Source organism: Nipponia nippon, unplaced genomic scaffold (assembly GCF_047370975.1).
Source record: "Nipponia nippon isolate SJK-2023a ecotype South Korea unplaced genomic scaffold, ASM4737097v1 scaffold_44, whole genome shotgun sequence".
Lineage (NCBI taxonomy): Eukaryota > Metazoa > Chordata > Aves > Pelecaniformes > Threskiornithidae > Nipponia > Nipponia nippon.
This window is the reverse complement of record NW_028262363.1, coordinates 556,299-828,990: the sequence shown is the minus strand read 5'-3', so window position 1 is coordinate 828,990 and position 272,692 is coordinate 556,299. Positions and strand designations below refer to the sequence as shown.

Genomic DNA, 272,692 nt, shown 5'->3' with positions numbered 1-272,692 from the left:
GATGGCCGACCCTCGATTGATTCCCTCCCAAGCGAGGAGATTGGGCCGTTCGTTGTGCGCGTTCACTCTGGCCCCTACTGACGGCCGGTCCTCGATCTTGCGCGCTCCGCTTGATGAGAGCGGCTGTTCGTTGTGCCCGTTCACTCTGGCCCCTACTGACGGCCGGTCCTCGATCTTGCGCGCTCCGCTTGATGAGAGCGGCTGTTCGTTGTGCCCGTTCACTCTGGCCCCTACTGACGGCCGGTCCTCGATCTTGCGCGCTCCGCTTGATGAGAGCGGCTGTTCGTTGTGCCCGTTCACTCTGGCCCCTACTGAGGCTTGACCGCGGATATATCCCCTCTGATTGCTGCAATTGAACCATTCCTTGTCTGCGTTCACTCTGGACCCTACTGATAGCCAACAGCTCCCTCCTCCCTCGGGCGGCCGGGGCGGGGTTGGGGGGGGGGCGCCAGGGCTGATTCTGGGGCACCCCCCCCACCCCCCCACCCCACTCCGCTCTCCCCGCAGGTGGCGGCAGCCGCGGCTGCAGCGCAGGATGCCGGGGGCCGACCTGGCCGGGCGTTTGGCTCGGCTCTGAGCCCGCCATGTCGGGTCAGCCCGGCCATGCCCCCTTCGCCAGCCTCCAGCCCATGGCCGAGCCCCCCCAGGTAACCCCAAAACGGGGTGGGGGGGGGGGGCGTGGGCACCCCTGGGACCCCCGGGGGGGGCACTAGGACCCCTGGGGGCACCTCTGGGACCCCTGAAATGGGGAGGGGGGCACTGGGACCCCTGGGACCCCCGGGGGGGGCACTAGGACCCCTGGGGGCACCTCTGGGACCCCTGAAATGGGGAGGGGGGGCACTGGGACCCCTGGGACCCCCGCGGGGGGCACTAGGACCCCTGGGGGCACCTCTGGGACCCCTGAAATGGGGAGGGGGGCACTGGGACCCCTGGGACCCCCGGGGGGGGCACTAGGACCCCTGGGGGCACCTCTGGGACCCCTGAAATGGGGAGGGGGGGCACTGGGACCCCTGGGACCCCCGGGGGGGGGGCACTAGGACCCCTGGGACCCCTGAAATGGGGCAGGGGAGGCATTGGGACCCCTTGGGGGGCACGAGCCCCCTTGGGGGGCACCCATGGGACCCTGGGGGGGGTACAGGCACCCCCGGGACCCCTGAATTGGGGGGGGGTCACTGGGACCCCTTGAGGGGGCACCCATGGGACCCCGGGGGGGGCACTAGGACCCCTGGGACCCCCGAAATGGGGTGGGGGGGCACTGGGACCCCTGGGGGAGGGGGGCACTAGGACCCCTGGGACCCCCGGGAGGGGCACTAGGACCTTTGGGACCCCTAGAAATGGAGCAGGGGGGCACTGGGACCCCTGGGGGGAGCACCCATGGGACCCCAGGGTGGGCACTGGGACCCCTGGGACCCCCGAAATGGGGTGGGGGGGCACTGGGACCCCTGGGGGGGGCACCCATGGGACCCCGGGCGGGGCACTAGGACCCCTGGGACTCCTGAAATGGGGCAGGGGGGCACTGGGACCCCGGGGGGGGGGGCACTAGGACCCCTCTGACCTCCGAGGGGGCACTAGGACCCCTGGGACCCCTGAATTGGGTGGGGGGAGGCCCTGGGACCCCTGGGGGGACACGAGCACCCCCGGGGAGCACCCATGGGACCCTGGGGGGGGCATTAGGACCCCGGGGACCCCTGAAGTGGGGTGGGGGGGCACTGGGACCCCTGGGGGGGGCACCCATGGGACCCCGGGGGGGGCATTAGGACCCCTGGGACCCCTGAAATGGAGCAGGGGGGCACTGGGACCCCTGGGGGGGGCACCCATGGGACCCCAGGGTGGGCACTGGGACCCCTGGGGGGGGGGGCACTAGGACCCCTGGGACCCCCGGGAGGGGCACTAGGACCTTTGGGACCCCTAGAAATGGAGCAGGGGGGGCACTGGGACCCCTGGGGGGAGCACCCATGGGACCCCAGGGTGGGCACTGGGACCCCTGGGACCCCCGAAATGGGGTGGGGGGGCACTGGGACCCCTGGGGGGGGCACCCATGGGACCCCGGGCGGGGCACTAGGACCCCTGGGACTCCTGAAATGGGGCAGGGGGGGCACTGGGACCCCGGGGGGGGGGGGGGGCACTAGGACCCCTCTGACCTCCGAGGGGGCACTAGGACCCCTGGGACCCCTGAATTGGGTGGGGGGAGGCCCTGGGACCCCTGGGGGGACACGAGCACCCCCGGGGAGCACCCATGGGACCCTGGGGGGGCATTAGGACCCCTGGGACCCCTGAAATGGAGCAGGGGGGCACTGGGACCCCTGGGGGGGGGCACCCATGGGACCCCAGGGTGGGCACTGGGACCCCTGGGGGGGGGGGGGGCACTAGGACCCCTGGGACCCCCGGGAGGGGCACTAGGACCTTTGGGACCCCTAGAAATGGAGGAAGGGGGACACGAGCCCCCTTGGGGGGCACCCATGGGAGGCGGGGGGGGGGGGGGGGGGCAGAGGCACCCTAGGGCCCCCCAAATCCCTGACCCCCCTCCCCCCCAGATCCTGCCGGAGCTGAGCCTGCTGCAGCGCCGCATCCCCCGCAGCTTCCGGGACGCCGGCAGCGCGCCCCTGCGCAAGCTCTCCGTCGACCTCATCAAGACCTACAAGCACATCAATGAGGTGGGGGGGGGGCAGCGGCACCCATGGGTGCTGCGGGGGGAGGGGGGTCTGGCACCCGTGGGTGCCCCAGGAGGGGAAAATTCCCCCCCTGGGAGGGGGGGGTTATGGCACCCATGGGTGCTCTAGGAGGGGGAAATATCCCCTATAGAGGGGGGTCTGGCACCCATGGGTGCCCCAGGAGGGGGAGATCCCCCCTATAGAGGGGTGAGTGGCACCCATGGGTGCCCTAAATGGGGTAGAGTCCCCCTATAGAGGGGTTTCTGGCACCCATGGGTGCCCCAAATGGGGTAGAGTTTCCCTATAGAGGGGTGTCTGGCACCCATGGGTGCTCCAGGAGGGGGTGATAACTTCTATAGAGGGGTTTTTGGCACCCATGGGTGCCCCAAATGGGGTGGAGTCCCCCTATAGAGGGGTTTCTGGCACCCATGGGTGCTCCAGGAGGGGGGATCCCCCCTATAGAGGGGTGAGTGGCACCCATGGGTGCCCCAAATGGGGTGGAGTCCCCCTATAGAGGGGTTTCTGGCACCCATGGGTGCTCCAGGAGGGGGGATCCCCCCTATAGAGGGGTTTTTGGCACCCATGGGTGCCCCAAATGGGGTGGAGTCCCCCTATAGAGGGGCTTATGGCACCCATGGGTGCTCCAGGAGGGGGGATCCCCCCTATAGAGGGGTGAGTGGCACCCATGGGTGCCCCAAATGGGGTGGAGTCCCCCTATAGAGGGGATTCTGGCACCCATGGGTGCTCCAGGAGGGGGAGATCCCCCCTATAGAGGGGCTTATGGCACCCATGGGTGCTGGGGGGGGCACATTTGGGCCGAGCCCTGCGGGCAGGGACAGGCAGAGCCCTGGGGGTCGGGGTCAGGGTCAAGGTCAGGGTCAAGGTCGGGATTGGGCCCTGTCCCCCCATCGGTGTCCCACCTCCCCCCGTGTCCCCCGGCCACCCCGACCCCCCCATGTGCCCCCATCCCCCCCCCATCCCCCCCGTCCCCCCAAAGCCCCCCATCCCCCCGTCCCCCCCGTCCCCCCCGTCCCCCCCATTCCCCATCCCCCCTGTCCCCCCCATTCCCCCCATGTCACCCCCCGCCCCACTGACGCCATGCCCCCTGTTCCCCCCCATGTCCCCCCCATCCCCCTTGTCCCCCCCATCCCCCATATATCCCCCCATCCCCCCCGTCCCCCATCCCCCCCATGCCCCCCCATCCCCCCCGTGTCCCCCCCATGTCCCCCACCCCCCTCCATGTCCCCCCGTTCCCCCCACCCCCCCATTCCCCCCTTGTCACCCCCTGACGCCCTGCCCCCCTGTCTCTCCCCATCCCCCCTGTCCCCCATCCCCCCCCATGTCCCCCCGTCCCCCCCCATCCCCCCTGTCCCCCCTGTCCCCCTCAGCCCCCCCCATGCCCCCCTGTCCCCCCTGTCCCCCATCCCCCCTGTCCCCCCTGTCCCCCCTGACGCCATGCCCCCCTGTCTCTCCCCATCCCCCCCGTCCCCTGTCCCCCCCATGCCCCCCTGTCCCCCCTGTCCCCCCCCGTCCCCCATCCCCCCCATGTCCCCCCGTCCCCCCCATGCCCCCCTGTCCCCCCTGTCCCCCATCCCCCTGTCCCCCCTGACGCCATGTCCCCCCTGTCCCCCCATCCCCCCTGTCCCCCATCCTCCCCCCTGTCCCCCCGTCCCCTCTGACGCCATGCCCCCCTGTCTCCCCATCTCCCCCCTGTCCCCCATCCCCCCCGTCCCCCATCCCCCCCATCCCCCCCCATGCCCCCCTGTCCCCCCGTCCCCCATCCCCCCTGTCCCCCATCCTCCCCCCTGTCCCCCCATCCCCCCCATCCCCCCCGTCCCCCCTGACGCCATGCCCCCCTGTCCCCCCATCTCCCCCCTGTCCCCCATCCCCCCTGTCCCCCATCCTCCCCCCTGTCCCCCATCCCCCCTGTCCCCCATGTCCCCCCCATCCCCCCCCATGCCCCCCTGTCCCCCCCGTCCCCCATCCCCCCTGTCCCCCATCCTCCCCCCGTCCCCCATCCCCCCTGTCCCCCCTGTCCCCTCTGACGCCATGCCCCCCTGTCCCCCCATCTCCCCCTGTCCCCCCATCTCCCCCCTGTCCCCCATACTCCCCCTGTCCCCCCGTCCCCCCCATCCCCCCTGTCCCCCTGTCCCCCCCATCCCCCCCATGCCCCCCTGTCCCCCCCGTCCCCCATCCCCCCGTCCCCCCTGACGCCATGCCCCCCTGTCCCCCCATCTCCCCCCTGTCCCCCATCCCCCCCCGTCCCCCATCCCCCCCCATCCCCCCCCGTCCCCCCCATCCCCCCCCATCCCCCCCGTCCCCCCTGACGCCATGCCCCCCTGTCCCCCCCGTCCCCCCCCATCCCCCCGTCCCCCATGCCCCCCCCGCTGACGCCCTCCCCCCAGGTGTACTACGCCAAGAAGAAGCGCCGGGCGCAGCAGGGCCCCCCCGAGGCGGCGGCGGGCACCAAGAAGGAGCGGCGCCTCTGCAACGAGGGCTACGACGACGACAACCACGACTACATCGTCCGCAGCGGCGAGCGCTGGCTGGACCGCTACGAGATCGACTCCCTCATCGGCAAGGGCTCCTTCGGCCAGGTCGGAGGGGTCCCCGCGCTGTCCCCCGCGTCCCCAACTTGTCCCCAAGGGCCCCCCCGTCCCCTCCCCGGCCTCCATTTTCCTCCAGGTTCAACCCTGGGGTCCCCTCACACCATTTTTGGGTCCCCTCCACCATTTTGGGGGTCCCCCCCACCATTTTTAGGGTCCCCTTGCCACCCACCAGTGTCCCCAGGTCCCTCCCAGGTCACCCCTGGGGTCCCCGCGCTGTCCCCCGCGTCCCCAACTTGTCCCCAAGGGCCCCCCCGTCCCCTCCCCGGCCTCCATTTTCCTCCAGGTTCAACCCTGGGGTCCCCTCACACCATTTTTGGGGTCCCTCCCGCACCTTTGGGGTCCCCCACCACCCCTGGGGTCCCCACAGCATTTTTGGGGACCCCCCCCGTCCCTCCCAGGTCACCCCTGGGGTCCCCGCGCTGTCCCCCGCGTCCCCAACTTGTCCCCAAGGGCCCCCCCGTCCCCTCCATGGCCTCCATTTTCCTCCAGGTTCAACCCTGGGGTCCCCTCACACCATTTTTGGGTCCCCTCCACCATTTTTGGGGTCCCCCCCACCATTTTTAGGGTCCCCTTGCCACCCACCAGTGTCCCCAGGTCCCTCCCAGGTCACCCCTGGGGTCCCCGCGCTGTCCCCCGCGTCCCCAACTTGTCCCCAAGGGCCCCCCCGTCCCCTCCATGGCCTCCATTTTCCTCCAGGTTCAACCCTGGGGTCCCCTCACACCATTTTTGGGGTCCCTCCCGCACCTTTGGGGTCCCCCACCACCCCTGGGGTCCCCACAGCATTTTTGGGGACCCCCCCCGTCCCTCCCAGGTCACCCCCGGGGTCCCCGCGCTGTCCCCAAGGTCCCCAACTTGTCCCCAAGCCCCATTTTCCCCCCCAAACCCCATTTTTCCCCCCAAAATCCCCATTTTCTCCCCCAAACCCCACTTTTGCACCCCAAAATCCCCATTTTTGCCCCCCAAACCCCATTTTTGCCCCCCAAACCCCACTTTTCACCCCAAAATCCCCATTTTCCCCCCAAACCCCAATTTTTCCCCCCAAACCCCATTTTTGCCCCCCCAAATCCCCATTTTCTCCCCCCAAACCCCATTTTCAGCCCCCCAAATCCCCATTTTTGCCCTCCAAACCCCATTTTTGCCCCCAACCCCATTTTTGCCCCCCAAACCCCACTTTTGCACCCCAAAATCCCCATTTTTCACCCCCAAACCCCATTTTTCACCCCCAAACCCCATTTTTGCCCCCCAAACCCCATTTTCTCCCCCCAAATCCCCATTTTTCCCCCCAAATCCCCATTTTTCACCCCCCAAACCCCACTTTTCACCCCAAAATCCCCATTTTCTCCCCCAAACCCCAATTTTTCACCCCCAAACCCCATTTTTGCCCCACCAAACCCCATTTTTGCCCCCCAAATCCCCATTTTCTCCCCCCAAACCCCATTTTTGCCCCCCAAACCCCATTTTCCCCCCCAAATCCCCATTTTTCACCCCCAAACCCCATTTTTGCCCCCCCAAACCCCATTTTTGCCCCCCAAACCCCATTTTTCACCCCAAAATCCCCATTTTCCCCCCAAATCCCCATTTTTCACCCCCCAAACCCCACTTTTCCCCCCAAAATCCCCATTTTCCCCCCAAACCCCAATTTTCCCCCCCAAACCCCATTTTTCCCCCCCAAACCCCCACTTTTCACCCCCCAACCCCCCTTTTCTCCCCCTCCCCCTTCTTTTCAGGTGGTCAAGGCCTACGACCACCAAGCCCAGGAGTGGGTGGCCATCAAGATCATCAAGAACAAGAAGGCGTTCCTCAACCAGGCGCAGATCGAGCTGCGCCTCCTCCAGCTGATGAACCAGCACCACACCGAGATGAAGTACTACATCGGTCAGTGGGGCAGGGGACTTGGGGGGCTCACCCCATAGCGCCCGTGGGGCTGGAGCCCCTTTGGGGGGGGGGGGGGGGTTTGGGGGTGATTCGGGGGGTTTGGGGGGGGGAAATGGGGCAGATCTCGCCGTGGGGCAGGGGTTTGGAGGCAGTTGTGGGGCAGATTTTGATGGGGAGGGCACTTATGGGGTACTTATGGGGCACTTATGGGGCAGAGAAGACCAAGGTCTCACCCTGGAGGGACAGATCCCACCATGGGTCCTATCTATGGGGCAGAAAGTGGGCAGATCTCGCCGTGGGGCAGGGACTTGGGGGCAGATCTTGCTGGGGAGGGCACTTATGGGGCAGAAAGCGGGCAGATCTCGCCGTGGGGCGGGGGTTTGGGGGCAGATCTTGCTGGGGAGGGCACTTATGGGGCAGAAAGCGGGCAGATCTCGCCGTGGGGCAGGGGTTTGGAGGCAGTTGTGGGGCAGATTTTGATGGGGAGGGCACTTATGGGGTACTTATGGGGCACTTATGGGGCAGAGAAGACCAAGGTCTCACCCTGGAGGGACAGATCCCACCATGGGTCCTATCTATGGGGCAGAAAGTGGGCAGATCTCGCCGTGGGGCAGGGGTTTGGGGGCAGATCTTGCTGGAGAGGACACTTATGGGGCAGAAAGCGGGCAGATCTCGCCGTGGGGCGGGGGTTTGGGGGCAGATCTTGCTGGGGAGGGCACTTATGGGGCAGAAAGCGGGCAGATCTCGCCGTGGGGCAGGGGTTTGGAGGCAGTTGTGGGGCAGATTTTGATGGGGAGGGCACTTATGGGGTACTTATGGGGCACTTATGGGGCAGAGAAGACCAAGGTCTCACCCTGGAGGGACAGATCCCACCATGGGTCCTATCTATGGGGCAGAAAGTGGGCAGATCTCGCCGTGGGGCAGGGATTTGGGGGCAGATCTTGCTGGGGAGGGCACTTATGGGGCAGAAAGAGGGCAGATCTCGCCGTGGGGCAGGGGTTTGGGGGCAGATCTTGCTGCGGAGGGCACTTATGGGGCAGAAAGAGGGCAGATCTCGCCGTGGGGCAGGGACTTGGGGGCAGATCTTGCTGCGGAGGGCACTTATGGGGCAGAAAGCGGGCCGTGCCCCCTAACCCCTCTCTTCCCGTCCCCCCAACAGTCCACCTCAAGCGCCACTTCATGTTCCGCAACCACCTCTGCCTGGCCTTTGAGCTCCTCTCCTACAACCTCTACGACCTCCTCCGCAACACCAACTTCCGCGGCGTCTCCCTCAACCTCACCCGCAAGTTCGCCCAGCAGCTCTGCGCCGCCCTCCTCTTCCTCGCCACCCCCGAGCTCAGCATCATCCACTGCGACCTCAAGCCCGAGAACATCCTCCTCTGCAACCCCAAGCGCTCCGCCGTCAAGATCGTCGACTTCGGCAGCTCCTGCCAGCTGGGCCAGAGGGTGAGGAGGAGGGGGGGGCGGGGGGGGGATGGGACACGCCCACTGCCTTTAGCTCCGCCCACTAGGGCCGGGAAAGCCCCGCCCCTGGGCTCTAGGCCCCTCCCATGGGCCAATTTGGGGATAGGGAGTGCTAAGCCCCGCCCCCCCCATTGTGGCCTCAGCATTAGGCCACAGCCCCTGCATTGGCTCCGCCCACCAGGCTGGGAAGGCCCCCGCCCCTGGACTCTATGCCCCGCCCATGGGCCAGTTTGGGGCTATGGAGCACTAAGCCCCGCCCCTTGATGGACTGAGCCCTGCCCCCAGGCCCTAAGCCCCACCCATGAGCGATTGAACCCCGCCCCAGGTCATTAGGACACACCCCCCTGCCTTGGCTCCACCCACCAGGCTGAGAAGACCCTGCCCCTGGGCTCTAGGCCCCTCCCACAGGGCAATTTGGGGATATGAAGCCCTAAGCCCCGCCCCTGGTGGACTAAGCCCCGCCCCAGGCCATTAGGACACAGCCCCTGCATTGGCTCCACCCACCAGGCTGGGAAGGCCCCGCCCCTGGACTCTATGCCCCGCCCGTGGGCCAGTTTGGGGCTATGGAGCACTAAGCCCCGCCCCTTGATGGACTGAGCCCTGCCCCCAGGCCCTAAGCCCCACCCATGAGTGATTGAACCCCGCCCCAGGTCATTAGGACACACCCCCCTGCATTGGCTCCGCCCACCCGGCTGGGAAGGCCCCGCCCCTGGACTCTATGCCCCTCCCATGGGCCAATTTGGGGCTATGGAGCACTAAGCCCCGCCCCTTGATGGACTGAGCCCTGCCCCCAGGCCCTAAGCCCCACCCATGAGTGATTGAACCCCGCCCCAGGTCATTAGGACACACCCCCTGCCTTGGCTCCACCCACCAGGCTGGGAAGGCCCCACCCCTGGACTCTATGCCCCTCCCACAGGGCAATTTGGGGCTATGGAGCACTAAGCCCCGCCCCTGGTGGACTAAGCCCCACCCCACGGCCAGCCGTGTCCCTTGGGTGTAACCACGCCCCCTATGGCATTAACCCCACCCCTTTTTAATGCTACACACACCCCCAATGTACCATAGGGGCTCTCCCACCCCTTTTTTGGCTAAGCCCCGCCCCCTCCATGCAAGACCCCACCCCTTCGGTGTAGCCATGCCCCTTGCATGTAGCCACGCCCCCTATAGCATTAACCCCGCCCCTTTTGTAAGCTACACACACCCCCAATGTACCATAGGGGCTCTCCTGCCCCCTTCATGGCTAAGCCCCGCCTCCTCCGGCCGAGACCCCACCCCTTCTGTGTTGCCACGCCCCTTGGGTGTAACCACACCCCTTTTTAAAGATACACACACCCCCAATGTACCATAGAGGCTCTCCCACCCCTTTTTTGGCTAAACCCCACCCCCTCGGCCAGACCCCACCCCTTCGGTATAGCCACGCCCCCTTAGCAGTAACCCCGCCCCTTTTTAAAGCTACACACACCCCCCATGTACCATAGGGGCTCTCCTGCCCCCTTCATGGCTAAGCCCCGCCTCCTCCGGCCGAGACCCCACCCCTTCGGTGTACCCATGCCCCTTGCGTGTAGCCACGCCCCCTTAGCATTAACCCCGCCCCTTTTTAAAGCTACACACACCCTACTAATCTACCCTAGGGGCTCTCCCACCCCCTTTGTGGCTCAGCCCCGCCCCTGGGTGGCCTGACCCCGCCTCCCCCGCGTGGCCACGCCCCCCGGGCTGAGGCCCCGCCCCCTTCCCCCCACCCCCCAGATCTACCAGTACATCCAGAGCCGCTTCTACCGCTCCCCCGAGGTGCTGCTGGGGCTGCCCTACGACCTGGCCATCGACATGTGGTCCCTGGGCTGCATCCTGGTGGAGATGCACACGGGCGAGCCCCTCTTCAGCGGCGCCAACGAGGTGGGCGGGGCCTGCGGGGGCGGGGCCTGCGGGGCGAGGGAGGGGCTTGGGGCGGGGGAGGAGGGGGCGGGGGGGGGGGAGATGAGCACGTGGAGGAGCCCCTCTAATGGAGATAATGAGGTGGGCGGGGCTTGGGAGAGGGGGCGGGGTCTGGTGAGGGCGGGGGCGGGGCCTGCAGGTGAGGGGGCGGGGCTTGGGGCGAGGGAGGGGCTTGGGGCGGGGGAGGAGGGGGCGGAGCGGGGGGAGATGAGCACATGGAGGAGCCCCTCTAATGGGGACAGTGAGGTGGGCGGGGCCTGCTGAGGGAGTGGGCGTGGCTTGGGGAGAGGGCGGGGTCAGCTGGAATAGAGGGCGGGGCTTGGGATGGGGAGGAGGGGGCGGGGCTGCGGGAGATGCACATGGAGGAGCCCCTCTAATGGGGACAGTGAGGTGGGCAGGGCCTGCTGAGGGAGTGGGCGGGGCTTGGGGAGTGGGCGGTGTCGGCTGGAATAGAGGGCGGGGCTTGGGATGGGGAGGAGGGGTCAGGGCTGGGGGAGATGCACATGAAGGAGACCCTCTGTATTGGGGACAATGAGGTGGGCGGGGCTTGGGAGAGTGGGCGTGGCCTCCACAAGGAGGGGGCGGTGTCTGCTCTGGGATGGGGCGGGGCCTAGGGCATGGGAGGGGCTTGGGGTGGGGGAGGCAGGGCCAGGGCTGGGGGAGTGATGGGCTGGGGAGCCCCTCTGTAGTGAGGAGAATGAGGTGGGCGTGGGTTGGGATGGGTGGGCGGGGTCTTCTCTTGAGTGGGCGTGGCTTGTGAGTGGGCAGGGTCAGCTGGATGAAAGGGCGGGGCTTGGGATGGGGAGGCGGGGCCGGAGCTGGGGGAGTTCTATGCTGGGGAGCGGGATGCTAATGGAGTGGGCGGGGCCTTCTAGATAGGGGGCGTGGTCTCTTGGACAAGGGGGCGTGGTCTTCTGGGAGAGGGGCGGGGCCTGGCAGGGTTGCCCAGTGGAAGCACCCCTGAGGTGGGTTGGGGACGTCCCCAGCGGGGTCAGGGTGGCCTTGGGGGCATGGGGACATCTCTGGTAGGGCCAAGGTGGCTTCAGTGACATTGATGATGTCCCTGGCAGACCTGAGGTGGCCGTGGGGACCTCGGGGACACCCTGACAAGGCCAAGGTGGCCTTGGGGACATCAAGGGGGTCCTGGGCAGGACCAGGGTGGCCTTGGGGACCTCAGGGACACCCTGACAAGGTCAAGGTGGCCTTGGGGACATCAAGGGGGTCCTGGGCAGGACCAAGGTGGCCTTGGGGACCTCGGGGACACCCTGACAAGGCCAAGGTGGCCTTGGGGACATCAAGGGGGTCCTGGGCAGCACGAAGGTGCCCTTGGGGACATTGTGACAAGGCCAAGGTGGCCTTGGGGACCTCAGGGACACCCTGACAAGGTCAAGGTGGCCTTGGGGACATCAAGGGGGTCCTGGGCAGGACCAGGGTGGCCTTGGGGACCTCAGGGACATTGTGACAAGGCCAAGGTGGCCTTGGGGACATCAAGGAGGTCCTGGGCAGGACCAGGGTGGCCTTGGGGACATCAAGGGGGTCCTGGGCAGGACCAGGGTGGCCTTGGGGACCTCAGGGACATTGTGACAAGGCCAAGGTGGCCTTGGGGACATCAAGGAGGTCCTGGGCAGGACCAGGGTGGCCTTGGGGACATCAAGGGGGTCCTGGGCAGGACCAGGGTGGCCTTGGGGACCTCAGGGACATTGTGACAAGGCCAAGGTGGCCTTGGGGACATCAAGGGGGTCCTGGGCAGGACCAGGGTGGCCTTGGGGACCTCAGGGACATTGTGACAAGGCCAGGGTGGCCTTGGGGACATCAAGGGGGTCCTGGGCAGGACCAGGGTGGCCTTGGGGACCTCAGGGACATTGTGACAAGGCCAAGGTGGCCTTGGGGACATCAAGGGGGTCCTGGGCAGGACCAGGGTGGCCTTGGGGACCTCAGGGACATTGTGACAAGGCCAGGGTGGCCATGGGGACATCAAGGGGGTCCTGGGCAGGACCAAGGTGGCCTTGGGGACCTCAGGGACATTGTGACAAGGCCAGGGTGGCCTTGGGGACATCAAGGGGGTCCTGGGCAGGACCAAGGTGGCCTTGGGGACCTTGGGGACACCCTGACAAGGCCAAGGTGGCCTTGGGGACATGAAGGGTGTCATTGTCAGGACCAGGGTGGCCTTGGGGACCTCAGGGACATTGTGACAAGGCCAGGGTGGCCTTGGGGACATCAAGGGGGTCCTGGGCAGGACCAGGGTGGCCTTGGGGACCTCGGGGACACCCTGACAAGGTCAAGGTGGCCTTGGGGACATCAAGGGTGTCCTTGTCAGGACCAGGGTGGCCTTGGGGACATCAAGAGTGTCCTGGGCAGGACCAAGGCGGCCTTGGGGACCTCGGGGACATTGTGACAAGGCCAAGGTGGCCTTGGGGACATCAAGGGGGTCCGGGGCAGGACTGAGGTGGCCTTGAGGACCTCAAGGGTGTCCTGGGCAGCACCAAGGTGGCCTTGGGGACATCAAGGGGGTCCTGGGCAGGACTGAGGTGGCCTTGAGGACCTCAAGGGTGTCCTGGGCAGCACCAAGGTGGCCTTGGGGACATTGTGACAAGGCCAAGGTGGCCTTGGGGACCTTGGGGACCCCCTGACAAGACCAAGGTGGCCTTGGGGACATCGGTGTCCCCAAGCCCCTTTGGAGGACCACCACGCTGGTCTCAACGCTGCCACATCCCCTTTCCTCTTCCCCACCTCACCAAGCTCTTGGGGACATCAAAGGCGTCCTGGGCAGGGCTGATGTGGCTTTGGGGACAAGGGGGGGGGGGGGGGCCTTGGGGACAGCGGTGACGTCCCCCGTGTCCCCTCCCTGTCCCCAGGCCGACCAGATGAACCGGATCGTGGAGGTCCTGGGGCTGCCCCCCCCCCACATGTTGGACCAGGCCCCCAAAGCCCGCAAATACTTCGAGAAGCTGCCGGAAGGGGGGTGGGCCCTCAAGAGGAACAAGGAGAGCAAGAAGGTGAGCGGGGAGGCTCCCAGTATGGACCAGTATGGACCAGTAAGGCGGTCTGGGCCTCCCAGTATGGCCCTGGAGACCTTCAGGACCTCCCAGGATCCGCTCATTGCTCCTAGGTGCCTCCCAGTGGCTCCAAAGTGTATCCCAGTGCCTCCCAGTATGGCCCAGTAGCCCTTTAGGACCTCCCAGTATGGCCCAGTAATCCTTTAGGACCTCCCAGTATGGACCAGTACATGTTTAGAGCCTCCCAGTATGGCCCTGGAGACCTTCAGGACCTCCCAGGATCCGCTCATTGCTCCTAGGTGCCTCCCAATGGCTCCAAAGTGTATCCCAGTGCCTCCCAGTATGGCCCAGTAGCCCTTTAGGACCTCCCAGTATGGCCCAGTAATCCTTTAGGACCTGCCAGTATGGACCAGTACACGTTTAGAGCCTCCCAGTATGGCCCAGGAGACCTTCAGGACCTCCCAGGGTCCGCTCATTGCTCCTAGGTGCCTCCCAGGGTGTCCTAATGGCTCCAAAGTGTATCCCAGTGCCTCCCAGTATGGCCCAGTAGCCCTTTAGGACCTCCCAGTATGGCCCAGTAGCCCTTTAGGACCTCCCAGTATGGCCCAGTACACGTTTAGAGCCTCCCAGTATGGCCCAGGAGACCTTCAGGACCTCCCAGGGTCCGCTCATTGCTCCTAGGTGCCTCCCAGGGTGTCCTAATGGCTCCAAAGTGTATCCCAGTGCCTCCCAGTATGGCCCAGTAGCCCTTTAGGACCTCCCAGTATGGCCCAGTAGCCCTTTAGGACCTCCCAGTATGGCCCAGTACACGTTTAGAGCCTCCCAGTATGGCCCAGGAGACCTTCAGGACCTCCCAGGGTCCGCTCATTGCTCCTAGGTGCCTCCCAATGGCTCCAAAGTGTATCCCAGTGCCTCCCAGTATGGCCCAGTAGCCCTTTAGGACCTCCCAGTATGGCCCAGTAATCCTTTAGGACCTCCCAGTATGGACCAGTAACCCTCTCAGATCCCGCCCAGGACCCCCCCAAACCATCAGGGACCCCCCAAACCCCTCCGATCCCCCCCAGGGCCCCCCCAGTAGGCCCAGTGCCTCCCAGTACGGCCCAGTAACCCTCTCAGATCCCCCCCAGGACCCCCCCAAACCCCTCCGATCCCCCCCAGGGCCCCCCCAGTAGGCCCAGTGCCTCCCAGTACGGCCCAGTAACCCTCTCAGGGCCCCCCCAGGGCCCCCCCAAACCATCAGGGACCCCCCAAACCCCTCCGATCCCCCCGGGCGCCCCCAGTAGGCCCAGTGCCTCCCAGTATGGCCCAGTAACCCACTCAGATCCCCCCCAGGCCCCCCCCAAACCATCAGGGACCCCCCCAAACCCCTCCGATCCCCCCGGGGCCCCCCAGTAGGCCCAGTGCCTCCCAGTACGGCCCAGTAACCCTCTCAGATCCCCCCAGGGCCCCCCAAACCATCAGGGACCCCCCAAACCCCTCCGATCCCCCCGGGGCCCCCCAGTAGGCCCAGTGCCTCCCAGTATGGCCCAGTAACCCTCTCAGATCCCCCCAGGGCCCCTCCAAACCATCAGGGACCCCCCAAACCCCTCCGATCCCCCCAGGGCCCCCCAGTAGGCCCAGTGCCTCCCAGTACGGCCCAGTAACCCTCTCAGATCCCCCCCAGGGCCCCCCCAAACCATCAGGGACCCCCCCAAACCCCTCCGATCCCCCCAGGGCCCCCCCAGTAGGCCCAGTGCCTCCCAGTACGGCCCAGTAACCCTCTCAGATCCCCCCAGGACCCCTCCAAACCCCTCCGATCCCCCCAGGCCCCCCCAGTAGGCCCAGTGCCTCCCAGTATGGCCCAGTAACCCTCTCAGATCCCCCCAGGGCCCCCCAAACCATCAGGGACCCCCCAAACCCCTCCGATCCCCCCGGGGCCCCCCAGTAGGCCCAGTGCCTCCCAGTACGGCCCAGTAACCCTCTCAGATCCCCCTAGGGCCCCCCAAACCCCTCCGATCCCCCCGGGGCCCCCCAGTAGGCCCAGTGCCTCCCAGTATGGCCCAGTAACCCTCTCAGATCCCCCCCAGGGCCCCCCAAACCATCAGGGACCCCCCAAACCCCTCCGATCCCCCCGGGCGCCCCCCAGTAGGCCCAGTGCCTCCCAGTACGGCCCAGTAACCCTCTCAGATCCCCCCAGGCCCCCCAAACCATCAGGGACCCCCCAAACCCCTCCGATCCCCCCGCGGCCCCCCCAGTAGGCCCAGTGCCTCCCAGTACAGCCCAGTAACCCTCTCAGATCCCCCCCAGGACCCCTCCAAACCCCTCCGATCCCCCCCAGGGCCCCCCAGTAGGCCCAGTGCCTCCCAGTACGGCCCAGTAACCCTCTCAGATCCCCCCAGGGCCCCCCAAACCATCAGGGACCCCCCAAACCTCTCAGATCCCCCCAGGACCCCCCAAACCCCTCCGATCCCCCAGGGTCCCCCCAGTAGGCCCAGTGCCTCCCAGTACGGCCCAGTAACCCTCTCAGATCCCCCCCAGGACCCCTCCAAACCCCTCCGATCCCCCCAGGGCCCCCCAGTAGGCCCAGTGCCTCCCAGTACGGCCCAGTAACCCTCTCAGATCCCCCCAGGCCCCCCCAAAGCATCAGGGACCCCCCCAAACCCCTCAGCCCCGCCCCCCAACACCCCCCACCCACCCCACCTCACCTCTCCCCTCCCCCCCCCAGGAATACAAGGTGCCGGGGACCCGACGACTCCACGAGGTGCTGGGGGTGGAGAGCGGTGGCCCGGGGGGCCGGCGGGCGGGGGAGCAAGGCCACGCCCCTTCGGACTACCTCAAGTTCAAGGACTTGGTCTTACGGATGTTGGACTACGAACCCCGGAGTCGCATCACCCCTTTCTACGCTCTCCAACACAACTTCTTCAAGAAGACCAACGATGAAGGTACCAACACCAGCAACAGCACCTCCACCAGTCCCGCCATGGAGCACAGCCACAGCACCAGCACCACCAGTTCCATCTCCAGTTCGGGTAGGGACCCCACCCCGAGGTCACCTGGGGTCTTCTGAGGCCTGGCGGGGGGGGGGGGGGACACACTTTGGAGTTTTGGGGTATGGTGGTGGGTCAAAACATGGCCGTGGGGTTTGGGGCTCTCCCAGATCCATCCCTGTCCCACCAGGCTCCATGTCCTGCTGGGTGGTGGCTCCCAAAGCCACCACAGCACCCGCTCCTGTCCCATCCCTGTCCCTGTCCCACCAGGCTCCATGTCCTGCTGGGTGACATCTTCTCGGGTCATCGTGGTGGCCCAAAACATGGCCATGGGGCTCAGTCCTGTCCCATCCCTGTCCCACCAGGCTCCATGTCCTGCTGGGTGACATCTCCTCGGGTCATAGTGGTGGCCCAGAACGTGGCCACGGGGCTCGGTCCTGTCCCATCCCCGTCCCACCAGGCTCCATGTCCTGCTGGGTGACATCTTCTCGGGTCATCGTGGTGGCCCAAAACATGGCCACAGGGCTCGGTCCTGTCCCAGATCCATCCCTGTCCCACCAGGCTCCATGTCCTGCTGGGTGACATCTTCTCGGGTCATCGTGGTGGCCCAGAACGTGGCCACGGGGCTCGGTCCTGTCCCATCCCTGTCCCCGTCCCACCAGGCTCCATGTCCTCCTGGGTGACATCTCCTCGGGTCATCGTGGTGGCCCAAAACGTGGCCACGGGGCTCGGTCCTGTCCCAGATCCATCCCTGTCCCACCCCGCTCCATGTCCTGCTGGGTGGTGGCTCCCAAAGCCACCACAGCACCCGCTCCTGTCCCATCCCTGTCCCTGTCCCACCAGGCTCCATGTCCTGCTGGGTGACATCTTCTCGGGTCATCATGGTGGCCCAAAACGTGGCCACGGGGCTCGGTCCTGTCCCATCCCTGTCCCCGTCCCACCAGGCTCCATGTCCTCCTGGGTGACATCTCCTCGGGTCATCGTGGTGGCCCAAAACGTGGCCACGGGGCTCGGTCCTGTCCCATCCCTGTCCCTGTCCCACCAGGCTCCATGTCCTGCTGGGTGACATCTTCTCGGGTCATCGTGGTGGCCCAAAACGTGGCCACGGGGCTCGGTCCTGTCCCATCCCTGTCCCTGTCCCACCAGGCTCCATGTCCTGCTGGGTGACATCTTCTCGGGTCATCATGGTGGCCCAAAACATGGCCACGGGGCTCGGTCCTGTCCCATCCCTGTCCCACCAGGCTCCATGTCCTGCTGGGTGACATCTTCTCGGGTCATTGTGGTGGCCCAAAACATGGCCACGGGGCTCGGTCCTGTCCCAGATCCATCCCTGTCCCACCAGGCTCCATGTCCTGCTGGGTGACATCTTCTCGGGTCATCGTGGTGGCCCAAAACATGGCCACAGGGCTCGGTCCTGTCCCAGATCCATCCCTGTCCCACCAGGCTCCATGTCCTGCTGGGTGACATCTTCTCGGGTCATCGTGGTGGCCCAAAACGTGGCCACGGGGCTCGGTCCTGTCCCAGATCCATCCCTGTCCCACCCCGCTCCATGTCCTGCTGGGTGGTGGCTCCCAAAGCCACCACAGCACCCGCTCCTGTCCCATCCCTGTCCCTGTCCCACCAGGCTCCATGTCCTGCTGGGTGACATCTTCTCGGGTCATCGTGGTGGCCCAAAACATGGCCATGGGGCTCAGTCCTGTCCCATCCCTGTCCCACCAGGCTCCATGTCCTGCTGGGTGACATCTCCTCGGGTCATAGTGGTGGCCCAGAACGTGGCCACGGGGCTCGGTCCTGTCCCATCCCCGTCCCACCAGGCTCCATGTCCTGCTGGGTGACATCTTCTCGGGTCATCGTGGTGGCCCAAAACATGGCCACAGGGCTCGGTCCTGTCCCAGATCCATCCCTGTCCCACCAGGCTCCATGTCCTGCTGGGTGACATCTTCTCGGGTCATCGTGGTGGCCCAAAACGTGGCCACGGGGCTCGGTCCTGTCCCATCCCTGTCCCCGTCCCACCAGGCTCCATGTCCTCCTGGGTGACATCTCCTCGGGTCATCGTGGTGGCCCAAAACGTGGCCACGGGGCTCGGTCCTGTCCCAGATCCATCCCTGTCCCACCCCGCTCCATGTCCTGCTGGGTGGTGGCTCCCAAAGCCACCACAGCACCCGCTCCTGTCCCATCCCTGTCCCTGTCCCACCAGGCTCCATGTCCTGCTGGGTGACATCTTCTCGGGTCATCGTGGTGGCCCAAAACGTGGCCACGGGGCTCGGTCCTGTCCCATCCCTGTCCCTGTCCCACCAGGCTCCATGTCCTCCTGGGTGACATCTCCTCGGGTCATCGTGGTGGCCCAAAACGTGGCCACGGGGCTCGGTCCTGTCCCATCCCTGTCCCTGTCCCACCAGGCTCCATGTCCTGCTGGGTGACATCTTCTCGGGTCATCGTGGTGGCCCAAAACGTGGCCACGGGGCTCAGTCCTGTCCCATCCCTGTCCCTGTCCCACCAGGCTCCATGTCCTGCTGGGTGACATCTCCCCAGGCCACCCCGTCCCCTCGGCCCCCCCCCCACCGCGTGCCACCGCCGCTGACGTCCCCGCTGTCCCTTGCAGGTGGCTCCAGCGGTTCCTCCAACGACAACCGCAGCTACCGCTACAGCAACCGCTACTACAGCAGCGCGGCGCCCCCGCACACCGACTACGAGATGCAGAGCCCCCAGGTACCGCCGGTGGCACCCATGGGTGCCCCCACCCACCCCTGGGGACACCTCGGCCAGGGCGGGGGGAGACAGGGACCTCGGGGACCTTGGGGGTCCCTCTGGTGACACCGGGAGGGAGACATGGACGTCGGGGACATTGGGGGTCCCTCTGGTGACACCAGGAGGGCGACATGGACCTTGGGGACCTTGGGGGTCCCTCTGGTGACACTGGGTGGGTGACATGGACCTTGGGGACATCTTGGTCACACTAGGGGGGAGACACGGACCTTGGGGACCTTGGGGGTCCCTCTGGTGACACCGGGAGGGTGACATGGACCTTGGGGACATTGGGGGTCCCTCTGGTGACACTGGGTGGGTGACATGGACCTTGGGGACCTTGGGGATCCCTCTGGTGACACCGGGTGGGAGACATGGACCTCAGGGACATTGTGGGTGCCTCTGGTGACACCAGGAGGGCGACATGGACCTTGGGGACCTTGGGGGTCCCTCTGGTGACACTGGGTGGGTGACATGGACCTTGGGGACATCTTGGTCACACTAGGGGGGAGACACGGACCTTGGGGACCTTGGGGGTCCCTCTGGTGACACCGGGAGGGTGACATGGACCTTGGGGACATTGGGGGTCCCTCTGGTGACACTGGGTGGGTGACATGGACCTTGGGGACCTTGGGGATCCCTCTGGTGACACCGGGTGGGAGACATGGACCTCAGGGACATTGTGGGTGCCTCTGGTGACACCAGGAGGGTGACATGGACCTTGGGGACCTTGGGGGTCCCTCTGGTGACACCGGGAGGGTGACATGGACCTTGGGGACATCTTGGTCACACTAGGGGGGAAACACGGACCTCGGGGTCCTTGGGGGTCCCTCTGGTGACACCGGGAGGGTGACATGGACCTTGGGGACATCTTGGTCACACTAGGGGGGAAACACGGACCTCGGGGTCCTTGGGGGTCCCTCTGGTGACACCGGGAGGGTGACATGGACCTTGGGGACATCTTGGTCACAGCGGGAGGGTGACATGGACCTTGGGGACATCTTGGTCACACTAAGGGGGAGACACGGACCTCGGGGACCTTGGGGATCCCTCTGGTGACACTGGGTGGGTGACATGGACCTTGGGGACATCTTGGTCACACTAGGGGGGAGACACGGACCTTGGGGACATTGGGGGTCCCTCTGGTGACACCGGGAGGGTGACATGGACCTTTGGGGACCTTGGGGATCCCTCTGGTGACACCGGGAGGGAGACATGGACCTCGGGGACATTGGGGGTCCCTCTGGTGACACTGGGTGGGTGACATGGACCTTGGGGACCTTGGGGGTCCCTCTGGTGACACCGGGAGGGTGACATGGACCTTGGGGACATCTTGGTCACACTAGGGGGGAGACACGGACCTTGGGGACCTTGGGGGTCCCTCTGGTGACACCGGGTGGGAGACACGGACCTCGGGGACCTTGGGGGTCCCTCTGGTGACACCGGGAGGGTGACATGGACCTTGGGGACACCAGGGGCCATGAGGTTACACTGGCCATGATGTAGGGACCTTGGGGACACCATGGCCACGACGTAGGGATCTTGGGGACACCGCGGCCAGGAGGTGGGGACCTTGGGGACACCATGGCAACAACATGGGCAGCTTGGGGACACCATGACCATGATGTAGGGATCTTGGGGACACCAAGGCCATGATGTAGGGATGTTGGGGACACCATGACCATGAGGTGGGGACCTTGGGGACACCATGGCCACGACATAGGGATCCTAAGGACACCATGGCCACGATGTGGGGACGTTGGTGACAACATGACCATGACATGGGAACCCTGAGGACACCATGGCCACGACATTGGGACGTTGGTGACACCATGACCATGACATAGGGACGTTGGGGACACCATGACCATGACATGGGGACCTTGGGGACACCATGACCACAACGTGGGGACCCTGGGGACACCATGGCCACGATATTGGGACCTTGGTGACACCATGACCATGACATAGGGACGTTGGGGACACCATGACCATGACATGGGGACCTTGGGGACACCATTGCCATGACGTGGGGACCTTGGGGACACCATGGCCACAAAATGGGGACCCTGGAGACACCGCGGCCAGGAGGTGGGGACCTTGGGGACACCATGGCCAGGAGGTGGGGACCTTGGGGACACCACGGCCATGATGTAGGGATGTTGGGGACACCATGACCATGAGGTGGCGACCTTGGGGACACCATGGCCATGACGTGGGGACCTTGGGGACACCATGACCACGACGTGGGGACGTTGGTGACACCATGACCACGACATGGGGACCTTGGGGACACCACAGCCACGACGTGGGGACCTTGGGGACACCATGACCACAACATGGGGACCTTGCGGACACCATGGCCGCAACGTAGGGATCTTGGGGACACCAAGGCCATTACACGGGGACCTTGGGGACACCATGGCCACGACGTAGGGGTCTTGGGGACACCATGACCATGACGTGGGGACCTTGGGGACACCGCGGCCAGGAGGTGGGGACCTTGGGGACACCATGACCACGACGTAGGGATGTTGGGGACACCATGGCCACAACGTGGGGACCGTGGGGACACCATGACCATGACGTAGGGATGTTGGGGACACCATGGCCACAACGTGGGGACCGTGGGGACACCATGACCATGACGTAGGGATGTTGTGGACACCATGACCATGAGGTGGGGACCTTGGGGACACCACAGCCACAACGTACGGACCTTGGGGACACGATGAGCATGACATGGGGACCTTGGGGACACCGTGGCCACAATGTGGGGACCTTGGGGACACCGTGGCCACAACGTGGGGACCTTGGGGACACCGTGACCACGACGTAGGGATGTTGGTGACACCATGGCCACAACGTGGGGACCTTGGGGACACCATGACCATCATGTGGGGACCTTGGGGACACCATGACCACAACACGGGGACCCTGGGGACACCACGGCCATGATGTAGGGATGTTGGGGACACCACAATCACAACGTACGGACCTTGGGGACATGATGACCATGACATGGGGACCTTGGGGACACCGTGGCCACAATGTGGGGCCCTTGGGGACACCATGGCCACAACATGGGGACCTTGGGGACACCATGACCATGACGTAGGGGTCTTGGGGACACCACGGCCACGACGTAGGGATGTTGGGGACACCATGACCATGAGGTGGGGACCTTGGGGACACCACGGCCACGACGTAGGGATCCTGGGGACACCACAGCCATGATGTAGGGATGTTGGGGACACCATGACCATGAGGTGGGGACCTTGGGGACACCATGGCCACGACGTAGGGGTCTTGGGGACACCGCGGCCACGACGTGGGGGTCTTGGGGACACCATGACCATCATGTGGGGACCTTGGGGACACCATGACCATGACGTAGGGGTCTTGGGGACACCACGGCCACGACGTAGGGATGTTGGGGACACCATGACCATGAGGTGGGGACCTTGGGGACACCACGGCCACGACGTAGGGATCCTGGGGACACCACAGCCATGATGTAGGGATGTTGGGGACACCATGACCATGAGGTGGGGACCTTGGGGACACCATGGCCACGACGTAGGGGTCTTGGGGACACCGCGGCCACGACGTGGGGGTCTTGGGGACACCATGACCATCATGTGGGGACCTTGGGGACACCATGACCATGACGTAGGGGTCTTGGGGACACCACGGCCACGACGTAGGGATGTTGGGGACACCATGACCATGAGGTGGGAACCTTGGGGACACCGCGGCCAGGAGTTGGGGACCTTGGGGACACCATGACCACGACGTAGGGATGTCGGGGACACCATGGCCACAACATGGGGACCTTGGGGACACCATGACCATGACGTAGGGATGTTGTGGACACCATGACCATGAGGTGGGGACCTTGGGGACACCACAATCACAACGTACGGACCTTGGGGACACGATGAGCATGACATGGGGACCTTGGGGACACCGTGGCCACAATGTGGGGCCCTTGGGGACACCATGGCCACAACATGGGGACCTTGGGGACACCATGACCATGACGTAGGGGTCTTGGGGACACCACGGCCACGACGTAGGGATGTTGGGGACACCATGACCATGAGGTGGGGACCTTGGGGACACCACGGCCACGACGTAGGGATCCTGGGGACACCACAGCCATGATGTAGGGATGTTGGGGACACCATGACCATGAGGTGGGGACCTTGGGGACACCACAATCACAACGTATGGACCTTGGGGACATGATGACCATGACATGGGGACCTTGGGGACACCGTGGCCACAATGTGGGGCCCTTGGGGACACCATGGCCACAACATGGGGACCTTGGGGACACCATGACCATGACGTAGGGGTCTTGGGGACACCACGGCTACGACGTAGGGATGTTGGGGACACCATGGCCACGACGTGGGGACCTTGGGGACACCGCGGCCACGTGCCACCCCCCTAACGCCTCTCTCTCTCTCTCCCCCCCCAGGCCCCCCCAGCGCAGCCGCCCCGCCCTTGGCCCGGGGGGGACCCGGCCGCCGCCGTCACCGACGCCTTCGTCCCCTTGGGACCCCCCAACCCCCCCCCGCTCCTGCCCGGCGGGGGAGGGGCAGGAGGAGGAGGAGGAGGAGGAGGAGGAGGAGGGGGGGGGGGCGCCCCCCCTTCCTTCCCGCGCCCCCCCCCGCCCCCCCACCCCCACCAGCACCACCAGCACCACCAGCACCCGCCGCCCCCTCCCCCCCCCCACCCCGGGGGGGGCCCCACAAGCGAACGAATGGATTTCGGGGGGCCCCCTCCCCCCCCCCCCCCCCCCTCCCCCCCCCTCCCCCCACCCCAAGCCCCCCTTCTCCCCTCCCCCCCCGCCATCACCCGGACTGTCACCCCTTCACCCCATCGGCTTTCCGGACTCGAGGGGGGGGGGGGCGGCGGAGGAGGAGGGGTGACAACGGGGGGGGTGGGGGAGGGGGTGGGGGGGGCACCCCTTGGACGGCCCCCACCCCCTTACGGGGGTCCCCATTTACGGGGACGCCCCGAGCACGAGGACTCGGCCATTTTGGGGGTCTGCGTCCCCCAGGGCGCGGCCGCCAGCTCTTGACCCCCCCCCCCCCCCCCCCGGGCGGTGTCATCGTCCCCCCCCCCCCCCGCCGCCGCGCTTTATTATTATTATTATTATTGTTATTATTAATTATTATTAATTATTGGGGGGGGGCAAAATGGCGGGGCTGGGGGGGGGCACCCATCTGGCTGCGGGGGGGGGGGGCGCACCCCTTTTGGGGGGGGCTGCCGCCCATTTTGGGGGGGCACCCAGCCATTTCGGGGGGCACCCACCCCTTTTGGGGGGGGGGGCGCACCCATTTTGGGGGAGGGGGGGGCACCCACCCATTTTGGAGGGCACCCACCCATTTTGGGGGGCTGCCGCCCATTTTGGGGGGGCACCCACCCCTTTTGAGGGGGGGGGCACCCATTTTGGGGGGGGGGGGCACCCATTTTTGAGGGGCTGCCACCCATTTTGGGGGGACCCCCCCACCCATTTTTGGGGGGGCTGCCACCCCTTTTGGGGGGGCACCCATCCATTCGGCGGGGGGGGGTCTCAGCCCCCTCCCCCCCCAAGCTCTACGTGGGGGCCCCCAGGGGGGGGGGGGCCCCCCCGGGGGGGGGGGGCACCCATGGGTGGGGGTCGTGTCCCCCCAATTCCTTGTACCAAAGACGGTGCCCCCCCCCCCCGCCCCCACCCATGGGTGCTGCCCCCCTCCCCCTCCAGGGCCCACCCATGGGTGCCCCCCTTCCCCCCCCCCCCGCATGGTGGGGGGTCCCGGGGGGGGGGTGAATAAACTGGTGACAGCAGCGCCCGCGGGTGCCCTCACTGCTCCGGCCATAGGGGGCCTATAGGGGATGGGGGGGCCTATAGGGGATGGGGGGTGCTATAGGGTCTAGGGGGAGCCTGTAGGGTCTAGGGGGGCATATAGGGACGGGGGGGTCTATAGGGTATGGAGGGAGCCTATAGGGTATAGGGGGTGTCTATAGGGTCTAGGGGGAGTCTATAGGGTCTAGGGGGGTGTATAGGGACCAGGGGCTCTATAGGGTCTGGGCGGGTCTATAGGGTATAGCGGGGCATATAGGGACCGGGGGGTCTATAGGGTATGGAGGGAGCCTATAGGGTCTAGGGGGGCTCTATAGGGTCTAGGGGGTGTCTATAGGGTCTAGGGGGTGTCTATAGGGTATAGGGGGGCGTATAGGGCCCGGGGGGAGTCTATAGGGTATGGAGGGAGCCTATAGGGTCTAGGGGGGCTCTATAGGGTCTAGGGGGTGTCTATAGGGTATAGGGGGGGACTATAGGGTATAGGGGGGCATATAGGGATGCGGGGGGTCTCTATAGGGTCTAGGGGGAGCCTATAGGGTATAGGGGGGCATATAGGGACCGGGAGGGGACCTGTAGGGTATGGAGGGGGCCTATAGGGTCTAGGGGAGCTCTATAGGGTCTAAGGGGGTTCCATAGGGTATAGGGGGGCATATAGGGACCGGGGGGAGTCTATAGGGTATGGAGGGAGCCTATAGGGTCTAGAGGGGCTCTGTAGGGTCTGGGGGGTCTATAGGGTATAGGGGGAGCCTATAGGGTCTAGGGGGAGCCTATAGGGTCTAGGGGGTGTATAGGGACCGGGGGGTCTCTATAGGGTCTAGGGGGGGTCTATAGGGTATGGAGGGAGCCTATAGGGTCTAGGGGGGCTCTGTAGGGTCTAGGGGGAGCCTATAGGGTATAGAGGGGCATATAGGGACTGGGGGGCTCTATAGGGTCTAGGGGTGTCTATAGGGTATGGAGGGAGCCTATAGGGTCTAGGGGGGCTCTGTAGGGTCTAGGGGGTTCTATAGGGTATGGGGGGGTCTATAGGGTATAGGGGAGCATATAGGGACCGGGGGGTGCTCTATAGGGTCTAGGGGTTGTCTATAGGGTATAGGGGGGCCTATAGGGAGAACCTATAGGGGATCCTGTAGAGACCAGGGGGGTCTCTATAGGGTCTAGGGGGGTCTATAGGGTATGGAGGGAGCCTATAGGGTTTGGAGGGCTCAATAGAGTCTAGGGGGCTCTATAGGGTATAGGGGGGCATATAGGGACCGGGGGGCGCTCTGTAGGGTCTGGGGGGGTCTGTTGGGTATGGAGGGAGCCTATAGGGTCTAGGGGGCTCTATAGGGTCTAGGGGGGGTCTATAGGGTATAGGGAGGGTATAGGGACCGGGCTCTATAGGGTATGGGGGCAGTATAGGGACCAGGGGGGCTCTATGGGGTATAGGAAGGGTATAGGGACTGGAGGGGCTCTATAGGGTATAGGGGGGCTATAGGGACCGGGGGGGGGGGGTGTCTATAGAGTATAGGGACTCGGGGAGCTCTATAGGGACTGGGGGAGCTCTATAGGGTATAGGGGAGTTATAGGGGATGGGGGGACCTCTATAAGGTATAGGGGCTGGGAGGGACCCTATAGAGTATCGGGGAGCTATAGGGCCTGGGGGGGGGTCCCTATAGGGTATAGGGGGGCTGTAGGGACTGGGGGATGCTCTGTAAAGTTGGGGGGAGCTGTAGGTACCGGGGAGCCCTCTATAGGGTCAGGGGGAGTTATAGGGCCTGGGGGGGGGGGTCCCTATGGAGTATAGGGGAGCTATAGGGACTGGGGGAGGTCCTTATAAGGTATAGGAGAGCTATAGGGACTAGGCAGGGGGGGTGTGACGCTGTAGGATAAGGGGAAGCTATAGGGGCCATGGGGGGACCCTATAGGCTATAGAGGCCTTATAGGAATGGAGGACCCTTTATAGCCTCAGGGGGAGCTGTAGGGACTTGGCGGGGAGATTCTATAGGTTATAGGGGTGGGGGGACCGTATATAGCATCGAGGGGAGCTATGGGGACCAGAGGGACCTTTTATAGGGTTGGGGGGAGCTGTAGGGACTAGAGGGGATCCTATAGGGTACAGGGGAGCTGTAGGGGGTGGGGGGCTCCTATAGGGTGTAGGGGAGCTGTAGGGAGGGACTGGGGGGATCCTATAGGGTACAGGGGAGCTGTAGTGGCTGGGGGGATCCTATAGGGTACAGGGGAGCTGTAGGGGCTGGGGGGATCCTATAGGGTATAGGGGAGCTGTAGGGACTAGAGGGGCTCCTATAGGGTATAGGGGAGCTGTAGGGAGGGACTGGGGGGATCCTATAGGGTACAGGGGAGCTGTAGGGGCTGGGGGGATCCTATAGGGTATAGGGGAGCTGTAGGGAGGGACTGGGGGGATCCTATAGGGTACAGGGGAGCTGTAGTGGCTGGGGGGATCCTATAGGGTACAGGGGAGCTGTAGGGGCTGGGGGGATCCTATAGGGTACAGGGGAGCTGTAGTGGCTGGGGGGATCCTATAGGGTACAGGGGAGCTGTAGGGGCTGGGGGGATCCTATAGGGTACAGGGGAGTTGTAGGGAGGGGCGGGGCCTCTATAGGGTCAAGGGGCCCTGCAGGGATGGGGCAGGGTAAAGACGACACTATAAGGGGAAGCTATAGGGTCCGGGGGAGGGGCTGTAGGGTATAGGGGAGCTATAGGCATGGGGGAACCCCCTATAGGGTATAGGGATGCTATAGGGATGGTGAGGCTCTCCATAGGGTCGGAGGGAGCTGTAGGGACTGGGGGTGCCCTGTAGGGTATAGGGGCACTATAGGGACCAGGGGACCCTCTATAGGGGAGCTGTAGGGATGGGGGAGAGACCCTATAGGGTAGAGCGGAGATATAGGGGCAGGGTGACCCTCTATAGTGGGGAAGCTGTAGGGATTGGGGGGTACACTATAGAGTATGGGGACGCTATAGGGTCCTAGGGGGACCCTATAGGGTATAAGGGAGCTATAGGGACCGGGGCGGGGATCCTATAGGGTCAGGGAGAGCTATAGGGCCTGGGGGGACCATGTGGGGTTAGGGAGAGCTATAGGAGCTCGGGTGGAGGGGTCTGTATAGGGTATGGGGGATCTATACGGACTGCTGGGACCCTACAGGGTCAGGGGGAGCCATAGGGCCTCTATAGGGTAATGGAGAGTGATAGGGGCTGGGGGGACCCTATAGGGGCCGAGGGGACAATATAGGGTCAAGGGGACCTCTAGGGCCTGGGGGAGCCTAGGGGATGGAGGGGACCCTCGAGGTTATGGGGGAGGACCCTATAGACCTATAGGGGCGGAGGAAACCCTCTAATAGGCTCAGGGGGGGCTGTAGGGATGGTATGGATCATATAGGGCCTGGGGGAGCCATAGGGCCTATGCTGACCATAAAGGAGCTGGGGCGTGCGGGCTTTAGAGTCAGGGGAAGCTATAGGGGCTGTGGAGACCCTATAGGGTCAGAGGGAGCTATAGGGGCTGGGGGGAGGACAGGGACCCTATAGGGTGAGCCAAGGGGCTGGGGTGACCTGGGGGGTCTATAGGGGCCAGGGGGAGCCCGTATAGGCGCTGGATTCCCCTCCCAGCATGCACTGGTGGGGCTGTATGGTTCCGGGGGGAGGGGGGAGTATGAGGGTCCTATGGGGGCTGGGGCTATAGGGGCTGGGTTGTCCATATAGGGCTGGGGGTGCTGGGGAGCCATATAGGGGCTGTATCACACGCACACCAGCTCCAGAGGGGTATATAGGACCCTATAGGGGCTAAGGGGCCATATAGGGGCTGGGGGGGGCCTATAGGGGATGGATCCCCCCTGCCAGCCTGCCTGCGGGACCATATAGGGCCTGGGGGGGGGCTGTATAGGGCCTGGTACCCCCTTAGTGGGGTCTGTATAGTGTCCGGAGGCATATAGAAGCCTCTATAGGGCCTGGGGCACCTCCTGGGGGGGGTCCATACACCTATGGTGGGTCTGTATAATGCCTGCGGGGGGGGGGGTATAGCAGCCAGGAGTCTATAGAGCACCCAGTGGGACCCTATAGCACCTGGGAGGGTCCCTACAGCGCCTGGGGGTCCCTATAGGGCCCAGGGGTCCCTATAGCACCTGGGGGTCCCTATAGCGCCCAGGAAGGTCCTTATAGCACCTGGGAGGGCCCTATAGTGCCTGGGGGTCCCTATAGGGCCTGGGGGTTCCTATAGCACCTGGGGGTCCCTATAGGGCCCAGGGGTCCCTATAGCACCTGGGGGTCCCTATAGCACCTGGGGGTCCCTATAGGGCCCAGGGGTCCCTATAGCACCTGGGGGTCCCTATAGCGCCCGGGAGGGTCCTTATAGTGCCTGGGAGGGCCCTATAGTGCCTGGGGGTCCCTATAGGGCCTGGGGGTCCCTATAGGGCCTGGGAGGGTCATTATAGCGCCTGGAAGGGCCCTATAGTGCCTGGGGGTCCGTATAGCTCCAGGAGGTCCCTATAGCACCTGGGGGTCCCTATAGGGCCTGGGGGTCCCTATGGTATCGGGGGGGTCCCTATAGCACCCACAGATCTGTAGGGCACCTACAGCCCCTATAAGGCCTGGGGGTGTCCGTATAGCGCTGGGGGTCCCCTATAGCTCCCAGGGGCCCCTAAATGCCCCCCGAGAACCCCTATAGACCCGCAACTGGGGGGCAACTGGGAGCACTGGGGGCAACTGGGGGGACTGGGGGCAACTGGGATGTAGGGAATGTTGAGAACAGTGGGACAACTGGGAGCACTGGGGGGACTGGGGGGAACTGGGGGGACTGGGGTCAACTGGGGTGTGGGGGACGTTGAGGACAGTGTGGCAACTGGTAGAACTGGGGTCAACTGGGTTGTGGAGGACATTGAGGACAGTGTGGCAACTGGGAGCACTGGTAGCACTGGGGGCAACTGGGAGCAGTGGGAGGAGCTGGGGGGACTGGGGTCAACTGGGGTGGGGAATGTTGAGGACAGTGGGACAACTGGGAGCACTGGGGGCAACTGGGGGGACTGGGGTCAACTAGGTTGTGGGGGACGTTGAGAACAGTGGGACAACTGGGAGCACTGGGGGGAACTGGGAGCACTGGGGGGAACTGGGGGGACTGGGGTCAACTGGGGTGTGGGGGACGTTGAGGACAGTGGGACAACTGGGAGCACTGGGGGGACTGGGGGGAACTGGGGGGACTGGGGTCAACTGGGTTGTGGGGGACGTTGAGGACAGTGGGACAACTGGGAGCACTGGGGGGACTGGGGGGAACTGGGGGGACTGGGGTCAACTGGGGTGTGGGGGACGTTGAGGACAGTGGGACAACTGGGGGAACTGGGGGGACTGGGGTCAACTGGGGTGTGGAGGACATTGAGCACAGTGTGGCAACTGGGCACACTGGGGGCAACTGGGAGCAGTGGGAGGAGCTGGGGGGACTGGAGTCAACTGGGTTGTGGGGGACGTCGAGGACAGTGTGGCAACTGGGAGCACTGGGGGCAACTGGGGGGAGCTGGGGTCAACTGGGGTGTGGGGGACGTTGAGGGCGGGGGGGGCAACTGGGAACACTGGGAGCAACTGGGAGTTAAGGGGACGCCCCCCTCCCCCCAGCATCCTCCCTCTGTTCCAACTGGCCAAGCTGCGGCGAGGGACTGGGACCAGTTTGGGCCCAGTCTGTGGGAACCCCGAGACCCCGCCCCCTTAATTAATCACCCAATTAACCTCCGGCCAGGCTCCGCCCCCTCTGACGCAAAGCCTCATGGGAGCTCGGGGCAGGTGGGGACAGCCCGGGTTAATTAGAGCTGGGTAATTACGGCCAATTAACACCCGAGCTCATTAAGGGGCCTCTTAATAAGCTGAGAGCTGATTGGATGAGGAGGGGTTCAGGGCTGAGTCAGCCCAGCCCAACCCAGTCCGTCCCAGTGACGGGGCAGGGTTAAACTGGGATTTCCAGAGAACTGGAAGGACCCGTTCCAGCAGCGACTCCCTGCCCCCGAGGCGGCACGGGGAGGTTCCCCGAGGTCAACTGGGAGGAACTGGGAGGCTGCTGTGGTGGGGTGGAGATGGGGCGCTGGGAGGTCCTCTGGAGTTGAACTGGGAGGAACTGGGAGGCCACTGTGGTGGGGTGGAGGAAGAGGTGTTGGGAGGTTCTGGGAGGTCCTCTGGGTTTGAACTGGGAGGAACTGGGAAGAACTGGGAGGCCACTGTGTTGGAATGGAGAGGAGACAGGGTGCTGGGAGGTCCTCTGGGGTTGAACTGGGAGGAACTGGGAGGCTGCTGTGGTGGGGTGGAGATAGAGTGCTGGGAGGTCCTCTGGGGTTGTACTGGGAGGAACTGGGAGGCTGCTGTGGTGGGGCAGAGGAAGGGGTGCTGGGAGGTTCTGGGAGGTCCTCTGGGTTTGAACTGGGAGGAACTGGGAAGAACTGGGAGGCCACTGTGTTGGAATGGAGAGGAGACAGGGTGCTGGGAGGTCCTCTGGGGTTGTACTGGGAGGAACTGGGAGGCTGCTGTGGGGTGGAGGAAGCGGTGCTGAAAGGTCCCCTGGGGTTGAACTGGGAGGCACTGGGAGGCTGCTGTGGTGGAGTGGAGGAAGAGGTGCTGGGAGGTTCTGGGAGGTCCTCTGGGGTTCAACTGGGAGGAACTGGGAAGAACTGGGAGGCCACTGTGTTGGAATGGAGAGGAGACAGGGTGCTGGGAGGTCCTCTGGGGTTGAACTGGGAGGAACTGGGAGGCTGCTGTGGTGGGGTGGAGATAGAGTGCTGGGAGGTCCTCTGGGGTTGAACTGGGAGGAACTGGGAGGCTGCTGTGGTGGGGCAGAGGAAGGGGTGCTGGGAGGTCCTCTGGGGTTCAACTGGGAGGAACTGGGAGGCTGCTGTGGTGGGGTGGAGGAAGAGGTGCTGGGAGGTTCTGGGAGGTCCTCTGGGGTTCAACTGGGAGGAACTGGGAAGAACTGGGAGGCCACTGTGTTGGAATGGAGAGGAGAGACAGGGTGCTGGGAGGTCCTCTGGGGTTGTACTGGGAGGAACTGGGAGGCTGCTGTGGGGTGGAGGAAGCGGTGCTGAAAGGTCCCCTGGGGTTGAACTGGGAGGCACTGGGAGGCTGCTGTGGTGGAGTGGAGGAAGAGGTGCTGGGAGGTTCTGGGAGGTCCTCTGGGGTTCAACTGGGAGGAACTGGGAAGAACTGGGAGGCCACTGTGTTGGAATGGAGAGGAGACAGGGTGCTGGGAGGTCCTCTGGGGTTGAACTGGGAGGAACTGGGAGGCTGCTGTGGTGGGGTGGAGATAGAGTGCTGGGAGGTCCTCTGGGGTTGAACTGGGAGGAACTGGGAGGCTGCTGTGGTGGGGCAGAGGAAGGGGTGCTGGGAGGTCCTCTGGGGTTCAACTGGGAGGAACTGGGAGGCTGCTGTGGTGGGGTGGAGGAAGAGGTGCTGGGAGGTTCTGGGAGGTCCTCTGGGGTTCAACGGGGAGGAACTGGGAAGAACTGGGAGGCCACTGTGTTGGAATGGAGAGGAGACAGGGTGCTGGGAGGTCCTCTGGGGTTGTACTGGGAGGAACTGGGAGGCTGCTGTGGGGTGGAGGAAGCGGTGCTGAAAGGTCCCCTGGGGTTGAACTGGGAGGCACTGGGAGGCTGCTGTGGTGGAGTGGAGGAAGAGGTGCTGGGAGGTTCTGGGAGGTCCTCTGGGGTTCAACTGGGAGGAACTGGGAGGCTGCTGTGGTGGAGTGGAGATGGGGTGCTGGGAGGCCCACTGGGGTTGTACTGGGAGAAACTGGGAGGCTGCTGTGGTGGGGTGGAGGAAGGGGTGCTGAGAGGTCCTCTGGGGTTGAACTGGGAGGAACTGGGAGGCCACTGTGGTGGGGCAGAGGAAGGGGTGCAGGGATGTTCTACGAGGTCCTCTGGGTTTGAACTGGGAGGAACTGGGAAGAACTGGGAGGCCGCTGTGGTGGAAGGGAGAGGAGATGGGGTGCTGGGAGGTCCTCTGGGGTTGAACTGGGAGGCACTGGGGGTGCCTGATGAGCTCCACCATGCCCAGTACGGGGTGGCCGGGGCCACGGGCGTCCACGGGGGACTGGAAAACACCGGAAAGGATGAGCCGCGGCCCGGCGCTTCCCGGCCAATCGGGGCCTGCCTCCGGCCAGGAGCCGCGTGTCGAGGTTGGACCTCATCACCTCTCGGCCAATCGGGGCCCTGCATCCAACCAGGAGCCGCATGTTGAGGTTGGACCTCATCACCTCTCGACCAATCGGGGCCCTGCGTCCAACCAGGAGCCACGTGTCGAGGTTGAACCTCGTCATCACCTCTCGGCCAATCGGGGCCCTGCCTCCGGCCAGGAGCCGCGTGTCGAGGTTGGACCTCATCACCTCTCGGCCAATCGGGGCCCTGCATCCAACCAGGAGCCACGTGTCGAGGTTGGACCTCGTCATCGTCTCTCGGCCAATCGGGGCCCTGCATCCAACCAAGAGCCGCGTGTCGAGGTTGGACCTCGTCATCATCTCTCGGCCAATCGGGGCCCTGCATCCAACCAGAGGCCGCGTGTCGAGGTTGGACCTCGTCATCACCTCCCGGCCAATCGGGGCCCTGCATCCGGCCAGGAGCCGCGTGTCGAGGTTGGACCTCGTCATCACCTCCCGGCCAATCCGGGCCCTGCATCCAACCAGGAGCCACGTGTTGAGGTTGGACCTCGTCATCATCTCTCGGCCAATCGGGGCCCTGCATCCAACCAGGAGCCACGTGTCGAGGTTGGACCTCGTCATCATCTCTCGGCCAATCGGGGCCCTGCATCCGGCCAGGAGCCACGTGTTGAGGTTGGACCTCATCATCACCTCTCAACCAATCGGGGCCCTGCCACGTTTTGACCTTGACCCCTACTGGAGACAGGTCCTGGTGGCCTCTCCGCCACCTTCTCCATCCCTGCGTCCATCGAGGAGCCACGGTTTGGCGTCCACCTCCATCGAAGACGTCCCCTCCACCAGCCTCCTCCAACCCCAGGTCTTACAACCAGTGAGGAGCCACGTTTTGTGGTCCAACCCCATCCCAGCCGTCTCCTGGCGCCCTCTCAACCACCCTCCTCCAATCCCCGCTCACGCCCTGAACGGGGAGCTCCAGTTTGGGGTTGACCGCCCCAGCGACGTGGCTCGGTGTCCTCTTCACCGTCCTCATCTTTAACCCTGGGTTCCCACGCCCAACAAAGAGCCACGTTTTGGAGTTCGGCCACGTCTTGGTGCCCTCTCCACCGGCCTCATCCATCTTTGGTTTCTGCAGCTGATGAGGAGCCACGTTTGGGCTTTGAGCCCTCAAAGCTGTGGCCCAGTCTCCTCTCGGTGGTCCTCATCCAGCCCCAGGTTCTGGTACCCACCAAGGAGCCACGTTTTGGGGTTGACCCCACCGGAGACGTGTCCTGGTGTCCTCTCACCCATCCCCATCCAGCCCCAGGTTCTGGTACCCACCGAGGAGCCACGTTTTGGGGTTGACCCCACCGGAGATGTGTCCTGGTGTCCTCTCAACCATCTCATCCAACCCCAGGTTCTGGTACCCACCGAGGAGCCACGTTTTGGGGTTGACCCCACCGGAGACGTGTCCTGGTGTCCTCTCACCCATCCCCATCCAGCCCCAGGTTCTGGTACCCACCAAGGAGCCACGTTTTGGGGTTGACCCCACCGGAGACGTGTCCTGGTGTCCTCTCACCCATCCCCATCCAACCCCAGGTTCTGGTGCCCACCGAGGAGCCACGTTTTGGTGTTTAACCCCCCCAGAGCCACATCCCAGTGCCCTCCCCACCATCCTCAGCCCAGCCCAGTCCCCCCCAACTGGTGGGGCCACCCCGTGGCCTGGGTTTTCCGGAGCCTGGCGGAAGGTGCCGGAACCGTGGCCAGATTAGAGGAGAAGGCGGAGGAAACCGTTTCCTCCTCCGGTCCCAGATAAAAACCCGGGCTTGGCGGTGGCAGGAGGAAGACGCGCCCGCGGCCGCGGCGCTTCACCAGCTCGGGTGGAGCCTCCCCTCCCCGTGGCCGCGCGGCCCCGCGCCAGCCCCCGGTAGGAAGATGGGGGCCCTGGGGTGGGGGTTGGGGGGGGTGGTGGCACCCATTGGGGGATGGGGTGGGGGTCCCTGAGGTGCCCCGAGGGGCGGTCAGGGCGGCTCCCGGCCTTCTCTCCTCCCTCCCCCCGCCCTCCCTCCCTCCCCCTCGTCCTCTGGTCTTTCCCGTCCTCCCTTCCCTCCTTTTCCCGTCCTCCTTCTCCCTTTCCCTTCCCCCTTCCCGTCTTCTCTTCCCCCTTTTCCCTCCTTTCCTGTCCTCCCTTCCCTCCTTTCCCTTCCCCCTCTCCCTTCCCTCCTTTCCCTTCCCCCCTTTTCCCGTCCTCCCTTCCCCCCTTTTCCCATCCCTCCTTCCCCCCTTTTCCCATCCCTCCTTTCCTGTCCTCCTCCCCCCTCCCCATCCTCCCTTCCCCCCTTTTCCCGTCCTCCCTCCCCCCTTTTCCCTTTTCCCATCCCCCTTTTCCCATCCTCATTTACCCCCTGTCCTCCCGACACCCTGTCTCCCCCACCCCAACCCCCACCCTACCAGGGCGCCCCCCCCGCCTCCCTCTCCCCCCGGGGCCGGAGCCACCCCCTCGCCATCTCCCCGCAGCTCCCGGCCCTCCGGCATGAAGGTCCTGCTCGTGATGCTCCTGGCGCTGGCACCCACAGGTAGGAGAGACCGTGGGACCCCCCCGTGGCCACCCATGGGACCCCCGTGGCCACCTTGGATGCCCCATGACCACCCATGGGACCCCCACGTCCACTTGGGTGCCCCACATCCACCTGTGGGACCCCCCCCGTCCACTTGGGTGCCACACGTCCACCCGTGGTCCACCCGTTGGACCCCCATGTCCACCTTGGGTGCCCCATGTCCACCCGTGGGACCCCCACGTCCACCTCGGATGCCCCATGACCACCCGTGGGACCCTTACATCCACCCCAAGGAGTCCCGCGTCCACCTGTGGGACCCCCACGCTCACCTTGGGTGCTCCGTGTCCTGCCACAGGACCCCCACGTCCACCTTGTAGGACCCACGTCCACCTGTGGGACCCCCACGTCCATCTTGGATACCCCACGTCCAGCTTGTGGGGCCCCCGCGTCTTCTCCAAGGGGTCTCGTGTCTTCCCCAGGGGTCCTGTTTCCACCTGTGGGACCCCCCCGTCCCCCTTGGGTGCCCCACGTCCACCCGTGGGACCCCCCCGTCCACTTGGGTGCCACACGTCCACCCGTGGTCCACCCGTGGGACCCCCACGTCCACCTTGGGTGCCCCACATCCACCCGTGGTCCACCTTGGATGCCCCCCGTCCACCCGTGGGACCCCTGTGTCCTCCTCAGAGGCCCCACATCTGCCCTAGGTGCCCCATGTCCACCTCAAGGACCCTCCGCATCTACTTTGGGTGTCCTGTGTCCACCTGTGGGACCCCCACATCCATCTGCAGGACCCCTGTGTCCACCCCAGGGCTACCACGTCTACTTGGGGGACCACCAAGTCCACCCTGGGGGCTTTTGTCTGTCGTGGGTGTCCCCCCAACCACCCCACATCCACCTTGGGTGCTCCCCAACCCTCTGCGTCGGGCATGGGTGCCCCACATCTGCCCCAGGGACCCCATGGCCACCCACGGGACCCCCATTTCTCCCAGGTGTCCCCTATCCACCCCATGGACCTCCTGGTCTCTCCCAAGCTGGACCACCTTCTTCCACCATTGCTCCACCTCCTTGTCCAGGACTCAGGGGACATGGAGACGGGGCCACCAGGGGGTGGCCACGTCACACCAGAAGGTCCCATCCTACCTGTGTCCCATCTCCCTGGGGTGGATGACATCAGAGAAGGTCCCAGACCACCCGTGTCCCCTGTGTCATCTCCCTTTTTTCTCCCCACAGCCTCGAGGAACGTCCTGTGGGTGATCGAGGGGACCTCCTGCGACCTGCCCTGGCAGGCTGCCCTCTTCAAAGGGGAGAAGTTCCTCTGCGGAGGGACGCTGGTGGACAAGAACTGGGTGCTGACGGCCGCCCACTGCCACGTCCCAGGGTAGGAGGCCACGGGGGCAACGGTGCCTGCTGGGTTTTGGTGTCAATGGGTTGAGACCAACCAAGAATTGGTCCGGGTGGCACTTGAGGTCCTGCTTTCCAGCCAAGCAGGTTGGGAGGGTTGATGGCATCTCGGTGGGCTTCACTCTGCCTCTTTTCTGCCTGCGTAGAGCCTAAATTCTGCCCTTTTTTGGAGGGCAGAGCCTAAATTCTGCTCCTTTTTTTGGAAGCCATGACCTAAACTCTGCCCTTTTCTACTTTTGCTTCTTCTGCCCTTATCACCACCTTCTGTCACCGTGGCTCTGCCTCTGCCCCTGCTTTGTGTGGGTCCCCGGGGCCCCCCTCGTCTCCACCATGGACCCCCCCCCCCCCCCCGCCTTTGGCTCCATCAGCTTCATCAGCGTGCGGTTGGGGGGCCAGAGCCACAAGGACTCGGGTGGCATCGAGCAGTGGCGACGCTCAGCCAAGGTCTTCAAGTACCCGCGTTACAACGACACCAACAAGGACGGCGACCTGATGCTCATCAAGTTCCTCCTGCCCATCCACGTCACCAAGCACGTGAAGCCGCTGCCGCTGGCTTCCCGCTGTCCCGTGCCCGGCAAAACCTGCCAGATCTCGGGCTGGGGGTCCACCACCAGCCCTGAAGGTACGAAGCCTGGGGACCCAAACATCTGGGGTGCGCTGAGAAGCTCTACGTGCGTGTCCCCTCCCCAGGGGCTTCCCCCAAAGCCCCTCGCAGTCCCGTTGGTCCCACCCTGACCCTTAGGCACCCTTTGACCTCTGAGGGAACCCAAGCATCTGGGTGACCTCGGTCAGGACACCAGGAAGCCTTGGAGCTCCTGGTGCCAACAAGAAGAAGAAGGGAGATGAGCTCCAGGGCAAAGAGCTGGGTTGGGGTTGGATCACTTGGTCCATCTCCCCTGGGTGACCTCATGTCCTCCATCACCCGTAGTCACCTTCCCTGAGGATCTCCACTGCACCAAGGTCACCATCGTCTCGGAAGAGCAATGCCGACGCATCTACCCCGGCTCCGTCACCGCCAACATGGTGTGCGCGGGCGAGTCCCGTAGTCGCGCTGACTCCTGCCAGGTGGGTGCAAGGGTCGGGTCGTTCGGGGACCCTTGGGTGAGGTCCCACGAGGGAAGGTTTCGGGCTGAGAACGGGCACGATTCGGTGCAGCCGGCAGCACCCAGAGGGGATTTGGGTACGTAGGGTGGGAGGTGAGACGGTGTCACTCGGCGACGAGAGGAGAACGTCTCCTTGGTGGGATGGAGGTGCCAGGTCCACCCGGAAATGGCCCCCAATTCGGGGTGGTTCTTCAGGGCGGACCATGAGTCCCAGACCCCCACGTGGCCCCCCCCCCCCCCCCTTCTTCCCTCGTCAGGGTGACTCCGGGGGACCCCTCATGTGTGACGGGCGGCTCCAAGGTATCGTCTCTTGGGGCCCGGGCATCTGCGGGGACCCTAAGAAACCCGGCGTCTACGTCAACCTCTGCAAATACACCCGGTGGCTCCAGGAGACCATGCGAAGGAACTGAGCCCCCTCCCCCCACCCCCCCATCCCCCAATCCATCCCAGCCCCAACGGCCATTGGACCCCACAGCTCCTCCTCCTCCTCCTCCCCTGATGAAGGTCCCCAGAGCCGGCCGGTCCGAGCGCTGCGGCACATGCCCTGGGGGTGGCGGGGCAGGGGTTGACCCCGGGACCCTGTTGAGATGTCGATGAATAAAGGTTTTTTTGACGTGGCTTTTCACCACGTCTTTACCGGGCGGAGGACAGCTCTGGTAGGTCGAGGTGCCCTGAGTTGCCCCAGATCTCCTAGGGGCAGGAGAAGACCCAGCTCACCGTCTTTGGGGGTAGAGCTGTTGGCCACGTCATGGGGTTGACCTGTTGACTCCACCGTGGGGTAGACCTTGGCCATGGGGTAGACCTGGTAACCCTACTCCAGGTAGACCTGGTGACCCCACCGTGGGGCAGATCTCTTGGCCCCACCATGGGGTAGACCACCATGAGGCAGACCTGTTGACCCCACTGCAGTAGACCTCTCAACCCCACCGTGGGGCAGATCTGATGGCCCCGTCATGGGGTAGACCACCATGAAGTAGACCTGTTGACCCTACCGTAGGTAGACCTGTTGACCCCACCACGGAGCAGATCCATTGACTGTGTCGGGCTCACCCAGGGCTCTTTGCACCACCGTGAGGGGACAAAATCCAGCTTGATGTCCCCTCCCCAAAAGCACCAAGCCCTCGCCATGCCCCAGAGCCAGACCCTCCTTCTTGGTGCCACCATCCCAGCCCCATCTCCCCGGGCCAACGCGTGACCAGGGGAGAACTTCCCAGCCCCAGAGGGGAGAAATTTCCCTGTGACTCAGCGGGAGCAGAAGGGGCCAAATTTCCCCACCTGGGGTAACTTGGCAGTAGATCAGGGCTGTTTCACCTTCCCGACGAGGAGCATCCACCCAGGCCACGCTGGCTCGTGAGCGGGAAGAAATCACCCGCTGGAGGCCAAATTTACCTCTTCGCATGGAGCTGAGGCCTCTATTTTTGCAGGAAGGGGTGGGATTTTTTCCTCTCCATGGGATCTCCGTGATCCCACCTTGGTGGCGGGGGTGGGACAGAGAGCGGTGCCAGCCCGGCTTCACCGCGGCGCGTCGACGGGACGCGGCGGCGGGGTTGGTGGGCTGCAAAAACACCTCGATGTCTTCCCCGGTGGAAGAGGAGACCTGGCAAGGTCAGGCCATCACGTGTCGTCCCCCGTGGCTCAGCGGGGCAGGGAGCGACGCCGGTCGCCTTGCGCAAGGTGTCACCCTCCCTCTTGCCCCACGTGGCTGAGGCCCGGCGCGTTGGAGGGTGTGGGCCTCGTCTGGCCGCTGCGGTGGGGAAAGAGGTTTTGGTCCAGGTCCAAATCCCCAGGGAGGTGGAGAAGCGATTGGTCGTCGTTGCCGGGGCCAACGGTGGCCACTGGTGACTTCCAGCTCTCGCTCAGCATTTCACGGGAAGGTTCAACCACCTTTCAGCATGCCGTGAAGATGGGCTGACTTGGAGGGTCCCATGTTGGTGGCCAGCAGCTGTGGTGGGCTGCCACGTTGGGCTCCGGCACAGGCGGCTCCAGCTCGTCCGTCATCCATGGAGGGTTGGTCAACGTGGCCATGGAGGGTTGGTCAACGTGGCCATGGAGGGCTGGTCAACCTGTTCCTGGAGGTCTGGTCAACGTGGCCATGGAGGGCTGGTCAACGTGTTCCTGGAGGTCTGGTCAACGTGGCCATGGAGGGCTGGTCAACGTGGCCATGGAGGGCTGGTCAATGTGTTCCTGGAGGGCTGGTCAACGTGGCCATGGAGGGCTGGTCAACGTGTTCCTGGAGGTCTGGTCAACGTGGCCATGGAGGGCTGGTCAACGTGGCCATGGAGGGCTGGTCAACGTGTTCCTGGAGGTCTGGTCAACGTGGCCATGGAGGGCTGGTCAACGTGGCCATGGAGGGCTGGTCAATGTGTTCCTGGAGGTCTGGTTAATGTGTTCCTGGAGGTCTGGTCAACGTGGCCATGGAGGTCTGGTCAACGTGGCCATGGAGGTCTGGTCAACGTGTTCCTGGAGGTCTGGTCAATGTGTTCCTGGAGGTCTGGTCAACGTGGCCACTGGGCTCTATCAACATGGGGTCTACCTGATGTGTCTATGGAGGTCTAATGAGGTCAACCTCCTGTGCCCATGGAGGACTGGTCGTCACATCGTTGGGGTCGAGGCCATGGAGGTCCGGGCAATGCAGCCCTTGGGGTCAAGCCAAGACGTTCACGGAGGTGGAGGTGGCACAGCCGGGTCCATGGGGTCCGGTAAGTCACCGTGTCCGTGGAGGTGACACTGAACCATGCCGGGAACAGCTGGAACGTGGCCACTGCCTCCGAGAAACCGGCACCACTGGCACCCGACACCATCACTCCCGTGTCACCCGTGTCCCCTGAGCCACCCCCTGTCTCACCCAGGGCACAGCCACCCACGGTGCCGCCAGCCCATGAGTCACCCAGGGCCACCCCCCCCGGGTCACCCAGGGCACTGCCACCCCCTTGTGTCACCCAGGGCGCTGCCACCCCCGGTCCTTGTCACTCCATGTGTCAAGGCGGGCCACCTACCATGTCACCCAGGGCACTGCCACCTCTTGTGTCACCCAGGGCCACCCCAGGCACAGCGCTCCCGGGGCTGTGAGGACATCTGGGAGGGGACGGGGTGGGGGGGATGGCATGTCCCCTCCCTGCCACTGGAAGCTGGCGGGGGGGGGGGGGGCAGGAGGTCCTTGGGTGGCCCTGGCAGTGGGTGGCAGGCCCGGGCTGGCTCTGCCTGGGCCCGCAGGGTAATTAGGTAATTAGCACTAATTACACCACCGAGCTGGGAGCTGAGGAACTGGGAGAACTGGTTGGACCCAGCCCCAGCCCCCAGCGCTGCACTAACGTCATCGGTCGTGTCCCCGTCCCCCCCCCCCCGTCCCCCCCCTGCCCGCCATCGCCGTGGGGCTCGGGGGCCCCTCATGGGCTCCCCACGGGGCGTCCCCATGGCCCTGCTTGTGTCCCTGGGTCCCCACATCCCCTCGTGGCCCCCCCATGTCACCTCTTATCCCCTTATGTGCCCTGTGTCCCCTCATGTGTCCCCCCCCCCAAGTCCCCCTGTGGGCTCCTGGGTCCCCCACATCCCTCCATGTCCCCTAATGTCCCCCCACGTCCCCTCATCTGCCTGCATCCCCATCGTGTTGCTCCCCTGTCCCCTCATGACCCCCCCACGTGCCCTCGTGTCCCTTCATGGTCCCCCCTGTCCCCCTCATGTGGCCCTGTGTCCCCTCATGTCCCCCCCACATGCCCTCGTGTCCCTTCATGGTCCCCCCTGTCCCCCTCATGTGGCCCTGTGTCCCCTCCTGTCCCCTCCTATGCTCCGCTGTCCCCTTGGGTCTCCCCATGTCCCCTCATGGGCTCCCCCCCGTGTCCCCTCACGAGCTCCGAGTCCCCTCACGTGCCCTCGTGTCCCTCACGTCACCCCGCCACGAGCTCTCCTCTCCCCTCACGTGTCCCCTGTCCCCACCCAGGATCTCTCTTCCCCTTGGGAGCCCCCGGGTCACCTTGCGACGTCCCCCCAGTCCCCAGGGGATCAGGGATCCCCGGGGATGGGATCTCTGTGGACCTTCACGGCCAAGGGTGTCTATAGAGCAGGTCCCCACGGACGGGATCCCCGTGGATGGGATCTCGGTGGACCAGATCACCGCGGCTGGTGGTGGCTGTAGGGTGGATTCCCACAGAGGGGATCCCCAAGGATGGGACCCGGGTGGTTTGAAGCCTTGCGGAATTGACCTCCGTGGCCCGGGATCTCCGCGTCCTGTCCCTTCGTGGGTGGCATCTCCATGGACAGGATCCCAGGGGCTGAGATCTCTGCCCACCGCATCTCTCCCCCAGGATCAGCCACGGCCCAGGCGCTCCGTAGGACGGATCCCCATGGAGGGGACGATCTCTGCAGCTGACCACTCCACGGACAGGATCTCCACAGACAGGATCCCTGTAGCTGAGATTTTCAGGGACCAGGCCTCCATGGATGGGATCTTAGTGGACCTGACCTCCACTGGCTGGGATCCTGGTGGACAGGACCCTGGTGGATGGGATCTTTGTGGACCAGATCTCCATGGGAGGAAATCAGCCTGGTGGATTAGGTCTCGGTGGACCAGACCTCCATGGGATGGGATGGGATCTCCATGGGCCAGGCCTCCACAGATGGGCTCCCCAAGCCCACAACCTCTTTGGTGAGGATCGCCGCAGACCAGATCTCCGTGGATCTGCTGGGACAGTTGCCCTTCCAGGATCTTCAGCTTCACCTCCAGGTTTAGGACCAAACCCAGCCCCAGGCTTCCTCTTGCCACCAGCAGAGAGCGAGATCAGCATCTCCAAACCGTGATTCATCCCACCCAGGCCTTTCCTTTCGTCAGGACTCAGCTCCTGGGCTTCTCCACCCTTAATTGCTCGTCAGGCTGTTAATTGCCTTGAGCTGCTCCCAACCTCATCTCCTCTCCTGGCCCTACCGAAAGGGCCGTTGAAGAGGCACGGAGGTGCCTTCACACCACCCCTGGAGCTCCCGCACCCACGTTCCAGCTCTGGTCCCACCGACGTCAAGGACGGCCAGGCTGGGGTGGCTTTAGAGGACCCCTCAGTGCCTAAAATCCTTTTGGGCCCTTCCCGCTGCAAGGATGTGCCGGAGCTCGAGCACGGCTCTCCCAGGGGAGAAGAACCATGGGTGAAGATGGCTTGAACCCCCCGGAAAGCGGTGCCAGGGGCTGGCGACCGCTGCTGAGCTCAGCAGGAATTTTGGGCCACCCGTCCCATCTGTCCGGCGCCTGGCTGACGCCCCGGCGCGCAAGCGAAAGCCGCCCCGGGAAGGGCCAGGAGACACCGGGGTCCTCGGCTGCTGCCACCGCCCCGGGGTGGAGATGTCCCAGGTGGCCCTGGGGATGGCGGGTGACACTGATTGCACCTGGGTCACCCTCTCTGGGCACGGGGTGGTCACCTCCCACCTTGAAGACCCTCCAGACCCCTGTGCCGTTGGGGTTGGGGGAGCGAGGAAGGGGAGGTGACACACCTCCGGGGTTGGGGACAGTGCCCAGCTGAGGGGGACAAGTGCCACCCCCATCCCCGGTGGCCCCTTGACTCACCAGAAGCGACTCGCAGGGCTCAGCTGGGTTGGCAACGGGACGTGGCCTCGCCCATCGCTCACCCACATCTGCGGCGTTACTCATCGGGGACGTGCAACCGGCGCCAGGTGCCAAAGGAAGGTGACACGTAGGTCCCTGGGGACCTCCAAGGGGCTGTGTCCCCAACCCTGGAGCCACGAGGGTCCCTCCTTGGTGGTGGCATCCCGTCGCGCACGCCAAGCCCCGCCCTTGCGCACGCGGGCACAGGCGTGGGCGTAACGTGAGGTCTGCCCGGCTCCTGGCGTGCTCGTGTGTGCGACGTGGGCAGATGGATGGAGGGATGGACAGACGGATGGAGGGAGGGATGGACAGAGGGACGGAGGGATGGACGGAGGGATGGACAGACAGACGGACAGAGGGATGGACAGATGGATGGAGGGATGGAGGGATGGACAGAGGGATGGACAGAGGGATGGAGGGACAGAGGGATGGAGGGATGGACAGACGGATGGAGGGAGAGATGGACAGAGGGATGGAGGGATGGACAGAGGGACGGAGGGATGGACAGACAGACGGACAGAGGGATGGAGAGATGGAGGGATGGACAGAGGGATGGACAGAGGGATGGACGGACAGAGGGATGGAGGGATGGACAGACGGATGGAGGGATAGATGGAGGGATAGACAGAGGGATGGACAGACGGATGGAGGGATGGACAGACGGATGGACAGATGGATGAAGGAACGGATCGACAGACGGATGGACGGATAGATAGGAGGACAGATGGACAGACAGCTATCCAGCTCGCTGGAAAGACAATCAAATGGAGAGATGGCTGGACAGATGGACGGCCAGATGGGCAGCTAGACGGAGAGCTGAAGGGACAGAGGCGTGAGCGGACGGACTGGCTGATGGCAGATGGACGGACAGACGGGCCAATGGACAGACGGAGAGGCGAATGGCTGATGGACGGGTAGACAGATGAGCCAGAGAGACGGACAGAGAGGCTGTGGGACAGACAGACTTGCAGTCAGATGGACAGATGGATGGATGGACGGATGGGCAAATGGCCAGGGAGATGGACAGACAGACTTACAGTTGGGTGAACAGAAAGACAGACGGATGGGGGACAGACGGCTGTATGGACAGGCAGATGGACAGACTTACAGTCGGATGGCCAGACAGGTGGGTGGACAGATGGACGGCCAGGCTTACAGCCAGGTAGATGTGGAGATAGATGGATGGACAGGCAGGTGGGAGGACAGACGGACAGATATCCAGGCAGACTTACAGTTGCTTGGACAGACAGACAGACAGATGGCTGGGCAGATAGGTGGACGGACGGACAGACGGATGGAGAGACAAGTAGACAGCTGGATCAAGAGGCAAACAGGTGGATGGATGGGCAGATAGACGGACGGCTGGACAGATGGGTAGAGAACCGGGGCAGCAGACAGACAGACGGACGGACAGACGGACGGGCAGGCGAGTGGGCAGCTGGCCAGGCAGCCTTACAGCCGGCCAGATGGGCAGCCAGCCAGCCGGACAGACAGCCAGCAAGGCCGGGCGGGAGGCAGCACCATTATATTTCACAACACCCAAGGGCCGGGTCGGCACCCCGACACCCCCCTCCTCCCCCGGGGGGGGGATGGGAAGGGAAACCCACCCCCCCCCACCGCGATGGGGGGAGGGGTGAGCCAGCCGATCCGCCTGGACGACCTGTTTTCGGAACTCCCTCAACCCCGTGTGCGGGGCGGCCGCGACGATGGGAGGAGCGGGCGTTTCCCCTTTGCCGAGGAACCCAGCAGCGTTTCCTCTGGGACATCAAAGCCATAATCACCCACGGGGCCGGGGAGACACCCACAGGCCACGCTCGCTCCGCTGCCGCGCGGACCCGTCGCCCAACCGCTCTTGACTCACCCCGCCGGAGACACGGCCTACTTTTCACCCCAGGTATAAATATGCCCAAGCCACCGGCTCTCAGCTTCCCGACGTGTCGAGCCAGCCCCGTCCTTCTCCTCTGGCAGGTGAGTCCATCCCCGTGGCCAGGACCACGGACATCCCGCCGAGGGATGGATGCTACGTGGGAACCAGGCATCCGGGGGTTCTCCATCTCTTGGTGGATGTTTCTCACGGGTCAGATCAATCCATCCCCACGCGCTCAGCCCACGCGGTGGCTCTGGTTTGGACGGGTTTGGTGGGAACGCCCTCCGTATCCCAGTTGAGCTCGGATCTCCCCGTTTCGCGGCGACTGGGAGGGTGGTGGTCCTTCCTGAGCTCGTGCAGGTGGGTTTGGTGCCACCGGCGAGCTGAGCTCAACCGAAACAGGGTGGAGAAGAAGGACCGAGACCACCCCAAGGTCCGTAAGGGTGAAGGTGCACCAAAACACCGCCGGCATCTCGGTCACGTCGCCTCCATCCCACGCGGGACCTTCCCCGTAGCCCCACGTGGCACCAGCCGCTCTCCCGCAGCCCCGGGGCTGATCCAGTTTGGTTTCTCTGCCCCAGGAATGGCTCGTGACGGGCACAGGACCTTCGGCTTCATCTCCGTCTTCATCCTCGCAGCCGGATTGTTGCTGCCCACCCCGTCGCTGGCGCAAGCTCAGGTGAAGGTCAACGAAGGCTATGACCGTAAGTCAAACCAGTGGCCGAGGAGGGAGGATGGAGACACCACGGGTGTTTGACGGGCATCTTGTAGGGGAATGTGTCCAATGGGATGGGATGGGATGGGATGGGATGGGATGGGATGGGATGGGATGGGATGGGATGAGGAGATGCCTTCTCTTGGCTCGTGGGAATCTTGCCGACGGGAAGGTTTGGGCAAGGCCCTACAGTTTCGAAACCTGTTTTGGTTTCGGGCTGAGATAAAGCAACCACCTTGATGTGGAGAAATGGTCCCGCAAGAGACGCAGCGGGAAAATTCCTGCCTCCCCTTGGAGGCGCTGGGATCTCCGGGATAACTTCTTTCCCTCCTCTGGAAGTTCGTACGGGGATTTCTGTTACAGCTGCAAAAAGAAGGAGAGCAAAAGAATCACCCAGGGTGAGGGAAAGAAAGGAGAGACTTAATCCCGATGGAAACATCCCCTTCCTTTCTTCTGGCCTCCAAAATGATGCTCCGCCCAAGGAGAACCCGACTGGATGGGGTGGAAAGAGGACTCCTGGGATTTCTGACCGTTGGTTGCGAAGACCTCGGATCTGACCCGATCTCGGTGCTTCTTAACCCAAATCCATGACCCCGGAGCTGAATCCGAAACGCCCAGGTCCTGCGGAGAAGGAACGAGGTCGTGTCCAGACACAACGGCTGGATAATTTGCCCCGTGACTGTCTAAGAACTGTTTTCTTGGGGGCGAGTTTATCACGTGGGATGGAGCCACCATCACCTTGGTTGGAGCTCTCTGGTTACCGGTAACCTCTGGAAAGCCAGGGGATGGATTCTACCAGAGGGCAGGATCCACCCTCTCCCGTTGCCCACGTCTTCACTGATTGACCTTTGTTGATGGATACCCTTCCACCCTGGGAGCTCAGGGAAGCTGCTGAGATGCCTTCAAGGAGCTTGGTGGAATCTAAACCTGCTGGTTGGTCTCGAAAGGCTCAAGGACGGCCCTTGCGGTGACCAGGGATGCTTCCCCGATGAGCTTTTGCGGGAGGATGATTTCCCACCCTCCGACTTTGGCAGCGTTGCCGGGACCGGATAGTGGCAAATTCCAGGTGGCTTGAAACTCGGGCGTCTCCTGTTGTCACAGGCTGTAATCCCCACCAGCACAAACCAGTCCCACTGGTAAATTCCAATGTCCCAACCTTTGGTGGAAGGCAATTGCAGATGCCGCGGAGCGGAGCCACCTCGCGCGCGCACTGCAGTCGATAAGGCTCTTCGCCCAGGTGGTCAAACGCTTGGAGTGGTGACTTCTCCCCAAAACATCTGGGGTGGCCCAGACCGCGACGTGAAGGACTCAGCCCCAACACCCATGAGGACATCTCAGAGCCCAAGGACTTGATGTCTCCCATTTGAAAGTCCTACTGGACGTTTTTGGGGTGGGAGGGAGGTCTTGTTCCTTGAAAAGACCCCTCTTTTTTTGCAGATGATTCCTTTTTTTTTTTTTGTAAATCTCATCTCCTCCCACTTGGCCACCACTCAGCATCAGGGATCTTCTGCGGTGGCCTTGGCCAAGGTGCCACCTGAGGTTCCCAAAAGGTTTTGCTGCTGGAGGCCAGGAGGGACGCCAGGAACGCGTCGCAAGGCTTTGGACTCCCGTTGCGTGGACACCCAAGCGGAGCTCTGCGTGGTCACAGCCTCAAGATGGTCATGGCCTCAAGATGGTCGCCCTGCAAACCTCATTCATCACAGAGCTCCTGAGAAGGGGAAGGGCACCTCATCTTGTAGGCGCCTGGCGTTGGATGGGGTGGGATTGTCTCTCAGAATGGTCCCTTCCTTTCTCCAAGAACGTCAGGCAACGCCAGCGGACACCCATCTGCTGTGGCCACCTAAAGCCTAGGGAGATACTTCTGTGGCCACCTAAAGCCGGAAGAGATGCTTCTGTGGCCACCTAAAGCCGGGAGAGATGCTTCTGTGGCCACCTAAAGCCTAGGGAGATGCTTCTGCGGCCACCTAAAGCCGGAAGAGATGCTTCTGTGGCCACCTAAAGCCGGAAGAGATGCTTCTGTGGCCACCTAAAGCCTAGGGAGATGCTTCTGCGGCCACCTAAAGCCGGAAGAGATGCTTCTGTGGCCACCTAAAGCCTAGGGAGATGCTTCTGCAGCCACCTAAAGCCGAGGGAGATGCTTCTGCGGCCACCTAAAGCCTAGGGAGATGCTTCTGCAGCCACCTAAAGCCAGAAGAGATGCTTCTGTGGCCACCTAAAGCCTAGGGAGATGCTTCTGCAGCCACCTAAAGCCTAGGGAGATGCTTCTGCGGCCACCTGAAGCCAAGGGAGATGCTTCTGCAGCCACCTAAAGCTGAGGGAGATGCCTCCAAAGACCTGAAAGATGGGGAGATCCATGTCAGAAGTGGGGGCTTCAAGTGGGAAGACCCTGACATAACCGAAGACCCTCAAACCGAGCTGGTAGCCCTCTCTCTTTCTTCTCAACCTGATGGGACCAAGACACCTCGGGCTCCAGAGCGACGTAAGGACTCACATTCCTGAGCGAACTCCTCTTATCATTTCTCCCTGCGTCAGGGCTTCTTCTGCTTGTGTTGATGCAACCATCTCCTACCCTGGTCCTAACGAGGAGTCCTGGGTACGTGAGCCACCCAGGAGGTAGGAGACTTTTCGAGCAGGTCCTACAGGCTTTCTCACCAACCGAGGACGAAGAAATCAGCTCTTTTAGAGGTGCGTCATCTCCCTTTTGGAGTCCAATCTTGGGCTGGGAGGAATCTTAGAGGTGGAAACGGATGCCCCTCCCAGAGGTACATGGCGAAACCGGCGGAGATAAGTGGCCCCTGGTGACTTCCTGACGCGCGGTGATTTCCAAGACAGCTCATTGGCACAACCTGGCACGACAGACCGGTCCCCGGGGGGTCTCCTGGGAGCTCCCACCTCACTCCTCCACCTGGGCTGGGTGCTCGTGGAGTCCTGAGCTCCATCAAATGGCACCAGGAGAAAACGAGACCTTCAAGGACTTCTTCAGTCTTGGCTACAAGTGGTTGGATTTCAACGGGTCCCCAAATCATCTCTTTTTCATCCCCCCCCCCAAAAAAAAAAGCCTGGTGGGACCTCAGATAAGTGACCCAGTAAATTAAAAAAAACGATTATTTTTAGGTTTTTAAGGTGACTTTTGACCGTTCCGACGAGAATTTGAGGGTGAAAAAGAGAAACCTTTCGCTCTTCTCGTTCATTTCGCCTTTTTAAAGACCCTTTTGCAACGTTTCGCTGCCTTTTCGACCCAAAGCCTCAGGTTTCTTTGGAAGACGCCGCGGCCGGGCTGCGGCCGCGCGACCGCGCTCACCGCGCCCTTGGGTGCTCTGTGTTACAGTGTCGGACCAGGACGAGTCCCGTATCATCGGCGGGCGACCCTGCTCCATCAACCAACGCCCTTTCCAAGTTGCCCTCATCAAGAGGGGTCAAATCCTGTGTGGAGGAAGCTTGATAGATGCCCAATGGGTCCTGACGGCTGCCCACTGCAGGCAGCCAATCAGGTAAGCCGGCTCCGTGCTCACGTGCCCCATGGCTTCCTATGAGCCAATGGCTCCTTTCCCAAGACCCTTCAATGACCAAGGGTGAGAGGTGGGGCTTCCAGGTGTTAGCGCCCAGATGTTGGCACTTCCAGGCGGCTGATGCCTCCAAAGGGTGGTATCCAGAGAGAGAGGCCCCAGATGTTGGCGCCGCCAAAGTTTGGGGCCTCCAGATGTGAACACGTTCAGCTTTGGGTGTCCAGATGTTGAGTCTGGCACCTCCAGGGACTGGTAGCTCCAGAAGCGGGTACCTCCAGAGGTATCCAGAGGTTGGTACATCCAGATATTTGTACCCCAGATGTTACCTCCAGAAGCTGGTGTCCTACCACCAAGTAGCTCTAGGTGTTGATGTTCCAGGCATGGGGATCTCCCATGATCTCCCAAGTGATGACACTAAGTGGAGCGGGTGCCCTGCCCCCCCCCCCAGTTTCTCCAGCTTCTCCTCAAGGTCCTGGGAGAGGAAGCTGGACCTTTAGGAAGGGAAATAATGGGGAAAAGAAGCAGAAGGGAAGTTGGCAAGAAGTTGGGCTCGGGGCAACGTTGTTGAGATGTTGCAGGTGGGACTCTTGCAAGATGGAGTCAAGGAGTTGAAGTCAAGAGACACCCCACCCCCCCCAACGGTTTCTCGTGGAGGTGGGAGATGCCCTCAGGGTACCTGAGCCATCAAAGAGCTCTTGGAGGAGAGGTGGCTCATGAATCCTCGAGCCTGTTTTCCCAGCCTCCTCCCCAAGGGAAACAGGATAAGGTGGTCCCACGGCCGGATCACCTTAACTCCGCCTTGCGGAGAAGCTTCAACGGACAGGTCTTGATCATCTCCTCGCTGGACAACCCCTGAGGCCAAGGGTTTAAGCGCCTCCTCGGGAGGGACCGGCACTGATTTCTTGACCTTCTTCCCCTGGCAGAGATGTCCAGGTGTTAATCGGGACGGGCACGTTACGGGATGGAACGGGAGAGGTGAGGTTGATTTCAAGACAAATTGTCCATCCGGCCTACAACCCCCGCAAGAATGACAACGACTTCATGGTCCTGCGGCTGAACAGACCCGTGCGCTTCAGCAACAGCATCAAGAAGATCAGATTAGCCACGAGGTGTCCCATGGACGGGATGAGGTGCACCGTCTCTGGCTGGGGCACGACCAAGTCCCCTGGAGGTACTGGCTTGTGGTGGAGACCTGGGTGGAAGAGGTGGGATGGGGGAAGGCAACGGGGCGGGGGAGAGAGCTTGCCAAGGAGGTCGGGTGGCCACCTCAGCTGGGAAAATGGGACAAGGGCTTCCCTGATGTCACCTTAACTCTGCCCAGTGAGCAGCTCCCCGCGGAGAACGACTTCTAGTTGGGTTTTCCTTGGGTTGACCCATCTCTGATGGAGGCATCTCCGTTGTCCACCTCCCAAAGAAGCCTACCAGAAGTGTAACGAGGTCTCCTCAGGCCTCAGCGTTCGGGAGTTGTCCCTTCTCACCCTCTCTCTCCATCCCCACCTTCTCCTGCAGCAAAGCTGCCCAAAGATTTGCAGTGTGCCACCATCGAAACCTTTGGGAGGGACAAGTGCGCCAGGGCGTACGGCAACGCCATCACCCCCAACATGTTCTGCGCCGGCGTCCCCCAGGGGGGCGTGGATTCCTGCCAGGTAAGAGCGGGGGTGACGTCCCTTCAGCCACCTCCGAGGTCGCTGCTGGGGAAAGGAGGGGTTTGGGGTGGCTTTGAGTTCCAACACAAGGTGGGATGGGTCCACGCAAGTCTTGGGTTCCTTTGAGCCAAGCTATAAAAAGCAAGGAAGGGCCACGGCACGTGGATGGGTCCATGCAAGGTCTGGGTTCTCCACAACTACCTCGTGCTTCAGCCACGGAGCTGGGGATGGGCTCTGGCACGTGGACAAGTTCATGCGAGGTTTGGGTTCCTCCACTGTTATCTCCAACCCTACCCATAAAACCAGGGAAGGGCCATGGCACATGGATGGGTCCACGCAAGGTTTGGCTACCCAACAACAACCTTCTGCTTGAGCTATGGGGCTGGGCCATGGCACGTGGTCATGTCCATGCAAGGTTTGGGTACCCAACAACAACCTTCTGCTTGAGCCACGGGGCTGGGTCATGGCACGTGGACGGGTCCACGCAAGGTTTGGGTTCCCACCACCGACCTTCTGCTTGAGCCATGGAGCTGGGTCATGGCACGTGGTCAAGTCCATGGAAGGTTTGGGTTCCACCAAGGACCTTCTGCTTGAGCCATGGAGCTGGAGCTGGGCCATGGCACGTGGTCAAGTCCATGGAAGGTTTGGGTTCCCACCACCGACCTTCTGCTTGAGCCATGAAGCTGGGTCATGGCACGTGGACGGGTCCACGCAAGGTTTGGGTTCCCACCACCGACCTTCTGCTTGAGCCATGGAGCTGGGGCTGGGCCATGGCACGTGGACGGCTCCGTGGAAGGTCTGTGAGCCCCACCACGTGCTCCTGTCCCCACAGGGTGACTCCGGGGGTCCCTTGGTGTGCAACGGGGTGCTGCAAGGCGTGGTCTCGTGGGGCATGGCCGTCTGCGGGCGCGCGGGACAACCCGGCGTCTACGCCAACGTCTGCCAAGCTGTGCCCTGGATCAGGAAATTCATCGGGAATCAGTGAGACCTCCAGCTCCACCACCGCCATCTTGCCCCTCCCCCCCCCCCCCCGGGACGTCCCCCGTGAGGGGGCGCCACCTCCTTCTTTGGGGTGGGGGATGGGCAGGAGCCCCGAATTTCCCAGAATGCACTTGGGAAAGGGGGAAATTTGAGTGGAAAAATAAAGGAAAAGACCGAAAGCGGAGAGATGGAGTCATGGAGGGGGTTGGTTCCGGGCAGGGAGGGATGGGGAGCACTGGGAGCACTGGGAGCACTGGGGAGCGGGGGGCAGTGGGAATTGGGGGTGTAACTGGATTTGGGTGGGGTTTAGGGGGAGCAGTGGGAACTGGGGGTGCTGGGAGCACTGGGGAGCGGGGGGCAGTGGGAATTGGGGGTGTAACTGGATTTGGGTGGGATTTGAGCAGGGCAATGGGAACTGGGAGCACTGGGGAGCGGGGGGCAGTGGGAATTGGGGGTGTAACTGGATTTGGGTGGGGTTTAGGGGGGAGCAGTGGGAACTGGGGGTGCTGGGAGCACTGGGGAGCGGGGGGCAGTGGGAATTGGGGGTGTAACTGGATTTGGGTGGGATTTGAGCAGGGCAATGGGAACTGGGAGCACTGGGGAGCGGGGGGCAGTGGGAATTGGGGGTGTAACTGGATTTGGGTGGGGTTTAGGGGGAGCAGTGGGAACTGGGGGTGCTGGGAGCACTGGGGAGCGGGGGGCAGTGGGAATTGGGGGTGTAACTGGATTTGGGTGGGGTTTAGGGGGAGCAGTGGGAACTGGGAGCACTGGGGAGCGGGGGGCAGTGGGAACTGGGGGGATAACTGGATTTGGGTGGGGTTTAGGGGGGAGCAGTGGGAACTGGGGGTGCTGGGAGCACTGGGGAGCGGGGGGCAGTGGGAGATGGGGTGTAACTGGATTTGGGGGGTCAGTGGGAATTGGGGACACTGGGGAGTGGAGGGGAGTGGGGACTGGGGGGGCTGGGAGCACTGGGGAGCGGGGGGCAGTGGGAATTGGGGGGTAACTGGATTTGGGTGGGATTTGGGGGGCCAGTGGGAACTGGGAGGACTGGGAGCACTGGGGAGTGAGGCCAGTGGGAATTGCAGGAGTAACTGGATTTGGAGGGGGGATTTTAGGGGGGGGCAGTGGGAACTGGTAGCACTGGGAGCACTGGGGAGTGGGGGCCAGTGGAAGACAGGGGTGTAACTGGATTTGCATGGGATATGAAGGGGGCAGTGGGAACTGGGAGCACTGGGAGCACTGGGGAGTGGGAGTAAGTGGGAATTGGGGGGGTAACTGGATTTGGGGGGATTTGATGGGGGGCAGTGGGAACTGGGAGTACAGGGGAGTGGGGGTAAGTGGGAACTGGGGAGGTAACTGGATTTGGGGGGATTTGGGGGGGCAGTGGGAACTGGGAGCACTGGGGAGTGGGGGTAAGTGGGAACTGGGGAGGTAACTAGATTTGGGGGGATTTGGGGGGCAGTGGGAACTGGGAGCACTGGGGAGTGGGGGTAAGTGGGAATTGCAGGAATAACTGGATTTGGGGGGGGATTTGGGGGGGGGGCAATGGGAACTGGGAGCACTGGGAGCACTGGGGAGTGAGGCCAGTGGGAATTGCAGGTGTAACTGGATTTGGGGGGGGGGGGAACGACCCCAACCATTTCATGAGCGGCACGGCCGGCTTTCCCTCATTAGCGCTAACGAGCAACCCCCCCCCCCCCCGCGGACGCGGGCTCCTCCTCCCCGCCCTGCGCTGGGGAAAGGGCCTCATTAATGAGATTAATTAATAATTAATATTAATTAATCCTCGGCCCAATCCCTGCGCACCTACCAGAGCCGGGAACTTTCTTCTCCCAAACTCTCGAGGCCATTAATTAGCTAATTAACGAACGAACCAATGACAGCCGTCAAGGCCGCGTTCATTAGGAGCCACGTTGAAAGTCAAGGTCACCCAGGGAAGGGGGAGGGGGGGGGGGGCTGCAGCGGGGGCGTTGGGGACACGAGGACCTCGTTGGGGACACGAGGACCTCGTGGAAGGTCCTCCGTGGGCTTGTGGAGAAGGAACCCTCGTTAGGACTAATTAATCTTCTAATGAGGGGAGCTCGGGAGGAGCTCTCCCTTCGAGGTGGCAGCGCTGTTTTGGGGACTGTCCCCAGATGTCCCCAGATGTCCCCAGATGTCCCCAGATGATGGAGTCCTGAAGGGACCTCAGCCCCGTGGGGACAAGTCCTCTTGTCCCTTAGGGTGCCAAGTTCATGAGAAGCCTCATGGGAGACCTCAGGGGGAGGCAGGGGGACACCTCGGGGACACCAAGGGGTGACAGCGTGCCCACCGGTGGCCATCACCCTCAATGGCGTCTTGCTCCATGCCAGGGATGGGTGCCCACCACCGTTGGTGGCATCTGACCCTGGAGATGGGGACAGGCGCCCGTCCCCATGGGTGACATCTGCGCCTACGATGGGTGTCTGTCCCCGTTGGTGGCATCTGACCCTGGAGATGGGGACAGGAACTTGTCCCCATGGGTGACATCTGCGCCTGCGATGGGTGTCTGTCCCCGTTGGTGGCATCTGACCCTGGAGATGGGGACAGGCGCCCGTCCCCATGGGTGACATCTGCGCCTACGATGGGTGTCTGTCCCCGTTGGTGGCATCTGACCCTGGAGACGGGGACAGGCGCCCGTCCCCATGGGTGACATCTGCGCCTACGATGGGTGTCTGTCCCCGTTGGTGGCATCTGACCCTGGAGATGGGGACAGGCGCCCGTCCCCATGGGTGACATCTGCGCCTACGATGGGTGTCTGTCCCCGTTGGTGGCATCTGACCCTGGAGACGGGGACAGGCGCCCGTCCCCATGGGTGACATCTGCGCCTACGATGGGTGTCTGTCCCCGTTGGTGGCATCTGACCCTGGCGATGGGGACAGGAACTTGTCCCCATGGGTGACATCTGCGCCTACGATGGGTGTCTGTCCCCGTTGGTGGCATCTGACCCTGGAGATGGGGACAGGCGCCCGTCCCCATGGGTGACATCTGCGCCTGCGATGGGTGTCTGTCCCCGTTGGTGGCATCTGACCTTGGAGATGGGGACAGGACCTTGTCCCCATGGGTGACATCTGTGCCTACGATGGGTGTCTGTCCCCGTTGGTGGCATCTGACCCTGGAGATGGGGACAGGACCTTGTCCCCATGGGTGACATCTGTGCCTACGATGGGTGTCTGTCCCCGTTGGTGGCATCTGACCCTGGAGATGGGGACAGGCGCCCGTCCCCATGGGTGACATCTGCGCCTACGATGGGTGTCTGTCCCCGTTGGTGGCATCTGACCCTGGAGATGGGGACAGGACCTTGTCCCCATGGGTGACATCTGCGCCTGCGATGGGTGTCTGTCCCCGTTGGTGGCATCTGACCTTGGAGATGGGGACAGGACCTTGTCCCCATGGGTGACATCTGTGCCTACGATGGGTGTCTGTCCCCGTTGGTGGCATCTGACCCTGGAGATGGGGACAGGCGCCCGTCCCCATGGGTGACATCTGCGCCTACGATGGGTGTCTGTCCCCGTTGGTGGCATCTGACCCTGGCGATGGGGACAGGAACTTGTCCCCATGGGTGACATCTGCGCCTACGATGGGTGTCTGTCCCCGTTGGTGGCATCTGACCCTGGAGATGGGGACAGGCGCCCGTCCCCATGGGTGACATCTGCGCCTGCGATGGGTGTCTGTCCCCGTTGGTGGCATCTGACCTTGGAGATGGGGACAGGACCTTGTCCCCATGGGTGACATCTGTGCCTACGATGGGTGTCTGTCCCCGTTGGTGGCATCTGACCCTGGAGATGGGGACAGGACCTTGTCCCCATGGGTGACATCTGTGCCTACGATGGGTGTCTGTCCCCGTTGGTGGCATCTGACCCTGGAGATGGGGACAGGCGCCCGTCCCCATGGGTGACATCTGCGCCTACGATGGGTGTCTGTCCCCGTTGGTGGCATCTGACCCTGGAGATGGGGACAGGACCTTGTCCCCATGGGTGACATCTGCGCCTGCGATGGGTGTCTGTCCCCGTTGGTGGCATCTGACCCTGGAGATGGGGACAGGACCTTGTCCCCATGGGTGACATCTGCGCCTGCGATGGGTGTCTGTCCCCGTTGGTGGCATCTGACCCTGGAGATGGGGACAGGCGCCCGTCCCCATGGGTGACATCCCTCTGAGCTCCATGCCAGGCCCCACCCCTGTCCCTTGTCCCCCTCCGCGTCCCAGGGTCCCCAAGCTGAACCCGTTGCCCCGGTGCCACCTCGAGGTGCCCAAACCGGCCACCCCAGTTCTCGGCAGGACCTGGCGGGGGCTGAAGGAAGGAGGTGACAAACGAGGTGACGATGACAACGCAGCCGGGACGGGGACACGGAGGGGAGGAGGTGCCCTCGGTGCGACCGATACCCAGAGGGCCGTGGGGCAGGAGGTGACACGGGGCCATTGGGTGGCCTTGGTGGGAACCAAGGGTGACCAAGGTCTCCTCAAGGGTGGTTTTTGGGGGGGGGGGGAGGTGGCACTGTGGGGAGCGGACGGACGGACGGACGGACGGAGGGCGGGGACGGGGGGGAGGGGGGAGCCGCCCCATTGGCCCCCGAGGCTCTTCCTGATTTACACCAGGAAGAAACAACCCCATTGGCCGCCCCGGAGGGGGGAATCGGGGTCACCGGCATCAGCCCCGGCTTTGGGGGGGGGGGGGGGAGGGGCTCCTGTTTTGGGGTCCCCTTCACTCTGCCCCCGCCCCCCTTTTGGGGGGGGGGGTCCCCATAACTTGGCCGCCGCTTTGGGGTCCCCTTTGACCCTGATTTGGGGGCCCCCGAACTCTGCCCCTCTTTTGGGGTCCCCTCTCCTCTCCCCCAGATTTGGGGGGGGCTCCAAACTCCTCCCCCCCTTTGGGCTCCCCTTAACTCTGCCCCTCTTTTGGGGGGGGGGCCCCTTTCCTCTCCCCCAGATTTGGGGTCCCCCAAACTCCTCCCCCACTCGGCCCCCCCCTAACCCCCCCCCCCCCCCCCCCCCCTTAACTCTGCCCCTCCTTTGGGCCCCCCTGAGTTCTGCTCCCATTTGGGGGGGGGGGGGGGAGGTCCCCTCTCCTCCACCCCTCCCCCCCATGGGTGGCCCCCCCGCCCCACCCCCACCATGGGTGGCCCCCCTCCCCACCCCTCCCCCACCCTCATCCCGTGGGTGGGATCCGGCCCCGCGCGGGGCCCCGCCCGGTCATTAAGGGATTATGGGGGAGGGGGGGGGGGAAACTGAGGCACGCCCACCCCCCCCCCCCCCCTTTTGGGGGTCTCCCCCCCCCCCCGCCCCCCCCCCCCAGGATTTCATTACCAGGTGCTAATTAGGCCCCGCCCACTCCGGGAGGTGGGAGGGGCCTCGAGGTGGGGAAGCCCCTCCCCCCTCGTTAACGAGCCGCAGGGGGTTGTGGGTAATTTGGGGGCTGGTAAGTGGCCGGGGCATTTGGCCCCGGTGCGGCTGCCTGGAGGGCAGAAAGGGATAGGATGGCACTGGGATGAACTGGGAGGCACTGGGAAGGGTACTGGGACACACTGGGAAGCACAGGAAGGCTCAGATAGGTGTGGGGATGAACTGGGAAGCACTGGGAGGCACTGAGAAGGACAGGAAGGGCACTGGGAAGCACTGGGAAGGGTACTGGGACACACTGGGAAGCACAGGAAGGCTCGGATAGGTGGGGGGATGAACTGGGAGGCACTGGGAAGGGCACTGGGACATACTGGGAAGCACAGGAAGGTTCGGATAGGTGTGGGGATGAATTGGGAGGCACTGGGAAGGGCACTGGGACATACTGGGAAGCACAGGAAGGCTTGGATAGGTGTGGGGATGAACTGGGAGGCACTGGGAAGGACAGGAGGGGCACTGGGAAGGGTACTGGGACATACTGGGAAGGACAGGAAGGCTTGGATAGGTGTGGGGATGAACTGGGAGGCACTGGGAAGGACAGGAGGGGCACTGGAAAGGGTACTGGGACATACTGGGAAGCACAGGAAGGCTCAGATAGGTGTGGGGATGAACTGGGAAGCACTGGGAGGCACTGAGGACAGGAAGGGCACTGGGAAGCACTGGGAAGGGCACTGGGACATACTGGGAAGCACAGGAAGGCTTGGATAGGTGTGGGGATGAATTGGGAGGCACTGGGAAGGGCACTGGGACATACTGGGAAGCACAGGAAGGCTCAGATAGGTGTGGGGATGAACTGGGAGGTGCTGAGAAGGACAGGAAGGCCACTGGGAAGCACTGGAAAGGGCACTGGGGGGCACTGGGAAGCACTTGGAAGCACTGGGAAGCACAGGAAGGCCCTGATAGGTACGGGGGTGAACTGGGAGGTACAGGGATGAACTGGGAAGGATAAGAAGGGCACTGGGAGGTCCTAAAGGAGCTAAGGGGCTGCACTGAGGTGTACTGGGATATACTGGGAGGCCCCAGAGGAGCAGGCTTTGCCCCAGGGACACACTGGGAGGCACTGGAAAGCACTGGGGCAGATTGGGAGACACTGGGAAACACTGTGAGGCACTGAGATTTACTGGCAAATGCTGGGAGGCACTGGGATATACTGGGATGCTCTAGAAGGCATACTGGGTTGTACTGGGAGGCACTAGGAGGCACTGGGACATGCTGGGAGGCACAAGGATGCAATGGGAGGCACTGGGAGACACTGGAGGCACTGGGTGGCACTGGAAAGCCCCAGCAACCAGTGGGCTGAACTGGGAGGTGCTGGGAGGCACTGGGAGGCCCCATGAAGCCTGAGGACATACTGGAAGGCACTGGGAAGCCCTAGAAGGCAAAGGGAGGTACTGGGAGGCGCTGGGAGTCCCTAGAAGACACCAGGAAGCACCGGGAGGCACTGGGATGCCTCAGAAGGCACTGGGATGGCACTGGGAATCACAGGGAGGCACTGGGAGGCTGTGGGATGCCCCAGGAGGCACTGGGAAGCACTGGGAGGCACTGGGATGTCCCAGAAGGCACTGCGATGTCCAAGGAGGAACTGGGAGGCACTGGAGTGCCCCAGGAGGCACTGGAAGGCACTGGGAAGCAGCAGGGTTCCTCGGGTGGCACTGGGAGGCACTGGAAGGCACTGGGAAGCAGCAGGGTGCCTTGGGTGGCACTGGGAGGCACTGGAAGGCACTGGGAAGCAGCAGCGTGCCTCGGGTGGCACTGGGAGGCACTGGGAAGCAGTAGGATGCCTTGGGTGGCACTGGGATGCCCCAGGAGACACTGGGAAGGCACTGGGAAGCACCAGAGGCCACTGGGAGGCACTGGAAAGCACTGGGATGCCTCAGAAGACACTGGGAGGCCCTAGGATGCCCGGGGAGGCACTAGGATGCCCTGGGAAGGCGCTGGGAGGCACTGGGAAGGTGCTGGGAGGCACCAGGGGCCACTGGGAGGCACTGGGAAGCACTGGGAGGCACTGGGAAGCACCAGGGGCCACTGGGAGGCACTGGAAAGCACTGGGATGCTGGGAGGCCCTAGGATGCCCTGGGAAGGCCCTGGGAAGGCGCTGGGAGGCACTGGGAAGGCGCTGGGAGGCACTGGGAAGGCGCTGGGAGGCACTGGGAAGGTGCTGGGAGGCACTGGGAAGCACTGGGAGGCACTGGGAAGCACCAGAGGCCACTGGGAGGCACTGGAAAGCACTGGGATGCCTCAGAAGACACTGGGAGGCCCTAGGATGCCCCGGGAGGCCCTGGGAAGGCGCTGAGAGGCACTGGGAAGGCGCTGGGAGGCACTGGGAAGGTGCTGGGAGGCACTGGGAAGCACTGGGAAGGCACTGGGAAGGCACTGGGAGGCACTGGGAAGGTGCTGGGAGGCACTGGGAAGCACTGGGAGGCACTGGGAAGCACCAGGGGCCACTGGGAGGCACTGGAAAGCACTGGGATGCCGCAGAAGACACTGGGAGGCCCTAGGATGCCCCGGGAGGCACTAGGATGCCCTGGGAAGGCCCTGGGAAGGCGCTGGGAAGGCACTGGAAGGCACTGGGAGGCACTGGTTGGCACCTGTGCTGCCCCGGGCCGGGGTGTGGCGGGAGGGTGAGACCGCCCCGACCGGCCCCGCTCCCTCCCAGGGTGGCCCCAGCCCAGGCGGGGCCCGACGGGGATTTAAGGGGCTGGGCCCGGCGCCCCGCCACCCTCCTCTTCCTCCCGCCACCCGCCCGCCACCATGGAGCGCCTCCTGTCGCTGCTGCTCCTGGCCACTGGTAAGGGCGCTGGGGGGCACTGGGAGGGCGCTGGGGGGCACTGGGAGGGCGCTGGAGGGCGCTAGGGGGCACTGGGAGGCCACTGGGGGCACTGGGAGGGCGCTGGGGGGCACTGGGAGGGCCACTGGGGGCACTGGGAGGGTGCTGGGGGGTGCTGGGAGGTTACTGGGGGGCACTAAGAGGTGCTGGGGGGCACTGGGAGGGCCACTGGGGGCACTGGGAGGGTGCTGGGGGGCACTGGGGGATGCTGGGAGGGCACTGGGGGGCACTAAGAGGTGCTGGGGGGCACTGGGAAGGTGCTGGAGGGCACTGGGAGGGCACTTGGGGGCACTGGGAGGGAAGTGGTGGCATTGGGAGGGAACTGGGGTGCACTAGAGGGTGCTGGGGGGCACTGGGAGGGTGCTGGGGGACACTGGGAGGGCACTTTGGGGCACTGGGAGGGAAGTGGCGGCATTGGGAGGGAACTGGGGAGCACTAGGGGGTGCTGGGAGGGCACTGGGGGGCACTGGGAGGGCAGCATGGGGCTCTACAAGGTGCTGGGGGGCACTGGAAGGGTGCTGGGGAGCATTAGGAGGTGCTGGAGAGCACTTGGGGGCACTGGGAGTGAAGTGGCGGCACTGGGAGGGAACTGGGGGGCGCTGGGAGGGTGCTGGGGGACACTGGGAGGGAACTGGGGGGCACTAGGAGGTGTTGGAGGGCACTGGGAGGGTGCTGGAGGGCACTGGGGTCACTGGGAGGGCACTTGGGGGCACTGGGAGTGAAGTGGTGGCACTGGGAGGGAACTGGGGAGCACTAGGGGGTGCTGGGAGCGCACTGGGGGGCACTAGTCTGGGCATGGAGAGAGAGTGGAAGGTACTGGGAAGACACTGGGAGGCCCCAGGAGGCCCTGAGAGGGCACTGGGGAGTACTGGGAAGGAGCTGGAGGTGAACTGGGGACACTGGGAGGCAGTGGGAGCATGCTGATGTGAGTGGGAGGGAAAGAGGAAGCAGTGGGAGGCAATAGACGGCATGGAACTGCTACTGGGAGGGAGCTGTGGGTGAACTGGGGGCACTGGGAGGCAATGAGGGTGTTGGTGTGGCTAAGAGGGAAGGAGAAGGTACTGGGCAACACTGCAAGGGGGGCACTGGGAAGCACTGGGAGCACTGGTGGAGTGTAGAAGGGAATGAAGAGGTTGCAGGAGGGTACTGGGAAAGAGTTGGGGCACTGGGAGCACACTGGTGGCACATGGGACAGAATGGGGAAGCACTGGGAGGCATCAGGGAAACGCTGAGGGGTACTGGGAGGGAACTGGAAGGTGCTGAGGGTGTACTGGGAGGGAGCGGGGGGGAACTGGGGGCAATGGGAGGTGCTGGGAGGGAATTGGAGGCTACTGGGAAGACTTGGCAGGCAGTGGGAGGAAATGGTGTGACGCTGGGAGGCACTGGGGGCCACAAAGGGGGAATGAGGCAGTGTTGGGAAAGAACTGGGAGGCACTGGGAGACACTGGTAGGCAGTGAGTGGGAAGCAGTGGGGCACTGGGAGGGAGAGGGAGAGCTGGGAAGATGTGGGGGTGACACGGGGAGGTGCTGTGTGGCCCAGGAGACCCCTTAGGAGGGAACTGGGAGGGCACTGGGAGTAAACCAGCTGGCACTGGGAGGGTACTGGGAGAAACTGGTAGGCAGTGGGTGGGAAGCAGTAGGTCACTGGGGACACTGGGAGGGAGAGGGAGAGCTGGGAGGACACAGAGGTGACATGGGGCAGTGCTGAGTGGCCCAGGAGACCCCCTGGGAGGGAACTGGAAGGCACTGGGAGACACTGGGAGGGCACTGGAGACACTGGTAGGCAGTGGATGAGAAGTGGTAGGTCACTGGGGACACTGGGAGGGAGAGGGAGAGCTGGGAGGACACAGGGGTGACACGGGGTGGTGCTGGGTGGCCCAGGAGACCCCCTAGGAGGGAACTGGGAGGGAACTGGGAGAAACTGGAAGGCACTGGGAGACACTGGGAGGGCACTGGAGACACTGGTAGGCAGTGGATGAGAAGTGGTAGGTCACTGGGGACACTGGGAGGGAGAGCTGGGAGGACACAGAGGTGACATGGGGCAGTGCTGGGTGGCCCAGGAGACCCCCTAGGAGGGAACTGGGAGGGAACTGGGAGAAACTGGGAGGCACTGGTAGTCAGTGGGTGAGAAGTGGTAGGTCACTGGGGACACTGGGAGGGAGAGGGAGAGCTGGGAGGACACAGGGGTGACACGGGGTGGTGCTGGGTGGCCCAGGAGACCCCCTGGGAGGGAACTGGGAGGGAACTGGGAGGAACTGGGAGGGACTGGGCCCCGTCTCCCCTCCTACAGCGGCCATGGGGGACGAGAACCGGATCGTGGGGGGCCACAGCTGCCAGAAGAAGCGTCACCCCTACCAGGTGGTCCTCCTGGGCCCTCAGAAGAACATCCACTGCGGGGGGGTCCTCATCGGCAAGTCGTGGGTGCTGACGGCCGCCCACTGCGACACCAAGAGGTGGGTGGGGTGGGCAGAAGACCACGGGTTGCAGGAAGGGTGGGGGTCGTCCCCCCTCCCAGTTTGGCCCCGGGCTACTGGGAGGTGTCGTGGAGAGGTCCACCAGGAACTGGAGGTGGCCTTGGTGATGGTAGGACCTGGTTGGGTTTCATCGCAACGTGGGTGGAGAACCTCAACGGCAGAGGTGGGGTCATCTCTCGCTTAGGTCCTCCTCCCTGCCCCACAGCCTTCTGGGACCCCTTTCTTCCCATCAACCGGGAAACCAGTCAACCAGTTGGAACTGGGTGGCTAACTGCTGGGCAGAGAGGAAGCCACCTCGATGGCCCAATGCAACCATCCAGTTGGCTTCCCAGTGCCACCATCCCATTGGCTTCCCAGCATAACCATCTAACTGGGTTGGCCACCACCACCATCCAGTTGGGCTCCCAGCATGACTATCTAACTGGGTTGGCCACCACCACCATCCAGCTGGGCTCCCAGAATGACCATCCCACGGGGTTGGCCACCACCACCATCCAGTTGGGCTCACCATCCCACGGGGTTGGCCACCACCACTATGCAGTTGGGCTCCCAGCATGACCATCTAACTGGGTTGGCCACCACCACCATGCACTCGGGCTCCCAGAATGACCATCTAACTGGGTTGGCCACCACCAGTTGGGCTCCCAGAATGACCTGAGGCAAGTGGGAGGTGGCCACGTGGGGAGATTGGCCAAGAAGGACCCGAACTGCCCCCAGATTTGGTGAGCGATGGTTGGGTCTGAAGCGAGGTCTCCTCCTCTCCCAGTTCCCACCAGTTCTGCAGACTGGGACCAGAACAAGTTGGGTGGAGGGGGCAAACCAGTTTGAGGAGCCTGTGGCACTGGTGTGACTGGCCTGGGTAGGGAGGAGACCCTGGGAGGACCCACAGAGGCCACCAGCCCCACGTCATGGGGATCTCGAGGTAGAAACGTGGCCGTTCCTCCACGGTTTTGGTTGAGCTTCTCCCGACGCCGGGGATCAACCAGGAAAAAAAAAAAAAATGGGGGAAAAAAATCCCAATTTGAGGATTTAACTGGGTGCGGCGAGGACCTGGAGAGCGGCCAGGACATCTCAGGTCCTCAGGTTGGAGCCGGTTCTTCTTCAACTTGGGTTGGACCAGGAGGACTCGCTTTGCCTTGCTGACCTGCTGGACGACTTTGGGCTCCGAGCCTCAGTTTCCCCATCTGGTTAAAGATATTAATGAGAGGAGGGGAAGCTTTTTGTCCTACTTCTCAGGAGCTCCTCCCAACCACCACCACCACCACGTGGACCTTTCATGGCATGTGCCACGTCCACCAGGGAACCTCACCGTGGTCTTTTCTCCATCTCCGTTGTCCAGCCCCATCCCCATCCGCATGGGCGACCACAGTTTGAAGACCAAGGAGGGGACGGAGCAGTGCATCACCTCGGCCAAGGCCTTCATCCACCCCAACTACAACCCCACCAGCCATGACAGTGACATCATGCTGCTGAAGCTCCAGAAGCCCGTCCGCTTCACCAACCACGTCTATTCCGTGGCGCTCCCCAAGCGTTGTCCTCCACCCAACACCGAGTGCATCGTCTCGGGCTGGGGCAGCACCAGTAGCCCTGAAGGTAGGTGGAAACATCTCCTCGCACCACGGGGTGAGGGGTCCTCAAGGGACGTGGGGCCACCTCAGCGTCTTGGGGCCACCTCAGTGTGTCTTGGGGCCACCTCAGTGTGTCTTGGGGCCACGTCAGCATCTTGGGGCCACGTCAGCATCTTGGGGACATCTCAGTGTGTCTTGGGGCCACCTCAGTGTGTCTTGGGGCTACGTCAGCATCTTGGGGACATCTCAGTGTGTCTTGGGGCCACCTCAGTGTGTCTTGGGGCTACGTCAGCATCTTGGGGACATCTCAGTGTGTCTTGGGGACCACCTCAGCATGTCTTGGGGCCACCTCAGCGTGTCTTGGGGCCATCTCAGCGTCTTGGGGCCACCTCAGCGTCTTGGGGACATCTCAGTGTGTCTTGGAGCCATCTCAGCATCTTGGGGCCACCTCAGCATCTTGAGGACATCTCAGTGTGTCTTGGGGCCACCTCAGCGTCTTGGGGCCACCTCAGCATCTAGGGGACATCTCAGTGTGTCTTGGAGCCATCTCAGCATCTTGGGGCCACCTCAGTGTGTCTTGGGGCCACCTCAGTGTGTCTTGGGGCCACGTCAGCATCTTGGGGCCACCTCAGTGTGTCTTGGGGCTACGTCAGCATCTTGGGGCCACCTCAGCATCTTGAGGACATCTCAGTGTGTCTTGGGGCTACGTCAGCATCTTGGGGCCACCTCAGCATCTTGGGGACATCTCAGTGTGTCTTGGGGCCACCTCAGTGTGTCTTGGGGCCACGTCAGCATCTTGGGGCCACCTCAGCGTCTTGGGGACATCTCAGTGTGTCTTGGAGCCACCTCAGCATCTTGGGGCCACCTCAGCATCTAGGGGACATCTCAGTGTGTCTTGGAGCCACCTCAATGTGTCTTGGGGGCCATCTCACCATCTTGGGGCCACCTCAGTATCTTGAGGACATCTCAGTGCGTCTTGGGGCCACCTCAGCATCTTGGGGCCACCTCAGCATCTAGGGGACATCTCAATGTGTCTTGGGGCCACCTCAGTGTGTCTTGGGGCCACCTCAGCATCTTGGAGCCACCTCAGCGTGTCCTGGGGCCACCTCAGCATCCTGGGGCCATCTCAGCGTCTTGGGGCCACCTCAGCATGTCTTGGGGCCACCTCAGCGTCTTGGGGCTATTTCAGTGTGTCCTGGGGCCACCTCAGTATCTTAGGGCCATCTCAGTGTGTCTTGGGGCCATCTCAGTGTGTCTTGGGGACCATCTCAGCATCTTGGGGCCACCTCAGCATCCTGGGGACATCTGAACATCTTGGGGCCACCTCAGTGTGTCTTGGGGCCACCTCAGTGTGTCTTGAGGCCACCTCAGCATCTTGGGGCCACCTCCCCCGGGGGGAGTCCTGGGTCCATCACTGGTCCATGGGGTGGCTGTGGAGATCTCCCTTCTCCACCAAGTCCACGCCACGACCACAAGAGACCCCAAATCACCTCCAAGGTGACCATTCAACCCTCATCTTGAGGGCATCTTCCATGGTGGGCCATCACCCTAGGAACGAGAGGCTCCCACCCTTCCCATGCTCCCCTGGCACCCTCCCCCCGGGGCTGAGGCGTGGCCCAGGACCCCTGACCGTGTCCCACCGTCCCCAGGCTACTTCCCCGACGTTCTCCAGTGCGGCGTGGTCTACACCATGCCCAACGAAGAGTGCGGCAAGCTCTATCCCAAAGGCATCACCAAGAACATGCTCTGCGCCGGCGTCAGCTCGGGGGGCACCGACTCCTGCCAGGTAGGGCTGGGTAGGGTGCTGCCCCTCCCCCCCCCCCCCCCCAACCCGATAGGGTGGGGTCCGGGTGGCTCCACCCACCCTGTCGCCAACGGAGAAGAACTGGGGTGGGGCCACCCCGCCCGCTTGGCGGTGAGGACCAGTAGAGGAGCCCAACGCCGTGGGGTGTATGGGGTCGTGGGGGCACGGGTGGCTGGAGGGACCCCTCTGAGCACCACGGGGACCCCAGGGTGCTATAGGGACCACCTGGGTTCCATAGGTACGCCGGGTGCTATAGGGACCCTTCCCCATGCACCATCCACACCCCTGGGTGCTATAGGGACCTCTGGGTGCTATAGGATTCCCCCCCCCCCCAGCATTGTACAGCACCCTGGGTGCTAGAGGGACCCCCCAGGGTGCTATAGGGACCACCTGGGTTCCATAGGTACGCCGGGTGCTATAGGGACCCTTCCCCATGCACCATCCACACCCCTGGGTGCTATAGGGACCTCTGGGTGCTATAGGATCCTCCCCCCCAGCATTGTACAGCACCCTGGGTGCTAGAGGGACCCCCCAGGGTGCTATAGGGACCACCTGGGTTCCATAGGTACGCCGGGTGCTATAGGGACCCCACCCCAAGCACCATCCACACCCCTGGGTGCTATAGGGACCTCTGGGTGCTATAGGATTCCCCCCCCCCAGCATTGTACAGCACCCTGGGTGCTAGAGGGACCCCCCAGGGTGCTATAGGGACCACCTGGGTTCCATAGGTACGCCGGGTGCTATAGGGACCCCACCCCAAGCACCATGCTCACCCCGGGTGCTATAGGGATTGCTAGGCATTATAGGGACCCCCGCATGCTATAGGGACCTTTAGGCGCTACAGGGACCGCAAGGCAACCAACATATAGCCTTCTGGGTGCTATAGGGGCCCCTAAGGTGTTATAGGAAGGCCTGGGTGTTATGGGGACCCCTGGGCCCTATAGGGACACCCTGGTTGCTATAGGAACCCCTAATTACTATAGGGATCCTCTGGGTGCTGTAGGGACCACCAAGCACTGTACAGTTCCTATATGGACTATAGGGACCCCCACGGCATTAAAGGGACCACAAGGCCCCCTGGGTGCTATAGGGACCCCCAGGCTCTATAGGAGCACCCTGGGTGCTATAGGGACTCCCAGGCAATGTACAGCCTCCTTGGTGCTATAGGGACCCCTAGACAATATGGGGACCTTCTGGGTGCTATAGGATGCCCAGGGTCTTATAGGAAGGCCTGGGTGCTATAGGGACCCCCAAGAACTCTACAGACCCCGCCGGGTGCTATGGGGACCCCATGGCACTATAGGGACCTCCCCAGTGCTATAGGGACCTCTGGGCCTCAGCACCCTACAGGGCATGGTGGTCTCCATTCCTTGACCCCATAGGGCACGGTAGTCTCCATGCCCTGACCCCATAGGACAGGGTGGTCTCCATGTCCTGACCCTATAGAGCATGGTGATCTCCATGTCCTGACCCCATAGAGCATGGTGGTCTCCATGTTTTGATGACTCTATAGGACATGGTGGTCTCCATGCCCTGACCCTATAGAACATGGTGATTTCCACGTCTTGATGACCCTATGGGACATGGTGGTCTTCACGCCGTGACCCTATAGGACATGGTAGCCTCCATGTCCTGACCCTATAGAGCATGGTGGTCTCCATGTCCTGACCCTGTAGAGCATGGTGGTCTCCATGTCTTGATGACCCTATGGGACATGGTGGTCTCCATGCCCTGACCCTATGGGACATGGTGGTTTCCACATCTTGATGACCCTATGGGACACGGTGGTCTCCACGCCATGACCCTATGGGACATGGTGGTCTCCATGTCCTGACCCTATAGAGCATGGTGGTCTCCATGTCCTGACCCTGTAGAGCATGGTGATCTCCACATCTTGATGACCCTATAGGACATGGTGGTCTCCACGCCCTGACCCTATGGGACATGGTGGTCTCCATGTCTTGATGACCCTATGGGACATGGTGGTCTCCACGCCCTGACCCTATAGAACATGGTGGGTGAACCTGGGGCCTGAGGGGTCCCCGTGGGGTGGAGTGGGGGGAGGGGGGGTTGGGGGGGGACCTCAGCCCGGCGCCGTCTCATGGTGGGGGGGGGTTCTTCTCTCCTCCAGGGCGACTCGGGAGGTCCCCTGGTGTGCAGGGACGAGCTGCAGGGCATCGTGTCGTGGGGCATGCAGGTCTGCGGGCAACGGGGCAAGCCGGGCGTCTACACCCGCGTCTGCGAGTTCACCTCTTGGATCCACGACACCATGAGGAGGAACAGCCGCATCTGAGCCACCCCCAAAAGGAAGAGTCCTCCCCTCCCCCCGCCCCCCCCCCCCCCAAAACCCCGGGGGGTCTTCTTCTCCCTTCTCCCACCCCACGCCGCCCTCCCTGCGCGCCGGGGAAGAGCTCCTGGAATAAAGCCCTGTGAAACGTGGCCACCTTCCACCGTCCCGTGGCTCCACCGTGGCCACCGAGGCCGTGGGGCTGGGGGGAGGCGTGGGAGGATGATGGCCGCCGTGAGCATGGTGAGGAAATTGCCCCAGTTCTGAGGGTTGGGGGTTGGTGGCCAACTCGTGGCCACACGTGTTTGGTGCTGGTGGCCACAGTGGCAACCTCCAGCCACGTATCTGGTGCTGGTGGCCATGGTGGGCAACTCATAGCTGTGGGTGTCTGGTGCTGGTGGCCATAGTGGCAACCTGCAACTATGTCTGATGCTGGTGGCCGTGGTGGCAACCTGCAACCACGTATCTCATGCTGGTGGCCATGGTGGGCAACTCATGGCTACGGGTATCTGGTGCTGGTGGCCATAGTGGCAACCTGCAACCACACACCTGGACCTGGTGGCCATGGTGGGACACTCATGGCCATGGGTGTCTGGTGCTGGTAGCCATGGTGCCACTATACAGCCACACACCTGGTGCTGGTGGCCACGGTGGCAATGAGCAGCCACGTCTGGTGCTGACAGGCAACCCGTGCCCAGCTCTGGAAGACATACGTTGAGGTCTGGAGGACACGCGTGTCCAGATCTGGAGGACACGTGTCCAGGTCTAGAGGCCACGTATGTCCACAAGCAAGAGGACACGCGTGGCCAAGCCTGGAGGACACACACGTGCAGCTCAGGAAGCCACGGATGGTGACCCCCCCCCCCCCACCACCACGTACGTCCAGCCTGGTGGCCACGGCTGGCGTGTCACCGCCACACGCGTCCATCTCTGGAGGCCACGGCCAGCGCCTCGCGTGTGTCCCCCCGCCATGAGACCACCTCACGGCCCCACCGCCGTGTCCTGGCGACACCCCTCCACCCCTCGGGGCGCCCGGGGTTATGGCAGGCTGCGCAAAGCAGGGACGTGGCTCCTCCTGGGAGCGCGTGGGCGCCCTAATTGGCCCCAATTAAGAGGTGGCTAATGAGGCGGCCACCAACGAGGCCCCCCACCGAGAGAACCAGTCCGGCCAAGCCCACGGCGTGCGGCTCCGCCCGAGAAGCCGCACCGCCCTGTTTACACCAGTTACGCCCAGCGGGATCGCTTGGGATTTACACGGGGAAGCCCCGCCCCTCCCACCTCCTGGCCACGCCCCCTCCCGGCCAGAAGCCCCGCCCCAAAGCCACGTGCAGGCCATGCGGGGTGACAGCACCCTCTAGCGCAAGCGCGCACCCATGGGTGTGCGCAGGGCCGGGTGTGCACAGGTAGAGAAATGGCTGTTGTGGACATGTGGACGTGTGTTGTGGCCGTGTGTCGTGGACACATGGACGTGTGGAGATGTGTCATGGACGTGTGGACGTGTGTTGTGGACATACGGACATGTGTTGCGGACACATGGACATGTGGACGTGTGTTGTGGACACATGGACGTGTGGACGTGTGTTGTGGATGTGTGGACGTTTGTTGTGGACATACGGACTTGTGTTGTGGACACATGGACATGTGGACGTGTGTTGTGGACGTGTGGACATGTGTTGTGGACATACGGACTTGTGTTGCGGACACATGGACGTGTGTTGTGGACGTGTGGACGTGTGTCATGGATGTGTGGAAGTGTGTTGTGGACACATGGACATGTGGACGCGTGTTGTGGACGCGTGTCATGGACGTGTGGACATGTGTTGCGGACATGCAGACGTGTTGTGGACGTGTGGATGTGCGTCATGGACGTGTGGACACGTGTTGTGGACACATGGACGTGTGGACACGTGTTGTGGATGTGTGGACGTGTGTTGTGGACATGTCATGGACATTGGATGTGCAGACGTGTGTCGCGGACGTGTGTCATGCATGGGTGGACATGTGTTGCAGACGTGTGTCGTGGACGTGCAGACGTGTGGTGGACATGTGTCGTGGACATATGGACATGTGGATGTGTGTTGTGGACGTGCAGACATGAGTTGTGGACGTCTGGACGCGTGTCATGGACGTGTGGAGGTGCAGACGTGTTGTGGACGTGCAGACGTGTTGTGGACGCGTGTCGTGGACATCTGGACGCGTGTCGTGGACATGTGGACGCGTGTCATGGACACGTGGATGGGCAGACGTGTTGTGGCCGTGCAGACGTGTTGTGGACGTGTGTCGTGGACATGTGGACGCGTGTCGTGGACATGTGGATGGGCAGATGTGTTGTGGCCGTGCAGACGTGTTGTGGACGCGTATCGTGGACATGTGGACACGTGTCGTGGACATGTGGACGCGTGTCGTGGACACGTGGATGGGCAGACGTGTTGTGGACGTGCAGACGTGTTGTGGACGCGTGTCGTGGACATGTGGACACGTGTCGTGGACATGTGGACGCGTGTCGTGGACACGTGGATGGGCAGACGTGTTGTGGACGTGCAGACGTGTTGTGGACGCGTGTCGTGGACATGTGGACGCGGGTCATGGACACATGGATGGGCAGATGTGTTGTGGCCGTGCAGACGTGTTGTGGACGTGTGTCGTGGACATGTGGACGCGTGTCGTGGACACGTGGATGGGCAGACGTGTTGTGGACGCGTGTCGTGGACATGTGGACGCGTGTCATGGACACGTGGATGGGCAGACGTGTTGTGGACGCGTGTCGTGGACATGTGGACGCGTGTCATGGACACGTGGATGGGCAGACGTGTTGTGGCCGTGCGGACACGTGTCATGGACACGTGGACGTGTCTCGTGGAGGCGTGTTGTCATGCAGAGGTCTGCCTGTGTTGACCACGGAAGCGCTGGAGAACCTTGTGCCACAGCTTCGGTCTTCTGCTCCCGCCCTCAAAGGCGCCCAGCCAATCTCTGTCTGATGGGCTCCGAAGCTGATTGGCCAATCAGCTGGTCTCCAATGCCGATGTCTTCAGTTGATTGGCCAATCAGCACGTGCTGGTCTCCAACACCGTCTGGCCAATGAGATTTGCCGGCTCGCAAAGGCAGTTGGCCAATAGCACGTGCCGGTCTCCAAAGCCATTAGCCAATGAACACGTCCACATCTCCAAAGCCAGCTGGCCCATCACCGTGCACGGTCATTGGCCAATCAGATCATGTTGGGCTCCAAAGCCGCTGGCCAATGTGATGCGTTTGCCTCCGACACAACCGACCAATCGTCTGCCTTGGCTTTCCAAAGCCGGTTGACCTACCAGCATTATCACGTCTCCAAAGCCAACCGACCAATCAGCACCTCCGCATCGCCTCAACCGTCCCCGTGCAGTCATCCGGCGCCGAAACGAACCAATCAACAGCCGATGACCGCCAGAGCCAACCGACCAATCAGCGCCTCTCGCCCGTGAAGCAAGGCAAGGCGGTGCCGCCGAAGCGACGAGGGATTAGGGAAGGAGGCGGCGAGGCGTCTTCGCGCCCGTCAGACGCCTCCAGCTCAGCCCCGGGGTGGGACGAGCCGGGCCGGGCCCCGACGCCGTTATAAAACCGACGGAGCTCACGTGGGAGGGACGGGCGCGGAACGGCGGCGGCGACGGAGAAGAAGACGTGCCGGGGCCGGTTGGGACGGGTTTTTTTGGGGTTGTTTTTTGGGGTTTTTTTTTTTTTGGGGGGGTTATTTTTTTTGGTGTAGGGTGGGGGGGGGGTGGTGGGGATACACAGAGACGAAGAGTTCGCCCCCCGTCCCCGCGACCGGACGGGATGGAGGCTAGGAACCGGGAGAATTCGGTCGGGAAGGAACGGGATGAACCACCCCAACCCCCGGTGGGGGACAGCGGGGACCTGCGGAGAGGTTTGCCGGGATGGGGGTGGGGTGGGGTGGGGTGGGGGGGTGGGGGTGATGGGGCCCCTTCGGCAAGAGGGCACGGTCCGTGGTCGGTCCTTCCGCCTGCTGCCCCTGGTCTCCAGCCATCCCTCCTTCTTGTGGGCTTCATCCCTGGTCTCCCTCTATCCTTCCTTCCCCAAGTTTGATCCATCCCTGGTTTCCATCCATCTCTCCTTCTCCATGGTTGACATCCCTCCATCCCTGGTCTCCATCCTTCCTCCTTCTCCACGTTCCCTCCATCCCTGGTCTCCTTCCTTCCTTCCTTCCTTCTCCACGTTTGCTCCATCCCTGATTTCCTTCCCTCCTTCCTTCTTCACGTTTGCTTCCTCCCTCGATCCCAGATCTCCATCCATCCCTCCTCCTCCATGCTTCCTCCATCCATCCCTCCTCCTCCATGCTTCCTCCATCCATCCCTCCTTCTCCATGCTTCCTCCATCCATCCCTCCTTCTCCATGCTTCCTCCATCCATCCCTCCTCCTCCATGCTTCCTCCATCCCTCTGTGCACCATCTCCATCCCTCCATCCTCAGCCTTCCTCCCTCAGCTTCCCATCCTCATCCGGCCTCTCCGCGGGGAACCACCACCCACATCCGTGGGGTCCACCACCCACGTCCGGGGGGCCCACCACCTCTGTCCGGGGGGGCCCACCACCTCTGTCCGGGGGGGCCCACCTCCTGTGTCCATGGGGACCAACGACCCGTGTCCATGGGGACCAACGACCCGTGCCCATGGGACCCATTTCCTTTATCTGTGGGGCCCATGGCACATGTCCACAGGGAGTGGTGACCCACACCCATGGGTGGCTCCAACCCATGGCCATGGGAACCGTGACCCATGGTCACGTGGAGCCTTGACCCACTTCTATGGGGCCCACAAACCTTCTCCATAGGGAGCAAGGACCCACTGCCGTGAGGAACCATGAGCCACGTTCACGGGGAGCAATGACCCGTGGCCATGGGTGCCTCCAACCCACGGTCATGGGAAACCGTGACTCAGAGCCGTGGGGAACCACGACCCACGGCCATGGGGAACCGTGACCCACGGGGAACCACGACCCACAGCCGTGGGGGCCCACAACCACCGGGAGCAATGAGCCGTGTCCTTGCAACCCATGGCCACGGAGAGCAATGCCCCACATCCAAGGGTGCCTCCAACCCATAACCGTGCCCCACAACCACGGGGGGGGGGGGGGGGGGCGGGCCACGACCCCTATCTCCAGGGGGCACGACCCACGGCCCCAGCCCGAGGGAGGCATCCAAGGGCAGTGTGGGGTGCTGGGAGGTCAATCGCCTCGAGCCAAGGAGGGGGGAGGCGGAGGAGTTGGTGGAGCCCATAATTACGGGCCTCATTAACGATGACTGTGTTGATTGCCGCCGTGGCACTTGGCATAATGATGTCACCGTTGCAAAAGCGCGATGACAGGGCGAATTGTGCAGCTCCGACCGCTGGGTGGAGGGGACCGAGGCGGCGGGGGGGGCAGGGGGCAACCACACTGGTGTAGACCCCAAAATGGTGGCGAGCTACCGCCATGCCCCCACCCCAAAACGCGTGGAGGTACCACGATGCCCCAAGAAACGTCTCCTGGAGTGGGGCAGGTGAAGCCACGAAGGGCAAAACCCCCGTCACGGGACTAACACCTCTGCCCCACAGCGGCCACGGCGATGGAGGTGCAAGCCATGGTGGCCTCCAGGCTATGGGACACCGTGAAGCTGCTGGCAGCCCTGGTCTTGGTGGCATCCACAGGTGAGTGCAGGGGTGGAGGGTGCGACCAGCGGTGCAGCCACGCGCGTGGTGGCACTAACACGTGTCTCCCCGGTCCCTCAACCCTTGCAGCCTCCGCGGTGGCGGGTGAAACGCGCGTGGTGGGCGGCATGGACTGCGAGCCCCACTCGCAGCCGTGGCAGGTGGCCATCCTCGACATGTACAAGCTCTACTGCGGCGGCGTCCTCGTGGCCAGGCAGTGGGTGGTGACGGCGGCCCACTGCACCACGCCAGGGTAAGGGTGACGTCTTGCGTGCCACGTTTGTGCCATGTCCCCTGCCCCACGCGGCTTGCACCCCCACGTGTGCCACCCCGCCCTGCCGTGGTGTGCCCCGGTCCCACGTGTCATGGTCTCCATGGCCCACGCGTGTCCTGTGTCGTGGTGCCACGCGTGTCGTGGCCATGCTGTGGTCTACACGTGTCGTGGCTAAGCCGGGCCCTACAGGTGTCACGCATGTACCACGATCCCCATGTCCCACACGTGGGCTATGCCAAGTCCCTCACGTGTCCTGGCCATGCTACGGACCCCATGTCCCACACATGTCCTACAAGTGCCGTGGCCGTATCACAGCCTCCGTATCTCCTACGTGGACCATGGTCTCCATGTCCCACACGTGTCCTGGACACTCTGTGTCCCACCACGTGCCATGGCTGCACCATGGTCTCCATGTCCCGTTCATGGGCCGGGCCGGGCCCCTTGCATGTCCTGGCCACATCCCACCGTCTTGCTGCAGTCCCCACGTCCCACATGTGCCCTGGCCATGCCACATCCCACAGGAGCCACGGCCACGTCCCGGTCTCTATGTCCCATATATGGACCAGGATGTCCACGTCCCATGCATCCCAGCCACGCCATGCCCCCGCAAATGCCGTGGCCACACTGTGGCCCATGGTCTTGTGGTCCTAGCCACCTCGCTGCGTGTCCCACGCGTCCCTCCTGCCTGCCGTAGGACCACCAGCATCCGCCTGGGCAAGCACAACCTCTACACGCGGGAGTGGGGCGAGGCGCGGAAGATGGTGCAGAAGTTGGTGGCGCACCCCAACTACAACCCCACCACCAAGGACAACGACATCATGATGATAAAGCTCCTGACGCCCGTCACCCTCACCAGCAGGATCCAGCCCGTCCCCGTGGCCTCCTGCCTCCCAGAGCCCGGCACTACCTGTGTCACCTCAGGATGGGGGGCCACCAGCTCCCCAGAAGGTACCCAGTGCCCGTGGCCTCTTCCGGATGCCTGGATCCTCTCCTGGAGGCCTGGATCCCCTCCTGGAGGCCTGGGTCCCCTCCTGGAGGCCTGGATCCCCTCCTGGAGGTCTGGGTCCCCTCCTGGAGGCCTGGATCCCCTCCTGGAGGTCTGGGTCCCCTCCTGGAGGTCTGGGTCCTCTCCTGGAGGTGTGGGTTTCCCTCCCTGCACATCTGGGTCATCTCGTTGGCACCTTGGTCTTCCCATGAGTGGCTGGGTCTTCTCCTGGACCCCTGGGTCCCCTCCCCAGGTACCTGGGTCTTCTCCTGAACACCCAAGTCCCCTCCTGAACACCCAAGTCCCCTCCTGGACCCCTGGGTCTTCTCCTGAACACCCAAGTCCTCTCCTGGCCACTGGTGTCCCCTCCTGGACACCTGGGTCTTCTCCTGAACACCCAAGTCCCCTCCTGAACACCCAAGTCCTCTCCTGGACACCTGGGTCTTCTCCTGAACACCCAAGTCCCCCCCTGGGCACCTATGTCCCCTCCTGGACATCTGGGTCCTCTCCACGGCACCTACGTCCTCTCCTGGACCCCTGGGTCTTCTCCTGAACACCCAAGTCCCCTCCTGGCCACTGGTGTCCCCTCCTGGACCCCTGGCTCTTCTCCTGAACACCCAAGTCCCCTCTTGGCCACCAGTGTCCTCTCAGGAGTGCCTGAATCCTCTCTCAGATGCCTGGGTGGTCTCCTGGACATCTGGGTCCTCTCCTGGACATCTGGATGATCTCCTGGACATCTGGGTGGTCTCCTGGCCATCTGGGTGGTCTCCTGGACACCCCGCTCCTCTCCTGCTCACCTGGGTCCTCTCCTAAGAAACGGGAACAAAAAAGGGGCAGCAGAGGAGGAAAGGGAAGGACTTAACCTGAAATTCGGTTCATTTATACCAGATACGATGAAAAGAAATAAGAAGGAAGAGCCGAAAAACATCTAAAGCCCTAGAAATCGAATAACGGATTAAAGGAGACAGAAATAGCATGGATTTCTATCGAACGAAAAGGAGAGGAGGGAAAGGAAGGGGGGGGGGGGGAACCGATCAAATAACGGCAACGCAAACCAAAGAGAAATTAAAAGGAAGAAAATGAGTTAAATAAGTTAAATAGCGCAGAGAATAAAATTAAAACTCACTTCAAGACCCCAGAAGAAAAAAAAAAGAAAAAATGGCTGAAATGGGATAAAAGAGTAATATCCTAAAATTAAATGAGAGGAAAAGAAAACGTAACAATAAGAATTTAGGAGAAGGCACCCAAAAAAAGGCCCCTTTTCTGGAATTTCCCTCAGAAATTCCCCCGGGGACGAGGTTTCGCTGTGTCTCCACCCCGAGAGTTTGCCAACACCCCCAAAGAACTCCTTTTTCTCCCCAAAACCAAGCTGGAGAAGCAACCCCAAGTGAAAACACAACTTTTCACCGGGGCGGGGGGGCGCCGGCGCCGGGAGGGGGCGGTTTTTTGGTGGGGGTGGGACGCGGATTTCTGCCGATTCCCGGGTCGATTGCTCTGGTTTCTTTCTTCCTCCCACCCCGCTCCGTTTCCCGTCTCAGTTTCTTACCCGGACGTCTTGCAGTGCGTCAACGTCACCATCTTCTCCATGGCCGAGTGTCGCCGGTTATACCCCGGTTCCATCACCGAGAACATGCTGTGCGCCGGGAGCCTCCAAGGCGGTAGGGACTCCTGCCAGGTACGACCAAACTGTCCCCCTCTTGCCAATTTTTCACCGGGGGGGGGGGGGGGGGGCTGTCTCCAAGGTGGACCTCGGGGACAGAAGGTGACACGTCCCCTTGGCATCACAATGAGGTCTTCCTCTGGTGGCCAGCCTCACCCAGCCTCGTGGTTGGCCAACCCAATGATGTCCTTCAACCCAACAAGGGTTGGCCAACTCATCCATAGTTGGCCAACTCAACAACAGCCGGCCAACCCAAGAGGACTTGAATAACCCGGTGTTGGTTCTTCAACCCAACAAGGGTTGGCCAACTCAAGAGGAGTTGAATAACCCGGTTGGCCAACTCAACAAGAGTCAGCCAACCCAAGAGGAGTTGAATAACCCCGTGTTCTTCAACCCAACAAGGGTTGGCCAACTCATCCATAGTTGGCCAACTCAACAAGAGTCGGCCAACCCAAGAGGAGTTGAATAACCCGGTGTTGGTTCTTCAACCCAACAAGGGTTGGCCAACTCAAGTAGAATTGGCCAACTCGGCAATGGCTGGAAAGCCCAAAGAGATGTGGACAACCCACTGGGGTGGTTGGCCAATCCAGTGATGGTTAAACAAGCCACCAAGCATTCGCTGACCCAATAGGAGTTGGTCACCCAACGCAATGATGGTGGAACAACTCAAGAGTTGGACAACCCAATGGCATGGGTTGGTTAACCCCGTCGTAGATTATCAACCCCAAAACAGTTGACCAAACCAGTTGGAGGTGACCAAGCCAATGGCAGTTGGCCAACCCAACAACGGTTGGCCAACCCAGAGAGCTCACTCAACCCAACGAGGCTCAACAATGATGGGTCAAGCCACAAAGAGTTGGCCAACCCAACGAGGGTTGGGTGACCTTGTGGAGAATGGTGGCTTCACACCACGTCTTTCCATAGGGCGACTCCGGAGGACCTCTGGTTTGCAACGGGACCCTCCAAGGTATCGTGTCCTGGGGCATGGAGAAATGTGGGCAACCCAAGAGACCTGGTGTCTACACCAAGGTCTGTAGATACGCCCAGTGGATCCAGAAGACCATGAAGGACAACCAGTGACAATCCAGCAAGCTCCAAGTGCCCAAGGGGAGGGCGGAGGACCACATCCACGCTCCCACTGCTCACCAGGGCAGGACGCTGGGACAAGAGAGGCTGTGGGTAGAGCCGGGGTCACCTGGTGAAGCTGGTGAGAGGGTGGGTGGGAAGGCACGAGAAATTAAAAGCGTTGTGATGTTTGGTGGGAAACGGTGTCCTTTCGACCTGCCCCCCTCCCCCCAAAAAATCGATTTCGAGCTCAATCCCAGCCATCGCTTCTCCTCCAGGGTCATCCACAGGCCCAGTGGCCACTCGTGGCCACGGACTTTGAGGTCAGATCCTTCCCATCATCCCCCAAAAATGTGACTTTCCGGGAGGAGAAGTTGATTTTATTTGAAGCCAAAGCTCGTTTCCTCCACTCCTACCTGTTGTCTCCCAAGGAACGAGACGCGGGGCCGCGGTGGCCAATCGATGGCGCTGAGGATGTGGACAAGTCCTCCAACCCAAATGGAGTTGGTCAAGTCAACGAGGGTAACCAATCAAAGATGGCCGCCCGACTCAAATCACCACCGGCCATCCAGCAATGGCCTATCCAATAGGAGATGCCCAATGGGAATGAAGAACCCAATGAGCATCAGCCAATGCAACAAGGATCACCCAATCGATGAGGGTCACCCAATCGATGATGGTTGGCCAACCCAACGAGGGTCAACCACGCCGGTGATGATTGGCTAACCCAAGGGAGTTGGTCAACGGTGGTTGGCCAACCCAATAAGGGTCAACCAAGCCGGTGATGATTGGCTAACCCAAGGGAGTTGGTCAACAGTGGTTGGTCAACCCGGTGAGGGTCACCCAACCAATGATGGTTGGTCAACCCAACAAAGGGTTGGCCAATCCGACAAGGATTACCCAACCCAATGATGGTTGGTCAACCCAATGTCTACTGGGTTCTTCTTAGGCTGGTGGCCACGTTTGGGTTGGCTGTGCCTTTTTGTCCCCCGAAGGCGGTGCCGGGGGTCACTTTCTCCACCCTGTCCCACTTCTGGGTGGGATTTACTCCTTGTCCTTTGTCCCCAAATCCGGCTCTCCTGAGATGGCGCCCACAGAGGCCCTGGGGCCTTCGTGGCCCTCAAGAGGAAGAGTCAGCAGGGAAAAAGGTCTCCTTCCTTCTGGAGGAGGCATCTGGAGATGCTTTGGCTCTCCCAGGAGGACTCAAGACTTCTGGTGGCACGGCCATCGGTGGCACGGCCGTCGGTGGCACGGCCTTCGGTGGCACGGCCGTCGGTGGCACGGCCGTCGGTGGCACGGCCACGCCGAGGACTTGCCTTCGGAGGTTGATATGGGAGGACCCGGCGTTGCCCGGTTGGAAGGTGCCACCTGGGGAGGGGTCGTGGCCACCAACGCTTGAGCTTCGAAGAGACGACGGGGCCACGTCAGCCAGGCGGCCCAGCCCCAGTCGGGGAAACGCCATTGGCTGGGCTCTTGCCAAGACCCGCCTACCTCAGATGAGGGAAACGTCATTGGTTGGGCGCTCCTCAAGACCCACCCACCTCAAATTGGGGAAATGTCACTGGTTGGGCTCAACGCGAGACCCTCCCACTCCAAATCGGGGAAATGCCATTGGTTGGGCTCTTGCCAAGACCCGCCCACCCCAAAGTGGGGCCATACCATTGGCTGAGCTCTCCCCAAGGCCCGCCCACCCCAAAGTGGGGCCACACCATTGGCTGAGCTCTCCCCAAGACCCACCTACTTCAGATCATGGAAATGCCATTGGTTGGGCTCTCCCCAAGACCCGCCCACGCCAAAGTGGGGCCATACCATTGGCTGAGCTCTCCCCAAGGCCCGCCCACCCCAAAGTGGCGCCACACCATTGGTCGACCTCTCCCCAAGTCCCACCCCCAAACTGGAGCCACACCATTGGTTGGGCATCCTGTGCGAGGGCGTGTCACCTCCCCCCGTGGGGGCGTGGCTGCCCCCACCGCCAGCCAATCACCGGCAGCGGGCCCGCTCCGGGTAACGAGGCGGTTTCGTCCCTTAGATTACGGCCCTAAAATGGCGCTGGCTGTAATTAGCGTTAATGACGGCCATCCCATAATACGCGCTCAGCGTCGGCGCCACGCCCAAGGCGCGGTTGTTGTCCCACTGCGTCGGGGCGGGATTGGCTTAATCCGACGGTAATCGGGCAGGGGCGGGCAGGGGCGGGCAGGGGGCAGCCGGGTTGGGAATGGAGGCAGAGGGCACCCATAGATTCCATAGGGGACCCACGTCACCCCATAGATTCCATAGGGGCCCATTCACCCCATAGATACCATAGGGGACCCACGTCACCCCATAGATGCTGTAGGGACCCACGTCACCCCATAGATACTGTAGGGACCCACGTCACCCCATAGATTCCATAGGGGCCCATTCACCCCATAGATACCATAGGGGACCCACGTCACCCCATAGATTCCATAGGGGACCCACATTACCCCATAGATACTGTAGGGACCCACGTCACCCCACAGATTCCATAGGGACCCACGTCACCCCATAGATGCTATAGGGGACCCACATCACCCCATAGATGCTGTAGGGACCCACGTCACCCCATAGATTCCATAGGGACCCACGTCACCCCATAGATACCATAGGGGTCACAGGCATCTGGGTCCCCTTACTCAGCCCCGTGGCCACTCCAGGGCCACCCCACAGCCGCCCTGTGGCCACCCCACCACTGCCCCATGGCCACCCTGCAGTCACCCCGTGGCCACCCCACGGCCTCCCCATGGCCACCCCACAGCCACCCCGTGGTCACCCCGTGGCCACCCCATGGCCACCCCACAGCCACCCCACGGCCACCCCACGGCCTCCCCGTGGCCACCCCACAGCCGCCCCGTGGCCACCCTGCAGTCACCCCGTGGCCACCCCATGGCCTCCCCATGGCCACCCCACAGCCACCCCATGGTCACCACATGGCCACCCTACGGCCACCCCACAGCCACCCCGTGGCCACCCCACGGCCACCCCACGGCCTCCCCATGGCCACCCCACAGCCACCCTGTGGCCACCCCACAGCCACCCCGTGGCCACCCCACGGCCTCCCCGTGGCCACCCCGTGGCCACCCCACATCCACCCCATGGCCACCCCACGGCCTCCCCGTGGCCACCCCACAGCCGCCCCGTGGCCACCCCATGGCCACCCCCGCCGTGGGGCAGGGCGGGGGGTGGGGTGGGAAGGTGGCACCTGCCCGGGGAAGGTCCCCAAGCCAAACGGGGGGGAGGGGGGGGGCGGGGCAGGAGCCCTCGTTAACCATTAACGATGAGCCTTGATAGCGGGGGGCACCCAGCCCCCCCCCACCCCCACCCAGCGCCCGGGCCCCCGCCCCCCACCATGGCGGCCCCTCGCCTCCTCCTCCTCCTCCTCTTCCTCCTCCTGGCGCTGGTGACCCCCGGTGAGGGGTGGGGGGTCCTAAGGGTGGGGGTGGGGGGGCAGGGGGGGTCCCCAAGGTGGGGGGTGGGGGGGCAGGGGGGTCCCAAGGGGGTGGGGGCGCAGGGGGGGTCCCAAAGGTGGGGGTGCGGGGGGGGGGTCCCCAAGGTGCAGGGGGGTCTCTGGGGTGGCAAGGGTGGGGGTGGGGGGGCAGGGGGGTGTCCCCAAGGTGGGGGGTGGGGGTGCAGGGGGGTCCCAAGGGGGTGGGGGGGCAGGGGGGTGTCCCCAAGGTGGGGGGAGGGGGCAGGAGGGTCCCAAGGGCGGGGGGGGAGGGCAGAGGAGATCTCTGGGGTGCCAAGGGTGGGGGTGGGCGGGCAGGGGGGGTCCCCAAGGTGGGGGGGGGGGTGCAGGGGGGTCCCAGTAACCCCCAACATCCCCTCCCCCCCCCCCAGCCCGGCCGTGGGGCGAGCGGATCGTGGGGGGCAGGGAGTGCCCCGCCTCGGCCCACCCCGGCCTCGTCCTCCTCTTCTACTTCGACCAGCACCAGTGCGGGGGGGCCCTGCTCAGCACCCAGTGGGTGCTCACGGCCGCCCACTGCCAGACCAGGTCCCGGGGGGGGGGGGGGGGGGGCACTGGGAGGCACTGGGAGGGGCAGTGGGGGCACTGGGAGGGGAAGTGGGAGCACTGGGGGGAGCACTGGGAGGCACTGGGAAGCACTGGGAGGGGCACTGGGGGCACTGGGAGGGGAACTGGGAGCACTGGGGGGCACTGGGAGGCACTGGGAGGGGAACTGGGAGCACCGGGAAGCACTGGGAGGGGAACTGGGAGGCACTGGGAAGCACTGGGAGGGGCACTGGGGGCACTGGGAGGGGAACTGGGAGCACTGGGGGGCACTGGGAGGCACTGGGAGGGGAACTGGGAGCACCGGGAAGCACTGGGAGGGGCACTGGGGGCACTGGGAGGGGAACTGGGAGCACTGGGGGGCACTGGGAGGCACTGGGAGGCACTGGGAGGGGAACTGGGAGCACTGGGGGGCACTGGGAGGGGCACTGGGGGCACTGGGAGGGGAACTGGGAGCACCAGGAAGCACTGGGAGGGGCACTGGGGGCACTGGGAGGGGCACTGGGAGCACTGGGGGGCACTGGGAGGCACTGGGAGGGGCACTGGGGCCCTTGGCAGTGCACTGGGAGGGGAACTGGGAGCACTTGGAGGCACTGGGAGGGGCACTGGGGTCACTGGGAGGGGAACTGGGAGCACTGGGGGGCACTGGGAGGGGCACTGGGGGCACTGGGAGGGGAACTGGGAGCACCGGGAAGCACTGGGAGGGGCACTGGGGGCACTGGGAGGGGCACTGGGAGCACTGGAAGGCACTGGGAGGGGCACTTGGGCCCTTTGGAGTGAACTGGGAGCCACTGGGGGCACTTGGAGGCACTAGGAGGGGCACGGGGGGCACTAGGAGGGGAACTGGGAGCACTGTGGGGCACTGGGAGGCACTGGGAGGCACTGGGAGGGGCACTGGGGGCACTGGGAAGCAATGGGAGGGGCACTGGGGGTACTAGGAGGGGAACTGGGGCCCTTTGGAATGAACTGGGAGGCACTGGGGGCACTTGGAGGCACTGGGAGGGGCACTGGGGTCACTGGGAGGGGAACTGGGAGCACTGGGGGGCACTGGGAGGGACACTGGGGGCACTGGGAGGGGAACTGGGAGCACTGGTGTGCATTGGGGGCACTGGGAGGGGAACTGGGAGGCACTGGGAGGCACTGGGGTACACTGGGAGGGGCACTGGGGGCACTGGGAAGCACTGGGAGGGGAACTGGGAGCACTGGGATGCACTGGGAGGTGCACTGGGGGCACTGGGAGTGGGTCTGAGGCCCTGAGAAGGAAACTGGGGGTACTGGGAGACACTGGGAATGGGACTGGGAGCACTGGGAGGGGGACTGGGAGCACTGGGAGCCGTGCTCAGCGCCCAGCGGGTGCTCAGGGCTGCCCACTGCCAGGCGTTTCGGGAAGGCACTGGCAGAGGACCCAGGAAGCACTGGGAGGAACTGGGAGGGGAACTGGGAAGAGAATTGGGTCATCATGACCTGTTTCCCGTCCTCCATGGCCGTGTCCCTCGTGTCCCCACCCCTCCATGGCCATGTCCCCCATGTCCCCACCCCCCATGTCCCCACCCCTCCATGGCCGTGTCCCTCTTGTCCCCACCCCTCCATGGCCATGTCCCCCATGTCACCACCCCTCGTGTCCCCACCCCTCCATGGCCATGTCCCCCATGTCCCTACCCCTCGTGTCCCCACCCCTCGTGTCCCCACCCCTCCATGGCCATGTCCCCCATGTCCCCATCCCTCGTGTCCCCACCCCTCCATGTCCCTCTTGTCCCCACCCCTCCATGGCCATGTCCTTCACGTCCCCACCCCTCGTGTCACCACCCCTCCATGGCCGTGTCCCTCTTGTCCCCATCCCTTATGTCCCCACCCCTCCATGGCCATGTCCCCCATGTCCCCACCCCTCCATGGCCATGTCCCTCACGTCCCCACCCCTCGTGTCACCACCCCTCCATGTCCCTCTTGTCCCCACCCCTCCATGGCCATGTCCCCCGTGTCCCCACCCCCCCTGTCCCCCCCCCCCCCTGGCCCTGGCCCTCACGTCCCCACCCCTCACGTCCCCACCCCTCGTGTCCCCACCCCTCCATGGCCATGTCCCCCATGTCCCCACCCCTCGTGTCACCACCCCTCCATGGCCATGTCCCCCATGTCCCCATCCCTCGTGTCACCACCCCTCCATGGCCATGTCCCCCATGTCCCCACCCCTCGTGTCCCCACCCCTCCATGGCCATGTCCCTCACGTCCCCACCTCTCACGTCCCCACCCCTCGTGTCACCACCCCTCCATGGCCATGTCCCTCACGTCCCCACCTCTCACGTCCCCACCCCTCGTGTCCCCACCCCTCCATGGCCGTGCCCCTCTATGGCCATGTCCTCCATGTCCCCAACCACGTCCTTCCACATCACCAGCCCTCCGTGGCCGTGTCCCTCCACGACCGTCTCCCCCACCTCCCCCAACCACGTCCTCCCACGTCCCCAACCTGATGCCACCTCCCTCACGTGTCCCCTGCCGTGTCCCCGTCCCCCCCCCCAGACACATCCAGGTGCGGGCAGGGGAGCACAGCCTGGCAGCGTCGACGGGGCAGGAGCAGTACGCCGTGGCCGTGGCCGTCGTGGTCCACCCCGGCTTTGACTCCGTGGACGGGGACAGCGCCTACGCCCATGACCTCATGCTGCTGCGCGTTGAGCCCCCCTTCACCATCACCCCCTACGTCCAACCCCTGGCCCTGCCCAGAAGTCCCCCGGCCACCGGCACCAACTGCACCGTCATGGGATGGGGCACCACCACCAGCCCCCAAGGTACCGGGAGCCCCGGGTGCTCGGGGTGGGTGGGGGTGGCCGTGCAGAGAGGGGACCCAGATGGCTGAGGGCTGGAGACCTCAACCTGCGGGGGCTTGGGTGGTGGCATCTCTGCAGACGAGGCCATGGTTGGGTTGGGTGGTGGCATCTCTGTAGATGAGACCATGGTTGGGTTGGGTGGTGGCATCTCCGTAGACGAGACCATGGTTGGGTTGGGTGGCGGCATCTCTGCAGACGAGACCATGGTTGGGTTGGGTGGTGGCACCTCTGTAGACGAGAACATGGTTGGGTTGGGTGGTGGCATCTCTGCAGACGAGACCATGGTTGGGTTGGGTGGTGGCATCTCTGTAGATGAGACCATGGTTGGGTTGGGTGGTGGCATCTCTGTAGATGAGGCCATGGTTGGGTTGGGTGGTGGCATCTCTGCAGACGAGACCATGGTTGGGTTGGGTGGTGGCACCTCTGTAGACGAGAACATGGTTGGGTTGGGTGGTGGCATCTCTGTAGATGAGACCATGGTTGGGTTGGGTGGTGGCATCTCTGTAGATGAGACCATGGTTGGGTTGGGTGGTGGCATCTCTGCAGACGAGACCATGGTTGGGTTGGGTGGTGGCATCTCTGCAGACGAGAACATGGTTGGGTTGGGTGGTGGCACCTCTGCAGACGAGAACATGGTTGGGTTGGGTGGTGGCACCTCTGTAGACAAGAACATGGTTGGGTTGGGTGGTGGCACCTCTGTAGACAAGAACATGGTTGGGTTGGGTGGTGGCATCTCTGCAGACGAGACCATGGTTGGGTTGGGTGGTGGCATCTCTGCAGACGAGGCCATGGTTGGGTTGGGTGGTGGCATCTCTGCAGACGAGGCCATGGTTGGGTTGGGTGGTGGCATCTCTGTAGATGAGGCCATGGTTGGGTTGGGTGGTGGCATCTCCGTAGACGAGAACATGGTTGGGTTGGGTGGTGGCATCTCTGCAGACGAGACCACCGTTGTCCAAGGGATGGAGACTTCAGGGTTGGGTGGGGTCAACCACGCACAGAAGGGACCCAGGCGTCCGGGGCGCAGAGCCCTGGCCCAGGGTGGACACGTGTCCCCTCCCCGTGCCCAGAGTCCTTCCCCGACACCCCCCAGTGCGTGAACGTCACCGTGGTGGGTGACAACGAGTGCCGGCTGGCCTACGGCAGCAAAATCACCCAGGACATGTTGTGCGCCGGCGTGGCTGCGGGGGGCAAGGACTCCTGCCAGGTACCTCCAGGTCCCCGTGTCCCCGTGTCCCCATGTCCTACAGCCACGGCCCCAGGTCCCACAGCCCCGTCCCTTTGGTCCCCTTTGTCCCTTGGGCTTCGAAACGGTGCCACATCTTCACGTCCCCCATCCCTACGTACCCACCTCCCATGGCCACGTGCCTTTGGTCCCCTTGTCCCCTCGGCTTTCAGAGGTGGCTCTGTCCCCATCTCCCACTGCCACCACGTCCCTTTGGTCCCCTCGTCCCCCGGGCTTCAAGACATGACCATGTCCCATGGCCACACCCTCGCGTCCCGTGGCCACGCCCTCACGTCCCATGGCCGCATCTCTTCGGTCCCTGCCACCCCACCGCTCCCTGCCCACCTCCGGGTCCCAAGAGCAGCCGTCCCCACCGGTGGCCACGTGTCCCCCGCCGTGGCCACCCCCCCCCCCCGCCCTGGTGTCCTCCCTGGCTGGAGACCGTGGCCGAGGTCCTGTCATCGTCCCTTTTGTCCCCAGGGTGACTCAGGGGGACCCCTCATCTGCAACGGGGTCCTGCAAGGCATCGTCTCGTGGGGCGACCACCCCTGCGCGCAGGCGGGGAAGCCAGGGGTCTACAGCCAGGTCTACAACTACCTGCCGTGGATCCGGGAGACAATAGGGGAGGTCTGAGTCCTCCTGGTCCCACCACGGAGCCGCCGACCCCACCACGGAGCCGCCGACCCCACCACGGACCCACCGACCCCACCACAGAGCCACCGACCCCACCACGGACCCACCAACCCCACCACAGAGCCGCCGACCCCACCACGGACCCACCGACCCCACCACAGAGCCACCGACCCCACCACGGACCCACCAACCCCACCACGGAGCCGCCAACCCCACCACGGACCCACCGACCCCACCACAGAGCCACCGACCCCACCACGGACCCACCAACCCCACCACAGAGCCGCCGACCCCACCACGGACCCACCGACCCCACCACGGACCCACCAACCCCACCACAGAGCCGCCGACCCCACCACGGACCCACCGACCCCACCACGGACCCACCGACCCCACCACAGAGCCGCCGACCCCACCACGGACCCACCAACCCCACCACAGAGCCGCCGACCCCACCACGGACCCGCCGACCCCACCACGGACCCACCGACCCCACCACGGACCCACCAACCCCACCACAGAGCCGCCAACCCCACCACGGACCCGCCAACCCCACCACGGACCCACCGACCCCACCACGGACCCACCGACCCAACCACAGAGCCGCCAACCCCACCACGGACCCACCGACCCCACCACGGACCCACTGACCCCACCACGGCACCCAACAAGGACCATCTGATCCCACCACGGAGAGGCTGAAGCCACCAAGAAAGGATCAACCCCACCACAGAGCCACCAACACCGTCACGGATGGACTGACCCCCATCATGGTTGGGTTCAGCCCATCAAGGACCAATGAACCCCACCGTGGACTGGTCTGCCCCAGCATGGACTCCACCATGGATGGACCAAACCCACCACAGACCCCACCACGGATGGACCAAGACCATCAGAGATGGACCAAGCCCACCACAGACCCCACCACAGATGGACCAAGACCATCAGAGATGGACCAAGGCCACCATGGATGGACCGACCCCACCACAGACCCACCACGGATGGACCAAGCCCACCACAGACCCCACCATGGATGGACCAAGCCCACCAGAGATGGACCAAGCCCACCACAGACCCCACCACAGATGGACCAAGCCCATCAGAGATGGACCAAGGTCACCATGGATGGACCGACCCCACCACAGACCCACCACGGATGGACCAAGACCATCAGAGATGGACCAAGGCCACCATGGATGGACCGACCCCACCACAGACCCCACCATGGACGGACCAAGCCCACCAGAGATGGACCAAGCCCACCACAGACCCCACCACAGATGGACCAAGCCCACCACAGATGGACCAAGCCCACCAGAGATGGACCAAACCCACCACAGACCCCACCACGGATGGACCAAGACCATCAGAGATGGACCAAGGCCACCATGGATGGACCGACCCCACCACAGACCCCACCATGGATGGACCAACCCCACCACAGACCCCACCACAGATGGACCAAGACCATCAGAGATGGACCAAGGCCACCATGGATGGACCGACCCCACCACAGACCCCACCATGGACGGACCAAGCCCACCACAGATGGACCAAGCCCACCACAGACCCCACCACAGATGGACCAAGCCCACCAGAGATGGACCAAACCCACCACAGACCCCACCACGGATGGACCAAGACCATCAGAGATGGACCAAGGCCACCATGGATGGACCAACCCCACCACAGACCCCACCACGGATGGACCAACCCCACCACAGACCCCACCACAGATGGACCAAGACCATCAGAGATGGACCAAGGCCACCATGGATGGACCGACCCCACCACAGACCCCACCATGGACGGACCAAGCCCACCAGAGATGGACCAAGCCCACCACAGACCCCACCACGGATGGACCAAGACCATCAGAGATGGACCAAGGCCACCATGGATGGACCAACCCCACCACAGACCCCACCATGGATGGACCAACCCCACCACAGACCCCACCATGGATGGACCAACCCCACCACAGACCCCACCATGGACGGACCAACCCCACCACAGATGGACCAAGGCCACCAGAGATGGACCAAGGCCACCAGAGATGGACCGTCCCCACCATGGATGGACTGAACCCACCACAGACGCCACCACGGATGGACCGAGCCAACCCCACCCCAGACCCACCCCCCCACCCCCAATAAACCCCCCCCCGCATCTCCATGGCATCTCTTGACCCCTTGGGGGGCACCTGGGGGGCAAACGTGGGGCAAACGGGGCAAAGGCGGGCAGAAGCGGGCAAACTCAGGCGGAAGTGGGCGAAATCGGGCAGAAGTGAGCCAAACTCGGGCAGAAGTGGGCAAAATCGGGCAGAAGTGGGCCAAAATCGGGCAGAAGTGGGCAAAATCGGGCAGGGGTGAGCCACAATAGGGCAGAAGTGAGCCAAACTCGGGCAGAAGTGGGCCAAAATCAGGCAGAAGTGAGCCAAAATCAGGCAGAAGTGAGGCAAACTCGGGCAGAAGTGAGCCAAACTCGGGCAAACCTGGGCCGAATCAGGCAGAAGTGAGCCAAACTTGGGCAGAAGTGGGACAAAATCGGGCAGAAGTGAGCCAAACCCGGGCAGAAGTGAGCCAAAATCAGGCAGAAGTGAGCCAAACTCGGGCAGAAGTGAGCCAAAATCAGGCAGAAGTGAGCCAAACCTGGGCAGAAGTGAGCCAAACTCGGGCAAACCTGGGCCGAATCAGGCAGAAGTGAGCCAAACTCAGGCAGAAGTGGGCCAAAATCAGGCAGAAGTGAGCCAAACTCGGGCAGAAGTGGGCCAAAATCAGGCAGAAGTGGGCCAAAATCAGGCAGAAGTGAGCCAAAATCAGGAAGAAGTGAGCCAAACGCGGGCAGAAGTGGGCCAAAATCAGGCAAACCTGGGCCGAATCAGGCAGAAGTGAGCCAAACTTGGGCAGAAGTGGGCCAAAATCGGGCAGAAGTGAGCCACAATAGGGCAGAAGTGAGCCAAACTCGGGCAGAAGTGAGCCAAAATCAGGCAGAAGTGAGCCAAACCCGGGCAGAAGTGAGCCAAAATCAGGCAGAAGTGAGCCAAACTCGGGCAGAAGTGAGCCAAAATCAGGCAGAAGTGAGCCAAACCTGGGCAGAAGTGAGCCAAACTCGGGCAAACCTGGGCCGAATCCGGCAGAAGTGGGCCAAAGGTGGGCCCAGCGTGGGGAGGGGCCCTCCCCGCCCCCCAACCCCGCGTTCGGGAGGGAGCCGAGCGCCCCAAAACGTTGCGTCAGCGGGGGGGGGCGGGGGGGGGGAGGGGTGAGTCACGGGGGCCGAGCGCCGCCCCGCCCTGGCCGCGTTGCGGGAGGGGGGTAATTAGGGCAGAGAACGAGGCCGGAGGGCAAATGAGGCCCGGGGAAAGGGAGGCCATGATGGCGGCGGCGCGGTGGTGGCGAAGGCGGAGGAGCCGGAGCCGAGCTTCGCCGAACGGCGTCGGGAGGGACCGTGGGCGGCGTGGCACCCGTGGCCGCGGCGCTCCGCCCTGGGGTGCTGGCAGGGAACCCGGGCGTCCGGGAATCACCCCCTCCCCCCACCCACGCACCCCACTCCACCCCATCCAACTGGGGAGGACTGGGAGTCACTGGGGTGGCGTGAAGGCTCTTGAGTCCCCTGGGAGCATCCTTCCATCCTCCCCCTCTTGCATCCTCCCCCTCCCCCCTCCCCCCACCCCTCCCCCCAGGGGTGGGGCAGGGTGACCCCGCCCCCTTCCCGACCCCACCCTGACGTGGGCACCCGCCGGCCCGCGACGCGCAGCCGCCATTGGGGCGGCCGCGCGGCGAGGCGCGAGGACGGGCGGCGATACCATACGCGGCGAGGCGATACGTCAGGTGACATGGGGGGGGGGAGGGGAGGGGAGGGAGGGGAGATGGAGGGAGGATGGAGGGAGGGAAGGGAAGGGGAGATGGAGGGAGGATGGAGGGAGGGAAGGGGAGATGGAGGGAGGACGGAGGGAGGGAAGGGAAGGGAAGGGGAGATGGAGGGAGGATGGAGGGAGGGAAGGGAAGGGAAGGGGAGATGGAGGGAGGAGGGAGGGAGGGAAGGGGAGATGGAGGGAGGATGGAGGGAGGGAAGGGGAGATGGAGGGAGGAGGGAGGGAGGGAGGGAAGGGGAGATGGAGGGAGGACGGAGGGAGGGAAGGGAAGGGGAGATGGAGGGAGGACGGAGGGAGGGAGGGAAGGGGAGATGGAGGGAGGACGGAGGGAGGGAAGGGAAGGGGAGATGGAGGGAGGACGGAGGGAGGGAGGGAAGGGGAGATGGAGGGAGGACGGAGGGAGGGAAGGGGAGATGGAGGGAGGATGGAGGGAGGGAAGGGGAGATGGAGGGAGGATGGAGGGAGGGAAGGGAAGGGGAGATGGAGGGAGGAGGGAGGGAGGGAAGGGAAGGGAAGGGGAGATGGAGGGAGGATGGAGGGAGGGAAGGGGAGATGGAGGGAGGATGGAGGGAGGGAAGGGGAGATGGAGGGAGGATGGAGGGAGGGAAGGGGACATGGAGGGAGGATGGAGGGAGGGAAGGGGAGATGGAGGGAGGATGGAGGCAGGGAAGGGAAGGGGAGATGGAGGGGGGTGGGTGGGAGGGAAGGGAAGGGGAGGGGAGATGGAGGGAGGATGGAGGGAGGGAAGGGGAGATGGAGGGAGGGTGGAGGGAGGGAAGGGGAGATGGAGGGAGGATGGAGGGAGGGAAGCGGAGATGGAGGGAGGACGGAGGGAGGGAGGGAAGGGGAGATGGAGGGAGGAGGGAGGGAGGGAAGGGGAGATGGAGGGAGGACGGAGGGAGGGAGGGAAGGGGAGATGGAGGGAAGATGGAGGGAGGGAAGGGGAGATGGAGGGAGGATGGAGGGAGGGAAGGGGAGATGGAGGGAGGATGGAGGGAGGGAAGGGAAGGGGAGATGGAGGGAGGATGGAGGGAGGGAGGGAAGGGGAGATGGAGGGAGGATGGAGGGAGGGAGGGAAGGGGAGATGGAGGGAGGATGGAGGGAGGGAGGAAAGAGAGATGGAGGGAGGGAGGGAGGAGGAGGGAAGGGGATGGAAGGGGGATGGAGGAAGGATGGAAGGAGGGAAGAAAGATGGAGGGAGGATGGAAGGGGGATGGAAGGAGGGAGGAAGGGGGGTGGAAGGAGGAAGGGAGGAGGAAGGAAGGAGAGAGGGAAGGAGGGAGGGAAGGGGATGGAAAGGGGATGGAAGGAGGGAGGAAGGGGAGATGGAGGGAGGATGGAGGGAAGGAGGGAGGGAGGGAGGCAGGGGGATGGAGGCAGGATGGAAGGGGGAAGGAAGGAGGGGAAGGAGGGGTGGAAGGGGGGATGCAGAGACAGACAGAGGCGCAGGCAGGAGGGGGGGCAGGCAGGAGGGGGGACAGGCAGGAGGGGGGACAGGCAGGGGGGAGGGGCAGGCAGGAGGGAGGGGCAGGCAGGAGGGGGGCAGGCAGGAGGGGGGGCAGGCAGGAGGGAGGGGCAGGCAGGAGGGGGGGCAGGCAGGAGGGGGGGCAGGCAGGAGGGAGGGGCAGGCAGGAGGGAGGGGCAGGCAGGAGGGGGGGCAGGCAGGAGGGGGGGCAGGCAGGGGGAGGGGCAGGCAGGAGGGGGGGGAAGGCAGGAGGGAGGGGCAGGCAGGAGGGGGAGGGGCAGGCAGGAGGGGGGGCAGGCAGGAGGGGGGCAGGCAGGGGGAGGGGCAGGCAGGAGGGGGGGCAGGCAGGAGGGGGGGCAGGCAGGGGGGAGGGGCAGGCAGGAGGGGGGGAAGGCAGGAGGGAGGGGCAGGCAGGGGGAGGGGCAGGCAGGGGGAGGGGCAGGCAGGAGGGGGGGGCAGGCAGGAGGGGGGGCAGGCGGGGGGGGGCAGGCAGGAGGGGGGGCAGGCAGGAGGGGGGGCAGGCGGGGGGGGACAGGCAGGCGGGGGGGGACAGGCAGGCGGGGGGGACAGGCAGGGGGACAGGCAGGGGGACAGGCAGGGGGGCCAGGCTGGTGTCCCCTCTCACCCTCCCCCATGTCCCCCTCAGGGCCATGGAGCTGCTGCCCATCACGGTGCTCCTGCTGCTGCTGACGGGTAGGTGGGGTCCCCCACGTCCCCCCACGTCCCCCCGGGTCCCCCCGGGTCCCCCCACGTCCCCCCGGGTCCCCTCGGGTCCCCCCACGTCCCCATATGTCCATGTGCCCATGGAAGGAGCCTGGAGAGGGGACACGTCTGGTGGCCCGTGCGTCCATGGAGGGGACACGTCTGGTGGCCCGTGTCTCCATAGAGGGGACACGTCTGGTGGCCCGTGACCCCATGGAGGAGACACGTCTGGTGGCCCATGTCTCCATGGAGGGGACACGTCTGGTGGCCCGTGACCCCATAGAGGGGACACGTCTGGTGGCCCGTGCATCCATGGAGGGGACACGTCTGGTGGCCCGTGTCCCCATGGAGGGGACACGTCCAGTGGCCCATGACCCCATGGAGGGGACACGTCTGGTGGCCCGTGCGTCCATGGAGGGGACACGTCTGGTGGCCCATGACCCCATGGAGGGGACACGTCTGGTGGCCCGTGTCCCCATGGAGGGGACACGTCTGGTGGCCCGTGACCCCATAGAGGGGACACGTCTGGTGGCCCGTGCATCCATGGAGGGGACACGTCTGGTGGCCCGTGTCCCCATAGAGGGGACACGTCTGGTGGCCCGTGCATCCATGGAGGGGACACGTCTGGTGGCCCGTGTCCCCATGGAGGGGACACGTCTAGTGGCCCATGACCCCATAGAGGGGACACGTCTGGTGGCCCGTGCGTCCATGGAGGGGACACGTCTGGTGGCCCATGACCCCATGGAGGGGACACGTCTGGTGGCCCATGTCCCCATGGAGGGGACACATCTGGTGGCCCGTGCGTCCATGGAGGGGACACGTCTGGTGGCCCGTGTCCCCATGGAGGGAACCTGGGGCAAGGACACCTGGTGACCCGTGTCCTTCCGGCAGGAGCAACCTGGGGACAGGACACCTCTGGTGGCCCGTGGCCCGACGGCCAGAATGACGTCGGGGCCGGGACGGAGCCATGCGGCGCCCCCGCGTCGCCGCCGGCCGGGCGGGCGGGGGAGGAGGGCAGGATCATCGGGGGGTATCCCTGCATCCCCCTCTCGCAGCCCTGGCAGGTTTACATCTACAGCCCCGTGCGCTGCGGCGGGATCCTGCTGCGGGACAACTGGGTGCTCTCGGCCGCCCACTGCAACAGGAGGTGGGGACACCCCAGGGGACGGGGGGGGGCTGGGGGACACGGGCAGGGGACATGGGGACATGGCTGGGGACACGGGACGGGCAGGGGGACGCGGGCAGGGGATGTGGGATGGGGACAGGGGCGTGGCCGGGGCATGGGGACGTGGTTGGGGACACGGGATGGGCATGGGGACGTGGGCAGGGGACGTGGGGACGTGGTTGGGGACACGGGATGGGCATGGGGACACGGCCAGGGGACATGGGGACGCGGGCAGGGGACGTGGGATGGGGACAGGGGCGTGGCCGGGGCATGGGGACGTGGTTGGGGACACGGGATGGGCATGGGGACACGGGCAGGGGACATGGGGACGTGGTTGGGGACACGGGATGGGCATGGGGACATGGCCAGGGGACATGGGGACATGGCTGGGGACACGGGACGGGCATGGGGACGCGGGCAGGGGATGTGGGATGGGGACAGGGGCGTGGCCGGGGCATGGGGACGTGGTTGGGGACACGGGATGGGCACGGGGACACGGCCGGGGGACATGGCGACATGGTTGGGGACACGGGATGGGCATGGGGACGCGGGCAGGGGACATGGGGACACGGGCAGGGGACGTGGGATGGGGACAGGGGCGTGGCCAGGACATGGGGACATGGTTGGGGACATGGGACGGGCATGGGGACGCGGGCAGGGGACGTGGGGACGTGGTTGGGGACACGGGACGGGCAGGGGGACACGGGCAGGGGACGTGGGGACGTGGTTGGGGACATGGGATGGGCATGGGGACATGGCCAGGGGACATGGGGACATGGCTGGGGACACGGGACGGGCATGGGGACACGGGCAGGGGACGTGGGGACGCGGGCAGGGGACGTGGGGACGTGGTTGGGGACATGGGACGGGCACGGGGACACGGCTGGGGGACAGGACCGTGGGTGGCGGGGGACAGGGGACACGGCGGAAGGATGAGGACGTGGGACAGCCCCTCCTGAGGTGACACCAGCCATGCCCCGAGGGGACACCGGTGGGGCGTGGAGCCGTGACCGCCCCCGCGTCCCCCCCCTTTCCCTGCCGCATGTCCCCACGTCCCCCCACGTCCCCACGTGTCCCCCCCATCCCCCCATGTCCCCACGTCCCCCCCATGTCCCATCTGTCCCCCCCGTGTCCCCATGTCCCCTCCATGTCCCTTCTGTCCCACGTCCCCCCGTCCCCCCCATGTCCCCACATGTCCCCCCCGTCCCCACGTGTCCCATCCATGTCCTCATGTCCCCCCCACGTCCCCCTGTCCCCCCCATGTCCCCATGTGTCCCATCTGTCCCACGTCCCCCCATCCCCCCATGTCCCCCCCATGTCCCCACGTGTCCCCCCATGTCCCCCTGTCCCCCCGTGTCCCATCCATGTCCTCATGTCCCCCCCGTCCCCCTGTCCCCCCATGTCCCCACGTGTCCCCTCCCACGTCCCCCTGTCCCCCCCATGTCCCCACGTGTCCCATCCATGTCCTTATGTCCCCCCCGTCCCCCTGTCCCCCCCATGTCCCCACGTGTCCCCCCACGTCCCCCTGTCCCCCCCATGTCCCCACGTGTCCCATCCATGTCCTTATGTCCCCCCCACGTCCCCCTGTCCCCCCCATGTCCCCACGTGTCCCCCCCGTCCCCCTGTCCCCCCTGTCCCCACGTGTCCCATCCATGTCCCCCTGTCCCCCCCCACGTCCCCCTGTCCCCCCCATGTCCCCACGTGTCCCCCCCCGTCCCCCTGTCCCCCCCTGTCCCCACGTGTCCCATCCATGTCCTCATGTCCCCCCCCGTCCCCCCATGTCCCCCTGTCCCCCCCGTCCCCACGTGTCCCATGTCTCCCCCATGTTCTCATGTCCCCCTGCCCCCCCCCCCGTGTCCCTTCCGCCCCCCCCCCCCCCCCCTTTGCCCCCCCCCCCCCGGCGGGGGGGGGTGGGGGGGGGACGGGGACGGGGACGGGGACACACGACGACGACGACGACACCCGCAGAGCCCTGCGCCTGCGCCTGGGGGAGAACGACCTGCGGCGGCGGGAGGGGACGGAGCAGGAGCGGCGGGTGACCAAGGCCATCCCCCACCCCGCCTACGACCCCGCCACCCTCGACAACGACCTCCTCCTCCTCAAGCTGCAGCGGCCGGCGGCGCTGGGCCGCGCCGTCCGGCCCCTGCCCCTCCCCCGCGCCTGCGCCCCGCCCGGCGCCACCTGCCTCGTCTCGGGCTGGGGCACCGTCACCACCCCCCAAGGTGAGGGGGGGGGAGGGGGGGGGGGGGGGGAACCCGGGAGGAGACCCGGAGTAGACGCGGAGTAAACCCGGAGTAGACGCGGAGTCGCAGCAGGGTGCGAGGCAACGCGCAGCAACGGTGCGCTAAACCCGCGGCAAAGTCGGAGCAAGCCCGTAGGAAAGTCGACGTAAACCCGTAGGAAAGTCGTCGTAAGCCCGTAGGAAAGTCGACGTAAACCCGTAGGAAAGTCGACGTAAACCCGTAGTAAAGTCATAGTAAGCCCGTAGTAAAGTCGACGTAAACCTGTAGTAAAGTCGACGTAAACCCGTAGGAAAGTCGACGTAAACCCGTAGGAAAGTCGTAGTAAGCCCGTAGTAAAGTCGACATAAACCTGTAGTAAAGTTGTCATAAACCTGTAGTAAAGTCGACATAAACCCGTAGTAAAGTCGACGTAAACCCATAGTAAAGTTGACGTAAACCTGTAGTAAAGTCATCGTAAACCTGTAGTAAAGTCGTAGTAAGCCCGTAGTAAAGTCAACATAAACCCGTAGTAAAGTCGTCGCAGACCTGTAGTAAAGTCGTAGTAAACCCGTAGTAAAGTCGACATAAACCTGTAGTAAAGTCGTCGCAGACCTGTAGTAAAGTCGTCATAGACCTGTAGTACAGTCGTAGTAAACCCGTAGAAAACCCGTAGTAAACCCATTGTAAAGTCGTCGTAGACCTGCAGTAAAGTCGTAGTAAACCTGTAGTAAAGTCATAGTAAACCCGTAGTAAAGTCGTCGTAGACCCGTAGAAAGTTGTCGCAGACCCGCAGCAAAGTTGGAGCAAGCCCGTAGTAAACCCGTAGTAAAGTCATAGTAAACCCGTAGTAAAGTTGTCGTAAAACCCATACTAAAGTCAGAGTAAACCCATGGTAAAGTCGGAGTAAAGGCGTAGCGAGCCCGTGGTAAAGTTGTGGCAGCCCCAGAGCAAAGGCGCAGCACAGCTGCAGTGAAACCCGGGGTAAAAGCAGAGTAAACACAGAGTAAAGTTGCCGTAAACCTGGTGCAAAGTCATAGTAAGCCCGGGATAAAGGCCTAGCAAGCCTGGAGTAAAGCTGTAGTAAGCCAGGAGCGCGCCAAAGGCGGGAGGAGGAGACGGAGCCTTGGTGGGGTGAGGAACCCCTGTGTAAGGCCCCGGGGGAGGAGGAGGGGGGTTACTCCCTGGAGTAACGGCGTTTGGAGTCGGGGGGGTTGGTACTCGCCAGGAGTAACCCTGGAGTAAACCAGGGTGAGGGGGGCGGTGCTCCTGGGAGTAAACCCGGAGTAACCTGCGTGAAGGCTGTTGGTCACGGGCGTAAACCTGGAGTAAACCAGGAGTAAGGGAGAGAGAGCAGGGGCCACATCCTGCCTGGAGTAAACCCGGAGTAACTTATGAGTATCCTACAAGTAACGATGAGTAACCAAGGCGCAATCGAGAAGTTAACGATGCGTAGCCTACGACTAACCTATGAATAATCGATGAGTAACCTACAACTAACCTATGAATAATCGATGTGTAACCTACGACTAACCTACGAATAATTAATGAGTAACCTGCGACTAACCTATAAATAATCGATGACTAACCTATGACTAACCTATAATTGATGAGTAACCTAGGACGAACCTATGAATAATCGATGAGTAACCTACGAATAATTAATGAGTAACCTGCAACTAACCTATAAATAATTGATGAGTAACCTACGACTAACCTTTAATTGATGAGTAACCTACGACTAGCCTATGAATAACCGATGTGTAACCTACGACTAACCTACGAATAACCGATGAGTAACCTACGACTAACCTACGAATAACCGATGAGTAACCTACGACTAACGTACGAATAACCGATGAGTAACCTACGACTAACCTACGAATAACCGATGAGTAACCTACGACTAACGTACGAATAACCGATGAGTAACCTACGACTAACCTACGAATAACCGATGAGTAACCTATGACTAACCTACGAATAACCGATGAGTAACCTACGACTAACCTACGAATAACCGATGAGTAACCTACGACTAACGTACGAATAACCGATGAGTAACCTACGACTAACCTACGAATAACCGATGAGTAACCTCGGAGTAACTGATCCATAACCTGTAAGTAACCTAGGAGTAGCCTATGAGTAACGGGTGCCTGACCTATAAGGAATCTATAAGCAACCTCTACCTAACCGAGGGGTAACCTAGGAGTAAGCTAGGAGTAAGCTAGGAGTAAGCTAGGAGTAGGGCCCGGAGCGGCCCAGCAGCCCCTGGGGGTGTCCCCGACCCCTCCCCCCCCTCCCCCGCAGTGACCATCCCCCGCCACCTGATCTGCGCCTACGTCGACGTCCTCTCCGCCGCCGCCTGCCGCCGGGCCTACCCCCAGCGCATCACCCCCAACATGCTCTGCGCCGGGGTGCGCGACCAACGCGTCGACTCCTGCCAGGTAAAGGCGGGGAGGGCGGGGCATCCCCGCCCCCCCCCTCCAAACCCCGCCCCCCCCTCCAAACCCCGCCCCCTCAACCCCAGCGTGGCCTCCAACCCCTTCTACCTCAACGGGGGGGGGGGGGGCGCCCCCCAACCTGCTCCTGCGGTGGTCCCCAGCCCCCTCCCCCTCCCCCATGGCGCGTCACCAAGCTCCGCCCCCCCCCCTCCCCCCGCCCCTGTCCCCTCTCCCCATAGGGCGACTCCGGGGGGCCGCTGTCCTGTAACGGGACCCTGCAAGGGGTGGTGTCCTGGGGGCTGCAGACCTGCGCCCTGCCCGGCCGCCCGGGGGTCTACACCCGCGTCTGCAACTACGTCGGCTGGATCCAGGCCACCATGAACGGCAACTAGGAGGCGGCGACCCCCTCCCCCCCCCCCGCCCCGTCGGGCCACCGAGGACCACGGATCTGGGCCACGGCTAGGGATAGGAAGAGCTGGGCCAGCACGGACTACGACTACGGACAGAGGTTGGGGCCACCATGGACCTGGGCCACAGCTGGGGACGTGGAGACAGCGATCTGGGCCACCACGGGCCATGGATCTGGGCCACCACAGACTAGGGACAGAAAGACATGGATCTGGGCCACCACGGGCCACGGATCTGGGCCACCACGGACTAGGGACATGGAGACATGGATCTGGGCCACCACGGGCCATGGATCTGGGCCACCACGGACTAGGGACATGGAGACACGGATTTGGGCCACCACGGGCCACGGATCTGGGCCACCACAGACTAGGGACAGAAAGACATGGATCTGGGCCACCACGGGCTACAGATCCGGGCCACCATACACTAGGGACATGGAGACATGGATCTGGGCCACCACGGGCCACGGATCTGGGCCACCACGGACTAGGGACATGGAGACACGGATCTGGGCCACCACAGGCCACGGATCTGGGCCACCACAGACTAGGGACAGAAAGACATGGATCTGGGCCACCACGGGCCACGGATCTGGGCCACCACGGACTAGGGACATGGAGACACGGATCTGGGCCACCACAGGCCACGGATCTGGGCCACCACAGACTAGGGACAGAAAGACATGGATCTGGGCCACCATGGGCCACGGATCTGGGCCACCACGGACTAGGGACATGGAGACATGGATCTGGGCCACCACGGGCTACAGATCCGGGCCACCATACACTAGGGACATGGAGACATGGATCTGGGCCACCACGGGCCACGGATCTGGGCCACCACGGACTAGGGACAGAAAGACATGGATCTGGGCCACCACGGGCCATGGATCTGGGCCACCATGGACTAGGGACATGGAGACATGGATCTGGGCCACCACGGACCACAGCCATGAAGATAACTCTGGGCCACTGCGGACACGGACTCGGGCCACAACGGACCACAGCTGAGGACATGGGGACATGGCTCCGGGCCACCACGGACCACAACTGGGGCCACCGACCAAGGCCACCACCGACCACAACTGGGGCCAGGGACGCGGGCCACCGCGGACCCCATCGCAAGCCCCGGGGGACACAGACGCGGAGCCGAGATCACGGAGGGGACGCGGATTCGGGGGGAGGAACAATAAAACCGGAGCAAAGCCGCGCTCGAGTCCGTCTCTACGTCCCATCCCCCCCCATCCCCCCGCCCCATCCCCCCCCCAAAGTCCTCTGGCCACCCCAAAGAGGTCCTGGCTACGGGGGGCGTGGGCCTTGTAGCCCAAAGCCCCCCCCCAGATGCGGCTTCTTGGGGTTCTACAATAATCTCTTTATTGAGGCAGTTGCAGAAAATAGGGGGGGGGGAGGGGGGGGGGAACACGACGACAGGGACACCCCTCCCCCCCCCCAGAGAGGAGGTGGCATGGGGGGAGGGGAGGGACCAGTGCAGATGACCTTGAACTCTGGCCACCCCCGGGTTCCATCAAGCCACGGTCACCGTAACTCTGCCCACCAAGAGAAGAAGCTGAGGAGGAGTGGGATGGGGGGAGGGGGAGGGGGGGGGGGGGAGGGGCTGTAGTGTTCATCCCTGCCCGGTCCCCGAGGGTGGGAGGAGTTGGGGACCTGGGGTGGGGGAGGTGCCAGGAGGTTCCGACACCCATGGGTGGAGCCCTGAGAGGATGGGGGGAGGGGGCTGGGGGCAACTCAGCCTGGCTGAAGGTGGCCGGCTCAGGACCAAGATGGCCGTCGGCGGTCAACGCGCACGGAGGAGTCGTCAACTGGAAGAGGCCAATCCAAGACCGGCCCAACCCCGGGTCTCAAGCCACCAATGAGTAACGTAGCTGAGCAACAGGCCAATCGGAGAGAGTCAAGCTGGGTTTGGCGACCTCGACCGAGCCAATCACCGCCGGTCGTGGTAGGTCTCCATCAACCCAACTGGGAAGGTGCAAACCCAACTGGGAAGAGGCAAAGGCGACCTCGGTGCAACCCAAGGCCCAATCCAGGTCTTGAGCCAATAGGAAGAGGCCAAGGTCTGGGCTGAACCAATCACGATGACCCCCCCCCCCCCCAGGCCTAGAAGAACCCAACCGAAACCAAAAACCAACTCAACCAATCAGAGCCTTGATCAAAGCTCTTGATCACCTTTGGACCGGGCCAATCAGAAGAGGCCAATCCCGATCTGCTCCAACCCAGCCACCAATGGTGAAGCGGTTGACCAACTCAATGCAAACCTTGGCCCACTTGAGTCAGGCCCCACCCAGGCCAACAGCGATTGGCCAATCCGGGCCTGGTCCAACCCCGCTATCAATGACCAATCCCAGACCTGGACCAATCAACCATTAAAGAGCAACTGAGGTCAACAAGCCAATGAGATGAGGCCAAGCCAAATCTGGTCTAACTCAACCAATGGCTGAGCCGAGTCAAGACCAACCCAACCAATCCAACCAATGGCTGAGCCAGGTGAAGACCAACTCGACCAATCCAGCCAATGGCTGAGCCAAGTCAAGACCAACCCAACCAATCCAGCCAATGGCTGAGCCAGGTGAAGACCAACTCGACCAATCCAGCCAATGGCTGAGCCAGGTGAAGACCAACCCAACCAATCCAGCCAATGGCTGAGCCAATTCAAGACCAACTCGACCAATCCAACCAATGGCTGAGCCAGGTGAAGACCAACTCGACCAATCCAGCCAATGGCTGAGCCAGGTGAAGACCAACTCGACCAATCCAACCAATGGCTGAGCCAATTCAAGACCAACCCAACCAATCCAACCAATGGCTGAGCCAGGTGAAGACCAACTCGACCAATCCAGCCAATGGCTGAGCCAGGTGAAGACCAACCCAACCAATCCAGCCAATGGCTGAGCCAGATGAAGACCAACCCAACCAATCCAACCAATGGCTGAGCCAGATGAAGACCAACTCGACCAAACCAACCAATGGCTGAGCCAGGTGAAGACCAACTCGACCAATCCAACCAATGGCTGAGCCAGATGAAGACCAACTCGACCAATCCAGCCAATGGCTGAGCCAGATGAAGACCAACCCAACCAAACCAACCAATGGCTGAGCCAGGTGACGACCAACTCGACCAATCCCGACGCAGCCCAAGCACAAGAACCCAGAGAAAGACCCGGTCGAGGTCAAGGTCCCTCTGACCTCATCTCCCACCTCACCCTGCTCCAACCACGACTGATCCCTGCCCGGGGCCAATCAGAAGAGACCAAACCGCCGCCGCCCAAGCCACGCCCGTGCCGAGGGGGCGGACGCCGCTCTACCGGTAGGTCCCCACCCAGCACCCAACCCAGGCGGTGGCCGTTACCGGGCCGCACCCACCCCGCCCTGAGGAACGTTGTGACCTTCTTCTTCCCGGCATCTCCCGCCGGGCGGCTCGCATCCCTTCCGGCAAGAAAATAAAACTTTATAAAACAAACAAAGAAACAAACCCCGCCCCCCCCCAAAAAAAAACACCCCACCCCCCACCCCCCAATTCAGCCAGACCGGAAAAACAACACCCGAAACAACAACAACAACAACCACCACCACCAACAACAGGATTTGGGGACATCTCCCCGGAGAAGAACTCAAGATGGCGTCGGTGACAACCAGGTGGTGGGGACGAGGAGGTCGGGAAGGGGGGAGGGGAGACCGCGCCGGGGGTGGGGGGGGGAGGGGTGGTGGCGGGGGTTACATGGCGGCCGGCGCGGCGGCGGCGGGCGGCGGCGGCGGCGGGCGGTGGAAGTTGGTCTCCTTGTAGACGAACCAAGAGCTGCCGGCCCAAAGCACCAGGTTGAGGAAGCCGAAGACCTTAAGAGATGGGATGGAAGATGTAAACCCTCCCCACCCCCCCACCCCCACCCCCCCAAAACCCCACCCCCACCCGTGCCTCAGTTTCCCCAACCCACCCCCCGCCTCGCTTTCCCCTCCCCTCCCCCCCCCCCCCCGGTTGAACCTTGACTTTCTTCATGAGGTTCCTCAAGAGCACCCTTGAGCACCCCCGCCCCGCCTCGGTTTCCCCACCCCCGCCCCCGGTTTCCCCGCCCCCGCCCCGGGGACCCACCACGGAGACGTTGAGGGACCCCATGGGGGTGACCCCCGCGGGGAAGCAGGCCACGGCGGGGGGGTGGCAGTTGGGGAGGGGGGCCGCCGTCGAGGTCTTGACGTCCGTCAGGGCCTTGGCCCACGCCGAGGAGCTCACCAGCCACAGGAAGGAGAAGGCCACGGTGGCCAAGAAGTCCTGGAGGGGGGGGGGGGGGGGGACCCCAAAAATGAGGGGAGGGGTTGGGGGAGGGGGACGTGGCATGGTTGGCGTGGGAGGTGGGGTGCCCCAAAAGTTGGGGGGTGGGGAGGACAACCCCGGTGGACCCCAAAACCTGGGGGGTGGAGACACCAACCCTGGGGGACCCCAAAACCTGGGGGGTGGGGGAGGACAATCATGGGGGACCCCAAAACGTGGGGGGGTGGGGAGGACAATCATGGGGGACCCCAAAACCTGGGGGGTGGGGATGACAGTCATGGGGGACCCCAAAATGTGGGGGGTGGGGAGGACAATCATGGGGGACCCCAAAATGTGGGGGGTGGGGAGGACAATCATGGGGGCCCCCAAAACTTGGGGGGTGGGGGAGGACAATCATGGGGGACCCCAAAACCTGGGGGGTGGGGAGAACAATCATGGGGGACCCCAAAACCTGGGGGGTGGGGAGGACAATCATGGGGGACCCCAAAACGTGGGGGGTGGGGAGGACAATCATGGGGGACCCCAAAATGTGGGGGGTGGAGACACCAACCCTGGGGGACCCCAAAACCTGGGGGGTGGGGAGGACAATCATGGGGGACCCCAAAACTTGGGGGGTGGGGGAGGACAATCATGGGGGACCCCAAAACCTGGGGGTGGGGGAGGACAATCATGGGGGACCCCAAAATGTGGGGGGTGGGGAGGACAATCATGGGGGACCCCAAAACCTGGGGGGTGGGGAGGACAATCATGGGGGCCCCCAACCCCCCCAGACCTGGGGGGGACCCCAAAACCTGGGGCTCGGACAGCGGGGAGCCCCTCCCCCCCCCCCCCCCCCACTTTCCCCACACTGGGAGGGGGGGTGAACCCCAGTTCTTGCGCCCCGCTCCCTGCCCCCCCCCCCCCCGAATTTGTGCCCCTCCCCCATCCCCACATGATTTTGGCGGGGGGGGAAATGGGGTTCGGGGGCTGGGGCGGGGCTAAGCCCCCCCCCAAAAGGGGGCGGGGCACTTACCCCACATCCTGTCCATGGCAGCAGCAGGAAAGAAGTTCAGAGGGGGGTTATTGACCCCGCCCCCCCAAGCCCCACCCCCCCCCCCCCCCCCCATCTGAGGGGAGGACCAAGACTACAACTCCCATGATGCCTCGCAAGGGGGTGGGGGGGCTCAAAGGCTCATGGGAGGGGTAGTCCCGGCAATGGGGCCACCCCACAGAGAAGGTACAAGGGATTATGGGGGCTGTAGGTCAACCTAGGGGTCTTCACCCATGGACGGACGGACGGACGGAGAAGACCAGGAGGGACGGACGGAGAAGAACGACGTGGACAGAGGGAGAAGACCAGGAAGGACAGACGGAAGAAGACCGCGACGGACGGAGGAAGACCAGGAGGGATGGATGAAGAACACCAAGATGGATGGATAGAGAAGACCACGATGGACAGACAGAGAAGTCCAAGACGGACGGACGGACGGAAGGAGAAGACCAAGACGGACACATGGAAAAGACTAACGTGAACGGATAGAGAAGACCAGGATGGACGGACAGAAGAAGACCACGACAGACGGAGACAGAAGACCAGGAGGGACAGACGGAGAAGATGAAGACGGACAGATGGAAAAGACCAACGTGGACAGATGGACAAGACCGGGAGGGACGGACAGAAGGAGAAGACCAATGTGGACGGAGGGAAAAGACCAGGAAGGACGGACAGAAGAAGACCACGATGGACGGACAGAAAAAGACCAGGAGGCATGGAGGGAGAAGACCAACATGAATGAATGGAAAAGACCAGGAGGGACGGACGGACGGACGAAGACCAGGAGGGACGGACGGATAGAGAAGACCAGGAGGGACGGACGGACGGAGAAGACCAACGTGGACGGACAGAGAAGACCAGGAGGGACGGACGGATGGAGAAGACCAGGAGGGACGGACGGAAGGAGAAGACCAGGAGGGACGAACAGACGGAGAAGACCAACGTGGACGGATGGAGAAGACCAAGATGGATGGACGGAGAAGACCAGGACGGACGGACAGAAGGAGAAGACCACAATGGACGGACGGAGAAAACCAGGATGGACGGACGGACGGAGAAGACCAACGTGGACGGATAGAGAAGACCAGGATGGACGGACAGAGAAGACCAGGAGGGACGGATGGACGGAGAAGACCAACGTGGACGGACAGAGAAGACCAGGAGGGACGGACGGATGGAGAAGACCAGGAGGGACGGACGGATGGAGAAGACCAGGAGGGACGGACGGAAGGAGAAGACCAGGAGGGACGAACAGACGGAGAAGACCAACGTGGACGGATGGAGAAGACCAAGATGGATGGACGGAGAAGACCAGGACGGACGGACAGAAGGAGAAGACCACAATGGACGGACGGAGAAAACCAGGAGGGACGGACGGACGGAGAAGACCAACGTGGACGGACAGAGAAGACCAGGATGGACGGACGGATGGAGAAGACCAGGAGGGACGGACGGAAGGAGAAGACCAGGAGGGACGGATGGACGGAGAAGACCAACGTGGACGGATGGAGAAGACCAAGATGGATGGACACAGAAGACCAGGACGGACGGACAGAAGGAGAAGACCACAATGGACGGACGGAGAAAACCAGGATGGACGGACGGACGGAGAAGACCAACGTGGACGGATAGAGAAGACCAGGATGGACGGACAGAGAAGACCAGGAGGGACGGATGGACGGAGAAGACCAACGTGGACGGACAGAGAAGACCAGGAGGGACGGACGGATGGAGAAGACCAGGAGGGACGGACGGAAGGAGAAGACCAGGAGGGACGAACAGACGGAGAAGACCAACGTGGACGGATGGAGAAGACCAAGATGGATGGACGGAGAAGACCAGGACGGACGGACAGAAGGAGAAGACCACAATGGACGGACGGAGAAAACCAGGATGGACGGACGGAGAAGACCGGGAGGGACGGACGGAGAAGATGAAGAGGGACGGATGAGAAGACCAGGACGGATGGACGGAGAAGACCAGGACGGACGGACGGAGAAGACCAGGACGGACGGACGGAGAAGACCGGGAGGGACTCACCACCAAGGGCAGCTTCCCGCCCGCCCCGCGGTAGAGGTGGAGGTAGCCCAGGTAGAGGGCGAGGGCGGCCATGCTGTAGAGGAAGGCGAAGACGGCCACCGTGACGAAGAACTGGGCCGAGGAGGAGAAGTCACCGACCAGGTGGACGTCCGCCGGCCACGTCTTGTTGCACAGGTTGGTCAACGAGGGGGTGAAGATGGCGTGGTTCAACCTGGGGGAGGGCGGGGTGGTGGCTGAGGGGGGGGTCCTCACCCCCCAAACCCCTCCCCAGGTCTCTCCTTCTCCCAACCACGGCCTACAGATGCCGGTTGGCCAACGGTAGGGCGCTCCCGCCCAACTCCCGCCTCTCTCCTCTTCCTCATCTGGGCTGAAGATCATCTTCTCTTCTCCTGAGGCCTCCAAACCCTTGGCTTGGCCACCGTACAGCTCTCGTAGCCAACCGCTGCTTCTCGGTCTTCCATGTTTGAGGGACCTTCTTGACCTTCTTGTCCCCTCCTGGACCTCCAACCACCTCCCAACCCTTCCCAGACTTCCCTTGTCCACCCCCCGCCTTCTACAGCTCCTGATTGGCCAACCGCACAGCTCTCGTAGCCAACCGCTGCTTCTCTTCTTCCCCCTCCCCATCTCAGGGACCTTCTCGGACCTTCAGCCACCTCCCAACCCTTCCCAGATCTCCGTTTCCCACCAGCCACGTCCCGCAGCTGCTGATTGGCCGGCCGTAAGACCTCCCCATTGGCCACTACCACCCCACTCGGCGCTTCAAGGCATCCCATTGGCTCCTCCACATCCCCCGCCCCCCAGGTGGCTCCTCCCACCCACCTCATCCCCCGGGCCAGCTCCCCCCCCCCCAATCGGATTCACCGATGTTGCCCCCGAGGCTCCGCCCAACCCCCCCCCCCCCTCCTTCCCCAACCTCCCGCCAGCCAATCAGCATCGAGGATGAGCCTCACCGGAAGGGGTAGGCGAAGGGGGCGGTGACGGTGGCGTTGGGTTGGCCGTCGCAGCTGACGCGGAAGGAGACGGCGCCGCCGTAACCCCCGCAGGTGGCGAAGGCGAAGATGGAGAAAAACTGTCGGAAAAACGGGAAAAAAAGGGATTTTCACCCCAAAAACACTCCCGGAAATTTATTCCCCCCCCCCCCCCCCCCCAAAAAAAACAAAAAATTTGAATTATTGGAGGAAAAAAAAGGCAGAAAGGGATTTTTTTAAATTTTCATTTTTAAATTTCGCTTTTAATTTAAATTTTCAAATTTCAGTTGCTGAGGGAGAAAAAAGGGAAAAAAGATTTTCATCAAATAAAACGCAAACCCATGATGGATCAAAAAAAAACCCGGCAAAAACCAAGGAAAAATTTCAATTATTGAGGAAGAAAAACCAATTTTTTTAACATTTTAATTTTTAAATTTGTTTTTCAATTTAAATTTTCAAATTTAAGCTGCTGAGGGAAAAAAAGGGAAAAGGAATTTCATCAAATAAAACCAAAAATAACGAATAATCAAAAAAAAACCAGCCAAAAAACAAATAAAAATTTGAGTTATTGAAGAAAAAAAACTAAAAAGCTTTTTTTAAATTTTGAATTTCTCTCTTAATTTAAATTTTCAAATTTCAGCTGCTGAGAAAAAAAAAGGGGGGAAATATTTTCACCAAATAAAACCAAAAATAATGAATAATCAAAATAACAACCAAAAACCAAGCAAAAATTCGAATTATTGGGGAGGAAAAAACCAAATTATTTTAAAACTTTAATTTTTTAAGTTTCTCTTTCAATTTAGATTTTCAAATTTAAGTTACTGACCAAAAAAAAGACCAAAGGAATTTTCATCCAATAAAACCAAAAATAATGAATAATTAAAAAAATCAGCCAAAAACCAAGCAAAAATTTGAATTACTGAGGAAGAAAAAACCAAATTTATTTTTAAATTTCAATTTTTACATTTCTCTTTTAAATTTTCAAATTTCAGTTGCTGGGGGAAAAAAAGGGGGAAGGGAGTTTCACCAAATAAAACCAAAAATAATGAATAATCAAAAAAATCAGCTGAAAACTGAGCAAAAATTTCAATTATCGGGGAAGGAAAAACCAAAAATGGCTTTTTTAAATTCTAATTTTTAAATTTCTTTTTCAAATCTAAACTACCAAAGAGAAAAAGGGAAAACAACAAATTTTCATCAAATAAAACCAAACCCAACAATTAACCAAAAATAAGGATTAACCAAAAAAAAACAAATCAAAAACTAAGCAAAATTTGAATTATTGGGGGCAAAAAGAGCCCCCAAAAAGGGTTTTTTTTTAATTTGAATTTTTGAATTTAAATTTTCAAATCTAAGCTGCTGGGAAAAAAGGGAGGGATTTTCATTAAATAAAAAATTATTAGCCAAAAAAAAGCAAAAATTTGATTTATTGGGGAAAAAAATGAGCCAGAAAAATTTTTAAATTTAAATTTTTAAAATTTAATTTTTAAATTCAATTTTTCATTCAATTTTTCAAATCTATGTTGCTTAAAAAGAGTGAGGAAAAAGAGGGATTTTCAGCAAATAAAACAAAAAAATAACAATTACCAAAAAACCAACCAAAACGGCAAATTATTGGGGGGAAAAAAAAAAACAAAAAGGGGCTTTTTTGATTTTAATTTTTAAATTTCATTGAAATTCTCAAACTTCAGCTGCCATCAAAAAGGGAAAAAAGGGATTTTCATCAAATAAAACCCGAAATGAACCAAAAAAACAGCCAAGAATTTGAATTATTGGGGGGGGAAAAAGCCAGAAGTGGGGGCGGGGGAGGGGCAACTCAACCCCCACGCCCAGAACTGATTTAATTAAATTTATTTTAAGGGCAATTTTAATTAATTTAATTCGATTTCAAGGAATTAATTTTAATTTTAGCGTTTTAAAATGTTAACATTTAACACTTGACTCAACTTTTCAATTTAGTTTTCAATTTAATTTTCAATTAATTTCGAATTTTTGACATTTCCCCGCACTGAATTCTTCAATTTTTTATTTTTTTAATTTCCTTTCTGCTTCCAAATTCCTGAATTTTCACATTAATTTCTCAAATTTCATTCAATTTCTAAAATTTGCTTCAATTTTTAAAATTTATATCGTTTCTGGTTTTAATTTAAGCATTTAATGGGGTTTTATCGTAAAAATTGAACCGAACCCTGACCCCGAGCTCAAGATGGCTCCCAGTCCCTCCCAGTCCCTCCCAGTAACCCCCCCAGCCCCTCCCAATCCCCACCCAGTGCCCTCCAGTTCCTCCCAGTCCCTCCCAGTAACCCCCCCAGCCCCTCCCAATCCCCACCCAGTGCCCTCCAGTTCCTCCCAGTCCCCTCCCAGTAACCCCCAGTCCCTCCCAGTCCCCTCCAGGCCCTCCCAGTAACCACCCAGACCCTCCCAGTGCCCTCCAGTCCCTCCCAGTAACTGCCCCAGTTGCACCCCAGCATCCTCCCACTACCCCGCCAGCACCCTCCCAGTAAGCCCCCAGCCCCTCCCAATAACCCCCAGTGAGCTCCCAGTAACCCCTCACAGTGCCCTCTGGGCCCTCCCAGTAACCCCCAGTCCCTCCCAGTAACCCCTCAGCCCCCCGCCAGTGCCCTCCAGTAACCCCCCACCCCTCCCAGTAACCCCAAATAAACTCCAGTACGCTCCCAGTCCCTGACCAGTGCCCTCTGGGCCCTCCCAGTAATTTCCAGTACGCTCCCAGACCCCCCCCAGTCCCTCCAGTAATGTCCAGTATCCCCCAGTGCCTCCCAGTCCCCCCCAGTGCCCTCTGGGCCCTCCCAGTAACCCCTCAGCATCCCCCCCAGTGCCCTCCAGTCCCCCCAGTAACTCCCAGTACCTCTCAGTCCCCTCCAGTCCCTCCCAGTCCTCCTCAGTAACCGCTCAGCCCTCCCCCGTCCCTCCCAGTGCCCTACAGTCCCCACCCAGTAACTCCCAGTACCTCTCAGTCCCCCTCCAGTCCCTCCCAGTAACTCCCAGTCCCCCCCTAGTGCTCTCCAGTCCCTCCCAGTCCCCCCCCAGTGCCCTCCACTCCCTCTCAGTCCCCTCCCAGTAACCCCCAGTCCCCCCCTAGTGCCCTCCAGTCCCTCCCAGTAACCCCCAGTACCCTCCCAGTCCCCCCAGTGCCCTACAGTCCCCTCCCACTGCCCTCCAGTCCCTCCCAGTAACCCCCAGTACCCTCCCAGTCCCCCCCCAAGTAGCCTCCACTCCCTCTCAGTCCCCTCCCAGTAACCCCCAGTCCCCCCTAGTGCCCTCCAGTCCCTCCCAGTAACCCCCAGTACCCTCCCAGTCCCCCCCAGTGCCCTACAGTGCCCTCCCACTGCCCTCCAGTCCCTCCCAGTAACCCCCAGTACCCTCCCAGTCCCCCCCCAGTGCCCTCCACTCCCTCTCAGTCCCCTCCCAGTAACCCCCAGTCCCCCCTAGTGCCCTCCAGTCCCTCCCAGTAACCCCCAGTACCCTCCCAGTCCCCCCCAGTGCCCTCCACTCCCTCTCAGTCCCCTCCCAGTAACCCCCAGTCCCCCCTAGTGCCCTCCAGTCCCTCCCAGTAACCCCCAGTACCCTCCCAGTCCCCCCCAAGTAGCCTCCACTCCCTCTCAGTCCCCTCCCAGTAACCCCCAGTCCCCCCCTAGTGTTCTCTAGTCCCTCCCAGTCCCTCCCAGTCCCCCTCCAATCCCTCCCAGTAACCCCCAGTACCTTCCTAGTCCCCCTCCAGTCCCTCCCAGTGCCCTCCAGTCCGTCCCAGTAATCCCCAGTACCCTCCCAGTCCCCCCCCAGTAGCCTCCACTCCCTCTCAGTCCCCTCCCAGTACCTCTCAGTCCCCTCCCAGTGCCTCCCAGTCCCCCCCCAGTGCCCTCCAGTCCCCCCCCAGTCCCTCCCAGTGCCCCCAGTCCCACGCACCCACTGGAGGCCCCGCACGAGCCCCAGCGGCTCCTTGGCGGGGCCCAGCTCCCACCGCGGCCCCGCCATTTTCCTCCTGGCAGCGCGGCGGAAGTGACGTCAGGCGGCGCCACAGCCTCATTTGCGTGGCCACGCCCCTCAGGGGAAGCGGCTTCATTTGCATAATGACCCGCTCAGGCGTGTTTTATTTGACAGCGGGGGGGTCTCATTTACATGGCCACGCCCCCGCCGCCGTAAAGGCCCCGCGCACTCCGCCCCAGGGTCCTACAGCCCCTCCCCCCGCCCCCCAACTGCCCCCAGCCCCCCCCAACTGCCCCAGGGGCCTCTTAATTGCCCCCAGGGCCCCCCCAACTGCCCCAGGACCCCCCTAATCGCCCCAGGACCCCCCACAATTGCCCCCAGGAGCCCCCTTAATTGCCCCCAGGAGCCCCCTAATTGCCCCCAGCCCCCCCAACTGCCCCAGGACCCCCCACAATTGCCCCCAGGAGCCCCCTTAATTGCCCCCAGGACCCCCCTAATCGCCCCAGGACCCCCCACAATTGCCCCCAGGAGCCCCCTAATCGCCCCCAGGAGCCCCCCAACTGCCCCAGGGACCTCTTAATTGCCCCTAGGGCCCCCCCCCCCAACAGCCCCCCAAGGGCCTTCAACTGCCCCCTCTGCCCTCCAACTGCCCCAGGCCCCCCTAATTGCCCCCAGAGCCCCCCAATTGCCCCAGGAACCCTTAATTGCCCCCAGAACCCTCCACAACTGCCCCAGGACCCCCCTAATTGCCCCCAGCCCCCCCAATTGCCCCCAGGGCCCCCCAAACTGCCCCAGGGCCCCCCCAATAGCCCCAGGACCCCCCAATTGCCCCCAGCCCCCCCAATTGCCCCCAGAGCCCCCCAAACTGCCCCAGGACCCCCTTAATTGCCCCAGGCCTCCCCCAATAGCCCCAGGACCCCCTATTGCCCCCAGGACCCCCTAATTGCCCCCAGCCCCCCCAATTGCCCCCAGGGCCCCCCAAACTGCCCCAGGGCCCCCCCCCCCAATAGCCCCAGGACCCCCCAATTGCCCCCAGCCCCCCCAATTGCCCCCAGGACCCCCCAAACTGCCCCAGGACCCCCTTAATTGCCCCAGGCCTCCCCCAATAGCCCCAGGACCCCCCTAATTGCCCCCAGCCCCCCCAATTGCCCCCAGGGCCCCCCCAAACAGCCCCAGGACCCCCCAATTGCCCCCAGCCCCCCCAATTGCCCCCAGGACCCCCCCAATTGCCCCCAGAGCCCCCCCCGAACTGCCCCAGGCCCCGCCCCCACTCGCCCCCAGCCCCCCCCCCCCACTCGCCCCCAGTCCCCCCCCACTCGCCCCCCCCCTTAGAAGTCCCAGACGTTGAGGGCCCCCCGCACCCGGCCCAGCCCCCGCACCCGCCGCCGCACCGCCCTGCCCCCGCTGCCCACCACCTCCACCTCCACCTCCTCCCGCTCGCCCCTGCCCACCCCCCGGGCAACCACCCCCCGGGCCCCGCTAGCCACCACCCCCCGGGCAACCACCCCCCGGCCGTGGGCAACCACCCCCCGGCCGCCCCTCTCCTGCCCCCCCTCTCCGTAACGGCCCCCCCCAGCTCGCCCCAGGCTCCATGTTCCTCTGTGGCCACCAGCCTGGTGGTCACCAGCCCCGTGGCCACCATCTTGGGGACCAACCGGCCCCGGCTCCGCCTCGCCAGGGTCACTTGCCCCATAGCTACGTGCCACACCGACGCCATCCTGCCCCGCCCCCCGTGTCCCCTTGTGGCCACCGACCCCGTGGCCACCACCGCAATACCTACTAGCCCCGCGGCTACCAGCCCCGAGGACAGCTTTTCTCCGTCCCATCTCCCCACAACAACACGTCCCATCCTCCCCGAGCTCCAGTGGCCCCCCGTGGCCACCACCAGCCCCATGGCCACCAGCCCCGTGGCCACCACCAGCCCCATGCTCACCATCCCCGTGGCTACAAACCCCAGGACCACCAGCCCCATGGCCACCAGTTCCATGGCCACCATCCCAGTGGCCACCAACCCCATGCTCACCATCTCCAGCGTCACCAACTCTGTGGCCACCATCCCCATGGCCACCATCCCTGTGGCCACCACCCCCGTGGCTACCATCCCTGTGGCCACCGTTCTCGTGGCCACCATCCCCACGACAACAAACCCCGTGGCCACCATCCTCGTGGCCACCACCCCCACAACAACAAACCCCGTGGCCACCATCCTCGTAGCCACTACCCCCACCCCCACCATCCTCATCCCCCCCACCATCCCAGTAACCACCGGTACCAGTAGCCAACTCCAGCGACCGCTTGCCCAACCCCAACCGAGGTAGCCCACGCTCAAGCGAGGCCAACAGGACGCAAGCCTTACAAAGCGGTTGGCTAGCGGCAAAGCCGCATCGCCCGCATGCCCCCAACGTTTTGGTAGCCACCTCGGCCGCCACCGCTAGCCGTCGACCCGAGTGACCCAAGGCGGCCACCGTACTAGCCCGGGTGGCTTCTAAATCTTTGAGGAGGGCCCGTGCGTGGCCACGGTAGGCGTGGGGGGCGTAGACGCACTCGGTGCTGACGTAGTCCAAGCCTTCGAAGTAGGCGTAGAGGACGATCTCCTTCTCGTAGGCGTGTCTCAAGGGCTTGCACCGAGGAACCGCTGGCCACGGGGTGGCCACTGGTGGCCGGGGGACTTGCCGTTGGTCTGCGGGGCTAAGGGTGGCCTTGGGAGCCCTGGTGGTGGCTTTTGGGATCTTCTTGGGGGTCTCCGTGGGGTTCGTGGTGGCCACGGAGACCTTCGTGGAGCTCATGGTGGTCTCCGTGGGGTTCGTGGTGGCCACGGAGACCTTCGTGGAGCTCATGGTGGTCTCCGTGGGGTTCGTGGTGGCCACAGAGAGCTTCGTGGAGCTCATGGTGGTCTCCGTGGGGTTCGTGGTGGCCACGGAGAGCTTCGTGGAGCTGGTGGTGGTCTCCATGGGGTTCGTGGTGGCCACGGAGACCTTCGTGGAGCTCATGGTGGTCTCCGTGGGGTTCGTGGTGGCCACGGAGGCCACAGGAACCTTCATGGAGCTTGCGGTGGTCTCCGTGAGCTTCGTGGTGGCCACAGAGAGCTTCGTGGAGCTGGTGGTGGTCTCCGTGGGGTTCATGGTGGCCACGGAGACCTTCGTGGAGCTGGTGGTGGTCTCCATGGGGTTCGTGGTGGCCACGGAGACCTTCGTGGAGCTCATGGTGGTCTCCGTGGGGTTCGTGGTGGCCACGGAGGCCACAGGAACCTTCATGGAGCTTGCGGTGGTCTCCGTGGGGTTCGTGGTGGCCACGGAGACCTTCACAGACCTCATGGTGGCCTCCACGGCATTTCTGGTGGCCTCCATGGAGCTTGTGGTGGCCACAGAGATCTTTGTGGTCTCCACGCCGTTTGTGGTGGCCTCCGTGGAGCTTGTGGTGGTCACCATCGGGCTCGTGGTGGCCGCAGAACCTGTAGAAACCTTCATGGATCTCATGGTGGCCTCCGGGGTCATCTCCGCGGACCTTTCAGTGGTCGCCGCGGGGTTTTTGGTGGCCCCAGAGCTCTTGGAGGTGTTTGCGGGGCTCGTGGTGGCCTTGGTGGCCTCCCCGGTGGCCACGGTGGCCTCCCCTGGGGCCGCAGTGGCCTCAGTGGCCTCCCCTGGGGTTGCGGTGGCCTCAGTGGCCTCAGTGGCCACCCCGGTGGCCTCGGTGGCCGCACGCCGGAGCCGGGCCACGTCCCCGCGCAGGAAGTTCATCAGCACCGTCTCGGCGATGTCATCGGCGTTGTGACCTGGGGGGGAGACGCGTCACGGGGGGGCCGGGCCACCGCGCCCCAGTGCCTCCCAGTGCCCTCCCAGTGCCCTCTCAGTGCTCCCCAGTGCCTCCCAGTGCCCTCCCAGTGCCCCCCAGTGCCCTCCCAGTGCTCCCCAGTGCCTCCCAGTGCCCCCCAGTGCCCTCTCAGTGCTCCCTAGTGCCTCCCAGTGCTCCCCAGTACCTCGCAAACCATCCCACTCATCTCCCAGTGCCTCCCAGTGCCCTCCCAGTGTCCCCCAGTACCCCCCCCAGTGCCTCGCAGACCATCCCACTCATCTCCCAGTGCCCCCCAGTACCTCCTTGTGACTCCCAGTTGCCTCCCATCATCTCCGAGTGCCCTCCTATCACCTCCCAGTCCCCTCCCATCACCTCCCAGTCCCCTTCCATCACCTCCCAGTCCCTCCTAGTCCCTTTCCATCACCTCCCAGTCCCCTTCCATCACCTCCCAGTCCCTCCCAGTACCCCCCAGTCCTCTTGCATCACCTCCCAATGCCTCCTAGTCCCTCCCAGTCCCCTTCCATCATCTCCCAGTCCCCACCCAGTTCTTCCCAGTCCCATTCCATCACCTCCCATTGCTTCCTAAGGCCTCCCAGTGCCTCCCAGTCCCCTTCCATCACCTCCCAGTGCTTCCTAGTCCCCTTCCATCACCTCCCAGTGCCTCCCAGTCCCCTTCCATCACCTCCCAGTGACTCCCAGTCCCCTTCCATCACCTCCCAGTGCCTCCTAAGGCCTCCCAGTGCCTCCCAGTCCTCTTCCATCACCTCCCACTGCCTCCCAGTCCCCTTCCATCACCTCCCAGTGCTTCCTAGTCCCCTTCCATCACCTCCCAGTGACTCCCAATCCCCTCCCATCACCTCCCACTGCCTCCCAATCCCCTCCCATCACCTCCCACTGCCTCCCAATCCCCTTCCATCACCTCCCAATCCCCTTCCATCACCTCCCAGTGCCTCCCAATCCCCTCCCATCACCTCCCAGTGCCTCCCAATCCCCTCCCATCACCTCCCAGTGCCTCCCAATCCCCCCCCACCACCTCCCAGTGACTCCCAGTGCCTCCCAATCCCCTCCCATCACCTCCCAGTGCCTCCCAATCCCCTCCCATCACCTCCCACTGCCTCCCAGTCCCCTTCCATCACCTCCCAGTGACTCCCAGTGCCTCCCAGTCCCCTTCCATCACCTCCCAGTGACTCCCAATCCCCTCCCATCACCTCCCACTGCCTCCCAATACCCTTCCATCACCTCCCAGTGACTCCCAGTGCCTCCCAGTCCCCTTCCATCACCTCCCAGTGCTTCCTAGTCCCCTTCCATCACCTCCCAGTACTTCCTAGTCCCCTTCCATCACCTCCTAGTGCCTCCCAGTCCCCTTCCATCACCTCCCAGTGCCTCCCAATCCCCTCCCATCACCTCCCACTGCCTCCCAGTCCCCTTCCATCACCTCCCAGTGACTCCCAGTGCCTCCCAATCCCCTCCCATCACCTCCCACTGCCTCCCAGTCCCCTTCCATCACCTCCCAGTGACTCCCAGTGCCTCCCAATCCCCTCCCATCACCTCCCAGTGCCTCCCAATACCCTTCCATCACCTCCCAGTGACTCCCAGTGCCTCCCAGTCCCCTTCCATCACCTCCCAGTGCTTCCTAGTCCCCTTCCATCACCTCCCAGTGCCTCCCAATCCCCTCCCATCACCTCCCAGTGCCTCCCAATCCCCTCCCCTCACCTCCCAGTCCCCTCCCAGTGCCTCCCAGCCCCCCCCCCCCCCGTCCCTTTACCAGTAGCGATCCAGTCGACCCCCAACGCCCTCGCTCCCCTTTCCAACGCCTGCCTCCGGAAAACGCCGCAAAAAGTGCAGCGGCTCCCTCCCCCGAGGCCGGGGGCCAACTCGTCCACGCTCCATCCGAAAAGTTCCCGGTGGGAAAGAACCAGTAAGGGCAAAGCCCCCCGGCATCGCCGCACCGCGCCCAGCGCCGCCTCCCGGTAACCGGCGATGCCTTCGTCGATCGAGAGCAGGATCAAGCGGTAACCGGTCGGGCGGCGGCGTTCCAACCGGGATAACAGGTGAGCGAGGACGGCGGAGTCTTTCCCGCCGGAAGCCGCCACCGCGACGACGTCGCCGGGACGGGGGGCGGCGGGGGCGGCGAGGGCGCGGCGAGCTTCGGCTTCGAAGGCGGCGAGGAAGCAGGGGCGGCAAAGGGCCTGGCCCGTGCGGGGCCGGCGGAGGGCGGCGGGGTGGCGGCAGCGCTGGCAGAGGGGGGAGGGCATGGCGGCCTGCGGGGGAGGGGGGGGGCGGTCGGTGAGGGGATGGGGAGCACCCTAAGGGGGAGGGGAGGTCCCTAAAGGGGGGGGGGGGGAGGGGATGGGGAGACCCCCTAAGGGGGGATGGGGAGCATCCTAAGGGCGGGGGGAGGTCCCTAAGGGGGGGGGAGGTCCCTAAGGGGGAGGGGAGGTCCCTAAGGGGGGAGGGGAGGTCCCTAAGGGGGGGGGGGAGGTCCCTAAGGGGGATGGGGAGCACCCTAAGGGGGAGGGGAGCACCCTAAGGGGTGGGGGAGGTCCCTAAGGGGGAGGGGAGGTCCCTAAGGGGGGGGGAGGTCCCTAAGGGGGATGGGGAGCACCCTAAGGGGTGGGGGAGGTCCCTAAGGGGAGGGGAGGTCCCTAAGGGGGATGGGGAGCACCCTAAGGGGTGGGGAGGTCCCTAAGGGGGATGGGGAGCACCCTAAGGGGGGGGGAGGTCCCTAAGGGGGATGGGGAGCACCCTAAGGGGGAGGGGAGGTCCCTAAGGGGTGGGGGAGGTCCCTAAGGGGGATGGGGAGCACCCTAAGGGGGGGGAGGTCCCTAAGGGGGGGAGGTCCCTAAGGGGGGGGGAGGTCCCTAAGGGGGATGGGGAGCACCCTAAGGGGGAGGGGAGGTCCCTAAGGGGGATGGGGAGGTCCCTAAGGGGGATGGGGAGCACCCTAAGGGGGGATGGGGAGGTCGCCAAGGGGGAAGGGGACGGGGAGACCCCCTAAGGGGGGATGGGGAGCACCGTAAGGAGGAGGAGAGCTCCTAAAGGGGGGTTGGGAGCATCCTAAGGGGGGGGGAGGGGATGGGGAGCCCTCTAAGGGGGTGGGGACCCTCCCTGACCCCCCCTAACCTCCCCCCGATGGGAATGGTCCCCTCCAACCCCCCCCATGGGCAAAAATGGACCCCCCAGCCCCCCCATGGGCAGGAATGGACCCTCCCGACCCCCCTAAACCCCCCCGTGGGCAGGAATGGACCCCCCCCGGGCGGGAATGGACCCTCCCGCCCCCTAAACCCCCCCGTGGGCAGGAATGGACCCCCCCGGGCGGGAATGGACCCTCCCGCCCCCTCACCCCCCCCCCCCATGGGCGGGAATGGACCCTCCCGCCCCCCCTAACCCCCCCCCCCCGGGCGGGAATGGACCCGCCCGCCCCCCCCCCCCGCGCAGGAATGGGCCCTTCCAAAGCCCCCCCCCACCCCCCAAAGCCGCTACCCGGAAACGGCGGCGCCCCCCGGGGCCCACGTCACTCACCTCACCTCACGTCACGTCACGTCACGTCACGTCACGCACGCGGCGCCCCTCGCGCCCGCTCCGCTCCGCTCCGCCGGGCCTCGCCCCTTCCCGGCTCCCTCCGCGCGCGCGCGCCTCTCGTCTCCTCTCCGGCCCCGCCCACTTCCGGCGCGGCAGCCAATCAGGGCGCGGGGAACTCGGCTAGGCCCCGCCTCCGCCGCCCTGAGTGGGGGGGGGCGGGGACAATTAACCCCTTCCAGGGGCAATTAACGCCCCCCTTTGGGCAATTAACCCCCCCCGGGGGCAATTAACTGCTCCTGAGGGGCAATTAACCCCCCCCGGGGGCAATTAACCCCCCTCGGGGGCAATTAACTGCTCCTGAGGGGCAATTAACCCCCCCCGGGGGCAATTAACCCCCCTCGGGGGCAATTAACCCCCCTTAGAGGCAATTAACCCCCCATCCAGGGGCAATTAACCCTTTCTTGGGGGCAATTAAGCCCCCCTTGGGGGCAATTACCCCCCCTTAGAGGCAATTAACCCCCCTTGGGGGCAATTATTAACCGCCATGAGGGGATATTAACCCCCCCCAGGGGCAATTAACCCCCCCCGGGGGCAATTAATCCCTTCCAGGGGCAATTAACACCCCCCCAGGGGCAATTATTCCCCCTCGGGGGCAATTAACCCTCTCTTGGGGGCAATTAACCCCCCCTCAGGGGCAATTAACCCCCAAACCTGTCCGAAGGGGTGGGCGTGGCTTAGAAGGGGCGTGGCTAAACTCGGCCCCTCCCCCCCGGTTGGGGGCGGGGGGGGATCATGGGGGGGGGGGAGGGGTTTTCTCCCCCCCTCCCCCCCCCCCCCAAAAGAACCCGGGCTGGCGGGGTGGGGGAGGGGCCGGGCGCCGTGGGGTTTGGGGCGGGGCGGCACCGTCCGGCCCCGCCCCCTTCCTCCTCCCCTCCCCCTCCCCCTCCCCCCCCCCCCCCGGGGCCACACGGCGCCACCATGGGTCCCCCCGCGGGTCCCCAGGGCTTCGGCCTCCTCCTCCTCCTCCTCCTCGGTGAGCACCCCTCCCCCACCGGCACCTCCCCTCCCCCACCCAGGCCCCTCCCCTCCCCCCCCCCCCCCAGGACCCCTCCCCTCCCCCCCGCGGGACCCAGGCCTCCAGAACCGCCCCTCCCCCCCCCGGACCCCTCCCCCACCCCCACAGAGGACCCAGGGGTCCGGGACCCCTCCCTCCCCCCCCCCAGACCCCTCCCCTCCCCCCGCCAGGTGTCCAGGACCCCTCCCCCACCCAGGACCCCTCCGCCCCATAGGGGGGACCCAATCCTCCAGGACCCCTCCCCTCCCCCTCCCAGACGCCCCCCCCCCCCATCCCCCACCCAGGGGGTCCCAGGCCCCCAGGACCCCTCCCCTCCCCCACCCAGGACCCCGCCCCTCCCCCCCCCCATCGGGGACCCAGGTTCCCCTCCCCCCTCCCCCCACCAAACCCCAAAAGAGGAAGTTGTGGGGGTGGGGGGAGGGGCCCAGCCACCGGCCCGGACCTGGGCCCCCCCCCCCCCCCCCCCCAGAAGCGGGGGGAGGGCGGAGGGGTGGGGGGAGGGGCGCCGCGCTCACCCCTCCCCCCCCCTTTTCTTCTTCTTTCTGTCCCTGTAGGGCTGGCGGCTGCGGAGAAAGGTGAGGCCCCTCCCCCACCCCCGGGGGGGGTCACGGGGGGGTCACGGGGGGGTCACGGGGTCACGGGGGACTCAGGCCCCTCCCCTCCCCCCCCCCCCCCCCCAGACTGCAGCGTTTGCCTGCCGGGCCCCGGACCAATCGCGGCGCTGGTCGTGGCTGACATCATCATGACGCTGCTGATCGCCGGCGGCGCCTACTGCCTGGCGGGGCGGGGCCAGAGGGGTAAGGGGGCGGGGCCGGGGGCAAGGGGGCGGGTCCAGAGGAGGTGGGGCCAGTTGGCAAGGGGCGGGGCCAGGGGGGGAGGGGGTGGGGCAGGGAGGGCGGGGCCGATGGGGGGTGGGGGGAAGGAGGGGTGGGGGGTGGGGCAGGAGAAAGGGGCGTGGCCAGAGAAGGAGGGGTGGGGTCAGTGAGGGTGGGGTCGGCAAGGGGCGGGGCCAGAGGGGGAGGGGGTGGGGCAGGGAGGGCGGGGCCGATGGGGGTGGGGGGAGGGACAGGAGAAAGGGGCGTGGCCAGAGAAGGAGGGGCGGGGTCGGTGAGGGTGGGGTCGGCAAGGGGCGGGGCCAGAGGGGGTGGGAGCAGAGGGGGGCGGGGCCGCTGGGAAAAGGGGGCGGGGCACCGATGATGGGCGGGGCGCAGTGGGCGGGGTCTCCCCGCATGACCTCGCCCCCCTTCCCCACAGCCCCGGCGAAGCCCCGCCCCTCCGAGGCAGAGTCGACCTATCAGGTGAGTGGGGGGGTGGGGCGGAGGGGCGTGGCAGCCCCGCCCATCATGGCTCTACCCCCTGACCTTTGACCTTTGACCCCTGACCCCCAGGAGCTGCAGGGCACCCGCCGGGACATCTACAGCGAGCTCAAGCGCCCCTCCCCCACCCGGAAGTGACCCACCCCGCCGCCGCCCCGCCCCCAGCCGGCAATGACCCCGCCGCCGCCGCCCCTCCCCCACCCGGAAGCGACCCCCGCCGCCCCTCCCCCCCCCCCAAACCCACCCCTCCCCCCCAATCCCTCAATAAAGCGCTTTTTTTTCTCTTTTTCTGACCCGATTTCACCTCGAATTTCCGCCTTTCCTGCAGGCCCCGCCCCCGGGGTGGGGGGCGCGCGCGGCGCCGCTTGCCGACGTCATCGCCAGGCGCCGGAAGTGCGGCCGGCGCGGCCGGAAGTGCCCCCTCCTCCTTCCCCCTCTCTCCCCATCATGGCGGCTCCGGCGGCAGCGGCCGCTCCGGTAGCGGCGGCGGCGGCGGCGGCGGCTCCGGCCGGGCCCGGGGCTTCGGCTTCGGCCTCAAGCGGGAGCGGGGCCTCGGCGGCGGCCGGGAACGGAGCCGCGGCGGCGGCGAAGAGCGGGGAGGAGCGGCTGAAGGAGATGGAGGCCGAGATGGCGCTGTGAGGGGAGGGGCGGGGCCTGGGGCCGCCATGGCGACGGGGGGGCGGGGCTCGGGGAGCCCTGGCGGCCGGGGGGGGGTGGGGGGGGCGGGTGCCATGGCGACGGGGGGGGTGGGGGGGCTTGGGCCGCTGTGGCAACGAGTGGGCGGGGTTCGGAGATGGGGTGGGCGGGGTTTAGGGGTGCCATGGCGACGGGGGGGCGGGGCTCGGGGTGCCATGGCGGCGGGGGGGGGTGGGGGGGCTTGGGCCGCTGTGGCAACGAGTGGGCGGGGTTCGGTGATGGGGTGGGCGGGGTTTAGGGGTGCCATGGCGACGGGGGGCGGGGCTTGGGGCGCTGTGGCGACGGGGGCGGGTTTTGGAGATGGGGCGGGGCTTTGGGGTGAAGGGGCGGGGCTTGGGGCCATGGCGACGGGGGGCGGAGTTTCGGGTGCTATGGCGACGGGGGGCGGGGTTTAGGGGTGCCATGGTGGTGGGGGGCGGGGCCTGCTTAATGGAGGCGGGGTTTAGGGAATAGGGTGGGCAGGGTTTGTTGTGAAGGGGCGGGGTTTGTAGTGTGAAAGTGATGGGTGGGTGGGACTTGGGGTGCCATGGCAACGGGGGGCGGGGCTTGGGTGGCCTTATGGTGTGCAGGGGTCATTGGGAAAGGGGGTGGGGCTTAGGGGGCGGGGCCATGTGGGCGGGGAGCCGGGGAGGGGGAGGAGGGGCCGGGGGGGGGGTATTGGGGGGCACTGGGGGGACTACTGGGAGGGAGGGGGGACACTGGGGGTTACTGGGAGGCACTGGGAGAGACTGGGAGGGCACTAGGAGGCACGGGGGGCACTGGGAAGGAGTGGGGGGCACTGGGGGTTACTGGGAGGCACTGGGGGGCTGGAGGAGCACTGGGGGTTACTGGGAGGCACTGGGGGGGGGGGGGCTGGAGGAGCACTGGGGGTTACTGGGAGGCACTGGGGGGGGGCTGGAGGAGCACTGGGGGTTACTGGGAGGCACTGGGGGCACTGGGCCCCCCGCCCCCCCCGCCCCAACCCCCCCCCCCCCCAGGTTCGAGCAGGAGGTGCTGGGTGCCCCCACCCCCGCCCCCACTGGGGACCCCGGGGCCGCGCCCCCCGTCACCCCCGTCCTGCGCCCCATCATCGCCACCAACACCTACCAGCAGGTGACGGCCCCTCCCCCAATGTCCCCTGACCCCACCCCCTGTCCCCTGACCCCACCCCCAATGTCCCCTGACCCCCCGTGACCCCTGACCCCTCCCCCAATGTCCCCTGACCCCACCCCCTGTTCCCTGACCCCCCCACTGTCCCCCACCCCCCCCAGTGTCCCCTGACCCCCCCAATGTCACCTGACCCCCCCCCGTGTCCCCCACCCCCCTCCCCGGTCCCCTGACCCCCCCAATGTCACCTGACCCCCCCGTGTCCCCTGACCCCCCCCAATGTCCCCATGGTGTCCCCTCGATGTCCCCACGAGGTCCCCGTGGTGTCCCTGTGTCCCCACGATGTCCCTGTGTCCCCTCGACGTCCCCACAGTGTCTCTGTGTCCCCTTGATGTCCCCTTGATGTCCCCTCGATGTCCCTTCGATGTCCCCACGAGGTCCCTGTGTCCCCATGGTGTCACTGTGTCCCCTCGATGTCCTCTCAATGTCCCTTCGATGTCCTCTCGATGTCCCCACGAGGTCCCCATGGTGTCCCTGTGTCCCCTCGCTGTCCCCTCGCTGTCCCCTCGTTGTCCCCTCGATGTCCCCACGAGGTCCCTGTGTCCCCATGGTGTCTTTGTGTCCCCACGAGGTCCCCTCGATGTCCCCTCGATGTCCCCACGAGGTCCCCGTGGTGTCCCTGTGTCCCCATGATGTCCCTGTGTCCCCTCGCTGTCCCCACGAGGTCCCCGTGTCCCCACGATGTCCTTGTGTCCCCTCGATGTCCCCTCGCTGTCCCCACGATGTCCCTGTGTCCCCACGAGGTCCCTGTGTCCCCTCGCTGTCCCCTCGCTGTCCCCTTGCTGTCCCCTTGCTGTCCCCTCGATGTCCCCACGAGGTCCCCGTGTCCCCTCGCTGTCCCCTCGATGTCCCCTCAATGTCCCCTCACTGTCCCCACGAGGTCCCCACGATGTCCCTGTGTCCCCTCGATGTCCCCACGATGTCCCTGTGTCCCCTTGCTGTCCCCTCGATGTCCTCACGATGTCCCTGTGTCCCCTCGCTGTCCCCTCACTGTCCCCTCGATGTCCCCACGATGTCCCTGTGTCCCCACGAGGTCCCTGTGTCCCCTCGCTGTCCCCTCGCTGTCCCCACGAGGTCCCCACAATGTCCCTGTGTCCCCTCGCTGTCCCCACGATGTCTCAGTGTCCCCACGATGTCCTTGTGTCCCCTCGATGTCCCCTCGATGTCCCCACGAGGTCCCTGTGTCCCCACGAGGTCCCTGTGTCCCCTTGCTGTCCCCTCGATGTCCCCACGAGGTCCCCACGATGTCCCTGTGTCCCCTCGATGTCCCCACGAGGTCCCTGTGTCCCCTCGCTGTCCCCTCACTGTCCCCTCGCTGTCCCCTCGCTGTCCCCTCGATGTCCCCACGAGGTCCCCACGATGTCCCTGTGTCCCCTCGCTGTCCCCACGAGGTCCCCGTGTCCCCGCAGGTGCAGCAGAGCCTGGAGGCTCGAGCCGCCGCCGCCGCCACCGTCGTCGCCCCCATCGTGGCCCCCCCGGTGCCGTTCGTGGGCCCAGGTAGGTGCCACCCCCCCCCCTCCCGTCCCCAATGTCCCCAATGTCCCCAAACCCCCCCCGGGCTGTCCCCAAAACGCTCCCACCCCCTCCCCCCTCCCCCCAGCCGTGTCACCGCAGCGGCCACCCATCCTGCGGCCGGCCTTCGTCCCCCACGTCCTGCAGCGCTCCGGTCAGCGGGGACACTGGGGACACTGGGGACACTGGGGACACTGGGGACATGGGGGGGATGGGGGACACGGGGGGACACTGGGGACATGGGGGGATGGGGGACACGGGGGGACACGGGGGGGACACTGGGGACACTGGGGGGGACACTGGGGGACATGGGGTGGATGGGGGACACGGGGGGACACTGGGGACGCTGGGGGGATGGGGGACACGGGGGGACACGGGGGACATGGGGGGGATGGGGGACACGGGGGGACACGGGGGGACACTGGGGACATGGGGGGATGGGGGACACGGGGGGACACTGGGGACACTGGGGACACTGGGGACATGGGGTGGATGGGGGACACGGGGGGACACGGGGGGGACACTGGGGGCATGGGGTGGATGGGGGACACGGGGGGACACTGGGGGGGATGGGGGACACGGGGGGACACGGGGGGGACACTGGGGACATGGGGGGATGGGGGACATGGGGGGACACTGGGGACACTGGGGGGGACACTGGGGACATGGGGGGATGGGGGACGGGAGGGGACACGGGGACACTGGGGACATCGGGGGGACACGGGGGGACACGGGGGGACGTTGGGGATGGGGGACTTTGGGGACGGGGGGGGGGCTTGGGGACACCGGGGGGGGGGTGGTGGTGACACGGGGGGGGGGGAGGGGTCGGTGGCCGCTGACCTCCCCCCCCCCCTCCCCCGCAGCGGGCCCGCGGGCGCTGGCCCTGCGCCCCCCCGGGGCCATGGTGGGGCCCCCCTGGGCGGCCCCCCCGCCCCCCTGCTGATGGCCCCCCCGCTCCAGCGGCCCCCCCCGCGCCCCTCCCCCCGCTGGGGGGCCCCTCCGGCCCCCCACCCCCGTGAGTAGGGGGAGGGGGCACTGGGAGAAACTGGGGGGCAATGGGGGGTTGGGGGGGGGGCTGGGGGGCGGGGGGGGAATGGAGGGGGAACTGGGGGGAACTGGGGGAACGGGGGGAATGGGGAGGTGAACTGGGGGAAACTGGGGGGAATTGGGGGGTAAATGGGGGGAATTGGGGGGCTCTGGGGGGAACTGGGGGGGTAAATGGGGGGGAACTGGGTGGGAATGGAAGGGGGAAATTGGGGGAACTGGGGGGAATGGGGAGGTAAATGGGGGGAACTGGGAGGGAATGGAGGGGTAAATGGGGGGAATTGGGGGAACTGGGGGGAATGGGGAGGTAAATGGGGGGGAACTGGGGGGAAGTGGGTGGGAATGGAGCAGCAAATGGGGGAAATTGGGAGAACTGGGGGGAATGGGGGGTAAATGGGGGGAACTGGAGAGGTAAATTGCGGGGAACTGGGGGGGACTGGGTGGGAATGGAGAAGGGAACTGGGGGGGAATGGGGGAGGTAAATTGGGGGGAACTGGGTGGGAATGGAGGGGTAAATTGGGGGAACTGGGGGGAATGGGGGGTAAATGGGGGAAATTGCGGGAACTGGGGGGAATAGGGGGGTAAATGGGGGAACTGGGGGGAATGGGGGGTAAATGGGGGAAATTGGGGGGAACTGGGGGGGAACTGGGAGGGAATGGAGAGCTAGATGAGAGAAACGGGGGGAACTGGGGGTAAATGGGGGGAACTGGGAGGGAATGGAGGAGGAAATTGGGGGAAACTGGGGGGAACTGGAGAGGTAAATTGGGGGAACTGGGGGGGAATGGAGGAGTAAATGGGGGGAATTGGGGGGAACTGGGGGGAATGGGGAGGTAAATGGGGGGAACTGGGGGGAATGGAGGGGTAAATGGGGGGAATTGGGGGGAACTGGGGGGAATGGGGAGGTAAATGGGGGGGAACTGGGAGGGAATGGAGGGGTAAATGGGAATTGGGGGGAACTGGGGGGTAATGGGGGGTAAATTGGGGGGGGATGGGGGGCTCGGGGGGAACTGGGAGGGAATGGAGGGATAAATGGGGGAAATTGGGGGAACTGGGGGGAAGGGAGGGTAAATTGGGGGGAGTGGGGGAGAATGGGGGGAACTGGGAGGGACTGGAGGCATAAATGGGGTAAATTGGGGGCGCTGGGGGGAACTGGGGGGAATGGAGGGATAAATGGGGGAAATTGGGGGGGAACTGGGGGTAAATGGGGGGAACTGGGGGGAATTGGGGGAACTGGGAGGGAATGGGGGGAAATGGAGGAAATTGGGGGGCTCTGGGGGAACTGGGGGGGGGGGGGGACTGGGGTGGAATGGATGGGTAAGCGGGGGAACTGGGAGAAACTGGGGGGCTCGGGGGGGGGGGGGGGGGCAGGGCCCCCCCCCCCGGGGTGGTTCACCCCCCCCCCCCGCCTTCGGCCCCCGCCAGGTGGGGGGAGGGGCGGCGGTGGCCCCCTGGCCCCCCTGGTTGCCGGCCCCCGCCCCGGCCTGGGGACCCCCAAGCTGAACCCCAGCGTCATCCAGGCGGCCCCCACCGTCTACGCGCCCCCCCCCGCCAAGAGGGCCCAGGTGGGGGCAAATCCCGGGGGGGGGGGCAAATCCTGGGGGGGGGCAGATTGGGGGCTGGGGGGGCAAATCCCCCTCCTGGGGGGGCAGATTGGGGGCTGGGGGGCAAATCCCCCTCCTGGGGGGGCAAATCCCGCGGGGGGGGGCAAATCCCCCTCCTGGGGGGGCAGATTGGGGGCTGGGGGGGGCAAATCCCCCTCCTGGGGGGGCAAATCCCGCGGGGGGGGGGCAAATCCTGGGGGGGGGGCAGATTGGGGGCTGGGGGGGGCAAATCCCTCTCCTGGGGGGGCAAATCCCGCGGGGGGGGGGGCAAATCCTGGGGGGGGGCAGATTGGGGGCTGGGGGGGCAAATCCCCCTCCTGGGGGGGCAGATTGGGGGCTGGGGGGGCAAATCCCTATCCTGGGGGGGCAAATCCCGCGGGGGGGGGGGGGGGCGGGGGGGGGGGCGGGGGGGGGGCTGGGGGGCAAATCCCCCTCTCCTGGGGGGGGCAAATCCCGCGGGGGGGGCAAATCCTGGGGGGGGGTGGGGCAGATTGGGGGCTGGGGGGGCAAATCCCTCTCCTGGGGGGGCAAATCCCGCGGGGGGGAGGGGCAAATTCCGGCGGGGGGGGGCAGATTGGGGGCTGGGGGGGGCAAATCCCGGCGGGGGGGGGGGGCAAATCCCCCTCCTCAGGGGGCAAATTGGGGCTTGGGGGGGGGGGGGGTGGGCAAACCCCACCCCCATGGCCCCGCCCCCCGTGGCCCCGCCCCCCGCTGACCCCGCCCCCCCCGCGCAGGAGGAGGCCCCCCCCGCGGGCGCCCCCCCCGAGGAGAGCAGGATCGGGCCCTGCCTCCCCGCCGGCCCCCCCCCCGCCCCGGCCGGGCCCCCTGAGCCCCGCCCAGGCCCCGCCCTGGCCCCGCCCACGACCCGCCCACGCCGGCCACGCCCCCCCGACCCCCCCTTCCTGAGCCCTGAGGTGAGGCAGGGGAGGGGCTAAGAGGGGGGTGGGGCTCGTGCGGTTGGGGGTGGGGCTGGGTGGTTTCAGGGGCGGGGCTTGGCAGAATGGGGTGGGGCCTGATGTTGGGGCGGGGCTTGGGCAGCTGGGGGCGGGGCCTCGCGGGGGATGTGGGGGCGGGGCCTTCCTTGAAGCCTTTGGGCTTCCTGGACGAAGGGGGCGGTGCCTGGGGGGCTGGGGGCGGGGGCTTGACAGGGAGGGGGCCAAGCCCCATGGGGGGGCGGGGCTACGGCGTGGGGGGGCGGGGCCTGAAGGGGCGGAGCCCCCGGGGTGAGGCTGGAGGAGGGCGGTGCCTGCTTGGGGGGTGGGGCGGGGGGGCGGGGCGTCGCCCAGCTGACGGACGGGCGGCCCCGCCCAGGTGGGGGCGGAGCCGGCGGCGGAGGACAAGAAGAAGGGGCGGGGCGAGCGGCTGAAGCGCTGCATCCGCACGGCCGCCGGCAGCAGCTGGGAGGACCCCAGTCTGCTGGAGTGGGACGCAGGTGGGGCACTGGGGGCACTGGGGGGACTGGGGCGGGGAGGGGGGGACAAGAGGCGACGTCACCGGGTTGGGGAACGCCCCCCCCCCCCCGCCCCCGTCACGACACCCTCCCCATGTCACGATGCCCCCCCCCATGTCGCGACATGCCCCCAGTGTCGCGCCACGCCTCTTATGTCATGGCACGCCCCCCACCCCGTCACGCCCCGCCCCCCGTCACGCCACGCCCCCGTCACGCCACGCCCCTTACGTTGCGGCACGCCCCTTACGTTGCACCGCGCCCCTGCACATCGCGCCACGTCCCCCCCCCGGTCACACCACGCCCCCCTGTCACGCCACTCCCCCCGTCACGCCCCGCCCCCTGTCACGCCACGCCCCCCACCCCGTCACGCCCCGCCCCCCGTCACGCCCCGCCCCCCTGTCACGCCACGCCCCTTACGTTGCGGCACACCCCTTACGTTCTGCCACGTGCCCCCATGTTGCACTGTGCGCCCCCCCCCGTCACGCCACGCCCCCCACCGCGTCACGCCCCGCCCCCCGTCACGCCACGCCCCCGTCACGCCACGCCCCCCCGTCACGCCCCGCCCCCCATCATGCCACGCCCCTGTCACACCACGCCCCTTATGTTGCGGCACACCCCTTACGTCGCGCCACGTGCCCCCATGTTGCGCCACGCGCCCCCCGTCACGCCCCGCCCCGCCCCCCGTCACGCCCCGCGCCCCCATCACGCCACGCCCCCGTCACACCACGCCCCTTACGTTGCGGCACACCCCTTACGTCGCGCCACGTGCCCCCATGTTGCGCCACGCGCCCCCCGTCACGCCACGCCCCCCACCCCGTCACGCCACGCCCCGCCCCCCGTCACGCCCCGCCCCCCGTCACGCCACGCCCCCGTCACGCCACGCCCCTTACCTTGCGGCACACCCTTTACGTCGCGCCACGTGCCCCCATGTTGCGCCACGCGCCCCCCGTCACGCCCCGCCCCGCCCCCCGTCACGCCACGCCCCCGTCACGCCACGCCCCCCGTCACGCCCCGCCCCCCGTCACGCCACGCCCCCGTCACGCCACGCCCCTTACGTTGCGGCCAGCACCCTTTACGTCGCGCCACGTGCCCCCATGTTGCGCCACGCGCCCCCCGTCACGCCACGCCCCGCCCCCCGTCACGCCCCGCCCCCCGTCACGCCCCGCCCCCCGTCACGCCACGCCCCCCCGTCACGCCACGCCCCCCTGTCATACCACGCCCCTTACGTTGCGGCACACCCCTTACGTTCTGCCACGTGCCCCCATGTTGCACTGTGCGCCCCCCCCGTCACGCCACGCCCCGCCCCCCGTCACGCCCCGCCCCGCCCCCCGTCACGCCCCGCCCCCCGTCACGCCACGCCCCCGTCACACCACGCCCCTTATGTTGCGGCACACCCCTTACGTCGCGCCACGTGCCCCCATGTTGCGCCACGCGCCCCCCGTCACGCCCCGCCCCGCCCCCCCGTCACGCCCCGCCCCCCGTCACGCCCCGCCCCCCCGTCACGCCCCGCCCCCCCGTCACGCCACGCCCCCGTCACGCCACGCCCCTTACGTTGCGGCACACCCTTTACGTCGTGCCACGTGCCCCCATGTTGTGCCACGCCCCCCACCCCGTCACGCCCCGCCCCCCACCCCGTCACGCCCCGCCCCCCGTCACACCACGCCCCCCGTCACGCCACGCCCCCCTGTCACACCACGCCCCTTACCTTGCGGCACACCCCTTACGTCGCGCCACGTGCCCCCATGGTGCGCCACGCGCCCCCCCCCGCCCCGCCCCGCCCCCCCCCCCGTCACGCCCCGCCCCGCCCCCCCGTCACGCCCCGCCCCGCCCCCCGGCAGACGACTTCCGGATCTTCTGCGGGGACCTGGGGAACGAGGTGAACGACGACGTCCTGGGCCGGGCCTTCGGGCGCTTCCCCTCCTTCCTGCGGGCCAAGGTGGTGCGCGACAAGCGGACGGGGAAGACCAAGGGCTACGGCTTCGTCTCCTTCAAGGACCCCAACGACTACGTGCGCGCCATGCGCGAGATGAACGGTGCGGGGGCGGGGCCGCGGGGGGAGGGGCGGGGGGAGGGGCGGGCTTCAGCCTGGCCCGGGGGAGGCGGGGCAGCTCCCTCCCAGTGTGCGTCCGTGTCCCCCCCCCCCCACACACACGCAAACCCTCCTCCCAGTCCCCTCCCAGTGCTCCCGGTCCCCTCCCAGTTCCCTCCCAGTGCTCCCAGTTCCCTTCCAGTCCCCTCCCAGTGCTCCCAGTCCCCTCCCAGTTCCCTTCCAGTCCCCTCCCAGTGCTCCCAGTCCCCTCCCAGTCCCCTCCCAGTGCTCCCAGTCCCCTCCCAGTTCCCTTCCAGTCCCCTCCCAGTGCTGCCGGTCCCCTCCCAGTTCCCTTCCAGTCCCCTCCCAGTTCCCTCCCAGTTCCCCCCCCAAACCCTCCTCCCAGTCCCCTCCCAGTGCTCCCGGTCCCCTCCCAGTTCCCTCCCAGTTCCCTCCCAGTGCTCCTGGTCCCCTCCCAGTTCCCTTCCAGTCCCCTCCCAGTGCTCCCGGTCCCCTCCCAGTCCCCTCCCAGTGCTCCCAGTCCCCTCCCAGTTCCCTCCCAGTGCTCCCGGTCCCCTCCCAGTCCCCTCCCAGTGCTCCCAGTCCCCTCCCAGTTCCCTTCCAGTCCCCCCCAATCCCTTCCCAGTGGTTCCAGTCCCTCCCAGTTCCCTCCAAAACCCCCACCCAGTCCCCTCCCAGTGCTCCTGGTCCCCCCAGTTCCCTCCCAGTCCCTCCAAAACCCCCTCCCAGTCCCCCCCAATCCCCTCCCAGTGCTTCCAGTCACTCCCAGTTCCCTCCCAGTCCCTCCCACTCCCCCCTAAATCCCTCCCACTCCCCCCAAAACCCCCTCCCAGCCCCTCCCAGTCCCCCCCAATCCCCTCCCAGTCCCTCTCACTCCCCCTAAATCCCTCCCAGCCCCCTCCCAGTGCTCCCAGTCCCCCCAAACCCCCCCAGCCCCCCCAGTGCTCCCAGTCCCCCCCAATCCCCTCCCAGTCCCCCCCAAACCCCCCTCCCAGTGCTCCCAGTCCCCCCAAACCCCCCCAGCCCCCCCAACCCCCCTCCCAGCCCCTCCCAGTGCTCCCAGTGCCACCAGTTCCCCCCCCCCGCAGGGAAGTACGTGGGCAGCCGCCCCATCAAGCTGCGCAAGAGCATGTGGAAGGACCGGAACCTGGAGGTGGTGCGGCGGAAGCAGCGGGAGAAGAAGAAACTGGGACTGAGATAACCCCCCCCCCCCCACTGGGAGGGGACTGGGAGGGGACTGGGAGGGGACTGGGAGGGACTGGGAGGGGGCTGGGAGCACTGGGAGGGGGCTGGGAGCACTGGGAGGCACAATAAAGGCTGTTTGGGGCTTCGTACGGCTGTGCCTTGGGCTCCGGGGGGGGGGTGGGGGGTGGGGTGTTATTGTAGGCCCTACTTTATTGACACGTTATTGTAGGGCCTGCTTTATTTACGGGTCGTTATCGGAGGCCCCGCTTTGTTTACAGTGTGTTATCGTAGGTCCTACCTCATTTACATGTCGTTATCGTAGGCCCTACCTTATTTACATGTCGTTATTGTAGGCCCTACCTTATTTACATGTCGTTATTGTAGGTCCTACCTTATTTACAGGCCGTTATTGCAGGTCCTGCTTTGTTTACAGTGTGTTATTGTAGGCCCTACCTCATTTACATGTCGTTATTGTAGGCCCTACTTTGTTTACAAGCTGTTATTGTAGGCCCTACCTTATTTACATGTCGTTATCGTAGGTCCTACCTTATTTACATGTCGTTATCGTAGGTCCTACCTTATTTACATGTCGTTATTGTAGGCCCTACTTTATTTACAGGCCATTATTGTAGGCCCTACCTTATTTACATGTCGTTATTGTAGGTCCTACCTTATTTACATGTCGTTATCGTAGGCCCTACCTTATTTACATGTCATTATTGTAGGCCCTACTTTATTTACAGGCCGTTATTGTAGGCCTCACCTCATTTACATGTCGTTATTGTAGGCCCTACTTTATTTACAGGCTGTTATTGTAGGTCCTACCTTATTTACAGGCCGTTATTGCAGGTCCTGCTTTGTTTACAGTGTGTTATTGTAGGCCCTACCTCATTTACATGTCGTTATTGTAGGCCCTACTTTATTTACAGGCCGTTATCGTAGGCCCTACCTTATTTACATGTCGTTATCATAGGCCCCACCTCATTTACGCCTGGCTCCGGCGCGGCCCGCGCGATTGGAGGGTTAGGCCCGGCCTCATTTGCATGCCGTGCCCTGCCCACGTAGCCACGCCCACTCGGGATCCAGCGCTTTATTGTTCGGGGGGGGGGGGCACTCGGCCAATAGCAGCGGCCGAGGCTGCCTCAGGGGTGGGGCTCGCCCTGGCCACGCCCCTTCTCGTCGCGAGGGGGCGGGGCCAAGGGGAGGGGGCGGGGCCAGGGCGGGGCCAGGGCACGGGCGGCGCGGGTCCAGCGCTGCAGCCAATGGGAGAAGGGGACGTCGCCGGGGGGCGGGGCCAGGGTCCATTGGGCCGGCTGCTCCCACCTGCGGGGGGGAGGGCGGGGCTGTGACGTCAGCGGGGCCACGCCCACCGCCCCCCCCCCCCCCCCGGGTCGGCGCAAGCTCACCATTGGCTGACGAGGGCCTGGAGGCGGGGCCAGGCCTCGAGGCGCTGGCGGCTCTGGGCGGCGACCAGGCGCAGGCGGGGGAGGAGCTCGGCGCCGGCCACGCCCACGCCGGGCGGGGGGAGGGGCTGGGGAGGCCACGCCCCTTCCTCCCGCGGCCCCGCCCCCAGGCGCAGCCGCCGCAGCTCCTGGCGCAGCGACGCCGCCCGGGGCAGAGCCTCGCGGGGGTCCTGGGGGGGAGGGGGAGGGGCGGGGGGTGGGGGAGGGGCCTGGGCCCCACCGCCCCTCCCCCACCCTTGGGTGGCCCCCTCCCCCCCCGCCCCCGTGCCCTTGAAGCCCCTCCCCCCACCCCACAGGCGCCCCTCCCCCACCCCTGGGCGCCCCCCTCGACCCCCCCTCCCCCACTCCTCGAACCCCTCCCCCTCCCTCTGCGTGCCCCTCCCCTACCACTGGGCCCCCCCCCCCCCGCCCTTGTGCCCCCCCCCCCCCACAGGTGCCCCTCCCCCCACCTTGCAGGGGCCCAGGCCGAGGGCGTGGCACACGGGCAGCAGCGGGTCCGGGGCGGGGCTAAGGGGGGGGGAGGGGTCAGCAGGACCCCCACCCCCCAGGACCCCTCCCCCCCCCCCCCCCCAAGGGGCCCGTGCTCACCGCGGGGGGGGCTCTCCCAGTCCTCCCAGTGCTCCCAGTTCAGCCAGGACCCGGCGCAGCCGCTCCGCCGCCTCCAGCAGGGCCGCGAGGGCGCGGCTCAGCCCCGCCCGCCCCTCCCCCCACACCTGCGAGGGAAGGGGGGGGGAGGGGTCAGGATCCCCCAACCCCCACCCCTCCCCCACCCCTGGCCTCCCCCAAAGCGCCCCTCCCCCTCCCGCCTACTTTGGGGCAGCCCCCCCGATCCCCTCCCCCACCCTGAGGGACCCCCAAAAATCCCCTCCCCCACAACCCCTCCCCCCATTTCAGGGGACCCCCAAACCCCCAGGACCCCTCCCCCCCCGCGGGGCAGGGACCCCCCCCCCCCCAAATCCCCTCCCCCACCCTGGGGGCACCCCAAACCCCCCCCTCCCCCCCTTAAACCCCCCCAAATTGGGGGTGGGGGAAACCCCAAAACCTCCTCCCCTCCCCCCCCCCGGGGCACCCCCCCCCCCCCAAATTTGGGGGCTCCCCTCCCCCCGCCCCATATTTCCCCTCCCCCCCCCCATGGGAGATTTAAGGGGGGGGTTTTGGGGTCCCCCGGGGTTTGGGGGGCCCTGGGGGGGGTGGGGGGGGTTGGGGTCCCCCCCGGGTTTGGGGGGCCCTGGGGGGCGGGGGGCCCCACCTGGGCCTGGAGGGGCCGCAGCCGCGCTCTGAGGGCGTCGGTGGCCGCGCCCAGGGCCCGGAGCCGGCGCTGGCGACGCCCCTGGGGGGGAGGGGAAGGGGGGACCCCAAAATCAGGGGGGCCCCCCCCGCACCCCCAGACCCTCCCGCACCCCAATTCCCCACTCCCCTCCCCCCCGCACCCCCAAACCCCCCAACCCCCCCGCACCCCGATTGCCCCTCCCCCCCGCACCCCAACCCCCCCAAACCCCCCCAACCCCCCGCACCCCAATTCCCCCTCTCCCCCTGCACCCCCAGACCCCCCAAATCCCCCCTCCCCCCGCACCCCAATTGCCCCCCCCCGCACCCCCCAACCCCCCCCCGCACCCCCAGACCCCCCCAAATCCCCCCTCCCCCCACACCCCAATTGCCCCCTCCCCCCGCACCCCCAGACCCCCCAAATCCCCCCTCCCCCCCCCGCACCCCAATTGCCCCCCCGCACCCCCAGACCCCCAAACCCCCCCCCCCCCTCCCCCCACACCCCAATTGCCCCCTCCCCCCGCACCCCCAACCCCCCCAGTTCCCCCCCCGCACCCCACCCCCCCCCTCCCCTCCCCCCCGCACCCCCCCAACCCCCCCGCACCCCACCCCCCCCCCCCCGCACCCCCCAACCCCCCCCGCACCCCACCCCCCCCTCCCTCCCCCCCCCCCCGCACCCACCAGCCGCCGCCTCCCGCGCCGCAGCTGCCGCCGCAGCTCCCCCGGGGGGGGAGGGGGAGGGGAGGGGGAGGGGGGCCCCCCGCAGCGCCCGCGCCCCCCGCCGCAGCGCCCCCGCGCCCCCGCCAGCCCCGCCGCCTCCAGCGCCAGCCTGGGGGGGAGGGGGGGGGGGACACCCCGAAATCGGGGGGGGGACCCCGATATCGGGGGGGGGGGGGAGGGGGCGATGGGGGGGGGGCAGGGGCTGTTTGGGGGGGGGTTGGGGGGTTTGGGGCACCAGCAGCCATTTTGGGGGGGGTGGGGGGTTTTGGGGTCCCAGCAGCCATTTTGGGGGGGCTGGGGGTCCCAGCAGCCATTTTGGGGGGGGGGTGGGGGGGGTTGGGGGTCCCAGGAGCCATTTTGGGGGGGTTGGGGGGTTTTGGGGGTCCCAGCAGCCATTTTGGGGGGGTGGGGGGTCCCAGCAGCCATTTTGGGGGGATTTGGGGGGTTTGGGGGTCCCAGGAGCGATTTTGGGGGGGCTGGGGGGGTTTGGGGGTCCCCAAGGGTCCCAGCAGCCATTTTGGGGGGGTTGGGGGGTTTTGGGGGTCCCAGCAGCCATTTTGGGGGGGGATGGGGGGTTTGGGGGTCCCCAAGGGTCCCAGCAGCCATTTTGGGGGGGTTGGGGGGTTTTGGGGGTCCCAGGAGCCATTTTGGGGGGTGGGGGGGTTGGGGGTCCCAGCAGCCATTTTGGGGGGGATGGGGGGGTTGGGGGTCCCCAAGGGTCCCAGCAGCCATTTTGGGGGGGGTGGGGGGTCCCAGCAGCCATTTTGGGGGGGGGTGGGGGGGCTGGGGGGGTTTGGGGGTCCCCAAGGGTCCCAGCAGCCATTTTGGGGGGGTGGGGGGTCCCAGCAGCCATTTTGGGGGGTGGGGGGGGTTGGGGGTCCCAGCAGCCATTTTGGGGGGGGTGGGGGGTCCCAGCAGCCATTTTGGGGGGGTGGGGGGGGGGGTTTTGGGGCGCGGGGGAGGGGTTTGGGGTGCAGGGGGGGTTGGGGCGCGGGGGGGGGGGGGGTTTCGGGGCGCGGGGACCTGGCGGGGCGCAGGGGGGGGGCGTCCGCGGCCAGGCGCGGGGGGCGGCGCGGGCGGGCCAGGCGCGGGGGGGGGGGGCGCAGGGGGGGGACCAGGGGGGCAGCCGCCCCCACACCTCCCCCACCGCCCCCCACCCCTCCTGTGGGGGGGGGGGGAGGGGGGAAGGGGGCACCTCGAGTCCGTGCGGGCGCCCCAAAACCGCGGCGGGGGAGGGGGGGGGGGGAGCCCCCAAACCACCCCCCCCACCCCCACCCCCCGCAATGCCTCAAAATGGCCGCCCCCAGCCCCCCAAGGGGCCCCCAAATTCACCCTCCCCCCCAAAATGGCCACCGACCCCCCCAAAATGGCTCCCAGTCCCCCCAAAATGGCTCCCGACCCCCCAAAATGGCTCCCAGCCCCCCAAAATGGCCACCAACCCCCCAAAATGGCTCCCAGTCCCCCCAAAATGGCTCCCAATGCCCCAAAATGGCCACTGACCCCCCCAAAATGGCTCCTGACCCCCCAAAATGGCTCCCAGCCCCCCAAAATGGCCACTGACCCCCCCAAAATGGCTCCCAACCCCCCAAAATGGCCACCGACCCCCCCAAAATGGCCACTGAACCCCTCAAAATGGCTCCCGACCCCCCAAAATGGCTCCCAGCCCCCCAAAATGGCCACTGAACCCCCCCAAAATGGCTCCCAACCCCCAAAATGGCCACCGACCCCCCCAAAATGGCCACTGAACCCCTCAAAATGGCTCCCGACCCCCCAAAATGGCTCCCAGCCCCCCAAAATGGCCACTGAACCCCCCAAAATGGCTCCCAACCCCCCAAAATGGCCACTGAACCCCTCAAAATGGCTCCCAGCCCCCCCAAAATGGCTCCCGACCCCCCAAAATGGCCACCGACCCCCCCAAAATGGCCACTGACCCCCCAAAATGGCCCCCGAGCCCCCCCCCCACCTGGATGAGGGCGGCCATGCTGGGCGTGTCCCCGGGGTCAAGGTCGGGCTCGGGGTCAAGGTCAAGGTCAGGCGCCGCCATCCTGGAAGGGAGAACAGCCACACCCCCCTCAGGCCCCGCCCTTTCCCCGAGGCCACGCCCCCAGCCCTTAGCCACACCCCCTTCTCAGACCCCCACCCCCGTTTAGCCACGCCCCTGGGGGGGGGGGGGGGAAGCTCCGCCGCCAGGCCAAAACCCCACCCCCTCCTGGGAAACGCCTTGGCCACGCCCCTTCCACAGCCCCACCCCAAGAGGCCCTGCCCCCAAGCCGCACCCTACTACCAAGCCACGCCCCCAAGCGCCACGCCCCCAAGCTCCCCCCTCCCCAGCTCCCCACCTCCCCTCCAAGCCCCCCTCCCCAACAGCCCCGCCCTTCCCGGGCCCCGCCCCCTCTCAGGCCCCGCCCCCTTCCCAGGCCCCGCCCCCACCTGTCCATCAGCAGCCGCTCGAGGGCCCCCAGCAGCCGGGGGGGGGGGTGGCGGGAGAGCAGCGCCTGGGGGGGGGGAGGGGCACCTGAGGGTGGGGGAGGGGCACCCGGGTGGGCGGGACCCCGCCCTGGCCACGCCCCCGGGACCCCGCCCCGCCCCGCCCCAAACCTCGGCCTCCCGCAGCCAGCGCTCGGTCGCCGCCGCCATCAGCTCCGGCGCCCTGCGGGTGATGATTGACAGCTCAGGGGGTGATTGACAGCTCAGGGGGTGATTGACAGCTCAGGGGGTGACTGACAGCTCAGGGGGTGATTGACAGCTCAGGGGGTGACTGACAGCTCAGGGGGTGATTGACAGCTCCGTGACTGACAGGTCGGGGGGTGATTGACAGCTCAGGGGGTGACTGACAGCTCCGTGACTGACAGCTCAGGGGGTGACTGACAGCTCAGGGGGTGATTGACAGCTCCGTGACTGACAGCTCGGGGGGTGACTGACAGCTCAGGGGGTGATTGACAGCTCCGTGACTGACAGCTCGGGGGGTGACTGACAGCTCAGGGGGTGACTGACAGCTCAGGGAGGGATTGACAGCTCCAACAGTGATTGACAGCTCAGAGAGTGACAGCTCAGGGTGTGATTGACAGCTCAGGGAGTGATGGACAGCCCCATGATTGACAGCTCAGGGATTGATTGACAGATCCCTGATGGACAGAGCAAGGAGAGGCGGAGCAGGGGAGATGATTGACAGCTCAGGGAGGGGCAGAGCAGGTGATTGACAACTGAGGGAGGGGCTGGGGGAGTGATTGACAGCTCAGGTGATTGACAGGGCGGTAACTGGCGGGGCAGGGTGATTGACAGGTCAAGAAAGAGCCAGAAAAGCAAATGACAGAAATGATTGACAGGTCAGGATTGACAAGGCGGTGATTGACAGGTCCCAGTGATTGACAGGACAGAGCAGCTGACAGCTCAGGGTGATTGACAGCTCCTGACTGATTGACAGGGATGATTTGGGGGGCTGGGAGCGAGGGACAGGCAGGTGATTGACAGGCGGGGGGTTGATTGACGGGTTGACCGATTGACAAGGAGACAACAGAAGCGATTGACAGGCGGGCTGAGCGATTGATAACCCTGGCTGCCAATCAAACAAAATGATTGACAGCTGCAGATCAGTTCACGTGTCAAGAATGATTGACAGGTAAGTGACGGACAGGGAAAGAATGATTGACAGGTGTACGATGATTGACAAGGGCAGAATAACTGACAGGTGCAGAACAACCAGACAATGATTGACAGCCGCAGAATGATTGACAGCCGCAGAATGATTGACAGGTGCAGAACGATTGACAGCTACAACATGATTGACAGGGGGAGCAGCCGGGGGAGGGGCAGGCAGCAGATGATTGACAGCCAAGTGATTGACAGCCGAAAAGCGCCCTGGGAGTGACAGGGGGGGTGATTGACAGGAGGGGGCGGGGCTTACCGGGGAAGGGGGCGGGGCTCCAGCCAAGCCTCCAGCGCCTCCGCCCGCATCCTGCACAGGGCCCGGACCGAGGCCTGCAGGGGAGGAGCCAATCACTGCACGCCCCGCCCCCTTCCAGTCCCGCCCCCACCGCAAGCCCCGCCCCCCACTCACCACCATGTCCGGCTCCGGCTCCGCCTCCTCCTGCCTGCAAAGAGCATCATGGGAAGGGACACGCCCACAGCAGAGACCCACGCCCCCTTCCGCAAGCCCCCACCCTCGGGAACAAGCCCCGCCCCTTTACCTAGCCCCACCCCTGAGGGGAAGCCCCGCCCCTGCCAGGAAATCCTGCCCCAAGCTCCGCCCCCACCAGGGAGGCCCCTCCCTGCCACAGAAGCCCCGACCCCCGTGGGAAGCCACACCCCCTAAGTGGAAAGCCCCGCCCCCTAGGGGAAGCCCCGCCCACTCCAAAAGCTCCACCCCCTCATCCATCCAAGCCCCCCCAGTCAGTGAAAATCCCTGCCCGTACGGAGCCCCACCCACTCCCTTCAGCTCCGCCCCCAACCAGCCCCACCCCCGCAGAGCCCCACCCCCCAACCACGTGACTCACAGCAGGGGCGGGGCCAGGGCCCCCCGGCCCCCCTGCAGCATCTGCCCCGCCCCGGCGGCCGCCGCCCCTAGCAGCCGTAGCTCCGCCCCTCGCCGAAGCTCCGCCCCTCGCCGGCAGAGCACCGCCCCCAGCTCCGCCTCTGGGAGGGGCCAAAAAAGAGGGCGGGGGTGAGGGGGGGTGGGGCATGAGGGGGGGTGGGGCGTGAGTGGGGCGGGGCAAGGGGGGGGGGAGGAGGGGACTCACCCAGCTCCAGCGCCGCCGCCTGCGCCCCGCCCAGGGCCACGCCCAGCGCCGCCACCTCCTGCCGCAGGCGGGGCACCGCCCCCCGCGCCACGCCCAGGGGCGGGGCCGGCCACGCCCCCTGCCCGGGGAGGGGGTGGGGCAGAGGTCGATCGCAGGGTCCGACCCCCCCGCCCCCCCCCCAGCTCCCCCTCCCCCCCAGGGCCCCCCCAAAATCTCCCCTCCCCCCCCCCAAAAACCCCCAGGGCCCCCCAAATCTCCCCTCCCCCCCGGGCCCCCCCAAATCCCCCCCCCAAATCAGGACCCCCAAACCCCCCAGGGCCCCCCCCCCAGGGCCCCCCCAAACCTCAGCCCCCCCCCCAAATCCCCCCCGTGAGCCCCCCAATCCCAGCGGCCCCCCCAAATCCTCCCCCCCCCCCCCCAAAATCAGGACCCCCCAAACCCCCAGGGCCCCCCCCCCCCCCAAGGGCCCCCCCCCCAACCCCCAACCCTCCCCCCGCCCCCGGGGGCCCCCCAAAACCCCCCGCCCCCCCCCCCCCCACCTCGGTCTCCTCCAGGTGCCGGTCCCTCCGCCCCCCCGTTAAGGAACAACGTTTTTGGGGGGGGGGGGGAGGTTTTGGGGGACCCCCCCGGGTTTTGGGGACCCCCCCCCCTCCCCGGGTCTATGGGGGCCGGGGGGGATTTGGGGGGGGGGGGGGGCTCCCGGGGGGTGTTTTGGGGGGGCACTGGGGGGATTTTGGGGGCCCCCCTGATTTTGGGGTGCTCCAGGGGGGTTTTAGGGTCCCCCGGGGGTTTTGGGGTCCCCCCCGGATTTTGGGGTCCCCCCCCGGGTTTTGGGGCGCCCTGGGGGGGGGATTTTGGGGTCCCCCCCCTGGGTTTTGGGGTCCCCCCCCGGGTTTTGGGGCGCCCTGGGGGGGGGATTTTGGGGTCCCCCCCCTGGGTTTTGGGGCGCCCTGGGGGGGGGGGGGGCAGATTTTGGGGTCCCCCGGGGATTTTGGGGGGCCCGGGGGGGGGGATTTTGGGGGGGGGGGGATCCCCCTAATTTGAAGGCGCTCCTGGGGATTTCGGGGTCCCCCCAGGTTTTGGGGACCCCCCACAGTTTTGGGGACCCCCACAGTTTTGGGGACCCCCCCACAGTTTTGGGGACCCCCCCCCCCCACGGTTTTGGGGACCCCCTCCCCCCGGTTTCGGGGGCGGCGGATACCAGCGCAGGTTCCCCCGAATCTTCTTCACGGTCCTGCGGGCACAAAACCCCCCCCCCCCCACCTCAATCAACCCCCTGCATTTTGGGGGGTCCCCCCCCCCATTTTTGGGGTCCCCCCAGATGTTGGGGACCCCCCCCCAGATGTTGGGGACACCCCCCCCCCCCCCCCCCCGCGGGGGCCGCCCGGGGCGGGTGACGACCTCCCAAATGGGGGCGCAGGGACCCGAGCAGAGCCTGGGGGGGGGGAGGGGAGGGGGGGTCAGGGGGGTCCCCAAAAGTCGGGGGGACCCCAAAAACCCCAGGGGGGACCCCAACCCCCCCCAACACCACCACCTCAAGGGGACCCCAAATCCCCTGAAAGGACCCCAAAATCCCCCCGGGGGACCCCAAAACCCCTCAAAGGGACCCCAAATCCCCCTCAAAGGGACCCCAAAATCCCTGAAAGGACCCCAAATCCCCAAAGGGACCCCAAAACCTCCTCAAAGGGACCCCAAAATCCCCCAGAGGGACCCCAAAACCCCTCACGGAGACCCCAAATCCCCCCAAAGGGACCCAAATCTCCTACAAGGACCCCAAATCCCCTCAAAGGGACCCCAAACCCCCTGAAAGGATCCTAAAACTGCTAAAAGGACCCCAAATCCCCTGAAAAGACCCCAAAATCCCCCCAAAGGGACCCCAAACCCCCTCAAAGGGACCCCAAAACCCCCGAAAGGACCCCAAATCCCCTCACGGAGACCCCAAATCCCCCCAAAAGGACCCCAAACCCCCTGAAAGGACCCTAAAACTCCTCAAAGGACCCCAAAACCCCTGAAAGGACCCCAAAATCCCCCCAAAGGGACCCCAAATCTCCTCAAAGGGACCCCAAAACCCCTGAAAGGGACCCCAAATCCCCTCACGGAGACCCCAAATCCCCTCAAAGGGACCCCAAAACCCCCGAAAAGTCCCCAAAACTCCTCAAAGGGACCCCAAATCCTCTCAAAGGACCCCAAAACCCCCGAAAGGACCCCAAATCCCCTCACGGAGACCCCAACCCCCCCCAAAGGGACCCCAAATCTCCTCAAAGGACCCCAAAATCCCTGAAAGGACCCCAAATCCCCCCAAAGGGACCCCAAATCCTCTCAAAGGGACCCCAAATCCCCTGAAAGGGACCCCAAATCCCCTCACGGAGACCCCAACCCCCCCCAAAGGGACCCCAAACGCCCCGAAAGGGCCCCCCCCGCCCCCCCCCGGGGGGACCCCCACCCCCTGACGGGGCTCCCACCTGCGGAGGACGGGCGCGGGGGGGGCGGCGGCGGGCGGCAGCTCCATCTCGGCCCGGGCCCAGCGGCCCAGCGCCGCCGCCGTCGCCGCCATCGCGGAGCCCCGCGGCCGCCGAGCGCGGGAAAGGGGCGGCGCCGCGGGGCATCACGGGAGCTGCGGGACCGGTTACAATGGCGGCCCGCGGGGCCGCGGGGCATCATGGGAGCTGTAGTCCCGCCTGTAATGGCGGCCCGCGGGGCCGCGGGGCATCATGGGAGCTGTAGTCCCGCCTGTAATGGCGGCCCGCGGGGCCGCGGGGCATCATGGGAGCTGTAGTCCCGCCTGTAATGGCGGCCCGCGGGGCCGCGGGGGATGCTGGGAGCTGTAGTCCCGCCTGTAATGGCGGCCTGCGGGGCCGCGGGGCATCATGGGAGCTGTAGTCCCGCCTGTAATGGCGGCCTGCGGGGCCGCGGGGCATCACGGGAGCTGTAGTCCCGCCTGTAATGGCGGCCCGCGGGGGATGCTGGGAGCTGTAGTCCCGCCTGTAATGGCGGCCCGCGGGGCCGCGGGGGATGCTGGGAGCTGTAGTCCCGCCTGTAATGGCGGCCTGCGGGGCCGCGGGGCATCATGGGAGCTGTAGTCCCGCCTGTAATGGCGGCCTGCGGGGCCGCGGGGCATCATGGGAGCTGTAGTCCCGCCTGTAATGGCGGCCTGCGGGGCCGCGGGGCATCATGGGAGCTGTAGTCCCGCCTGTAATGGCGGCCTGCGGGGCCGCGGGGCATCATGGGAGCTGTAGTCCCGCCTGTAATGGCGGCCCGCGGGGCCGCGGGGGATGCTGGGAGCTGTAGTCCCGCCTGTAATGGCGGCCTGCGGGGCCGCGGGGCATCATGGGAGCTGTAGTCCCGCCTGTAATGGCGGCCCGCGGGGCCGCGGGGCATCATGGGAGCTGTAGTCCCGCTTGTAATGGCGGCCTGCGGGGCCGCGGGGCATCATGGGAGCTGTAGTCCCGCCTGTAATGGCGGCCCGCGGGGCCGCGGGGCATCATGGGAGCTGTAGTCCCGCCTGTAATGGCGGCCTGCGGGGCCGCGGGGCATCATGGGAGCTGTAGTCCCGCCTGTAATGGCGGCCTGCGGGGCCGCGGGGCATCATGGGAGCTGTAGTCCCGCCTGTAATGGCGGCCTGCGGGGCCGCGGGGCATCATGGGAGCTGTAGTCCCAAGGCAGCACCGCCATCTTGGGCCCCCCAAAGGGGTTTTTTGTTGGGGGGGGGGGGGGGTGGGGTTTGGGGGGGGCGGGGAGGGACCGCAAAAGGTGGGGGAGGGGATTTGGGGGCCCCTCCCCCCCCCCCCCCCACCGAGGCTCGTTTTCGGGCGTGGTCGCTTTATTATTGGCCGCCGCGGGGCGGGGAGGGGCCGGCAGCGCGGCCAGGAGGCTCTCGACGGCCCTGGGGGGGGGAGGGGAGACAGAAAATGAGGGGGGGGGGGGGAGGGGGGAGGGGACACGACCCCCCCCCCCCCCCCAAATGAGGGGGGTGGGGGAGGGGCGGGGGTGGGGGAGGGGCCGTACCGCAGGCGCCCCCGCAGCGCCCGGCGCCGCCCCCGCAGCAGCCGCAGGAGGGGATCCCCCGGCGCCCCTGGGGGGGGGGGGGCAGCTGCCCCACAAGTGACCCCCCCCGACCCACAAGTGACCCCCAGCCCCATAAGTGACCCCCCAGACCCACAAGTGACCCCCCCAGACCCATAAGTGACCCCCAGACCCATAAGTGACGCCCAGCCCCACAAGTGACCCCCAGCCCCATAAGTGACCCCCAGACCCACAAGTGACCCCCCAGACCCATAAGTGACCCCCAGCCCCATAAGTGCCCCCCAGCCCCACAAGTGCTCCCCAGACCCATAAGTGACCCCCCCAGACCCACAAGTGACCCCCCGACCCATAAGTGACCCCCCCACCAATAAGTGACCCCCAGACCCACAAGTGACCCCCAGCCCCACAAGTGACCCCTTGACCCACAAGTGACCCCCCAGACCCATAAGTGACCCCCCGACCCATAAGTGACCCCCAGACCCACAAGTGACCCCCAGACCCACAAGTGACCCCCAGACCCATAAGTGCCCCCCAGCCCCATAAGTGACCCCCAGCCCCACAAGTGACCCCTTGACCCACAAGTGACCCCCCAGCCCCACAAGTGACCCCCCCAGCCCCATAAATGACCCCCAGACCCAAAAGTGACCCCCCCAGCCCCCCAAGTGCCCCCCAGCCCCACAAGTGCCCCCCCAGCCCCATAAGTGCCCCCCCGCCCCCAGCTCCTCACCCAGCGCCTGCTCCAGGGGGTCGCTGACGGCCTCATCCTGCCCCACGGCTCGGCCCCACGGCGCCTGCGGGAGACCCAGCCCCACGGCTCAGCCCCACGGCCCCATCCTGCCCCATAGCTCAGCCCCACAGCTCCATCCAGCCCCACGGCTCAGCCCCACGGCTCAGCCCCACGGCCCCATCCTGCCCCACGGCTCAGCCCCACAGCTCAGCCCCACAACCCCATTCTGCCCCATGGATCAGCCCCACGGCTCAGCCCCACAGCCCCGTTCTGCCCCACGGCTCAGCCCCATGGCGCCTGTGGGAGACCCAGACCCACGGCTCAGCCCCACGGCTCAGCCCCACGGCCCCATCCTGCCCCATAGCTCAGCCCCACAGCTCCATCCAGCCCCACGGCTCAGCCCCACGGCTCAGCCCCACAGCTCCATCCTGCCCCACAACTCAGCCCCACAGCTCAGCCCCACAACCCCATTCTGCCCCATGGATCAGCCCCACGGCTCAGCCCCACGGCCCCATCCTGCCCCACGGCTCGGCCCCATGGCGCCTGTGGGAGACCCAGCCCCACGGCTCAGCCCCACGGCTCAGCCCCACGGCCCCATCCTGCCCCATAGCTCCGCCCCACAGCTCCATCCAGCCCCACGGCTCAGCCCCACGGCCCCATCCTGCCCCATAGCTCAGCCCCACGGCCCCATCCTGCCCCACAGCTCAGCCCCACAGCTCAGCCCCACGGCCCCATCCTGCCCCATAGCTCAGCCCCACGGCTCAGCCCCTCCCCCCTCACCTGGCGGCCCCTCCCCCCCGGCCGCAGGGGCTGATGGGAGCCGCCCCCCGGGGGCCGCCCCAAGGCATCGTGGGAGCCCGGCTCCACCAATGGCGCCTCCTCCCGCCCCGGGGCGTCCTGGGAGTCACGTGACGTCAAAGATGGCTCCCGCCGCAAGGAATCGTCGCAGTCACGTGACGCCAAACACGGCTCCCGCTGTGGTGCATTGTGGGAGTCACGTGACGCCAAACATGGCGTCCGCCACAGGGCACCCTGGGGGTCACGTGATGTCAAGCATGGCTCCCGCTGCGGTGCGTCATGGGGGTCATGTGACATCAAAGATGGCTCCCGCCAGAAGGAATTGTTGGAGTCACGTGACGTCAAAGATGGCGCCCGCCGCGGCGCGGCACGGGAGCCGCTCCTGATTGGCCGCAGCGCCTCGGGGGAGTCACGTGACCTCGAAGATGGCTCCCACCGCGGCGCATCGTGGGAGTCACGTGACGTCAAAGATGGCTCCCGCCCCACGGCATCCTGGGAGCCCCGCCCCAGCTCCGGCCCCGCCCCCCGGCGCCTCAAGCGCCATTGGAGGAGGGGGTCGGCGGGGGCGGGGCTGGAGGGGCGGGGCTTCCTCGGGGCGGCGTCCGCTGGGCGGGGCCGGGCGGGGCCAAGGCGGAGCACGGCCTCGCTGGGGGGGGGGAGGGGCGGGTTGGGGGAGGGGCGGGGCGTGGGGAGGGGATCCCCCCCCATCCTGACCCCGCCCCCACCCCTCCCCCACGGCGGCCGAGGGTCTGGGGGCGGGGGAGGGGGGCACTTGGGGGTCCCAGAGGGCACTTGGGGGGCTGGGGGGCACTTATGGGGCTGGGGGGGCCCAAGGGGGCACTTATGGGGATGGGGGGGGCACTTGGGGGTCCCAGAGGGCACTTGGGGGGCTGGGGGGGCACTTATGGGGCTGGGGGGGTCACTTAGGGGGCACTTGGGGGGCTGGGGGGCACTTGGGGGGCAGATGGGGGGCTGGGGGGGGCCCAAGGGGGGCACTTATGGGTCTGGGGGGCACTTATGGGGCTGGGGGGTCACTTGGGGGGCACTTGGGGGGCACTTGGGGGGCTGGGGGGGGCACTTATGGGGCTGGGGGGCACTTGGGGGTCTGGGGGGGGCCCAAGGGGGGCACTTATGGGGCTGGGGGGTCACTTAGGGGGCACTTGGGGGGCAGATGGGGGGCTGGGGGGCCCAAGGGGGGCACTTATGGGTCTGGGGGGGCACTTATGGGTCTGGGGGCACTTGGGGGGCACTTATGGGGCTGGGGGGTCACTTAGGGGGCACTTGGGGGGCTGGGGGCCACTTGGGGGGCTGGGGGGGCCCAAAGGGGGCACTTATGGGGCTGGGGGGGCACTTAGGGGGCACTTGGGGGGTTGAGGGGCACTTGGGGGGCAGATGGGGGGCTGGGGGGGCCCAAGGGGGGCACTTATGGGTCTGGGGGGGCACTTATGGGGCTGGGGGGCACTTGGGGGTCTGGGGGGGGGGGCCCAAGGGGGGCACTTATGGGGCTGGGGGGTCACTTGGGGGGCACTTGGGGGGCACTTGGGGGGCTGGGGGGGCACTTATGGGGCTGGGGGGGGCACTTGGGGGTCTGGGGGGGGGGGCCCAAGGGGGGCACTTATGGGGCTGGGGGGGCACTTATGGGGCAGCTGTGGGGCCGGACCCCCCCCCCCCCCCCCCCCTTACCTCCTCTGCAGCAGCCGGGCCGTCCGCTCCTCCAGGCCGAGCCCCTGGCGCGTGGAGGGGAATGACGTCTGCTGACGCCTGCTGACGTCAAAACCCCCCCCCCCCCCCAACCCCTCCCTTCACACACACCCCCCACACCCCACCCCCCCCCCCCAGCCCCACACTTATGGGGCGCCGGGAGGCCTCACCCGCTCCATGGCGGCCGCCCCGAGGCCTCCCCCTTCCCATCAACCCCCGCGCGTCGCTTAGCAACGCCGCCTCCCTTTTCCCGCCGGCCCCCGCGAAATGGCGGCCCCACCCCCAAGATGGCGGCGGACTACAACTCCCGCCGCGCCCCGCGCCGAAGCGCCGCCCACTTGAAAGGGGGGGGGGGAGGAGGGCGGGGCTGATCTCCGGGCGCTGATTGGTCGGCGCCGCCGGGACGGGCGGGCGCGGCGGCCAATGGGGGAGGAGCCGGCGGGAGCGGCGGCGGCGGCGGCGGCGGCGGCGGCGGCGGGGAGCGGTGAGGGGGGGGGGGGGGAGGGGCGGGTTTTGGGGGGGTGGGGGCTTCTTGGGGGGGGAGGGGGCAGCCCGGCGGCGGGGGGAGCCCCTATAGAGCCCCTATAGAGCCGCGATAGGGGGCGCGGCCTATAGGCGCTCCCATAGGGGCCCGGGAGGGGGGGTGAGCCCCGAGACCCCCCTATAGGGGAGCTGGGGGGGGGGGAGGGGCGGGGAGGCCCCTATAGACCCCCCAACCCCCCTATAGGGCACCCAGGCGTCCGGGAGGCCCCTATAGACCCCCCAACCCCCTATAGGGGAGCCAGGGGGGAGGGGGACGCCTATAGACCCCCCTATAGGGCACCCAGGAGGGGGGGAGGCCCCTATAGACCCCCCCCACCCCCTATAGGGCACCCAGGAGGGGGGGAGGCCCCTATAGACCCCCCCCACCCCCTATAGGAGACCCAGGCGGGAGGGGAAAGCCTATAGACCCCCCTATAGGGCACCCAGGAGGGGGGTGGTCCCTATAGACTCCCCTATAGGGGAGCCGGGGGGGGGGGGGGGGGCCTATAGACCCCCCTATAGGGGCCCCAGGTGGGAAGGGGACCCCTATAGCCCCCCCCAACCCCCCCTATAGGGGACCCAGGGGGGAGGGGGACCCCTATAGACCCCCCTATAGGGGAGCCCGGGGGGGGGGGGGGCCCCTATAGCCCCCCCACCCCCTATAGGGTGACCCCCCCTCCCCCCCCCCCCGCAGGCGCCCCCGGCCGGGCCATGCTGGCCGTGAAGGTGAAGGTGGAGAAACCGGGTGAGCCCCTCCCCCACCCCCCCTCCCCCACCCCCCCTTGGGCCCCTCCCCCCATCCCCACCCCCCCATGGGCCCCCTCCCCCGCCCCCCAATGTCCCCCCTCCCCCACCCCCCAATGTCCCCCCCTCCCCACCCCCCTCCCCCACCCCCCCTTGGGCCCCTCCCCCCATCCCCACCCCCCCATGGGCCCCCTCCCCCCGCCCCCCAATGTCCCCCCTCCCCCACCCCCCCTTGGGCCCCTCCCCCTATCCCTACCCCCCCATGGGCCCCCTCCCCCCACCCCCCCACCCCCCTTGGGCCCCTCCCCCCATCCCCACCCCCCCATGGGCCCCCACCCCCCCCACCCCCCCTTGGGCCCCCTCCCCCCATCCCCACCCCCCAATGTCCCCCCTCCCCCCCCCATGGCCCCCCTCCCCCCACTGTCCCCAAGGGTCCCCAATGGCCCCCCTCCCCCTCCCCCCCCATGGCCCCCGTGTCCCCCTGTCCCTGATGTCCCTCTGTCCCCAGGGCTCCCCCCCATCCCCCCATCCCCCCCCCAGTCCCCCCCCCCCCCCCCCCCCCACGTCCCCAACGCCCCCCTCCCCCCAGACCTGGAGGCCGCCTCCGCCCGCCGCCGCCTGGACGCGGTGCTGCAGGGGCTGCTGGAGCGGAGCCAGGGCCCGCGGTGAGGGACTGGGGGCACTGGGAGCACTGGGAGGGGCTGGGGGGGCTGGGGGGGCTGGGGGGGAGTGGGGGCTGGGAGCACTGGGAGGGACTGGGAGGGACTGGGAGCACTGGGAGGGACTGGGGGAGTGGGAGCACTGGGAGGGACTGGGGGGGCTGGGGGCACTGGGAGCACTGGGAGGGAATGGGGGGGACTGGGGGGAACTGGGGGGAGTGGGAGCACTGGGAGGGACTGGGGGGGCTGGGGGGAGTGGGGGGCTGGGAGCACTGGGAGGGACTGGGAGGGACTGGGAGCACTGGGAGGGACTGGGGGGAGTGGGGGGGCTGGGGGCACTGGGAGCACTGGGAGGGAATGGGGGGGACTGGGGGGAACTGGGGGGAGTGGGAGCACTGGGAGGGACTGGGGGGGCTGGGGGGAGTGGGGGGCTGGGAGCACTGGGAGGGACTGGGAGGGACTGGGAGCACTGGGAGGGACTGGGGGGAGTGGGGGGGCTGGGAGCACTGGGAGGGACTGGGAGCACTGGGAGGGAATGGGGGGGCTGGGAGGGACTGGGGGGAGTGGGGGGGCTGGGGGCACTGGGAGCACTGGGAGGGAATGGGGGGGACTGGGGGGGACTGGGGGGAGTGGGGGGGGCTGGGGGCACTGGGAGCACTGGGAGGGACTGGGGGGGCTGGGAGGGACTGGGAGGGAGTGGACGGGGAACCCCCAAACGGGGGGGAGGGGGCTGGGGGTCAGGGAGGGACCCCAAGGGGGGGAGGGGCCCCGGGGTGGGGGAGGGGCCCCGGGGGTCCCTCCCCCCCCCCTTTCGGGCCCCCCGACGCCGGGCGCAGGGAGCCGATGGAGGAGGAGGCGGGGAAGGGGCCCGGCGACGCCCACAGCAAGTGAGGGGGGAGGGGCACCGGGGGGGGGGAGGGGCACCCCCACATCGGGGGGAGGGGGGGAGGGGCACCCCGACATCGGGGGGAGGGGTTGGGGGGAGGGGCACCCCCACATCGGGGGGGGAGGGGCACCCCCACATCGGGGGGGGAGGGGGGAGGGGGGGGAGGGGCACCCCGACATCGGGGGGGGAGGGGTTGGGGGGAGGGGCACCCCCACATCGGGGGGGAGGGGTTGGGGGGGGAGGGGCACCCCGACATCGGGGGGGGGAGGGGACCCCAAGTTTTGGGCGGTCCCTGGGGTGGGGGAGGGGGGAGGGGACCCTGAATTTTGGGAGGGTCCCTGGGGTGGGGGAGGGGCGCCCCTAAATTTGGGGGAGGGGCATTTGGGGGGGGAACAACCCCCGATTTTGGGGGTCCCTGGGGTGGGGGAAGGGCGAACCCTGAATTTGGGAGGGTCCCTGGGGTGGGGGAGGGGGGAGACCCTGAATTTGGGGGCGGGGGGTGGAGTCCTGGGTGGGGGAGGGGCGTTCAAACCCCACCCCCCACCCCCCCTCCTCCGGTTGCAGGGAGGCCTCGCCCACCGCCCCCGGGAAGAGGTGAGTGGGGGAGGGGCGGGGGGGGGGGGGGAGGGGGCCCCCCCCCATTCTTGGGGGCCCCCCTCCCCCCCCTCAATGTTGGGGTCCCCCCTCCCCTCCCCCCCCCAGGCCCTCGGGCCGCTTCTCCCAGCAGCGGCGGAAGAAGAGGCGGGAGGCGGAGGAGGGGCTGCCCGAGCCCGGCCAGCAGCGGCACAGTGAGTGGCGGGGGGCTGCCCCATAGCGGCTGGGGGGCTGCCCCATAGCGGCTGGGGGGCTGCCCCATAAGTGCTGTAGGGCTGCCCCATAGCGGCTGTGGGGCTGCCCCATAAGTGCGGGGGGGCTGCCCCATAGCGGCGGGGGGGCTGCCCCATAAGTGCTGTGGGGATGTCCCATAGCGGCCGTGGGGCTGCCCCATAAGTGCGGGGGGGGGCTGCCCCATAGCGGCGGGGGGGCTGCCCCATAAGTGCTGTGGGGATGTCCCATAGCGGCCGTGGGGCTGCCCCATAAGTGCTGTAGGGCTGCCCCATAGCGGCCGTGGGGCTGCCCCATAAGTGCGGGGGGGCTGCCCCATAAGTGCTGGGGGGCTGCCCCATAGCGGCCGGGAAGCTGCCTGAAAAGTGCTGTGGGGCTGCCCCATAGCGGCGGGGGGGCTGCCCCATAGCGGCCGGGGGGCTGCCCCATAAGTGCTGTAGGGCTGCCCCATAGCAGCTGGGGGGCTGCCCCATAAGTGCTGGGGGGGCTCCCCCATAGCGGCTGTGGGGCTCCCCCATAGCAGCTGGGGGGCTGGGGAAGAGCTGCTGTGGGGCTGAGCCCTGACTGCTATGGGGCTGGGGGGGCGGGGGGGGTCAGCCCCTAGTTGTTATGGGGCTGCCCCACGGACGCTATGGGGCTGACCCACAACGGCTATGGGGCAGGGAGGGCCGCTATGGGGCTGGAGGTCTCCCAGCCGTCCCGCTATGGGGCAGGGAGGGCCACTATGGGGCTGGTGACCTCCCAGCCATCCCGCTATGGGGCAGGGAGGGCCGCTATGGGGCTGGAGGTCTCCCAGTCACCCCGCTGTGGGGCAGGGAGGGCCGCTATGGGGCTGGAGATCTCCCAGTCACCCCGCTATGGGGCAGGGAGGGCCGCTATGGGGCTGGAGGTCTCCCAGTCACCCCGCTATGGGGCAGGGAGGGCCGCTATGGGGCTGGAGGTCTCCCAGCCGTCCCGCTATGGGGCAGGGAGGGCCACTATGGGGCTGGTGACCTCCCAGCCATCCCGCTGTGGGGCAGGGAGGGCCGCTATGGGGCAGGCCGTGGGTCTGAGCCCCTCGCGCCGTGGGGCGCCCCACAGATACCTACGTCATCAAGCTGTTTGACCGGAGCGTGGAGCTGGGGCAGTTCCCCGAGGGGACGCCCCTCTACCCCGTCTGCCGCGCCTGGATGCGCAACTGCCCCACGGCGCGGGGCGGGGCCGCGCCTGCCCCCCAGCACCCCCCGGCGCCGCCCCGCCCCGAGGTGAGCCCCCCAACTGCCCCACAGCTGCCCCACATCGGCCCCCCAACTGCTCCTGCTGCCCCCCAACTGCCCCACATCTGCCCCCGCTGCCCCATAAGTGCCCCCCAACTGCCCCCGCTGCCCCACATCTGCCCCCGCTGCCCCATAACTGCCCCCCAACTGCCCCCGCTGCCCCACATCTGCCCCCCATCTGCCCCCCAACTGTCCCCGCTGCCCCACATCTGCCCCCCAACTGCCCCCCATCTGCCCCCGCTGCCCCCCAACTGCCCCCACTGCCCCACAACTGCCCCCCACTGCCCCACATCTGCCCCACATCTGCCCCCGCTGCCCCACACCTGCCCCCCAACTGCCCCACATCTGCCCCACATCTGCCCCCAACTGCCCCACATCTGCCCCACATCTGCCCCCGCTGCCCCACACCTGCCCCCCAACTGCCCCACATCTGCCCCACATCTGCCCCCGCTGCCCCCCCTGCCCCCCAACTGCCCCAACTGCCCCACATCTGCCCCACATCTGCCCCCAACTGCCCCACATCTGCCCCCAACTGTCCCACAGCTGCCCCACTTCTGCCCCCCACCTGCCCCCCCGCTGCCCCCCAAGTGCCCCCCAAGTGCCCCATGGATTGGGGGGGTTCTTGGGGGTGCGCCCCATAACTTGGGGGGCTGGGGGGGGAGGGTAACGTGTTGCTATGGGGCTGGGGGGGGCCCCCCCAATGCGGGGGGTGGGGGGTGGGGCGCCCCTGACCCCCCCCTCCCCTCCCCCCAGGGCGCCGCCGGGCATGCTGGGAAGGGCGAGGACATCTACGAGCTGCCCCCCCGCCCCCCGGGGCCTCCCCGCATCCCCTCCCCCTCGGGCCCGAGGAGGGGGCCCCGCCCCCGACCAGGTGAGACCCCGCCCCCCAACTGCCCCCCTGCCCCCCAAGTGCCCCCTCTGGGACCCCCCCACCCCCCAAGTGCCCCCCTGCCCCCCAAGTGAACCCCCTGCCCCCCAACTGCCCCCCAAGTGCCCCCCTGCCCCCCAAGTGCCCCCCTGGGACCCCCAAGTGCCCCCTCTGGGACCCCCCCTGCCCCCCAAGTGCCCCCCCTGCCCCCCAACTGCCCCCCAAGTGCCCCCCTGCCCCCCAAGTGCCCCCTCTGGGACCCCCCTGCCCCCCAAGTGCCCCCCCTGCCCCCCAACTGCCCCCCAAGTGCCCCCCTGGGACCCCCAAGTGCCCCCTCTTGGACCCCCCCGCCCCCCAAGTGCCCCCCTGCCCCCCAAGTGCCCCCCTGGGACCCCCCCCGCCCCCCAAGTGCCCCCCTGGGACCCCCAAGTGCCCCCCGGGCCCCCAACCCCTCCCCCCCGCCGCCAGGCCCCGGTGACATCACCGGCATTCGCCACGTCGCCGTGACATCACCGCGCCCCCCCCCCAGCTGCCTGACCCCGCCCCCTCGATGTCATCGCTGATCTACAAGAACATGGAGCGCTGGAAGCGCGTGCGGCAGCGGTGGGGGACTGGGGAGGCTGGGGGGCACTGGGAGGGCACTGGGGGGATACTGGGGGGGACTGGGGATACTGGGAGGGCACTGGGGGGCACTGGGAAGGATGTGGGGGCACTAGGGGGATACTGGAAGAGCACTGGGGGGATACTGGGGGCACTGGGGATACTGGGAGGGCACTGGGGGGATACTGGGAGGATACTGGGGGGACTGGGGATACTGGGAGGGCACTGGGGAGCACTGGGAAGGATGTGGGGGCACTGGGGGGATACCTGGAAGAGCACTGGGGGGATACTGGGAGGGCACTGGGGGGATACTGGGGGGATACTGGGAGGATACTGGGGGGCCACTGGGGATACTGGGAGGGCACTGGGGAGATACTGGATGGGCACTGGGGGGATACCTGGGGGCACTGGGGGATACTGGGAGGGCACTGGGGATACTGGGAGGATACTGGGGGGGCACTGGGGATACTGGGAGGGCACTGGGGAGATACTGGATGGGCACTGGGGGGATACCTGGGGGCACTGGGGGATACTGGGAGGGCACTGGGGGGATACTGGGAGGGTACTGGGCATACTGGGAGAGCATTGGGGGGCACTGGGGGGATACTGGGAGGCACTGGGGGGCACTGGGAGGGCACTGGGGGGGGCACTGGGAGCAAACTGGGGCCAGTGGGGGGGGGAGGGGGCGGAGTCGCGGGGGGAGGGGTGGCGATGACGCGGCGATGACGTCACAGCTGGCAGGAGGCGGGGCAGCGGCAGCAGCAGCGCTACGGGCCCAGCCTCCGCCTCCTGCGCCTCATCTACGAGCGCCAGTAGCCACGCCCACATCGGCCACGCCCCCCCGGAGGCCACGCCCCCGGTCAACCTTCCCCGAGAGGCCACGCCCCCTCCAGCCCCAAGGACCAATGGCAGCCTCGCATTGCAGCCAGGCCGCAAGCCTCGCCCCCCCCTCGACCCGGCCACGCCCCCAAGCGTGGCCACGCCCCCCTCTGTAAGCCCCACCCCCAATAAAGGCTCTGCCCCCCCGCCCCACGTGATCCATTGAGGGAGTGGGCGGGGCTTAAGGGGGCCACGTCCACTCGGGGGCAGGGCCAATGAGCACACGTGACGCTGGGGGGCGGGGCCAAGGCGGGTTTATTGGGGGGGGCGGAGCCCCCAAATCTGCAGGAACCGCCCCAAAGTTGGGGGGGGAGGGCTGACGTCAGATGATGTCACGTGTCGTCACGTGATGTCACTGCTCCTGCGGACGGGGGGATGGGGGTGGGGTCAGCCACGCCCCCCCCAATCCCCTCCCCCACCCCAACAGCGGCCCCCCAGCTCAGCCCCTCCCCCAACTCCCCTCCCCCCCCCCAATTTCGGCTCCTCCTCCCCAATTTGTGGCTCCTCCCCCAAGCTTCAGCCCCTCCCCCCAAATTTCAGCCCCTCCCCCCATTTTTAATTCCCTCCCCCAATCTCAGCCCCTCCCCCCAAATCTCGGCCCCTCCCCCAAACTCAGCCCCTCCCCCCAAATCTCGGCCCATCCCCCCCATTTAATCCCCCCATTTCGGCCCCTCCCCCCGTTTCAGCCCCTCCCCCCAAATCCCGGTCCCTCCCCCTATTTCAGCCCCTCCCCCCATTTAATCCCCCCCCCCATCTCAGCCCCTCCCCCCAAATCCCGGCCCCTCCCCCCATTTCAGCCCCTCCCCCCAAATCCCGGCCCCTCCCCCTATTTCAGCCCCTCCCCCCATTTAATCCCCCCCATCTCAGCCCCTCCCCCATTCCAGCCCCCCCCCCAACCTCAGCCCCTCCCCCCCCTTCCAGCCCCTCCCCCTCACCTCCCCTCCCGCCGCTCCGCCATCTTCAGGGGCCCCTCCCCCACCGCCGGGGGGGGGGGTGGGGGAGGGGCGGGGGGGGAGGGGCTCAGGGGGTGCCGAGGGGGAGGGTGAAGGCCAGGTAATCGCCCAGGGCCCCCCATTGGGCGCGGCGGCTCTGGAAGACGCCCACCCAGGCCCCCAGCCCCACCCCCCACAGCCCCAGCCCCAGCGCCGAGCGCCGGACGTCTGCGGGGGGAGGGGCGGGGTCAGGGGGGGCCCCCAGTATCCCCCAGGGCCCTCCCAGTATCCCCCCAGTATCCCCACATCCCCCCCAGTATCCCCCAGGGCCCTCCCAGTATCCCCCCAGTATCCCCACATCCCCCCCAGTATCCCCCAGGGCCCTCCCAGTATCCCCCCAGTATCCCCACATCCCCCCCAGTATCCCCCCAGTGCCCCCACATCCCCCCCAGTATCCCCACATCCCCCCAGTATCCCCCAGTGCCCCCCCATGCCCCCCAGTACCCCCCAGGGCCCTCCCAGTATCCCCAAATCCCCCCAGTATCCCCCAGTGCCCCCCCATGCCCCCCAGTATCCCCCAGGGCCCTCCCAGTATCCCCCCAGTATCCCCACATCCCCCCCAGTATCCCCACATCCCCCCAGTATCCCCCAGAGCCCTCCCAGTATCCCCCCAGTATCCCCAAATCCCCCCCAGTATCCCCCCAGTGCCCCCCCATCCCCCCCAGTATCCCCCAGGGCCCTCCCAGTATCCCCAAATCCCCCCCAGTATCCCCCAGTGCCCCCCCATGCCCCCCAGTATCCCCCAGGGCCCTCCCAGTATCCCCCCAGTATCCCCACATCCCCCCCAGTATCCCCACATCCCCCCAGTATCCCCCAGAGCCCTCCCAGTATACCCCCAGTATCCCCAAATCCCCCCAGTATCCCCCCAGTGCCCCCACATCCCCCCCAGTATCCCCCAGGGCCCCCCCAGTATCCCCAAATCCCTCCCAGTATCCCCCCAGTGCCCCCACATCCCTCCCAGTATGCCCCAGGGCCCTCCCAGTATCCCCCCCAGTATCCCCCCATCCCCCCCAGTATCCCCCAGGGCCCTCCCAGTATCCCCAAATCCCCCCAGTATCCCCCCAGTGCCCCCACATCCCCCCCAGTATCCCCACATCCCCCCAGTATCCCCCAGTGCCCCCACATCCCCCCAGTATCCCCCAGTTCCTTCCCAGTAACCCCGCATCTCCCCCAGTTCCCTCCCAGTATCCCCCCAGGACACCCCCACTCTCCCCAGTGCCTTCCCAGTGTCCCCAGTATCCTCCCAGGACCCCCCATATCCCTCCCAGTCTCCCCAGTACCCTCCCAGTACCCCCTCAGTGCCCCCACACCCCTCCCAGTATCCCACCAGTCTCTCCAGTGCCCTCCCAGTAGCCCCAGTAGCCCCCCCGGACCCCCGTATCCTTCCCAGTATCCCCCCAGTGCCCTCCCAGTAGCCCCCTATACCCCCCAGGCCCCCCCGAGCCCCTATAGACCCCCTATAGCCCCCCTGGCTCCCCTACAGACCCCTACAGACCCCCAGAGCCCCCCTACCCCCCATAGAGCCCCTATACCCCCCAGTACCCCCTATAGAGCCCCTATGCCCCCCAGCCCCTATAGCCCCCTCCAGCCCCCCTACGGCCCCCCAGCCCCTATAGCCCCCCTATGGCCCCCCCAGCCCCCCAGGACCCCCTATAGCCCCCCAGAACCCCCTATGCCCCCCCAGCCCCTATGGACCCCCCAGCCCCCCATAGACCCCTATGCCCCCCCAGCCCCTATGGACCCCCCAGCCCCCCAAGGCCCCCTATAGCCCCCCTAGCCCCTATAGCCCCCCCAGACCCCCCTATGCCCCACCTATAGCCCCCCTATGGCCCCCCCGCCCCTATGGCCCCCCCGCAGCCCCCCTATAGCCCCCCTATGCCCCCCCAGCCCCTATAGCCCCCCTATGGCCCCGCCCAGCCCCTATAGCCCCCCAGCCCCCATAGCTCCCCTATGGCCCCCCCAGCCCCTATAGCCCCCCCCCAGATCCTATAGCCCCCCTATGGCCCCCCCCAGCCCCTATAGCCCCCCCAGCCCCCCATAGCCCACCTATGGCCCCGCCCAGCCCCTATAGCCCCCCCCAGCCCCCCATGGCCCCCCTATGGCCCCCCCCCAGCCCCTATAGCCCCCCCCCCCCCCATAGCCCCCCCTATGGCCCCCCCAGCCCCCCTATAGCCCCCCTATGGCCCCCCCCCAGCCCCTATGGCCCCCCCCATGCCCCCCCCAGCCCCCCCAGCCCCTATGGCCCCCATAGGCGGCTCACAGCGGCGGATGAGGGGCTGCTCCCCGTACGGGGGGGCCACGAAGGCCTCGCGGAAGAACCAGAGGACGTTCACCAGCCAGAGGAAGGGCAGCAGCGCAAAGCCCCCTGCGCCCGAGGGGCCCTCAGCCACGCCCCCCGCCCCCCGCCCCGCCCCCAGCCCCGCCCAACCCCGCCCCGCCCCGCCCCACCCCGCCCCCCGCCGGGAAACCTCACCCCTGGGCCGCCAAACCCTGCCCCCCGCTGGGAAACCCCGCCCCCGCCCCGCCAAACCCCACCCCCAGCCACCAAACCCCGCCCCCGGGCTGCCAAACCCTGCCCCCCGCTGGGAAACCCCGCCCCCGCCCCGCCCAACCCCGCCCCCGCCCCGCCAAACCCCGCCCCCGCCCCGCCCCACCCCGCCCCCCGCCGGGAAACCTCACCCCTGGGCCGCCAAACCCTGCCCCCTGCTGGGAAACCCCGCCCCCGCCCCGCCCAACCCCACCCCCAGCCACCAAACCCCGCCCCCGGGCTGCCAAACCCTGCCCCCCGCTGGGAAACCCCGCCCCCGCCCCACCAAACCCCACCCCGCCCCGCCAAACCCCGCCCCCGCCCCGCCAAACCCCGCCCCCAGCCTGCCAAACCCTGCCCCCCGCTGGGAAACCCCGCCCCCACCCCGCCAAACCCCGCCCCCAGCCTGGCAAACCCTGCCCCCCGCTGGGAAACCCCGCCCCCAGCCACCAAACCCCACCCCCAGCCACCAAACCCTGCCCTCTCCTGGGAAACCTCGCCCCCGGGCCACCAAACCCCGCCCCCCACCAAGAAACCCCACCCCCCCCCCCCCCCAACCCCCCCCCCCGGCGGGGAACCCCCGCCCCCCGGGGAAAACGGGGGCGGGGGAGCCCTGGGGTGGGGGGGGGGGGGGCGGGGGGGGGGGGGTGCGGGCGCTATGGGGGCTATGGGGGGGCTATGGGGGGCTATGGGGGGCTATGGGGGCTATGGGGGCTATGGGGGAGCTATGGGGGGGCTATGGGGGCTATGGGGGAGCTATGGGGGCTATGGGGGGCTATGGGGGCTATGGGGGGCTATGGGGGAGCTATGGGGGAGCTATGGGGGCTATGGGGGCTATGGGGGGCTATGGGGGGGCTATGGGGGCTATGGGGGCTATGGGGGCTATGGGGGCTATAGGGGGCTATGGGGGGCTATGGGGGCTATGGGGGCTATGGGGAGCTATGGGGGCTATGGGGGGCTATGGGGGCTATGGGGGGGCTATGGGGGGCTATGGGGGCTATGGGGGGCTATGGGGGGCTATAGGGGCTATGGGGGCTATGGGGGGCTATGGGGGGCTATAGGGGCTATAGGGGCTATGGGGGCTATGGGGGGCTATGGGGGCTATGGGGGGCTATGGGGGCTGTGGGGGGCTATGGGGGCTATGGGGGCTATGGGGGCTATAGAGGGGCTATGGGGGCTATGGGGGCTATGGGGGGCTATGGGGGCTATAGGGGCTATGGGGGCTATGGGGGCTATGGGGGCTATGGGGGCTATAGGGGGCTATGGGGGCTATGGGGGGGCTATGGGGGCTATGGGGGCTGTGGGGGGGCTATGGGGGGCTATGGGGGGCTATGGGGGCTATAGGGGGCTATAGGGGCTATGGGGGCTATGGGGGGGCTATGGGGGGCTATAGGGGCTATGGGGGCTATGGGGGGCTATGGGGGGCTATGGGGGCTATGGGGGCTGTGGGGGGCTATGGGGGGCTATGGGGTGGTTATGGGGTGGTTATGGGGGCTGTAGGGGCTATAGGGCGCTATGGGGGGCTATGGGGGGCTATGGGGGCTATAGGGGGCTATGGGGCGCTAAGGGGTCGCTATGGGAGCTATAGAGCGCTATGGGGCGCTATGGGGCACCTGGGGTGGCTATAGGGCGCTAGGGGGTGGCTATAGGGTGCCCAAGATGGCTATAGGGTGGCTATGGGGTGCCTGGGGTGGCTATAGGGTGCTATGGGGCGGCTATGGGGCAGGTGTGGGGCGCCGTGGGGCGGCTATGGGGTGCTAGGGAGCGACTAGAGACTGCTATAGGGTGACTATAGGGTGCTAGGGGGTGGCTATAGGGTGCTATGGGGTGGCTATGGGGCAGGTGTGGGGTGCTATAGGGCGCTATAGGGCGCTATGGGGCACCTGGGGTGGCTATAGGGTGCCCAAGATGGCTATAGGGTGGCTATGGGGTGCCTGGGGTGGCTATAGGGCGCTATGGGGCGGCTATGGGGTGGCTATGGGGCGCTATGGGGTGGCTATGGGGCAGGTGTGGGGTGCTATAGGGCGCTATAGGGCGCTATGGGGCACCTGGGGTGGCTATAGGGTGCCCAAGATGGCTATAGGGTGGCTGTGGGGTGCCTGGGGTGGCTATAGGGTGGCTATGGGGTGGCTATGGGGCGCCGTGGGGCGGCTATGGGGCAGGTGTGGGGCGCTGTGGGGCGGCTATGGGGCAGGTGTGGGGCGCCTGGGGTGGCTATAGGGTGCCCAAGATGGCTATAGGGTGGCTATGGGGTGCCTAGGGTGGCTCTAGAGCGCTATGGGGTGGCTATGGGGCGGCTATGGGGCGCCGTGGGGCAGCTATGGGGCAGGTGTGGGGCGCTATGGGGTGGCTATAAGGTGCTAGGGGGTGGCTATAGAGTGCCCAAGATGGCTATAGGGTGGCTATGGGGTGCCTGGGGTGGCTATGGGGCGCTATGGGGTGGCTATGGGGCAGGTGTGGGGTGCTATAGGGCGCTATAGGGCGCTATGGGGCGCCTGGGGTGGCTATAGGGTGCCCAAGATGGCTATAGGGTGGCTATGGGGTGCCTGGGGTGGCTATAGGGTGCTATGGGGTGGCTATGGGGCAGGTGTGGGGTGCTATAGGGCGCTATAGGGCGCTATGGGGCGCCTGGGGTGGCTATAGGGTGCCCAAGATGGCTATAGGGTGGCTATGGGGTGCCTGGGGTGGCTATAGGGTGGCTATGGGGTGGCTATGGGGCGCCGTGGGGCGGCTATGGGGCAGGTGTGGGGCGCCGTGGGGCGGCTATGGGGCAGGTGTGGGGCGCCTGGGGTGGCTATAGGGTGCCCAAGATGGCTATAGGGTGGCTATGGGGTGCCTAGGGTGGCTCTAGAGCGCTATGGGGTGGCTATGGGGCGGCTATGGGGCGCCGTGGGGCAGCTATGGGGCAGGTGTGGGGCGCTATGGGGTGGCTATAAGGTGCTAGGGGGTGGCTATAGAGTGCCCAAGATGGCTATAGGGTGGCTATGGGGTGCCTGGGGTGGCTATGGGGCGCTATGGGGTGGCTATGGGGCAGGTGTGGGGTGCTATAGGGCGCTATAGGGCGCTATGGGGCGCCTGGGGTGGCTATAGGGTGCCCAAGATGGCTATAGGGTGGCTATGGGGTGCCTGGGGTGGCTATAGGGCGCTATGGGGCGGCTATGGGGCAGGTGTGGGGTGCTATGGGGTGGCTATGGGGCAGGTGTGGGGTGCTATAGGGCGCTATAGGGCGCTATGGGGCGCCTGGGGTGGTTATAGGGTGCCCAAGATGGCTATAGGGTGGCTATGGGGTGCCTAGGGTGGCTCTAGGGTGCTATGGGGTGGCTATGGGGTGGCTATGGGGCGCCGTGGGGCAGCTATGGGGCAGGTGTGGGGCACTATGGGGCAGGTGTGGGGCGCTATGGGGTGGCTATAAGGTGCTAGGGGGTGGCTATAGGGTGCCCAAGATGGCTATAGGGTGGCTATGGGGTGCCCGGGGTGGCTATGGGGTGCTATGGGGTGGCTATGGGGCAGGTGTGGGGTGCTATAGGGCGCTATAGGGCGCTATGGGGCGCCTGGGGTGGCTATAGGGTGCCCAAGATGGCTATAGGGTGGCTATGGGGTGCCTGGGGTGGCTATAGGGCGCTATGGGGCGGCTATGGGGCAGGTGTGGGGTGCTATGGGGTGGCTATGGGGCAGGTGTGGGGTGCTATGGGGTGGCTATGGGGCAGGTGTGGGGTGCTATAGGGCGCTATAGGGCGCTATGGGGTGCCTGGGGTGGCTATAGGGTGCCCAAGATGGCTATAGGGTGGCTATGGGGTGGCTATGGGGCGCCGTGGGGCAGCTATGGGGCAGGTGTGGGGCGCCGTGGGGCAGCTATGGGGCAGGTGTGGGGCGCCTGGGGTGGCTATAGGGTGCCCAAGATGGCTATAGGGTGGCTATGGGGTGCCTAGGGTGGCTCTAGAGCGCTATGGGGTGGCTATGGGGTGGCTATAGGGTGCTATGGGGCGGCTATGGGGCAGGTGTGGGGCGCTATGGGGTGGCTATAAGGTGCTAGGGGGTGGCTATAGGGTGCCCAAGATGGCTATAGGGTGGCTATGGGGTGCCTAGGGTGGCTCTAGAGCGCTATGGGGTGGCTATGGGGTGGCTATGGGGTGCTATGGGGCGGCTATGGGGCAGGTGTGGGGCGCTATGGGGTGGCTATAAGGTGCTAGGGGGTGGCTATAGGGTGCCCAAGATGGCTATAGGGTGGCTATGGGGTGCCTGGGGTGGCTATAGGGTGGCTATGGGGTGCCTGGGGTGGCTATAGGGTGCTATGGGGCGGCTATGGGGCAGGTGTGGGGCGCCGTGGGGCGGCTATGGGGCAGGTGTGGGGCGCCGCGGCCTCACCCAGGTAGTACTTGCGGCAGAGCTCCAGCTTCTCCTCGTTGGAGACGCGCTCCAGGTTCATCTGGGGGGGCAGCGACCCACGGCTCGGCCCTGCCCCACACCCGCCCCACACCCGCCCCACGCCCGCCCCATAACCTCCCCCCTGCCCCACACCTGCCCTACACCTGCCCCATAACCGACCCCCTCCCCCCCACCCGCCTCCCCGCCCCCTACCTGCCCCCCCCCCCCCATAACTGCCCCTTGCCCGACCCCCCGCCCCACACCTGCCCCATAACCGCCCCCCTGCCCCACACGCGCCCCACAACTGCCCCCTGCCCCACACCTGCCCCACACCTGCCCCACACCTGCCCCCCTGCCCCATAACTGCCCCATAAGCGCCCCCCGCCCCACACCCACCCCTCTGCCCCCTAACTGCCCCCCCTGCCCCATAACTGCCCCCCCGCCCCACAGCTGCCCCATGACCGCCCCTCCTGCCCCACACCCGCCCCATAACTGCCCCCCCCCCCCCCCCCCCCCCCGCGCCCCACGGCTGCCCCGCGGCTCGGCCCTGCCCCCCCCCGCCCCCCTCCCCCCCCATGGCGCCGCCCCCCGCCCCTCAACCGCCCCGCCCCTCCCCGTACCGGTAACCCGCCCCGCCCCCCCCCCCCCCCCCAGCCCCAACACCGCCCCCCAACCGCCCCCCCCGCCCCCCCGGTGCCCCCAAGCGCCCCCGCCCCCCCCGCCCCCCGCCCCCCCCCCCCGGGCCCCGCCGCCCTCCCGGCACCTCCGCTCGCTTCCGCACGGGCGCCTACTTCCGGCCACGCCCCCTTCCGGCGCCGCGGGGCACGACGGGAGCGGCGGCTCCGCCAATGGGAGACGGCGGGGGGCGGGGACAACGCGCCGCGAGGGGCGGGGCCGGGCCGGGCCGGCGGCGCGACGGGTGGCGGCGGCTCCGCCAATGGGAGCGAGCGGTGGGCGGGGACAGAGCGGAGGGGGCGGGGACAGCGCGGCGCGACCGGAGCGGCGGCTCCGCCAATGGGAGCGAGCGGTAGGCGGGGACAGAGCGGAGGGGGCGGGGACAGCGCGGCGCGACGGTTCCGCCAATGGGAGCGAGCGGTGGGCGGGGGCTGGAGGGGCGGGGCCTGCGCGGAGGGGGCGGTGCTGGAGGTGAGGGGCGGGGCCAGCGCGGCGCGACCGGAGGGGCGGCTCTGCCAATGGGAGCGAGCGGTGGGCGGGGCCAGCGCGGAGGGGGAGGGAGGGGCGGGGCCAGCGCTGAGAGGCGGAGCTAAGGCGGAGGGGCCGCTCCGCCAATAGGAGCGAGCGGTGGGCGGGGCCAGCGCGGCGCTACCGGAGGGGCAGGAGCGGCGGCTCCGCCAATAAACGAGCGGGGGGCGGGGTCTGCGCAGGGGGGGGCGTGGCTGGAGGTGAGGGGGGGCGTGGCCTGCGCGGAGGGGGGGCGGAGCCAGCGCGGCGCTACCGGACCGAGGGAGCGGGGCGGAGGGGGGCGCGGGCGTGGGAAGGGGGGCGTTGCCGTGGGGGTGAGGGGGCGTGGCCAGCGCGGCAGAGGCTCCGCCCCCGTCTCCAAGGAGTCTCTTTATTGTGGGCGGGGCTCCCGCCGTTAAATTAGCATACAAAACCCCGCCCCCCGCCCCGTAGAAAAAAAAAAAAAGGCCCCAAAATTTCTACAAAGGCCCCGGGGGGGGGGAGGGGCGGGGGGAGGGGCCCGGGGGGGAGGGGCCCGGGGGAGGGGCGTTGGGGGCAGGATCGGGCCCATGGGGGGGGTTGGGTGGGGCTCGCGGGGGTCCCCAGCACCCATGGGTGCCCCCCCCCCCCCGCGGGGGCCCTCCCCAGCCGCTCGCCAGTGCCCACGGCTGCTCCCAGTTGGCTGCTGGCATCTCCAGAGCTCCCATGGTGCCTCTCCAGCCGCTCCCCATGACCGCTGGGTGTTCGCCAGCACCCATGGGTGCTCCCGGTTGGTTGTAGGCATCTCCAGAGCTCCCAGTTCCCCTCTCCAGCCGCTCGCCAGCACCCATGGGCGCTCCATCTTCCCTGTAGGCATCTCCAGGACTTCCGTATCGCCCCTCCAGCCGCTCGCCAGCACCCATGGGTGCTCCCGGTTGGTTGTAGGCATCTCCAGAGCTCCCAGTTCCCCTCTCCAGCTGCTCCCCAGCACCCATGGGCGCTCCATCTTGCCTGTAGGCATCTCCAGGGCTTCAGGAGCACCCTCATATCTCCTCTCCAGCACCCATGGGCGCTCCATCTTCCCTGCAGACACCTCCAGGACTTCCGTATCGCCCCTCCAGCCGCTTGCTAGCACCCATGGGTGCTCCCAGTTGGTTGTAGGCATCTCCAGGACTTCCGTATCGCCCCTCCAGCCGCTCGCCAGCACCCATGGGCGCTCCATCTTGCCTGTAGGCATCTCCAGGGCTTCCACATCGCCCCTCCAGCCGCTCGCCAGCACCCATGGGCGCTCCCAGTTGGTTATAGGCATCTCCAGGACTTCCGTATCGCCCCTCCAGCCGCTCGCCAGCACCCATGGGTGCTCCCGGTTGGTTGTAGGCATCTCCAGAGCTCCCAGTTCCCCTCTCCAGCTGCTCGCCAGCACCCATGGGCGCTCCATCTTGCCTGTAGGCATCTCCAGGGCTTCCGTATCGCCCCTCCAGCCGCTCGCCAGCACCCCCGGGCGCTCCATCTTCCCCTGTAGGCATCTCCAGGACTTCCACATCGCCCCTCCAGCTGCTCCCCAGCACCCATGGGCGCTCCCAGTTGGTTATAGGCATCTCCAGGACTTCCGTATCGCCCCTCCAGCCGCTCGCCAGCACCCATGGGTGCTCCCGGTTGGTTGTAGGCATCTCCAGAGCTCCCAGTTCCCCTCTCCAGCTGCTCGCCAGCACCCATGGGTGCTCCATCTTCCCTGCAGACACCTCCAGGACTTCCGTATCACCCCTCCAGCCGCTTGCCAGCACCCATGGGTGCTCCATCTTGCCTGTAGGCATCTCCAGGACTTCCGTATCGCCTCTCCAGCTGCTCGCCAGCACCCATGGGCGCTCCATCTTGCCTGTAGGCATCTCCAGGGCTTCCACATCGCCTCTCCAGCCGCTCGCCAGCACCCCCGGGCGCTCCATCTTCCCCTGTAGGCATCTCCAGGGCTTCCGTATCGCCCCTCCAGCTGCTCGCCAGCACCCATGGGTGCTCCATCTTGCCTGTAGGCATCTCCAGGACTTCCGTATCGCCCCTCCAGCTGCTCGCCAGCACCCATGGGCGCTCCATCTTCCCTGCAGACACCTCCAGGACTTCCGTATCGCCCCTCCAGCCGCTTGCCAGCACCCATGGGCGCTCCATCTTGCCTGTAGGCATCTCCAGGACTTCCACATCGCCTCTCCAGCCGCTCGCCAGCACCCCCGGGCGCTCCATCTTCCCCTGTAGGCATCTCCAGGACTTCCACATCGCCCCTCCAGCTGCTCCCCAGCACCCATGGGCGCTCCCAGTTGGTTATAGGCATCTCCAGGACTTCCGTATCGCCCCTCCAGCCGCTCGCCAGCACCCATGGGTGCTCCCGGTTGGTTGTAGGCATCTCCAGAGCTCCCAGTTCCCCTCTCCAGCTGCTCGCCAGCACCCATGGGTGCTCCATCTTCCCTGCAGACACCTCCAGGACTTCCGTATCGCCCCTCCAGCCGCTTGCCAGCACCCATGGGCGCTCCATCTTGCCTGTAGGCATCTCCAGGGCTTCCGTATCGCCCCTCCAGCTGCTCGCCAGCACCCATGGGTGCTCCATCTTGCCTGTAGGCATCTCCAGGACTTCAGGAGCACCTCCCCCCCCACCCCCCCAAGCCGCACCCATGGGCGCCGCCCCGCCCCTCCCCCCCCCCCCGCCTCAGTTGAGGAAGCGGCGGCAGCGCTTGGCGCCGCAGTTGCAGGGCAGCTTGGCGGCGGGCTCCTCGATGGGGAACTTGTAGTCGTAGGTGAGCTCCTCGCCGCGCAGGATGCGGCGCAGGGCGAAGATGACGATGCGCTTGTGGCCCTCCACCTGGATGACGCGGGAGTAGCAGTTGGGCTCGCAGGAGTGGTTGATGAAGCGGGCGGCGCTGCCGTGCATGGTGGCGTCCACCACCTCGGCGTCGTCGATGCGGAACATGTAGCAGCCGATGCCCTGCGGGGGGAGGGGGAGGGGTCACCGTGGGGGTGGGGGACAGCATGAAGGGACGGAGATGCCACCACGGGGTGGGGACATCACCATGGGGTGGGGGAGGTCACCATGGGGTGGGGGACGTCACCATGGGGTGGGGGACACCATGAAGGGACGGAGATGCCACCACGGGGTGGGGACGTCACCATGGGGTGGGGACGTCACCATGGGGTGGGGAGGTCACTGTGGGGTGGGGGACACCATCAAGGGATGGAGATGCCACCACGGGGTGGGGACGTCACCATGGGGTGGGGAGGTCACCGTGGGGTGGGGGACACCATCAAGGGACGGAGATGCCACCACGGGGTGGGGACGTCACCATGGGATAGGGACACCATGAAGGGATGGAGATGCCACCACGGGGTGGGGACGTCACCATGGGGTGGGGAGGTCACCGTGGGGTGGGGGACACCATCAAGGGACGGAGATGCCACCACGGGGTGGGGACGTCACCATGGGATAGGGACACCATGAAGGGACGGAGATGCCACCATGGGGTGGAGATGCCACCATGGGATGGGGGAGGTCACCATGGGGTGGGGGCGTCACCATGGGGTGGGGGAGGTCACCATGGGGTGGGGACGTCACCATGGGGTGGGGGAGGTCACCATGGGGTGGGGGAAGTCACCATGGGGTGGGGACGTCACCATGGGGTGGGGGAGGTCACCATGGGGTGGGGAGGTCACTGTGGGGTGGGGGACACCATCAAGGGATGGAGATGCCACCACGGGGTGGGGACGTCACCATGGGATGGGGGAGGTCACCGTGGGGTGGGGGACACCATCAAGGGACGGAGATGCCACCACGGGGTGGGGACGTCACCATGGGATAGGGACACCATGAAGGGACGGAGATGCCACCATGGGGTGGAGATGCCACCATGGGATGGGGGAGGTCACCATGGGGTGGGGGCGTCACCATGGGGTGGGGGAGGTCACCATGGGGTGGGGGAGGTCACCATGGGGTGGGGAGGTCACCGTGGGGTGGGGGACACCATCAAGGGACGGAGATGCCACCACGGGGTGGGGACGTCACCATGGGATAGGGACACCATGAAGGGATGGAGATGCCACCATGGGGTGGAGATGCCACCATGGGATGGGGGAGGTCACCATGGGGTGGGGACGTCACCATGGGGTGGGGACGTCACCATGGGGTGGGGGAAGTCACCATGGGGTGGGGAGGTCACCATGGGGTGGGGGAGGTCACCATGGGGTGGGGAGGTCACCGTGGGGTGGGGGACACCATGAAGGGATGGAGATGCCACCATGGGGTGGAGATGCCACCATGGGATGGGGACACCATCAAGGGACGGAGATGCCACCAAGGGGTGGAGATGCCACTATGGGATGGGGGATGTCACCATGGGGTGGGGACGTCACCATGGGGTGGGGGACACCATCAAGGGATGGAGATGCCACCAAGGGGTGGAGATGCCACCATGGGGTGGGGGATGTCACCATGGGGTGGGGACGTCACCATGGGGTGGGGGAAGTCACCATGGGGTGGGGGACACCATCAAGGGATGGAGATGCCACCACGGGGTGGGGACGTCACCATGGGGTGGGGGAGGTCACCATGGGGTGGAGATGCCACCATGGGATGGGGGACGTCACCATGGGGTGGGGGACACCATGAAGGGACGGAGATGCCACCACGGGGTGGGGACGTCACCATGGGATGGGGGATGTCACCATGGGGTGGGGGCGTCACCATGGGGTGGGGGACACCATCAAGGGACGGAGATGCCACCAAGGGGTGGAGATGCCACCATGGGATGGGGGATGTCACCATGGGGTGGGGACATCACCATGGGGTGGGGAGGTCACCGCGGGGTGGGGGAGGTCACCATGGGGTGGAGATGCCACCATGGGATGGGGACACCATGAAGGGATGGAGATGCCACCACGGGGTGGGGACGTCACCATGGGGTGGGGGAGGTCACCATGGGGTGGAGATGCCACCATGGGATGGGGACACCATAAAGGGACGGAGATGCCACCAAGGGGTGGAGATGCCACCATGGGGTGGGGGAAGTCACCATGGGGTGGGGAGGTCACCGTGGGGTGGGGGACACCATCAAGGGACAGAGATGCCACCATGGGGTGGGGAACGTCACCATGGGATAGGGACACCATAAAGGGATGGAGATGCCACCATGGGATGGGGGAGGTCACCATGGGGTGGGGGACACCATCAAGGGACGGAGATGCCACCAAGGGGTGGGGACGTCACCATGGGATAGGGACACCATGAAGGGATGGAGATGCCACCAAGGGGTGGGGACGTCACCATGGGATGGGGACATCACCAGCAGATGGAGATGCCACCATGGGATGGGGACACGGAGCACCCGCCTTGGGGACGGGGACATGGCTCCCCAGCAGATGAGGCCCCATGGCCCCAAGGTCCCCAAGGTCCCCAAGGTGTCCCCAAGGTCCCCAGGGTCCCACCTCGCTGTCGTCAAACTTCTCCCGCTTGCTGGTGGGCACCCAGCGGCTCGCACCCCACGTCCCCACGGTGTCTCCACGTCCCCGGGGTGTCCCCAGGGTGTCCCCAAGGTGTCCCCAAGGTGTCCCCAAGGTCCCCAAGATCCCCAAGGTCCCCAGGGTCCCACCTCGCTGTCGTCAAACTTCTCCCGCTTGCTGGTGGGCACCCAGCGGCTCGCACCCCACGTCCCCACGGTGTCTCCACGTCCCCGGGGTGTCCCCAGGGTGTCCCCAAGGTGTCCCCAAGGTGTCCCCAAGGTGTCCCCAGGGTGTCCCCAAGGTCCCACCTTGCTGTCGTAGAACTTCTCCCGCTTGTCGGTCAGCACCGAGCGCACGACGATCCCCGAGTACTCGATCACCATCTCCCCCGCCTCGATGTTGCGCTTGCAGAACAGCCCCCGCCCGTGGATGGCCGAGCTGGGGGGGGGGAGGGGGGACAGCGGCGTCACCCCAAACCTGGGACACCCCCACCCCCCCCCCGGCACCGCCTGACACCCGCCGTCACCCGCCGACCCCCCCCCCCGGCCCCACTGCGGGGGCTGGCACCGGGGCGGGGTGACGGCAAAGATGGCTGACACCAAAGATGGGTGACGCCAGGGTGGGGTGACAACAAGGAGAGGTGACACCGGGGGGGGGGGTGACAGCAAAGGTGGTGACACTGGGGGGGGGGGTGACAATAAAGATGGGTGACACCAAAGACGGGTGACACGAGGGTGGAGTGACACCGGGGTGGGGTTACAGCACGGACGGGTGACACCAGGTTGGGGTGACAGCAAAGACGGGTGACACCATGGAGAGGTGACATCGGGGTGGGGCGACAGCCAAGACGGGTGACGCCAAGGAGAGGTGACGCCGGGGTGGGGTGACACCAAAGATGGGTGACACCAAAGATGGGTGACACCAAGGAGAGGTGACACCGGGGTGGGGTGACACTGGGGAGGGGTGACAGCAAGAAGAAGGGACAGCAGGTTGGGGTGACACAAAGGATGGGTGACACCAAGGAGGGGTGACACCGGGGTGGGGTGACACTGAGGACGGGTGACACAAGGTTGGGGTGACACCGAGGACGGGTGACACCGAGGAGGGATGACCCCAAGGATGGGTGACCCCAAGGACAGGTGACACCAAGGACAGGTGACACCAAGGAGGGGTGACATCAAGGAGGGGTGACACCAAAGATGGGTGACACCAGGGTGGGGTGACATCAGGAAAGGGTGACACCCAGAAGAGGTGACACCAGGGTTGGGGTGACACAAGGTTGGGGTGACACCGAAGAGGGGTGACACCGAAGAGGGGTGACACCGAGGAGGGGTGACACCAGGGTAGGATGACATCAGGAAGGGGTGACACCCAGAAGAGGTGACACCAGGGTTGGGGTGCCACCGGGGCGGGGTGACGGGGTGACGGGGTGACAGGGTGACGGGGTGACGGGGTGACGCGGTGACCTCACCGGTAGACGCCGACGGCCTCCTTGGCGGTCCTCTTGAGGTGACGGAAGCGCATGGCCATGGGCAGCTCCAGGCTGGTGGCACGGCTGGGGGGGTCAGGGGGAGGGGGGCACCCATGGGTGCTGCCGGGCGCCCCCCCCCCCCCCCCCGGGCGGACCCCCCCCCCCCCCCCAGCGCGCCCCAACCCCCACCCCCAGGGGAGCCGGGCGTGCGGGGAAGGGGGGGTTGGGGGGCACCCGTGGGTGGGGGGCACCCATGGGTGGGGGGTGGGGGCACCCATGGGTGGGGGCTCACCGGGTGGGCTTCAGCTGCACCTCGTCCTCCTCCTCGTCGCGGGGGGGGGGCCCTGGGGGAGGGTGCGGTGCTGGGAGGCCAGGAAGCTGAACATGTCGAAGGTGCACTTCCTACGGGGGGGGGAGGGGGGGGGGGTGTCAGGGCACCCATGGGGGCTCCCCACCCCCACCCCCCCCCCTGGGGGACACCCCCATGGCAAGGTGTCGGGGGGGTGGGGGTGTTGGGGGGAGCTATGGGGGGGGTGTAAAGGGGGGGGGAGGAGCACCCATGGGTGCCGTGGGGAGGGACCCGGCCACCCCGGGGAGGACCTGCAGCACCCATGGGTGCCCCATAGAGGCTCACAGCCACCCATAGGCACCCATCAGCACCCATGGGTGCCCCATAGAGGCTCACAGCCACCCATAGGCACCCATCAGCACCCATGGGTGCCCCATAGAGGCTCACAACCACCCATAGCCACCCATGGGTGCCCCGTGGAGGGCCCCAATCGCCCCGGGGAGCACCACCAGCACCCATGGGTGCCCCATAGAGGCTCACAGCCACCCACCAGCACCCATGGGTGCCCCATAGAGGCTCACAGCAACCCACAGCCACCCATCAGCACCCATGGGTGCCCCATACAGGCTCACAGCCACCCATCAGCACCCATGGGCGCCCCGTGGAGGGACCCAACCGCCCCAGGGAGCACCACCAGCACCCATGGGTGCCCCATAGAGGCTCACAGCCACCCATAGGCACCCATCAGCACCCATGGGTGCCCCATAGAGGCTCACAGCCACCCAGCAGCACCCAGGGGTGCCCCGTGGAGGGACCCAATCGCCCTGGGGAGGCCCGGGAGCACCCATGGGTGCCCCATAGAGGCTCACAACCACCCATAGCCACCCATGGGTGCCCCGTGGAGGGCCCCAATCGCCCCGGGGGGCACCACCAGCACCCATGGGTGCCCCATAGAGGCTCACAGCCACCCATCAGCATCCATGGGCGCCCCGTGGAGGGACCCAATCGCCCCGGGGAGCACCACCAGCACCCATGGGTGCCCCATAGAGGCTCACAGCCACCCATCAGCACCCATGGGTGCCCCATAGAGGCTCACAGCCATCCACAGCCACCCTCAGCCACCCTGGGGAGGACCATTAGCACCCATGGGCGCCCCGTGGAGGGACCCAATCGCCCCGGGGAGCACCACCAGCACCCATGGGTGCCCCATAGAGGCTCACAGCCACCCATCAGCACCCATGGGCGCCCCGTGGAGGGACCCAATCGCCCCGGGGAGCACCACCAGCACCCATGGGTGCCCCATAGAGGCTCACAGCCACCCATCAGCACCCATGGGTGCCCCATAGAGGCTCACAGCAACCCACAGCCACCCATCAGCACCCATGGGTGCCCCATAGAGGCTCACAGCCACCCAGCAGCACCCATGGGCGCCCCGTGGAGGGCCCCAATGGCCCTGGGGAGGCCCGGGAGCACCCGCGGGTGCCCGGGGGAGGGGGCAGCACCCACCGCAGGTAGAGCTCGGCGCGGGCGCAGCCGGAGGGGTTGCGGGGCGGGGGGTGCGGGGGGTCCCGGCGCGGGTGGTAGCGGAAGCGGTAGCGGCGGCAGGCGCCCGCCCCCGGCAGCTGCTCCACCAGGAAGATGACGGCGTCGTGCTGCATCCCCAGCAGGCGCAGCCCGCTCATCCCTGGGGGGGGGGGCACCCATGGGACCCCTGCTGGGGGGCGGGGGGGGGGGCACCCATGGGGCTGGGGGGGCACCCAGAGGGGACCCAGGGGGCTGGGGGGATCCGGGGGTTGGGGGGGGCACCCATGGGACCCCTGCTGGGGGGAGGGGCACCCATGGGGCTGGGGGGGCACCCAGAGGGGACCCAGGGGGCTGGGGGGGCACCCAGGGGTCTGGGGGGGCACCCATGGGACCCCTGCTGGGGGGGTGGGGTGGGGGGGCACCCATGGGACCCCTGCTGGGGGGGGGGCACCCATGGGGCTGGGGGGGGCACCCATGGGACCCCTGCTGGGGGGTGGGGTGTGGGGGGGCACCCATGGGACCCCTGCTGGGGGGGGGCACCCATGGGGCTGGGGGGGCACCCATGGGACCCCTGCTGGGGGGCGGGGGGGGGGGGGCTGGGGGGTCCCAGGGGGGCACCCATGGGGCTGGGGGTGGCACCCAGAGGGAACCCAGGGGGCTGGGGGGGATCCGGGGGATTGGGGGGGCACCCATGGGACCCCTGCTGGGGGGGGCACCCATGGGGCTGGGGGGGCACCCATGGGACCCCTGCTGGGGGGTGGGGTGTGGGGGGGCACCCATGGGACGCCTGCTGGGGGGGCGGGGCCACCCATGGGGCTGGGGGGCACCCATGGGACCCCTGCTGGGGGGCGGGGGGGGTTGGGGGGTCCCAGGGGGGCACCCATGGGTCTGGGGGTGGCACCCAGAGGGGACCCAGGGGGCTGGGGGGATCCAGGGGGTTGGGGGGCACCCATGGGACCCCTGCTGGGGGGCGGGGGGGGCACCCATGGGGCTGGGGGGGCACCCAGAGGGGACCCAGGGGGCTGGGGGGGGATCCGGGGGGTTGGGGGGGCACCCATGGGACCCCTGCTGGGGGAGGGGCACCCATGGGACCCCTGCTGGGGGGGGGGCAGGGGCTGGGGAGGGCTCCCATGGGACCCCTGCTGGGGGGCGGGGGGGGGCTGGGGGGTCCCAGGGGGGCACCCATGGGGCTGGGGGGGGGACCCAGAGGGGGGCCAGGGGGCTGGGGGGGGATCCGGGGGTTGGGGGGGGCACCCATGGGACCCCTGCTGGGGGGGTGGGGTGTGGGGGGGCACCCATGGGACCCCTGCTGGGGGGGTGGGGTGTGGGGGGGCACCCATGGGACCCCTGCTGGGGGGGGGGGGCCACCCATGGGGCTGGGGGGCACCCATGGGACCCCTGCTGGGGGGCGGGGGGGGCTGGGGGGTGCCAGGGGGGCACCCATGGGGCTGGGGGTGGCACCCAGAGGGGACCCAGGGGCTGGGGGGGATCCGGGGGTTGGGGGGGCACCCATGGGGCTGGGGGGCACCCATGGGACCCCTGCTGGGGGGGGGCACCCATGGGGCTGGGGGGGCACCCAGAGGGAACCCAGGGGGCTGGGGGGGATCCAGGGGGTTGGGGGGGCACCCATGGGACCCCTGCTGGGGGAGGGGGCTGGGGGGGTCCCAGGGGGCACCCATGGGTCTGGGGGGCACCCGGGGGGGGGGACCCAGGTATTTGGGGGGCACCCAGGGGTCTGGGGGGGCACCCAGGGGGTCCGAGGGGTTTGGAGGGGGCACCCAAGTGTCTGGGGGCGGGGGGGGCACCCAGTTGGCCAGGGAGGACCCAGGGGGGCACCCATGGGGTGGGGGGTGGGGGGGGGTCCCCATGGGTGGGGGGCACCCATGGGTGGGGGCTCACCGGCGAAGGAGAGGTGCTTGAGCCGGGCGTTGGCGCGAGCCTCCTGCACCTTCTCGATGACGGCGCGCCAGGCGCCTGGGGACAGCGGGGCGTCACCCCCCGTCCCCCCATGTCCCCAACGTGTCCCCGTGTCCCCAACGTCCCCATGTCCCCCCCCCCCCCTTGTCCCCGCGTCCCCAATGTCCCCCATGTCCCCAATGTGCCCATGTCCCCCTCATATCCCCCATGTCCCCCTGTCCCCCCCGTGTCCCCAACGTCCCCCCCGTGTCCCCATGTCCCCAACGTCCCCATGTCCCCCCCACGTCCCCATGCCCTCCTTGTCCCCAATGCCCCCATGTCCCCGTGTCCCCCCATGTCCCCAGTTTCCCCACCTCCCTGTGTCCCCCCGTCCCCATGTCCCCAATGTCCCCATGCCCCCGCCATGTCCCCATCTCCCCCTATGTCCCCTTGTCCCCAACGTCCCCATGCCCCCTTGTCCCCCTATGTCCCCCATCCCCATGTCCCCAATGTCCCCGTGTCCCCATGTCCCTCCCATGTCCCCAGTGTCCCCCCGTCCCCGTGTCCCCAATGTCCCCCATGCCCCCCCATGTCCCCCCTGTCCCCAACGTCCCCATGTCCCCAATGTCCCCATGCCCCCCCCATGTCCCCGTGGCCCCCCCATCCCCCTGTCCCCAATGTCCCCATGTCCCCAATATCCCCATGCCCCCCCATGTCCCCAATGTCCCCCATGTCCCCAATATCCCCATGCCCCCCCATGTCCCCAGTGTCCCCAATGTCCCCCATGTCCCCAATATCCCCATGCCCCCCCATGTCCCCCCTGTCCCCAACGTCCCCATGTCCCCAATGTCCCCATGCCCCCCCATGTCCCCGTGGCCCCCCCGTCCCCAATGTCCCCATGCCCCCCCATGTCCCCGTGGCCCCCCCATCCCCATGTCCCCAATGTCCCCCCTGTCCCCAGTGTCCCCATGCCCCCCCCATGTCCCCATGTCCCCAATGTCCCCCATGTCCCCAATGTCCCCATGCCCCCCCATGTCCCCATGTCCCCCCTGTCCCCAATGTCCCCATGCCCCCCATGTCCCCGTGGCCCCCCCGTCCCCAATGTCCCCATGCCCCCCCATGTCCCCGTGGCCCCCCGTCCCCATGTCCCCAATGTCCCCCCTGTCCCCAGTGTCCCCATGCCCCCCCATGTCCCCATGTCCCCGTGGCCCCCATGTCCCCAATGTCCCCATGTCCCCAATGTCCCCATGCCCCCCCCATGTCCCCGTGTCCCCGTGGCCCCCCCGTCCCCAATGTCCCCATGCCCCCCCATGTCCCCATGGCCCCCCTGTCCCCAACGTCCCCATGTCCCCAATGTCCCCATGCCCCCCCCATGTCCCCGTGTCCCCGTGGCCCCCCGTCCCCAATGTCCCCATGCCCCCCCATGTCCCCGTGTCCCCCCCGTGTCCCCGGTGCCACCGTCGATGGTGTCGGCGCTGACGCTGAGCCCGTCCTCGCTGCTGATCTCGAAGCGCAGGTGGGGGCGGGCGGGGGGAGGGGGGCGCGGCGGGGGCGGGGCGGGGGGACTCGTCCTCCGAGCTGCCGCCTGGGGGGGGGGGGAGGGGGGCATGGGGACACCCGCGGACCAACCCCCCCCCGCACCCATGGGTGTCCCCGGCCCATTGGTGGCACCCATGGGTGTCCCACCCCACGCTGGTGGCACCCACGGGTGTCCCCGGTTCCATTGGTGGCACCCATGGGTGTCCTGATCCCACTGGTGGCACCCATGGGTGTCCCCGGTTCCATTGGTGGCACCCATGGTTGCCCCCCACCCCACACCGGTGGCACCCATGGGTGTCCTGATCCCATTGGTGGCACCCACGGGTGTCCCACCCCACGCTGGTGGCATCCCCAGTCCCATTGGTGGCACCCATGGGTGTCCTGATCCCACTGGTGGCACCCATGGGTGTCCCCAGTCCCATTAATAGCACCCATGGTTGCCCCCCACCCCACACTGGTGGCACCCATGGGTGTCCTGATCCCACTGGTGGCACCCATGGGTGTCCCCAGTCCCATTGGTGGCACCTATGGGTGTCCTGATCCCACTGGTGGCACCCATGTGTGTCCCACCCCACGCTGGTGGCACCCATAGGTGTCCCCCAGCCCATTGGTGGCACCCATGGGTGTCCTGATCCCACTGGTGGCACCCATGGGTGTCCCCAGCCCATCGTTGGCACCCATGGTTGCCCCCCACCCCACACTGGTGGCACCCATAGGTGTCCCCCATCCCACTGGTGGCACCCATGGGTGCCCCTACCTGCGCAGGCGGCCCAAGGGGGCTCCAAGGCGCCGTCGCTCGGGGGGGGGCTGCAGCCGGGGGAGGGCGCCGGGCCCGGGGGGACCTGGGTGGGGGGGGTGACAGGGGTGAGGGGGGGGGCAGCACCCTGGGGTGGGTACCCGTGGGGGATGGGAGAGCAGGGATGGGTGGTGGGAGACCATGGGTGGGTGGTGGGTGCTCAGGGATGGGTGGTGGGTGCTCGGGATGGGTGGTGGGCAACCAGGGATGGGTTTTGGGTGCTCAGGATGGGTGGTGGGTGCTCAGGATGGGTGGTGGGCGACCAGGGATGGGTTTTGGGTGCTCAGGATGGGTGGTGGGTGCCCAGGGATGGGTGGTGGGTGCCCATGGATGAGTTTTGGGTGCTCAGGATGGGTGGTGGGTGCTCAGGGATGGGTTTTGGGTGCTCAGGATGGGTGGTGGGTGCTCAGGATGGGTGGTGGGCGACCAGGGATGGGTTTTGGGTGCTCAGGATGGGTGGTGGGCGACCAGGGATGGGTGGTGGGCAACCAGGGATGGGTTTTGGGTGCTCAGGATGGGTGGTGGGTGCTCAGGGATGGGTGGTGGGTGCTCAGGATGGGTGGTGGGCGACCAGGGATGGGTTTTGGGTGCTCAGGATGGGTGGTGGGTGCTCAGGGATGGGTGGTGGGTGCTCAGGATGGGTGGTGGGTGCTCAGGGATGGGTTTTGGGTGCTCAGGGATGGGTGGTGGGTGCTCAGGATGGGTGGGGGGCGACCAGGGATGGGTGGTGGGTGCCCAGGGATGAGTTTTGGGTGCTCATGGATGGGTTTTGGGTGCTATGGATGGGGTTTGGGTGCTCAGGATGGGTGGTGGGCGACCAGGGATGGGTGGTGGGTGCCCAGGGATGGGTGGTGGGTGCCCATGGATGAGTTTTGGGTGCTCAGGATGGGTGGTGGGTGCTCAGGGATGGGTGGTGGGCGACCAGGGATGGGTGGTGGGCAACCAGGGATGGGTGGTGGGTGCTCAGGATGGGTGGTGGGCGACCAGGGATGGGTGGTGGGCAACCAGGGATGGGTTTTGGGTGCTCAGGGATGGGTGGTGGGTGCTCAGGGATGGGTTTTGGGTGCTCAGGGATGGGTGGTGGGCGACCAGGGATGGGTGGTGGGTGCCCAGGGATGAGTTTTGGGTGCTCATGGATGGGTTTTGGGTGCTATGGATGGGGTTTGGGTGCTCAGGATGGGTGGTGGGTGCTCAGGATGGGTGGTGGGAGCTCAGGATGGGTGGTGGGCACCCATGGATGGGTTTTGGGTGCTCAGGGATGGGTGCTGGTGCTCACCCGAAGCTCCCGGTGTCGCTGAGGTCTTCAGGCTCCTCCTTGATGTCGAGCGCGTCCCGGAGCGGCGGCAGCGGCACTGGGCCCTGGCACGGCCTGTGGGTGCAACCATCACCCATGGGTGCTGCGGGCACCTACGGCCACCTCCCCACACGCCAGGAAGGGATGGGAGCACCCACGGGCTCAACTGGGAATACTGGGACGGTCCCACCATGGTGGGCACCCGTAGGCCCAACTGGGATGGTCCCACCACGATGGGCACCCATAGACCCAACTGGGACGGTCCCACCATGATGGGCACCCGTAGGCCCAACTGGGATGGTCCCACCACGATGGGCACCCATGGGATGGTCCCACCATGGTGGGCACCCGTAGGCCCAACTGGGATGGTCCCACCACGATGGGCACCCATGGGATGGTCCCACCATGGTGGGCACCCGTAGGCCCAACTGGGACGGTCCCACCACGATGGGCACCCATGGGACGGTCCCACCACGATGGGCACCCGTAGACCCAACTGGGATGGTCCCACCACGATGGGCACCCATGGGACGGTCCCACCATGGTGGGCACCCGTAGGCCCAACTGGGATGGTCCCACCACGATGGGCACCCATGGGATGGTCCCACCATGGTGGGCACCCGTAGGCCCAACTGGGATGGTCCCACCACGATGGGCACCCATGGGACGGTCCCACCACGATGGGCACCCATAGACCCAACTGGGATGGTCCCACCACGATGGGCACCCATGGGACGGTCCCACCACGATGGGCACCCATAGACCCAACTGGGATGGTCCCACCACGATGGGCACCCATGGGACGGTCCCACCACGATGGGCACCCATAGACCCAACTGGGATGGTCCCACCACGATGGGCACCCATGGGATGGTCCCACCACGATGGGCACCCATAGACCCAACTGGGATGGTCCCACCATGGTGGGCACCCATGGGCCCACCTGGGTGCCCCTCTTGGGTGCTGGGGGGCACCCATGGGTGCCGTTGGCCACGATCCTTACTTGGTGGCCGGGTTGTCCTCGGTGCTGTCCCCCTCGTCACCGGTGGCCTCCAGCCGCGCCCGCTTGGCACCGGGACCCGACGTCTCCCCGGGGCGTTTGGGTGCCCCGGCCGGGCCCCACGGGGACACCCAGCGTCCCCCGGCCTCGCCCAGGGTGACACCGTGGCGGCTGGCGCTGAGGCGGGTGACCCGGCCGTGGGTGCTGTTGGAGAGGGTGCCGTCGCGGTGGGTGCCGTTGTGGTGGGTGGCGTCTCCAGGGGCGGCGTGGCCGTTGGTGGCACCTCCAGGGGCGAGGTGGCCGCGGGTGACGTGGCCACCGATGACGTGACCGTGGGTGGCGTTTCCATGGGTGCCGTGGCCATCAAAGACGTGTCCGTGGGTGCCATCTCCGTGGGTGCCATCTTCACGGGTGCCACGGCCACCAAGAACGGGCCCACGGGCGCCATCTTCACGGGCGCCATCTCCGTCGCCCGTACGGACGTCCCCACCACGGGGACCCCCTCGGTGGCCGTCCCGGACCCCCCGTCCCTCGGCGGGCCGCCGGGCCGTCCCCTCCGTCACCCACGGGGTGCCACCGTCCCCGTTGACGCCCAACCCGGCCGCCGGGCTCCCCGCGGCCTTGGCGCCGTCCCCCGCCATGTTCTTGAGCACAAAGTCCACGATGTCGGAGGGAAGGTCCTCAGCGGCGGGCGGCCGGGGGGGTGGCCCCGGCGGTGGCCCCTCCCGTTGTCCCTTGTCCCCGCCGTCGTCCACCCCGTCCAATTGGTCGATGTGGGGCAGAGGGAGGGGACAGGGGGAGGACGGCTCCCGCGTCACCACGGTGCGGGCGAAGCGGTAGTAACGCCCGCGGGCGCGGCCGCCGCCGTCCTCCTCCTCGCTGCTGTCACCCGCCGCCGTCCCCGTGGCACCCAACAACCCGGCGGCCAAGGCCAGCTCGGTGACATCCAGCTCGTCCAGGGCCAGGTCCGGGCCACCCGGTGGGGACAACGGCTCCAGGGGGGACGGCGCCACCGTCGGTGACGACGGTGGCCCCGTGGGGGACGAGGACCTCGCGGTTGACGTTGGCCCGTTGGGTGACGGTGGCTTGGGGGGCGACCTCGGTCCCGCGGGGGACGGCGGCTCCTGCGGTGACGCTTGTCCCACGGCCGACGGTGGCCCTCGAGGTGACGGTGGTGGCCCTCCAAGTGACGGTGATGACCCTCCAAGTGACGGTGGTGGCCCTCCAAGTGACGGTGGTGGCCCTCCAGGTGATGACGGTGGCCTTCCAGGTGACAATGGCGGCCTTCCAGGCGACGACGGTGGTCCTCCAAGCGACGGTGGTGGTCCTCCAAGCGACGGTGGTGGCCCTCCAGGTGACGATGGTGGCCTTCCAGGTGATGATGGTGGCCCTCCAAGCGACGGTGGTGGCCCTCCAGGTGACGATGGTGGCCTTCCAGGTGACGACGGTGGCCCTCCAAGCAACGGTGATGGCCCTCCGGGTGACGGTGGCCCTCCGGGTGACGGTGGCTCTCCAGGTGACGGTGGCTCTCCGGGTGACGGTGGCCCCCCGGGTGACGCTGGCTCAGACGAGGCCCTCGGCCCCCCCGGCGACGGCGGCCTCGGGGGTGACGCCGGCGGCGGTGGCGGCGGGCGGTTGCCCGGGTGACGCGGGGGACAGCGCCGGGTGACGCCGGCGGGTGACAGGGCCCTGCGCGCCCGCCGGGGCGGGGGGAACTCGGGGTCCCCCACCGTCAGGATGTGACGGGCCACCGGGGTGGCGCTGCCTGGGGGGGGGGACACGGGCTCAGGGGACGTCCCCAGGGGTCCCCAATGCCCCCCCCCTGTCCCCAAGGACCCCCCATGTCCCCTCCCTGTCCCCAATGTCCCCCCCTGTCCCCAGTGTCCCCAAGGGTCCCCCACGTCCCCCTCCATGTCCCCAATGTGTCCCCCCCATCCCTGATGTCCCCAATGTCCCCAAATGTCCCCCCATCCCCAATGTCGTCCCCCCATGTCCCCAGTGTCCCCAAGGGTCCCCAAGGACCCCCAATGTCCCCCCCGTCCCCAATGTCCCCCTGTACCCCCATGTCCCCAATGTCCCCCCTGTCCCCGATGTCCCCCCATCCCCGATGTCCCCCCTGTCCCCGATGTCCCCAATGACCCCCCCATGTCCCCAGTGTCCCCAAGGACCCCCAATGTCCCCCTGTCCCCCCCATCCCCAATGTCCCCCCCCCGTCCACAATGTCCCCAATGTCCCCAAGGGTCCCCCGTCCCCAATGTCCCCCCCATCCCCGATGTCCCCAATGTCCCCGCTGTCCCCCCGTCCCCGCTGTCCCCCCCGTCTCCAGTGTCCCCCCCGTCCCCGATGTCCCCCATGTCCCCCTCCATGTCCCCAGTGTCCCCAAGGGTCCCCAAGGACCCCCAATGTCCCCCCTGTCCCCCCCATGTCCCCAATGTCCCCCCATCCCCAATGTCCCCGATGTCCCCACTGTCCCCAATGTCCCCCCTGTCCCCAATGTCCCCCCGTCCCCGCTGTCCCCGATGTCCCCCCTGTCCCCAATGACCCCCCATGTCCCCAGTGTCCCCAAGGGTCCCCAAGGACCCCCAATGTCCCCCCTGTCCCCCCCATGTCCCCAATGTCCCCCCTATCCCCCCCCATGTCCCCAATGACCCCCCCATGTCCCCAAGGGTCCCCAAGGACCCCCAATGTCCCCCCCACGTCCCCAATGTCCCCCCCATCCCCAATGTCCCCGATGTCCCCACTGTCCCCAATGTCCCCCCTGTCCCCGATGTCCCCCCATCCCCCCTGTCCCCAATGACCCCCCCATGTCCCCAGTGTCCCCCAGGACCCCCAATGTCCCCTCTGTCCCCCCCCACGTCCCCAGTGTCCCCCCCACCCCCCCCCTGTCACTCACCGGGGGAGGGGAGGGGCCGGGAGGAGCTGCCGGGGGGGGGCCGGCGGGTGGGCGAGTACCCGCGGGGCCCCGCGGGCGGGTGCTGGGGGGACCCCGGGGACCCTCGGGGGGACCCCCGCCCGGGCTGGGGGGGGGCCCTGGGCTGGCGCCTGGGGAGGGGGGACACGGGGGGGGGGGGGTCAGGGGGCACCCAGGACCCCAGCGGCCGGGGGTGCCCCCCCCCCAAAGGGGACCCAGGGGTCGGGGACCCCCCCAAAAAGGGACCCAGGGATCAGGGGGGGGGGGGGCACCCATGAATTTGGGGGGCACCCAGGAGCCTGGGGGGCACCCAGGAATTTGGGGGGGGGGCACCCAGGAGCCTGGGGGGGGGGGGGCACCCAGGAGCCTGGGGGGCACCCAGGAATTTGGGGGGCACCCAGGAGTTTGGGGGCACCCAGGAGTCTGGGGGGCACCCAGGAATTTGGGGGGTCCCAGGAGTTTGGGGGGGGGCACGCAGGTGTCTGGGGGGGCACCCATGAATTTGGGGGGTCCCAGGTGTCCAAGGGGGGCACCCAGGAGTTTGGGGGGCACCCAGGTGTCTGGGGGGCACCCAGGAATTTGGGGGGCACCCAGGAGTTTGGGGGGGCACCCATGAATTTGGGGGGTCCCAGGTGTCCAAGGGGGGGCACCCAGGAGTTTGGGGGGCACCCAGGTGTCTGGGGGCACCCAGGAATTTGGGGGGTCCCAGGAGTTTGGGGGGCACCCAGGAATTTGGGGGGTCCCAGGTGTCCAAGGGGGGGCACCCATGAATTTGGGGGGTCCCAGGAGTTTGGGGGGGCACCCAGGAATTTGGGGGGCACCCAGGTGTCTGGGGGGCACCCAGGAATTTGGGGGGTCCCAGGAGTTTGGGGGGGGCACCCATGAATTTGGGGGGTCCCAGGTGTCCAAGGGGGGGCACCCAGGAGTTTGGGGGGGCACCCAGGTGTCTGGGGGGGCACCCAGGAATTTGGGGGGTCCCAGGTGTCCAAGGGGGGCACCCATGAATTTGGGGGGTCCCAGGAGTTTGGGGGGCACCCAGGAATTTGGGGGGGCACCCAGGTGTCTGGGGGGGGCACCCAGGAATTTGGGGGGTCCCAGGAGTTTGGGGGGGCACCCATGAATTTGGGGGGTCCCAGGTGTCCAAGGGGGGGCACCCAGGAGTTTGGGGGGCACCCAGGTGTCTGGGGGGGCACCCAGGAATTTGGGGGGTCCCAGGAGTTTGGGGGGGGGCACCCAGGAATTTGGGGGGTACCAGGTGTCCAAGGGGGGCACCCAGGAGTTTGGGGGGGCACCCAGGTGTCTGGGGGGGCACCCAGGAATTTGGGGGGTCCCAGGAGTTTGGGGGGGGGCACCCAGGAATTTGGGGGGTCCCAGGAGTTTGGGGGGCACCCAGGTGTCTGGGGGGGCACCCATGAATTTGGGGGGTCCCAGGTGTCCAAGGGGGGCACCCAGGAATTTGGGGGCACCCAGGTGTCTGGGGGGGCACCCATGAATTTGGGGGGCACCCAGGAGTTTGGGGGGGGGGCACCCAGGGGTGGGGGGGGGTCGGTACCGGGGGTTCCGTGGGCGATGGTGCGGTTCTCCTCGGGGTGCCCGGGGGGGGGCCCCCCCTCGGGGCCGGGGCCCGGGTGATGCTCCAGGATCCGGCAGCGATACCAGCAGCGCCGGCGGGCGTCCCGGGTGCTCCAGTACAGCCGCCAGCACCTGCGCCCACCAGTATGGACCAGTGCCGCCCAGTATGGCCCGCAGAACCCCCAATCCCCCCTGCGTCCTTCCCCAGGGCCCCCCCAGTACGCCCCAGTGCCGCCCAGTAACTCCCAAAGCCTCCCAAAACCCTCCCTGTATCCCTGAGTGCCTCCCAGTATGGACCAGTGGCACCCAGTATGGCCCACAGACCCCCCAATCCCCCCTGCGTCCTTCCCCAGGGCCCCCCAGTACGCCCCAGTGCCGCCCAGTAACTCCAAGGCCTCCCAAAATGCCCCCTGTATCCCTCCCAGTACAGCCCACTTCCTCCCAGTATGGACCACTGCCGCCCACCCTGGCCCACAGACCCCCCAATCCCCCTGCGTCCTTCCCCAGGGCCCCCCCAGTACGCCCCAGTGCCGCCCAGTAACTCCCAAAGCCTCCCAAAACCCTCCCTGTATCCCTGAGTGCCTCCCAGTATGGACCAGTGGCACCCACTATGGCCCACAGACCCCCCAATCCCCCCTGCGTCCTTCCCCAGGGCCCCCCCAGTACGCCCCAGTATGCCCCAGTAACTCCAAGGCCTCCCAAAATGCCCCCTGTATCCCTCCCAGTACAGCCCACTTCCTCCCAGTATGGACCAGTGGCACCCAGTATGGCCCACAGACCCCCCAATCCCCCCTGTGTCCTTCCCCAGGGCCCCCCCAGTACGCCCCAGTGCCGCCCAGTAACTCCAAGGCCTCCCAAAACCCTCCCTGTATCCCTGAGTGCCTCCCAGTATGGACCAGTGGCACCCAGTATGGCCCACAGACCCCCCAATCCCCCCTGCGTCCTTCCCCAGGGCCCCCCCAGTACGCCCCAGTATGCCCCAGTAACTCCAAGGCCTCCCAAAATGCCCCCTGTATCCCTCCCAGTACAGCCCACTTCCTCCCAGTATGGACCAGTGCCACCCACTATGGCCCACAGACCCCCCAATCCCCCCTGTGTCCTTCCCCAGGGCCCCCCCAGTACGCCCCAGTGCCGCCCAGTAACTCCCAAAGCCTCCCAAAACCCTCCCTGTATCCCTGAGTGCCTCCCAGTATGGACCAGTGGCACCCAGTATGGCCCGCAGAACCCCCAATCCCCCCTGCGTCCTTCCCCAGGGCCCCCCAGTACGCCCCAGTGCCGCCCAGTAACTCCCAAAGCCTCCCAAAACCCTCCCTGTATCCCTGAGTGCCTCCCAGTATGGACCAGTGGCACCCAGTATGGCCCACAGACCCCCCAATCCCCCCTGCGTCCTTCCCCAGGGCCCCCCAGTACGCCCCAGTGCCGCCCAGTAACTCCCAAAGCCTCCCAAAACCCTCCCTGTATCCCTGAGTGCCTCCCAGTATGGACCAGTGGCACCCAGTATGGCCCACAGACCCCCCAATCCCCCCTGCGTCCTTCCCCAGGGCCCCCCAGTACGCCCCAGTAACTCCAAGGCCTCCCAAAATGCCCCCTGTATCCCTCCCAGTACAGCCCACTTCCTCCCAGTATGGACCAGTGCCGCCCAGTATGGCCCACAGACCCCCCAATCCCCCCTGCGTCCTTCCCCAGGGCCCCCCAGTACGCCCCAGTGCCGCCCAGTAACTCCCAAAGCCTCCCAAAACCCTCCCTGTATCCCTGAGTGCCTCCCAGTATGGACCAGTGGCACCCAGTATGGCCCACAGACCCCCCAATCCCCCCTGCGTCCTTCCCCAGGGCCCCCCAGTACGCCCCAGTGCCGCCCAGTAACTCCAAGGCCTCCCAAAATGCCCCCTGTATCCCTCCCAGTACAGCCCACTTCCTCCCAGTATGGACCACTGCCGCCCACTATGGCCCACAGACCCCCCAATCCCCCCTGCGTCCTTCCCCAGGGCCCCCCCAGTACGCCCCAGTGCCGCCCAGTAACTCCCAAAGCCTCCCAAAACCCTCCCTGTATCCCTGAGTGCCTCCCAGTATGGACCAGTGGCACCCAGTATGGCCCACAGACCCCCCAATCCCCCCTGCGTCCTTCCCCAGGGCCCCCCAGTACGCCCCAGTGCTGCCCAGTAACTCCAAGGCCTCCCAAAATGCCCCCTGTATCCCTCCCAGTACAGCCCACTTCCTCCCAGTATGGACCAGTGCCGCCCAGTATGGACCAGCACCCCCTAAATCCCCCCTGCATGCCCCCCCAGTGCCTCCCAGTGCTCCCCCAGTCCCTCCCACTGCCTCCCAGTCCATCCCAGTGCTCCCCTGCTCCCTCCCAGTGCTCCCCCGGTCCCTCCCAGGGCCCCCCCGCTCCCTCCCAGTCCCTCCCAGTCTCTCCCAGTGCTCCCCCAGTCCCTCCCAGGGCCCCCCCCCGCTCCCTCCCACTGCCTCCCAGTGCTACCCCGCTCCCTCCCAGTCCCTCCCAGTGCTACCCCGCTCCCTCCTGCTCCCTCCCAGTGCCTCCCAGTCCCTCCCAGTGCTCCCCTGCTCCCTCCTGCTCCCTCCCAGTCTCTCCCAGTCCCTCCCAGTCCATCCCAGTGCTCCCCTGCTCCCTCCCAGTGCTCCCCCGGTCCCTCCCAGGGCCCCCCCCGCTCCCTCCCACTGCCTCCCAGTCCCTCCCAGTGCTCCCCTGCTCCCTCCTGCTCCCTCCCAGTCCCTCCCACTGCCTCCCAGTCCATCCCAGTGCTCCCCTGCTCCCTCCTGCTCCCTCCCAGTCCCTCCCAGTGCCTCCCAGTCCCTCCCAGTGCTCCCCTGCTCCCTCCTGCTCCCTCCCAGTCCCTCCCAGTGCCTCCCAGTCCATCCCAGTGCTCCCCTGCTCCCTCCCAGTGCTCCCCCGGTGCCTCCCAGGGCCCCCCCCGCTCCCTCCCAGTCCCTCCCAGTCCCTCCCAGTCCCTCCCAGTGCTCCCCTGCTCCCTCCTGCTCCCTCCCAGTCCCTCCCAGTGCCTCCCAGTCCATCCCAGTGCTCCCCTGCTCCCTCCCAGTGCTCCCCCGGTCCCTCCCAGGGCCCCCCCCGCTCCCTCCCACTGCCTCCCAGTCCCTCCCAGTGCTCCCCTGCTCCCTCCTGCTCCCTCCCAGTCCCTCCCACTGCCTCCCAGTCCATCCCAGTGCTCCCCTGCTCCCTCCTGCTCCCTCCCAGTCCCTCCCAGTGCCTCCCAGTCCCTCCCAGTGCTCCCCTGCTCCCTCCTGCTCCCTCCCAGTCTCTCCCAGTGCCTCCCAGTCCATCCCAGTGCTCCCCTGCTCCCTCCCAGTGCTCCCCCGGTCCCTCCCAGGGCCCCCCCGCTCCCTCCCAGTCCCTCCCAGTCCCTCCCAGTGCTCACTGGTAGCCGACTGGGAAGAGCCGCCCGTCGCACTCCGACAGCTCGGTCAGGGCCCCCAGGCTGTCGATGCGGATGGAGCCTGCGGCGAGACCCCCGTCAGCGCCCCCCACCCATGGGTGCTGCCGGGACCCCCCCCACCCCCTCTGCCCCCCCCCCCCCACCCATGGGTGCTGCCGGGACCCCCCCACCCCCCTGCCCCCCCCCACCCATGGGTGCTGCTGGGACCCCCCCACCTATGGGTACTGACGGGACCCCCCACCCGTGGATGCTGCCGGGACCCCCCCACCCCCCCCCCACCCATGGGTGCTGCCGGGACCCCCCAACCTATGGGTGCTGCCGGGACCCCCCCACCCCCCACCCATGGGTACTGCCGGGACCCCCCACCAACCCCCCAAGCCACCCCTGGGTGCCCCCAACCTCCCCCAGCCCCCCATGGGTGCCCCCCCCCCCCATGGGTGCCCCCCCCCCCATGGGTGCCCCCCCATGGGTGCCCCCCCCCATGGGTGCCCCCCAGAGCCCCCTCAAACCCCCTGGGTGCCCCCAAACCCCCCCCAAACGTCCCCTGGGTGCCCCCCCAGCCCCCATGGGTGCCCCCCCATGGGTGCCCCCCCCCATGGGTGCCCCCCAGAGCCCCCTCAAACCCCCTGGGTGCCCCCAAACCCCCCCAAACGTCCCCAGGGTGCCCCCCCCAGCCCCCCATGGGTGCCCCCCGCCCCCCCAGAGCCCCCTCAAACCCCCTGGGTGCCCCCAAACCCCCCCAAACGTCCCCAGGGTGCCCCCCCAGCCCCCATGGGTGCCCCCCCCCCATGGGTGCCCCCCGCCCCCCCGAGCCCCCTCAAACCCCCCTGGGTGCCCCCAAACCCCCCAAACCTCCCCTGGGTGCCCCCCCCCAGCCCCCCATGGGTGCCCCCCCCCCATGGGTGCCCCCCCATGGGTGCCCCCCCCGATGGGTGCCCCCCAGAGCCCCCTCAAACCCCCCTGGGTGCCCCCAAACCCCCCAAACCTCCCCTGGGTGCCCCCCAGCCCCCTATGGGTGCCCCCCCCCATGGGTGCCCCCCCCCCCACCCATGGGTGCCCCCCCTCACCGATCATCATGTTGACGGCCTCGGGCTCCAGCCCCCCCAGGAATTTGCGCTTGAGGCTGAGCCCCCCGAAATCCACGAACACCCGGCGCAGCACCGCGAAGCCCTCGTCCCGCACCAGCTCCTGCGCGGCACCCATGGGTGCTCCCCCTCGCCCACGGACCCCCGGGACCCCCCCGCCGGGACCCCCCCCCGGGACCCCCAAAACCCCCCGGAGACCCCGCCCCCCCCCCCCCCCAGCACCCCCACGTCCCCCCATGAACCCCTCGTCCCGCACCAGCTCCTGCGCGGCACCCATGGGTGCTCAGCACCCTGACCCCCACCCGTGGGCGCCCACCACCCCGACCCTCACCCCCAACTCCCCACCGCCCCCCAACCCCCCCACATCCCCCCCCCCCCCATGGACCCCCACAGCACCCCGACACCCCCCCACCAGCACCCATGGGTGCCCCCTAGCACCCATAGCTGCACCCCCAGCACCCATGGGTGCCCCCCTGCACCCATAGATACCCCCCAAGCGACCCCATAGCCCCCCATTAGCCCCCATAGCCACCCCCCAGCACCCGTAACTGCACCCCCAGGCCCTCCTTTAGCACCCATGGGTGCCCCCTAGCACCCATACCTGCACCCCCAGCACCCATGGGTGCCCCCCAGCACCCACAAATACCCCCCAAGCGACCCCATAGCCCCCCATTAGCCCCCATAGCCACCCCCTCGCCCCCCATTAGCCCCCATATCTCCCCTCCCAGCCCCCATAGCCCCCCCCAGCACCCATACCTGCACCCCCAGCACCCATGGGTGCCCCCCAGCACCCACAAATACCCCCCAAGCGACCCCATAGCCCCCCATTAGCCCCCATAGCCACCCCCTCGCCCCCCATTAGCCCCCATATCTCCCCCCAGCCCCCATAGCCCCCCCAGCACCCATACCTGCACCCCCAGCACCCATGGGTGCCCCCAGCACCCACAGATACCCCCCAAGCGACCCCATAGCCCCCCATTAGCCCCCATAGCCACCCCCTCGCCCCCCATTAGCCCCCATATCTCCCCTCCCAGCCCCCATAGCCCCCCCAGCACCCATACCTGCACCCCCAGCACCCATAGGTGCCCCCTAGCACCCACAAATACCCCCCAAGCGACCCCATAGCCCCCCATTAGCCCCCATAGCCACCCCCTCGCCCCCCATTAGCCCCCATATCTCCCCCCAGCCCCCATAGCCCCCCCCCCGGCACCCATGGGTGCCCCCCAGCACCCATAGCTGCACCCCCAGCACCCATGGGTGCCCCCCAGCACCCACAGATACCCCCCAAGCGACCCCCTCGCCCCCCATTAGCCCCCATAGCCACCCCCTCGCCCCCCATTAGCCCCCATATCCCTCCCCAGCCCCCATAGCCCCCCCGGCACCCATAGGTGCCCCCTAGCACCCATAGCTGCACCCCCAGCACCCATGGGTGCCCCCCAGCACCCACAGATACCCCCCAAGCGACCCCCTCGCCCCCCATTAGCCCCCATAGCCACCCCCTCGCCCCCCATTAGCCCCCATATCTCCCCCCAGCCCCCATAGCCCCCCCAGCACCCATACCTGCACCCCCAGCACCCATGGGTGCCCCCCAGCACCCACAGATACCCCCCAAGCGACCCCATAGCCTCCCATTAGCCCCCATAGCCACCCCCTCGCCCCCATTAGCCCCCAGATCTCCCCCCCAGCCCCCATAGCCCCCCCAGCACCCATACCTGCACCCCCAGCACCCATGGGTGCCCCCCAGCACCCACAGATACCCCCCAAGCGACCCCATAGCCCCCCATTAGCCCCCATAGCCACCCCCTCGCCCCCCATTAGCCCCCATATCTCCCCTCCCAGCCCCCATAGCCCCCCCCCAGCACCCATACCTGCACCCCCAGCACCCATAGGTGCCCCCTAGCACCCACAAATACCCCCCAAGCGACCCCATAGCCCCCCATTAGCCCCCATAGCCACCCCCTCGCCCCCCATTAGCCCCCATATCTCCCCCCCAGCCCCCATAGCCCCCCCCCCGGCACCCATGGGTGCCCCCCAGCACCCATAGCTGCACCCCCAGCACCCATGGGTGCCCCCCAGCACCCACAGATACCCCCCAAGCGACCCCCTCGCCCCCATTAGCCCCCATAGCCACCCCCTCGCCCCCCATTAGCCCCCATATCCCTCCCCAGCCCCCATAGCCCCCCCCGGCACCCATAGGTGCCCCCTAGCACCCATAGCTGCACCCCCAGCACCCATGGGTGCCCCCCAGCACCCACAGATACCCCCCAAGCGACCCCCTCGCCCCCCATTAGCCCCCATAGCCACCCCCTCGCCCCCCATTAGCCCCCATATCCCTCCCCAGCCCCCATAGCCCCCCCGGCACCCATAGGTGCCCCCTAGCACCCATAGCTGCACCCCCAGCACCCATGGGTGCCCCCCAGCACCCACAGATACCCCCCAAGCGACCCCCTCGCCCCCCATTAGCCCCCATAGCCACCCCCTCGCCCCCCATTAGCCCCCATATCCCCCCCAGCCCCCATAGCCCCCCCCGGCACCCATAGGTGCCCCCCAGCACCCATACCTGCACCCCAGCACCCATGGGTGCCCCTTAGCACCCACAGATACCCCCCATTAGCCCCCCTCGCCCCCCATTAGCCCCCATAGCCACCCCCTCGCCCCCCATTAGCCCCCATATCCCCCCCCCAGCCCCCCAGCCCCCCCCCCCAGCACCCATGGGTGCTCACGGTGCCGTCCAGCAGGCGGGTGTGGCGCTGGCAGAAGACCTTCTTGTCGCGCTGGAAGGCGGCGCGCCGGCGGCGGGCGCACATGAAGTGGTAGTTGGCCAGGCAGGCGGCCAGGCAGCACCCCACCGTCGCCCCGGGGCGCCCGCAGTGCTCGCAGCGCTGGGGGAGGGGGCACCCGGTCGGGGAGGGGGGCACCCGGGGGTGCCGCCACCCCCCGCCCCCCCCCCCCCCAGCACCCAGGGGTGCCCAGCGGCACCCATAGCTGCACTCCCAGACCCCCCAGCACCCAGGGCTGCCCCTCTGCACCCCTAGCTGCACCCCCAGCACCCATGGGTGCCCCTCTGCACCCACAGCTGCACCCCCAGACCCCCCCCAGCACCCATGGGTGCCCTTCAGCACCCCTAGCTGCACCCCCAGACCCCCCCAGCACCCATGGGTGGCCCTTAATGCCCATACGTGCACCCCCAGCACCCAGAGCTGCACCCCCAGACCCCCCCCCCGCACCCACGGGGGGCCCTTAATAGCCATAACTGCACCCCCAGCACCCATGGGGGCCCCTCAGCACCCAGAGCTGCACCCCCTGTCCCCCCCCCAGCACCCATGGGTGGCCCTTAATAGCCATAACTGCACCCCCAGCACCCATGGGTGCCCCTCAGCACCCAGAGCTGCACCCCCAGACCCCCCCCCAGCACCCATAACTGCACCCCCAGACCCACAATGGCACCCAGAGCTGCACCCCCAGCACCCATGGGTGCCCCTCAGCACCCAGAGCTGCACCCCCAGACCCCCCAGCACCCATAGCTGCACCCCCAGCACCCATGGGTGCCCCCCAGGTGACCCCATAGCCCCCTGTTAGCACCTATAGGCACCCTATAGCCCCTCGTTAGCACCCCTAGCCCCCCCAGCCCCCATAGCCCCCCGTGAGCACCCATAGGCACCCCATAGCCCCTCGTTAGCACTCCCTAGCCCCCCCCAGCCCCCATAGGCCCCCATGAGCACCCATAGCCCCCCCATAGCCCCTCGTTAGCACCCATAGCCCCTCGTTAGCACCCCCTAGCCCCCCCGCCCACCCCTAGCCCACCCCCAGCCCCCATAGCCCCCCGTGAGCACCCATAGGCACCCCATAGCCCCTCGTTAGCACCCATAGCCCCCCCAGCCCCCATAGCCCCCCATGAGCACCCATAGGCACCCCATAGCCCCTCGTTAGCACCCATAGCCCCTCGTTAGCACCCCCTAGCCCCCCCAGCCCCCATAGCCCCTTGTTAGCACCCATAGCCCCTCGTTAGCACCCCCTAGCCCCCCCGACCACCCCTAGCCCCCCCAGCCCCCATGAGCACCCATAGCCCCCCCATAGCCCCTCGTTAGCACCCATAGCCCCTCGATAGCACCCCATAGCCCCCCCGCCCACCCCTAGCCCCCCCAGCCCCCATAGCCCCTCGTTAGCACCCCCTAGCCCCCCCGACCACCCCTAGCCCCCCCAGCCCCCATAGGCCCCCGTGAGCACCCATAGGCACCCCATAGCCCCTCGTTAGCACCCATAGCCCCTCGTTAGCACCCCCTAGCCCCCCCGACCACCCCTAGCCCCCCCAGCCCCCATGAGCACCCATAGCCCCCCCATAGCCCCTCGTTAGCACCCATAGCCCCTCGATAGCACCCCATAGCCCCCCCAACCACCCCTAGCCCCCCCCCAGCACCCCATAGCCCCTCGTTAGCACCCCCCCGCCCCCCCCCCGCTGACCATCTGGCGGCCGCGGGCGACGGCGGCGTGGACGTTGCGCAGGGCGCCGTCCCCCTCCTCGAAGACCTCGGCCGACCACAGGGCGCAGTTGACGTGGGTCCACTCGTTCTGCCCGATGTACAGCAGGCGCCCCGCCTCCTGCCGGACCCCCGTCAGCACCCACCCACCCACGGACCCCCCCATCGGCACCCACGGACCCCCCCGGCGGCACCCACCCACCCACGGACCCCCCCGGCGGCACCCACGGACCCCCCGGCGGCACCCACGGACCCCCCGGCAGCACCCACCCACCCACGGACCCCCCCGGCGGCACCCACGGACTCCCCCGGCGGCACCCACGGACCCCCCGGCAGCACCCACCCACCCACGGACCCCCCGGCGGCACCCACGGACTCCCCGGCAGCACCCACCCACCCACGGACCCCCCCGGCGGCCCCCACGGACGCCCCCGGCGGCACCCACCCACCCACGGACCCCCCCATCGGCACCCACGGACTCCCCCGGCGGCACCCACCCACCCACGGACCCCCCGTCCGCACCCACGGACCCCCCGGCGGCACCCACCCACCCACGGACCCCCCCAGCGGCACCCACGGACTCCCCCGGCAGCACCCACCCACCCTGAGACCCCCCGTCACCACCCACCCACCCACGGACCCCCCGGCGGCACCCACGGACTCCCCGGCGGCACCCACCCACCCTGAGACCCCCCGTCAGCACCCACCCACCCACGGACCCCCCATCCGGCACCCACGGACCCCCCGGCGGCACCCACCCACCCACTGACCCCCCCGGCGGCACCCACGGACCCCCCGGCGGCACCCACCCACCCACGGACCCCCCCATCGGCACCCACGGACCCCCCAGCGGCACCCACGGACTCCCCCGGCACCCACCCACCCACCCTGAGACCCCCCCGTCAGCACCCACCCACCCACGGACCCCCCCATCCGCACCCACGGACCCCCCGTCCGCACCCACCCACCCTGAGACCCCCGTCCGCACCCACAGACCCCCCGTCGGCACCCACGGACCCCCGTCAGCACCCACCCACCCACGGACCCCCCATCCGCACCCACGGACCCCCCCGGCGGCACCCACCCACCCCCACCCACCCATGCACCCCCATCGGCGCCCATCCTGGGACCCCCGTCAGCACCCACCCAGGGACCCCCACCCACCCACGGACCCCCACCCCAGGACCCCCCCAAGGGCTCAGGACCCACCCCTGGGACCCCCCCCCCCCCATGGACCCGGGGGTCCGGGACCCCCGCCCCTCCCCCCCCCAAGCCCCCCCCCCCCCCCCCGTACCTGGGAGGGGGCGTCCCCGCACTGCAGGCACAGGGCGCACTGCCGCTCGTCCGCCCCGCCCCCCCCCGCCGCCTTCGGCACCGCCGGCTCCGCCCCCTCGCACCCTGGGGGGGGGGAGGGGGGAGGGGTCAGCGAGGGGGGGGAGGGGGGGCACCCCCACCCCCCCCCCCCCCCCCCCGGGGGGGCCCCCCGGGGCCCCCCCCCCCCCCCCAGAGAGCCAAGGATGCGGGGTGCCCCATAGCCCCCATGGGTGCCCCATAGCCACCCATGGGTGCCCCATAGCCACATAGGGCGCCCCATAGCCCCTATAGGTGCCCCATACCCACCCATGGGTGCCCCATAGCCACATAGGGCGCCCCATAGCCCCATAGGGTGCCCCATAGCCACATAGGGTGCCTCATAGCCCCTATAGGTGCCCCATAGCCACCCATGGGTGCCCCATAGCCACATAGGGTGCCTCATAGCCCCTATAGGTGCCCCATACCCACCCATGGGTGCCCCATAGCCACATAGGGTGCCCCATAGCCACCCATGGGTGCCCCATAGCCACATAGGGTGCCTCATAGCCCCTATAGATGCCCCATAGCCACCCATGGGTGCCCCACAGCCACATAGGGTGCCTCATAGCCCCTATAGGTGCCCCATAGCCACCCATGGGTGCCCCATAGCCACATAGGGTGCCTCATAGCCCCTATAGGTGCCCCATAGCCACCCATGGGTGCCCCATAGCCACATAGGGCGCCCCATAGCCACCCATGGGTGCCCCATAGCCATCCAGGACCCCCCATAGCCCCCCCATGGCTGCCCCATACCAATCTAGGGCGCCCCATAGCCCACCCAGGGGTGCTATATAGGGCGCCCCATAGCAACCTGGGGTGCCCCCCCCCCCCCATGGGTGCCCCCCCCCCATGGGTGCCCCCCCCCCCCATGGGTGCCCCCCCCCTTGGGGCTCACCGGGGGGCGGGGGGGGCTCCTGGCGCCACTGGGCGTAGGTGTGGTCGGCCGAGGGGGGCAGGACGGCGTGGGGCAGCAGCCCGCTGGGGGGGGGGGGGGGGTCAGCACCCCGAAACCCCCCGGCACCCCACCCCCCCCCCGGGACCCCCGGCAGCCCCAGACCCCCCTGGCACCCCCCCCCCCCCCCCGCACCCCAAAACCAACCCAGGACCCCCCTAAACCCCCCCGCACCCCAAAACCCAACTGGGGCCCCCAAGCACCCTTGGGACCCCCCCGGCACCCCAACCCCCCCCCCCACCCCCCACTCACTTGGGGGGACCCCCCTCCACCCCCACCCCCCCCCCGGGACCCCCCCCCCATTTGGGGACCCCCCACTCACTTGGGGGGACCCCCCTACCCCCCCCCGCACCCCCCCCCCCCATTTGGGGACCCCCCACTCACTTGGGGGGACCCCCCTGCACCCCACCCCCCCCCCCATTTGGGGACCCCCCACTCACTTGGGGGGACCCCCACCCCCGGGGGGCCGCCAGCGCTTGGGGTCGCGGATGTCGAACCAGGGGAAGGCGCCCACCATCAGCTGGGGGGGGGGGGCACCCATGGGTGCTCCGTCACCCCCCCCCCCCCCATGGGTGCCCCCCACCCCCCCATGGGCACCCCCCTATAGATACCCCCCACTAAGGCTTCCTCCCTATAGAAACCCCCCATGGGTTCCCCCCCAGCCATGGGTGCCCCCCCCATAGAAACCCCCCACCCATGGGTGCCCCCTATAGATACCCCCCCCATAGGGCTCCCCCCATAGAAGCCCCCCCATAAAGACCCCCCCACCCATGGGTGCCCCCCCCAAGCCATCTCCCCCCACCCATGGGTACCCCCTATAGATTACCCCCCCATGGACCCCCCCACCCATGGGTGCCCCCTATAGATTACCCCCCCATGGACCCCCCCCCCCATGGGTGCCCCCCCAAGCCATCTCCCCCCACCCATGGGTACCCCCCTATAGATTACCCCCCATGGACCCCCCCCCCCATGGGTGCCCCCCCAAGCCATCTCCCCCCACCCATGGGTGCCCCCCTATAGATACCCCCCCATAGAAGCCCCCCCACAAGGACCCCCCCACCCATGGGTGCCCCCCCCCCGTACCTGGATGAAGAGCTCCCGGGCGCCGTCGTCGGGGTGGGGGGGTCCCCCCGCCCCCCCCCGCAGCAGCACCCCCACCACGTCCTCGCTGAAGCCCTGCTGCAGCCCACGCGTGGGACCCCCGCCCCCCGGGACCCCCGGCACCCACGGGACCCCACCCCCCCCGGGACCCCCCCCCGGCACCCCCCCCCCGGCACCCACGGGACCCACGCCCCCACCCGGGACCCCCCCCCGCCCCCCCCGGGACCCCCCGGCACCCACGGGACCCCCGCCCCCACCCGGGACCCCCCCCCCGGCACACACGGGACCCCCCCCGGGACCCCCCCCCACGGCACCCACGGGACCCCACCCCCCCCGGGACCCCCCCGGCACCCATGGGACTCCCCCAGCACCCATGGGACCCCCTAGGACCCCCCTGCACCCATGGGACCCCCTGGGACCCCCCCAGCAGCCACAGGACCCCCCCAGCACCCTTGGGACCCCCTGGGACCCCCCCCAACACCCACAGGACCCCCCAGGCACCCATGGGACCCCCCAGCACCCATAGGACCCCCTAGCCCCCCCAGCACCCATGGGACCCCCTAGGACCCCCCAGCACCCTTGGGACCCCCCAGCACCCTTGGGACCCCCTAGGACCCCCCTGCACCCATGGGACCCCCTGGGACCCCCCCCAGCAGCCACAGGACCTCCCCCAGCAGCCACAGGACCTCCCCCAGCACCCATGGGACCCCCTGGGACCCCCCCCAGCACCCTTGGGACCCCCCAGCACCCTTGGGACCCCTAGGACCCCCCTGCACCCATGGGACCCCCTGGGACCCCCCCCAGCAGCCACAGGACCTCCCCCAGCACCCATGGGACCCCCCAGCACCCATGGGACCCCCTGGGACCCCCAGCAGCCACAGGACCCCCCCAGCACCCTTGGGACCCCCCCAGCACCCATGGGACCCCCTGGGACCCCCCCCCCAGCAGCCTTGGGACCCCCCCTCACCACGGAGCCGTAGCGGCCCCCCTCCCGCAGCGCCCCGACGGCGCCCCGGGCGCCGGGGCCTGGGGGGGCCTTCACCCCCCCCCCCGGGGGGCCCCAGGGGGGGAGGGGGGTCAGCACCCCCGCCGACCCCGGGGTGCCCCACCCCCATGGGACACCCCCCACCCCCCCACCCATGGGTGCCCCCCCGGGACCCCCAAATCCATGGGACCCCCCCAGTGGGCTCCCCCCCCCGACCCATGGGACCCCCACCCATAGGATCCCCCCACCCATGGGTGACCCCCCCGGGACCCCCCCCAACCCCATGGGAACCCCCCACCCATGGGTGCCCCCCCGAGACCCCCAAAACCATGGGACCCCCACCCATGGGACCCCCATCAAACCCCCAGGACCCCCCAGACCCATAAGACCCCCCCAGGGGACCCCCACCCATGGGACCCCCCCCACCCATGGGTGCCCCCCCCGGGACACTCCCCACTCACCCATACGACCCCCACCCCTGGGATCCCCCCAGACCCATGGGACCCCCCCAGACCCATGGCACCCCCACCCATAGGTGCCCCCCCCCCCGGGACCCCCCCCACCCATGGGTGCCCCCGGTACCTGGGGGCAGCGCAGCAGGGCGGGGCCGTGGGGGGAGCGCAGGAGCCCCCCCAGCACCCGGCGCAGGGCCCCCTGCAGGGACCCCCCGGACCCCTCCCCCGGCGGCACCCAGCTCCCCTCGGGGGGGGGGGGGGGGGGGGGGGCACCCGTCAGCACCCCACGGCGCCCCACGGGTGCCCCATAGCCCCTATAGGTGCCCCATACCCACCCATGGGTGCCCCATAGCTCCTATAGGTGTCCCACACCCACCCATGGGTGCCCCCTAGCTCCTATAGGTGCCCCCAGCCCCTATAGGTGCCCCATACCCACCCATGGGTGCCCCCTAGCCCCTATAGGTGCCCCCAGCCCCTATAGGTGCCCCATACCCACCCATGGGTGCCCCCTAGCCCCTATAGGTGCCCCCAGCCCCTATAGGTGCCCCATAGCCACCCATGGGTGCCCCATAGCTCCTATAGGTGCCCCATACCCACCCATGGGTGCCCCACAGCAATGTAGGGTGCCCCACAGCCCCTATAGGTGCCCCATACCCACCCATGGGTGCCCCCAGCCCCTATAGGTGCCCCCAGCCCCTATAGGTGCCCCATACCCACCCATGGGTGCCCCACAGCCCCTATAGGTGCCCCATACCCACCCATGGGTGCCCCACAGCAATGTAGGGTGCCCCACAGCCCCTATAGGTGCCCCATACCCACCCATGGGTGCCCCACAGCAATGTAGGGTGCCCCACAGCCCCTATAGGTGCCCCATACCCACCCATGGGTGCCCCCCCCTCACCGTCCGGGCGCTGGGTGGGGGCGGGGAGGCGGTGGCGGCAGCAGGGGCAGCGGGGGGGGCGCCCCTCCCCCCCCTCCTCCCCCTCCTCCTCCTCCTCCTCCTCCTCCTCTTCCTCCCGCCCCCCCTCCTCCTCGGGGGGGCCCCCCCCCGCCCCGCGGGCGCAGACGGGGCAGCAGCTCCCTGCGAAAGGGGGGGTCAGCACCCTCAGCACCCATAGCCCCCCCAGCACCCATAGCCCCCCCATAGCCCCCCCCAGCACCCATAGCCCTGCCAGCCCCCATAGCCCCCCCAGCACCCATAGCCCCCGTAGCCCCCCATAGCCCCCCCAGCACCCATACCCCCCAGCCCCCCATAGCCCCCCCAGCACCCATACCCCCCAGCCCCCCAGCCCCTGTAGCCCCCCCAGCCCCCCCCAGCCCCTGTAGCCCCCCCCAGCCCCCCCAGCCCCCGTAGCCCCCCACAGCCCCCCCAGCCCCCGTAGCCCCCCCCCAGCACCCATAGCCCCCCCAGCCCCCTCCCAGCCCCTGTAGCCCCCCCCAGCACCCATACCCCCAGCCCCCCCAGCCCCCGTAGCCCCCCCCAGCACCCATACCCCCCATAGCCCCCCCAGCCCCCGTAGCCCCCCCACAGCACCCATACCCCCCCCATAGCCCCCCCCAGCCCCCGTAGCCCCCCCCAGCACCCATACCCCCCCAGCCCCCCCAGCCCCCGTAGCCCCCCCCCCCCCAGCCCCCCCATAGCCCCCCCCCCCCCAGCCCCCGCAGCCCCCTACCCTCACGGGGGGGCCCGCGGCGGGCGCAGGGGGGGCACAGCCCGTCCTGGGGCACCCACTGGGGGTCCCCCCCCCCCCGGCCCGGCGTCGCCCCGCAGCTCCGGCAGCGCGCGCAGCCCCAGCACAGCTGCGGGCGGGGGGGGGGTGTCAGAGGGTGCCCCCCACCCATGGGTGCCCCCCACCCACCACCCCAGCACCTCGGGGTGAGGGGGGGGCACCCCTGGATGAGAATGGGGGGGGCTTGGGGGGTTTCGGGGGTGATGGAGCTTGGGGGGGCACCCGAGGGCGCTGGGGGGGGGGGTCCCATGGGTGCTGGGGGGTTCCCATGGGTGCTGGGGGGCTCCTAGGGGGTCCCAAGGGTGCTGGAGGGGGCCCAAGGGTGCTGGGGGGGTCCTAGAGGGTCCCATGGGTGCTGGGGGGACCCTATGGGGTCCCATGGGTGCTGGGGGGTCCTATGGGTGCTGGGGGGTCCTAGGGGGTCCCATGGGCGCTGGGGGGTCCTATGGGTGCTGGGGGGGTCCTAGGGGGTCCCAAGCGTGCTGGAGGGGGCCCAAGGGTGCTGGGGGGGGTCCTAGGGGGTCCCAAGGGTGCTGGGGGGGTCCTATGGGTGCTGGGGGGGGTCCTAGGGGGTCCCATGGGTGCTGGGGGGGTCCTATGGGTGCTGGGGGGGTCCTAGGGGGTCCCATGGGTGCTGGGGGGTCCTATGGGTGCTGGGGGGGTCCCAAGGGTGCTGGGGGGTCCAATGGGTGCTGGGGGGTCCTATGGGGTCCCATGGGCGCTGGGGGGTCCTATGGGTGCTGGGGGGGTCCTAGGGGGTCCCATGGGTGCTGGGGGTCCTATGGGTGCTGGGGGGTCCCAAGGGTGCTGGGGGGGGGTCCTATGGGGTCCCATGGGTGCTGGGGGGTCCCATGGGTGCTGGGGGGTCCTAGGGGGTCCCATGGGTGCTGGGGGGTCCCAAGGGTGCTGGGGGGTCCTAGGGGGTCCCATGGGTGCTGGGGGTCCCAAGGGTGCTGGGGGGTCCCACTTCTAGGGGCTCCTATTGGGGGGTCCCAAGGGGGTCCCAAGGGGGTCCCAAAGGTGCTGGGGGGGGGGCCCTATGGGTGGGGGGTCCCGGGGAGGGGGGTTCCGTGGCGGGTGCTCACCCATGGGTGGGGGGGCCGGGGCCCGCGGGGGGGGGCGCTGGGCCCCAGGCAGCCGGGGTGGAAGCAGCGGCGGCAGCGGGAGCACTCCAGCAGCGGCTGCGGCACCAGTAAGCCCCAGTAACCCCCAGTGCCCCCAGTAACCCCCAGTGTCCACCCTAGGATCCCCAGTAACCCCCCCAGTAACCCCCAGTGTCCACCCTAGGATCCCCAGTAACCCCCCCAAGTACCCCCAGTAACCACCCCACGGTCCCCCAGTGCCCCCCAGTAACCCCCATTACCCACTAGTGCCCCCAGTACCCCCCAGTGCCTCCCAGTAACCCCCCCAAGTACCCCCAGTACCCCCCAGTGCCCCCCAGTGCCCCCCAGCAACCCCCATTACCCCCCAGTAACCCCCCAGTGCCCCCAGTACCCCCCAGTGCCCCCCAGTGCCCCCCAGTAATCCCCATTACCCCCCAGTGCCCCCATTACCCCCAGTACCCCCCAGTACCCCCATGACCCCCCTCCCCCCATCACCTCCCCTCCCCCACACCCGTCACCCCCATATCCCCCCTCCCCCCATCACCTCCCCTCCCCCACCCGTGACTCCCATGACCCCCATGACTCCCCTCCCCCCCATATCCCCCCTCCCCCCATCACCTCCCCTCCCCCACCCGTGACTCCCATGACCCCCATGACCCCCCTCCCCCCATCACCTTCCCTCCCCCACCCCGTCACCCCCGTGACCCCCCTCCCCCCATCACCTCCCCTCCCCCACCCCCGTCACCCCCATGACCCCCCTCCCCCCATCACCTCCCCTCCCCCACCCGTGACTCCCATGACCCCCATGACCCCCATCCCCTCCCCTCCCCCACCCCCGTGACCCCCATGACCCCCTCCCCCCATCACCTCCTCTCCCCCACCCCGGTCACCCCCGTGACCCCCCTCCCCCCGTCACCTCCCCTCCCCCACCCGTGACTCCCATGACCCCCATCCCCCATCACCTCCCCTCCCCCACCCCCGTGACCCCCATGACCCCCCTCCCCCCATCACCTCCCCTCCCCCACCCTGTCACCCCCGTGACCCCCTCCCCCCATCACCTCCCCTCCCCCACCCCCGTCACCCCCATGACCCCCATGACCCCCATGACCCCCCTCCCCCCATCACCTCCCCTCCCCCCACCCCCGTCACCCCCGTGACCCCCCTCCCCCCCGCCCCTCCCCCCCCCTGGCGGCGCGGCCCCGCCTCCCGCAGGCGTGGCAGGCCTTGCAGCGCCGGCAGCACCAGGCCTCGGCCTGGCCCGGGCCCGGCCCCTCCCCCGCCCCCAGGCAGAAGGCGTGGAAGGGCTGGCAGCAGACCTGGCACAGCACCAGCTGGGGGGGGAGGGGGGGGTCAGGGGGGCACCCCTCCCCCACCGCCCCCACACCACCCCCCCATCCCCCCCATCCCCCCTACAGCCCCCTATACCTATAGCTGCCCCTCCCCCCACCCCCAGCAGACCTGGCACAGCACCAGCTGGGGGGAGGGGGGAGGGGGGGGAGGGGGGCACCCCTCCCCCACCGCCCCCACACCACCCCCCATCCCCCCTACAGCCCCCTATACCTATAGCTGCCCCTCCCCCCCCCAGCAGACCTGGCACAGCACCAGCTGGGGGGAGGGGGAGGTCAGGGGGCACCCCTCCCCCACCGCCCCCACACCCCCCCCATCCCCCCTACAGCCCCCTATACCTATAGCTGCCCCTCCCCCCACCCCCAGCAGACCTGGCACAGCACCAGCTGGGGGGGGGGGGAGGGGGCACCCCTCCCCCACCGCCCCCACACCCCCATCCCCCTACACCCAGAGGTGCCCCTCCCCCACCACCCCCACACCCCCCCCAGCCCCCCCAGCCCCCCATAGCCCCCATAACCACCCTATAGCCCCCCATAGCCCCCTATAGCCCCCATAACCATCCCATAGCCCCCTATACACCCCTATAGCCCCCTATAGCCCCCATAACCACCCTATAGCCCCCCATAGCCCCCCATAGCCCCCATAACCACCCCATAGCCCCCTATACACCCCTATAGCTCCCTATAGCCCCCATAACCACCCCATAGCCCCCTATACACCCCTATAGCTCCCTATAGCCCCCATAACCACCCCATAGCCCCCTATAGCCCCCATAACCACCCTATAGCCCCCCATAGCCCCCATAACCACCCCATAGCCCCCTATACACCCCTATAGTCCCCCATAGCCCCCATAACCACCCCATAGCCCCTATAACCCCCTAAAACCCTATACCCCCCATCATTACCTTATAGACCCCTATAGCGCCCTAAAACACTCTATGGACCACTATACTCTCCTATAACCGCCCACCATAGGCCCCTATAGCCCCCATAGCCCCCATATCCCCTATAGCCCCCATAGCCCGCATAACCCCCATAGGCCCTATAGCACCTATAGCCCACATACCCCCCATAGCCCCCCCAGCCCCTATAGCTCCCATAGCCCCCATACGCCCCATAGCCCCTATAGCCCCCATAGCCTCTAAACCCCCCATACCCCCCAATAGCCCCTATAGCCCCCTCAGCCCCTACAGCCCCCATAGACCCTATACCGCCCACACCCCCCTATAGCCCCTACAACCCCTATACCCCCCTATAGCCCTTATAGTCCGCACACCCCCCGGCCCCCATAACCCCCATATCCCCTATAGCTCCCATACCCCCTACAGCCCCCCAGCCCCTACCGCCCCCCCATAGCCCCTATAGCCCCCATAGCCCCCCAGCCCCTATAGCCCCCCATAGCCCCCATAGCCCCCCAGCCCCTATAGCTCCCCCAGCCCCTATAGCCCCCATCCCCCCATAGCCCCCCAGCCCCTACAGCCCCCCCAGCCCCTATAGCCCCCATAGCCCCCCCAGCCCCTATAGCCCCTCCAGCCCCTATAGCCCCCCAGCCCCTACAGCCCCCCGTAGCCCCCATCCCCCCATAGCCCCCCAGCCCCTATAGCCCCTCCAGCCCCTATAGCCCCCCCATAGCCCCCATCCCCCCTAGCCCCCCAGCCCCTATAGCCCCCATCCCCCCATAGCCCCCCCAGCCCCTACAGCCCCCCCATAGCCCCTATAACCCCCATCCCCCCATAGCCCCCCAGCCCCCATAGCCCCCAGCCCCTATAGCCCCCCAGCCCCTATAGCCCCCATCCCTCCATAGCCCCCCAGCCCCTATAGCCGCTATAGCCCCCATCCCCCCCAGCCCCCCCAGCCCCTATAGCCCCCATAGCCCCTATAGCCCCCATCCCCCCCAGCCCCTATAGCCCCCATAGCTCCCCCAGCCCCTACAGCCCCCCCATAGCCCCTATAACCCCCATCCCCCCATAGCCCCCCAGCCCCTATAGCCCCCCCAGCCCCTATAGCCCCCCCATAGCCCCTATAGCCCCCATCCCCCTAGCCCCCCAGCCCCTATAGCTCCCCCATAGCCCCTATAGCCCCCATCCCCCCATAGCCCCCCATAGCCCCTATAGCCCCCATCCCCCCAGCCCCTATAGCCCCTATAGCCCCCCAGCCCCTATAGCCCCTATAGCCCCCGACCTCGTGCAGGCCCTTGCTGGCGCAGAGCAGGCAGACCAGGGGCGCGGTGACGGGGACGGAGGAGACGATGCTGAGCCCCCCCATCAGCCAGACGTTCTCCAGCGCGCAGTCCTCCTATAGGGGGGCGCCTATAGAAACGGGGGGGCACCCCCTCCCCCACCCCCCACCCCCCCCGGGGGCGGGGACCCCACCCCCCTCCCTTACCGGGGTCCCTATGGATTGGGGGGGGGCGATACCCCCATAACTGGGACCCCTATAGATGGGGAACAGTCCTCCTATAGGGGGGCGCCTATAGAAACGAGGGGGCACCCCCTCCCCCACCCCCACCCCCCCCCCGGGGGCGGGGACCCCACCCCCCTCCCTTACTGGGGTCCCTATAGATTGGGGGGGCGATACCCCCATAACTGGGACCCCTATAGATGGGGAACAGTCCTCCTATAGGGGGCGCCTATAGAAACGGGGGGCGCCTATAGAAACGGGGGGCACCCCCTCCCCCACCCCCCCATGGGGGCGGGGACCCCACCCCCCTCCCTTACTGGGGACCCTATGGATTGGGGGGGGGGGGCGATAACCCCATAACTGGGACCCCTATAGATGGGGAACAGTCCTCCTATAGGGGGGCGCCTATAGAAACGGGGGGGCGCCTATAGAAACGGGGGGCACCCCCTCCCCCACCCCCCCATGGGGGCGGGGACCCCACCCCCCTCCCTTACTGGGGACCCTTTGGATTGGGGGGGGGGGGCGATAACCCCATAACTGGGACCCCTATAGATGGGGAACAGTCCTCCTATAGGGGGGCGCCTATAGAAACAGGGGGGCACCCCCTCCCCCACACCCCCCTGGGGGCAGGGACCCCACCCCCCCTCCCTTACCGGGGTCCCTATGGATTGGGGGGGGGCGATACCCCCATAACTGGGACCCCTATAGATAAGGGAGGCACCTATAGAAATAAGGGGGGCACCCAAGCCCCGCCCCTTTCCTGCGGTCCCTATGGATGGGGGGGGTCCTACCCCCGTAACTGGGATCCCTATAGGTGGGGTGTGATCCTCCTATAGGGGAGGCACCTATAGAAACGGGGGGCACCCTCATGGGGGGGGAGCCCAACCCCCTTACTCTGGCCCCTGTAGATAGGGGGCACCCTATAGATGGGGGGGCCCCTATAGATGGGGGGGGGTGTCTCAGGGGTTTTAGGGTGCCCTGGGGGCCCCTATAGATGGGGAGACCCCTATAGATGGGGGGGGCCGCTATAGACAGGGGGGCCCCAAAAATATGGGGGGGACCCTATAGGTGACGAGTGTCCTGGGTGGGGTCCCAGGGGTTTTGGGGTGCCCTGGGGGGCCCCTATAGACGGGGGCCCCTATAGATGGGGGGGTTCTGGGGCTTCTGGGGGGTCCCAGGGGTTTTGGGGTGCCCTGGGGGGTCCCTATAGATGGGGGGACCCCTATAGATGGGGGGTGCCCGGGTTTTGGGGTGCCCTGGAGGGGGTCCCTATAGATGGGGGGTCCCTATAGATGGGGGGGGTCCCCGGGTTTTGGGGTGCCCTGGGGGGTCCCTATAGATGGGGGGCCCCTATAGATGGGGGGGGGGTCCCTGGGTTTTGGGGGGCCCTGGGGGGTCCTTATAGATGGGGGACCCCTATACATGGGGGGGTCCCCGGGTTTTGGGGTGCCGGGGGGGGGCCCTATAGATGGGGGGTCCCTATAGATGGGGGGGGGGTCCCTATAGATGGGGGGGTCCCCGGGTTTTGGGGTGCCCTGGGGGGGGGTCCCTATAGATAGGGGGACCCCTATAGATGGGGGGGAGTCCCCGGGTTTTGGGGTGCCCTGGGGGGGGTCCCTATAGATGGGGGGTCCCTATAGATGGGGGGGGGTCCCCGGGTTTTGGGGTGCCCTGGGGGGGGTCCCTATAGATGGGGGGCCCCTATAGATGGGGGGGGGGGTCCCTGGGCTTTGGGGTGCCCTGGGGGGATCCCGGGGGTCCCTGGGTTTTGGGGTGCCGGGGGGTCCCTATAGATGGGGAACCCCTATACATGGGGGGTCCCCGGGTTTTGGGGTGCCGGGGGGTCCCTATAGATGGGGGGTCCCTATAGATGGGGGGTCCCTATAGATGGGGGGGGGTCCCCGGGTTTTGGGGTGCCCTGGGGGGGTCCCTATAGATAGGGGGGTCCCTATAGATGGGGGGAGTCCCCGGGTTTTGGGGTGCCCTGGGGGGTCCCTATAGATAGGGGGGTCCCCGGGTTTTGGGGTGCCCTGGGGGGGTCCCTATAGATGGGGGGTCCCTATAGATGGGGGACCCCTATAGATGGGGGGGTCCCCGGGTTTTGGGGTGCCCTGGGGGGGGGTCCCCACCTTGAAGTCGACGCGCAGGCGGTGCACCCCGTCGCTGGGCCGCGCCTTCCCCGCCCACCCGTTCGGGGGGGGGGCCAGGGTGCCGGGGGGCCCCACTCCTGGGGGGGGGGGGGGGGGGTCAGGGGGTCAGGGCCCTATGGGTGCCCCCACCCATAGCCCCCCCCCCCCATCACCCCTAATCACCCCCCGGGGGCACCCCCTGACCCTACCCCCCATAGGTGCCCCTCACCCCTATATGCCCATCCTATAGGTGCCCCCCACCCATGGGTGCCCCCCACCCCTATATACCCACCCCTATAGCTGCCCCCCACCCATGGGTGCCCCCCCCCCATATATACCCACCCCTATAGGTACCCCCCCCCATGGGTGCCCCCCACCCCTATATACCCACCCCTATAGGCGCCCCCCCACCCATGGGTGTCCCCCACCCCTATATACCCACTCCTATAGATGCCCCCCCACCCATGGGTGCCCCCCACCCCTATATACCCACCCCTATAGGCACCCCCCACCCATGGGTGCCCCCCCCATATATACCCACCCCTATAGGTGCCCCCCCACCCATGGGTGCCCCCCCCCTATATACCCACCCCTATAGATGCCCCCACCCATGGGTGCCCCCCACCCCTATATACCCACCCCTATATACCCACCCCTATAGGTGCCCCCCACCCATGGGTGCCCCCCACCCCTATATACCCACCCCTATAGTGCCCTCCCACCCATGGGTGCCCCCCTACCCTAATTCCCCCCCACCCATGGGTGCTCCCCCCCAAGCCCCCTCCCCCGGGGTCCCCCCCATGGGTGCCCCCCCCCCATGGGTGTGTCCCCCCTCCATGGGTGCCCTCCCCCACCCCTGGGTGCCCCCCTACCCTAATTCCCCCCACCCCTGGGCGCCCCCCCCCATGGGTGCCCCCCCCCCCCGGGTGCCCCCCACCCCTGGGTGCCCCCCACCTTGTGGTGGCGGGGCCGGGCCCGCAGCTGCAGGAGGGGCTGGAGGGGGGCGCGGCGCGGGCGGGGGGGGTCCTCCGCCGCGGGGGGGGGCTCGGGGGACGCGGGGGGAGGGGCAGGGGGTGGCACCGGGGTCCCCGCGTCCCCACGCCCCCTCCCCCCACGGGTCACGCGTGTCCCCATATCCCCACGTCCCCCCATCCCCCTCCCCCCCCCCCGGGTCACGCGTGTCCCCATGTCCCCCCACGTCCCCTCCCCCCCACGGATCACGCGTGTCCCCACACCCCCACGTCACGCGTGTCCCCACCCCCACTCACCTGCGTCACGCGTGTCCCCACGCCCCCGTGTCCCCACACCCCCACGTCACGCGTGTCCCCACCCCCACTCACCTGTGTCACGCGTGTCCCCACGCCCCCGCCGTGTCCCCACGCCCCCGTCACGCGTGTCCCCACGCCTCCCCCGTGTCCCCACACCCCCACGTCACGCGTGTCCCCACCCCCACTCACCTGTGTCACGCGTGTCCCCACGCCCCCCGTGTCCCCACACCCCCATGTCACGCGTGTCCCCACCCCCACTCACCTGTGTCACGCGTGTCCCCACGGCCCCCCCGTGTCCCCACACCCCCCCGTCACGCGTGTCCCCACCCCCACTCACCTGTGTCACGCGTGTCCCCACGCCCCCGTGTCCCCACACCCCCACGTCACGCGTGTCCCCACCCCCACTCACCTGTGTCACGCGTGTCCCCACGCCCCCGCCGTGTCCCCACACCCCCACGTCACGCGTGTCCCCACCCCCACTCACCTGTGTCACGCGTGTCCCCACGCCCCCGCGTGTCCCCACGCCCCCCCGTCACGCGTGTCCCCCCGTCCCCCCACGCCCCCCCCGTCACGCGTGTCCCCCCGTCACGCGTGTCCCCCCATCCCCCCACGCCCCCCGTCACGCGTGTCCCCCCGTCCCCCCACGCCCCCCCCCGTCACGCGTGTCCCCCCGTCCCCCCACGCCCCCCCCCCGTCACGCGTGTCCCCCCTCACCCTGGGGGGGCGGCCCCCGCTCTCGCCGTCGGAGGGGCGGCGAGGGGGGGCGCGGGGGCGGGGGCGCAGGCAGCGTCGCCCCGAGCGCCGGGGGGAGGGGCTCGCCCCCCCCGCCCCCCGCCCATGTCCCCCCCGCGTCCCCCCCGCCTCCCCCTCCTCCCCCGACTCCTCCGAGTCCCACGGCGGCGGCGTCGCCCGGGGGGGGCAGCGGCCTGCGGGGACACGGGGGGGGAGGGGCGCTCAGGGGGACACCCCCGGGCGTGGGGGGCCCCCCCAAAGCCCCCACGTCCCCCCCATGTCCCCACGTGTCCCCCCCCCCCCCCGTGTCCCCACATCCCCCCCCCCCCCGTCCCCATCTCCCCCCACGTCCCCTCTGTGGCCCCCCCATGCCACCACCCTCCCCCCCCCCCCCGTGTCCCCACGTCCCCTCTGGGCCCCCTCCATCTCCCCATGTCCCCTTTGGGACCCCCCCCCCCCGTGTCCCCATGTCCCCCCCTCATGTCCCCATGCCCCCCCCCCCGTGTCCCCATGTCCCCTCTGGGCCCCCCCCCGTGTCCCCATGTCCCCTTTGGGACGCCCCCCCCCGTGTCCCCATGTCCCCCCCTCATGTCCCCATGCCCCCCCCCGTCCCCCCGTCCCCTCTGGGACCCCCCCCATGTCCCCATGTCCCCCCCATGTCCCCTTCGGGACCCCCCTCATGTCCCCATGCCCCCCCCCCCCCGTGTCCCCATGTCCCCTCTGGGCCCCCCCGCGGGTCCCCCCGTCCCCTCTGGGACCCCCCCCATGTCCCCATGCCCCCCTCCCGTGTCCCCACGTCCCCTCTGGGACCCCCCTATGTCCCCACATCCCCCCCGTGTCCCCCTGTCCCCTCTGGGCCCCCCCCGTGTCCCCACGTCCCCTCTGGGACCCCCCTATGTCCCCACATCCCCCCCCCCCCGTGTCCCCATGTCCCCTCTGGGCCCCCCCCGTGTCCCCACGTCCCCTCTGGAACCCCCTATGTCCCCACATCCCCCCCATGTCCCCATGTCCCCTCTGGGACCCCCCCCATGTCCCCCCATGTCCCCTTCGGGACCCCCCTCATGTCCCCATGCCCCCCCATGTCCCCATGTCCCCTCTGGGACCCCCCCCATGTCCCCTTCGGGACCCCCCTCATGTCCCCATGCCCCCCCCATGTCCCCCCGTCCCCTCTGGGACCCCCGCCATGTCCCCATGTCCCCCCCCCCCGTGTCCCCATGTCCCCTTTGGGACCCCCCCCATGTCCCCACCTCCCCTCTGGGACCCCCGCCCCCCCCCGTGTCCCCAACCCCCCCGTACCTCTGTCCCTGTCCCTCTGTCCCTGTCCCTGCTCGGGGACCATGTGGCCGGGGGGAGGGGACATGGGGGAGGGGACACCTGGGGGGGGAGGGGACACCTGGGGGAGGGGACACCTGGGGGGGAGGGGACCTGGGGGAGGGGCGGGGACACGGGGAGGGCGGGGGGAGGGGTCACGCCCCCATAGGGTTCCCCATGCAGCCCCCAGACCCCTATAGGTCCCCAGAGGCCCCCAGCACCCCACAGGGCCCCTATGGCCCCCTATAGGCCTCTACACCCCCTATAGACCCCTGAGGCTCCCTATGGCCCCTATAGACCCCTATGGCCCCCTATAGGCCTCTACACCCCCTATAGACTCCTGGGGCTCCCTATGGCCCCTATAGACCCCTGAGGCTCCCTATGGCCCCTATAGACCCCTATGGCCCCCTATAGGCCTCTACACCCCCTATAGACTCCTGGGGCTCCCTATGGCCCCTATAGACCACTGTAGCTCCCTATGGCCCCTATAGACCCCTATGGCCCCCTATAGGCCTCTACACCCCCTACAGACCCCTGGGGCTCCCTATAGCTCCCTATGGCCCCTATAGATCACTGTAGCTCCCTATAGCTCCCTATGGCCCCTATAGACCCCTATAGCCTCCTATAGGCCTCTGGGGCTCCCTATAGCTCCCTGTGGCCCCTATAGATCCCTATGGCTCCCTATAGGCCTCTACATACTCTATAGAGCTCTACAGGCCCCTATAGCTCCCCACAACCCCTACAGACCCCTGTGGTTCCTTATAGCTCTCTATAAGCATCTACACCTTCTATAGAGCTCTACAGATTTCTATAAATCCCTACAGCACCTATAGATCCCTGGGGCTCCCTATGGTCCCTAAAGATCCCTGTAGGCCCCTATAGCTTCCTACAGCCGCTACAGACCCCTGGGGCTCCCTATAGCTCCCCTTGGCCCCTATAGACCCCTATGGCCCCTAAAGATCCCTGCGGCTCCCTACAGCTTTCTGTGGTGCCTATAGCATTCTACAGGTCCCTATGGTTCCTACAGCTCCCTATAGGCCCCTGTGGCTCCCTATCGTTTCCTACGGCCCCTATGGACTGCTGTGGGTCCCTATAGCTTCTTATAGTTCCTATAACTCTGTACGTGTTGCTACAGTCCCTATAGATTTCTATAGGCTTTATAGGACACTATGAGTCCCTATACTTTCTCGCAATCCTTATAGCTACCTATAGTTTCCTACTACTGCTATAGAACCCAGCAGTTCCTTATAGCTCCCGCTAAACCCTGCAGCCTTCTATAGCTCATTATAGTCCCTATAGGCACCCGGGGCTCTCTATAGCCCCTATAGACTCCTGTGCTTCCCTATGGCTTCCTACGGTCACTATGGATCCCTACATCTCCCTATGGCTCCCTCTAGCTTCCCACCCTCTCTTTGAGTCCCTATGGTCCCTATAGACCCCTATAGCCCCCACAGACCCCTGTGGCTCCCTATAGCCTCCGATGAACCGTCTTCCACGGCTCCGTACAGCTGCTACAGGACCCTACACCTCCCTACGGCTCCCTATAGGCTCTGACGGTCCCCTATAGCTTCCCATCACCCCTATAGATCCCTCAGGCTCCCCGTAGCCCCTATAGACCCCAGGGGCTCCCTATGGCCCCCGCGCGTCCCCTATAGCCCCCACGCGTCCCCTACGGCCCCCACGTACCCCTATAGCCCCCACGCATCCCCTATGCCCCCAAGCATCCCCTATAGCCCCCACGCGTCCCCTACGGCCCCCACGTACCCCTATAGCCCCCACGCATCCCCTATGCCCCCAAGCATCCCCTATAGCCCCCACGCGTCCCCTACGGCCCCCATGTACCCCTATAGACCCCGTGCGTCCCCTACGGCCCCCACACGTCCCCTATAGCCTCCACGTGTCCCCTATGGCCCCCACATGTCCCCTACGGCCCCCACATACCCCTATAGCCCCCATGTGTTCCCTATGGCCCCCACGTGTCCCCTATAGCCCCCACGCATCCCCTACGGCCCCCACACATCCCCTATAGCCTCCACGTGTCCCCTATAGCCCCCACGCATCCCCTACGGCCCCCACACGTTCCCTATGGCCCCCAAGCATCCCCTATAGCCCCCACGTGTCCCCTCTGGCCCCCACGTACCCCTACAGCCCCTGCGCGTCCCCTACGGCACCCACATGTCCCCTATGGCCCCCATACGTCCCCTATGGCCCCCACGTACCCCTATAGCCCCCCCGTGTCCCCTATGGCCCCCCCACGTCCCCCATGGCCTCCCCGTACCCCTTCGGCCCCCCCGTGTCCCCTATCCCCCCCATACGCCCCCTATCGCCCCCCCGTACCCCTATGGCCCCCATACGTCCCCTATGGCCCCCACGTGTCCCCTATGGCCCCCACGTACCCCTATGGCCCCCACGTGTCCCCTATGGCCCCCATACGTCCCCTATGGCCCCCACGTACCCCTATGGCCCCCATACGTCCCCTATGGCCCCCATGTACCCCTATGGCCCCCACATACCCATATAGCCCCCACATGTCCCCTATGGCCCCCACATGTCCCCTATGGCCCTCACGTACCCCTATGGCCCCCACGTGTCCCCTATGGCCCCCATACGTCCCCTATGGCCCCCACGTGTCCCCTATGGCCCCCACGTACCCCTATAGCCCCCACGTGTCCCCTATGGCCCCCATACGTCCCCTATGGCCTCCACGTACCCCTATGGCCCCCACGTGTCCCCTATGGCCCCCACGTACCCCTATGGCCCCCCCATGTCCCCTATGGCCCCCATACGCCCCCTATGGCCCCCGCGCGCCCCCACCTTTCCGCGCCAGCCGCTCCATCTTGCGCGCCTCGATCTTGTCGCACTTGCGGTACCTGGGGGGGGGATGACATCAGGGGGGACCCGGGGGGTGGGGGGCACCCAGGGGTCTGGGGGGCACCCAGAGGGGACCCAGGCGTCGGGGGGGCACCCGGGGGTCTGGGGGGGCACCCAGGGGTCTGGGGGGGGGGTCCCAGGGTTTTGGGGGGTCCCAGGTGCATGGAGGGGTCCCAGGGTGTTGGGGGGGGGTCCCAGCTGCATGGGGAGGGTCCCCAAGGATCTGGGGGGTCCCAGGGGTCTCAGGGGGGTCCCAGGGGTTGAGGGGGGTCGCATGGTTTTGGGGGGTCCCAGGGGTCTGGGGGGGTCCCAGGTGCAGGGGGGGTCCCAGGAGTTGGGGGGGGTCCCAGGTGCATGGGGGGGTCCCAGGGGTCTCGGGGGGGTCCCAGCTGCATGGGGGGGTCCCAGGGGTTGGGGGGGTCGCATGGTTTTGGGGGGGTCCCAGGGGTCTGGGGGGTCCCAGGTGCATGGGGGGGTCCCAGGGGTCTGGGGGGGTCCCAGGTGCATGGGGGGGTCCCATGGTTTTGGGGGGGGTCCCAGGGGTTGGGGCGGGGGTCCCAGGTGCATGGGGGGGGGTCCCATGGTCTCGGGGGGTCCCAGGGGTTGGGGCGGGGGTCCCAGGTGCATGGGGGGGGGTCCCATGGTTTTGGGGGGGTCCTAGGGGTCTGGGGGGGTCCCAGGTGCATGGGGGGGGGTCCCATGGTTTTGGGGGGGTCCTAGGGGTCTGGGGGGGTCCCAGCTGCATGGGGGGGTCCCCAAGGATCTGGGGGGTCCCAGGGGTTGGGGGGGTCGCATGGTTTTGGGGGGTCCCAGGGGTCTGGGGGGTCCCAGGTGCATGGGGGGGGGGTCCCATGGTCTCAGGGGGGGTCCCAGGGGTTGGGGCGGGGGTCCCAGGTGCATGGGGGGGTCCCAGGGGTCGGGGGGGTCCCAGCTGCATGGGGGGGTCCCAGGGGTTGGGGGGTCGCATGGTTTTGGGGGGTCCCAGGGGTCTGGGGGGGGTCCCAGCTGCATGGGGGGGGGTCCCATGGTTTTGGGGGGTCCTAGGGGTCTGGGGGGTCCCAGCTGCATGGGGGGGTCCCATGGTTTTGGGGGGGTCCTAGGGGTCTGGGGGGGGTCCCAGGTGCATGGGGGGGGGTCCCATGGTTTTGGGGGGGGTCCTAGGGGTCTGGGGGGGGTCCCAGCTGCATGGGGGGTCCCCAAGGATCTGGGGGTCCCAGGGGTTGGGGGGGTCGCATGGTTTTGGGGGGTCCCAGGGGTCTGGGGGGGGTCCCAGGTGCATGGGGGGGGGTCCCATGGTCTCGGGGGGGGTCCCAGGGGTTGGGGCGGGGGTCCCAGGTGCATGGGGGGGGGTCCCAGCTGCATGGGGGGTCCCAGCTGCATGGGGGGGGTCGCATGGTTTTGGGGGGGTCCCAGGGGTCTGGGGGAGGTCCCAGGTGCATGGGGGGGGTCCCATGGTTTTGGGGGGTCCTAGGGGTCTGGGGGGGTCCCAGGTGCATGGGGGGGGTCCCAGGGGTTGGGGGGGTCCCAGGTGCATGGGGGGGGGGGTCCCATGGTCTCGGGGGGGTCCCAGGGGTTGGGGCGGGGGTCCCAGGTGCATGGGGGGGGGGCCCCAGGGGTCGGGGGGGGGTCCCAGCTGCATGGGGGGGTCCCAGGGGTTGGGGGGGGTCGCATGGTTTTGGGGGGGGTCCCAGGGGTCTGGGGGGTCCCAGGTGCATGGGGGGGGGTCCCATGGTTTTGGGGGGGTCCTAGGGGTCTGGGGGGTCCCAGGTGCATGGGGGGGGTCCCAGCTGCATGGGGGGTCCCAGGGGTTGGGGGGGTCCCAGGTGCACGGAGGGGGGGGTCCCATGGCGTTGGGGGGGGGGACACACTCACACGCAGCACTGTTTCTTGGTGTTGGGCCCCCCGAATTTGGGTTTGTCGCGACAGTTGGGACAGGCGGCGCAGTCCTGGAGGCGGCGGCAGCCCCGGCAGCGGCCGCAGCGCGCCTGCCGGTTCTTCCGCGGGGGCGGCGGGGGGGCGGCGGCGGGGGCGGCGGCGGCGGGGGGGGCCTGTGCGGGGGACCCCCTCCCCCGCGATCGCTTGGCTCGACCCCCCTCGGCCTCCGAGGCTGAAGAGGTCTCTGGGGGGGAGGAAAAAAGGGGGGTTGGGGGGGGGCAGGGGTCTGGGGGGAGCCCAACCCCCCCAACTCCCCCAACCCCCCAACCCCCCCCCAAAAGAGACCCAGGGGTCTGGGGGAGCCCAACCCCCAACCCCCCCCCAAAAGAGACCCAGGGGTCTGGGGGGAGCCCAACCCCCCAACCCCCCCCCCCAAAAGAGACCCAGGGGTCTGGGGGGAGCCCAACCCCCCAACCCCCCCCCCCAAAAGAGACCCAGGGGTCTGGGGGAGCCCAACCCCCAACCCCCCCCCCCAAAAAGGGACTCAGGGGTCTGGGGAAGACCCAAAACCCCTCCAACCCCCCAAAAGGGACCCAGGGGGGCCCCCAACCCCCCAACCCCCCCCAAAAAAGGGACCCAAGCATCTGGGGGGCCCTAAACCCCCCCCCCCCAAAAAGGACCCAGGGGTTTGGGGGGGACCCAGGGGTCGGGGGGGGACCAAACACCACCCAAAGCCCCCCCAAAAAGGGACCCGAGCATCTGGGGGGGGACCCAAACCCCCCCCCCCCCAAACAAAGGACCCAGGGGTCTGGGGGAGACCAAAACCCCCAAAACCCCCCAAAATTCCGCCCAACCCCCCCCAAAAAGGGACCCAGGGGCCGGGGGGGACCCAAAACCCCCCAAATCCCCCCCAAAAAGCGACCCAGGGGCCTGGGGGGACCCAAAACCCCCAAATCCCCCCCAAACCCCCCAAAAAGGGACCCAGGGGCCTGGGGGGACCCAAAACCCCCCAACTCCCCCCCAAAATGCGACCCAGGGGCCTGGGGGGGACCCAAAACCCCCCAAATCCCCCCCAAACCCCCCCAAAAAGCGACCCAGGGGCCTGGGGGGGACCCAAAACCCCCAAATCCCCCCCCCCAACCCCCCCCAAAAAGGGACCCAGGGGCCTGGGGGGACCCAAAACCCCCAAATCCCCCCCAACCCCCCCCCCAAAAAGGGACCCAGGCGCCTGGGGGGACCCAAAACCCCCCAAATCCCCCCCACACCCCCCCAAAAAGCGACCCAGGGGCCTGGGGGGACCCAAAACCCCCCATATCCACCCCACACCCCCCCAAAAAGGGACCCAGGGGCCTGGGGGGGACCCAAAGCCTCCCCAAACCCCCCCAAAATCGGGACCCATGACTGGAGGGGGAGGGGGGAGGGAGGGGGAGGAAGGCCACGGGGACACCCAGGCCCCCCCCTGCGTCCGTGCGTCCCCCTCCCCGCGTCCGTGGGTCCCCCCGCGCCCCCCTCACCTTCGTGGGGGGAGGCTCCGCGGGGCGGGGGCAGGGCGCTGAGGCGGGGGACGCTCTCGGGGACGGTGGCCCGGGCCCGGCCCAGCGCCACGGCGGCGTGACGGCAGACGTGCTTGATGCGGGGACCCGGCCCCCCCTGGGGACAGCGGCGGGGGGGGGGGGGGACACACGGGACAGGCCGTCACGGGGGGACGGGGGGACATTGGGGACATGGGGGGACAGGGGGACGCGGGGACACAGGGGGGACATTGGGGACGGGGGACATGGGAGGACGGGGGGACAGTGGGGAGATTGGGGATATGGGGGGACATAGGGACGGGGGGGGACAGGGGGACACTGGGGACACGGGGGGACAGGGGGACGTTGGGGACATGGGGGGACGGGGGACATGGGGGGACAGGGGGGACGGGGGGGACAGGAGGATATTGGGGACACAGGGGGACAGAGGGACATGGGGGGACATGGAGGAACGGGGGGAGGGGGGACAGGGGGACATTGGGGACATGGGGGGGACAGGGGGACATGGGAGGACGGGGGGGACGGGGGACATGGGGGAACAGGGGGGACGGGGGGGGACAGGGGGACATTGGGGACATGGGGGGACAGGGGGACATGGGAGGACGGGGGGGACGGGGGGGACAGGGGGACATTGGGGACATGGGGGACATGGGAGGATGGGGGGGGACAGGGGGACATGGGGGGACGGGGGGGACATGGGGGGGGTGGGGGGACAGGGGGACACGGGGGGACATAAGGACACAGACGGACGGGGGACGTGGGGGGACACATGGGGACAAGGGGGACATGGGTGCCTCCCAGGAGCTATAGACCCCCCAGCACCCATAGGAGCCCCCCAGCACCCATAGGGGCCCCCCAGCACCCACACAGCACCCCCCCAGCACCCATAGGTGACCCCCAGCACCCACAGAGCCCCCCCCCAGCACCTGTACGTGACCCCCAGCACCCGCAGGGCCCCCCAGCACCCACAGGGCCCCCCCCCAGCACCCATGGGTGCCCCCATCCCCACCTGGGGGTCCCCGGGTGCCCCCTCGGGCTCCTCCTGCTCCTCCTCCGGCTCCGGAGACGCCTGGGGGGGGGGGGGGGGGGTGGGGGTGAGCACCCGGACCCCTGGGACCCCCCAGCGGGGACCCGGGGGTCCCCAAATCCCCCCAACCCCCCCCAAAACAGGGACCCAGGCGCCCGGGGATCCCCAAATCCCCCCAACCCCCCCCAAAACAGGGACCCAGGGCCCTGGGGGGTCCCCCAAACCCCCCCACCCCCCAAAACAGGGACCCAGGGCCCTGGGGGTCCCCAAATCCCCCCAACCCCCCCCAAAACAGGGACCCAGGTGCCCGGGGGTCCCCCAAATCCCCCCCAACCCCCCCCCCAAAACAGGGACCCAGGCGCCCGGGGGTCCCCAAATCCCCGCCAACCCCCCCCCCCAAAACAGGGACCCAGGCGCCCGGGGGTCCCCAAATCCCCCCAACCCCCCCCAAAACAGGGACCCAGGCGACCGGGGGTCCCCCAAACCCCCCAAAACAGGGACCCAGGGCCCTGGGGGTCCCCCAAACCCCCCACCCCCCCAAAACAAGGACCCAGGGCCCTGGGGGTCCCCAAATCCCCCCAACCCCCCACCAAAACAGGGACCCAGGTGCCCGGGGGTCCCCAAATCCCCCCAACCCCCCCCAAAACAGGGACCCAGGCGACCAGGGGTCCCCAAACCCCCCCCAAAACAGGGACCCAGGGCCCTGGGGGTCCCCAAAACCCCCCCCCCAAAACAGGGACCCAGGGCCCTGGGGGGTCCCCCAAACCCCCCCACCCCCCCCCAAAACAAGGACCCAGGGCCCTGGGGGTCCCCAAATCCCCCCAACCCCCCCCAAAACAGGGACCCAGGTGCCCGGGGGTCCCCCAAATCCCCCCCAACCCCCCCCCCAAAACAGGGACCCAGGTGCCCGGGGGTCCCCAAATGCCCCCCAACCCCCCCCAAAACAGGGACCCAGGCGACCAGGGGTCCCCAAAACCCCCCAAAACAGGGACCCAGGCGCCCGGGGGTCCCCAAATCCCCGCCAACCCCCCCAAAACAGGGACCCAGGCGCCCGGGGGTCCCCAAATCCCCCCCAACCCCCCCCCCAAAACAGGGACCCAGGGCCCTGGGGGTCCCCAAATCCCCCCAACCCCCCCAAAACAGGGACCCAGGCGACCGGGGGTCCCCAAACCCCCCAAAACAGGGACCCAGGGCCCTGGGGGGTCCCCAAAACCCCCCCACCCCCCCCCCAAAACAAGGACCCAGGGCCCTGGGGGTCCCCAAATCCCCCCAACCCCCCCCCAAAACAGGGACCCAGGCGCCCGGGGGTCCCCAAACCCCCCCCAAAACAGGGACCCAGGGCCCTGGGGGGTCCCCAAAACCCCCCCACCCCCCCCCAAAACGGGTGCGGGGCGCCGGGGGTCCCCCCCAAACGCGGGGTCTCACCGGGGGGGAGCGGCGCTGCTGCCGCCGGTCGATGTTGAAGAGCTGGACCTTGGCGCGGCTGAGGAGGCTGTAGACGCGGTCGATGTCCCCGACGATGTCACCGGCCTCCCCCGTGACGTCAGCGGCGGCCTCCCCCGTGACGTCAGCGGCGGCCTCCCCCGTGACGTCAGCGGCGGCCTCGGCGGCGTCCCCCGGCCGCGGGGCGAACTGGGGCAGGGCCAGGTGGTTGGCGGGGGGGAGGGGACGGCGGGTGACGGCGGGGGTGGCTTCGGGGACCCCCTCGGCGGCGCCGGCGGTGACGTCAGCGCCGGCGTCGCCGTCCCCCAGCGACTGGTAGATGCGGAGGTGGGCGGCGCTGGCGGTGAAGCAGGGGGCTCGCAGCAGCGGCGGGCGGCGAGGGGTGGCCCGCGAGGCCACCAAGGCGTCCCCGAGGGCCACTTGGATGTCCCCGAGGGCCACCATCGCGTCCCCGAGGGCGGCCGGGGCGGTTTCGGGGGTCACGGGAGCGGTTTTGGTGGCACCGAGCGTCACCGCGGCGTCCCCGAGCGTCACCGCGGCGGCCCTCGGCGTCACCGCGGCGTCCCCAAACGTCACCGGGGCGTCCCCGGCCGTCGCCGCGGCGTCCCCCGATGTCACCCGACAGTCCCTGAACGTCGCCGGGGTGTCCTCGAAGGGGGTTGGGGCGTCCCCAAACGTCACCGAGGCGTCGCCAAACGTCACCGGGGCGTCAAACGTCACCGCGGCGTCGCCGAACGTCACCGCGGCGTCGCCGAACGTCACCGCGGCGTCGCCGAGCGCGGCCGGGGCGTCCTCCGACGCCAGCGGGGTGTTGCTGGCGCTGTCACCGGCGTCGCTGGTGATGTCGGCGTTGTCCCCGGCGCTGTCGCCGCCGCCGCCCTTGGTGACGTCACCGCCGCCACCCCCGGCGGGGCGCAGGGAGGTCCAGCGGAAGGTGGCCTCGCGCAGGATGGCCCGCCGGGGCGCGGGGGCCACCGGCGTCACCGCGGGGGCCACCGGTGTCACCGCCGGGGAGGGCGGTGGGGACGAGCCGGGGGAGGGGGGCGGCGAGGAGGAGGAGGGGGGGGAGGAGGCGGGGGAGGGGGGCCAGCGCGGGGGGGCCCCCAGCGGGGGGACGTCACCCGCGGGGGGGTGGGCGACAGCGGCGGGGGGCAGGGTGACGGTGTTGGGCGGCGGGGTGACGCTCGCGGGTGGCAGGGTGACGGCAGGGGGTGGCCGGGTGACGCCGGCGGGCGGCTGGGTGACACCGCTGGGCGACAGGGTGACATGCATGGGTGGCTGGGTGACACCGATGGGTGGCAGGGTGACGCTGTTGAGCGGAGGGGTGACACCGGCGGGTGGCCGGGTGACGGTGTTGAGCGGAGGGGCGACGCTGACGGGCGGCAGGGTGACACCGGCGGGCGGGGGGGTGACGCTGTCGAGCGGGGTGACGCCGGTGGGTGGAGCGGTGACGCCGGCGGGCGCTGAAACGTCACCGGCGGGCGGTGAAACGTCACCGGCGGGCGCCGGGGTGTGGCCGGCGGGGGCTGGGGTGTGGCCGGCGGGTGCTGGGGTGTGGCCGGCGGGGGCGGGGGTGTGGCCGGCGGGGGCGGGGGTGTCGACGAAGCGGCGGGGGGGCCGGATGGGGCGGGAGGAGCGGGCGCTGACGAGGGGCATGACGAACTGCCGCAGGCTCCCCAGGATCGTCCCCTGCCGCCGCCGCCGCCGCGGCGTCCCCGCCGCCCCCGCCCCCCGCCTCGGGGAGGCGGGAGCGGCCCCCTCCCCCCCCTGCCGCCGCCGCCCCCCTCCCCTCCCCCGCCAGCGGGGGGGAGGGGCGCCGGGCCCGCCCCGCAAGCGGCGGGTGGGGGGGGGGAGGAGGTGGAGGCGACCCCGGGGAGGGCGGGGCAGGGCGGTGGCCGAGGCCCCGCCCCCGGCGTGGGGGGAAGGGCGGCGGCGGTGGGGGGGGGAGGGGCCGGCGCTGGGGGGTGGTGGGTGCCTGTGGGGGAGGGGAAAGGGGTGAGGGGGAGGGGCCCCGGGGAGCCGGGACCCCCCCACCCATGGGGGGGGGAGGGGCACTGACCTCGCTGCGAGCGTCGGGCGGGGCCGGGCGTCGCCACCTCCTCGGGCAGAAACCCCCGGAATTCCTCCTGGGGGAGGGGACAGCGTCAGCCCCGCCCCCCTCTGCCACACCCAGCCCGGCCACGCCCCTCCCCCGAGCCCCTCCTCCCTTAAAACCCCCCTGAGCCACGCCCTACCCGTCAAATAAGCCCCGCCCCTTGAGCCCCACCCACCAAGCCCCACCCCATATAAGCCCCACCCCTCAAACAAGCCCCGCCCCTCAAACAAGCCCCGCCTCTTCATGGTAGGGACATGGATACGGGTGGGGGGGGTCACACGCGACCCACACGCGTGTGACACACGTGACGCCGAAAGGGCACGCGTGACAGGGCAGGGACACGCATCACGTGACAGCGCGGGGACACACGTCACGTGACAGCGCGGGGACACGGGGCGCAAGAGGGACAAGGGACACGCGTGACACGGGAGGGACACGCGTGACACAGGAGGGACACGCGTGGCGTGAGTCAGAACGAGGAGGGACACGCGTGACGCAGGAGGGACACGCGCGACGGGGCTGACACAGAAAAAGGACAGGCGTGACACGGAAAGGACACGCGTGACACGGGAGAGACGCGCGGCGTGATGCGGTAAGGACGAGGGACACGCGTGGGACGCAAGCGACACGCGACGGACATGTGACGTGCGTGACACAGAACACGTACGACACGTGGCAGGAGGGATGAGGAACACGCGTGGCACATGACACAACAGGGACACGTGACACGATGGAGACACGTGACACGATGGAGACACGTGACACGTATGACACAGAACACGTGACAGACTAAGAACAGGGGACACGGGTGACACGGAAAGGACACGCGTGGCACGGAGGAGAGGCAACACGAAAGGATGACACGCGTGACGCAGGACACGCGACGACAGGGACAACAGACGCGCCACGGGGCAGACGAGGACACGCGTGACGCAGCACACGTGACACGGACGCATGACACGGGACAACGCACCAGGGACGCGTGACACGCGACACCGGAGGAGCCGAGAACGCTTGCGACACGGGAACGACCGAGGACGTACGTCACGCAAACGACACGCGTGACGGACGTGACGTAAAAAGGACGGGAAAGGCGGGACACGCGTGACGCAGAAGCGACGCGTGACGCGGAAGGCAGGCGTCCCGCGTGACGCAGCACAGAGGGGACGCGTGACGCGGGAGGGGACGCGCGTCACGCGTGTGACGTCAGGGGAAGAAAAGGTGACGCGCGCGGCGGCGGGAACGGGCGTGACGGGGGGAGGGGACACGTGGGACACGCGTGACGGGGGCGGCAGGGCCCCCCGCCTCCCCCCCCCCCCCCCGGCCTCTCCCAGCCCCCCAGCCCCCCACTGTCCCCCCAAACCCCTCACAGCCCCCCCCCAGCCCCCCCCAGACCTCTCCCAGCCCCCCAGGACCCCCCAAACTGCCCCCCGCCCCTCAGTGACCCCCCCCCGAGCCCCTCAGAGCCCCCCCCAGCCCCTCACTGAGCCCCCCAAACCCCTCACAGCCCCCGGGACCCCCCAGCCCCTCACAGCCCCCTCACAGCACCTCAGTGACCCCCCAGGGCCCCCCAAACCTCTCACAGCCCCCTCAGGACCCCCCCGTCCCCTCAGTGACCCCCCCAGCCCCTCACAGCCCCCCCAAACCCCTCAGTGCCCCCCAAACCCCTCACAGGCCCCTCAGGACCCCCCCATCCCCTCAGTGACCCCCTCAGCCCCTCACAGCCCCCCCAAACCCCTCAGTGACCCCCCAAACCCCTCACAGCCCCCTCAGGACCCCCCCGTCCCCTCAGTGACCCCCCCATCCCCTCAGTGCCCCCCCAGCCCCTCACAGCCCCCTCAGGACCCCCCAGCCCCTCACAGCCCCCCCAAACCCCTCAGTGAGCCCCCAAACCCCTCACAGCCCCCCGGGACGCCCCCAATCCCCTCAGTGCCCCCCCAGCCCCTCACAGCCCCCTCAGGACCCCCCAGCCCCTCACAGCCCCCCCAAACCCCTCAGTGAGTCCCCCCAAACCCCTCACAGCCCCCGGGACGCCCCCAATCCCCTCAGTGCCCCCCCAAACCCCTCACAGCCCCCTCAGGACCCCCCATCCCCTCAGTGACCCCCCCATCCCCTCACAGCCCCCCCAGCCCCTCACAGCCCCCGGGACGCCCCCAATCCCCTCACAGCCCCCCCAGCCCCTCACAGCCCCCTCAGGACCCCCCCATCCCCTCAGAGCCCCCCGGGCCCCCCCCCAGCCCCTCACCGTCCTCCGCCTCCCGCGGGAGGAGGCCCCGAGCAGCGCCCGGAGCCGCCTGAGGCCGCCGGCCAGGCCGAGCAAAGCCCGCAGGGTCGGATCCGCTCCCAATCCGCTCCCGGCAGCAATGAACGGTTCCCTTAAAGGCGTCCGGATCCGGGGGGCGGCGGCGGGAGGCCGGGAAGGGCCCCGAGGTGGCCGGGCTGGGAAACGGCCTCGGGCCGGGGGAGCTCCGGGCCCGGCGGAGCCGCCGCCGCCGCCCGCCGCCATCTTGGAGCGCTGCGGGCGGGGAGAGGGTGGGGGGGAGGGAGGCGTGGTCAGAGGGGGCGGGGGGCGTGGTCAGCGCGACGAGGAGGGGCGTGGTCGGGGGGCGGGGAGGCGTGGTGAGCGCGGCGGGCTGGCGGGGTTATTAAGCGGGGAGGCGTGGTTAGAGGGCGGGTGGGCGTGGTTAATGGGAAAGGAGGCGCGGTTTGCGAGCGGGGGCGTGGTTAGGGGTGCGTGGGCGGTGCCGCGAGGGGGGGAAAGGAGGCGGGGTCCCGAGTAGGGGGCGGGGCTTGGTGGGGTGATGGGATAGAGGAGGACTGCGGGGAGCGCGGGGGATGATGGGAAATGGAGTCCTGAGGGGGGGAGGGCGCTGAGGGGGGTAGAGGAGGGGGTGCAGGGTGGGAGGGGCTTGGGGAGCGCAGGGCATGATGGGAAACGGAGTCCCAGGGGGTCTGCGGGGCTTGCCCCGGGGCATGGTGGGAGTTGTAGGTCCCCAAAACCCCCCCCCCCCCCCCCCTCCAGGGGCTACCGGACCCCTGGGCCCCCTATAGGGGGGGTAGGGGGTGTCTATAGGGGTCACCCCCACTCCAGGGTCCCCTATAGGGGGGGTAGGGGGGCTATAGGGGTCACCTTTGCCCCCAGGTCCCCTATGGGGGGTCTTGGGGGTCGCCCAGGTGCCTAGGTCCCCTATAGGGGGGCTTGGGGGGTCTGTAGGGGTCAACCAGTCACCTGGGTCCCCTATAGGGGGGCTTGGGGGGGTCTGTAGGGGTCACCCCCTCCTGGGTCCCCTATAGGGGGGTAGGGGGGCTATAGGGCTCACCTCTGCCCCCAGGTCCCCATTGGGGGGTCTATAGGGGCCGCCCAGGTGCCTAGGTCCCCTATAGGGGGGGTAGGGGGTGTCTATAGGGGTCACCCCCACTCCAGGGTCCCCTATAGGGGGGGTAGGGGGTGTCTATAGGGGTCACCCCCACTCCAGGGTCCCCTATAGGGGGGGTAGGGGGGCTATAGGGGTCACCTTTGCCCCCAACTCCCCTATGGGGGGTCACCCAGGTGCCTAGGTCCCCTATAGGGGGGGTAGGGGGTGTCTATAGGGGTCACCCCCACTCCAGGGTCCCCTATGGGGGGGGTCTATAGGGGTCTCCCGGCCGCCTGGGTCCCCTATGGGTGCCAGCTGTCCCTTGTCACCCCCCCCCGCATTCCCCAAATTCCCCTCTCAGCCAATCGCCAACCGGAACGGCGGCGGGGGGGGGGAGGGGCGTGGGGGGGAGGGGGCACCCTGGCTCCACCCCTCCCCCCTCCAAGGGGACCCAGGCGGCTGCGCCCCTCCCCCCCATTCGGGGCCTGGCTCCCACCATGGAGGGGGGCAGCGTGAGTGGGGGGGCTGGGGGGCAAATAGGGGCGGGGGGCAGTTGGGGGGTCCTGGGGGGCAGATGGAGGGGTCCGGGGGGTAAATAGGGGCGAGGGGGGGCAGTTGGGGGGGTCCTGGGGGGTAAATCGGGGCGTGGGGGCACTTTGGGGGGTCCTGGGGGGCAGATGGAGGGGTCCAGGGGGTAAATAGGGGCAGGAGGGGCAGTTTGGGGGGTGTCTGGGGGGTAAATCGGGGCGGGGGGCAGTTGGGGGGTCCTGGGGGGCAGATGGAGGGGTCCGGGGGGTAAATAGGGGCGGGGGGGCAGTTGGGGGGTCCTGGGGGGTAAATCGGGGCGGGGGGCACTTTGGGGGGTCCTGGGGGGCAGATAGAGGGGTTTGGGGGGTAAATCGGGGCAGGAGGGGCAGTTTGGGGGGTCCGGGGGGTAAATCGGGGCGGGGGGCAGTTGGGGGGTCCTGGGGGGCAGATGGGGGGTCCGGGGGGTAAATAGGGGCGGGGGGGCAGTTGGGGGGGTCCTGGGGGGTAAATCGGGGCGTGGGGGCACTTTGGGGGGTCCTGGGGGGCAGATGGAGGGGTCCAGGGGGGTAAATAGGGGCAGGAGGGGCAGTTTGGGGGGTGTCTGGGGGGTAAATAGGGGCGGGGGGGCAGTTGGGGGGGGTCCTGGGGGGTAAATCGGGGCGTGGGGGCACTTTGGGGGGTCCTGGGGGGCAGATGGAGGGGTCCAGGGGGTAAATAGGGGCAGGAGGGGCAGTTTGGGGGGTGTCTGGGGGGGTAAATAGGGGCGGGGGGGCAGTTGGGGGGGGGGTCCTGGGGGGCAGATGGAGGGGTCCGGGGGGGTAAATAGGGGCGGGGGGGCAGTTGGGGGGTCCTGGGGGGGTAAATCGGGGCGGGGGGGCACTTTGGGGGGTCCTGGGGGGCAGATAGAGGGGTTTGGGGGGTAAATCGGGGCAGGAGGGGCAGTTTGGGGGGTCCGGGGGTAAATAGGGGCGGGGGGGGCAGTTGGGGGGGTCCTGGGGGGTAAATCGGGGCGGGGGGGCACTTTGGGGGGTCCTGGGGGGCAGATGGAGGGGTCCGGGGGGTAAATAGGGGCGGGGGGCAGTTGGGGGGGTCCTGGGGGGCAGATGGGGGGGTCCGGGGGGTAAATAGGGGCGGGGGGGCAGTTGGGGGGTCCTGGGGGGTAAATAGGGGCGGGGGGCAGTTGGGGGGGTTGGGGCAGTTTGGGGGGCCTGAGGGGGTAAATAGTGGCTTGGGGGGTCCTGGGGGGGCAAAGAGGGGCTGGGGGGGCTGGAGGGGGGCAAATGGGGGCTGGGGGGGGCAAATGGGGGGTGCAGGGGCAGTTTTGGGGTTCCTGGGGGGGGCAAATAGGGGCGGGGGGGCAGATGGGGGTCCCGGGGGGGGCAAATGGGGGGGGGGGGCAGATGGGGGGTCCTGGGGGGCAAATAGGGGCGGGGGGGGCAGTTGGGGGGGTCACTCCCCCTGACCTTTGCCCCCTGACCCCTGGGAAAGGTCGTGCTGGTGGCGCTGGTGGCACTGGTGGCGCTGGTGGGCGGGGTCACAGGTGAGAGGTCATGGGGTCGTGGGAGGTCACGGGGTCACAAGGGGTTGGGGGGTCACTGGGGTCACAAGGGGTCGGGGTCACAGGGTTCGTGGGGGTTACGGGGTCGTGGGGGTCACAAGGGGTCATGGGGTCACAAGGGGTCGGGGGACATTCGGGTCACAAGGGGTCAGGGGTCACAGGCATCATGGGGGCACGGGGTCACGGGGTCACAAGGAGTCGTGGGGGTCACAGGGGTTGTGGGGGTCACGGGGTCATGGGGTCACAAGGGTCACGGGGGTTGTGGGGGTCACAGGGTTTGGGGGTCACAGGGGGTCACAGGGGTCATGGGGCCACCAGGGGTCACGGGGGGGTCACAAGGGGTCACGGGGGGGTCACAAGGGGTCAGAAGGGGTCCCGGGGGGTGGAGCCTCCCTCAGCCCCGCCCCTCCTGCAGCGGGCGAGGAGGCCCCGCCCTTCCTGGAGGAGCCAGCCAATGCGAGTGCGGTGCTGGGGGCGGAGGCGGAGCTCCGCTGCGTGGTGCGGGGGGGCGGGGCCGTGCAGTGGGCGAGGGGGGGGCTCCTCCTCGGGACCCTGCCCACCCCCGCCCACCCCCGCTACCGATTGGCTGGAGATCCCCGGCAAGGTGGGTGGGGCCAAGGGGGGGCGGGGCTAGGAGCGGGGCTAGAGGCCGGGGGCGGGGCTAGTGCGGGGGGTGAGGGGGGGGGAGGGGGAGAAGGGGGGTGGGGAAGGGGCGGGGCTTAAAGGGGCGGGGCTTGAGGGGGCGGGGCTTGAAGGGGCGGGGCTTGAGGTGGGTCCTGAGCGCCTGGGTCCCTGCTCCCGGACCCCTGGGTCCCCCCAACCTCCGGGGTCCCCCCAAATTCCTGGGACCCCCCAAATCCCGGGGTCCCCCCCAATTCTCGGGGCCCCCCAAACCCTTGGGGCCCCCCAAACCCCTGGGGCCCCCCCCCAACCCCTGGGTCCCCCCCCCAACCCCCGGGGCCCCCAAATCCCTGGGTCTCCCCCAAACCATTGGGTCCCCCCCCCAAATTCTGCCCCCCCCCAAATCCCTGGGTCCCCCCCAAAACCCTGGGGTCCCCCCAAATTCTGGGCCCCCCCCAAACCCCTGGGTCCCGCCCCCAAACCCCGGGCCCCACCCCCACCCCCCGGGGCCCCCCCAAATCCCACCCCCCCCCCCAGGGCAGCACCACCTGCGCATCGGGGGGGTGACGCTGGAGGACGACGACGTCTTCGAGTGCCAGGTGGGGGAGGGGAACGGCACCCGCCCGCGAGCCTCCCGCCCCGCCCTGCTGAGCGTGCTGGGTACCACTGGGGGGCACTGGGAGGGACTGGGGGGCACTGGGGGGCACTGGGAAGGGACTGGGAGGGACTGGGGGGGACTGGGAAGGGAATGGGAGGGACTGGAGGGGACTGGGAGGGACTGGGAGGGTGCTGGGAGGCACTGGTGGGGTGCTGGGAGGGACTGGGAGGGACTGGGGGGGCACTGAGAGGGGAATGGGAGGGACTGGGGGGACTGGGAGGGACTGGGGGGCACTGAGAGGGGAATGGGAGGGACTGGGGGGGACTGGGAGGGACTGGGGGGCACTGAGAGGGGAATGGGAGGGACTGGGGGGACTGGGAGGGACTGGGGGGCACTGAGAGGGGAATGGGGGGCACTGGGGGGGACTGGGAGGGACTGGGGGGCACTGGGAGGGGAATGGGAGGGACTGGGGGGCACTGGGGGAGACTGGGAGGCACTGCGGGGGACTGGGGGGCACTGGGAAGGGAATGGGAGGGACTGGGAGGGCGCTGGGAGGCACTGGAGGGGCGCTGGGAGGGGACTGGGAGGGACTGGGGGGGCGCTGGGAGGGGAATGGGAGGGACTGGGGGGGCACTGGGGGAGACTGGGAGGCACTGGGAGGGACTGAGGGAGCACTGGGAAGGGAATGGGGGGCACTGGGAGGGACTGGGAGGGCACTGGAGGGCCGGGGGGGGCACTGGGAGGGGAATGGGGGGCGCCGGGAGGCACTGGGAGGGGAATGGGAGGGAATGGGGGGGACTGGGGGGGCACTGGGAGGGGAATGGGGGGCGCTGGGAGGGACTGGGAGGCACTGGGAGGGGAATGGGAGGGAATGGGGGGACTGGGAGGGACTGGGGAGGTGCTGGGAGGGGAATGCGAAGCTCTGGGAGGGTACTGGGAGGGACTGGGGAGGCACTGGGAGGGGACTGGGGGACACTGGGAGGGCATTGGAGGTTACTGGGAGGAGACGAGGGGGTTACTGGGAGGGCACTGGAGGTTACTGGGAGGCACTGGGAGGGCACTGGAGGTTACTGGGAGGGCACTGGAGGTTACTGGGAGGCATTGGGAGGGCACTGGGGGTTACTGGGAGGGCACTGGGGGTTACTGGGAGGCACTGGGAGGCACTGGGCAGACCCCGACGCCTGCCTGGAGGCGTGACTGGGATGCCCCCAGTACCAACTGGTTTCTGGCGCCCCCCCAGTGCCCCCGGGCCCCCCCCGGCTGGAGCTGCCCCCGGGGGCGGAGCTCCCGTGGGTGGGCGGGGCCGAGGTGCACGTGCGCTGCCACGCCCCCGACGCCCGCCCGGCCGCGAGCCTGACCCTGACCTTGGGTGAGGGGGGGGGGATTTTGGGGGGATTTCAGGGGATTTGGGGGGGGGGTTGGGGGGGGGGTTGGGGGCGGGGGGGTTGCGGGGAATTGGGGGGATTTGGGGGGCGGTTTCAGGTGATTTTTGGGGTGATTTCAGGGGATTTGGGGGTGGTTTGGGGGTAGGAATTTGGGGGGATTTTGAGGTGATTTGGGGGCGATTTGGGGGGTTGGGGGGATTTGGGGCTGATTTTGGGGTGATTTGGGGGGATTTTGGGGCCATTTTGGGCGATTTTGGGTGATTTGGGGCGATTTTGGGGGATTTGGGGGGATTTTGGGGCGATTTGGGGCCATTTTGGGCGATTTTGGGTGATTTTGGGTGATTTGGGGGGATTTTGGGTGATTTGGGGGGATTTTGGGGCGATTTGGGGCGATTTTTGGGGATTTTGGGGCGATTTTGGGGCGATTTGGGGGGATTTGGGGCGATTTTGGGGCGATTTGGGGGGATTTGGGGGGATTTGGGGCGATTTTTGGTGATTTTGGGGCGATTTTGGGTGATTTGGGGGGATTTTGGGTGATTTGGGGCGATTTTGGGGCGATTTGGGGGGATTTGGGGGGGATTTGGGGCGATTTTTGGTGATTTTGGGGCGATTTGGGGGGATTTGGGGGGATTTTGGGTGATTTGGGGGCGATTTTGGGGGATTTGGGCTGATTTTGGGTGATTTTGGGGCGATTTGGGGGGATTTGGGGGGATTTTGGGTGATTTGGGGGATTTGGGGGGATTTTGGGGCGATTTTGGGTGATTTTGGGGCGATTTTGGGTGATTTGGGGGGATTTGGGGCGATTTTTGGTGATTTTGGGGGGATTTGGGGTGATTTTGGGCGATTTTGGGGCGATTTTGGGTGATTTTGGGTGATTTGGGGGGATTTTGGGGCGATTTGGGGCGATTTGGGGCCATTTTGGGCGATTTTGGGTGATTTTGGGGGATTTGGGGCGATTTGGGGCGATTTTGGGGCGATTTTGGGGGATTTGGGGGGATTTGGGGGGATTTGGGGCGATTTTGGGCGATTTTGGGGCGATTTTGGGCGATTTTGGGTGATTTGGGGGGATTTTGGGGCGATTTGGGGCGATTTTGGGGGATTTTGGGGCGATTTTGGGGCGATTTGGGGCGATTTGGGGTGATTTTGGGGCGATTTTGGGTGATTTTGGGGCGATTTGGGTGATTTGGGGGGATTTTGGGGCGATTTGGGGCGTTTTTGGTGATTTTGGGACGATTTGGGGTGATTTTGGGGCGATTTTGGGGGATTTGGGGTGATTTTGGGGGGATTTGGGGGCGATTTTGGGCGATTTGGGGTGATTTTGGGTCGATTTTGGGTGATTTTGGGGGATTTTGGGGCGATTTTGGGGCGATTTGGGGGGATTTGGGCTGATTTTGGGGTGATTTGGGGCGATTTGGGGCGATTTTGGATGATTTTGGGTGATTTTGGGCTGATTTGGGGGGATTTGGGGGCCGCAGGGGGGGAGCCGCTCCCCGACGTCTCCACCCGCGTCTTCGAGGGCTCCCACCCCAAACTGAGCTCCAGCGAAGCCACCGCCCGGTGAGCACCAGTATACACCAGTACGGCCCAGGACAGACCAGTACCAGTCACTGGGGGCCAGTATAGACCAGTATGGCCCCGTATACACCATCACTGACCGGTATAGGCCAGTACAGACAAGTACAGGCTGCTACAAAGCAGTACTGACCAATACGGAGCACTAGGGGCCACCGTAGACCAGTATAGACCAGTATACACCATTACTGATGAGAGTGCACCTGTACAGACCAGTATAGACCAGTATGAGCCTATATAGGCAACTCTTAGCCGGTACTGGCCAACTGTGGGCCAGTACAGGCCAAAGCAGCCCAGTGTGGCCCAGTAAGGGCCAGTATGGACCCGTGTGGCCCAGTATAAGCCAGTATAGGCTAGTAAGACCCAGTATGAGCCAACATGGACCAGTATGGACTAGTGTGGGCCAATATGGCCCAGTATAGGCCAGTAAGTGTCAGTATGGGCTAGTGTGCTCCAGTAGGGCCCAGTGTAGTCCAGTAAGGGCCAGTATGGCCCAGTATGACCAAGTATGGCCCAGTGTGAGCCAGTATGGCCCAGTATAGGCCAATAGGGGCCAGTATGGCCCAGTATGAGCCAGTATGGACTGGTATGGCTCATTATAAGCCAATACGACCCAGTATGAGCCAGTATGGACCAGTGCGAGCCCCTATGGGCCAGTACAGGCCCACATGGTTCAGTATGGGCCAATATGGCCCAGTCTGGCCCAGTGTGAGCCACTATGGCCCAGTATAGGCCAATAGGGGCCAGTATGGCCCAGTATGAGCCAGTATGGACTGGTATGGCTCATTATAAGCCAATACGACCCAGTATGAGCCAGTATGGACCAGTGCGAGCCCCTATAGGCCAGTACAGGCCAACATGGTTCAGTATGGGCCAATATGGCCCAGTCTGGCCCAGTGTGAGCCACTATGGCCCAGTATAGGCCAATAGGGGCCAGTATGGCCCAGTATGAGCCAGTAAGGACTGGTATGGCTCATTATAAGCCAATACGACCCAGTATGAGCCAGTATGGACCAGTGCGAGCCCCTATGGGCCAGTACAGGCCAACATGGTTCAGTATGGGCCAATATGGCCCAGTCCGGCCCAGTCCGGCCCAGTCTGGCCCCTGACCCCGCCCCCCCGCCCCAGCCTGACCCCGCAGAGCCAGGCCCACGGCCAGCACCTCGTTTGCTCGGCCGCTAACGAGGCCGGGCCGGCCCCGACGGAGGCCAGCGTCACCCTCGACGTCCTCTGTGAGTCACCCCCAACACCCCGGGGGTCCCCAGTACCCCCGGGACCCCCCAGTACCCCCGGGACCCCCCAGTACCCCCGGGACCCCCCAGTACCCCCAGGGACCCACCCAGTACCCCCAGGGACCCCCCAGTACCCCCGGGACCCCCCCAGTACCCCCGGGACCCCCCGATACCCCCCAGGGACCCCCCAGTACCCCCGGGACCCCCCCAGTACCCCCAGGAGGCCCCCAGTACCCCCAGGGACCCCCCCCAGTACCCCCGGGACCCCCCAGTACCCCCAGGGACCCCCCAGTACCCCCGGGACCCCCCAGTACCCCCAGGAGGCCCCCAGTACCCCCAGGGACCCCCCAGTACCCCCGGGACCCCCCAGTACCCCCAGGGACCCCCAGTACCCCCGGGACCCCCCCAGTACCCCCAGGGACCCCCCAGTACCCCCAGGGACCCCCCCAGTACCCCCCTGGGACCCCCCAGTACCCCCGGGACCCCCCAGTACTGCCCTGGGACCCCCCAGTACCGCCCTGGGACCCCCCAGTACCCCCAGGGACCCCCCAGTACCCCCGGGACCCCCGATACCCCCAGGGACCCCCCAGTACCCCCAGGGACCCCCCAGTACCCCCAGGGACCCCCCAGTACCCCCGGGACCCCCCAGTACCCCCCGGGACCCCCCAGTACCCCCAGGGACCCCCCAGTACCGCCCTGGGACCCCCAATACCCCCGGGACCCCCCAGTACCCCCGGGGACCCCCCAGTACCCCCAGGGACCCCCCAATACCCCCTGGGACCCCCAGTACCCCCGGGACCCCCCAGTACCCCCGGGACCCCCCAGTACCCCCAGGGACCCACCCAGTACCCCCAGGGACCCCCCAGTACCCCCGGGACCCCCCAGTACCCCCAGGAGGCCCCCAGTACCCCCAGGGACCCCCCAGTACCCCCGGGACCCCCCAGTACCCCCAGAGACCCCCCAGTACCCCCGGGACCCCCCAGTACCCCCAGGAGGCCCCCAGTACCCCCAGGGACCCCCCAGTACCCCCGGGACCCCCCAGTACCCCCAGGGACCCCCCAATACCCCCGGGACCCCTAAGTACCCTCCCAGTGCCTCCCAGTACCCCCCAGTCCCCACCCACGAAGGCACTGGACCCTCCCAGTGCCCCCTTAAGCCCCCCCAGTGCCTCCCAGTACCCCCCAGTCCCCACCCATGAAGGCCCTGGACCCTCCCAGTGCCTCCCAGTCACCCCCAGTCTCTCTCAGTCACCCCCGTCCATGGAGGCTCTGAGCCTTCCCAGTGCCTCCCAGTCTAACCAGTGCCTCCAGTTCCCCCCAGCCCACCCATCATTGAGGGACTGGAGTCACCCCACGTGCGGGCGGGGGACACCCTGCAACTGGTCTGCCTCGTCCGGGGGGGCAACCCCCCTCCCATTCTGCAGTGGGAGAAGGTACTGGGGGCACTGGGAACACTGGGATGGGGAAGCTGGGGCACTGGGGGCACTGCGACAAGGCACTAGGGGTACTGGGACAAGGTACTGGGGTTACTGGGAGCACTGGGATGGGAAAGTAGGGGCACTGAGGTTGCGGGGGGCACTGGGACAAGGTACTGGGAGCACTGGGACAAGGTACTGGGAGCACTGGGGTGGGGAAGCAGGGGCACTGATGGCACTGGGACAAGGTATTGGGGGTACTGGGAGCACTGGAATGAGAAAGCGGGGGCACTGGGGGTACTGGGAGCACTATGATGGGGAAGCAGGGGCACTGGGGGTACTGGGAGCACTGGGAGATGGGCACTGGAAGGGACTGAGAGCACTGGAATGTGGCACTGGGAGCACTGGGAACACTGGGATGGGGAAGTAGAGGCACTGGGAGCACTGAGACAAGGTGCTGGAGGCACTGGGGGCACTGGTCTGTGGCACTGGGAGGGACTGGGAGCACTGGGATGTAGCACTGGGAGCACTGGGAACACTGGGATGGGGAAGTAGAGGCACTGGGGGCACTGGGACAAGGTGCTGAGGGCACTGGGAGCAGTGGGAGCACTGGGATGTGGCACTGGGAGTCCTGGTCTGGGGCACTGGGAGGGACTGGGAGCAGCAGGAGGTGGGCACTGGGAGGCACTGGGAGGCACTGGGAGCACTGGGAGGCGGTCCCTGACCCCCCCGCGCAGGACGGGGTGCCGCTGGTGGGGTCCTGGGTGACGGAGGGGCACCCTGGGGTGGGACAGGGCACTGGGAGCACTGGTCCGTGGCACTGGGAGGGACTGGGAGCAGCGGGAGGTGGGCACTGGGAGGCACTGGGAGGCACTGGGAGCACTGGGAGGCGGTCCCTGAACCCCCCGCGCAGGACGGGGTGCCGCTGGTGGGGTCCTGGGTGACGGAGGGGCACCCCGGGGTGGGACAGGGCACTGGGAGCACTGGTCCGTGGCACTGGGAGGGACTGGGAGCAGCGGGAGGTGGGCACTGGGAGGCACTGGGAGGCACTGGGAGCACTGGGAGGCGGTCCCTGACCCCCCCGCGCAGGACGGGGTGCCGCTGGTGGGGTCCTGGGTGACGGAGGGGCACCCCGGGGTGGGACAGGGCACTGGGAGCACTGGTCCGTGGCACTGGGAGGGACTGGGAGCAGCGGGAGGTGGGCACTGGGAGGCACTGGGAGGCACTGGGAGCACTGGGAGGCGGTCCCTGACCCCCCCGCGCAGGACGGGGTGCCACTGGTGGGGTCCTGGGTGACGGAGGGGCACCCCGGGGTGGGACAGGGCACTGGGAGCACTGGTCCGTGGCACTGGGAGGGACTGGGAGCAGCGGGAGGTGGGCACTGGGAGGCACTGGGAGGCACTGGGAGCACTGGGGGGCGGTCCCTGACCCCCCCACGCAGGACGGGGTGCCCCTGGTGGGGTCCTGGGTGACGGAGGGGCACCCCGGGGTGGGACAGGGCACTGGGAGCACTGGTCCGTGGCACTGGGAGGGACTGGGAGCAGCGGGAGGTGGGCACTGGGAGGCACTGGGAGGCACTGGGAGCACTGGGAGGCGGTCCCTGACCCCCCCGCGCAGGACGGGGTGCCGCTGGTGGGGTCCTGGGTGACGGAGGGGCACCCCGGGGTGTCGCGGAGCCGGGTGACGATGACGGTGGCCCCCGGGGACGACGGGGCCACCCTGCGCTGCCACGCCCACACCCCCCTCCCCCCCGGGGGGGGCAGCGCCAGCGTCACCCTCAGCGTCTCCTGTGAGTGGGGGATACTGGGAGGCACTGGGAGGACTGGGAGGGCGGGTTGGGGGCTCCGGGTTGGCCTGGGAGGCTGGACTGGGAGGTTAAAGTTGGACTGGGAGGCACTGGGAGGACTGGGAGGGCGGGTTGGGGGCTCCGGGTTGGCCTGGGAGGCTGGACTGGGAGGTTAAAGTTGGACTGGGAGGCACTGGGAGGACTGGGAGGCTGGACTGGGAGGTTAAAGTTGGACTGGGAGGCACTGGGAGGACTGGGAGGGTGGGTTGGGGGCGCCGGGTTGGCCTGGGAGGCTGGACTGGGAGGTTAAAGTTGGACTGGGAGGCACTGGGAGGACTGGGAGGCTGGACTGGGAGGTTAAAGTTGGACTGGGAGGCACTGGGAGGACTGGGAGGGTGGGTTGGGGGCTCCGGGTTGGCCTGGGAGGCTGGACTGGGAGGTTAAAGTTGGACTGGGAGGCACTGGGAGGACTGGGAGGGTGGGTTGGGGGCGCCGGGTTGGCCTGGGAGGCTGGACTGGGAGGTTAAAGTTGGACTGGGAGGCACTGGGAGGACTGGGAGGCTGGACTGGGAGGTTAAAGTTGGACTGGGAGGCACTGGGAGGACTGGGAGGGTGGCTTGGGGGCTCCGGGTTGGCCTGGGAGGCTGGACTGAGAGGTTAAAGTTGGACTGGGAGGCACTGGGAGGACTGGGAGGCTGGACTGGGAGGTTAAAGTTGGACTGGGAGGCACTGGGAGGACTGGGAGGGTGGGTTGGGGGCGCCGGGTTGGCCTGGGAGGCTGGAGTGGGAGGTTAAAGTTATACTGGGAGGCACGGGGGATACTGGGAAGTCAGACTGGGAGCTCAAGGGTATACTGGGAGCTCAGACTGGGAGGTCAAGGTTATACTGGGAGGCACTGGGGTTACTGGGAAGTCAGACTGGGAGCTCTGGGTTGGACTGGGAGCCACTGGGTACACTGGAAGCCCAAACTGGGATCCCCCAGCTATATTAGGAGGCTATATTGGGGTCCCTTAGCTATACTGGGAGGCACTGGGGGTACTGGGAGGCCATACTGGGAGGCACTGGGGGTACTGGGAGGCCATACTGGGAGCACTGGGTTATACTGGGAGCCCGGACTGGTGTCCCCCAGACCCGCCGGCCGAGGTGACGATCGCGGGGACCCCGACGGTGGCGGAGAACGGGACGGTGACCCTGTCCTGCACCAGTGCTCCCAGTAACCCCCCAGTCCAGCTGCGCTGGTGGCTGGGGGGGAGGGAACTGGCGCCCACTGACGTCACCCGCACCCAGGTGAGCCCGGGGGGGGGGCGGGTCCCGGGGGGGGGCGGGTCCCGTGGGGGGGGTCCCATGGGTGGGGGTCCCTGGGGGGGTGGGGGTCCCATGGGCGGGACTCCCATGGGTGGGGGGGTCCCGTGGGTGGGGCTCCCGTGGGCGGGGCTCCCATGGGCGGGGGGTTCCCATGGGTGGGGGTGTCCATAGGCGGGGCTCCCATGGGCGGGGCTCCCATGGGTGGGGGGTTCCCATGGGCGGGGTGGTCATGGGTGGGGGGGCTCCCATGGGTGGGGGGTCCCTTGGGTGGGGGGGCTCCCATGGGTGGGGGGGGTCCCTTGGGTGGGGGTGTCCCTTGGGTGTGAGGGGTCCCATGGGCGGGGCTCCCATGGGTGGGGGTTCCCATGGGTGGGGCTCCCGTGGGCGGGGCTCCCATGGGTGGGGGGTTCCCATGGGCGGGGTGTCCATGGGTGGGGGGGCTCCCATGGGTGGGGGGGCTCCCATGGGTGGGGGGGTCCCTTGGGTGTGAGGGGTCCCGTGGGCGGGGCTCCCATGGGTGGGGGGTTCCCATGGGCGGGGTGTCCATGGGGGGGCGGGGCTCCCATGGGTGGGGGGTCCCATGGGCGGGGTGTCCATGGGTGGGGGGGGCTCCCATGGGTGGGGGAGCTCCCATGGGTGGGGGGGGGGGGGGTCCCTTGGGTGGGGGTCCCGTGGGCGGGGGGGTCCCTGGTGACCCCGGCGCCCGCCAGGCGGAGGGGCGTGGCTGGGTGACGGTCTCCAACGTCACCCTGCTGGGGCGGCGGCGGGAGCACGGGCGCCCCGTGGTGTGCGAGGCCGCGGCCCCCGGGCTGGGCACCCGCAGCGCCAGCCTCCTCCTCAGCGTCACCCGTGGGTGCTGCGCCGGGGGCTGGGGGCGCTGGGGGGGACTGGGGGGGACTGGGAGGGGCTGGGAGGGGCTGAGAGGGGCGCTGGGGGGACTGGGGGGGGCTGGGGGGGCGCTGGGAGGGACTGGGAGGAGCTGGGAGGGGTTGGGAGGGACTGGGAGGGGCTGTCGGGGACTGGGGGGCGCTGGGAGGGGCTGGGAGTGGCTGGGAGGGGCTGGGAGGGGCGCTGGGGGGGCTGGGGGGGCGCTGGGGTGGACTGGGAGGGGCTGGGAGGGACTGGGAGGGGCTGGGAGGGTCTGAGAGGGGCGCTGGGGGGGACTGGGGGCGGCTGGGGGGGCGCTGGGAGGGACTGGGAGGAGCTGGGAGGGGTTGGGAGGGACTGGGAGGGGCTGTCGGGGACTGGGGGGGCGCTGGGAGGGGCTGGGAGTGGCTGGGGGGGGCTGGGAGGGGCGCTGGGGGGGGCTGGGGGGGCGCTGGGGTGGACTGGGAGGGGCTGGGAGGGACTGGGAGGGGCTGGGAGGGTCTGAGAGGGGCGCTGGGGGGGACTGGGGGGGGCTGGGGGGGCGCTGGGAGGGACTGGGAGGGGCTGGGAGGGGCTGGGAGGGACTGGGAGGGGCTGTCGGGGACTGGGAGGGGCGCTGGGAGGAGCTGGGAGTGGCTGGGGGGGCTGGGAGGGGCGCTGGGGGGCTGGGGGGCTGGGGGGCGCTGGGGGGACTGGGGGGGCTGGGAGGGACTGGGAGGGTCTGAGAGGGGCGCTGGGGGGGACTGGGGGGGCTGGGAGGGACTGGGAGGGGCTGGGAGGGTCTGAGAGGGGCGCTGGGGGGGACTGGGGGGGCTGGGGGGCGCTGGGAGGGACTGGGAGGAGCTGGGAGGGGTTGGGAGTGGCTGGGGGGGCTGGGAGGGGCGCTGGGAGGAGCTGGGAGGGGCTGGGAGTGGCTGGGGGGGCTGGGAGGGGCGCTGGGGGGGCGCTGGGGGGACTGGGAGGGACTGGGGGGCGCTGGGGGGACTGGGAGGCGCTGGGGGGACTGGGAGGGGCTGGGAGGGGCTGAGAGGGGCGCTGGGGGGGACTGGGGGGGCTGGGAGAGGGCTGGGAGGGACTGGGAGGGGCTGGGAGGGGCGCTGGGAGGGACTAGAAGGGGACTGGGAGGGGCTGGGAGGGACTGGGAGGGGCTGGGAGGGGCGCTGGGAGGGACTGGGGTATACTGGGAGGGGACTGGGAGGGGCTGGGAGGGACTGGGAGGGGCCGGGAGGGGCAGGGAGGGGCTGGGAGGGGCGCTGGGAGGGGCTGGGAGGGGCTGGGAGGGGACTGGGCGGGGACTGGGAGGGACTAGGAGAGGACTGGGGTATACTGGGAGGGGACTGGGAGGGACTGGGAGGTACTGGGGTAAACTGGGATGGGGCTGGGAGGGGTTTAGGGGGCAGTGGGAGGGGACTGGGCTATACTGGGAGGGGATTAGGAGGGACTGTGAGGGGACTGGCGGGCACTGGGAGGGACTGGGATATACTGGGAGGGGAATAGGGGGCACTGGGATGGACTGGGAGTGACTGGGAAGGGATTGGGGGAGACTGGGCCATACTGGTGTGTGCCGGGAACAAGAAACTGGTCCATACTGGAGACTTGGGGGGGGGTGGGTGGTGTCAGGAGAGGGGGGTGTGGCCCGGAGGGGGCGGGGCGGGGTTACGACAGGCCACCCCCCCCCTCCTCAGACCCCCCCCAGGAGCTGTGGTTGGAGACCCCGCCCCCCAACGCCACCTTTCGGGTGGGGGCCCGGCTCCGCCTCGTCTGCCACGCCCGCGGCGGCCACCCCTCCCCCCGCCTCACCTGGACCAAGGTGGGACCCCCCCACCCCCACCCCCCCCACCCCCACCCCTCCCCCACCCCATGACACCCATGGGTGCCCCTCCCCCCCCGCAGGACGGGCGCCCGCTGAAGGAGGGGACGCAGGTGGCCGCGGGGCCGGTGACCACGCGGGAGCTGGCGGTGACGGCGACGGCGAGCGACAACGGGGCCACCTACGGGTGCCAGGCCGGTGGCCACCCCCGCGGGCCCCCCCGGGCCGCCAGCACCCGCCTCCGCGTCCTCTGTGGGTGGGGCCGGCGGGCGGGGCCGCTTGGGGGGGGGGGAGGGGGCCGCCGGGTGGCTACCGGGTGGCTACGGGGTGGCTATGGGGTGATGGTGGCCGTGGGGTGGCTATGAGGTGGCCGTGGGGTGGTGGTGGCCACGGGGTGGCCATGGGGTGGCTATGGGAGGGTGGTGGCCATGGGGTGGCTACAGGGTGGTGGTGGCCGTGGGGTGGCCGTGGGGTGGCTACAGGGTGGTGGTGGCCGTGGGGTGGCCGTGGGGTGGCCGTGGGGTGGTGGTGGCCATGGGGTGGCCATGGGGTGGCTATGGGGTGGCTATGGGAGGGTGGTGGCCATGGGGTGGCCGTGGGGTGGCCGTGGGGTGGTGGTGGCCATGGGGTGGCTGTGGGGTGATGGTGGCCATGGGGTGGCTACGGGGTGGCCATGGGGTGGCTATGAGGTGGCTATGAGGTGGCCGTGGGGTGGTGGTGGCCATGGGGTGGCCGTGGGGTGGCCATGGGGTGGTGGTGGCCATGGGGTGGCTAGGGGGGGGGCATGGGGGTGGTGGCCATGAGGTGGCCGTGGGGTGATGGTGGCCATGGGGTGGCTATGAGGTGGCCGTGGGGTGGTGGTGGCCATGGGGTGGCCGTGGGGTGGCCATGGGGTGGTGGTGGCCATGGGGTGGCTACGAGGTGGCCGTGGGGTGGTGGTGGCCATGGGGTGGCCGTGGGGTGGCCATGGGGTGGTGGTGGCCATGGGGTGGCTACGGGGTGGCCATGGGGGTGGTGGCCATGAGGTGGCCGTGGGGTGATGGTGGCCATGGGGTGGCTATGGGGTGGCTATGAGGTGGCTATGAGGTGGCCGTGGGGTGGTGGTGGCCATGGGGTGGCCGTGGGGTGGCCATGGGGTGGTGGTGGCCATGGGGTGGCTACGAGGTGGCCGTGGGGTGGTGGTGGCCATGGGGTGGCCGTGGGGTGGCCATGGGGTGGTGGTGGCCATGGGGTGGCTACGGGGTGGCCATGGGGGGGTGGTGGCCATGAGGTGGCCGTGGGGTGATGGTGGCCATGGGGTGGCTATGAGGTGGCTATGAGGTGGCCATGGGGTGGTGGTGGCCATGGGGTGGCCATGAGGTGGCCGTGGGGTGGTGGTGGCCATGGGGTGGCCCCGAGGTGGCCATGGCGGGGGGGTGGTAGTGGCCGTGGGGTGGTGGTGGTGGCGGCCACGAGGTGGCCGTGGGGTGATGGTGGCCATGGGGTGGCTACGGGGTGGCCATGGGGTGGTGGGGGCCATGGGGTGGCTACGGGGTGGCCATGGGGGGGTGGTGGCCATGAGGTGGCCGTGGGGTGATGGTGGCCATGGGGTGGCTATGAGGTGGCCATGGGGTGGTGGTGGCCATGGGGTGGCTATGAGGTGGCTATGAGGTGGCCATGGGGTGGTGGTGGCCATGGGGTGGCCATGAGGTGGCCGTGGGGTGGCTATGGGAGGGTGGTGGCCATGGGGTGGCCATGGGGTGATGGTGGCCATGGGGTGGCTACGGGGTGGCTATGGGAGGGTGGTGGCCATGGGGTGGCCATGGGGGGGTGGTGGCCATGGGGTGGCCATGAGGTGGCCGTGGGGGGGGGGGTGGTGGCCGCGAGGTGGCCGCCGCCCCCCCGTGACCCCGCCTGCCCGCAGTCCCCCCGCAGTCGGTGGCCATCGCGGCCTCCCCCCGCGAGGCGCGGCCGGGGCAGACGCTGGTGCTGACCTGCCTGGCCGGCAGCGCCCACCCCGCCCCCGCCCTGCGCTGGCTGCGCCGCGGCCGCCCGTGCGTCACCTCCCCCGGGTCCCCGTGTCCCCGTGACCCCCATGACCCCCCGTGTCCCCGTGTCCCCGTGTCCCCGTGTCCCCGTGACCCCCGTGACCCCCCGTGTCCCCGTGTCCCCGTGTCCCCGTGTCCCCCCGTGACCCCCCGTGTCCCCGTGTCCCCGTGTCCCCGTGACCCCCCGTGACCCCCGTGACCCCCGTGACCCCCCGTGTCCCCGTGCCCCCGTGCCCCCGTGACCCCCCGTGCCCCCCGTGACCCCCCGTGTCCCCATGTCCCCATGTGTCCCCTCGTGTCCCCGTGACCCCACGTGTCCCCATGTCTCCGTGTCCCCAACGGGTCCCCATGTGTCCCCTCGTGTCCCCGTGACCCCCGTGACCCCCCGTGTCCCCATGTCCCCAACGGGTCCCCATGACCCCCGTGACCCCTCGTGTCCCCATGTCCCCGTGTCCCCGTGACCCCCGTGACCCCTCGTGTCCCCATGTCCCCGTGTCCCCGTGTCCCCGTGACCCCCGTGACCCCTCGTGTCCCCATGTCCCCGTGTCCCCTCGTGTCCCCGTGACCCCCGTGACCCCACGTGTCCCCGTGTCCCCGTGTCCCCAACGGGTCCCCATGACCCCCGTGACCCCTCGTGTCCCCATGTCCCCGTGTCCCCGTGTCCCCATGTCCCCGTGTCCCCCCATGACCCCTGTGTCCCCACGTGTCCCCATGTCCCCCAGTGTCCCCGTGTCCCCCAGTGTCCCCATGTCCCCCCATGACGCCCATGTCCCCGTGTCCCCGCGTGACCCCCGTGTCCCCATGACCCCCATGACCCCCGTGACCCCGTGTCCGCATGTCCCCCTGTGACCCCCATGTCCCAGTGTCCCCGTGACCCTCGTGACCCTGTGACCCCTGTGTCCCCAATGTCCCCCCGTGTCCCCAGTGTCCCCGTGACCCTCATGACCCCGTGACCCCCGTGTCCCCAATGTCCCCCCGTGTCCCCAGTCCCCCGTGACACCCGTGACCTCCATGACCCCCGTGTCCCCAATGTCTCCCCATGTCCCCAGTGTCCCCGTGACCCTCGTGACCCCGTGACCCCCGTGTCCCCAATCTCCCCCCGTGTCCCCAGTCCCCCGTGACCCCCGTGACCTCCATGACCCCCGTGTCCCCGTGTCCCCATGTCCCCAATGACCCCCCGTGACCCCCCTGTCCCCGTGTCCCCCAGTGTCCCCGTGACCCCCGTGACCCCCGTGTCCCCCGTGACCCCCCGTGACCCCCGTGACCCCGTGACCCCGTCTCCCCAATGCCCCCCTGTGACCCCCCTGTCCCCGTGACCCCAGTGTCCCCGTGACCCCCGTGTCCCCCGTGACCCCCGTGACCCCGTGTCCCCCGTGTCCCCCGTGACCCCCGTGACCCCCGTGACCCCGTGACCCCGTGTCCCCAGGCTGCCGGGCGAGCCCCTGCCCCCGGCGCCGGGGGCCTTCGGGGGGGTGACGGCGGGGACGCGCCTGCGGCTGCGGGTGGCGGTGGGGGACCAGGGCCAGCGCGTCACCTGCGAGGCCACCAGCCCCGCCCTGGGCGTGGCCGTCAGCGCCGCCCACCGCCTCCTCGTGCGCCGTGAGTGGGGGACCGCGAGGGACTGGGGGGGACTGGGGGGGACTGGGAGGGGACTGGGAGGGACTGGGAGGGGGCTGGAAGGGACTGGGGGGGACTGGGATAGACTGGGAGGGGACTGGGAGGGACTGGGGGGACTGGGAGGGACTGGGAGGGGACTGGGAGGGACTGGGGGGACTGGGAGGGGACTGGGATAGACTGGGAGGGGACTGGGAGGGGACTGGGAGGGACTGGGAGGGGACTGGAAGGGACTGGGGGGACTGGGGGGACTGGGATATACTGGGAGGGGACTGGGAGGGACTGGGGGGGCTGGGAGGGACTGGGAGGGGACTGGAAGGGACTGGGGGGACTGGGGGGACTGGGGGGACTGGGATATACTGGGAGGGGACTGGGAGGGACTGGGGGGACTGGGATATACTGGGAGGGGACTGGGAGGGACTGGGGGGGACTGGGAGGGACTGGGAGGGGACTGGGAGGGACTGGGGGGGACTGGGAGGGGACTGGAAGGGACTGGGGGGACTGGGGGGACTGGGATATACTGGGAGGGGACTGGGAGGGACTGGGGGGACTGGAATAGACTGGGAGGGGACTGGGAGGGGACTGGGAGGGACTGGGAGGGGACTGGAAGGGACTGGGGGGACTGGGGGGGACTGGGATATACTGGGAGGGGACTGGGAGGGACTGGGGGGGCTGGGAGGGACTGGGAGGGGACTGGAAGGGACTGGGGGGACTGGGGGGGACTGGGGGGGACTGGAATATACTGGGAGGGGACTGGGGGGACTGGGAGGGGACTGGAAGGGACTGGGGGGGACTGGGATAGATTGGGAGGGGACTGGGAGGGAGTGGGAGGGACTGGGGGGGACTGGGATAGACTGGGAGGGGACTGGGAGGGACTGGGAGGGACTGGGAGGGACTGGGATATACTGGGAGGGATTGGGAGGGACTGGGGGCGACTGGGAGGGGACTGGGAGGGACTGGGGGGGACTGGGATAGACTGGGAGGGGACTGGGAGGGACTGGGAGGGACTGGGAGGGGACTGGGAGGGACTGGGAGGGGATTGGGATATAGTGGGAGGGATTGGGAGGGACTGGGATATAGTGGGAGGTACTGCGAGGGCTCTGTGGGGTTCCTGGGGCTTACTGGGAGGCACTGAGTGTTACTGGGAGGCACTGAGTGTTACTGGGAATTACTGGTGGTTACTGGGAAGGCACTGTAAGGGCACTGGGAGTTACTGGGAGGCACGGGGAGGGCTCTGTGGGGTTCCTGGGGGTTCCTGGGAGGCACTGAGTGTTACTGGGAGGCACTGAGTGTTACTGGGAATTACTGGTGGTTACTGGGAAGGCACTGCAAGGGCACTGGGGGTTACTGGGAGGTACTGGGAGGGCTCTGTGGGGTTCCTGGGGCTTACTGGGAGGCACTGAGTGTTACTGGGAGTTACTGGTGGTTACTGGGAAGGCACTGCAAGGGCACTGGGGGTTACTGGGAGGTACTGGGAGGGCTCTGTGGGGTTCCTGGGGCTTACTGGGAGGCACTGAGTGTTACTGGGAGTTACTGGTGGTTACTGGGAAGGCACTGCAAGGGCACTGGGAGTTACTGGGAGGTACTGGGAGGGCTCCGCAGGGTTACTGGGAGCCGCCCCCCCAGATGCCCCCCAGTTCTCGGTGGGGGCGGGGGCGCTGGTGGTGGCGCGGGAGCACGCGGGGGTGCGGCTGCCCCTCGCCGTCCTCGCCCACCCCCCCGTCGAGAGCTGCGTCTGGAGCCTGGCCGGCCGCACCCTCCTGCCCGGTGCGTACTGGGAGCACTGGGAGCGCTGGGAGGGGGAGCTGGGGGGTGCTGGGAGACTCCGAGAGGGGATCTGGAGGTGTTAGGGAGGTGCTGGAAGGCACTGGGAGGCACTGGGAGGGGATCCGGAGGCCCTGGGAGGTGCTGGGAGGCACTGGGAGTTATTGGTAAGGGGTTATGGTGTTACTGGGAGGCACTGGGAGGGGATCTGGAGGCCCTGGGAGGTGCTGGGAGGCACTGGGAGTTATTGGTAAGGGGTTATGGTGTTACTGGGAGGCACTGGGAGGGGATCTGGAGGCACTGGGAGATGCTGGGAGGCACTGGGAGTTATTGGTAAGGGGTTATGGTGCTACTGGGAGGCACTGGGAGGGGATCTGGAGGTGTTAGGGAGGTGCTGGGAGGCACTGGGAGTTATTGGTAAGGGGTTATGGTGTTACTGGGAGGCACTGGGAGGGGATCTGGAGGCACTGGGAGGTGCTGGGAGGCACTGGGAGTTATTGGTAAGGGGTTATGGTGTTACTGGTAGGCACTGGGAGGGGATCTGGAGGCACTGGGAGATGCTGGGAGGCACTGGGAGTGCTGGGAGGGGGAGCTGGGGGGCACTGGGAGACTCCGAGAGGGGATCTGGAGGTGTTAGGGCGGTGCTGGAAGGCACTGGGAGGTACTGGGAGGGGATCTGGAGGCACTGGGAGGTGCTGGGAGGCACTGGGAGTTATTGGTAAGGGCTTATGGTGTTACTGGGAGGCACTGGGAGGGGATCTGGAGGCCCTGGGAGGTGCTGGGAGGCACTGGGAGTTATTGGTAAGGGGTTATGGTGTTACTGGGAGGCACTGGGAGGGGATCTGGAGGCCCTGGGAGGTGCTGGGAGGCACTGGGAGTTATTGGTAAGGGGTTATGGTGCTACTGGGAGGCACTGGGAGGGGATCTGGAGGCCCTGGGAGGTGCTGGGAGGCACTGGGAGTTATTGGTAAGGGGTTATGGTGTTACTGGGAGGCACTGGGAGGGGATCTGGAGGCCCTGGGAGGTGCTGGGAGGCACTGGGAGTTATTGGTAAGGGGTTATGGTGTTACTGGGAGGCACTGGGAGGGGATCTGGAGGCACTGGGAGATGCTGGGAGCACTGGGAGTGCTGGGAGGGGGAGCTGGGGGGCACTGGGAGACTCCGAGAGGGGATCTGGAGGTGTTAGGGAGGTGCTGGAAGGCACTGGGAGGTACTGGGAGGGGATCTGGAGGCCCTGGGAGGTGCTGGGAGGCACTGGGAGTTATTGGTAAGGGGTTATGGTGTTACTGGGAGGCACTGGGAGGGGATCTGGAGGCCCTGGGAGGTGCTGGGAGGCACTGGGAGTTATTGGTAAGGGGTTATGGTGTTACTGGTAGGCACTGGGAGGGGATCTGGAGGCACTGGGAGATGCTGGGAGCACTGGGAGTGCTGGGAGGGGGAGCTGGGGGGCACTGGGAGACTCCGAGAGGGGATCTGGAGGTGTTAGGGAGGTGCTGGGAGGCACTGGGAGGTACTGGGAGGGGATCTGGAGGCACTGGGAGGTGCTGGGAGGCACTGGGAGTTATTGGTAAGGGGTTATGGTGTTACTGGGAGGCACTGGGAGGGGATCTGGAGGCCCTGGGAGGTGCTGGGGGGCCCTAGGAGGTGCTGGGAGGCACTGGGAGGGGGCTCAGTGGTTACTGGGAGGTACTGGGAAGCACTGGGAGGGGATCCAGAGGCACTGGGAGGTATTGGGAGGGGGTTATGGTGTTACTGGTAGGCACTGGGAGGGGATCTGGAGGTGCTGGGAGGGGTTCTAGAGGCACTGGGGGGGATATGGTGTTACTGGGAGGCACTGGGAGGCATGGGAGGGAGCTATGGGGTTAGTGGGAGCACTGGGAGGCACTGGGAGGGGGCTATGGGGTTACTGGGAGCACTGGGATGTACTGGGAGGCACTGGGAAGGGCCTATGGGTTACTGGCAGGCATTGGGAGGGTGCTATGGGGTTACTGGGAGGCACTGGGAGGGGGCTATGGGGTTACTGGGAGCACTGGGATGTACTGGGAGGCACTGGGAGGGGCCTATGGGTTACTGGCAGGCATTGGAAGGGTGCTATGGGGTTACTGGGAGGCACTGGGAGGGGGCTATGGGGTTACTGGGAGCACTGGGATGTACTGGGAGGCACTGGGAAGGGCCTATGGGTTACTGGCAGGCATTGGGAGGGTGCTATGGGGTTACTGGGAGGCACTGGGAGGGGGCTATGGAGTTACTGGGAGCACTGGGATGTACTGGGAGGCACTGGGAAAGGCCTATGGGGTTACTGGCAGGCACTGGGAAAGCCCTATGGGGTTACTGGGAGGCATTGGGAAGGGAATATGGAGTTACTGGGAGGCACTGGGAGGGCACTGCCCCCCCCCCCCCCCCGCAGACTCAGGGGGTCCCGGGGTGGGGTGGGGTCGTGTCCCTGACCCCGCCCCTTGACCCCTGACCTCTGCCCCCCGCAGAGGGGTCCCCCCGTCACCGGCTGGTGGAGGGGGGGGGCCTGGACATCGCCAACGTCACCCGCGGGGACGCCGGCGCCTACGGGGTGGAGTGCCGCAACGCCGAGGGGGCGGCCAGCACCCACCTCCGCCTCCTCGTCCACTGTGAGCTGCCCCACGGCGCCCAAAGCACCCTACAGCACCCTACAGCACCCTACAGCACCCTACAGCACCCTATAGCACCCTACAGCACCCTACAGCACCCTATAGCACCCTACACCACCCTATAGCACCCTACAGCACCCTACAGCACCCTACAGCACCCTATAGCACCCTACAGCACCCTACAGCACCCTACACCACCCTACAGCACCCTATAGCACCCTACACCACCCTATAGCACCCTACAGCACCCTACAGCCCCCTCCACCCCCCTACTGCTCCCCACAGCACCCTACAGCCCCCTACAGCCCCCTACAGCACCCTATAGCACCCTACAGCACCCTACAGCACCCTATAGCACCCTACAGCACCCTACAGCACCCTACAGCACCCTACAGCACCCTATAGCACCCTACAGCACCCTACAGCACCCTACAGCACCCCACGGCCCCCATAGCACCCTACACCACCCTACAGCACCCTACACCACCCCACGGCCCCCATAGCACCCTATAGCACCCCACGGCCCCCATAGCACCCTACACCACCCTATAGCACCCTACACCACCCCACGGCCCCCATAGCACACTACACCACCCTACAGCACCCTACACCACCCCACGGCCCCCATAGCACCCTACACCACCCTATAGCACCCCATGCTCCCCATAGCACCCTACACCACCCTGTAGCACCCTACACCACCCCACGGCCCCCATAGCACCCTACACCACCCTATAGCACCCTACACCATGCTCCCCATAGCACCCTACACCACCCTGTAGCACCCTACACCACCCCACGGCCCCCATAGCACCCTACACCACCCTATAGCACCCCATGCTCCCCATAGCATCCTACAGCACCCTACAGCACCCTACACCACCCCACGGCCCCCATAGCACCCTACACCACCCTACACCACCCCACGGCCCCCATAGCACCCTACACCACCCTACAGCACCCTACACCACCTCACGGCCCCCATAGCACCCTACAGCACCCTACAGCACCCCACGGCCCCCATAGCACCCTACAGCACCCTATAGCACCCTACACCACCCCACGGCCCCCATAGCACCCTACACCACCCTATAGCACCCTACACCACCCCACGGCCCCCATAGCACCCTACAGCACCCCACGGCCCCCATAGCACCCTACACCACCCTACAGCACCCTACACCACCCCACGGCCCCCATAGCACCCTACAGCACCCTACAGCACCCTCCAGCCCCCCGTCCCCCCCCCCGCCCGCCCTTGACCCCTGACCTCCCCCCAGACCCCCCCGCCATCGTGCGGGTGCCCGACCCCGTGGTGGTGGACGAGGGCGGCAGCGCGGAGCTGGTGTGCGAGGCCGAAGGCAGCCCCCTGCCCGCCGGCTGCCTGCGCTGGGGGCGCCTCGTACGGGGGACGGGGGGACACGGGGGGACGGGGGGGCACGGGGACATGGGGGGACAGGGGACATTGGGGGCATGGGGGGCATGGGGGGACATGGGGGACATGGGGACATTGGGGGCATGGGGGGCATGGGGGGCATGGGGGGACATGGGGGTCACGGGGACATTGGGGGCTTGGGGGGCAGTGGGGACATGGGGGGACAGGGGGACATTGGGGGCATGGGGGGACGGGGGACATTGGGGGCATGGGGGGCAGTGGGGACATGGGGACAGGGGGACACGGGGACATTGGGGGCTTGGGGGCAGTGGGGACATGGGGACAGGGGGACATTGGGGGCAGTGGGGACATAGGGACATTGGGGACGGGGGGAGAGGGGGACATTGGGGACATGGGGGTCATGGGGGGCAGTGGGGACATGGGGGGACATTGGGGATAGGGGGGGACAGGGGGACACGGGGACATTGGGGGCTTGGGGGGCAGTGGGGACATAGGGACACGGGGGACATGGGGGGCAGTGGGGACATAGGGACATTGGGGACATGGGGGGAGAGGGGGACATTGGGGGCATGGGGGGCATGGGGGGACATGGGGGTCACGGGGACATTGGGGGCTTGGGGGCAGTGGGGACATGGGGGGACAGGGGGACATTGGGGACATGGGGGGACGGGGGACATTGGGGGCATGGGGGGCAGTGGGGACATGGGGACAGGGGGACACGGGGACATTGGGGGCTTGGGGGGCAGTGGGGACATGGGGACAGGGGGACATTGGGGGCAGTGGGGACATAGGGACATTGGGGACATGGGGGGAGAGGGGGACATTGGGGACATGAGGGGCAGTGGGGACATGGGGGGACATTGGGGATATGGGGGGACAGGGGGACACGGGGACATTGGGGGCTTGGGGGGCAGTGGGGACATAGGGACACGGGGGACATGGGGACAGGGGGACACGGGGACATTGGGGGCATGGGGGGGATGTGGGGACATGGGGACATTGGGGACATGGGGACATGGGGGGCATTGGGGACACGGTGGGATGGGGGACATGGGGGGGACACGGGGACATGGGGGAACGTGGGGGGCAGTGGGGACATGGGGACATGGGGGGACATTGGGGACATTTGGGGACACTGGGGGCATGGGGGGATACGGGGGACATGGGGGGACACGGGGACATGGGGGGACATGGGGGGACGGGGGGACATGGGGACATTGGGGACATGGGGGGAGGGGGGACACGGGGGGGACATGGGGACATGGGGGGATGTTGGGGACATTGGGGACATGGGGGGATGCAGGGACATGGGGACACGGGGGGACATTGGGGACATTTGGGGACATTGGGGGCATGGGGGGACGGGGGGGACACGGGGAGATGAGGGGACGGGGGGATGGGGGGGGCGGGGGGGACGGGGGGGATGGGGCGGGTACAGGGGGGACATGGGGACGGGGGGCGGGGACGGGGGGCTCACGGCGTCCCCGCCCCCGCAGGCGGGGGTGGGCGGGGCGGCCGAGGGGCTCCCGGGGGGGCTGCAGGCCGAGGGGGGGCCCCCCGTGGGGCGCCTGCGGGTGCGGGGGGCGCGGCGGGAGCTGGGGGGCCCCTACGAGTGCCGCGTCGACACCGGGGTGCCGCCCCCCGCCCGCGCCATCGCCCGCCTCGTCGTCCGCTGTGGGTGCTCGCCGGGGGCGGGGCACCCAATGGGGGGGCACCCAAGGGGAGGGCACCCAATAGAGGACATCGGGGGGGGGGGGGGCACCCAATTGGGGATGTCCATGGGGGGGGCACCCAATGGGGGGCACCCAGTTGGGGATGTCCATGGGGGGCACCCAATGGGGGCACCCAATTGGGGATGTCCATGGGGGGGGGGCACCCAATTGGGGATGTCCATGGGGGGGGCACCCAATAGGGGGGCACCCAGTTGGGGATGTCCATGGGGGGGGCACCCAATGGGGGGGCACCCAATTGGGGATGTCCATGGGGGGGGCACCCAATAGGGGGGCAAACAATTGGGGATGTCCATGGGGGGGGCTCCCAATGGGGGGGCACCCAATTGGGGATGTCCATGGGGGGGGGCACCCAATGGGGGGCACCCAATTGGGGATGTCCATGGGGGGGCACCCAATGGGGGGCACCCAGTTGGGGATGTCCATGGGGGGGGCACCCAATAGGGGGGCACCCAGTTGGGGATGTCCATGGGGGGGGCACCCAATGGGGGGCACCCAGTTGGGGATGTCCATGGGGGGCACCCAATGGGGGGCACCCAATTGGGGATGTCCATGGGGGGCACCCAATGGGGGGGCACCCAATGAGGGACATCCATGGGGGGGGCACCCAAGGCGGGGGACAATCATGGGGACACTGAGACCGGGGGGGGACCCCAGGGTGGGGGTGAACCCCTGGGGGGGGGGGGGGGGAGGGGCCAATCCCAGCCCCTCCCTCCTCCCCCCCCCAAGATGGCCCCGAGCTGGAGGCGGAGCCGGAGGCGGAGCCAGTGCCGGTGCTGGTGCCGGATGGGGCGGACACGGCGCAGCTGCGGTGCCGCGCCCAGGGGGTGCCCGGGGTGCAGCTGCACTGGGAGCACCGGGGCCACCCGCTGCGCCCCGATGAGGCCAGGTACCCCAGCCAGGCCAGACCGGGCCCAACTGGGCCAAACTGGGCCAAACCCAAACCAACAGGGCCCGATCGGGGCTGACCAGGGCCAAACCAGTCCCAACTGGGCCAAACCAGACCCAACTGGGGCCAACTGGAGCCAACTGGGCCAAACCAGACCCAACTGGGGCCAACTGGGCCAAACCAGACCCAACTGGGGCCAACTGGGCCAAACCACACCCAGCCGGGGCCAACTGGAGCCAACTGGGCCAAACTAGACCCAACAGGGCCCAATCGGGGCCAACTGGGCCAAACCAGACCCAAAAGGGTCCAATTGGAGCCAACTGGGCCAAACCAGACCCAACTGGGGCCAACTGGAACCAACTGGGCCAAACCAGACCCAACTGGGGCCAACTGGGCCAAACCAGTCCCAACTGGGCCAAACCAGACCCAACTGGGGCCAACTGGGCCAAACCACACCCAGCCGGGGCCAACTGGAGCCAACTGGGCCAAACTAGACCCAACAGGGCCCAATCGGGGCCAACTGGGCCAAACCAGACCCAAAAGGGTCCAATTGGAGCCAACTGGGCCAAACCAGACCCAACTGGGGCCAACTGGAACCAACTGGGCCAAACCAGACCCAACTGGGGCCAACTGGGCCAAACCAGTCCCAACTGGGCCAAACCAGACCCAACTGGGGCCAACTGGGCCAAACCACACCCAGCCGGGGCCAACTGGAGCCAACTGGGCCAAACTAGACCCAACAGGGCCCAATCGGGGCCAACTGGGCCAAACCAGACCCAAAAGGGTCCAATTGGAGCCAACTGGGCCAAACCAGACCCAACCGGGGTCAACCGGGCCAAATTGGGCCCAACAGGATCCAACCAGACCCAACTGGGCCCAACCAAACCCAACTGGGCCAAACCAGACCCAACAGGACCCAAGTGGGGCCAATCAAACCCAACTGGGCCAAACTGGAACCAGTTAGGCTCAATCAGGGCCAACTGGGTGCAACCAGACCCAACTGGGCTCAACTGGGGCCAACTGCACCAAACCAGGCCCAACGGGGCCAAATCAGATGCAATCAGGGCCCATCCAGAGCCAACTGGGGCCGACTGGGGCCAATTGGACCAGCCCAGTCCCAGTTCTGCCCCATCCCAGTCCCAGTTTTGCCCCGCCCCAGTCCCAGTTCTGCCCCAAACTGGTACCGGTTCTACCCCAGGTTCCAGGAGCACCAGTGGCGCGAGGGTCCCTGGACCAGCAGCCTCCTCACCGTGGCCAACATCACCCTGGATCGGGCCCGCCTCCGTGACCAGTACCTAAACTGGGACCAGTACAAGAACCGAAAACGGCACCAGTACCAGAACTGGCACCAGGATGAGAACTGGGACCAGTACCAGAACTGGACCCTCAGCACCTTCGTCTGCGTCGCCCAGAACGCACGGGGCACCGTCCGGCGCCGCCTCCAGCTCCGGCTTGCTGGTACCGGCACTGGGAGGGGGTTACTGGTATCGGGGTGTTCATACTGGTATCAGGGGGTAGCTGGTACTGGGAGGTGGTATTAGTACTGGGAGGGGCATCTTGCACCAGTATTGAGGGGGTATTGGGTACTGGGGGGTTACTGGTACCGGTAGGGGTGGTACCAGTGCCAAGGGGAAAGCTCAGCTTGGTAATGGGAGGAACTGGGATGAGACTGGATGGCACTGGGAGCACCTTGGGGGGCACTGGGAGGGATATTGGGAGCACTGGGACAATGCAATGGGGCACTGGGAGGGTATTGGGACGCACTGGCAGGGGACTGGGAAGGACTGGGGGGACATTGGGGACACTGGGAGGACTTTGGGGGGCACTGGGAGGGATATTGGGAGCACTGGGACAATCCAGGGGGGCACTGGGAGGGTACTGGGAGGCACTGGGAAGGAGATTGAGAGCACTGGGAGAATATTGGGGGACACATACTGGGAGGCACTGGGAGGATATTGAGGGTGCTGGGAGGATATTGGGGGCGCTGGAAGGATACTGGGGGACACTGGGAGGATACTGGGGGGCACTGAGAGGATACTGGGGGGCACTGGGAGGCGATGGGGTCCCTCTGGGCGGTGGGGACCCCCTTGCCCCCCCCCCCCCCCCAGACCGCCCGGACCCCCCTCAAGATCTGCGGGTGTCGGGGGTCACCCCCACCTCCCTCAGCCTCGCCTGGACCCCCGGCTTCGATGGGGGGCTGCCCCAGAGCTTCCTCGTCAGGTAAGGGGGGGCCCGACGCCCATGGGCACCCCAAAACCCCATGGGTACCCCCAAAAACCCATGGGGAGCCCCCCCAAACCCTGCTGGGAGCCAGAAACCCTCATGAGATCTCTCCATGGGGCCTCAAAAGCTCAAGGAGACCCCAAAACCCCCATGGGAGACCCCAAAATCCCTTGGGGTCCCCACAAAAAACCCATGAGGAACCCTCAAAACCTCATGAGGAACCCTCAAAAGCTCAAGGAGACCCCAAAATCCCCATGGGAGACCCCAAAATCCCTTGGGGTCCCCAAAAAAACCCATGAGGAACCCTCAAAAGCTCAAGGAGACCCCAAAATCCCATGGGAGACCCCCAAAAAAGCCACGAGGAACCCTCAAAACCTCAAGGAGACCCCAAAATCCCATGGGGTCCCCAAAAAAACCCATGAGGAACCCTCAAAAGCTCAAGGAGACCCCAAAATCCCCATGGGAGACCCCAAAATCCCTTGGGGTCCCCACAAAAAACCCATGAGGAACCCTCAAAACCTCAAGGAGACCCCAAAATCCCTTGGGTCCCCCCAAAAAAGCCATGAGGAACCCTCAAAACCTCAAGGAGACCCCAAAATCCCATGGAAGACCCCCAAAAAACCCACGAGGAACCCTCAAAACCTCAAGGAGACCCCAAAACCCCCACGGGAGACCCCAAAATCCCTTGGGGTCCCCACAAAAAACCCATGAGGAACCCTCAAAAGCTCAAGGAGACCCCAAAATCCCATGGGAGACCCCCAAAAAAGCCATGAGGAACCCTCAAAACCTCAAGGAGACCCCAAAATCCCTTGGGTCCCCCCAAAAAAGCCATGAGGAACCCTCAAAACCTCAAGGAGACCCCAAAATCCCATGGGAGACCCCAAAATCCCTTGGGGTCCCCACAAAAAACCCATGAGGAACCCTCAAAACCTCATGAGGAACCCTCAAAAGCTCAAGGAGACCCCAAAATCCCATGGGAGACCCCCAAAAAAGCCACGAGGAACCCTCAAAACCTCAAGGAGACCCCAAAATCCCTTGGGGTCCCCAAAAAAACCCACGAGGAACCCTCAAAAGCTCAAGGAGACCCCAAAATCCCATGGGAGACCCCCAAATCCTATGAGGAACCCCCCAAAACCGCTTTTAGACCCCCCACAACCCCACTTCCGGCCCCCCCATGGGTGCTCTGCGTCACTTCCGGTCCGTTCAGCCCTCATTTCCGGTCCTCCTCAGGGTCCCAACCCCACTTCCGGGTCCCCCTCCAATCCCGTTCCCTCCATTTCCGGTCGCCGGTGACGCGGGGTCCATTTCCGGCACGGTTCTTTCCCACTTCCGGTCCGCCCACGCCTCACTTCCGGTCTCCCCCTCCCCCAGCGCGAGGGGCCCTGGGGCCCCGCCCCCTTCCACCACCCTCCTCGCGCCTGACCCCACCCTGACGCTGGGAGGGCTCCGCCCCGCCACGCCTTATGACGTCACTGTGAGGGCGCGCAACGCCCGGGGCGACAGCGCGGCTGCCGTCATCAGAGCCGTCACTTCCAGTAAGGGGGAAGGCGGGGCCGGAAGCGGTGGGCGGGGACAGGAAATGGGTTCAAAACGGAAGCGGAAATGGCGCGAGGGACTGGAAGTGGGCCGGAAATGCGTCTCCGGACCGGAAGAGGCCCTTGGGGGTGGGACGCCGAACCGGAAGTTGCACCGGAAATGCTCCGATCCGGAAGTGGTCTGCATTCGGGGGAGGGGGGGCCCACCGGAAGTGGGTGGGCAGCTGGCAGAAGTCGGTTGCAACCGGAAATCGTAGGCCGCAAAACCGGAAGTTGGATGGCTGGACCGGAAGTGGGGCCATGCTGGAGGCTCGGGGGGGGGGGAGGGACCGGAAGTCGAAACCGACCCGGAAGTGAGGGGGCCAGGAGCGGAAATAGCCATGAGTCGGGACAGGATGTGGGTGGGCGGGAACCGGAAGTGACGCCGGATGCCTGGTTTCCCTCCCTCAGACCTGCCCGAGGATTGGCCGGCGGTGAGGGAGGAGCCGGCCCCGCCCCCTGCCGCGTGGGCGGTGCCCCCCGCCCTCGTGGGGGGCCTCAGCGCCCTGGGGGGGCTCCTGCTCGTCGGCAACGCCGCCCTCTGGGGGGCGCTGTGGTGGCGACGTCACATCCGGGGCGGGGCCACAAGCGTGCGGGGCGGGGACCGGGCCAAGGCGGGGTCGACCAATGATTACGTCGCACCCGAGAGCGTCGAGGTGAGGGGGTGGGGGTGGGGGAGGGGCGGGGTGGGGGAGGGGGTGGGGGGAGGGGCCTGCGTCCCCTCCCCCACCCCAAAACCTCACTGCTGTCCCCCTCCCCCCCCCCCCAGCTGAGCTCTATGAGGTCATGGGCGACGCCCAGCGACCCGCCCGTGGGTGAGTGTTGGGGGAAAGGGGGGGGGGGGGAGGGGTGTCCCCCCGCCCCTCCCCCCCCTCACCCCTCCCCCTCCTCTGATGTCACCCAGGTGACCTCCACCCCTACGAGGACGTGGCCGAATGGGGGGCTACGAGGAGGTGAGGGGGGGGAGGGGGTCACGTGGGGGGGGGGGAGGGGGTCGCCTGGGTCCCCGGAAGGATCTGGGGAGGGTGGGGGAGGGGTCGCCCCGCCCCCTGACCTCTGACCCCTGACCCCACAGGTCCCGCCCCCCGAGCTCCTCTTCACCCACCAGGGGGAGCTGGTGTGAGGGCGACCGCGCCCGCAAGAGGCCACGCCTCCGGCAAGCCACGCCCCCGATTGGCCACACCCCCCAATAAACCCCGCCCCTTTGGAGCTTACCTGTGTTTGGGGGGGAAGACCCCACCCCTAAATGACGCCGCTGCCTTCAGCCAATCAACAAGGTTTATTTCGGGGGAGGACACGCCCCCGCCCCGCCCCTCCCCTTCCCCAGTCTAAACCAGTTTCCCCCCAGTTCAGGATCTCCCACCCCAGTTTGGGGCAAAACCCCCCGATTTTGGGGCTCACCCCTCCCCCAATTTGGGGTTCCCCTCTGGCCCCGCCCCCAATTTGGGGGGGGGACCCCCTTTAGCCCCTCCCCCTAATTAACAGCCCTCATTAAGGAGGCCTGGGGGGGGGAGGGATGTATTTCGGGAGGGGCGGAGCTACACAGCAGCCCCGCCCCCCCGGGGCACTCTTAAAGGGGCAGCGCCCCTAAAGGGGGGGAGGGGGAAAAGGGGGGGCGGGGGCGCCTGGGTCCCCTCTGCCCCCCCCTTTTTTTGACCCCTCCCCCCCCCCAAACCAATATGGTTCAGTGACTTCATTTCCCGGAAATGAGGGGTGGGGGTGGGGCTGGTGGGCGGAGCCGGAAGTCTGGGAAGCTCCGCCCCTCCCCCCCCTCCCCCTAATTGAGCGATTTCATGGAAATCAAGACAAATTAACGTGGGGGGGACCCCCCAATATGGGGGGAAGTGGGGGGGGGGGGGATCCTCCCCCCCACCGTGATGTCATATCCAGGAGGCCCCACCCCTCTGACGTCACTTCAGCCCCTAGGAGGTGGGGGAGGGGCGGCGGGCGCCGCGGCGGCTCTTCAGGAGGAGGCGGAGCTGCGGGGGAGGGAGGGGGTGAGGGGGAGGGGGGAGGAGGAGCCCCCAAATCCGGGGGGTTTCACCCCAAAATCCGGGGGACCCCGAAGTTGGGGCGGGTCCAAAATCCCCCCCCGGCTTGGAACCCCAAATCCTGGGCTTTCGCCCCCAAAACGGGGCGCAGCAGCAGGATGGGGGGGCTGCGGGGCGATTTTGGGGTGCAGATGCGGGATTTTGGGGCGCAGCAGCAGGATTTTGGGGTGCAATGGGGCGATTTGGGGGTGCAGCAGAATTTTGGGGCGCAGCAGCAGGATTTGGGGGTCCCAGGGTGATTTTGGGGTGCAGATGCTGGATTTTGGGGCGCAGCAGCAGGATTTGGGAGTCCCGGGGTGATTTTGGGGTGCAATGGGGCGATTTTGGGGTGCAGCAGCAGGATTTTGGGGTTCCCAGGGGTGATTTTGGGGTGCAATGGGGCGATTTTGGGGCGCAGCAGCAGGATTTGGGGGTCCCAGGGGCGATTTTGGGGTGCAGATGCGGGATTTTGGGGCGCAGCAGCAGGATTTTGGGGTGCAATGGGGCGATTTTGGGGCGCAGCAGCAGGATTTGGGGGTCCCAGGGGTGATTTTGGGGTGCAGATGCGGGATTTTGGGGTGCAGCAGCAGGATTTGGGAGTCCCGGGGTGATTTTGGGGTGCAATGGGGCGATTTTGGGGCGCAGCAGCAGGATTTTGGGGTGCAATGGGGCGATTTGGGGCACAGAAGAATTTTGGGGCGCAGCAGCAGGATTTGGGGGTCCCAGGGGTGATTTTGGGGTGCAGATGCGGGATTTTGGGGCGCAGCAGCAGGATTTTGGGGTGCAATGGGGCGATTTTGGGGCGCAGCAGCAGGATTTGGGGGCACAGCAGCAGGATTTTGGGGTGCAGCAGAATTTTGGGGCGCAGCAGCAGCATTTGGGGGTCCCAGGGGCGATTTTGGGGTGCAATGGGGCGATTTTGGGGCACAGCAGCAGGATTTTGGGGCGCAGCAGCAGGATTTTGGGGTCCCAGGGGTGATTTTGGGGCGCAGCAGCAGGATTTTGGGGTGCAGATGCCGGATTTTGGGGTTCCAGGGGTGATTTTGGGGTGCAGATGCGGGATTTTGGGGCGCAGCAGCAGGATTTTGGGGCTCCAGGGGCGATTTTGGGGCGCAGCAGCAGGGTTTGGGGGCGCAGCAGCAGGAATTTGGGGGTCCCAGGGGCGATTTTGGGGCGCAGCAGCAGGATTTTGGGGTGCAGCAGCCGGATTTTGGGGTCCCAGGGGTGATTTGGGGGCGCAGCAGCAGGATTTTGGGGTGCCACAGTGGGAATTTGGGGGTCCCAGGGGCGATTTTGGGGTGCAGATGCGGGATTTTGGGGCGCAGCAGCAGGATTTTGGGGCGCAGCAGCAGGATTTTGGGGTGCAATGGGGCGATTTGGGGGTGCAGCAGAATTTTGGGGCGCAGCAGCAGGATTTGGGGGTCCCAGGGGTGATTTTGGGGTGCAGATGCCGGATTTTGGGGCGCAGCAGCAGGATTTGGGAGTCCCGGGGTGATTTTGGGGTGCAATGGGGCGATTTTGGGGTGCAGCAGCAGGATTTTGGGGTTCCCAGGGGTGATTTTGGGGTGCAATGGGGCGATTTTGGGGCGCAGCAGCAGGATTTGGGGGTCCCAGGGGTGATTTTGGGGTGCAGATGCGGGATTTTGGGGCGCAGCAGCAGGATTTTGGGGTGCAATGGGGCGATTTTGGGGCGCAGCAGCAGGATTTGGGGGTCCCAGGGGTGATTTTGGGGTGCAGATGCGGGATTTTGGGGTGCAGCAGCAGGATTTGGGAGTCCCGGGGTGATTTTGGGGTGCAATGGGGCGATTTTGGGGCGCAGCAGCAGGATTTTGGGGTGCAATGGGGCGATTTGGGGCACAGAAGAATTTTGGGGCGCAGCAGCAGGATTTGGGGGTCCCAGGGGCGATTTTGGGGTGCAGATGCGGGATTTTGGGGCACAGCAGCAGGATTTTGGGGTGCAATGGGGCGATTTTGGGGCGCAGCAGAATTTTGGGGCACAGCAGCAGGATTTTGGGGTGCAGCAGAATTTTGGGGCGCAGCAGCAGCATTTGGGGGTCCCAGGGGCGATTTTGGGGTGCAATGGGGCGATTTTGGGGCGCAGCAGCAGGATTTGGGGGTCCCAGGGGTGATTTTGGGGCGCAGCAGCAGGATTTTGGGGTGCAGCAGCAGGATTTTGGGGTGCAGATGCCGGATTTTGGGGCGCAGCAGCAGGATTTTGGGGCGCAGCAGCCGGATTTTGGGGTCCCAGGGGCGATTTTGGGGTGCAGATGCGGGATTTTGGGGCGCAGCAGCAGGATTTTGGGGCTCCAGGGGCGATTTTGGGGCGCAGCAGCAGGGTTTGGGGGCGCAGCAGCAGGAATTTGGGGTGCAATGGGGCGATTTTGGGGCGCAGCAGCCGGATTTGGGGGTCCCAGGGGCGATTTTGGGGCGCAGCAGCAGGATTTGGGGGTCCCAGGGGCGATTTTGGGGTGCAGATGCGGGATTTTGGGGTGCAGCAGCCGGATTTTGGGGTCCCAGGGGTGATTTGGGGGCGCAGCAGCAGGATTTTGGGGTGCCACAGTGGGAATTTGGGGCTCCCAGGGGCGATTTTGGGGTGCAGATGCGGGATTTTGGGGTGCAGCAGCAGGATTTTGGGGCTCCAGGGGCGATTTTGGGGCGCAGCAGCAGGATTTGGGGGTCCCAGGGGCGATTTTGGGGCGCAGCAGCAGGGTTTGGGGGCGCAGCAGCAGGAATTTGGGGTGCAGTGGGGCGATTTGGGGGCGCAGCAGCAGGATTTGGGGGTCCCAGGGGCGATTTTGGGGCGCAGCAGCAGGATTTTGGGGCGCAGCAGCCGGATTTTGGGGTCCCAGGGGTGATTTGGGGGCGCAGCAGCAGGATTTTGGGGTGCCACAGTGGGAATTTGGGGGTCCCAGGGGCGATTTTGGGGCGCAGCAGCCGGATTTGGGGGTCCCAGGGGTGATTTTGGGGTGCAGCAGCAGGATTTTGGGGTGCAGATGCCGGATTTTGGGGTTCCAGGGGTGATTTTGGGGTGCAGATGCGGGATTTTGGGGCGCAGCAGCAGGATTTTGGGGCTCCAGGGGCGATTTTGGGGCGCAGCAGCAGGGTTTGGGGGCGCAGCAGCAGGAATTTGGGGGTCCCAGGGGCGATTTTGGGGCGCAGCAGCAGGATTTTGGGGTGCAGCAGCCGGATTTTGGGGTCCCAGGGGTGATTTGGGGGCGCAGCAGCAGGATTTTGGGGTGCCACAGTGGGAATTTGGGGGTCCCAGGGGCGATTTTGGGGTGCAGATGCGGGATTTTGGGGCGCAGCAGCAGGATTTTGGGGCGCAGCAGCCGGATTTTGGGGTCCCAGGGGTGATTTGGGGGCGCAGCAGCAGGATTTTGGGGTGCCACAGTGGGAATTTGGGGGTCCCAGGGGCGATTTTGGGGTGCAGCAGCCGGATTTGGGGGTCCCAGGGGTGATTTTGGGGTGCAGCAGCAGGATTTTGGGGCGCAGCAGCCGGATTTTGGGGTCCCAGGGGTGATTTTGGGGCGCAGCAGCCGGATTTTGGGGTCCCAGGGGCGATTTTGGGGTGCAGATGCGGGATTTTGGGGTGCAGCAGCAGGATTTTGGGGCTCCAGGGGCGATTTTGGGGCGCAGCAGCAGGGTTTGGGGGCGCAGCAGCAGGAATTTGGGGTGCAATGGGGCGATTTTGGGGCGCAGCAGCAGGATTTTGGGGTGCCACAGTGGGAATTTGGGGGTCCCAGGGGCGATTTTGGGGCGCAGCAGCAGGATTTTGGGGCGCAGCAGCCGGATTTTGGGGTCCCAGGGGTGATTTGGGGGCGCAGCAGCAGGATTTTGGGGTGCCACAGTGGGAATTTGGGGGTCCCAGGGGCGATTTTGGGGCGCAGCAGCCGGATTTTGGGGTCCCAGGGGTGATTTGGGGGCGCAGCAGCAGGATTTTGGGGTGCCACAGTGGGAATTTGGGGGTCCCAGGGGCGATTTTGGGGCGCAGCAGCAGGATTTGGGGGCCCCAGGGGCGATTTTGGGGCGCAGCAGCCGGATTTTGGGGTCCCAGGGGCGATTTTGGGGCGCAGCAGCCGGATTGGGGGGGAGGGGCGGTGTCGGGATTTGGGGGGGCTCGGGGGGGCCCCACCTGGTCTCCGGGGGGCCCGGGGGGCAGCAGGCCGTGGGGCAGGTCGTGCTCCAGGTTACGGGCGCCGGGGTCGGCCCCCCAGGCCAGAAGAAGACGGATGAGGGGCTCCTGGCTCGGCCCCCCCGGCAACGCCGCCGCCATGTGCAGGGGGGTGTTCCCATGGGCCTGGGGGGAGGGGCGGGGGGGGGTCAGGGGTCCCCCCAACCTCCCACTGCCCCATAGACACCTCCAAACCCCATAGATCCTCCATAGGTACCTCAAAAGCCCCAGAGAAACCCAGAGATCGCCCCATAGATCCCCCAGAGACACCTCCAACCCCCCCTAGATCCACCACGGACACCTCCAACCCCCCCTAGATCCACCACGGACACCCCAACCCCCCCAGCTCCCCATAGACCCCCCCAGAACCCCCTAGACCCCATCATTCCCCTATAGGGCCCCATAGATCGCCCCCAAGTCCCATACCCCCCCCAAAGACACCTCCAACCCCCCCTAGATCCACCACGGACACCCCAAAGTCCCCCTAAGGACCCATAGACCCCCCTAGAACCCCCTAGACCCCATCATTCCCCTATAGGGCCCCATAGATCGCCCCCCAAGGCCCATAACCCCCCCCAAAGACACCTCCAACCCCCCTAGATCCACCACGGACACCCCAACCCCCCTAGATCCACCACGGACACCCCAACCCCCCCAGCTCCCCATAGACCCCCCCCCAGAACCCCCTAGACCCCATCATTCCCCTATAGGGCCCCATAGATCGCCCCCCAAGGCCCATAACCCCCCCCAAAGACACCTCCAACCCCCCTAGATCCACCACGGACACCTCCAACCCCCCTAGATCCACCACGGACACCCCAACCCCCCCAGCTCCCCATAGACCCCCCCCAGAACCCCCTAGACCCCATCATTCCCCTATAGGGCCCCATAGATCGCCCCCCAAGGCCCATAGGAGCCCCATAGGTGCCCCATAGGTGCCCCATAGGTGCCCCATAGGTGCCCCATAGGTGCCCCATAAGTGCCGGAGGCACCTCCTTACCTTCGCGTTGACGAGGCGAGGGGCCGCCCCGGGCTGACGCAGGAGGAGGTGGGTCAAGGCCAGGTTCCCCCCCCTCACGGCCAAGTGCAGCACCGTCTGGCTGCTCTTCATGTCCTGCCGGGGGGGGGGGGGGACCCGAGCGTCTGGGGGGGTCCCACCACCCCATTGACCCCCCCAAAGCACCCAGGCGTTAGGGGGGGTGCCCCCACCCCATTGCCCCCCCCCCCAAAGCACCCAGGCGTTATGGGGGTCCCACCACCCCATTGACCCCCCCCCCCAAAGCACCCAGGCGTTATGGGGGGTCCCACCACCCCATTGCCCCCCCCAAGGCACCCAGGCGTTATGGGGGTGCCCCCACCCCATTGCCCCCCCCCAAGCACCCAGGAGTCCGGGAGGGGGGGTCCCCCCACCCCATTGACCCCCCCAAAGCACCCAGGCGTTATGGGGGGGTCCCCCCACCCCATTGACCCCCCCCCCCAAGCACCCAGGAGTCCGGGAGGGGGGTCCCACCACCCCATTGACCCCCCAAGCACCCAGGAGTCCGGGAGGGGGGTCCCACCACCCCATTGACCCCCCCAAAGGCACCCAGGAGTCCGGGAGGGGGGTCCCACCACCCCATTGACCCCCCCAAAGCACCCAGGCGTTATGGGGGTCCCCCCACCCCATTGCCCCCCCCAAAGCACCCAGGCGTTATGGGGGGGTCCCACCACCCCATTGCCCCCCCCCAAAGCACCCAGGCGTTATGGGGGGTCCCCCCACCCCATTGCCCCCCCCAAAGCACCCAGGCGTTATGGGGGGGTCCCACCACCCCATTGCCCCCCCCCCAAAGCACCCAGGCGTTATGGGGGTCCCCCCACCCCATTGCCCCCCCCAAAGCACCCAGGCGTTATGGGGGGGTCCCCCCACCCCATTGCCCCCCCCCAAAGCACCCAGGCGTTATGGGGGGGTCCCACCACCCCATTGCCCCCCCCCCAAAGCACCCAGGCGTTATGGGGGGTCCCCCCACCCCATTGCCCCCCCACAAAGCACCCAGGCGTTATGGGGGTCCCCCCACCCCATTGCCCCCCCCAACCCCCCCCCCCAGGCCCCCCAGTACCTGGCTGCCGCAATCGGCCCCCATCCGTAGCAGCAACTCGACGCAGAGGAGTCGTTCTTGGGGGGTGGAAGTTGGGGGACCCCCCCCCGAGACCCCTCCCCCGGGTTCCCCCCCGCCCGCGGGGAGGCATTATGGGATAGGAGGGGGCAGGGCAGGGGGGCCGGGCCGGGGGGGGGGGGAGCAAATGGGGGGGGGGGGGTCAGGATGGGAAAGCCCCCCCCCCCCCAAAAATGGGGTCCCCCTGAAATTGGGGACCCGCCCAGGGACCCCCACCCAAAGTATAGACCCCCCCCCAATAGAAGACACCCCCCCCCCCCCAGGACCCCCAAATTGGGGGCTCCCCACCAATAGGGACACCCCCAAAATGGGGACCCCCCCTCCCCACTGCGACACCCCCAAAATGGGGACCCCCTCCCCACCGTGACACCCCCCAAGAGCTGCCCAAATTGGGGACACCCCCCCCCCCGGGACTCCCCCAAACCGGTGACCCCCAAGACCCCCCAAATTGAGGACCCCTCAAATGGGCCCCCCCCCGCCCAGGGGAACCCCCAAGACCCCCCCCCCCAAATTGGGGAGCCCTCAACTGGGATCTCCCTTAGGGACACCCCCCCCCCAAACCAGGGACCCCCGAGACCCCCCCCCAAATTGGGGACCCCTCAATTGAGACCTCCCCCCCCAGGCCCCACCCCCTCAAAGAGGGACCCCCAAACTGGGGACTCCCCAAGACCCCCTCCCCCCAAAACCCACCCTGGGCCCCCCCCCCCCCCCCCCATTTTTCGCCCTTCGAAGTTCCTGGCCTCCACGTTCACGGGGACCCCCGATGACATCACGGCCTGGGGGGGGGGGGGTGGGTGAGCACCCAGATGGGGGGGTCCCAGTTTTGGGGTCCCTCCCAGATGCCTGGGTCCCCCATGGGGTTTTGGGGTCCCTCCCGGACACCAGGGTCCCCCCGAGGGGTTTTGGGGTCCCTCCCGGATTCCTGGATCCCCTATGGGGGGCTTAGGGGTCCCCCCCTGGGTCCCCTATGGGGTTTTGGGGTCCCTCCTGGACACCTGGGTCCCCCCGAGGGGTTTTGGGGTCCCTCCCGGATTCCTGGATCCCCTATGGGGGGCTTAGGGGTCCCCCCCTGGGTCCCCTATGGGGTTTTGGGGTCCCTCCCGGACACCTGGGTCCCCCCGAGGGGTTTTGGGGTCCCTCCCGGATTCCTGGATCCCCTATGGGGGGCTTAGGGGTCCCCCCCTGGGTCCCCTATGGGGTTTTGGGGTCCCTCCTGGACACCTGGGTCCCCCCGAGGGGTTTTGGGGTCCCTCCCGGATTCCTGGATCCCCTATGGGGGGCTTAGGGGTCCCCCCCTGGGTCCCCTATGGGGTTTTGGGGTCCCTCCCGGACACCTGGGTCCCCCCGAGGGGTTTTGGGGTCCCTCCCGGATTCCTGGATCCCCTATGGGGGGCTTAGGGGTCCCCCCCTGGGTCCCCTGTGGGGTTTTGGGGTCCCTCCCGGACACCTGGGTCCCCCCGAGGGGTTTTGGGGTCCCTCCTGGATTCCTGGATCCCCTATGGGGGGCTTAGGGGTCCCCCCTGGGTCCCCCATGGGGTTTTGGGGTCCCTCCCGGACACCAGGGTCCCCCCGAGGGGTTTTGGGGTCCCTCCCGGATTCCTGGATCCCCTATGGGGGGCTTAGGGGTCCCCCCTGGGTCCCCTGTGGGGTTTTGGGGTCCCTCCCAGATGCTTGGATCCCCTATGGGGGGCTTAGGGGTCCCCCCTGGGTCCCCTGTGGGGTTTTGGGGTCCCTCCCAGATGCCTGGATCCCCTATGGGGGGCTTAGGGGTCCCCCCTGGGTCCCCTATGGGGTTTTGGGGTCCCTCCCAGATGCCTGGATCCCCTATGGGGGGCTTAGGGGTCCCCCCCTGGGTCCCCTGTGGGGTTTTGGGGTCCCTCCTGGACACCTGGGTCCCCCCGAGGGGTTTTGGGGTCCCTCCCGGATTCCTGGATCCCCTATGGGGGGCTTAGGGGTCCCCCCCTGGGTCCCCCCGAGGGGTTTTGGGGTCCCTCCCGGACACCTGGGTCCCCCCGAGGGGTTTTGGGGTCCCTCCTGGACACCTGGATCCCCTATGGGGGGCTTAGGGGTCCCCCCCTGGGTCCCCTGTGGGGTTTTGGGGCCCCTCCCGAACACCTGGGTCCCCCCGAGGGGTTTTGGGGTCCCTCCCAGATGCCGGGATCCCCTATGGGGGGCTTAGGGGTCCCCCCCTGGGTCCCCTGTGGGGTTTTGGGGTCCCTCCCGGACACCTGGGTCCCCCCGAGGGGTTTTGGGGTCCCTCCTGGATTCCTGGATCCCCTATGGGGGGCTTAGGGGTCCCCCCTGGGTCCCCTGTGGGGTTTTGGGGTCCCTCCCAGATGCCTGGATCCCCTATGGGGGGCTTAGGGGTCCCCCCTGGGTCCCCTGTGGGGTTTTGGGGTCCCTCCCAGATGCCTGGATCCCCTATGGGGGGCTTAGGGGTCCCCCCCTGGGTCCCCTATGGGGTTTTGGGGTCCCTCCCAGATGCCTGGATCCCCTATGGGGGGCTTAGGGGTCCCCCCCTGGGTCCCCTATGGGGTTTTGGGGTCCCTCCTGGACACCTGGGTCCCCTATGGGGTTTTGGGGTCCCTCCCGGACACCTGGGTCCCCCCGAGGGGTTTTGGGGTCCCTGCGGGACGCCAGGGCCCCCCCGTGGGGTTTGGGGGTCCCTCCCGGCGGCGGGGCCCTACCTGGAGGACGCGGGGGAGGCCGTAGGTGGCGGCGAGGTGCAGCGCGGTGCGGCCCCGGTGATCGGCGGCGTCGGGGTCGGCCCCGAGGGCCAGCAGGTCCCCGACCACCCCCGCCGCCGCCGCCGCCGCCGCCACCAGCAGCGGCGTCTGGGGGCAAGGGGGGGCAGCGGTCAGGGGGCACCGGGCGCCCGCGGACCCCAAAACCGACTCGAGAGCCCCGTTATTACCTTCTGCCCCCATTATCCCCCATTATTACCCCCTATTACCCCGTTATTACCCCGTTATTACCTTCTGCCCCCATTATCCCCCGTTATTACCCCCTATTGCCCCCTTATTACCCCGTTATTACCCCGTTATTACCTTCTGCCCCGTTATCCCCCCTTATTACCCCCTATTACCCCATTATTACCCCATTATTGCCCTCTGCCCCCATTATCCCCCGTTATTACCCCTTATTACCCCGTTATTACCCCCTTATTACCCCGTTATTACCTTCTGCCCCCATTATCCCCCGTTATTACACGCTATTACCCCCTTATTACCCCCGTTATTACCCCGCTATTACCCCGTTATTACCTTCTGCCCCCATTATCCCCCGTTATTACCCCCTATTACCCCGTTATTACCCCGTTATTACCCCCTATTACCCCCTTATTACCCCGTTATTACCTTCTGCCCCCATTATCCCCCGTTATTACCCCCCATTACCCCCTTATTACCCCGTTATTACCCCCTATTACCCCCTTATTACCCCGTTATTACCTTCTGCCCCCATTATCCCCCGTTATTACCCCCTATTGCCCCCTTATTACCCCGTTATTACCCCGTTATTACCTTCTGCCCCCATTATCCCCCGTTATTACCCCCTATTACCCCGTTATTACCCCGTTATTACCTTCTGCCCCCATTATCCCCCGTTATTACCCCCTATTACCCCCTTATTACCCCGTTATTACCTTCTGCCCCCATTATCCCCCGTTATTACCCCCTATTACCCCCTTATTACCCCGTTATTACCTTCTGCCCCCATTATCCCCCGTTATTACCCCCTATTGCCCCCTTATTACCCCGTTATTACCCCGTTATTACCTTCTGCCCCCATTATCCCCCGTTATTACCCCCTATTACCCCCTTATTACCCCGTTATTACCCCCTATTACCCCCTTATTACCCCGTTATTACCTTCTGCCCCCATTATCCCCCGTTATTACCCCTTATTGCCCCCTTATTACCCCGTTATTACCCCGTTATTACCTTCTGCCCCCATTATCCCCCGTTATTACCCCCTATTACCCCGTTATTACCCCCTTATTACCCCCGTTATTACCCCGCTATTACCCCGTTATTACCTTCTGCCCTCATTACCCCCTGTTATTACCCCGTTATTACCCCCTATTACCCCCTTATTACCTCCTGCCCCCATTATCCCCCGTTATTACCCCCATATTACCCCGTTATTACCCCGTTATTACCTTCTGCCCCATTATCCCCCGTTATTACCCCCTATTACCCCCTTATTACCCCCTTATTACCCCCTATTACCCCCTTATTACCCCCTTATAACCCCGTTATTACCTTCTGCCCCCATTATCCCCCGTTATTACCCCCTATTACCCCATTATTACCCCCTTATTACCTTCTGCCCCATTATCCCCCGTTATTACCCCCTTAATACCCCCTTGTCACCCCTTATTACCCCGTTATTACCCCTCATCACCCCATTATTAGCCGTTATTACCCCGGTTTTACCCCGTTCTTACCCTGTTCACCCCATTACCCCCTTATTACCCCCTTATTACCCCCTTATTACCCCATAACCCCATTTTCACCCCATCATTACCCCGTTATGACCCCGTTATTACCCCATAACCCCCTTTTCCACCCCATCATTACCCCATTATTACCCCACAACCCCATTTTTACCCCGTTATTTACCCCGTTATTACCCCATTTGCCCCCATACCCCCTTACCCCCCCTGATTACCCCGTTATTGCCCCGTAACCCCGGTATGACCCCGTTATTACCCCCTTATTTCCCCATTCACCCCCATACCCCCCCCGATTACCCCGTTATTACCCCGTAACCCCGGTATGACCCCGGTATGACCCCGGTATGACCCCATTCACCCCCATACCCCCCTTACCCCCCCCCGATTACCCCGTTATTACCCCGTAACCCCAGTATGACTCCGGTATGACCCCGTTATTACCCCATTCACCCCCATACCCCCCTTACCCCCCCCGCTTACCCCGTTATTACCCCGTAACCCCATTTGTACCCCATCATGACCCCGGTATGACCCCGGTATGACCCCGGCATGACCCCGTCGCCCCCCATCCCCCCGTCGCCGCCCCGTCACCTTCCCGCGGTGCTCGCGCAGCTCCAGTTGCCCCAACGCCTTGAAGACCTCGGCGGCCGCCCGGGCCGGGGCCCGCAGCCCCCGCGCGCACAGCACGTGCAGCAGCCTGCCGGTGGGAAAGGGGGGGTCGGGGGGGACCCCACCTCCCCCCCAGCACCCGTAACTGCCCCCCCCCCGGGACCTCTAAGCCCCCTTGACCCCTATAGATCCCCCCCCCCCGAGAAGCTGTTGCCCCCCATCTTGCCCCATTGACCCCCATCAATCTCCCATTGACCCCCATCGATCTCCCATTGACCCCCATGGCCCCTATAGACCCCCCTGGACCCTATTGCCCCCCCATCTTGCCCCATTGACCCCTATCGATCTCCCATTGACCCCCATCGATCTCCCATTGACCCCCATGGCCCCTATAGGCCCCCCTGGACCCTATTGCCCCCCACATCTTGCCCCATTGACCCCTATTGATCTCCCATTGATCCTATGGACCCCCACGACCCCTATAGACTCCCCCACAGACCCTCTTACCCCCCATCTTGCCCCATTGACCCCTATTGATCTCCCATTGATCCTATAGACCCCCCCGGCACCTATAGACCCCCCACGGCCCCTCTCACTCCCCCATCTTGCCCCATTGACCCCTATCGATCTCCCATTGACCCCCATGACACCTATAGACCCCCCTGGACCCTATTGCCCCCCCCATCTTGCCCCATTGACCCCCATCGGTCTCCCATTGACCCCCATGGCCCCTATAGGCCCCCCTGGACCCTATTGCCCCCCCATCTTGACCCATTGACCCCTATCGATCACCCATTGACCCCCATCGATCTCCCATTGACCCCCATGGCCCCTATAGGCCCCCCCTGGACCCTATTGCCCCCCCATCTTGACCCATTGACCCCTATCGATCACCCATTGACCCCCATCGATCTCCCATTGACCCCCATGGCCCCTATAGGCCCCCCCTGGACCCTATTGCCCCCCACATCTTGCCCCATTGACCCCTATTGATCTCCCATTGATCCTATGGACCCCCACGACCCCTATAGACTCCCCCACAGACCCTCTTACCCCCCCATCTTGCCCCATTGACCCCTATTGATCTCCCATTGATCCTATAGACCCCCCGGCACCTATAGACCCCCCACGGCCCCTCTCACTCCCCCATCTTGCCCCATTGACCCCTATCGATCTCCCATTGACCCCCATGACACCTATAGACCCCCCTGGACCCTATTGCCCCCCCATCTTGCCCCATTGACCCCCATCGGTCTCCCATTGACCCCCATGGCCCCTATAGGCCCCCCTGGACCCTATTGCCCCCCATCTTGACCCATTGACCCCTATCGATCACCCATTGACCCCCATCGATCTCCCATTGACCCCCATGGCCCCTATAGGCCCCCCTGGACCCTATTGCCCCCCACATCTTGCCCCATTGACCCCTATTGATCTCCCATTGATCCTATGGACCCCCACGACCCCTATAGACTCCCCCACAGACCCTCTTACCCCCCCATCTTGCCCCATTGACCCCTATTGATCTCCCATTGATCCTATAGACCCCCCGGCACCTATAGACCCCCCACGGCCCCTCTCACTCCCCCATCTTGCCCCATTGACCCCTATCGATCTCCCATTGACCCCCATGACACCTATAGACCCCCCTGGACCCTATTGCCCCCCCATCTTGCCCCATTGACCCCCATCGGTCTCCCATTGACCCCCATGGCCCCTATAGGCCCCCCTGGACCCTATTGCCCCCCCATCTTGACCCATTGACCCCTACTGATCTCCCATTGACCCCCATGGCCCCTATAGACCCCCCTGGACCCTATTGCCCCCCCCATCTTGCCCCATTGACCCCTATTGATCTCCCATTGATCCTATGGACCCCCACGACCCCTATAGACTCCCCCACAGACCCTCTTACCCCCCATCTTGCCCCATTGACCCCCATCGATCACCCATTGACCCCCATCGATCTCCCATTGACCCCCCTGACCCCTATAGACCCCCCTGGACCCTATTGCCCCCCCATCTTGCCCCATTGACCCCTATTGATCTCCCATTGATCCTATAGACCCCCCTGGCACCTATAGACCCCCCCACGGCCCCTCTCACTCCCCCATCTTGCCCCACTGACCCCTATCGATCTCCCATTGATCCTATGGACCCCCACGACCCCTATAGACTCCCCCACAGACCCTATTGCCCCCCCCATCTTGCCCCATTGACCCCTATTGATCTCCCATTGATCCTATAGACCCCCCCGGCACCTATAGACCCCCCATGGCCCCTCTCACTCCCCCATCTTGCCCCATTGACCCCTATCGATCTCCCATTGACCCCCATGACACCTATAGACCCCCCGGACCCTATTGCCCCCCCATCTTGCCCCATTGACCCCTATCGGTCTCCCATTGACCCCCATGGCCCCTATAGGCCCCCCTGGACCCTATTGCCCCCCATCTTGACCCATTGACCCCTATCGATCACCCATTGACCCCCATCGATCTCCCATTGACCCCCATGGCCCCTATAGGCCCCCCTGGACCCTATTGCCCCCCACATCTTGCCCCATTGACCCCTATTGATCTCCCATTGATCCTATAGACCCCCCGGCACCTATAGACCCCCCATGGCCCCTCTCACTCCCCCATCTTGCCCCATTGACCCCTATCGATCTCCCATTGACCCCCATGGCCCCTATAGACCCCCCTGGACCCTATTGCCCCCCCATCTTGCCCCATGACCCCTATAGACCCCCCGAGGTCCCCCCACTTCCTGCCCCATTGCCCCCCCCAGTCGCCCCCCCCCCACTCACGTGTCACCCTCCTCGTCCTGCCGCAGGAGCTCCTGGGGGTCCATGGCGCGGACGGCGGCGCGGGCGGCGGCCAGCTCCCCGGGGTCAGGCTCGGGGTCAGGTTCAGGGTCAGGGGTCAGCCCCCCCAGGGCGCCCCCCATGTCTCCCCCCGCTGCCAGTGGCTGGGGCCAGGCGGGGCCTGGGGGAGCGAAGGGGGCTGCGGCCTGGGGGGGGCACTGGGGTCAGAGGTCAAGGGGTGGGGGGGTGCCATTGACCCCAGTGACCCCCATTGCCCCCATTGACCCCCATTGGCCCCCAGTGCCCCCCATTGCCCCCCAGTGCCCTCCATTGCCCCCCATCGCCCTCCATTGACCCCCATTGCCCCCATTGACCCCCATTGGCCCCCAGTGCCCCCCATTGCCCCCCATTGCCCCCCATTGACCCCCATTGCCCTCCATTGCCCCCCATTGCCCTCCATTGACCCCCAGTGCCCCCCATTGCCCCCCCATTGCCCCCATTGACCCCCAGTGCCCTCCATTGCCCCCCATTGCCCCCCATTGCCCCCCATTGCCCCCATTGACCCCCATTGGCCCCCAGTGCCCCCCAGTGCCCCCCATTGCCCTCCATTGACCCCCATTGCCCCCCTTTACCCCCATTGCCCCCCCATTGCCCCATTGCCCCCCATTGCCCCCCATTGCCCCCCATTGCCCTCCATTGACCCCCATTGACCCCCAGTGCCCCCCATTGCCCCCCAGTGCCCCCCATTTCCCCCCATTGCTCCCCCATTACCCCCATTGACCCCCAGTGCCCCCCATTGCCCCCCATTGCCCCCCCATTGACCCCCAGTGCCCCCCATTGGCCCCCATTACCCCCCTTACCCCCCATTGCCCCCTCATTGGCCCCCATTGCCCCTGTTGACCCCCAGTGTCTCCCAGTGACCCCCATTGACCCCATTGCCCCCCCTTTGCCCCCCCATTGGCCCCCATTGCCCCCCATTGCCCTCCATTGACCCTGTTGACCCCCAGTGACCCCCAGTGTCCCCCAGTGTCCCCCATTGACCCCATTGCCCCCCCCTTTGCCCCCCATTGGCCCCCATTGCCCCCCATTGCCCTCCATTGACCCTGTTGACCCCCAGTGACCCCCAGTGACCCCCAGTGTCCCCCATTGACCCCATTGCCCCCCCTTTGCCCCCCCATTGGCCCCCATTGCCCCCCATTGCCCTCCATTGACCCTGTTGACCCCCAGTGACCCCCAGTGTCCCCCAGTGTCCCCCATTGACCCCATTGCCCCCCCTTTGCCCCCCATTGGCCCCCATTGCCCCCCATTGCCCTCCATTGACCCTGTTGACCCCCAGTGACCCCCAGTGTCCCCCAGTGTCCCCCATTGACCCCCCCCCGTGTCCCCGCTCACCTGGCAGCCCCCCAAGTTGGGGGCTCCTCCCCCATAGGCCCCCCCCGGGCCGCTGTAGGGCAGAGGGGGGCCCCCGCAGGGGTTGGGGGGCACAAGGGGGGGCCCGGGCCAGGGGGCAGCAGGGGCGGGGGCCGGGACGGGGACACCTGGGGGGGTGGGGGGAGATGGGGTGAGGGGGGGACATTGGGGACATGGGGGGACATCGGGGGGGACATGGGGGACATGGGGGGATGGGGGGACATGGGGGGCATTGGGGACATGGGGGGATGGGGGGCATTGGGGACATTGAGGGGGACATGGGGGGGACATGGGGGGGCAGGGGGGACATTGGGGACATGGGGGGACATGGGGGACATGGGGGACATGGGGGGATGGGGGGGCATTGGGGACATTGAGGGGGACATGGGGGGGCAGGGGGGACATGGGGGACATTGGGGACATGGGGGGGCATTGGGGACATGGGGGGGACATCGGGGGGGACATTGGGGGGGACATGGGGGACATGGGGGGATGGGGGGCATTGGGGACTTTGAGGGGGACATGGGGGGGCAGGGGGGACATGGGGGACATTGGGGACATGGGGGGGCATTGGGGACATGGGGGGACATGGGGGACATGGGGGGATGGGGGGGCATTGGGGACTTTGAGGGGGACATGGGGGGGCAGGGGGGACATGGGGGACATGGGGGGCATTGGGGACATGGGGGGGACATCGGGGGGACATTGGGGGGGACATGGGGGACATGGGGGGCAGGGGGGACATGGGGGACATTGGGGACATGGGGGGGACATTGGGGACATGGGGGGCATTGGGGACATGGGGGGA

The 272,692-nt window shown here is 66.9% G+C and overlaps 18 protein-coding genes across 23 annotated transcripts in view; 11 read left to right on the top strand and 7 right to left on the bottom strand.

Moving 5' to 3' along the window:
• The window catches only part of LOC148052786 (dual specificity tyrosine-phosphorylation-regulated kinase 1B-like), a 30,152-nt gene extending 5,822 nt beyond the window's left edge, over window positions 1-24,330 (top strand). The window contains exons 2-11 of the mRNA XM_087778538.1: window positions 508-647; window positions 2,535-2,654; window positions 5,057-5,248; window positions 6,988-7,135; window positions 8,295-8,581; window positions 10,346-10,492; window positions 13,387-13,527; window positions 16,232-16,535; window positions 19,096-19,202; window positions 23,725-24,330. Coding sequence (XP_087634664.1) covers window positions 585-647; window positions 2,535-2,654; window positions 5,057-5,248; window positions 6,988-7,135; window positions 8,295-8,581; window positions 10,346-10,492; window positions 13,387-13,527; window positions 16,232-16,535; window positions 19,096-19,202; window positions 23,725-24,330 — 2,115 coding nt within the window. The 5' untranslated portion in view covers window positions 508-584. The remainder of the gene's footprint in view (window positions 1-507; window positions 648-2,534; window positions 2,655-5,056; window positions 5,249-6,987; window positions 7,136-8,294; window positions 8,582-10,345; window positions 10,493-13,386; window positions 13,528-16,231; window positions 16,536-19,095; window positions 19,203-23,724) is intronic.
• On the top strand, window positions 11,029-13,333 carry LOC148052787 (uncharacterized). Its single transcript, XM_087778514.1, has 3 exons — window positions 11,029-11,086; window positions 12,004-12,936; window positions 13,019-13,333. The coding sequence occupies exons 1-2, from the start codon at window positions 11,029-11,031 to the stop codon at window positions 12,924-12,926; spliced, it is 981 nt and encodes a 326-aa protein (XP_087634640.1). The 3' UTR covers window positions 12,927-12,936; window positions 13,019-13,333.
• An 8,633-nt stretch (window positions 24,331-32,963) lies between the features above and the next one.
• LOC104012642 (kallikrein-11-like) lies at window positions 32,964-38,861 on the top strand. 2 transcript variants are annotated; one of them, XM_087778476.1, is made up of 6 exons: window positions 32,964-33,881; window positions 35,700-35,758; window positions 36,971-37,118; window positions 37,510-37,763; window positions 38,070-38,206; window positions 38,502-38,861. In XM_087778476.1, the coding sequence occupies exons 1-6, from the start codon at window positions 33,286-33,288 to the stop codon at window positions 38,652-38,654; spliced, it is 1,347 nt and encodes a 448-aa protein (XP_087634602.1). In that variant the 5' UTR covers window positions 32,964-33,285; the 3' UTR covers window positions 38,655-38,861. The 2 variants fall into 2 exon arrangements, with proteins under 2 accessions (XP_087634602.1, XP_087634603.1); XM_087778477.1 differs by lacking the exon at window positions 32,964-33,881 and adding an exon at window positions 33,898-35,109.
• A 5,639-nt stretch (window positions 38,862-44,500) lies between these two features.
• LOC104012643 (kallikrein-14) lies at window positions 44,501-52,547 on the top strand. The gene is made up of 7 exons (XM_087778537.1): window positions 44,501-44,742; window positions 45,723-45,796; window positions 46,277-46,399; window positions 49,739-49,901; window positions 50,840-51,087; window positions 51,426-51,562; window positions 52,395-52,547. The coding sequence occupies exons 1-7, from the start codon at window positions 44,501-44,503 to the stop codon at window positions 52,545-52,547; spliced, it is 1,140 nt and encodes a 379-aa protein (XP_087634663.1).
• Window positions 52,548-60,611: 8,064 nt separating this feature from the next.
• On the top strand, window positions 60,612-78,588 carry LOC104012645 (transmembrane protease serine 9). Its single transcript, XM_087778536.1, has 10 exons — window positions 60,612-60,744; window positions 63,074-63,236; window positions 64,597-64,850; window positions 66,475-66,611; window positions 68,761-68,920; window positions 74,497-74,589; window positions 74,680-74,842; window positions 75,558-75,811; window positions 77,387-77,523; window positions 78,433-78,588. The coding sequence occupies exons 1-10, from the start codon at window positions 60,708-60,710 to the stop codon at window positions 78,586-78,588; spliced, it is 1,554 nt and encodes a 517-aa protein (XP_087634662.1). The 5' UTR covers window positions 60,612-60,707.
• A 3,352-nt stretch (window positions 78,589-81,940) lies between these two features.
• Window positions 81,941-87,271, top strand: LOC104012646 (trypsin-like). Its single transcript, XM_087778534.1, has 5 exons — window positions 81,941-82,001; window positions 82,429-82,582; window positions 85,112-85,377; window positions 86,484-86,620; window positions 87,119-87,271. Exons 1-5 carry the CDS (start codon window positions 81,941-81,943, stop codon window positions 87,269-87,271), a joined length of 771 nt encoding a protein of 256 aa, XP_087634660.1.
• Window positions 87,272-93,260: 5,989 nt separating this feature from the next.
• LOC148052785 (kallikrein-14-like) lies at window positions 93,261-100,241 on the top strand. The gene is made up of 7 exons (XM_087778533.1): window positions 93,261-93,303; window positions 94,159-94,221; window positions 94,300-94,459; window positions 95,489-95,517; window positions 96,439-96,699; window positions 99,010-99,146; window positions 99,383-100,241. Exons 1-7 carry the CDS (start codon window positions 93,261-93,263, stop codon window positions 99,533-99,535), a joined length of 846 nt encoding a protein of 281 aa, XP_087634659.1. The 3' UTR covers window positions 99,536-100,241.
• Window positions 100,242-100,900: 659 nt separating this feature from the next.
• On the bottom strand, window positions 100,901-111,947 carry LOC148052784 (synaptophysin-like protein 1). The gene is made up of 5 exons (XM_087778501.1): window positions 111,798-111,947; window positions 107,856-107,974; window positions 106,906-107,116; window positions 103,656-103,832; window positions 100,901-103,402 (listed from the first exon to the last, which is right to left on the bottom strand). The coding sequence occupies exons 1-5, from the start codon at window positions 111,864-111,866 to the stop codon at window positions 103,283-103,285; spliced, it is 696 nt and encodes a 231-aa protein (XP_087634627.1). The 5' UTR covers window positions 111,867-111,947; the 3' UTR covers window positions 100,901-103,282.
• A 1,199-nt stretch (window positions 111,948-113,146) lies between these two features.
• On the bottom strand, window positions 113,147-119,963 carry LOC148052783 (uncharacterized). The gene is made up of 3 exons (XM_087778532.1): window positions 119,138-119,963; window positions 117,376-117,871; window positions 113,147-115,590 (listed from the first exon to the last, which is right to left on the bottom strand). Exons 2-3 carry the CDS (start codon window positions 117,863-117,865, stop codon window positions 113,147-113,149), a joined length of 2,934 nt encoding a protein of 977 aa, XP_087634658.1. The 5' UTR covers window positions 117,866-117,871; window positions 119,138-119,963.
• A 106-nt stretch (window positions 119,964-120,069) lies between these two features.
• On the top strand, window positions 120,070-121,788 carry TYROBP (transmembrane immune signaling adaptor TYROBP). The gene is made up of 5 exons (XM_087778506.1): window positions 120,070-120,165; window positions 120,762-120,782; window positions 120,888-121,004; window positions 121,462-121,505; window positions 121,596-121,788. Exons 1-5 carry the CDS (start codon window positions 120,111-120,113, stop codon window positions 121,659-121,661), a joined length of 303 nt encoding a protein of 100 aa, XP_087634632.1. The 5' UTR covers window positions 120,070-120,110; the 3' UTR covers window positions 121,662-121,788.
• Window positions 121,789-121,841: 53 nt separating this feature from the next.
• Window positions 121,842-132,262, top strand: RBM42 (RNA binding motif protein 42). The gene is given in 11 exon segments (XM_087778475.1): window positions 121,842-122,158; window positions 123,197-123,311; window positions 124,775-124,862; window positions 124,966-125,031; window positions 125,741-125,785; window positions 125,788-125,892; window positions 127,344-127,483; window positions 128,257-128,436; window positions 128,834-128,954; window positions 130,811-131,005; window positions 132,111-132,262. Coding segments are annotated over 11 exon segments (1,356 nt in total). The 5' UTR covers window positions 121,842-121,970; the 3' UTR covers window positions 132,224-132,262.
• Window positions 132,263-133,282: 1,020 nt separating this feature from the next.
• HAUS5 (HAUS augmin like complex subunit 5) lies at window positions 133,283-147,870 on the bottom strand. 5 transcript variants are annotated; one of them, XM_087778463.1, is made up of 18 exons: window positions 147,812-147,870; window positions 147,624-147,667; window positions 145,923-146,586; window positions 145,143-145,206; window positions 142,855-143,006; window positions 141,594-141,626; window positions 140,932-140,956; window positions 140,393-140,510; window positions 139,714-139,747; window positions 139,561-139,634; window positions 138,255-138,306; window positions 138,087-138,151; window positions 137,620-137,701; window positions 134,920-135,000; window positions 134,259-134,383; window positions 134,120-134,177; window positions 133,614-133,840; window positions 133,283-133,530 (listed from the first exon to the last, which is right to left on the bottom strand). In XM_087778463.1, exons 1-18 carry the CDS (start codon window positions 147,818-147,820, stop codon window positions 133,350-133,352), a joined length of 2,088 nt encoding a protein of 695 aa, XP_087634589.1. In that variant the 5' UTR covers window positions 147,821-147,870; the 3' UTR covers window positions 133,283-133,349. The 5 variants fall into 5 exon arrangements, with proteins under 5 accessions (XP_087634589.1, XP_087634587.1, XP_087634588.1 ...); XM_087778461.1 differs by lacking the exons at window positions 140,932-140,956; window positions 141,594-141,626 and adding an exon at window positions 140,150-140,288; XM_087778462.1 differs by lacking the exons at window positions 134,920-135,000; window positions 140,932-140,956; window positions 141,594-141,626 and adding an exon at window positions 140,150-140,288.
• Window positions 147,871-148,075: 205 nt separating this feature from the next.
• LIN37 (lin-37 DREAM MuvB core complex component) lies at window positions 148,076-154,969 on the top strand. Its single transcript, XM_087778531.1, has 10 exons — window positions 148,076-148,125; window positions 148,858-148,908; window positions 149,497-149,572; window positions 150,403-150,453; window positions 151,017-151,046; window positions 151,155-151,240; window positions 152,358-152,521; window positions 153,287-153,433; window positions 153,904-154,004; window positions 154,736-154,969. The coding sequence occupies exons 2-10, from the start codon at window positions 148,875-148,877 to the stop codon at window positions 154,815-154,817; spliced, it is 771 nt and encodes a 256-aa protein (XP_087634657.1). The 5' UTR covers window positions 148,076-148,125; window positions 148,858-148,874; the 3' UTR covers window positions 154,818-154,969.
• A 148-nt stretch (window positions 154,970-155,117) lies between these two features.
• On the bottom strand, window positions 155,118-163,662 carry PSENEN (presenilin enhancer, gamma-secretase subunit). Its single transcript, XM_087778509.1, has 5 exons — window positions 163,528-163,662; window positions 162,765-162,825; window positions 158,133-158,237; window positions 155,816-156,040; window positions 155,118-155,241 (listed from the first exon to the last, which is right to left on the bottom strand). Exons 2-4 carry the CDS (start codon window positions 162,823-162,825, stop codon window positions 155,901-155,903), a joined length of 306 nt encoding a protein of 101 aa, XP_087634635.1. The 5' UTR covers window positions 163,528-163,662; the 3' UTR covers window positions 155,118-155,241; window positions 155,816-155,900.
• A 2,940-nt stretch (window positions 163,663-166,602) lies between these two features.
• LOC148052777 (histone-lysine N-methyltransferase 2B-like) lies at window positions 166,603-176,116 on the bottom strand. The gene is made up of 7 exons (XM_087778507.1): window positions 176,036-176,116; window positions 174,581-174,655; window positions 172,664-172,841; window positions 171,161-171,270; window positions 170,869-170,952; window positions 169,706-169,835; window positions 166,603-166,893 (listed from the first exon to the last, which is right to left on the bottom strand). The coding sequence occupies exons 5-7, from the start codon at window positions 170,925-170,927 to the stop codon at window positions 166,618-166,620; spliced, it is 465 nt and encodes a 154-aa protein (XP_087634633.1). The 5' UTR covers window positions 170,928-170,952; window positions 171,161-171,270; window positions 172,664-172,841; window positions 174,581-174,655; window positions 176,036-176,116; the 3' UTR covers window positions 166,603-166,617.
• Window positions 176,117-177,648: 1,532 nt separating this feature from the next.
• Window positions 177,649-222,896, bottom strand: KMT2B (lysine methyltransferase 2B). Its single transcript, XM_087778530.1, has 27 exons — window positions 222,622-222,896; window positions 220,341-220,407; window positions 218,264-220,256; window positions 216,821-216,880; window positions 215,794-215,929; window positions 214,277-214,523; window positions 212,348-212,403; window positions 208,205-208,416; window positions 207,177-207,378; window positions 206,223-206,320; window positions 203,875-203,988; window positions 201,531-201,675; window positions 200,327-200,424; window positions 199,185-199,311; window positions 198,392-198,592; window positions 197,039-197,097; window positions 196,054-196,149; window positions 195,411-195,490; window positions 194,914-194,996; window positions 193,960-194,063; window positions 192,649-192,786; window positions 190,911-191,069; window positions 188,170-188,290; window positions 187,085-187,163; window positions 183,670-183,821; window positions 179,210-180,971; window positions 177,649-178,281 (listed from the first exon to the last, which is right to left on the bottom strand). Exons 3-27 carry the CDS (start codon window positions 219,935-219,937, stop codon window positions 178,185-178,187), a joined length of 6,300 nt encoding a protein of 2,099 aa, XP_087634656.1. The 5' UTR covers window positions 219,938-220,256; window positions 220,341-220,407; window positions 222,622-222,896; the 3' UTR covers window positions 177,649-178,184.
• A 1,281-nt stretch (window positions 222,897-224,177) lies between these two features.
• NPHS1 (NPHS1 adhesion molecule, nephrin) lies at window positions 224,178-255,463 on the top strand. The gene is made up of 27 exons (XM_087778512.1): window positions 224,178-224,244; window positions 225,749-225,800; window positions 226,234-226,422; window positions 226,977-227,099; window positions 228,278-228,406; window positions 229,898-229,979; window positions 231,123-231,226; window positions 232,537-232,658; window positions 234,258-234,429; window positions 235,556-235,713; window positions 236,442-236,580; window positions 238,284-238,408; window positions 238,492-238,660; window positions 240,312-240,441; window positions 241,862-242,034; window positions 243,676-243,816; window positions 246,297-246,437; window positions 247,718-247,839; window positions 249,330-249,507; window positions 250,293-250,452; window positions 251,651-251,910; window positions 252,561-252,672; window positions 254,047-254,210; window positions 254,661-254,905; window positions 255,019-255,064; window positions 255,154-255,202; window positions 255,325-255,463. The coding sequence occupies exons 1-27, from the start codon at window positions 224,230-224,232 to the stop codon at window positions 255,440-255,442; spliced, it is 3,618 nt and encodes a 1,205-aa protein (XP_087634638.1). The 5' UTR covers window positions 224,178-224,229; the 3' UTR covers window positions 255,443-255,463.
• A 684-nt stretch (window positions 255,464-256,147) lies between these two features.
• On the bottom strand, window positions 256,148-270,660 carry NFKBID (NFKB inhibitor delta). Its single transcript, XM_087778513.1, is given in 9 exon segments — window positions 256,148-256,228; window positions 260,412-260,576; window positions 261,451-261,564; window positions 262,547-262,668; window positions 262,671-262,706; window positions 263,322-263,379; window positions 265,291-265,437; window positions 267,651-267,756; window positions 270,478-270,660. Coding segments are annotated over 9 exon segments (945 nt in total). The 5' UTR covers window positions 270,618-270,660; the 3' UTR covers window positions 256,148-256,171.
• Window positions 270,661-272,692: the final 2,032 nt, after the last annotated feature.

Coding starts and splice junctions, on each gene's coding strand:
- LOC148052787 (XM_087778514.1), top strand. CDS start 11,029: ATGCACATGAAGGAGACCCTCTGTATTGGGGACAATGAGGTGGGCGGG. Junction 11,087..12,003: donor GGTGGGCGGGGCTTGGGAGA/GTGGGCGTGGCC, acceptor GACAAGGCCAAG/GTGGCCTTGGGGACATCAAG.
- LOC104012642 (XM_087778476.1), top strand. CDS start 33,286: ATGTTGAGGTTGGACCTCATCACCTCTCGACCAATCGGGGCCCTGCGT. Junction 37,119..37,509: donor GCCCACTGCCACGTCCCAGG/GTAGGAGGCCAC, acceptor TGGCTCCATCAG/CTTCATCAGCGTGCGGTTGG. Junction 37,764..38,069: donor GTCCACCACCAGCCCTGAAG/GTACGAAGCCTG, acceptor CATCACCCGTAG/TCACCTTCCCTGAGGATCTC.
- LOC104012643 (XM_087778537.1), top strand. CDS start 44,501: ATGGATGAAGGAACGGATCGACAGACGGATGGACGGATAGATAGGAGG. Junction 45,797..46,276: donor CCGTCCTTCTCCTCTGGCAG/GTGAGTCCATCC, acceptor TCTCTGCCCCAG/GAATGGCTCGTGACGGGCAC. Junction 51,088..51,425: donor CACGACCAAGTCCCCTGGAG/GTACTGGCTTGT, acceptor CTTCTCCTGCAG/CAAAGCTGCCCAAAGATTTG.
- LOC104012645 (XM_087778536.1), top strand. CDS start 60,708: ATGGAGCGCCTCCTGTCGCTGCTGCTCCTGGCCACTG. Junction 60,745..63,073: donor GCTGCTGCTCCTGGCCACTG/GTAAGGGCGCTG, acceptor CCCCTCCTACAG/CGGCCATGGGGGACGAGAAC. Junction 77,524..78,432: donor GCGGTAGGGACTCCTGCCAG/GTACGACCAAAC, acceptor GTCTTTCCATAG/GGCGACTCCGGAGGACCTCT.
- LOC104012646 (XM_087778534.1), top strand. CDS start 81,941: ATGGCGGCCCCTCGCCTCCTCCTCCTCCTCCTCTTCCTCCTCCTGGCG. Junction 85,378..86,483: donor CACCACCACCAGCCCCCAAG/GTACCGGGAGCC, acceptor CCCCGTGCCCAG/AGTCCTTCCCCGACACCCCC. Junction 86,621..87,118: donor GGGGCAAGGACTCCTGCCAG/GTACCTCCAGGT, acceptor TTTTGTCCCCAG/GGTGACTCAGGGGGACCCCT.
- LOC148052785 (XM_087778533.1), top strand. CDS start 93,261: ATGGAGCTGCTGCCCATCACGGTGCTCCTGCTGCTGCTGACGG. Junction 94,460..95,488: donor GCCGCCCACTGCAACAGGAG/GTGGGGACACCC, acceptor TGGAGCCGTGAC/CGCCCCCGCGTCCCCCCCCT. Junction 99,147..99,382: donor AACGCGTCGACTCCTGCCAG/GTAAAGGCGGGG, acceptor CTCTCCCCATAG/GGCGACTCCGGGGGGCCGCT.
- LOC148052784 (XM_087778501.1), bottom strand. CDS start 111,866: ATGGCGGGGCCGCGGTGGGAGCTGGGCCCCGCCAAGGAGCCGCTGGGG. Junction 103,833..106,905: donor GCGGGAAGCTGCCCTTGGTG/GTGAGTCCCTCC, acceptor CCCCCCCTCCAG/GACTTCTTGGCCACCGTGGC. Junction 103,403..103,655: donor GGTCCCTCAACGTCTCCGTG/GTGGGTCCCCGG, acceptor CCATCTCTTAAG/GTCTTCGGCTTCCTCAACCT.
- LOC148052783 (XM_087778532.1), bottom strand. CDS start 117,865: ATGCCCTCCCCCCTCTGCCAGCGCTGCCGCCACCCCGCCGCCCTCCGC. Junction 115,591..117,375: donor GGTCGACTGGATCGCTACTG/GTAAAGGGACGG, acceptor TCTCCCCCCCAG/GTCACAACGCCGATGACATC.
- TYROBP (XM_087778506.1), top strand. CDS start 120,111: ATGGGTCCCCCCGCGGGTCCCCAGGGCTTCGGCCTCCTCCTCCTCCTC. Junction 120,166..120,761: donor CCTCCTCCTCCTCCTCCTCG/GTGAGCACCCCT, acceptor CTGTCCCTGTAG/GGCTGGCGGCTGCGGAGAAA. Junction 121,005..121,461: donor GGCGGGGCGGGGCCAGAGGG/GTAAGGGGGCGG, acceptor CCTTCCCCACAG/CCCCGGCGAAGCCCCGCCCC.
- HAUS5 (XM_087778461.1), bottom strand. Junction 139,748..140,149: donor GCCCTGGCCCCGCCCCTGCT/GTGAGTCACGTG, acceptor TGCTCTTTGCAG/GCAGGAGGAGGCGGAGCCGG. Junction 134,178..134,258: donor CTGGGAGAGCCCCCCCCGCG/GTGAGCACGGGC, acceptor CCCCCCCCTTAG/CCCCGCCCCGGACCCGCTGC.
- LIN37 (XM_087778531.1), top strand. CDS start 148,875: ATGCTGGCCGTGAAGGTGAAGGTGGAGAAACCGG. Junction 148,909..149,496: donor GGTGAAGGTGGAGAAACCGG/GTGAGCCCCTCC, acceptor CCCTCCCCCCAG/ACCTGGAGGCCGCCTCCGCC. Junction 149,573..150,402: donor GAGCGGAGCCAGGGCCCGCG/GTGAGGGACTGG, acceptor CGCCGGGCGCAG/GGAGCCGATGGAGGAGGAGG.
- PSENEN (XM_087778509.1), bottom strand. CDS start 162,825: ATGAACCTGGAGCGCGTCTCCAACGAGGAGAAGCTGGAGCTCTGCCGC. Junction 158,238..162,764: donor CTGCCGCAAGTACTACCTGG/GTGAGGCCGCGG, acceptor CCTCGGGCGCAG/GGGGCTTTGCGCTGCTGCCC. Junction 156,041..158,132: donor GCAGCCCCTCATCCGCCGCT/GTGAGCCGCCTA, acceptor CTCCCCCCGCAG/ACGTCCGGCGCTCGGCGCTG.
- LOC148052777 (XM_087778507.1), bottom strand. CDS start 170,927: ATGGCCATGCGCTTCCGTCACCTCAAGAGGACCGCCAAGGAGGCCGTC. Junction 169,836..170,868: donor GAGGCCGTCGGCGTCTACCG/GTGAGGTCACCG, acceptor CCCCCCCCCCAG/CTCGGCCATCCACGGGCGGG. Junction 166,894..169,705: donor AGAAGTTCTACGACAGCAAG/GTGGGACCTTGG, acceptor CTCCCCCCGCAG/GGCATCGGCTGCTACATGTT.
- KMT2B (XM_087778530.1), bottom strand. CDS start 219,937: ATGCCCCTCGTCAGCGCCCGCTCCTCCCGCCCCATCCGGCCCCCCCGC. Junction 195,491..196,053: donor CCCGGGAGCTCTTCATCCAG/GTACGGGGGGGG, acceptor CCCCCCCCCCAG/CTGATGGTGGGCGCCTTCCC. Junction 178,282..179,209: donor GAGGACAACCCGGCCACCAA/GTAAGGATCGTG, acceptor TTGCACCCACAG/GCCGTGCCAGGGCCCAGTGC.
- NPHS1 (XM_087778512.1), top strand. Junction 225,801..226,233: donor GCTGGTGGGCGGGGTCACAG/GTGAGAGGTCAT, acceptor CCCCTCCTGCAG/CGGGCGAGGAGGCCCCGCCC. Junction 232,659..234,257: donor CCATTCTGCAGTGGGAGAAG/GTACTGGGGGCA, acceptor CCCCCCGCGCAG/GACGGGGTGCCGCTGGTGGG.